Source organism: Pongo pygmaeus, chromosome 15 (assembly GCF_028885625.2).
Source record: "Pongo pygmaeus isolate AG05252 chromosome 15, NHGRI_mPonPyg2-v2.0_pri, whole genome shotgun sequence".
NCBI lineage: Eukaryota > Metazoa > Chordata > Mammalia > Primates > Hominidae > Pongo > Pongo pygmaeus.
Window position 1 is genome coordinate 51,629,421 of NC_072388.2, and position 256,799 is coordinate 51,886,219.

General features: G+C 40.0%; 1 protein-coding gene, 2 long non-coding RNA genes and 1 pseudogene across 12 annotated transcripts; 3 read left to right on the top strand and 1 right to left on the bottom strand.

The window, feature by feature from the left end:
- Window positions 1–53,307: 53,307 nt before the first annotated feature.
- Window positions 53,308–53,655, top strand: LOC129012072 (NADH dehydrogenase [ubiquinone] 1 beta subcomplex subunit 3-like; annotated as a pseudogene).
- A 31,393-nt stretch (window positions 53,656–85,048) lies between these two features.
- On the bottom strand, window positions 85,049–204,867 carry DDHD1 (DDHD domain containing 1). Of its 10 annotated transcripts, XM_054447374.2 has the most exons (15): window positions 203,805–204,867; window positions 145,766–145,939; window positions 145,116–145,136; window positions 138,211–138,312; window positions 135,534–135,662; window positions 134,000–134,147; window positions 115,841–115,947; window positions 114,695–114,801; window positions 104,043–104,305; window positions 102,224–102,299; window positions 99,572–99,721; window positions 96,746–96,998; window positions 95,520–95,711; window positions 92,923–93,006; window positions 85,049–88,027 (listed from the first exon to the last, which is right to left on the bottom strand). In XM_054447374.2, exons 1-15 carry the CDS (start codon window positions 204,640–204,642, stop codon window positions 87,846–87,848), a joined length of 2,826 nt encoding a protein of 941 aa, XP_054303349.2. In that variant the 5' UTR covers window positions 204,643–204,867; the 3' UTR covers window positions 85,049–87,845. The 10 variants fall into 10 exon arrangements, with proteins under 10 accessions (XP_054303349.2, XP_054303350.2, XP_054303352.2 ...); XM_054447375.2 differs by lacking the exon at window positions 145,116–145,136; XM_054447377.2 differs by lacking the exon at window positions 138,211–138,312.
- A 2,868-nt stretch (window positions 204,868–207,735) lies between these two features.
- Window positions 207,736–216,356, top strand: LOC134738147 (uncharacterized). Its single transcript, XR_010123712.1, has 3 exons — window positions 207,736–208,068; window positions 214,272–214,375; window positions 216,223–216,356. It is a non-coding gene; the product is annotated as an uncharacterized LOC134738147 (long non-coding RNA).
- Window positions 216,357–219,705: 3,349 nt separating this feature from the next.
- On the top strand, window positions 219,706–241,709 carry LOC134738146 (uncharacterized). The gene is made up of 2 exons (XR_010123711.1): window positions 219,706–221,935; window positions 241,290–241,709. It is a non-coding gene; the product is annotated as an uncharacterized LOC134738146 (long non-coding RNA).
- The last annotated feature ends 15,090 nt before the right edge of the window (window positions 241,710–256,799 follow it).

Consider the following 256,799-nt stretch of genomic DNA (forward strand, 5'->3'; position numbering starts at 1 on the left):
AAAAAAGAGGAGCCATTTAAAAATTGGTTTGTGGGCCAGGCACGGTGGCTCATGCAATCCCAGCACTTTGGGAGGCTGAGGTGGGTGGATCACGAGGTCAGGAGTTCGAGACCAACCTGGCCAACATGGTGAAACCCCCTTCTTTACTAAAAATACAAAAATTAGCCTGGTGTGGTGGCATGCGTCTATAATCCCAGCTACTGGGGAGGCTGTGGCAGGAGAATCCCTTGAACCTGGCAGGCAGAGGTTGCAGTGAGCCAAGATCGTGCCACTGCACTCCAGCCTGGGTGACAGAGCAAGACTCTATCTCAAAAGAAAAAAAAAAAAAAAAGTTGATGTGTGGTAGTAATATTATGAAAGCAATGTTCAAGTAAGATTAATCTGGTAAAAACATGCATGATGGTTTGAAAGAACTAGGGACTAGAATCTGAAAGGTTGGTTCGGAATCTGTTCATAACTTAGATGTAAGAAAAAAACCTTTGGTTGGTAAGATAAATAATAGGGGGTGGAGGATGCAGGGGATTTCAAAAATAGTATTAACAAAAAGTTTCTGAGCATTTTTGATATTCCAGGCACTGTCAAGTCACTTTAAATGTTCCTTACAATAACCTTTAGTTTTTATTACTATCCTTATTTAATGTGAGTTCACTGATGGACAGATGGGTTATCTGGTTATACAACTTGTCCTAAGCCACCCAGCTGGTATGTGGAAGATCTGGCACTAAAACCTAGGTCTAAAAAAAAGATGGTCATAAATGCTTCAAAGTTTTTATGCTGAGGTGACTGGAATAACAAGGGTACTCCTGGACAGGGAAATGGAAGTTTAAAGGAGATGATTTCAGGGAGCCAGGTAAAGATGAAGAGTTTTTAAAAAGAAATATTGAACTTGGGGTGAAAGCATCACGTTCAGTGGAAATGTTTAAAGGACAATTAGATAAAGAAGGCTGGCAGTCTTGTGAGACGATCAGATCACACAGAGAAGTCATTAACACAGAGGTGAGCCCTAATGAATGGCTCAGAGTCCCCAAATGAGGCTGCCCCTTGGGTCACTGTTCTCTACAGGCAGAAGTAGGAAGAAGAGTTATCTAAGGTAACAGAGAAGAAAGGATCGGAGCTGAGAAAAGAATCAGATTAGTTAGGCGAGCCAAAAAAAAAAAAAGAAAGAAATAAACTATTTCAAGAAAGAAAGGTTGGTCAACAGTATCAAATGACATAGAAAAGTTCAGGAAAATAGTGACTGGCAAAAGTTACTCTTAACCTTGCAGAGGACAATTCTAAAGCTGATGGAAAACAGATTTCCAAGAGTTAAAGAAGAAAAAGGGAGGTTTGCCAGGGAAAGGAAAGCAAGAAATAAGATGGTAATTTGGAGGTGCACCAGAAACAAAGACACTTTTCAAAGCAAAGAAGACCTAAGCATGAGTAAAGACTATGAAAAATGTAAGGGGGATTTAGATTGATTCGTGGTTATCAGGAAGAACAAAGGAAAAAAAAGAAAAGAAAATATAAGAGGAAATATTTGTTTAAAAGATTCTTCATTGGGATAATTCCAAATATCCAGGAGGAAATAGGAAAAGCCCTTGCCAAGCTAGAAGAAATACACATCGATTTTCAAGATTGGGTTGTTGGAAGGCTTTAACCATCTTATAAAAGTAGAAAGGCCCAAGAGGCTAGAGTAAGTTGATCACAAATGTATTTAAACAAATACTGTCAATATTAGTCAATGAGAGGGTGGGGCTGCTTGAGTTATTGTGCTGATCGGATGGAAGCCCTTCCCAGGTCAGATCTGGGCCAGGATGTAAGAAAGGAAGGATGTGATTGAGATTAGTTTCAGTATAACTAGGGCAGAGAGTCAGAGGCTGTAGAGAAACCAGTGGTGACAGCACAGAGGTGCATTTGCCAGCGTAGAAGTGCTGCTGCCACTTGTGAGAGTCACTGGAAATCCACAGGCCAAGAAGCCAGTCCTCACAGCTGCCTTCATGCTACAATGACTGATCAGCATTTCCTTGTTAATAAACATGTAGGCTTCTCCCTGATTTTTAGTGTTATTTATTGTCTAGTTGGTTCCTCCTAGTTTTGGGTGGCAGGTAAACTGCTGACTCTCAAACCCATTCTGAGAAATGTTCCCTATCCTTTGTTCTTTGTAACACAATGTCCTCTTTAAATGCATAAACCCTCTGTTCTTTCCCAGGAGTTGCAATTCCACTAAAAGAGCCAAACCAGAAAGTCATCTAAAATTTCAACTGCCCTAGGGCCAACTCAGTCCACCTTGGAAGGACACAAATGCATTTTATCTACTAGCTCTTGAGAGGGTGCCTCAGGTGACAGAGAACAGAACAGCAGCTGAACATTGCCATCTGGTGCCTGGGAGGTGTCAGTGTATAAACCTTTCCTCTCTCTTGAGCTAAATTCAACAAATAATTCATTAAGAATTTAGGCCTGGTGTAGTGGCTCTTAAGCCTGTAATCCCAGCACTTTGGGAGGCCGGGTGGGCGGGGCGGAGTGGGGGGCGGACCACCGGCATCCAGGAGTTTGAGATCAGCCTGGCCAACATGGTAAGACCCCGTCTCCACCAAAAATGCAAAAAATTATCTGGGCGTGGTGGTGTTCCCCTGTAGTCCCAGCTACCTGGGAGACCAAGGTGGGAGGATTGCTTGAGCCCAGGAGGTGAAAGCTGCAGTGAGCTGTGATCGTGTCACTGTACTCTAGCCTGAGTAACAGAGTGGGACTCTGTCTCAAAAAAAAAAAAAAAAAAAAAAAGAAAGAAAGAAAAGAAAAGGGAGAATTTAGGCCGGGTATGATGGCTCATGCCTCTATCCCAGTGCTTTGGTTTGGGAGGCCAAGGTGCAAGGATCACTTGAGGCCAGGAGTTCAGACCAGCCTGGGCAAGAGAGCAAGATGCTGTCTCTAAAATAAAGCAAAACAAATACAAGAATTTAGTAAGCAAATGCAAATGTGTCCCTACACCTATTAAAAGATATACTCTTGACCAGGGGTGGTGGCTCAGGCTTGTAATCCCAGCACTTTGAGAAGCCAAGTCAGGTGGATTGCTTGAGCCCAGGAGTTCAAAACCAGCCTAGGCAACATGAGGAGAACCCCTCTCTCTCTAAAAAATTTTTAAAACTTAGCCGGGCATGGTAGCATGCATATGTTATCCTAGCTACTTGGAATGCTGCAGTGGGAGGATCACTTGAGTCTGAGTCTGGGAGGTCGAGGCTGCAGTGAGCCATAATTGCACCACTGTACTCCAGCCTGGGTGACAGAGCGAGACCCTGTGTCAAAAAAAAAAAAAAAAAAAAAAAAGATAACTCTTCATTTTTAGGTTCCATATCATTTCTATCACCATATAAACAGACTCTACTGCTTTCCATTTAAATACATAAAGAAACAAGTCTCTCTTGATAACACATCTCCCTATATTTTTACTTCTGTGGTCCCTTTAAACACAAAACCACTCAAATGAAAGGCCTGTATGTAATAGCTTTGCTTTCTCAATTTTCGATTACTTTAAAACTCACCCCCACATTTGCATCTGAAGAAAACATGTCACCTCAAAATATGCTTCTTTTTTTTCACATCTGAATGAATCAAAACTGGCTCTTTGACATAAAAATTATTTTTGAGCTAAAGGCAATTAAGACGCAGCAGAGGAAAAGCTCTCTCTATCCAACCTCCTTTTCTGCCTAAAGCCAGGCTATAAATTCTCCTTTGCTGGAGACCACTCTAGACTCTTACCAACCCAAACATGGCACCAGAGAGATTTGCAAACAAATTTTATTCTGTTAGTTTCCTCCAATATATTTACCTTTCCTTAGAAGTCTAAAATTGCTTTTCTTTGTCCGTTCTCTACAAATGTATTGTTCTTTGTTGAAGATGCTGTTTATGCTGTATAAGCCATTGATCTGAATTACTTTTCATTGAAATTTCTCCCAGATGATGTGTGCTGTATGCATTAAGTTGTTTGTTTTTCTTTTGTTAATCTGTCTTTTGTTATAGGCATCCCAGCTAAGAACTACGAGGGGTTGAGGGAAAGTTATTTTTCCTCCCCAATACTTCTGTTTCTATCACTCCACTCAGTCAGTTTTTTAATGTCACCAATAATCCTCATGTGGCAAAAGAAATGGTGCCCTTTCCATCCTTTTCTTCGAATTCTCTCAGCCGCTTGCCCACTCTCTCTTTCTGAACACACACTCCTCTTGGAGTCTGGACATTGCCGTCTCTGAACTTTTCCTCTACCTCTCTGTTCTCATTTTTCAGACTTCCTTGCTGGCTCCTCCTCTAGCTGATCTCTGAAGTCAGCATGCTATAGTACGTCTTTTCTTCTCTACACACATTCCCTCTCCAGCTGATCTCCTCATACCTTGAGGCTTAAAATACTATCTCTCTGTTGATGATTTCCAAACCTGTAGCCCAGACCTGTCCTTGAAGCTCCAGACCTGTAGATCCATATGTAGTAGGCACTTCAAACTGAAGTGTGCAGTGTGAGACTCTGGACTTTTCCTCCAATATCTACTTCTGCCCCAGTATTTTTTTTATCTCATCAGATAATATCACCATTCAACCCATTTGCTCAACTTACAAACTAGGAGTCAACCTTGATTTTCCACTTTCCTTCACTGCCCGTCTGCAATGACTAGTTTAACACTACATCCTGTTGGTCTGTCTCTAAAACAGATCCCAAATTGATCCGCTTTTCTCCACCTCCACCACCCCACCCTAATCTTAGCTACTGTCTTCTCTCTTATATTATTTATTCAGTAGCCTCCTAAGTGGCCTGTCTGATCTTTCCCCCTCCAATCCATTTCTCTACACAGCAGCCAGAGTGATCCTTTAAATCTGTAAATCACAACATTTACTCTTCTCTTAATAACATCAGTAGCTTTCCATCACACTTAGAATAGAATCCAAACTCCTTATCATGGCTTGAAAGGCCTCACAGGATCTGGCCCGTCTACCTTGCTGACCTCTTGCTCACTGTATCCAGTCATTCAGGACTCCTTACTTTTCTATCTTAGCACATACCATTCCCTTTGCCCCCAGGCTTTTCCCTGCCACTTCTTGCGGCTCTATGTTTCTCAGCCCCAGTATCATCCCTCAGCAAGTCTTTTCCTGGCCAGGCAGTCTGTAGTAGCCTTTACCACACTGCATCCCCACTACTTTCTATTTCCTCATTTACTTTTGTTCTTCTATAAAACTTATCAAGAATTCAAAATTATCACATTTGTTTGTTAGCTTATGATATCGTTGGCTCTGTGTCCCCACCCAAATCTCATCTCAAATTGTAATCCCCATGTGTCCCGGAGGGAAGTGATTGGATCAAGGGGGTGGTTTTCCCCATGCTGTTGTCATGATGGGGAATGAGTTTTCAGGAGATCTGATGATATTATAAGTGTCTGGCATTTCCCCTGCTTGCACTCACTCTCTCTCCTGCCACTGTGTGAAGGGGAATGTGTTTGCTTCCCCTTCTGCATGATTTTAAGTTTTCTGAGGCTTCCCAGCCATGTGGAACTATGAGTTCATTGAAGCTCTTTTCTTTATAAATTACCCAGTCTCAAGTATTTCTTTATAGCAGTGTGAAAACGGACTAATACAGCATATTTGTCTTCGTCCCAGCCAGGCTCCTTTTCTACCATTATAAGATCTCCTTGAAGGGAAAGACTTTCCAGTTCCATGCACTGGCACCATTCCAGCTCCGTGGGCACAATTCATGTCATGATCATGTGAATACGGGTCCCTTAGGCTCCCAGTCTTGGTCTACTTTGTTCACAGCCATATCTCCCAAGCACCCAGCATAGTACCTGGCACATGGCTGTTGCTCAACAAAAATTTGACGAATGAAAGAACGAAAGGGTGCATATCTTGGATTCTATGCCACTAAGAAACTTAAACTCTTCAAGACTATTAGAACCAAGAGCATCAGCACGACATATAAATATTGATGTGCTTCTCAGCCCCACATGCTTATTTTGTAGTGTGCTCTGATCTTTGAGCTGTAACCAAATATATCAATCACATAGATCCTGTCCTCATCTTCCTCATAGACACTGTCCTTCAATCTTGTCTACTGTCTTTGATTAGTCAACCCTGGCCCTTTGCAACCTAGCCTCACTCCTCATTCTCCTATGACTTCATCTCCTATTTCCCATTGAAATTGAAGCCACAAGGGAATAACTCCCTTGATTTACTCTACCAAACCTTCCGGACTGTCAAAATCTACACAGGATGGTCTCTCTTCCTTTCCTGCCATTAGGCAGAAGAGGCGTTCATGTTCTTATCAAAGATTAATCCATCTGTGCCCACATCCCATTTCCTCCTATTCTCAATAGATTCTCCAGTGTTTTCTCCTGCATCTTTAAACTCTCTCCTTGACCCAGAGGCTTCTTATCTGCACTTAAATGTGCTCAAGTCTTTCCTATCATTTGAGAGGCTAGAGAAGAAGTCAGAAAGCCCTCCTTAGACTTTACTGTCTCCTTTGCTGTTGTCCTTCCCTTCATAGTCAAACTTCTCCAAAAAATTTTAAGCATTGTTTATACTTACTATCTCCATTTCCTCTTACTGTTTTACTATATTTAATTTTTTTATTTTTAATTTTTGTGGGTACATAGTAGGTGTATATATTTATGGGGTATGTGAGATATTTTGATACAGGCATGCAGTATGTAATGACAACATGGAAAATGAGGTATCTGTCTCCTCAAGCATTTATCCTTTGTGTTACAAACAATCCAATTATACTCTTTTAGCTATTCTTAAAATGTACAATTTAGTTATTATTGACTTTAGTCATGCTGTTGTGCTGTCAAATAGTAGGTCTCATTCATTCATCTTTTTTTTTTTTTTTCTTTTTTTGAGATAGAGTCTCACTCTGTTGCCCTGGAGAGCAGTGGAACAACTCTGGCTCACTGCAATCTCAGTCTCCTGGGCTCAAGCCATGCTGCCACCTAAGCTTCTTGAGTAGCTGGAACCACGGTGCACACCATCATGCCTGGCTAATTTTTTGTAGAGATGGGGTTTCACCATGTTGCCCAGGTTTGTCTTGAACCCCTGAGCTCAAGTAATCCACCCATCTTGGCCTCCCAAAGTGCTGAGATATAGGCGTGAGCCACCGCTCCTGGCCTTCTCCATTCTTTCTATTTTTTGTGTGCCCATTAACTATCTCCACCTCCCCTCTCACCAACCCCGCAACCCCAGCCACTACCCTTCCCAGTCTCTGGTAACAAACCTTCTATCCATGGACTCTGTGTCCATGAGTTCAATTGTTTTGATTTTTGTATCCCACAAGTAAGTGAGAACATGCAACGTTTGTCTTTCTACGCCTGGCTTATTTCACTTAAGATAATGACCTCCAGTTCCATCCATATTATTGCAAATGACAGGATCTCATTCTTTTTTTTTATGGTTGAATAGTACTCCATTGTGCATATGTACCACCTTTTCTTTATCCACGCCTCTGTTGATGGACACTTAGGTTGCTTCCAAATCTTGTCTTTTGTGAACAGTGCTGCAACAAACACAGGATTCTGCAGACATCTATTCAATATACTGATTGCCTTTCTTTTGGGTATATACCCAGCAGTGGGATTACTGGATCATACAGTAGCTCTATTTTTAGTTTTTGGAGGAACCTCCAAACTGTTCTCCATAGTGGTTGTACTAATTTACATTCCCACCCAGAGTGTACGAGGGTTCCCTTTTCTCCACATTTCACCAGCATTTGTTTTTGCTTGTCTTTTGGATATAAGCCATTTTAACTGGGGTGAGATGATACTATAGTTTTGATTTGTATTTCTCTGATGCTCAGTGATATTGAGCACCTTTTCATATGCCTGTTTGATATTTGTATATCTTCTTTTGAGAAATGTCTATTCAAATTTTTTGCCTGTTTTTTGATTGGGTTATTAGTTTTTTCCTATAGAGTTGTTTGAGCTGCTTTTATATTCTAGTTATTAATCCCTTGTCAGAAGGGTAGTTTGCAAATATTTTCTCCCATTCAGTGAGTTGTCTGTTGATTGTTTCCTTTGCTGTGCAGAAGCTTTTGAACTTGATGTGATACCATTTGTCCATTTTTGCTCTGGTTGCTTGTGCCTGTGGGGTATTTCTTAAAAAAATTTTGCCCAGACAATTGTCCTGGAGAGTTTACACAATGTTTTCTTGTCATAGTTTCATAGTATGAGGCCTTATATGTAAGTCTTTTTTTTTTTTTTTTGAGACAGAGTCTTGCTCTGTCACCCAAGCTGGAGTACAGTGGTATAATCTTGGCTCACTGCAACATCTGCCTCCTGGGTTCAAGTGATTCTTGTGTCTCAGCCTCCTGAGTAGCTGGGATTACAGGTGTGCACCACCACAATTGGCTAATTTTTGTATTTTTGATAGAGATGGGGTTTTGCTATTTTGGCCAGCCTGGTCTCAAACTTCTGGCCTCAAGCAAACCTCCTGCCTTGGCCTCCCAAAGTGCTGGGAGTACTGGTGTGAGCCACCACGCCTGACCAGATTTAAGTCTTTAATCCATTTTGATATGATTTTTGTATATGGTGAGAGACAGGGGTCTAGTTTTTCTGCATATGGATATTCACTTTTCCAAGGATTATTGAAGAGACTATCTTTTCCCCAATGTATGTTCTTGGCACCTTTGTCAAAAATGAGTTCACTGTAATGTGTGAATTTGTTTCTGGGTTCTCTATTCTGTTCCATTGGTCTATGTGTCTGTTTTTATGCCAGTACCATGCTATTTTGGTTACTATAGCTCTGTATAATAATTTGAAGTCAGGTAATGTGACTCCTCCAGTTTTGTTCTTTTTGCTTAGGATAGATTTGGCTATTCTGTGTCTGTTGTTCCACATAAGTTTTAGGATTTTTTTTTCTATTTCTGTGAAGAATGTCATTGGTATTTTGATAGGGATTGCATTAAATCTGTAGGTGGCTTTGGGTAGTATGGACATTTTATTTTATTTATTTTTTTGAGATGGAGTCTTGCTCTGTCACCCAGACTGAAGTGTGTAGTGGCATGATCTCGGCTCACTGCAACCTCCGCCTCCCGGGTTCAAGCAATTCTCCTCTCTCAGCCTCCCAAGTAGCTGGGACTACAGGCACCTGCCACCATGCCCAGCTACTTTTTGTATTTTCAGTAGAGACAAGGTTTCATCATATTGGTCAGGCTGGTCTCGAACTCCTGACCTTAGGTGATCCACCCGCCTCAGCCTCCCAAAGTGTTGGGATTACAGGCGTGAGCCACTGTGCCTGGCCAGACATTTCAATGTTGTTTTTTTTTCCATTCCATTCCATGAACACCATTTTTTGGTGTCCTCTTCAATTTCTTTATTCAGTGTTTTATAGTTTTCATTATAGAGAACTTTCACTTCTTTGGTCAAGTTAATTTCTAGGTATTTAATTTCATTTGTGGCTATTATAAATGGGATTTCTTGATTTCTTTTTCAGATTACTCACTGTTGGCATGTAGAAGTGCTCCTGATTTTTGTGTGTTGATTTTATATCCTATAACTTTACTGAATTTATCATTTCTAATAGTTTTTTGGTAGAGTCTTTAGGTTTTTCTAAATATAAGATTATATCATCTGCAAACAAGGATAATTTGACTTCTCCGATGCCAATTTGGATGCCTTTTATTTCTTCTCTTATTGGGTTGCTCTAGCTAGGACTTCCAGTATGATGTTGAATAACAGTGGTGACAGTGGGCATTCTTGTTGTGTTCCACATCTTAGAGGAAAGGCTTTCAGTTGTTCCCCATTCAGTGTGATACTAGCTGTGGGTCTATTGTATATGGCTTTTATTATGTTGAGGTATGTTTCTTCTATATATAGCTTTTTAAGGGTTTTTATCGGGAAAGGATGTTAAATTGTATCAAATGCTCTTTCAGCATCAATTGAAATGATCATATAGTTTTTATCCTTCGTTCTGTTGATGTGGTGAGTCACATTTATTGATCTGTATATGCTGAATCATCTTTGCATCCCATGGATAAATTCTAGTTAGTCATGATGAATGATTTTTAAAATGTATTGTTGAATTCTCTTTGCTAGTATTTTGTTGAGGATTTTTGCATCAATGTCTGTCAGAGATACTGGCCTGTAGTTTTCTTTTTTTGTTGTGTCTTTGTCTGGTTTTGGTATCAGGGTAACACCGGCCTCATAGAATGAGTCTGGCAGTATTCCCTCCTCTTCTATTTTTCAGAATACTTAGATTAGGATTGATATTAGTTTTTCTTTAAATGTTTGGTAGAATTCAGCCGTGAAGTCACTGGGTCCCAGGCTTTTCTTTACTGAGATACTTTTTATTATGGCTTTGATCTCATTACTTGTTATTTGTCTGTTCAGGTTTTAGATTTCTTTATGTTTCAATCCTGGTAGGTTGTATGTATCTAGATATGTGTCCATTTCTTCTAGCTTTTTCAATTTATTGGCATATAGTTGCTCAAAATAGCCACTCATGATCCTTTGAAATTCTGTAGTATCAGTTGTAATGTCTCCTTTTTCGCCTCTGATTTTTTGTTTGGCTCTTCTCTCTGTTTTTCTTAGTCTGTCGATTTACTTTAACTTTTCAAAGCATCAGCTTTTTGTTTCATTGATCCTTTGCAGTGTTTTCTTCATTTAAAAATTATTTATTTCTGCTCTGATCTTTATTTAGTTTCTTCTACTAGTTTTGGTTTGTTTTGCTCTTGCTTTCCTAATTCTTTGAGGTGCATTGCTAGATTGTTTATCTGAAGTTTTTCTTTTTTTTCATGTATGCATTAATAGGTATAAACTTCCCTCTTAGTACTGCTTTCACTATATTCCATAGGTTTTAGTATGTTGTGTTTCCATTATCATTTGTTTCAAGAAAATGTTCAATTTTCTTAATTTCTTCATTGACCTACTGGTAATTCTGGAGCATATTGTTTAATTTTCATGTGTTTCCATAGTTTCCAAAATTCTTCTTGTTATTGATTTCTAGTTTTATGTCTTTGTGGTCAGAGAATATGCTTGATATTATTTTAATGTTTTGAATATTTTAAGACTTGTTTTTGTTTTTGAGACAGAGTCTCACTCTGTTGCCCATGCTGGAGTACAGTGGCATGATCTTGGCTTGCTGCAACCTCTGCCTCCTGGGTTCAAGTGATTCTCCTGCCTCAGCCTCCCAAGTAGCTGGGATTACAGGCATGCACCACCATGTCCAGCTAATTTTTTGTATTTTTAGTAGAGATGGGGTTTCACCATGTTGGCCAGACTGGTCTTGAACTCCTGACCTCAAGTAATCGGCCTGCCTTGGACTCCCAAAGTGCTGGGATTACAGGCGTGAGCCACCGCATCCAGCCTAAGACTTGTTTTTTTGATCTAATGTATGGTCTAACCTTAAGAATGATTAATGTGCTGAGGAAAACAATGTGTATTCTGCAGCCATTGGATGAAATGCTCCGTAAATATCTATTTGATCCATTTGGTCTATAGTGCAGATTAAGTCTGATGTTTTCTTTGTTGATTTTCTGTTGGGATGATCTAGCCAATGCTGAAGGCGGGGTATTGAAGTCCAGCTATTATTATATTGGGGTCTATCTCTCTTTTTAGCTCTGATAATATTTCCTTTATATATGAGTACTCTAGTGTTGGGTGCATAGATATTTACACTTGTTATATTCTCTTGCTGAATTGACCTCTTTATTATTACATAGTGACCTCATTTGTCTCTTCATATAGTTTTTGTCTTGAAATCTATTTTGTCTGATGTAACTATAGGTACTCCTGCTCTTTTTGGTTTCCATTGGCATGGAATATCTTTTTCCCTTTCTTCATCAGTCTATGTGTGCCTTTATAGGTAAAGTGTGTTTCTTGTAGGCAACACATCAATGAGTCTCGTTTTTTTATTTATTCAGCTACTCTGTGTCTTCTGATTGGAGAGTTTAGTCCATTTACATTCCCTGTTACTACTGATAAGTAAGACTCACTCCTGCCATTTTGTTATTTGTTTTCTGGTTGTTTTGTGGTCTTCTGTTCCTTCTTTTTTTCCTTCTTGTCTTTCTTTAGTGAAGGTAATTTTCTCTGGAGATATGATTTAGTTTCTTACTTTTTATTTTTTGTGTATTCGTTGTATCCTTTTTGGTTTGAGGGTTACCATGAGGCTTGCAAATACTATCTGATAACCCATTATTTTCAGCTGATAACAACCTAACACTGTTAGCATAAGCAAACAAACAAGCAAAAAGAAAACTAATAAAAGCTCTATCCCTTAATTGCATCCCCCCACTTTTTAATTTTTGTTGTTTCTATTTATATCTTATTGTACTGTCTATGCCTTGAAACATTGTAGTTCTTGTTTTTAACTAATTCATTATTTGGTCTTTCTACTTGAGATAAGAATAGTTTATGTATCACAGTTACAGTGTTATAACTTTCTGTGTTTCTCTTTTTTTTTTTTTTTTTTTTTGAGCTGGAGTCTCGCTCTGTCACCCAGGCTGGAGTGCAGTGTCATCATCTTGGCTCACTGCAAGCTCCGCCTCCCGGGTTCACGCCATTCTCCTGCCTCAGCCTCTGGAATAGCTGGGACTACAGGTGCCCACCACCACACCCGGCTAATTTTTTGTAATTTTTAGTAGAGACGGGGTTTCACCGTGTTAGCCAGGATGGTCTCAATCTCCTGACCTCGTGATCCACCCACCTCGGCCTCCCAAAGTGCTGGGATTACAGGCGTGAGCCACCACGCCCAGCGTCTTTCTGTGTTTTTCTATGTGCTTATTATTACCAGTGAGTTTTGTACCTTCCAGTGATTTCATATTGCTCATTAATGTCCTTTTCTTTTTGATGGAAGAACTCCCTTTAACATTTATTGTAGAACAGGTTTAGTGTTGATGAAATCCCTCAGCTTTGTTTGTCTGGGAAAGTCTTTATTTCTCCTTCATGCTTGAAGGATATTTTCACTGGATATACTATTCTAAGGTAAAGTTTTATTCCTTCAGCACTTTAAATATGTCATGCCACTCTATCCTGGCCTGCAATGTTTCCACTGAAAAGTCTGCTGCCAGATGTATTGGAATTCCATTGTATGTTATTTATTTCTCTTCTCTTGTTGCTTTTAGAATACTTTCTCTATCCTTGATCTTTGGAAGTTTCATTATTAAATGATTTGAAGTAATCTTCTTTAGGGTAAATCTGCTTGGTGTTCTAGAACCTCTTATACTTAGATATTGATATCTTTCCCTAGGTTTGGGAAATTCTCTGTTATTATCCCTTTGAATAAGCTTTCTACCTCTATCTCTTTCTCTTCCTCCTCTTTAAGGCCAATAACTCTTAGATTTGCCCCTTTGAGGCTATTTTCTAGATCCTGTGGGTGGGCTTCATTGTTCTTTATTCTTTTTTCTTTTGTCTGCTCTGACAGTATATTTTCAAATAGCCTGTCTTCAGGCTCACTAATTCTTTCTTCTGCTTGATCAAGTCTACTATTAAAAGACTCTGATACATTCTTCAGTACGCCAATTGCATTTTTCAGCTCCAGAATTTCTGCTTGATTCTTTTTAATTATTTCAATCTCTGTAAATTTATTTGATAGAATTCTGAATTGCTTCTCTGTGTTATCTTGAATTTATTTGAGTTTCCTCAAAACAGCTATTTTGAATTTTCTGTCTGAAATGCCATATATTTATTTCTGTTTCTCCAGGATCAGTCCCTGGTGCCTTATTTAGTTCACTTGGTAAGGTCGTGTTTCCCTGGAATATCTTGATCCTTGTAGATATTCGTCTGTGCCTAGGCATTGAAGAATTAGGTATTTATTGTAGTCTTCACTGTCTGGGCTTGTTTGTACCCATCCTTCTTGGGAAAGCTTTCCAGATATTTGAAAAGACTTCAGTGTTGTGATCTAAGCTGCATCTGCTTTAGGGGGCACCTCAAGGTCAGCAATGCTGTGGTTCTTGCAGACTTGTACATGTACCATGTTGATGGTCTTTGATAAGATCTGGGAGAATTATCTGGATTTCCAGGCATAGACTCTTGTTCTCTTCCCTTATTTTCTCCCAAACAAATGGAGTCTCTATCTCTCTGTCCTGAGCCACCTGATGCTGGAGGTGGAGTTACACAAGCACCCCTGTGGCCACCATCACTATGACTGTTTGGGTCAGACCTAAAGCCTGCAATGCGCTTGGTCTTACCCAAGGCCTGCTGTAATCACTCCCTGACTACTGACTGCATTTGCTCAAGACCTTGGGGCTCTACAATAAGCAGGTGGCAAAGCTAACTAGGCCTGTGTCCTTCCCTTCATGGTGGTGAGTTAGCCCAGTCTCAGGGCAGGTCCAGTGGTGCCATCTAGGAACCAGAGATTAGAGTCAAAAACCTTGGAAGTCTACCTGGCGTTCTATTATACTGTAGTTGAGCTGACACTCAAACCACAGATGCAGTCTTCCCACTCTTCCCTCTCTTCCCTCCTGTTTTCCAAAGGCAGAGGAGCCTCACCCTGTGGCCACCACCACCACAGGCCCACGAGGAGTACTGCCAGACTACTGAGGGTATTCTCTTACGGTACAAGGGCCCTTCAGTCATCTTGTGGTGAAAACTACCTGGCCTGAGGTTCATCATTCAGGGCAGTGAGCTCCCCTCTGGCCCAGGGCAGGTCCAGAAATAATTTCCAAGAGCCAAGTTTTAGAATCAGGGACCCCAAGAACCTACTTGGTACCCTACTATACTGTGGCCGAGCAAGTCCCCTTTACTTTTCCCTCTGCTTTTGTCAAGAAGAAGGAGTCTCGCCCATAACCACCACAGCCAGGAATGTCCTGAGTCTCACCTGAAGCCAGCAAATCTCAGAGGCTCACCCAAGGCTCTCAACATAGTACTTGGGTAGTGCTGCTGGTTATTCAGGGATCAAGTGCTCTTCAGTTAGCAGGTGATGAATTCTGTCAGGACTGGGTCCTTTTCTTCAAGGCAGCAGGTTCTCTTCTGGCCCAAGACATGTCTAGAAATGTCATCTGGGAACTAAGTCCTAGGAAGAGGGCTTCACAACTCTGACTGGTTCCCTCTCCTGCTGTGGCTGAGCTGTTATTCAAGATGCAGGACAAAATTCTCAACACTCTTCCCTCCCCTCTCCTCAAGTGGAAGGAAGATGTCTCTTTTGGAGCTGTGAACCGTGCAGCCTGGTGTGAGGGGAGGGGTGATGCCAGCATTCCATTAGATGCCCAGGCTGGTGTCTCAGTAGGTTGCATCACCACATCTAGTGGTTCTGGGCCCAGTTTAGCACTAGCACTCACGTAAAAGTTGCAGTTCTTGTGGCCTAGACTGCATTTCCAGTTTATTAAGAGCCCAAAACACTTTAGCTTGTGGTGGTGTTTGCAGGGATTGGCAATTCCCCTCCGGCTAAGGCTGATTTAAATGCTCCCTCTGTAGGTGGGCATCAGCTGAGTTTGGTCCAGTTTTCCTTTCTGAATTTTAGTTTTTATAAAGGTGTTTTCTTGTATAAATAGTTGTTAAATTTGTGTCCTTGTGGGGTTGAAGGGGGCAGGGAGGATGATCAGTGGATACATTTATTCCACCATCTTGCTCCACTGTCTTATGATTGAACTCATTTCTTCATTGTTTATACCTCCTTACTCCACTGAAATGACTCATGTTGTGGTTTAAATTATCTCCATGCCACTAAATTCAAAGGACATTTTAAATCCTCATCTTTCTTGATTTCTTGGCAGTTTTTGATACTGGTAAACACTTCCTCCTTGCAACATTTCTCTTGCCTTCTGTGTCACCATATTTTCCTGGTTCTACTTTGCTTCTTCTCAGACTCCTTTGCTGGGTTATCTTTATCATCATGATCGTGATTAGGTAGAGTCTTTGAGGCTCTATCTGAATATCTTTCTCTTATTCAAGGATCTCCTTCTAGGAGTTTCATCCATCACAAAATCCCGTTGTTACACTGAAGAAACAGTGTCTGTCCCACCCACTCTCCTTCTCTTGTTTTTTATTTGTTTGTTTGCTTTTGTCTTGAGGCAGGGTCTCACTCTATTGCCCAGGCTAGAGTGCAATGGTGTGATCACAACTCACTGCAGCCTCAACCTCCTGAGCCCAAGCAATCCTTCTACCTCAGCCTCCAAAGTATCTGGGACCACAGGCCTGTGCCACCATACCCAGCTAATTTTTAAATTTTTTGTAGAGATGGGGTCTCCTACATTGCCCAGGCTTGTCTCAAACTCCTGGGCTCAAGCAATCCTCCCCAGTCAGCCTCCCAAAGTGTTGGGATTACAGATGTGAGTCACTGTGCCCAGTGGCTTGTTTTATCCTTAACACTTACCAGTGTGTGGCACAAAATTAGACACCTGATAAGTGTGTGTTGAATGATTGACTGAATGAATGGCTAGTACCCTTTCATTTATGACTTGCTCAAGGATTATCTGATAAATTCTTAGGTTTTCAATCATCTTTGTGCCATCTACTTTTGACATATTTTTATTTTACATTTCTTCCAGTCTTCTCCTTCCTTTCATAAAGTTTACTTTTTTCATTTCATCTTTGGGACAATGGCATTCTCCATGTAATACCATAGAGTACTCTCCCTTAATTTTGTCTGAGTTTAGCTTTTAAAGTATATCCCTTCCTACCAAAACATTAATCTTAATATTCTAACTATAGGAAAGTCTCCTTTTATAATAGGACTTTGTATTTTCAAGCCACAATATTCCTTGACATCCATCCTTGAAGCCTATAAAGCCTTTAATAGCGGGCTTCCATTGCCCTTTTCACTTTTGAAGCAGGTGAACATATGAAAATATACTCAATAACTGTGCATTTCTGAGATTTAATCACTCCTCATAAATGTTTTTTTTTTAGTGTGTGAGAAAATGGAAAAGAAGGCACTTCCTCCCTTTCCCCATAACTTTAACTCTCTGTCCATTCATTGCCTGCAACAATGGGGGAGTTACTAATTTTATTGTTTAGAGCCCAGATTATTAGTTGGGATAGCGTTGCTAATCGGCAGGATTACTGTACCCTAAAGTTTGTGCCTATAGACAGTCTGTTGTCTTGTGGTAAGTATCCTATACCTGGGGCAGGCTCAACACCTTCCTCCCTTCCACTCCCTGTGGCTTCCAGGGTCTCAAGACCCTTTTATTTTTGGGCAAAAGAAATGAGATCTTGCCTGCACTTTCAGCAGAAACTACATTCTCCAATCCAGGTAGGGACCACTTCCCTCTTTGTGGGAGTATCAAGTGCTTGCTCAGCTATTAATGAAGTAGAACGTTGTTTTGCATTTTGGGTTTTCTTTTCATGTGGCTAGAGCCAATTGAGTAGGAAGGATGCTTGGCAGTGCAGGATCTGGGCATTTCTGGGTCTCTTGTTTTAATATGCTCAAAATAAGAGTATAAACTTTAACCTCCAACCTCTAATAACACACTTGTTTCTTCAGGAACTCTGAATTGTAATTTCAGAGCTTATGCCATAAGGGTTTTGCTTCTTGGCAGAATCTTTAAAATAAATAATAGAAAAGTCTCAATAAGTCTTCCAGTCTGTCTCCTCCAAACCAGAACAGGATCATTTCCTACATTAGGTCCAGCTAATGTTTTATCTGATTTAATTTTTAATATTTTGGATGATGACTTTCACAATTTCCCTGAGGAGGCCCTTTCATAATTTAATATTTATCTTCCAGACAGGGAGTGTTTCCAGTAATCAACCTAAATTTTTAAATTTCATTTTGTTCTCTTGGAGATTAAATATTTCCTCTCTGTGAAAAGTTAAAATTTTCAAATATGTTATTAATATACCAAACAATTCCCCAGTATGCAATCTATTTCTTTAGTCTCTTCAAAGAAATTAATAGTTCTAACCATTTGTTGTTGTTCTTCAGAGATGGGGTCTTGTGATTTTGTCCAGGCTGGTCTTGAACCTTTGGGCTGAAGCTCAAGCAATCACCTAACCTTGGCCTCCTGAGTATCTGAGATTGCAGGTGGGAACCACCATGCCCGTTCCTAGCCATTTATTTCTATTGCTTTTCTGAATACAGATCATTTTCTTCTATCCTTTTATCATCTATATGAACTAAATTTTCTACTTGTGGTCTCCTTTTTTTAAAAAAAAAACTCTATTTTTAATTTTTTTGTGATAAAATGCACACAACATAAAATTTACCATTTTAACTTTTTTTGTTGTTTTAGCTTTTTACAATTGAAATTTTTAAACACTTACAAAAGCTGAAAAATACTATATTATTCAACTTGAACAATTATTAATATATGGCCAATATTTTAAAATTATTTTAACCTTCTTTCTTTTATTTTTTTGAGACAGGGTCTTGCTCTGTTGCCCAGGATGGAGTGCAGTAGCAGAATTACAGGATGGAGTGCAGCCTCAACCTCCCCGAGCTCAAGCGATTCTCCTGCCTTAGCCTCCCGAGTAGCTGCAACTACAGGCCCATGCCACCACGCCTGGTTGATTTTTGTACTTTCTATAGAGGGAGGATTTTGCCATGTTGCCCAGGCTGGTCTCAAACTCCTGAGTTTAAACAAACCACCTGCCTCGGCCTCCCAAAGTGCTGGGATTATAGGCGTGAGCCACCACGCCCAGCCAATAAGCATTTTAACCATTTTTAAATGTACATTTCAGTGGCATTAAGTACATTCACATTGTTGTGCCATCATCACCAGTCTCCATCTCCAGAGTCTTTCAACTTCCCAAACTGAAACTCTATTCTATTAAACTCTATTCTAGTAAAGTCTTCATTCTCCCAACCCCAGTTCCAGTGGAAAGTAGAAACACTATTCTATTTTCTGTTGCTATGAATTTGAGTATTTTAGGTACTTTGTCTAAGTTCATTCTTGTTTTTTCAAAAGAAATAACACTTCTGAACTGTAACATGTAGTAATTTTAGATGACAAAAATAACAATAACCTTATTACAGCTGTATTGATTCAAGGATGATATGAAAAATATTGAACAACTGGCATGACAGGGGCACTGGGCAATTGGAATGAAGCCTAGCCCAGTCAGAGTGGATGATTGATGGACCAGACCAGAGTGCACAGCTGCACAGCAACGCTTTATCTATTACATAACTCACCCCAATGCTGCTATTTGCTTTGTGGCATTTTTAGATATTTTCTTTTCATTTAATAGTTGTGCAGCTGGCTTTATTGGCTCACTGCATTTTTTGCAGACCTAGTGAAATTATAAATTCCTTAAAGTACTTGGGGGAGAGAAATACAATATATATATCTCTACATATGTCTACATATATCTCAAGGAGAATGCTGTCAGTGGCAAGCCACAGAAAACTCCATTGAAGTAGTCCCACGGATGACAGAATTGAAAACTTGGCATAAAAAAGCAGTTTGATCTATAAATTCTAACAGGAGTTAAAAGTTAGAATTTATGGTGATAAGCAAAAGAAACACATTTTTACAAAGGCTCCTAAGAGATAGTAGCCTGGGGGAAAGTCAGAGTATAATTTTCAAAGCTTGACTTTCATATAAATATATAGTGAACACATGTTAAAAATTTATTTAACTCATTAATGAGTAAAGCAGCAGAATGGTTCAGTTGATTCGAAGAGAATCTAGAAAGCTGATCTATAGGATTGGTGAAAAAGAAAATACTCCTGGAAGAAGATGGCAAAATTAGATATAAAACTGGTAAATGTCCTACAGGGCAATAAAGTCATAACTTTTGAGATTATCTTATTAACTGGACAAAAATCATTACCAGTTTTTTACAAGGTAATATTGAACTTTACAGAGTCCAGGCTCTAATCATCAGTAAATGATAAATCAAACAAGATTATATTTTCTAGAGAATCTAGAGTCTTAGGCAGGTGTGTTAGATAATGATCTATTATGATATTGAAAGGCCATACAGTACTTTCTATTTGCAAGTTTTGGACTTTTTTTTAAAAAAGAAGGTGTATAGAGGCCGGGCATGGTGGCTCACGCCTGTAATTCCAGCACTTTGGGAGGCCGAGGTGGGCGGATCATCTGAGGTCAGGAGTTTGACACCAGCCTGGCCAACATGGTGAAACCCCATCTCTACTAAAAATACAAAAATTAGCTGGCCGTGGTGACAGGCGCCTGTAATCCCAGCTACTCGGGAGGTTGAGGCAGGAGAATCGCTTGAAACCGAGAGGCAGTTGTTTCAGTGAGCCGGGATCGTGCCATTGCACTCCAGCCTGGGGGACAAGAGCGAGACTTAGTCTCAAAAAAAAAAAAAAAAAGGTGTATAGAAAACATGATTCCTCAAATTTCCCCACTATCATTACTGAAGACATGTTGCCTTGGTGGAAAATTCTTCCTACCAGAATGAAGTCCCTATAGGTTGGGAGAAGACCTGAATGGAGGCTGACCAAATTTTTTGTACCTCTAATCATGTTGGCCAGAAACTCCAGCATTAGATAGTTACAAAATCTAACCTTAGACAGTTATATTATCTGCCTTTCACAAGTCACGGCATCTAGATCTAACATTCGGGTACCAGATATAATTTCTTGCTATGCTACCAGTGCCATGGAAATACCGCAAAAACAGTGCTACAAACACCCATGTATCCTTGGCTTAGATTCACTAATTGTTAACATTTTATACATTTGTTTTTATCTCTTTTTTCACACTCCCATAAATTGTTTTCCTGAATCATTTGAACATTAGAGTATATATCATGAAATTTCACTTCTAAACACTATACTGTGTACTAAAAACAAGGACTTTGTTTTGTAGTGGATACTACAAAACTCTACCCAGATCCCCTTTCAGGAATGAAGAGCTCATTCTCCCGTATTTTTTGAAGTATCACCAGCAGACTGCCCTTAGCTTCTTTGGAGATTGTCTTGGCTGAAGAGACTCTGAGCCCAAGCTCACACCCCGCCTCCCCATCAGGGCCATCTGCATCCATCGACTGATGTGCAGGTCTAAAGGCCTGGGTTACTTTCTTACTCCAGAAACCTGAAGGGCCAGACCAGCTTCAGCTCCCCAAGGTGTCGGCTGAGGCCTTTCTTGAGTCTGCTTTGCAGCCCAGACTTTCTCTCTGCCCAATTCTGCCTGGCTTTCTTCCAGTCTCTTTCACAGGTGTTGATCCCAAGAGCATTTCCTCATAAAATCCATGCACAACAATCTCCATTTTACAGTCTGCTTCTCAGGAATCCCACCTGTGCATTTGGTGCCAGAAAGAGCTTGAAAGAGCTGAAACTATTACTGGTTTTAGTGAGTCATTCCAGAATCTTAGCATCATGACAATTAAAAAGATTTTCTCATGCTAGACTCAAAACTCTCCTGTTTCAACAGACTCTAAGATACATTAAATGAAAAAAGCAAGATACAGAATGTTGTATATCATGAGGTTCCATTTTCAAAAAACAAAATGGAGAAATACATTTACATATATGCTTACTTTTAATAGAATATCTTTGTAAGGAAATAAAAGAAGTATGTGACAGAGATTGCCTCTGGGAGAGAAGACTAGGGGCTTGGGAATAGAGGAAATAGAGGACTTTTTTTTTATTGTAAGCTCTTCAGTAATATTGTAATTTCTATCATGCACTGTATGACTGCCTTTTTTTTTTTTAAGGAATGTAGGAAACAGTAAAACAAAATGGTAGTGGTTGCTAATTCTGGGTGGTAGAAATGTAGGTTTTGTTGTATTTTTTGTAGTTTATAAAATTAAAATTTCAAAAAACCAAAAGGCTACTTAAAAAATTTTTTTTAGAGGCAGGGTCTTGCTCTGCTACCCAGGCTGAAGTGCAGTGGTGCAATCATAGCTCACTGCAGCCTCAAACTCCTGGGCTCAGGCAATCCTCCTGCTTCAGCCTCCCAAGTAGCTAGATCTACAGGTGCGCACCACCATACCTGGCTAATTTTTAATTTTTTTTGTAAAGACAGGGATCTCGATACATTGCCCAAGCTGGTCTCAAGTGATCCTCCCATCTTGTCCTCCCAAAGTGCTGGGATTACAGGCATAAGCCACCAGGCCCAGCCCCATCTGTTTAAACTTAATGTATTTCTTATTGTGAATGAACAGCCATCCTACTTATTAAAACACTTCATTTATCTGAAAATAATAATCAAATAATTTCTTGGGTTTTTTTTTTTTTTTTTTTTTTTTTTTTAATTTGAGATGGAGTCTCACTCTGTCATCCAGACTGGAGTGCAGCGGCACAATCTTGGCTCACTGCAACCTCTGCGTCCCAGGTTCAAGTGATTCTCCTGCCTCTGCCTCCTGAGCAGCTAGGATTATAGGCACCTGCCACCACGCCTGGCTAATTTTTGTATTTCTAATAGAGACGGAGTTTCATCAGGTTGGCCAAGCTGGTCTCGAACTCCTGACCTCAAGTGATCTGCCTGCCTCGGCCTCCTAGAGTGCTGGGATTACAGGTGTGAGCCACCGCACCTGGCCTTGAAAATAGTAATCAAATAATTTCTTAGCCTTTTCTTCTATAAGCTTAGAGAATGAGGATCAAATCAATAGAAAATAAAGTATTGCAACAAAAGTTTTAAGTATCTTAATTCCTTAATTTAAAGCAATAATTTATTGATTTGATCATCGTTGTCTTTTTTTTAGAACCTTAAGCACATTCATTATATCATTTCTTAGAGTATTTTTAGGTTCACAGCAAAATTTAGAGGAAAGTACAAAGATATCCCATATACCCTCCATCCCCACATATGCATAGATTTCCCCATTAGCAACATCCTCCACCAGAGTGCTACTTTTGTTACAACTGATGAATCTACATTGATACACAATTACCACCCAATGTTTATAGTTTACATTAGGGTTCACTCTTGGTGTTTTATATTCTATGGGTTTTGACAGATATATAATGACACATATCCACCATTATAGTATCATCCAGAGTATTTTCACTGTCCTAAAAATCCTCTGCATTCTGCCTGTTCATTCCTCCCTCCCAGCTCCTCCCCACTAACCTTTGGCAACCACTGATCTTTTTATTGTCTCCATAGTTTTGCCTTTTCCAGAATGTCATGCAGTTGAAATCATGATATGTAACCTTTTCAGATTAGCTTCTTTCCACCTTAGCCTCCAACCTTAGCCTCCTGAGTAGCTGGGACTACAGGTATGCACCACTGCATCTTGCTATTTTTTTTTTTTTATTATGTGTAGAGATGAGGTCTCACTATGTTGCCCAGGGTGGTCTCAGACTTCTAGGTTCAAGCAACCCACTTGCCTCAGCCTCCCAAAGTGCTGGGATTACAGGCATCTGTCACCACACCTGGCTTCCACGTGTTTTCACGGCATGATAGCTCATTTCTTTTTAGCACTGAATAATATGCCATTGTCTGGATATACCACAGTTTATTTATCCATTCACCTACTGAAGGACATCTTGGATACTTCCAAGTTTTGGCAATTATGAATAAAGGTACTATAAGCAACTGTGTTCAGGTTTTTGTGTGGACGTAGTCTTCAGCTCCCTTGGATAAATACCAAGGAGCTTGATTGTTGGATTGCATGGTAAGAGCATGTTTGGTGTCTGGAAGACACCAAACTGTCTTCCAGAGTCACCATTTTGCATTCCCACCAGCAGTGAATGAGAGTTCCTGTTGTTTCACACACTATATCTTTCCAAAGTATAATTATCGAAACTAGATATAATGCTGTCTACCAAAACCAAAAATCTAAATAATGCACAGAACAGAGCTGATTTTTTATTAATTTTCCACCTTGTAGGATCATGTTCAGCTAACGCTCAGTAACATTTTTATTTAATGTGAGCATAATCTGAAATTTTGATTCATCTGTTGGGATTTTCTTGATTAAGAAAGTAAACAAAGTCTTCAAAACCAAAGGCCTACTCTTAGCTTATTGCACAAGGCAGAGCAAAGAAAAGTACATCATCTGTGTGGGCAGGCAGAGGCATACGGAGAGAAAGTTCTGAGACAGGTAGGCACGTTCCTTTTTCAGAACTCACCATCACATCAGCCAGGCCTCCTCTCAAGGCCAAAAGGTGAGGGTGGAGGAGAGCTGTTATAGGGAGTAAATATATTAATACAGTAAAATATTAATAAATATTAAATTGTGTTCTATTATGTTATACTATAGTATATATTATTTTATATAATAGTTATATGTTATAATTATGTTGCATATTATATTTAATATGTTAAATTATAGTATGATAAATTATATTAATAAAATCAAATTGTATTTATATATGTATAATTATTAACATATTAACAATTATACATTTATATTAATTACTAATATATTAAATGAATTTATACAGAGAAAGCACTTAAAAGAGAGTTAGAAGCTGGGTATGGTGGCTCATGCCTGTAATTCCAACACTTTGGGAAGCTGAGGTGGGAAGATTGCTTGAGCCCAGGGGTTCGAGACCAGCCTGGGCAAAATAGGGAGGCCCTTATCTCTACAAAAAATTTAAAAATTACCTGGGCATGGTGGTGCATGCCTGTAGTCCCAGCCACTCAGGAGGCTGAGGTGGGAGGATTGCTGGAGCCCCGGAGATTGAGGCTGAAGTGAGCTGTAATCACACCACTGCACTCCAGTATGGACAATAGAGTGAGACCCTGTCTCAAAAAAAAAAAAAAAAAAAAAAAACAGAGTGCAAGAGCTAGGCATGTAGTATGCATTCAATAAATGTTGGGTATTCTTATTTATCTTTGTATCTCCAACACTTACTGATATGGTTTGGCTCTGTGTCCCCACCCAAATCTCCTCTTGACTTGTATTCCCATAATTCCCATGAGTTGTGAGAGGGACTTGGTGGGAGAGATAATCGAATCATGGGAGTGGTTTTGTCCATACTGTTCTTGTGATAGTAAATAAGTCTTACAAGATCTGATGGTTTTATAAGGGATTTCTGCTTTTGCTTCTCTCTCATTCTCTTTTGCTGCTGCCATGTAAGAAGTGCCTTTCACCTTCTGTCATGATTATGAGGCCTCCCCCGCCACATGGAACAGTGAGTCCATTAAACCTATTTTTCTTCCCAGTCTCGGGTATGTCTTTATCAGCAGCGTGAAGACAGACGAATACACTTACCATTGTGTAGCCATCTATTTAACTATTTATTTGCTAGGGGTAGATTGTTTCTTTTTTCTTTTCCTTTTTTTTTTTTTTTTGAGATAGATCTCACTCTGTCGCCCAGGCTGGAGTGCAGTGGCACGATCTCGGCTCACTGCAAGCTTCGCCTCCCGGGTTCACGCCATTCTCCTGCCTTAGCCTCCCGAGTAGCTGGGACTACAGGTGCCCGCCACCATGCCCAGCTAATTTTTTGTAATTTTACTAGACATGGGGTTTCATCGTGTTAGCCAGGATGGTCTCGATATCCTGACCTCGTGATCCACCTGCCTCGGCCTCCCAAAGTGCTGGGATTACAGGCCTGAGCCACCGCGTTTGGCCAGAGGGTAAATTGTTTCTTATCCACTCCTTTGGTTTCTATGAGAAAGGATTTTCCCAACAAACTCAACCTCTATTGGTGCCTCTTATTCCTCCCTATGGAGCTGGAGTGGGCCACTCAGCTGGTGAATATGGGAAAGGATCTTGAGGCTGGTGGTGGTAGAGGCATAGCCTGGCCCCATTGTTTTCTCCTCCCTTGGACACACATTCTGTTCTTCCTCTTGGGGTGACTTCCATGGGGGCCCATCCAGTGGGCATGTATGTAGCATTTCCAGCACAGTGGAGACTGGGTGAATGAGGCTGCCTGATTTGGGTTTTTATTGGGGATACGCGTGTTGCTGCACATCTAAGCCTCATTTTTCAAAAACTGTGTTGATTGTAAAACTGATATTTTGATCTCCATCTGATTCCTTCTGCCATATCTTAACTCTCAATTTGTTCTAAACCCAGTCAGGGAAAAGAGAAGTCTTAGTTATGGGTCCCCCACCTCAAACCTGAACATCATTTAACAAATCTTTTTGTGGTAAGTGTTGTGGAAAAGACAGTTGAGATCTGAAGCATGAAGCAGAGTAAATGCTAAGAAGATATGGTAAGAATTTCCAGGTTGAAGGAGGAAGGCCCTGTGGTAGGGGGACATGCACATGTGAGATCTTGAAGGCAGGCTGGGGAGCTGGATGCAGAGGAAGGAGGATATGCATCCAGTGGGGGCTGATGTAGGCAGAGGGGCCACATTTATCCTAAGTGCAGTGGAAAAGCCATGGGAGAACTTTGCATTGTGAATGATCACTTCGGCTGTTCTGAAGGAGACCAAAATGAATGTGGATAGACAAGTCAAATCTAGAGGATTTATTTATGATCTCTGTGTGGCTTGAACTGACAGCAGTAGATGTGAAGAGGACAGATTTGAGAGATATTTAGGAGGCCAACTGAACCAAACTTTGTGATGGATTGGATTGTGGGCAATAAGAAAGATGGAAATGTTACAGTAAGTCCTGGGTTTTCAGCTTGCATAACTCAGAGAATGGGAAGCACCATTCAATGATATCAGGAGCAAAGGAAGACCAGGTGTTGAGAGAGAAAGAACATGTGTTCAGTTCAGATATGTTGAGTCTGTGGTGCCTTTGAAACATCCAAGTGGAGAGAGAGAGAGAGAGAGAGAGAGAGATGATATATATATGATATGATATATATAGTAATATATATGATATATTGAGGCTGGTGGTGTTAGAAGGTGGTGAAATACATATATGACATATTACTATATATAGTATAAACTATTATATATATGCTAATTACACTATATTATTTACACTAAATATAATATATAATATACTATATATATAATATATATAAGCATATATATAGTGTAAATTAAAGACCAGGATGTAGTGAGATGACCTCGGGAGAAAATGTAGCTAGATGGAGATGAGATGGTGACCCAAGACTGAGCCACGGAGTTCTCTAACAAGTAGAGGTCAGATAGGGAGGAGTAACCCATATAACAGACTTAATAGAATCAGCCAGAGAGGTGAGAAGAAAGCAGGAGAGTGTGAAAGGCAAAACAAAGGATGTTTCCAGAGAATGTCTGTTGTACTGAATTGGATATCTAACAAATGGCTCTGCACCATCCATCCTAATCGTTATCCCTGTTTATGCAGGTTCTCAGAAATTGCTTTACTTTTTGCTTCCTACCTGCTTTAGTCTGTTTAGACTGCCATAGCAAAACCCCTTAGACTGGGTAATTTACAAACTACAGAAATTTATTGCTCACAGTTCTAGAGGCTGGGAAGTCCGGGATCAAGGTGCCAGCAGATTTGGTGTCTGGCGAGGACCCATTTCTCATAGATGGTGCCTTCTTGTTGTGTCCTCAAGATGACAGAAGGGGCAGTCTCCCTTGGGCCTCTTTTATAAGGACACTAATCTCATTTGAGGAGGCAGATCCCTCATGACCTTATCACCTCCCAAAAGCCCCACCTCTTAATACTATCACATTGAGGATTAAGTTTCAACATGTGGATTTGGGGAGGACACAAACATTCAGACCACAGCACTACCTATGCTAGAAAATAACTTGCTCTGGCCAGGAGCGATGGCTCACACCTGTAATCCCAGCACTTTGGGAGGCCGAGGCGGGCGGATCACCTGAGGTCAGGAGTTCAAGACCAGCCTGACCAATATAGAGAAACCCTGCCTCTACTAAAAATACAAAATTAGCCGGGCATGGTGGTGCGTGCCTGTAATCCCAGCTACTTGGGAGGCTGAGGCAGGAGAAGCGCTTGAACCCAGGAGGTGGAGGTTGCAGTGAGCCGAGATCGTGCCATTGCACTCCAGCCTAGGCAACAAGAGTGAACTCCTTTCAAAAAAAAAAAAAAAAAAAAAAAGAGAAAATAACTTGCTTCACATTCTGTGTGCTCAATGCTCACTAATGACAACTCCATCCAAATATCCTGGACGTTTTTAGCATTACTTCCTCCACTTTGGGAAAGAGAATGAACTTCTGAGGCTTGTAGGCAAGGCCTCTCAGGGGCAAATAATAGGTGGAAAGCAATGCAAGCTCCAAAGCTCTGGAAACCTGGTGGGCTACACTAACTGACAGGCTAGAAATGGTAAAAGAAAATGGTTTGCAAACACTTGTTTTGCATTTAAGAGTCTGAATTTTGTGAGCTGATGCAGCCCTGATGATTTGACTCTGTGTCCCCACCCAAATCTCATGTTGAATTGTAATCCCCAATGTTGGAGGTGGGGCCTGGTGAGAAGTTATTGGATCATGGAGGTGGATTTCTTATGAACGGTTTAGCACCATCCCCTTGGTGCTGTTCTCATGATAGTGAGTGAGTGAGTCCTCGAAAGATCTGGTTGTTTAAAAGTGTGTAGCACCTCCTCCCAGCCTTGCTCCTACTCCTTGTGCCATGGAAGATGTTCCTGCTTCCCCTTCATCTTCTGCCACCATTGTATGTTTCCTGAGGCCTCTCCAGATGCCAAGCAGATCCCAGCATCATGCTTCCTTCACAGCCTGTGGAACTGTGAGCCAATTAAACCTCTTTTCTTTATAAATTACTCAGTCTCAGGTATTTCTTTACAGCAATGCTAAATGGACTAATACATGTCCCAAATGCTATAATAATTACAACCCTGAGTACTTATTGTGGATTTGCCATTACCAACAGTTTATGACTCAGAACAACAGGTTGTCATCATTTGAGGGAAAGCATGTAACATGAGGGGTTGTTATGGTGTGACAGGGGCCTGGAGTGACAGGGGCCTGGAGTGACAGGGCAGGTAGAGTGACATCTACTCACCGTTCTCAGTATGTCTGGATGACACTTGCTGGGAATATGAATGAGAATTAGTACAGCCCTGTTTTCTCCCTTTTGCTCATTTTTGGTTGAGGGCTTTTTGGGGGTGGAAAAAGTGTCAGCCATCAATACTCTTTTGTATTTATTTGTAGTTATTAGAGCAAGAATTGTAAAAACTGGGTAGCACAATCAGTTGTAAACTTTCCGAGTTTTGGAACTTTTGTTTTGTTCACCGCTATAACCACAATGCCTTCTGAGGCATTGTGGCCTCAGTAAGTATGTATTCTGTAAATGAATGAATAAAGGATACTCTTCATCAATTACATAAATAGGGAAATATACTATCAACTGAAACAGAACCACTGAAATTATGCCCCCTGCCAAGGAGGCAAAGTGAACTAAAATGAAGAGCTTGCTATAGCCAGTTGGATCCTTGCCATTCTGCCTGCTGTGCAAATGGCAGAGCTTGATTAGATTAACTCCTCAGTTGATGTCACACATATTAATAAGGCAGAAAACCACAGAGAGGGAACAACTAGCACAGGCTTTGTACTCAGGAGACACTCAGCAAATTTTACTTTTTCTCTTTTTAGAGACAGGGTCTAACTCTGTCACCCTGGCTGGAGTGCAGTGGCATGATCATAGCTCACCACAGCCTCGAACTCCTGGGCTCAAGTGATCCTTTGGCCTCAGCCTCTCTAGTAGCTGAGACTGCAGGAGTGTGCCATTGGCTAATTTTTCTTTTATTTTTTTAAGAGATAGGGTCTTGCTATATTGTCTAGGGTAGTCTCAAACTCTTGGCCTCTTGTGATTCTCCTGCCTCGGCCTGCCAAAATGCTGGGATTACAGGTGTGAACCACCATATTTGACCCTCAGTTTTCGCTGACTGATGACTATTTGAACCCTTACCAAGGTATTTAAATCTACAATGCCTGATGTTTTATCTTCTGGGATACATCATGAATTAGCCTTGCTTGCAGCAGCTTCTAAGGACTAATATATTCTTGAAAACTGGAAAAAGGCCAACTTAATGTCTTACTGAATGAAGGATGAAAGGGATGACCTTGAAAATTATTAAGCTTGCAGCAATACCTTGAAAAGTAGTGCAGTAAATCAGCAGATATCAATTTAGAAATGCTGAGAAGGGAACAAAGCATAAGGCATGGCTTTGTAATAAATGATCCTTGTCTGACTTATCCAATTTCCTTCTGGGCAGATGTTTAAGTCTGGTTGAAGGAAAGGGAGCAATAAATAAAACAATTTTTTAAACCTATCAAGAACGTTCATTTTGTCTTGTGTAGCAATTTTAAATGAGAAAAACATATTCTAGGCAGATATATTGGTAGGAGAATTAAATTCCAAGAAAAATCATTGTCAACCGCATAGAAATGGGTTGACAACGGGACTTCAAATGGATTGAGTTCTACTGACTCTACCTTCAATTATGCAAAACATATTCATTGAAAACTTACTCTTTTGTAGGCACTACTCTAGATGCTGGCGACGTAACACTGAACAAAACAGATTACAATCCTTGCTCCCATGGAGCTTACATTCTAGAGGGAGAATGGAAAATATACATATGATATATTAGATAACGTTAAATGTTAAGAAGGAGAAAATAGGCAGGTAAATGAGATAGAAAATGTAGGCACAATGATGGGTGCAGTGGCTCACGCCTGTAATCCCAGCACTTTGGGAGGCAGAGGCGGGCGGATCACTTGAGGCCAGGAGTTCAACACCAGCCTGGCCAACATGATGAAACCCTGTCTCTACTAAAAATACAAAAATCAGCCAGGTGTGGTGGCAGGCGCCTGTAATCCTAGCTACTTGGGAGGCTGAGGCACAAGAATTGCTTGAGCTGGGGAGGTGGAGGTTGCAGTGAGCTGAGATCACATCACTGCACTCCAGCCTGGGTGACAGAGTGAGACTGTGTCTCGAAAGAAAGAAAGAGAGAGAGAGAGAGAAAGAAAGAAAGAAAAGAAAGAAGAAAAAATGTGGGCACAAAGTGGGTGTATATATTTATGGGGTACATGAGACATTTTAATACAGGCATACGATGTATAATAACCACATCAGGGTAAATGGGGTACCCATCACCTCAAGCATTTATACTTTCTTTGTGTTACAAACAATCCAATTATACTCTTTTAGTTATCTTAAAATGTACTGTAAATTATTGTTGACTGTAGTCACCCTATTGTGCTATCAAATACTAGATCTTATTCGTTCTATCTAACTGTATTTTTTATATTCATTAACCATCCCCACTCCCCTCCAACAACCCTTCCCAGACTGTGGTAACCATCCTTCTACTCTCTCTCTCCAGGAGTTTATTGTTCTAATTTTTAGATCCCTCAAATAAGTGAGAACATGTGAAGTTTGTCTTCTCGTGCCTGGATTATTTCATTCAATATAATGTCCTTCAGTTCCATCAATATTGTTGCAAATGACTGATCTTATTCTTTTTATGGTGGAATAGTACTCCATTGTGTATAGGTACTACCTTTTTTTAATCCATTTGTCTGTTGACAGACAGTTTGGTTGCTTCCACATCTTAGCTATATTTGTCAACAGTGCTGCAATAAACATGGGAGTGCAGGTATCTCTTTGATATACTAATTTCCTTTATTTCAGGTATATACATAGCCGTGGGATTACTGGATCATATGGTAGCTCTATTTTTAGCTTTTTGAGGAATCTCCAAACTGTTCTCCACAGTGGTTGTGTTGATTTACGTTCCCACCAACAGTGCACAAGGGTTCCCTTTTCTCCACATCTTTGCCAACGTTCATTGTTGCCTGTCTTTTGGATAAAAGCCATTTTAACTGGAATGAGGTGATATCTTATCGTGGTTTTGATTTACATTTTTCTGATGATCTGAGCACTGTTTCATATACCTGTTTGCCATTTGTACATTTTCTTTTGAGAAACATCTATTCAGATCTCTTGCACATTTATTTATTTATTTTTACTTTTTTTAAACGGATAAAGTAGGATGCAGTTTTGCACACTTAAAAACTGGATTATTGGCCAGGCATGGTGGCTCACCCCTGTAATCCCAAAACTTTGGGAGGCTGAGGTGGGTGGATCGCTTGAGCTCAGGAGTTCAAGACCAGCCTGGGCCACATGGTGAAACCCCATTTCTACAAAAAATACAAAAATTAGCTGGGCATGGTGTCGTGTGCCTGTAGTCCCAGCCACTTAAGAGGCTGAGATGGGAGAATGGCTTGCAAGATTGGCTTGCAAGGATGGCTTGCATATCTGGCTAAAGATTTGTCTATTTTCTTTAACGTTTCAAAAGCCCAACATTTCTTTCATTGATCGTTCATATTTTTTAAAATTTCAAATTCTTTTATTTCTGCTCTGTTCTTTATTATTTCTTCTATTAATCTTGGGTTTGGTTTGCTCTTTCTTTTCTAGTTGTTTATTTGAAGTTTTTCTAGTTTTTTGATGTAGGCATTTATTGCTACATCAAAAAACTAGTACCCCTTCGTACTGCTTTCACTGTATCCCATAGACTTAGGTATGTTGTGTTTCCATTATCATTTGTTTCAAGAAATTTTTCAATTTCCTTCTTAATTTCTTCATTGACACACTGATCATTCAGGAGCATATTGCTTAATTTCCATGTGTTTGTATAGTTTCCAAAATTCCTCTTGTTGATTTCTAATTTTATTCCATTGTGGTCAGAGAAGATGCTTGATATTATTTCAATTTTTTTTTTAAATTTTTTTAAGACTTGTTTTGTGGCCTAACATAGGATCTATCCTCGAGAATGATCCATGTGCTTGCTCAGGAAAGCAGTATGTATTCCATAGTCGTTGGTTGAAATGTTCTGTATTTAAATATTTTTTAGGTCCATTTGGTCTATAGTGCAGATTAAATCTGATGTTTCTTTATTGATTTTCTGCCTGTATGATCTGTCCAATGCTGAAAGCGGGGCATTGAAATCTCCAGCTGTTATTGTATTGGGGTCTTTCTTTTTAGCTCTAATAATATTTGCTTTGTATATGTGAGTTGTCTGGCGTTGGGTGTGTAGATATTTACAGTTGTGATATCCTTTTGCTGAACTGATCCCTTTATCATTATATAGTGATCTTCTTTGTCTCTTCTTAGCATTTTTGTCTTGAAATCTATTTTGTCTGATGTAAGTGTAGGTACTCCTGTTCTTTTTTGGTTTTCATTGACATGGAATATCTTTTTCTATCCCTTTATTTTCAGTCTATATGTGTTTAATAGGTGAGATGTGTTTTTTTAATATGCAACAGATCGATGGGTTTTGTTTCGTTTTAAATCCATTCAGCCACTCTATGTCTTTTGATTGGAGAATTTAGTCCACTTATATTCAATGTTATTATTGATAAGTAAGGACTCACTACTGTTGTTTTTAAAATGTGTTTTCTGGTTGTTTTTTGGTCTTCTCTTCCTTCTTTCTTTCCTTCCTGTCTTTCTTTTAGCGATGATGATTTTCTCTGGTGGTATGTTTTAATTTCTTGCTTTTTATTTTTAGTGTATCTGTTGTATGTGTTATTATTTGTGGTTACAGTGAGGCTTGCAAATGACATATTATAACCCATTATTTTAAATTTGTGACTTATTTATTTATTTTTTTGAAGATAGAGTCTCACTCTGTTGCTCAGGCTGGAATGCAGTGGCATGATCTCGGCTCACTGCAACTTCCACTTCTCAGGTTCAAGCAATTTTCGTGCCTTAGCCTCCCAAGTGGCTGGAATTACAGGAGTGCGCCACCATGCCCAGCTAATTTTTGTATTTCTAGTAGAGATGGGGTTTTGCCATGTTGCCCAGGCTGGTTTCAAACTCCTGGGCCCAAGTGATCCACCTGCCTTGGCCTTTCAAAGTGCTGGGATTACAGGCGTCAGCCCCTGCACCCAGCCACTTGTGATTGCATAAACAAACTAACAAACAAAGAGAAAACTAATAAAAACTCTACACCTCTACATTTTAACTTCATCCCCTACTTTTTAAGTTTTGTTTTCATTTATATCTTATTATACTATCTATGCCTTGAAATGTTGCTGTAGTTATTATTTTTGATAGGCTCATCTTTTAGTCTTTCTACTGAAGACATGAGTAGTTTATACATCACTATTACAGTGTTATAATATTCCATTGTTTTTTGGTGTACTTACTATTACCAGTGAGTTTTGTACTTCCGGTGATTTCATATTGCTCATTGACGTCCTTTTTTTCAGATTGAAGAACTCCCCTTAGCATTTCTTGTAGCACATGTCTAGTGTTGATAAAATCCCTCAGCTTTTGTTTTTCTGGGAAAGTCTTTATTTCTCCTTCATGTTTGAGGAATATTTTCACCAGATATACTATTCTAGGGTAAAAGTTTTTTCCTTCCACACTTTAAATATGTCCTGCCTTTCTCTCTGAGACTGTAAAGTTTCCACTGAGAAGTCTGCTGACAGAGGTACTGGAGTTCCTTAGTATGTTATTTGTTTCTTTTCTTTTGCTGCTTTTAGGATCCCTTCTTTATCCTTAAGCTTTGGGAGTTTGACTATTAAATGCTGGAGGTAGTCTTCTTTGGGTTAAATCTTCTTGGTGCTCTATAACCTTCTTGTACTTGAATATTGATATCTTTTTGGGGAAGTTTTCTGTTATTATTCCTTTGATTAAACTTTCTACCCCAATCTCTTTCTTTTGAGGCTATTTTCTAGATCTTGTAGGCATGCTTCATTCTTCTTTATTCTTTTTTCTCCTCTAACTGTGCATTTTCAAATAGTTTGTCTTCAAGCTCACTAATTGTTTCTTCTGCTTGATCAATTCTACTATTAAAAGACTCTGATGCATTCAACAGTATGCCAAATGCATTTTTCAGCTCCAGAATTTCTGCTTGATTCTTTTTAATTATTTCAATCTCTTTGTTAAATTTATCTGGTTGGAGTCTGAATTCCTTCTCAGTGTTATTTTGAATTTTTTTGAGCTTCCTCAAAACAGTTGTTTTGAATTCTCTGTCTGACGGGTCACATATCTTGGTCTCTCTGGGACTGGTCACTAGTGTCTTATTTAGTTTGTTTGGTGAGGTCATATTTTCCTGAATGGTCTTAATGCTTGTAGATATTTGTCACTGTCTGGGCATTGAAGGGTTAGGAACTTATTGTATTCTTCCCAATCTGGGCTTGTTTGTACTTTTCCTTCTTGGGAAGGCTTTCCAAGGGACTTGGGTGTTGTGACCTGCCTTTGGTCACTGTGGCTGTACCTGTGTTAGGGGGTACTCCCAAGCCCGGTAATGCCATGGTTCTTGTAGACTCATAGAGGTACCACCTTGGTAGTCTTGAATAAGATTTGGGAGAATTTCTGGGATTACCAGGCAGAGACTCTTGTTCTCTTCCCTTACTTTCCCTCAAACAAACAGAGTCTCTCTCTCTCTCTGTGCTGAGCTGTGAGACTGAGGCTGTAAGACCCAGTGTTGTTCTGCCTTCAGTGACCACTGCCTGGCTACTGCCTATGTTCACTCAAGGCCAAGGGCTCTATAATCAGCAGGTGGTGAATCCATCCAGGTTTGTGTTTTTCCCTTCAGGGAGGTAACTTCTTCTGCCTTGGACAGGTCCAGATATACTGCCTGGGAGCCAGGGCCTGGAGTCAGGAACCCTAGGAATTTACCTGGTGCTGTATTCTATTGTGGCTGAGCTGGCATCCAAGCCACAAGATAAAGTTCTTCTCACTCTTCCTTCCCCTTTCCTAAAGCAAATGAGTCTTTCCCCATGGCCACCACTGTTCCAGGCCCACAGTACTGTCTGGCTCCTGCCAATGTTCACTGAAGGCCCAAAGTCTCTTCAGTCAGCTTGATAAATGTGGCCAGACCTCAGTTTCCCCTTCAGGGTAGTAGTCTCCTCCTCAGACTTAGGGTGGGTCTAGAAATGTCTTCCAGTAGCCAAGGCCTTGAATTGAGGATCCCAGCAGCTGGCTTGGTGTTCTACTCCACTGTGGCCGAGCTGGTACCCAAGCTGCAAGACAAAGTCCCCTTTACTCTTCCTTCGTTTTTTTTCAAGCAGAAGGAGCATCTCCCCATAGCCACTGCTGGGAATGTGCTGGGTCACACCTGAAGCTAGCATGGCTCTGAGTTCCACCCAAGACCCACAGCAAGTTCTGCCTGGCTACCACTGCTGATTATTTGGGGCCCAAGGGCTCCTTAGTCAGCAAGTGATGAATCCTGCCATGATTGGGTCCTTCCCTTTAAGGCAGTGGGTTCCCTTTCGGCCCAGGTGTGTCTAGAAATCTCATGTGGTAACTAGGGCTTCGAATAGGGACCTCAGGACTCTGCCTGTTCCTCTGTCCTGCTGTTGCTGAGCTGGTATCCAGGTTGTAAGACAAAGTCCTCTTTACTCTTCCCTCTTCTCTGCTCATATGGAAGTAAGGAGTTTCTCCTGGAGATGGGAGCTGCATTGCCTGCGGTTGGGGGAGGGATGATGCACGCACTCCTTAAGCCCCCAAGCTGTGTCTCACGAGGTTGTGTGCACCCCAAGTCCACTGGCTCTGAGCCTAGCACAGCACCAATACTTGCCCAGGAATTACAGTGGCCTAAACCAGCAGTCCCCAGTCTTTTTGGTACCAGGGACTGGTTTCATGGAAGACATTTTTTCCATGGACCAGAGGAGGGAGAAGGCTTTGGGAAAAAACTGTTCTGCCTCAGATCGTCAGACATTAGTTAGATTCTCATAAAAAGCGCACACCTAGATCCCTTGCATGTACAGTTTACAATAGCGTTCATGTTGCTATGAGAATCTAATGCTGACGCTGATCTGACATGAGGTGGAGCTCAGGCGGTAATGCTTACTCGGCTGCTGCTCCCCTCCTCCTGTGCGGCCGGGTTCCTAACACGCCATGGACCAGTACTGGTCCGTGGCCCAGGGATTAAGGACCCCTGGCCTAGACTGCCTTTCAAGTTTATTTAGGACCCCAGAGCACGTTAGCCTGCAGTGGCAGGGCTTGCCAGAACTCAGGTTCCAACCACTGGGATGAATGATTCCACTCTGGCTAGGGCTGGTCTAAATGCTCCCTCCTGGGTGCTGGCTGACTTCTGCCCTGTGTTGCTTTCTGCTGTGACCAGACAGCACAGAGTTCCAATGCAAAGTCCCATAGTCACTGTGCTCTCCCTCCCCTGAGCACACAGATTCTCTCTCTGCACCATGTGGCCACTGCCAGGGGCTGGGGAATGGGTGGTGGAGGCAATTCAAGATAGTCTTCTGTACCCTCTTCCGTGCCTCTTTCAGGGATATGAAGTTAAAACCCGGTACTGTGATTGCTCACCTGATTTTTGGTTCTTATGAAAGTGCTTTTGTGTGTGTGTGTGTGGATAGTTGTTCAATTTGATGTTTTTGTGGGGCAGGGGGGTGATCACTGGAGGCATCTGTTCAGCCGTCTTGCCCTGCCTCCCTCTCAGGTTTACAATTTTAAATAGAATGGCTGCAGTCAGGTGTTCTAAGAAGGTAATATTTGTGTAGAGACTTGAATAAGGTGAGAAAGGGAGTCATACAGATATTTGGGGAAGAGTATTTCAGAGATGAAAATAGCATATGCGAAGGTCCCAAGGCAGGAACATGTTTGGTGTTTTGCACTGAGACTAGAACAGAGGTTTTGCATTGAGACTAGAACAGAGTGAGTAGAAGTTGAAGTCAGAGAGGTAGCAGGGGCCAGATCATGACAATTTACTGTTTTTGGCAATGACTACTGAATGTATACGACTAGATAGCTCTTTGTATTTGGGGACAGTACTCCATAACGTAAGTCTTGGTAGGAGGTAGAATACCCTCAGCCCCAACCTTTCAAGTTGAAAGGATCCTCTCTTCACTTCCTGGTTGATAAGGGAGCAAATAGAATTGGTTATTCCTATCCAGGACTTGGAGCCATCAAGAAGAAAAAAATCAACCCTCCAGGCACAGGAATGGTGGTGCTGACAGCCGTGCAGAAACAGTATCTGTTGCACAGTGTGTACAGCACCAGCAGCAGTGCCCTGCCCAGTGTCCTTGTGATATCACTGTGGCTATGCCTTCCTGCCCAGCCTTCCTTAGAGTCTGCCCATATTCCGAGTTTAGTTATTTAACCTTTGTACCTTCTGTAAGCTACTTCATAAACCACCACCACCACCACCACCAACAACAACAAAACCTTTCTGCTTAAGTTAGCTAGAATTGCTTCATATGCCTTGGAGCCAAAAATATTGACTGATACACACAGAACTCAGGATTATAACTCAAGACATTCTTTACCAGATAATGTACTAATTAATGAGGAGATGGACACACAGGGAGAAAACAAACTAATGCTAGATTCATTACTACTGCCTAGAACTGGGATTTATATTAAATTACCAACTAACATAAAATAAGTCTATATAGTGTGGTAGCTCATGTTTACAAACAGGGCTGCAACACCATCTCCCATCTTGCACAATCTATTACTCTGTGACACTGCCACTCCCCCAACAGGACGGGAATATGTTTCCTCTCCCCTGGAATCTGGGCTGGCCCTGGGACCTGTTTTGACAAATAAAATGTAGCAGAAGTGATGTTGTGTAATTTCCAGGGCTGGGTCTCCATCTTGGAAGCCAGCTGCCACGTGAAATGTCTCATTCTGTGGGAGACAGACAACTGGAGAGAAGACTGAAGACATTTGGAACATTCCAGTCCTGGCCAAACTCAGAGCTGAATGCAGCTCAATGAGTGAGCCCAGCCAATGTTACATGAAGCAAAAGGACCAGCCAGCTCAGCCCAGTCCAAATTTCTGATCCACAGAATCTTGAGCTAACAAATCATTGTTGTTTTAAGCTACTAAGTTTTGGGGTTTTTTGTTACACAGCAATAGATAACTGAAACATACAGATATTGTCACAATAAAAATTTTTAAGCACTTAATTGCATATAGCTTCTGTGTGTGTGTGTGTGTGTGTGTGTGTGTGTGTAATATCTGCCTACCAGGGCCTTTACTTTGTAGTAGATAGAACTCTCCCAAGCACAAAAGTAAAATACATAGACTATGGGAGAAAATCACAGAATTGAGATATAAATAGTTATTACTGTATTTAGATTAAATATAGGACAAAGACAACTGGTGTGTGTCTGTCTGTGTGTTGGGGAAAGTCAAGGAGATTTCTGGGAAAATTGAAGGGGAAGAAAGGAGAAAAGGAAAAGCAGTCAACAGAAAGGTTCACTTTTCTTTCAGGCCCATATGCCAAGCTCAGGGCTTTGAACCTGAGAAGCACTAGAATTAAGTTTATTCGACTACCCCATGTTCAGTTATTGACCATATAAAATGTCATTCATCTACCACTACATCCTTCAGTAGAAATTGTCAGGAACATAATTTTGCCAGTTTTGCTCACTGATCCATGCGCAAGTGACTGAAACTGGGCCTACCTCATAGGTAGTCACTGAAAACGTATGGCAGAAAATAAACACAAAGGGAAACAGCAATATACTTAAAAATGTTTACCTAATAAATATCAGAAATGTAATAGAGTTCATCCAGCTTAGGGTTTCCAAACTGACGACTGGTTAGATCGGAAGAGGTGGAGTGAGTTGATGGAAGAGCATTCCAGAAATCTGTAAAATAGATATATACCATTACCAGAAACTCAAAAAGGGTTAGGAAGGCTAACACTCCAAATAAAGCCAATGTTTGTGAAAACTATACATAAAAGCATTTTTAAACCTATGTTTCTTAGCAACAGTTTCCTCTAACTTAGACCTCTAATTTTATCTGCAACTTTTTCTTTTCTCCTATTTCCTTTACTCAGAAAAAAATCTTCATATTGGTAAGTATAAGATATACATGTAAAGAGCTCAGGCAAGTAGAGCATCTCACGTCTCTTGGCTTTAAATGAGTTTATGCCTCTGGACCCTGCAAGAAAGCTTTGGTCGAGGGTAGCATGACCTCACTGAGTGTCCGTAGTTCGATCTTCTTCAGTGGGTCTGGAGGTCCAGTTGCCCTGATCGGAGGTAAGTCTGTGTCTTACAGGTTTGTTCTTGAGCCCAGGTATTATTTGGGCTAAGCAGCTTCATAATGAGCCCTATTAGCCCCCTTTGAGGAAATGCGCTTTTATAAGCTGGTGGTAAGTCTCAGTAGTATTCGACTGGTCCTTTCCAACCCATCACTCTGTCCTCTGGCAGAGGTAGCACACACCATGCCTGAGGGCTCTCCTCACTAGACAGCCTTGACAACCAGGCCCTGCAAAACAGGCTGCATAGGAGGGGCGGCTGGATGGAATTTCTCCTTTCGTCAAATGGGACGCCAGCCTCCACAGCAGCATGTATGCACAAGATGAACATAGAGAATCCCGTACTTGTGTGTTCTGTACTGGGGAACAGTCAGAAAACCAACAAGTGACCTCTCAGCCTCTGGAATGAAGCAAGTTTTGAAACTGATGCATTATACCTTCCTCAAAAGGCCAATAGTACACTGGTTGTGGATAGACATGCCGAGCTTTTCTCCTTTTTATAAACCTCTGCTGCATTAGCATCTCCAATACAATTTAAAATATTACTGACCATCAAAAGTACAAAAATGAGTGAGCTTTTTTCCCAAGAACTCCGGAATGCTGCCTTGTTTAAATGACCTTGGCAGAAGCTACGAAGTTTACACATACACTGCCTGCTCCATTGAAATGAACTCATACTCTGCTGTATCTTCCAACATTCTTATGGATAAATGCCCAGAAATGAACTCATTAAGTTGAATAATTTTTCAGGCTATTGATCTATTCTCTAACCTTAATTTATCCTTTAGCAAATGTCACATACTGGTTGGCCCACTGATTAAAAGAAACACTTTTTGAAATGTATGAAGTCAAAATGTTAAAAGATTTATACATTGACTCATATGGCATCATATCAAAATTAAATGTGTCACTTAAGCATTATTTTCAGAAAATATTAGGAGTAATTCAAATGTATATTAATAAAGTTTTTGTTAAATAAAGTATGATACATCCAGGTGATGGAATACTATGCAGCTGTTCAAAAGAATTAGGAAGCAACAGGTAAGGAAAAGTTTCCAAAACATACTAAAAAAATATTCAGTTAATGCAGCACAAGAGACGTAAAACAAAAAAACAAAAAAACACAGAGGAAAGACGCTCTTTAGTTTTAGTTGTTTTTTTTTTCACTCTAGGGAAAACACTGATGAATGGTCAGAGCTCCTATCCTGATCTTTTCATCAAGGCACCTTTCCTAATAATACGGTTCAACTGTGAATGTAGAAGGTTGGGGGTGGGGTGGGGGGAGAAAAAGAAAACTCTGGTCTTAGAGGATATAGAAAAATATAAGTACAATTGTTATAAATAATGCAGACTTCAAAAACAAAAAAGTCACAACCCAAACAAACCAAAATTTAAATGATCAGAATTGGCAGCACAAAGAAAACGCCCTCTCTTGTCTTGTATTGTGGCAGTCTGAATGCCCCCAGAAAATTGTGCCAAAGAGTTTAGAAAAATAAATATACAATAAAAATAAACACACACATACACTCAAAACAGCAAACTTCAGGTAACTATTTTGGATTGCAAACAGGATAAATTAAATGTTCAAACAATCTGATAAAATAACCATTTGGAAACTGAAAAAAAAAAAAATTCAGTTAAAAAAAGCAAAGCCCAGAAAAGTATGTCATGCTTTGATACAGAAGGCAGAAATGTAAGAATGGGCTGGGCGTGGTGGCTTATGCCTATAATCCCAACACTTTGGGAGGTTTAGATGGGTGGATCAATTGAGCCCAGGAGCTGGAGACCAGCCTGGGCAACATGGCGAAACCCTGCCTCTACAAAAAATAAGAAAATTAGTCAGGTGTGGTGGTGTGCACCTGTGGTCCCAGCTACTTGGGAGGCTGAGCTGGGAGGATCACTTGAGCCTGGGAAGTGAAGGTTGCAGTGGGCCATGATTGAACCACTGCACTCCAGCCTGGGCAATAGAGCAAGACCCTTTATCAAAAAAAAAAAAAAAGACATTTAAGAATACATATTTATAATTTGCTTCTATGTGTATTAAACAACTCTGGAACTAAGTATATGTAAGAAACTAAGAAGAATGGTTACCTATGGAGTGAAGGAACTGGGAAAATGGGAGCCATGGGTTAGGGTGGGTTTCACTGTATAAGTTTTTATATATTTTGGTTTTGACCCATGACAACATATTACCTATTTAAGAAACTAAATTAGGCCAGGCATGGTGGCTCATGCCTGTAATCCCAGCACTTTGGGAGGCTGAGGCAGGTGGATCACCTGAGGTCAGGAGTTCGACACCAGCCTGGCCAACATAGTGAAACCCCATCTCTACTAAAAATACAAAAAACTAGCCGGGCGTGGTGGGGTGCGCCTGTAGTTCCAGCTACTCAGGAGGGTGAGGCAGGAGAATTGCTTGAACCCAGAAGGTGGAGGTTGCAGTGAGCCAAGATCACACCACTGCACTCCAGCTTGAGCAACAGCTTGCACTCCAGCTTGGCAACAGAGTGAGACTCCACCTCAAAAAAAAAAAAAAATTAGCCGGGCGTGGTGGCGGGAACCTGTAACCTAACCTCAGCTACTCAGGAGGTTGAGGCAGGAGAATCACTGGAACCTAGGAGGCAGAGGTTGCAAGGAGCTGAGATTGCGCCACTGCACTCCAGCCTGGGCAACAGACAAGACTCTGTCTCAAAACAACAACAACAACAACAACAAAGAACACATACACACACAAAAAAAACTAAATTAAAAAAATACATGTGTATGAGACAAACTTCAGTAATTCAGTTTCTAGTCAATGGGCGTCTGTGGTGAGTGGATCACGTTAAAGGCAGGGGTGATGGTTTATTTCTTCATTCCATGGAGAAGACAGAGGCTCAGAAACTCCAGAAGAGAAGCAGGGCTCTTCTCTCGAGTCTCCAGCTCATGTAGAGAAGTGAATGGGAGAAAAGGGACATGCCCCTCTCCTTATCCCTGCTTTATCCATGTCCTCCAACAGGAATTGCAGTGTTCTTGCAAGTTTTTAACAAAAGCCTAAAACCACTGGAGACGTGTGCTTTCAGCAAACATTTATCGAGTACCTAGTACGAAGATTCAAACATAAAGAGTAGTCCATCCCAGTCCTTTAGAGAAACACAGTCCAGGAGTTGGGGAAGGCAGGCAGTGGCGTGGCACAGGTAGGCCCATCATGGGAGAGCAGAAAAGAAGCTACTGCAGCCTTTGAAGGTGAATAGGTGCGTGGGTGGGGAGGGGCGTGTCAGGGGTGTAGGCAATGGGGAAAGAGTTTTTCAGCAGGACAGGTGAGCTGAGTTTTCTGAGATTACCAGGAGTAAAGTGAAAAGGAAGGCGGGAGGGGATTCCAGAGACAGGGTCATACAGTCACCATCCCCCTGCCTTGTGGGGTGGGGGAGAAGTAAGGGGAGGGCAAGGAAATGGCCATGGGAGGACAGGAGAGGGAGACCAGATTATGAAGGGCATTGAATGCCAGGCTAAGGTATTTGGATTCTGATCTAGACACTAAGGGTACTTACATATTAGGTTTGGATTGTGAAGCTAGGTGAACCTGGAGATGCTGAAAATTCAAGGTACCATTGAAAGAGGGAGATGTAATAATTTGCCTGTGACTTATTGCTTGTGATTGTGACTGATTGCCCTAAAATGTACAACAGCCTTGCTAGGTTTTGGAAATATAATATGTGCAATATTTGGTATTATTATTTTTGAGAATGAAGACAGAGAATGATTGTCTTGGTCAGAGTGCTAACAGAAAGCAGATGCACACTCAGAGTAGGACAATTCTAGCAAGGTTTATTTACAGAGGAACATGACAAAGTTGGGCATAGGGCAAAGTCCCTGCAAGGGATGTTGTAGTAACCTGGGTTTGTAGCAGCCTGGCCAACAACACAGCCCTAGGCCCAAAGGGACAAGGGCAGGGAAGCCATCCCTGAACCCAGGAGCGAGAGAGCTGTGTAAAAAAGGCCAATGGAGAGGAGCAGTGAACTTCTGTTAGGAGACGTAGCCAGCCCGAGGCATCTCGCAGGGGGCAAACCAGGGCAAGAAATATTCTGACCTCCCCCTCCTCCCTCCTTCTCATCTCCCAGCAGTTAGAGGGCTCAGAGGCCCAGAGATGTGGGTCAGTCTTCAGGTTACAGAAGGAGGGAGCTCAGGTCTAGAGGGGCAAATGAAAGGTATCTGGCATACATATTATAAGCACATTTCCCTCAACTTATCCTTCCTTGTGTCCACCTTCCTGCAAAGAAAAACAAAAGAGAAAAATTTTGCTAGGCAAGTATGTAAGTTAGGAAAAGCCAGCCACCGTAACAAACTGAACTTAAAATGTATTATGGCTCAAATACCATAGAGTTTATTTCTTGTTCATATAACAGTATTGGGTACACCTCACAGGCCCTCAGAGTGCCTCCTTCATGTAGTCGTTTGGGCACCCGGGCTGACGGAGGCTCTGCTGTTTATAACTGGTGGCTTTCAAGCTTTCAGGGTCGCCCTGGGGGTCATCTTCATTCCAGCCAGCTGCAAAGAGCAAAGAAGATGAAGCATGAGAAGTTGTAATGGGGCAGACCTGGAAGTGGCACACATCACTCCAGCTCATTCCATCGGCTGGACTCAGCCACGTGGCCACTCCTCCCTGCCAGAGGGGCTGGGGCATGTGATCTAGCCATGAGCTCAGGAAGAAGAGAACATGGTAAAGAAGCAGCTAGTATCTCTGCCACAGCATGTAAGTAATGTCCTTCGGCAAGATTGGTTTGTACTAAGTAATAGACTAAACTCTTGAAAGACCCGCACTACTCTGAATGGTTCTAGCTCTTAACAGTGAAAATTGTCAAGTATAGTGCAGTACATGGACCAAATCACTAAATAGCTGAATTGGCTGAGAATGTAAAATTTTAATTTCAAAATGTATAGCTTCTTTATTTTACTTTCCTTACAGTGGAACCTCTCTCTGCTTCCAATTTATTCCTCTTATTTGATGTTGTCATCCTCCCATAATGTATGTGAATGAACCCAGTCAGGTCTTTGAAAGTTGCTAAGAGCACATCAGAAATAGACACTGGCTGGGCACAGTGGCTCACGCCTGTAATCCCAGCACTTTGGGAGGCCGAGGTGGGCAGATCACTTGAGGTAGGGAGTTCGAGACCAGCCTGGCCAACATGGTGAAACCCTATCTCTATTAAAAATACAAAAATTACCTGGGCGTGGTGGCACATGCCTGTAATCTCAGTGACTCAGGAGGCTGAGGCAGGAGAATCGCTTGAACCCGGGAGGCAGAGGTTGCAGTGAGCCAAGATCATGCCACAGCACTCCAGCCTGGGCAAGAGAGTGAGACTCCGTCTTCAAAAAAAAAAAAAAAAAAGAAATAGACACTACCAATAATCAAAGAAGTTGACAGCATAAGAGGAAAAAACTTGTCTGTTTAGATGTCCTGGAAGTATGGTTATGGAATTGTGATAGAGTCCATCATGGATCGGTTAACAACATTAATCATCTCTATGACTTTTACCACATAAGCTGTCCTCCTGAAGCTTCTGAACACAGCAATTCACCCCTTTCACGTGGGTTGCTGTGTGCTCCTATTGCACCCATCAGAGTGAATCGTACATATATACCCAGTTACAGGTTCGTCGCTGTCTTGAGAGCAGGTTCCCACCTTATGTAGCTTTTATAAATCCTTAGCCTCTAACACATTACAAAGCACATGCAGGCAATACATTTGAATGAAAGAATGAATGAGCATTAATGAGTGCCGTTTTATTTTGAGTCTCCAGAAATACTGACAGATGTAGTAATAATCATTATCTTTAAACTTCACATTCACAGGTAAGCCTATCTCAGCTTTCCATTTGGCAAAAAAAATAAGCAACCCAAAATGGCCTGTGTCCTGGGATCCCTGTCTTTTTTTTTTTTTTTTTTTTTAAGGAGACTGGTTGTAACAATCATTACAGCCTGCCTTCACTTTTATTCAACCATATTACAGAAGGTACAAATGTACCCTAACAATTCAAACAAAGTTATAACAAAGAAATTAAACAAGCAAAGAAAGAATATATTTGATTTGCAAACAGGTTTCAGGCAGTAGCAACATAACAAAGCACCAACATTTCATATGTGTTTGCCAAACTGTTAATAGTAATACCACCATTCTTTATATAAACAAATTAATAGTTTGATTTTGATTAAGCAATTGGTGATTAAAAGATACTTTTATGTAACTCTGTGACAACTACATCACAGTTTATAGAAGCAATAGGAATGCCATGCTATTTTTTTCTTTAACTGTGTGTTTGTGTGTTTTTAAGTAAAGAAAGGCACAGATAAAAAAACTTAAACAGCATGAGGGTATATATTTTAAAATGCTCTGTCCTATCTTTGTTCCTGTAATCTAGTCCCTACCACCAGAGGCATCAAATGATACTCCTTCTTGTATACCCTGAATTTAGAGAGAATTCTAAGCATTTATAAGCAGGGTTGTGTTTATTTTTTAATTTTATTTTTTGAGACAGGGTCTTACTGTGTAGCATAGGCTGGAGTGCAGTGTCACTGTCATGGCTCACTGCAGCCTTTAATTCCCAGGGTCAAGCAACCCTTCTACCTCAGCCTCCTGAGTAGCTGGGACCACATGTGCACACCACCATGCCGAGCAATTTTTTTTTTTTTTTGAGGCAGAATTTCGCTCTGTCGCTCAGGCTGGAGTGCAGTGGTGTGATCTTGGCTCACTGCAACCTCTGCCTCGCAGGTTCAAACGATTCTCTTGCCTCAGCCTCCTAAGTAGCTGGGATTACAGGCCTGAGCCACCATGACTGGCTAATTTTTGTATTTTTAGTAGAAATGGGGTTTGGCCCTGTTGGCCAGGCCGGTCTTGAACTCCTGACCTCAAGCAGTCCTCCTGCCTGGGAAAGCGTTGGGATTACAGGCATAAGCCACCGTGCCAGGCCTAAAGGTTATTTTTAAAAAGTCACACATGCGGTTAGCAATATGAAAAAATGGTCTGAGTCATCAACCGTTAGATAAGAAATGGAAATGATCCTTCTTAATCACTTATAATCAGAGGCCCAAGGGATGGTGGTCTCTGATACGGATGTATCCCGTGTTAGTTTGCTAAGAGTGCCTTAACAAATTACCACGAACTGGGTGATTTAAAACCACAGAAATGCCTTCTTTCATGGTTCTGGAAGCCAGAAGTATGAAATGAAGGTGTTGGCAGGGCCTCGCTCTCTCTGAAGCCTGACAGGAGGATCCTTCCTTGCCTCTTTCAGCTTCTGGTGGCTTTGGGTGTTCTTTGGTTGGTGGCAGCAAAACTCCAATTGCTGCCTCCACCTTCACACAGGCTGCTATTTATGTGTCTCTGTGTTTCAAATCTCCTTCTCCTCTTAGAAGGGTACCAGTCATTGGATTTGGGGCTCACTCAAAATCCAGCATCATTTCATCTGTGTGCAAATGGAGTCCCATCTTTGTTACTTCCAGAAAGTCTGTGAAAGCTACCCCTTCCCAGCTACCCTGCCATGGGGAAAATGCCTTGTTCCAAGCCCCAGCCACTCTGCGATCCTCCTTAAGGCTCACTTAAATCAATCCTCTGTGCTGGGCCTGAAGCACAAAAGTTTCTTTACTTTTCATTGTGGGAAGAAGAGTACTAAGGACCACTCAGACTTTTAGAAACTACCAACATACAACAAATTTAGCACACACAACACGAGTAATGAAGCTGGGAATGGGGGGACTCTTGTAACATTTCCTTCTGCCCTTCACAGGAGCAATGGGCTTTGAATACAGAGAGAAGTCTCTACTCCACCCAGCCTTCATTTATTTACTCAGAATGCCACTTTGATTTCAGTTTTTATCCCTAGGGCATCCTAAGGGCCTTTGGAATCACTGTGAAATTTGGAAAGAAACTGGGTGTTTCACACCTGGTATTCATCTGTTCATTCTTAAGTGACAGGCAGGCACTATAGTAAGATGTTGGATGGGGAGAAGCCAGTTTCCACCCCAAAGCACTCCATACACTCCAGTGGATGGATGACAGACATGTAAACAGACAAATAGGACAGGAGGTGGGGAGTCTAAGGATGGGTATCTGAAAGCAATATTGTGGGTTGCCCCTGCTTCTGGAGTATGACAATTACTACAAGGGTGGCTTTCCCCGGGCAATGCTGTTGCTGTCTGTTTTGAAGCTAATCACACCTTTTGATAGTTTAAGGTCCTGGATGAACTAACAGAGTTCGTAAAGGTAATGAGATCTAGTTTTGAATATCCTCAAAAATAAGTGATTGTAATTAATCCAATGTAGAAGTTACAACAAAAAAGCTAAAATAAGAAAAACACAGAAACTGACTCAGAATGGTTTCTAAAGATTAACTCATATAATAAGAAGTCCAAAGATTGACAGGCTCAACAATATCACCCATCACCCGCAGTTTTCCTGCCTCTCTTTGCTATTGTCCATAGGCTTCATCTGAATGCTGGTTCCCTTTGTCTTCCTATCATGACCCATAGCAATTTTGGCTGCATAATTCCTTGTCTGTATCCACTGGGTGAGAGGGCAAGTAAACGTCCTGGTAGACCAATTTAGTTCACATGCCTGCCCCCGGATCCGTAACTCTCACCGAAGGGAATGCCATGTGCTGTTTTGTTCAAATCTAGATGACTGAACACGCGCAAAAGAGGGGAGAAGGAATTACTGAAATTAGTTTAGGCCAATCAGAGCTCATGCCTTGAGTGGGAATCGGGGATACAGCCTTCTTCCCGTGAATCTCCTGGGCTGCTGAAGATGCATGCGGGGCTGCTAGATGCACTAATGAAGCTGAGGTTCTATTAGGAAGGAGGGAAAGGAGAACCATAAAGTAGAGCTGCAAACCCTGATCTACAATAATGAGGAAGGGCTTGCAGTAAAGATTAGTGAGGGCTGGTGAAGACCCCAGGATGGAACCTGCAGCCTGAGTCTCAGACACATTCTCCCACATAGTGTACCATGAGGGGGCACTCAACACTCCCTGGTTAGAACCGATGGGCACAGGATGGTTAGGCTGGCTGCAGGAATTTCCAGGGGACACTGAGGAGTAGTAGGGGGAGGTGAGATTAAATGAAGAAGCACACAATCTTGCTCTAGTTGTAGGAAACAGTCTGTCAGGGAAGCAAAGTAGGAAAAAATTACCTGTGACTTGTGAACAGTCTCACAGTTGTTGATTGCTGCTGACTAGGGAACAGAAAGGGCATCACACATATACCACACACACCCACACCCTTGTGTTACAAGGAATCAATAAGAATTTTTGCCAGCGGAGAACACCAGTTTAGTCTCTCCTTCATTGAAACCTCCTGCCCATTGCTCTTCTGGGAATACCCATCTCATGTTTGGTTCTGCCCTTACTAGTTGTATGTTCTTGGAAAGCTGTTTAACCTCTATTTCAGTCTGCTCTTATGTAAAAATGGGATAATAATAGTACCTACACTCATAGGGTTGTTGTGAGGGTTAAATAAGTTAATAAATGTTAACAGTTAGAAAGTTACCTAGAACTTAGTAAGCATAAAGTGATGATAATGGTGATTGGCTGGACATGGTGGCTCACACTTGTAATCTCAGCTCTTGGGGAGGCAGAGGTGGGAGGATCACTTGAGCCCAGGAGTTGGAGACCAGCCTGGGAAACATAATCAGATCTCATCTCTCCAAAAGAAAAAAAAAAAAGGAAGAAGAAGGAAAAGGATGATGCTGGTTAAAAGAGTAATACAAAAGGAACTCTGTGTGTGTGTGTGTGTGTGTGTGTAAAAAGAGAGGAGCAAGAAAAAACGAATGCACAAAATGGAGTAATACCGCAATTGGGCTATGGACATTTTGAACAAACCTAAATCTGTGTGTTGCCATGGACTAGTGACTCCTGTGTACCTCCCATTTTCTTCCTTTTTGAATAGGAATGCCTCTAGCTGCTATCCTTCTCCTGTCCCACCATTGTACATTGTGTGTGTGAGGCAGACAACTTGTTTCATTTTTTTTTTCCATTTCATAGTTTTGCAAGTCCGCAGATGAAGGGGAATTGTGCTGCAGTAGCTGGACTTAATGAGTTACACCTGAGGAGCCTCATCTGTACACCTGGGCCTGATTTAGATGATGAGATTTTGGCCTTCAAAGTGACTCTGTAATAGAATGAGACTTTTGGAGGACTTGAGATGGGGTAGATGTATTTTGCACATAGGAAGGACATGGATCACTGGGGGCCAGAGTGTGGATTATTGCAGACAGGCTACATGGCTCCCAGTGAGCCCCACTGATATGGTTAGGCTCTGTGTCCCCACCCAAATCTCATCTCGAATTGTAATCCCCAGGTGTTGAGGGAAGGACTGGGTGGAAGGTGATTGGATCATGGGGGTGGTTCCCCCATGCTGTTCTCGTGATAGTGAGTGAGTTCTCATGAGATCTGATGGTTTTATAAGGGGATCTTCCCCCTTCTCTCTCTCCTGCCACCTTGTGAATAAGGTGCTTGCTTGCCTTTTGCCTTCCATCATGACTGTAAGTTTCCTGAGGCCTCCTCAGCGGTATGGAACTGTGAGCCAATTAAACCTCTTTCCTTTATAAATTACCCAGTCTCAGAGAAGTTCTTTATAGCAGTGTGAGAATAGACTGATATACCCCTCTCCTAGCATTCTTACCTTGTATAATCTCCTCCCCTTGAGTGGGAATGGAACCTGTGGCTTGCTTCTACCAATAGAATATGGTATAGGAGATGGAATGTCACTCTGTGATTACTTTAGGTAAGACTGTAACTTCCGTCTTGCCAGTAGACTCAATTGGTTTTGCCCCTGCTGGCTTTGATGAAGTAAGCTGCCAATGTGGAGAGGCCCATGTGGCAAGAAACTTAAGGTGCCCTCTGAGAGAAGGCTAGGAAGGAGCTGAGCTCCTCCACCTGACAAGCAGCAATGAGCTGAATCCTGCCAACAAACATGTGAACTTGAAGGCAAGTCCTTCTCCAGTTGAGGCTTCAGTGAAACCCCAGGCTTGGTTGACACTGTCATTGCAGTTTTGTGAAAGACCCTAAAACAGAGGATCCTGCTCACCTGTGCCTGAATCCCTGGCCCAATAAACGGTGTTGAATCTACCAGAGAGCCAGCTGGAAAAAGATATCAGTGGAGCCCTACTTATCTCGTCACTACAATAAATTCTGGCTGGATCACAGATATAAATGCTGAGCACAAAATAATAAATCTTTGAGTAGAATATATCGTGAAAATTTTTCATAATTTCAAGGGAAATACTATCTAAATGATAAACTTTCTAGAGGCCAAGAATGAAAAGGTAAGTTCAAAAACATAAAACTAGAATTCTGTACAAAACAAACAGTGGAAGTATACAGGGAAGAAGAAACAAACTGGGAAAAAACCCTCCTACATATACATTGACAAAACATGATTTTCCCTGATATATAGAGTTCAACAAGTCAAAACAAACAGCAATGTGAGAGAAAACAGGCAGAGAACATGGTTCACAGAACAGAACATGCAAGTGGCTCTCAAACATAGGCAAAGATGCTTGACATTTGATAAAGATGAAACCAAATTAAAATGATAAGCTATTATTTTTTAACATCGGTTGGGATTGGTAAAAAAGTTGGAATATTCTGTGCTAAGGGATGGGGAAACAGTCCCTCTCTTTTTCTTTTTTTTGAGACACAGTCTTACTCTGTCACCCAGGTTGGAGTGCAGTGGTGTGATCTCGGCTCACTGCAACCTCCACCTCCCAGGTTCAAGTGATTCTCCTGCCTCAGCCTCCAGAGTAGCTGGCACTACAGGTGTATGCCACCACACCCGGCTAATTTTTTTGTGTATTAGTAGAGACAAGGTTTCGCCATGGTCAGATTGGTTTCGAACCTGACCTCAGGCGATCTGCCTGCCTCAGCCTCCCAAAGTGCTGGGATTATAGGCATGAGCCACTGCACTGGACCGGAAACAGGTACTCTCATACTTGTGCATATAAATTGGTACAATCTCTATGAAGGGCAATTTGACAAAATACCAAAATATCCAAATTTGACATAGACATCTCACCTCTAGAAATTTTACCCACACATGATATATATTAAAAGACTGTCACTGAAGCACAGTTTGTAATAGGGAAAGATGGAAAATAACCAACATGTATATAAACAGGGTACTGTTTATCTAGTGAAAATGAACAAATAAGGCAGTTCTGTTTGTGCTGACATGAAGCAGTTTTCAAGGTTGTTTAGAAAAACAGGAGAATATTGTGTAATGTATGCCATTTGTACAAAAACAATTACATATACTAGACGTGCTTATACATGCAAAGAATATTTCTGGAAAAATACACAAGAAACTTGCTTCCAGGAAGAACTAGGTGGCTGGGGAAAACAGAAGTTAGACACTTCTTATTTTATAGTTTTTTGAATATTTTGGGTGAATATTATGAATATATTCTCTTCACAATTGTTAATACAAAAATGAAAAGGAAGTAATGTTTTGACACCCAAAGGCTCTCTCCAGGACTTAAAAGGGAGGCGTGTTTTTTAGGCAAGAAAGAGCCAGTGAATGCCCCTCTGTGGGAGCAAAAGAAGAGAACGCCCACTGCGTTTTTAAAGTACATCTTAAAATAGTGTATTGCAAAGCTCAGTGGGCTCAGCCCTTTATGACTGTTGGTTAGAAGACTGTCAGGGATCATTTTCCAAATGCCAACTTACACTCCTCTGTCATCCAGAAAGTTCTTATTCCTGTGAGAATTTTTAGAATTTAGAGAGTGGCTAGTAGGGCTGACAGCCCCATGCAAAGCAGGTGGGGAGGCTTCAAAGGAGTGGTCCCCATGCATCTATTTCTCATTGTTTTCTTTCCTTGTTCCAGCCAGTGCTACCGCTCCCCTTTCCTGGGTCCAGCCTTTGACATAAACTCTGCAGCTGAGACCCCTGACCTCTCTCCCTGCTTCCCTGTCTTACTTAAGCCTGGCACCTCTGCAGCTGTGACTCATTGCAAATGCTTTGCATTCCGGGATGTTCTTCAGGGTTTTGGGTCTCCCTTGTGGCTCAACAAACCAGGCAAGTCGAAAGGGAGGAGAAAAAGAGGCCCTGCAGCTGCCAAAACATTGCAGACATGAGGCGGGAAATTGTTAGGAAAACTGAAAAGGTTTTGTGCTGGAAAAACCCCAGCCAGCCACTCCCTCGCTTGGGCCTGCTTGTAACTGGAGCAGAGCTAGGGGACGCCTTCATGGAAGCTGAGTCACCTGTGGGTTGTCCCAGCCCCCATGAGGTTCCATTCACAGACCCAGGGGCACCACACCCCATCTGGAGACCATCTCCATGTGTCCATGAAGGACTGGGTTAAAGCCACTCTGGAAAGCAGAAATGGGGGTGTCATCTAGAAGTATTGTTTGTCTCAAGTGTTAGTTTACCTTTACGTCACTGGAATGATTTTGTCAGCTTGTTCTGCCTCCTCACCACCTTCAGCTGTACACAATTTATGTTTATAGTCAGGTCAATTGACATCTACTCTTATGACAGCTGTGTTCTTCCCTGACCCTTAAAGCTATGAGACCCTAAATTGAAGGTCTTTAGGTAAAAGAAATTAGTGTCTTGCTGTCCAGGTTAATTCAATGGAGATGGGGGAGGGTAAGCTGTGCCTTCTCACCTTCACTTCTTTCCTGATCCTCTATAAAGACTCCAATTGGGCATAATTTTAAAAACCTTTTAAATAAACTTTATCGATGTAAACTTACATATAAGAAAACACACCCGGGTTGGCTCTGGTTGCAGAGTTGAGTGTCCTGAGAGGTCAGATTGCTGTCAGACATGGCTCATGAACATGGACATAGTAAAATGGAACTTCCAGATTATAAACAATGGAAGATAGAAGGGACACCATTTGAAACTGTCAAGAAGAAGTTGGCTGCGCAAGGGCTAAGGGATCCATGGGGCCAAGATGAAGCTTGGAGATACATGGGTGGCTTTGCAAACAGTGGTTCCTTTATTGGTGCATTATTAAAAGGATTCAAGGATTCAAGTGGGGATTTGCTGCATTTGTGGGAGCTGTAGGAGCTGAATATTATCTGGAGTCCCTGAATAAAGATAAGAAGCATCACTGAAGATAATACCTGGAAGTACCATAGTGGTTTCTTGACTCTTCAGAATAAGATTTCTTCACTGTAGCCTACTTGTCTGGCTTGTCCCTTAAAGAATATTAGTAAGATTTAATAAAGTAAAATAATATATATGCAAAAAAACCCCACTCATTTTTGGTGTATAATTTTACGAGTTTTGGCAAATCTACATACCCCTGTAAGGCATAATTTGAAGCCAACTTAATAGATAGGAATGAAATAAATGCACATGGGGGGGTCAACAGTATTTCACATTCAGCTACATTTCTCTAACCCCGTGGGTGCAACATCGTCACATGTTAAAGCTCCTTTGCTATCAAACAATATTCAATATAGTTTTACTTGGGTTTCATAGGAGAAAACAACTTGGATTGAACAGAAAATAAAATATGAAGTGAAGTGGAAAGAAAAAAATTTCTAGATTTCTTTTTTTTAAATTTTTATTTGAGTTTGGGGATACATGTGCAGAACGTGCAGGTTTGTTACATAGGCTAGATTTCAAATAATTTTTTTTTTCTGTATAACAAATATTAGCTCTTAAAACTTCTTTGTAAAATTAAGAAATTTCAGAAGTAATGATGCTTTTTTTTGTGAACCACACATTTCAATTTTATACATTGATTGACTTCCACAAAAAAAGAGGATTATCATGCTTCCTCTCCTCACATTCCCCTCTCCTCAACTTTCATGTTTTTATTTTTATTTATTTATTTATTTATTTTTGAGACGGAGTTTTGCTCTTGTCGCCCAGGCAAGAGTGCAATGGTGCAATCTTGGCTCACTGCAACTTCCACCTCCTGGGTTCAAGCGATTCTCCTGCCTCAGCCTCCTGAGTTGCTGGGATTACAGGCACCCACCACCATGCCCAGCTAATTTTGTATTTTTAGTAGAGATGGGGTTTCTCCATGTTGGTCAGTCTGGTCTTTAATCCCTGACCTCAGGTGATCCACCTGCCTCGGCCTCCCAAAGTGCTGGGATTACAGACATGAGCCACCACACCCGGCCTTCATATTTTTATTTTGACAAGTTTATAACATTAACATTGTCTTCAGTGATAGTCCAACAGTTTTGTATTGATCTATATTTAAATTAATTTGGTGTTCACCAAAACCTTTTTTTTTTTTGAGACAGTCTCACTCTGTCGTGATCTTGGCTCACTGCAACCTCTGCCATCTGGGTTCAAGTGATTCTCCTGCCTCAGCCTCCCGAGTAGCTGGGATTACAGGCACCTGCCACTGTGCCCGGCTAATTTTTGTAGTTTTAGTAGAGACAGGGTCTCACCATCTTGGCCAGGCTGGTCTTGAACTCCTGACCTCGTGATCCACCCACCTTGGCCTCCCGAAGTGCTGAGATTACAGGCATGAGCCACCACACCCGGCCCACCAAAACCTTTTACATGGCTTCTGCTCCTTTATTTCTTTCTCGAAGTCTTCTCTTAATTGCCAGGATATCATCAAGTAGTTTCTCTGAGAGAGGCTCATGGACGCTGTGTTTCCTGATTTTTTTCTTGTTTGGGAAAGTCCTCTTTGCCCATGTGCGGGAACTTATTTGCATAAGATCCTTGGGTTACACTCCATTAGCCATTGGTCCACTGTCTTCTGCCATTAAGTTCTGAGCTCAGCCTGTCCCCTGCATATAATGTGTTATTATTTATCTGAATGCCTGAAGAATTCTTAATTTTTGAATTTCAATAGGTAGGTCAAGATATGTCTCAATATTGAATGTTCTATGTTGAAGTTGTTTGAAACACAAGGTGTTATTTAATTCTAAAGATTCGCTTTTCTTTGTTTCAGGGATGTTCTCTTGAATATTCTTCTGTTCATTTTGTTGGGCTTTCTACTTCAGAGACACAATTTGTCATTATATTACATCATCATCATCTAGTTCTCACTTCTGTTGTAGAGGAGGAAAAATAATTTTCTCTACCTTTCATAGTTCTTAGTGAGATTCTTATAATCAAAGACAGATTAAAAGAGAAAAACAGAAGTTGATTAACATGTATACCTCAGGTATACGTGGGAGATATACAGAGAAATGAGTCAATCTCAAAGAAGTAGCTTTGAATTCAGCCTTATATACTATAGTTCACTGAAACAAACAGGTGTGGGGAAGGCCAGTTATGGATAGGTAGCCAGGGAAAGCATGGGTAAACTAGGGTAAGGTTTGTTATGTGGATTTAAGTTGGTGCCTTCTCTATTGACAAGTCTTTTGTGATTCAGAGTCATCCTCTCCTCCCGGTACAGAGAGAAGTCATCCTTACAAATGGAAATTTCCTTTATATTTTCCTTACAAGATGGTAATTTGTTTTCAGAGCTAGTCCTTTGCTATTGTTCAAAATAATCCTTGCGCCAAAAAGGCATATTTTGGGGTGGCATATTCTGGTCTCCTACAGCCATATTTCAGATGTTATATTCTGGTCCCTACACTACTTTATTTAATTATTTGAGACAGGGTTTCACTCTGCCACCCAGGCTGGAGTGCAGTGGTGCAATCTCGGCTCACTGCAGCCTTGACCTCCCAGGCTCCAGCAATCCTCCCACTTCAGCCTCCTAAGTAGCTGGGACTACAGGTACATGCCACCACACCTGGCTAATTTTTTTATTTTTTGGTAGAGACGGGGTCTTGTCATATTTCCCAGGCTAGTCTCAAACTTCTGGGCTCGAGTGATCCTCCTGCTTCAGCCTCCCAGTAGCTGGGACCACGCCTACAATACCCAGCTAATTTTTAAAATTTTTTGTAGAGACAGGGTCTTGCTATGTTGCTCAGGCTTGTCTGGAACTCCTGGTCTTAAGTGATCCTCTCTCCTTGGCCTCCCAAAGTGCTGGGATTACAGGTGTGAGCCACTTCACCTGGCCTAGTTTTTTTTTTTTTTTTTTGAGACAGGATCTCACTCTGTCACCCAGGCTGGAATGCAGTGTTGCAATCATGGCTCACTGCAGCCTCTACCTCCCACCCTCAAGTGATCCTCCCACCTCAGCCTCCCAAGTACCTGGGACCACAGGTGAGAGCCACCATGCCCAGCTAATTGTTTTATTTTTTTTTGTAGAGATGTTGTTCAGGCTGGTCTTGAAGTCCCGGACTCAAAGCAATCCTCCCACCTCAGCCTCCCAAACTGTTGGGATTACAGTCATGAGCCACCATGCCCAGCCAATATGCAGCCTTGGTTAGACTATTTGGGCTCTGCTTTCCTGAAATTTTGTTAAATATCTTGTACCAGTTTTGTTTTGCCCAGCTGGAGGTTGTATCCTATTCTTAGGTTGGAATGGCTGAGTGGGGAGAAGGCATACTCTCAAGTTTAGGATTATTTAGTGAAGAAGTTAAGGACATGTCACCCCAAAAACATATGCTGCTTTGGCATGTTGTTTATTTTGAGCTGAAGGCACTTGAAAAACAGCAGAGGCAGGAAGAGCTCTCCGATCTACCCTTTTCTATGTAAGAACAGGCCATAAAATTCCCCATAAGAAAGGAGCCCTCCCTGTACAAGGAAGATAAAAACATCCTTAACACCAGAGACTGGGAATCAGCACCGAAATGGATCCGTATAAACTTACTAAAGCAACCCTTATCATTCACTAGTTTTATCTCCCTCCCTGTATATTTCCTGGTCACTTCCCCACAATTTACTGTCCCTAACCCAAACCCCTTTGTCTGGTCATCACTTCAAAAACTTATCATTGCTTTGACTAGAAGGTATAAACGTTTTCTACTCTGTTCAACTTCTTTGGGTCTTCATACTCTTGTGAAAGGCTCCATGTGCATCTAAAAATTTAATAAAACTTGTATACTTTTATCCTATTAATCTGTTTTGTCAGTTTAAATCTTTTTTTTTTTTTTTTTTTTTTTTTTTTTTTTTTTTTTTTTTTGAGACGGAGTCTCGCTCTGTCGCCCAGGCTGGAGTGCATTGGCACGATCTTGGCTCACTGCAAGCTCCATCTCTCGGGTTCACGCCATTCTCCTGCCTCAGCCTCTTGAGTAGCTGGGACTACAGGCGCCTGCCACCATGCCCGGCTAATTTTTTCTATTTTGTTTTAGTAGAGTCGGGGTTTCACCGTGTTAGCCAGGATGATTGTGATCTCCTGACCTCCTGATCCATCCGCCTTGGCCTCCCAAAATGCTGGGATTACAGGCGTGAGCCACCACGCCTGGCCGTCAGTTTAATTCTTAGGCCTATTGGAGATCCTAGAGGGTAGAGGAGAATTTTTTTTCTCCCCAACAGTTCTGGTGATGAGGAGGGAATTTCACTGCTTGCCTTGGCTACTGTAGCTGAGAGATTTTGGGACCTTTGACAAAAACCAGCAGAGGGTAGAAATTCTTACAACTTCAGTGTCCTAGCTCTCTGCCTGCAGGGTCTGGTTGAAGCAAGACTGATGAGTCTCTTGTCTTTTTTTCTTTCTATGCTTACGTTAGCAGGAGAAAATATTTGTGTGAAGTCATTCTTTGGGTATGGCAACTTTGGCATTTTCTGTTTCAAGTATTCTTGTTTTCTATTTGATCCCATTCTTCCCAGAGATGGTCATTGTTTTCCTTTGTCTTTATCTTTTGTGCCATATGCTACAAGGGGGAACCCAGCTCTAGGGCCTATAGTCGTGTGTTCGAGCTGGCCTCATGGACTGGTGAGTGCACACTTCTCACTAGACTGGTGTCTGTTTAGACAACCTTTGTTGTGAGTCCCTGAAGCAAAAACAAGATGAGATTCTTCTTTTACTTGTTTTATGTCCTGAAAGCTTGGCTTTGTGACCAGTGAGAATATTCTCTCTGGGCCCCACTAGCTCAGGGGAGTAAGTGTTGGCTTGCCTTGTGTCAGGTGGCCGGCCTACAGGCTGGAAACCTGAGACACGTGATGACAGGTAGCATTCTCTTTGTTTGAACATGCCAGCTTCCAGGGGGAGGTCCCAGTCCATAAGGGGCCTTTGCTGTCTCAATCTTCTTTGTCTTATTAGTACTGGGAATATCCCATCCTAGGGTTGCCCACGTGGTGCTACAGATTAGTGGGTCTCTGGCTAGAGGTGTCCCACATCTTGTGAGAGACCAGAGACAGCATTTCCACAAACACAATTCTCACTGCTGGTGACAGCAAAGGTCTTTGCTTTCCTAGGCCACCTCTGGTGTGAACTTTTTAGGATCATGTGCGTGCATCTTCTACACTCACTCTAGGGATGCCTCTTGCATCCATGGTAAAGATTTATTCTAAGCCTGGAAAGTTATTTCACAGTCTTTCCATGAAAAGGTTTATTGGTTTGAGTTGCTATTGGAATAAACACATTCTTGGAGATCCTATTTGTCAATGGCCAGACGATGGATCCTTTGAATTGGAAAAACTTCCCTATTTGAAAAAAATTTTGTCATCCGAAACAACTGTCCTATTGGCACTATGGGAAGATCACATTGTAAAGAGGACGTAGAGGAGGGTAACAGCTAGCTTTAGGGATGAACAGATTTAGAACAAAAGTTCAAGTCCACACACACTACAAATCCTCCTTCTCCATCCACTTATACTTCCGTTTACCCCCAACTGCCTGTCCCTGACCCTCCAGAAGATCTTTTGGATTTCTGGGCCCCCGGCTTGAATACCCCTCCTCAAAATACGGCTCCATCTCTTCAGCAAAATCCTTTAACTTGTAAAACTTTTCCAACTTTTTAGAAAATCCCTTAAACATTCAGCTGCCTGCTTTAACTTCCCTTTCCTGGGAAGATTACAGAGCACACTCTGGCCTGATCTCCAGGCCTGGGGTATACAGGTTGCCTGTGTAAATGCTGATAGCCAGGAAGTAAATCTGGCCCAGGCTCCAGGAAGACTCCTCCTACTTCCCAGGGTTCTGCAAACTCCATCAACTCCAGACCTTACTGTGCCATGAATATTATACTGGATCCCCACCACAAAGAATTTGTCTCCAGACAGCAGTAGACCCTTTATTTTATTTTAAAAAATGTATATATTTTTTGAGATGGAGTTTCACTCTTGTTGCCCAGGCCAGAGTGCGGTGGTGCAATCTCAGCTCATTGCAACCTCCACCTCCCAGGTTCAAGTGATTCTCCTGCCTCAGCCTCCTGAGCAGCTGGGATTACAGGCACGTGCTACCATGCCCGGCTAATTTTGTATTTTTAGTAGACACGGGATTTCACCATGTTGGCCAGGCTGGTCTTGAACTCCTGACCTCAGGTGATCCGCCTGCCTTGGCCTCCCAAAGTGCTGGGATTACAGGCGTGAGCCACCGTGCCTGGCCTAAATATTTTTTATTAGTACAAATTTATGGGGTAGTGTGAAATTTTGTTATGTATATATAATGCATAGTGATCAAGTCAGTATTTAGGGTGTCCCTCCCATCTCCTGAGTACAATACATTTTTGTTAACTACACTCACTCTACTCTGCTATCAAACCTTGAATTTCTTCCTTCTGTCTAATTGTGTGTTTGTACTCTTTAACCCACTTCTCTTCATCATCCTTCTTCCTCCCACTCACCCTTACCAGTCACTGTTATTTTTCACATTTTACCTTCATGTGATCAAATTTTTTAGCCCCCACATATAAGTGAGAACATGCAATAGTTGTCTTTTTGTGCCTGGCTTATCTCACTTAAGATGTTGATCTCCAGTTCCACCCATGTGTCTGTAAATGACAGGATTCCATTCTTTTTTATGGCTGAGTAGTACTCCACTTGTGTGTGTATAACACACTTTCTTTATCCATTCATCTGTTGATGGACATTTAGGTTGATGTTGTATAGCAGGAGATCTTTTAAATTACAAAGCCCTTTGGTCCCCACTTTCAGAAGATTCTACCACATTTAGAGAGGAGTTAGAAGGATTGGTAGCCACTCATAATCCCACTCACAGGGACCTCAACTGGCCACTAAGATGTATTCTTCCCACCTGTGATGATACTGTAGTTATTAGACAGGCCAGATGGACTCTAGGGGAACCAACTCTTCCCCACCCACCTCCACCCAGGAAATAAATGGCTGGAACTACTTCTAGACCCTACTGCAAGTGACCAGGAAATGGCTCAGCTAGAGGCCAATATTCCAAGCCTAATGGAGGTGATGAAAGGGGCCTTTCTCCCTAAGGTGAATTGGTCTCAGGTTGAAGCATGCATTCAAAGGACGGAGAATCTCCTAAGGTTTTTATGGAATACTTTATACAAACTTTTAAAAGCCACACTGCATTAAACCAGAAAGCCCCAGAACATATAAATCTTTTAATTTCTGGCTTGGTTGGAAATCTTCTCCCTGATATAAAGAGGGAAATTCAAAATAGTGTGGCTGCCTGAGTGAGTCAGTTTCTGAGTGTTATTATAGAAGCAGCTATGCAATTCTTTGAAAATAGCTTGCAGAAAATAAGAAAAAAATTAAAACCAACAGCTCTGCCTTCTAAATCTAGTATTTACAGAAACTAAGCTATGACTCTAAGAGTAACTCAAAATCCCCTCATTTTTCTAACCAACCACAGTGCCTGCCTTGTTTGCCTCCAGATGTCTGCAGATATTTAAAAAACCAAGAAACTGGAAAAACGACTGTCCTGCACTTCAAAGAAAGATGAAGAAGAAAGAAAAAGTGGGGTCCGTAGATCCCACCATCCTCAGAAATTTCATTTTCCCCTTCTGAGGGATAATACCCTGTTAATTGATGGGGTCAGCTGATCCTCAGCCACACCCCCAAACCCATCATGAAACTTTAAGCAGAGGATTGGGAACTGGATTTCTTAATTGACACTGGTTTGACTTCTTCTACCATAACACCCAGAGGATTTATTTTTACCTGTTGCCTCTGATTCTATTTAAGTTGTCAGAGTCTGTGGGCAAACTATTTCACTGCCTATATCTTACACCACCCCAATATTCTTAGGCCCTCTCAACATTGTGCTTTTCTAGTTTCTGACTCCTTACCAGCACATCTTTCCAGAAGAGATTTTTAATGCAAGTTTAATGCAAGCATATAATGTAATGAGAAAGATGTTTTTATTTTCCTGCCCTCAGAACAAACCTAAAACTTTCTACTTTCCTTAATGGAAACCCATCTCAATTTAAAATCCTCTGAAGAGGATGCAATCTTAAAAGATGCCTGAACTAGTCTTTGGGCCTCACATGCAAATGACACTGGCTTGCTACTAAGCACAGGGCCTGTGCACATTGCCTGGGAAAGAAACAAACCTTTCCCACCAGTAGCCTACAATCTTCTCTTATGAGCTGCAACACGAGGAATCAAACATATAATCGACTCCTTTTTACAGCAGGGTGATGGTGTCTTTATTTCTTTACCCTGTAGCACCCCAAGCTTGCCAGGAAAGAAAGAAGAGAAATTTGATTCAGATGGGGGTGGGAAGGGGGATGGGGGAATCACTTCTATCCAATTGTGCAAGATCCAAGAGCCAAAAGCAACTCCTTCGTAACTCCTTGCTACCCTACCCCATAGTCACTAATCCAGCTACCATTCTTACCTCGATTCCTGCTGACACAGCCTGGTTTACAGTTAATTGACCTCTGCTCGATTCCATTGCACCCTGACTAGACATTTCTCTTTGCATTTACATATAAGAGAGACAATTAACATGGACTCACAGACCTCAGGGATATTGTGAGTCTCCCTTAATACTTTCCCAGGTCTTTAAAGCCCACTTAGACTCTTTAGCTCTTACCCAGGGCTCCACTCTTGTGCCATCTGCTGATGATCTCCTCTGAGCCTTAATTTTAGCATTGTTCATACCCACTGCCCTTGGCTTACCTAATTTTGACAAACCTTGACACCTGTATTGCCATAAAAATAATGAGATTGCTGCAGGTATTCTAGGACAACTTTTTGGATCTCAAATATGTCCTGTAGCATATTTCTCATGTCAGTTAGACCCTGTGGTAGCAAGTATGCCCTCACACCTGTGTGCAGTTACTGCAGCTGCCACCCTAATTGGCAAAGGCAGTACTCTTATATTAGAATCCTCCATTTACCTCTATGTTCCCCCTGCTATATCTGTCTGCTTTCTTATAAGTTTATAAAAGAGCACCTCTCTATATGATGACCGACCACTTCAGAAAAGCCCTGTTAACCATCCCTCCATCACGTTACATCACTGTAACACTTTAAATCCAGCTGCTCTACCACCTCTCCCTGCTGATGAAGAGCTTCATTCCATTTCTCATTGTTGCCTTGACACTGTAGAAATGGTCTCAAAGCCATGAGCGAACCTCTTAGCCACCCCTTTGGACAACCCAGACTGACTTCTATTTTGTGATGGTTCTTGTAGATGAAATTTCCAAGGAAACATAACAACTGGCTAGTTTCCCACATGAAACACTTGAGGTGTGCTCTTTGCTCATTGTAAGATCAGCCCAAGCTGCTGAACCCATAGCTGTCATTCAAGTTTGCACACTGGCAAAAGAAAAAATGGCCACTCTTTTTTCAGTGGCCAGTGAATGCCTGATTCCAGATATGCCTTTGGAGTCTGCCATACTGTTGGCATAATCTGGAAATGCCTTGAATTTTTAACTTCTGCTGGTGCTTCTGTTGCCAATGGGCATATAATTGCTGATCTATTACAGGCTATTTTCCTCCCTACTAAAATTGCTGTTGCTTATTGTTCAGTCCATACTAAGGAGTCTGGAATTGTATCTCTTGGGAACAATAGGGCTGCCAAGGCTGCTAAATGCACAGCCAAAAATGTGCCGCCTTTTTTTTTTTAATATCTAGTTTCTAAACCTGCCTTTATCTCTAGCTGATACTATTGATTATCAGGCAGATGCTCCATGATCTGAAAAGACAAATGGATACAAAAGCATTCAAAACAATGATCCCATGGATTATACATTGGGCCAAAAGGATTTCCTACGGCCCCCATTCTTTCAGCCTTTTGGCTTGCACTTTTCTCCCATCAAATGGGATGTATGTGCAGATGGAGGATAGTTAAGGACCTAAAAGATAAATGGGAGCTGGGTGCGGTGGCTCACGCCTGTAATCCCCACACTTTGGGAGGCCAAGGTGGGTGGATCACCTGAGGTAAGGAGTTTGAGACCAACCTGGCCAACATGGTAAAACCTCATCTCTATTAAAAATACAAAAAAGTAGCTGAGAATGGTGGTGGGCACCTGTAATCTCAGCTACTTGGGACGCTGAGGCAGGAGAATTGCTTGAACCGGGAGGCGGAGGTTGCAGTGAGCCAAGATTGTGCCATTGCACTCCAGCCTGGGCAACAACAGCGAAACTCCATCTCAAAAAAAAAAAATGATAATTGGTTCTGCCCTGGCACCCACAAAATTTCTGACCAAATTATTTCCCAGCATACTGCTTGTAAATCTCACCAAATTTCTGTAGGAAACCAATATTCCTCAGGAAGTCCTTGAGGCCTACATTGCCTCTTGTGGCACTCCAAGTGGATTTCATAGATTTACCTCCAGCTTTAGGCTATTCTCACTGTTTGCTTATTGTTTCTATGTTTAGTGGACAGACTGAATGCCATCTGACTAGACGTGCTGATGCCACAACAGTGGTGAATAAATGTATAAGATTATTCTTTGTTTTGGCATTCCTTTATGAATTGAGTCAGACCAAGGAATTCATTTTATAGCAGAAATAAACCACTTGCTTGCAAAAACTTTGGGATACTCATTAAAATTTCATACCCCGATCATCCCTTATCCTCAGGGCAAGTGGAACAGAAAAACCTACACATAAAAAGGACTTTGGGGAAAGACGCATTGGAGGGACTGAGTTGTTTTCACTGCCCTAGTGAGCATGAGCTTGTGTGTGGTGTGGGGAGGGCTTTAGGAGCTGAGGTGGCTGGTGCTTGGTGGGGATGGGGGAACCACAGTCCACCAGAAAACGCAGATAAAGTAGAAGTTCCCCCACATCTTTAAAAAAAGATTTTATTTAAAAATTTTTTAGAGATAGGGTCTTGCTCTGTCACCCAGGCTGGAGTGCAGTGTTGTGACCTTGACCTCCTGGGCTCAAATGATCCTCCTACCTCAGCCTCCCAAGTAATTAGGACTACAGGCACGTACCACCACACCCAGCTAATTATTTTATTTTTTGTACAGATGGGGGTCTTGTTATGTTGCCCAGGCTGGTCATGAACTCTTGCTGCCTCGGCCTCCCAAACTGTTGGGATTACATGCCCATGTGAGCCACCATGGCCAGTCTCCCACGCTTTCTTAATCAAGTCTTCAAGTAACAGAAGCCTCACCTTCATATGGAGACAAGTGGTGAATTACTGGCCCATCTGAATGACTTACTGTTTGTTCATTGATTAGCAGAAGAGTCCAGGACAAATGCCTGTGAGAATAAATGTGGAGTCATCAAAAAGGAGCATGTACCGGCTGCAGCACAGGGAATTCTAAAGAACAGAGGCTCAAAATCAACACATTCTTGAAAATTGTATGATGCATTATCTTAGATGGTAACAGGTTGTAAAAACACTTTTTATGAATCAGCTAATATTGTAGATTATTAAAATATTGTCTAGTTAAAAACAAAAAACTTTGGGAAAATTCTGTCAAGAGACTGCACTGAAATGGCCAGAAGCGTTCCCCTAAATACATAAAACCTGTAATACTTGAAACAGAAGGCATGAATTAACCCCTTTGGAAACAATACTTGGTTGTCCTATGCCTACTGGTATCTCTAAGCCTTCTATTCTTGAATTGAGTGAACCATTATGGAGACTTAAGTGAACAATTTGATGCTGTGACTAGTTATATACAGGAACTGACTAGTATACTTGGAGCATATCAACAGGTAAAAATGACACAGCCTCTGCCAACTGACAATGCTTTCCATCTCTTTTGACCAGGAGATCTATGTACATCAAGGTTTTTTAGAAGACATTACCTAGCTAGGAAGGACCTTATGAAGTACTGCTAACAACTTACGCTGCTATCTAAATAAAATAAAAATCCTCATGGATTCCTGCAAGCCATGCTAAGCTAGGTCAGCACTCTTAGGACAATTGAGAGACCCCAGATCAGCACTCTCAGGACAATTTGGAAGACCATCCCTGCAAGTGACCTTAAAGTAAGAATTTCCAGGGTTAATCCCCAGGCTCAGGAAGCAGACAGCATCATGAAGTAGACAGTTTTTTCCCAAGGTCATTAAGAAACTTCACTTCCACTGATCCGATTTTCTCCCCCATTATGTCTCCTTACTCCAAAACAAAAACAAAAATACCTCTTCCTTTTAATGAAGACTCCTTTTCTTTGGCCATTTATTTAAAGGCTGACTGGAGATTGCGCATCTCAATCTATCCTGTTTTCACTCTGATTCTCCACTATGGGCTGTCTTCCAAACTCTATTATGCTTTTATAAACGCTTCCTGTTTTCTCAACAGGCCAAGCAGAAACCTGACATCCTCCTACACCAGTTTCCCAAACCCTGGCATATTAGTTAATCAGATTGCTGGCTATGTCCAACATCTAGATCACACAAAAGAACCTGAACTAGGCCAGGCACGATGGCTCATGCCTGTAATCCCAGCACTTTGGGAAGCCGAGGTGGGCGGATCACTTGAGGTCAGGAGTTCGAGACCAGCCTGGCCAACATGGTGAAACCCTGTCTCTACTAAAAATATAAAAATTAGCCACTGTGGTGGTGCACGCCTGTGATCCCAGCTGCTTGGGAGGCTGAGGCAGGAGAATCGCTTGAACCCAGGAGGCAGAGGTTGCAGTGAACCAAGATTGAGCCACTGTACTTCAGCCTGGATGACAGAGCAAGACTCCGTCTCACAAAAAAAAAAAAACACCAAAAAACCGAACTCATTTTAATTCCTGCCAAGGAATGACAGGTACTTGCAAAAAGCTGGTAGACCAAGACTGGAAAATAGATCTATGACAAGATATGGCATTTATCCCCAAGAAAACAATGTCACTCTACTTCTCCTCTTGGTGAGCTACTTGGATATGGAAAAACTTTCAGGGAAGCTCAAGGACTGTCCTTTGCTCAGGTAAAGTCATTAGAAGGGAATTTTCCCCTTTGTCTTGAAAACAAGAGTGGTGCTGGGCCTTTCCTATGTGACATACCAAGGCAAGACATACCCTGTGGTTTGATTTCACAGGCAGCATCCTCAAGCCTCTTATGAAGGTCATAAATGGTCCTGACACTGACTCTTACGGTACAAGCATTTGTCAAATTACCAGATGTTACAGCTGAACCACAAGCCACCCTTGTGTAACCTGGGGTAGCTCATCTGCTTTCCACATTAGGCTGCCAAGCAAGCTGGTGACCCATGAAAGCTGGTTGGTGGCATTGTTTGAAGACCTGAGAGCCAGAGAGCCAATGGTGTGGATTCCACTGTGGATCTAAAGACCTGGGAACCAGGAGTACTGAGGGCAGGAGAAGATAAATGCCTCAGCTCAAGCAGTCAGGCAGAGGGAGTGAATCCTTCTTTTCTCTACTCAGGCCCTCAATGGATTGGATGGTGCACATTCACATTGCGGAGGATAATTTCCTTTGCTCAGTCTGTCAATTCAAATGCAAATCTCTTCTGGAAATACCCTCGCAGGCACACCCCAGAAGTCATATTTAAGCAGATACTTGGGCATTCCATGATCAAGTCAAGGTGACACATCAAATGAACTGTCACAGGATCTGACAAAACTTTTCTTAATATCTTTTATTTAAGTGGCAGGATGGAGGTCTGTGTACTGGGTTATTCAGCAATTAAGAGGACCATAGCTGGTTGGTTAGCCATTTCCTTATGATTAATGTATGTTTTTTAAATCAGAGGAAAGCCTGGTTACAATGATTGCTTCTGACCCTATCCTGTGCAATGCAATTCTTTGAGTCTGGAGAAGCACAAAGACTATCTAAAAAAGTGTGTAGCAGCAGAAACCTGGAAATGTAAGCTCACTGGATGGCAAAATCATTACTTGAGAGAGATGATTCTCAATTGATGAGCCAAATTAACAAAGTAAAAATTTAAATTTTATATATATATATATATTTTTTTTTTTTTTTTTTTGAGACAGGGTCTTGCTCTGTTGCCCAGGCTGGAGAGCAGTGGCAAGACCTCTGCTCAGTGCAGCCTCAACTTTCCGGGCTCAGGTGATCCTCTCACCTCATCCTCCCAAGTAGCTGGGATTACAGGTGTGTGCCACCATGCCTGGCTAAGTTTTTAATTTTATTTTTTAGAGAGGGGGATTTGCCATGTTGCTCAGGCTTGTCTCAAACTCCTGGGCTCAAGTGATCCACCTGCCTTGGCCTCCCAAAGTGCTGGGATTATGGCATGAGCCATTGTGCCTGGCATATAAGAGATATTCATAATTTAGGTGGTCCAGCATCCAAACCCTTTTATTTATATATATATTTATTTATTTATTTATTTTGAGACAGAGTCTTGCTATGTCACTCAGGCTGGAGTGCAGTGGTGTGATCACAGCCCACTGTAGCCTTGATCTCCCAGGCTCAAGCAATCCTCCTACCTCAGCCTCCTGAGTAGCTGGAACTACTTTTGTGTACCACCACTCTTCCTTTTTTCTTTGTAGAGACTAGGTCTCACTGTGATGCCCAGGTTGATCTTGAACTCTTGGACTCAAGTGATCCTCCTGCCTTGGCCTCCCAAAGTGCTGGGATTACAGGTTTGAGCCACTGTGCCCAGCCTAAACTCACTTTATATGTGCATATATTACTTGCAAATTATTCTAGCTTCTTTGTGGAATGTTGAGAATTGAAATACTTGAGGATATTTTGCATTTGTGAGAAATAAAAATATTGAAGGTAATTAAATCCTTTTGTTAGCCTGTATTAGGTTGGTGCAAAAGTAATCGCAGCTTTTGCCATTGAAGGTAATGGCAAAAACCGCAATAACTTCTGCACCAATCTAATATATAAACTGGTTCTACAACTCCCAGGATCCATTGGCATCAAGAATTGAGAGAAGTTGTGGGGAAATGGAGGCCTTCTCACCTTTAACTCTCCTTGGCACAGCACAAAGGACCAAGGCTTCTCCCTGGGAAATACAATCTGGGTACTCAGTACTGGCAGGATTTAGAGTCAAACAAGAGCTTCATTCAGGCTAATGAGAGTTGGTACAAGTAATATTGCTGTAAGGATTCTTCTGACTACTGAGCGTGCATATTAACCAGCTTAACTTTTGTTCCTTGTTTTTGCAGTTAAGGCAAGTGATCTGGTTTAAGCCATCTTCCCTACTCCTTTTCCTGTTTTGTGACATGTATTTCTATAGTCTAATTGAGCTGCACCAAAAGAACAGGCTGTGAACTCCTAAGGTGGGAGTAGGGAGGTGGAAGGAGAGAGGCTTGGCTTCTTGAGTTTTCTCTATCACCTCGGACAATTGCAAGCACATAGGAAACTACTGTTGGATTGAATTGAACCAAACTGGAATGGAGCTAACTGACCCATAAGATGAAAACCACATATAAACAAGGAATGCTTGTGTTGGGGTTCAGAAAAAGATCCCTAAAATATGACACTTTGACATGCTGAACTAAAGAAGCAGCCTCAAGGTCTCTCTGACCTCCCTGCCCGCTTCCCTTTCAATACTCTCTCTCTCCCAAAGCACAGGATGTAGCTGTTCTCGGAAGTTCCCTTATCTACTTAGAAACCGGACCCATGAAAGAGAAACACGATTGTCTTTGATCCCCTCTCTGAAATTTCATAAACCAGAGATTAAAACTCGTATCACCAAGGAAGAGGCTGAAAATTAAACACCACATCTAGAGCTCAGCTGAACTTTTTTCCAAACTATTTTCTGTTCTCTGGCTACATTAAATTCCCCAAAATAATTATTTGGTAGTCATTGTCTGAGCATTGGACCCATTCATTTCCCCTAAAAATAATTTATTACCTGCTATAGTTTGGATATTTGACCCTCCAAACTTCATGTTGAATTTTTTTTTTGACAGAGTCTCACTTGTTGCTCAGGCTGGACTGCAGTGGCACGATCTTGGCTCACTGCAACCTCCGCCTCCCAGGTTTGAGCAATTCTCTTGCCTCAGCCTCCTGAGTAGCTGGGACTACAGGTGCACACCACCATGCCCGGCTAATTTTTGTATTTTTAGTATGGACAGGGTTTCACCATGTTGGCCATACTAACTCCTGACCTCAGGTGATCTGCCCGCCTCGGCCTCCCAAAGTGCTGGGATTACAGGCATGAGCCACCGTGCCTGAACTTCATGTTGAAATTTTATCCCCAATGTTGGAGGTAGGGTCTAATGGGAGGTGTCCGGGTCATGGGATGGATCCCTCATGAATGGCTTGGTGCTGTCCTTGAGGTAATGAGTGGGTTCTCACTCTATTAGCCCTCAAGAGAGTTTCCCCAAGAGCTAGTCGTTCAAAAGAGCCTGGCATCTCCCTCCCATCTCCCTTGCTTTCTCTCTCATCGTATGATCTCTGCACACTGGTTTCCCTTTGCCTTTCACCATGAGTGGAAGCAGCCTGAGGCCCTCATCAGAAGCTGAGCAGGTACCAGTGCCATGCTTCTTGTACAGCCTGCAGAACTGTAAGCCAAATAAACCTCTTTTCTTTGTAAATTACTCAGCCTTGGGTATTCCTTTATAGCAACACAAATGGACTAAGACACTATCCCTCAGAATGGCCATATTTTCCCCATCTCCTTTTACCCCATGAAGAAGAGTATATAAGCATATGGACCTCATTGGGTTATTAATCATTCTCCTGCAATTCCCCTGTGCTTATGCATATTAAATAAACGTGTATATCTTTTTCTCCGAATAATCTGCTTATTGTCATTCATTTTCAGCAAACCTTTAGAGGGTAAAGGGGAAACTTTCCCTTGATATCTCCACTTGCTAGATATCTAAACAATTAAATTAACAGATAAAGCAACTTTGGACAGGGAGAGAAACTGGGAATGTGTTTTTCCTTGATCTTCATATTATAGCCTGAACTATTGTATAATAATTCATTAAGAATTAAGGGATGCCAGGCGCCGTGGCTCATGCCTATAATCTCAGCACTTTGGGAGCCCGAGGCTGGTGGATTGCCTGAGGTCAGGAGTTTGAGACTAGCTTGGCCAACATGGTGAAACCCTGTCTCTACTGAAAATACAAACAATAAGAAGTCAGCTGAAGCACCTTTTCCTTTGAAATTCAAAGAAAATTAGCTTGAACTCATGTGTCCCTCCTCAGGAAAATCTGGGTGATTTATGCATTTTCCAGTTACCTCAGTATTTGGAGAATTAATTTTATTTATATTTATTTTAGAGATAGAGTCTCACTATGCTCCCCAGGCTGGACTTAAGATCCTGGGCTCAAGCAATCCTCTTGCCTCAGCCTCCCAAGTAGGTGGGACTACAGGTGTGTGCCACTGTGCCTCCCCATGTGCTGTTACTCTCCTGTATTGCTTTGTCCCAACTGAGGACTCTCAGCCTTTCCCCCCTTAACCCCCTCAAAACAATAATACTCACACAAGGCATTTGTGTATGAAACTAACTTTACTAAAGGCTGCTTGGTTTCCCTCTCCCTTTTCACAGCTTTTTACTTTTTCTTTTCACATGTTCCTATCTTAAACTTACCTGCTTCTATGATTCTCTGCTCTTCACTTCTTTATTTGCAGAACTATTTTTAAGTTTGGGGTACATGTGCAGGTTTGTTACATAGGTAAACCTGTGTCATGTGGGTTTGTTGGTACAGATTATTTCATCACCCAGGTGTTAAACCCAGTTCCCATTAGTTATTTTTCCTGATCCTCTCCCTCCTCCAACCCTCACCCTCCACCCTCTGCTAGGCCTCGGTGTGTTGTTCCTCTGTGTGTGTCCATGTGTTCTCATCTTTTAGCTCCCACTTATGAGAACATGTTGTATTTGGTTTTTCTGTTCCTGCATTAGTTTGCTAAGGATAATGGTCTCTAGCTCCATTCATGTCCCTGCAAAGGACGTGATCTCATTCTTTTTATGGCTGCATAGTATTCCATGGTGTATATGTACTACATTTTCTTCATCCAGTCTATCATTGATGGGCATTTAGGTTGATTCCACATCTTTGCTATTGTGAACAGTGCTGCAATGAACAGACACATACATATGTCTTCATGATGGAATGATTTATATTCCTTTGGGTATATACCCAGTAATGGAATTGCTCGGTCAAATGGTAGTTCTGTCTTTAGGTCTTTGAGAAATCACCACACTGTCTTCCAAAATGGGTGAACTAATTTACACTCCCACCAACAGTGTATAAGCATTCCTTTTTCTCCACAACCTCACCAGCATGTTATTTTTTGACTTTTTAATAATAGCCAGTGCAGAACTATTTTGATTCTTTTCCAGACCTGCCCTGTCCTATCCCAAAACTCATTAATGTGTTTTCCAAAACAATGGCTCATCTAAGGAATATGAACCTTGAGCTATAAGGAGAATTGCAGTCAAAGGCCTTTCTTTTCAGCCTTTCTGAAGAAGAGCATGGGGACAGATAGTTAAATCATCCTACTTTTAAAGGTTGATCCTTTATTCCTCAAATTCTGAGTAAGGCGTTTCTTTCCTAATCTCACATCCTACAATCTCCTATCTGCCTCCGGGATAGTAATCATATTAATATTGCTCAATACTCTCAAAAGAATAAGGAACATTTAAGTTCCTTGGTATGTAGACTAGTATGTAAAGTTATCAGATTATTCCTGTTATTTCTGCTACTAATGTTTTTTGTTTCTTAAAAAATAAAACACACTTTTGAATAGGTAACTCATGCATACAATTAAAAATTCAAAAGGCATAAAAAACTATATCTAGCTAAAAGCAAGCATACCTTCTACTCCTGTCCCTCAGTTATCTAATTCTCTTTTGCAGAGGTAACCACTAAGACTAATTTCTGGTTTGATCTTTCAGAGGTATTATATCCTATGTCTTCCTGACTGCCTATAAACGGCATAAATTCTAAACACTCTACACTCTACATTCTATACATCTTGTTTTGCATTTGGGTTTTCACTTAACCATATAGCTTGGGGACTGTGCCATACTTGTACATACAGAACTGCCTTATCTTTAATTTCTTTAATCTTTAAGCTATACACAATTCCACTTTATAGAGGTACCATAATTTCTTTAGCTAATCCCAATCAATGGAATTTACATTGCTTTTAATCTTTTGCTGTCACTAACAATTCTGTAACTAATTACTTTATATGTAAGTCATTTTTTAGGAGTGGTAATATTTGAAGGACAGATTTGTAGAAGCAGAATGGTTGGGTTAAAGGGTATGGGCATTTTCAGCTTTGACAGATATTGCCAAACTGCCCTCCAAAAATGTTGTACCTATTCACATTTCCACCAGCAAATGTTTAGGAGTAACTTTCCTTGTACCCTCACCAACAGAGCATGTTATAAAGCCTTTAGAACTTTGTCACTCTTATAGGTGAAAAGTGGTACCTCACTGATTTTTTTCTTAGACTCTTCTTATGAATGATTTGAAATGCCTTTATCATATACTAAAATTGGTTATGTATCTGATATATTTCTGGGCTTTCTCATCTATTCTATTGGTCTCTCTTGTCTCTTCATACACTATTACTATAGTGTTTTGGTCACAACAGCATTATACTATGTTTTACTATCTAGTGGGCTAATTGTCCTCATTACTCTTCTTTCCCCCTTGGAAATTTCCTGAATATTCTTATTTTTTCTATACAAATTTAAGACACAGCTTGCCCAGTTCCAAAAAAGATCCTGTTGCATTTTTGAGATTGTATCATATGAACAGATTATTTCAGATACTATTACTCACTTGGTAAAGCTTACTGTTGAAGCTTACCATTTGTCCATATATTTTGAGTTACATCTTCCTTATGCTTATCACAACAGTGATGCCTTACATAAAATGTTATCTTATTAATTCTTTATAACAACCTTGGGAAACAGGTAGGGTAGTTAGAAGATTAGGGATTAGCTCAAGATTATATAGGATAGACCATCCTAATCCAGTTTTATGTCTACTACTTGGTAATACTTCCACAGAGATTTCATACAAATTAAAAAGACAAAACAGACTTTCCTACTAAGGGTTCTATTTTCTTATTGCAAAAAGCAAGCAATATGCAAGTACAATTCTGCAGTGTACTTCTTGTGTGACAATCTGTGGCCAAGCACTGTGGAATGCATTCCAATCAGGGATTAACAATCTCAAAAGAATGTTGAAACCAGAGTTGGCTTGAATGTTGTACAACGACACCAAGGATCTTGGCCCAATCCCCAGGTTTTCCCTTTTTGGTTTTCTAGCAAGTTCGATTATGCCTGGGAATTTGCGGAATATGGCACTCGGATCAGTGACTTCCTGAATATGACATTGAGATCAATGGCATTTGTCTGCCTGAAAGATTTTGGACTACAATTTTTAGATATACTGCAGTTATGAATAAGTTCTCTGTTGAAATGCTACTCAGGAAGCCTTGACACAGGGTGCAAAGAGGAAGAGGAGTTTGTGAATTGCTTATGGAAGGCAGAGATCTTGAAAGAAAGTTCTTTTGTGAATAGTGAGTTGCATACTTGGGCACACTGACATTCCAGCTGGAGGATCTTCAAGTCTTTAAAAAAAGATCTAGTGGATTAAAATCTATCTTTAATGCCTCATTTGACAAATGGCCACTCACCAAGGGTCAACCAAACCGTTATAAACCGGGAGGTCCCTCTTACCATCGCCCTAGTTCAGTTGAGAGCTGACAAAGAGCCTGCATTAGTTACTGATTATTTTTGAGGATAAACTTACGTGTTGACTTGAGTGTATTTTTGGATTACATTTCCAAAACAAAATGCATTCATCATTTCGTTGTAGTCAAACTTTTCTCAATGCCATAAGTAATTAAGAGCTGACTTAAATTTTTTAAGATGTATAGCAGTATGATATACATACCTAGGTAAGTCTGAGTTTCCTGCCACCATATAAATGAGAACATTCTTTAGCTTGTCCCTCTGCAAAAAGACTACTGTATTCTAAACTAGAATGTTATGCAAGAATCTGAACAGCATACAGTTTACTGAAAGCTCAGCCTGTACAGTGACAACCAAAAAGTAGGACAAAGGTTAAAAGCAAAAACTTGGGGCAAGTTCTAAGCAATAAAGTTAAAGGCATATGGATGATAAAATATTTATCAAAGCAGAGACCAGCCTGTAAAATCTCGCTAGTAAAAGTGTAAAGATGAGCTGTGATTGACATGGCTATCCAATTCAATGATCTCACTGGTTTCTTGAGCATTAAGAATGTTGCCAAAATCATGAAATTAGACCTCTTTGAACAGAGAAGAGGCGGCGTGATGGTGTAATATATCATTTGCCTTTTATTCCCACTATAAAGGCAACACCTCATGCTATATTAACTATTTGTACATGAGAAATTATTGAAAGGTGAAGCAAAATAGGCAGCAAAAATAAACTGTTACATTAAATTAAGCATAAAACATATCAAGTTAGGAGAGCATTTTCAATTCTAGGAAAATGACCTAAACACAGATTTCATGATTCCCCACATACATTTATTTTTTAGAGACAGGGTCTTGCTCTGTTGTCCAGGCTGGAGTGCAGTGGTGCAATCATAGCTCACTTGCAGCCTAGAACTCGTAGACTCAAGTGATCCTCCCACCTCAGCCTCCTGAAGAGCTAGGACTACAGGTGTGTGCCACTACACCTGGCTAATTAAACAAAAAAAGTTGTAAAGAGGTCTTGCTATGTTGCCCAGGCTGGTCTTGAAGGCCTGGGCTCATGTAATCTTCTTGCCTTGGCCTTCCAAAGTGCTTAGGATTTCAGGCGTGGCCACCACATGTGGCAGATTGTCCTTATATTAATAGAATTTGTCTCAACTGAGTTATATGAGGAATACTTTTTACACACAGCGACCATGCCGAGTTTTAACATGTGCCTTAAGTATCATTGAGTGCTGTGGTTACAAGACTCAGCAAATCTCAGATAAACGGAAATCTGAGTCTGACAAGCCTCTCAGAGAAACGTAAAATATGATTCCAAAACTAAAGGGTATTCCAGTTCCTTTTGATGATAATTTTTAAAATTTAAGATTTGTGGACTCATTAAGGACCTCTGTATAGCTAAGAACCTGAGTCTTAGTTTTACATACATACACACATAAACTTAACATATATATGACATGTATGCCACATATATGTCATATATGTGTGATTCTGAAGAACCTTAGAAAGATTTCAGGGTCTTTATTCTGGAAAAGCCTTCACACTCTAAAAAATGTGGCTCCAGGATGATTATGACATTATAACGCAGGATATTTTCAGACTTAAACCTGGGGAGTGTGAATTGAACCATTCCTAGGTCTATGTTATTCCTAGATAAGAATATTTAGCTGTTGTATGTACTGGAAGGAATACAGCTAAGATTATACTTATGGGGCAACTCACTTGTCAAGATACCAACCATTCTGCTCAAAGCCCAGAAGAGGCAAAGCAGGAAGTGATCACCTTGGTTTCTTCTTCCATGTGAAAGGTTTCTCTCTATTCCACTTGTGCACACTGTAGTTATCTTACCAGCAACCGAGATCACTAGCAGGGAAGTAGGCTAGACTTTTGGCTGAGTTACAATTTTCAGGCCTCTACATACAGATGTTTATGTGGAGTCTGGTCTCAAGGCCCATCTAGAAGGCGTTCCCACACATCAAGCTGGGAGAGGCAGCAGAGTACAGGATTAAGCATAGACATACCACGGCTCCACCACTATCTCATAGCTGTGTGCCTTGGTTTCTTTGTGGAAAGTTAAGAGCTAACAACAGTATTTCCCTCATAGGGGTATTGTGGACATTAAATGAGGGGATGTATCTAAAGCACCTACAGTGCCAGGTATAGCAAACCTTCAGTAATGTTAACAGTGGTCTTAATACAAGCTGCACAATTAAGGATTTAATAAATTTTGCAAGATAGTAGGCTCTCACTCCTATATACATAGCCACATTCTTAAATATTTTTACAGTTGATAGAGGGAAAAATGAGAATTCTTTGTAACAGGTGGTGTTAGCAAATATTTAAAGCCACTGATCTTGTTGAGAAAAATGCTCAGCCTTTGATCTATCAGCAATGAGTGTTCTCTATTTTGGCATTACTATAAGGAGCCAGACTTGGCCCCTAAATAAGATGCCCCAGTAGTCTCCGTTGCTTAAGTAACTTTCCACCATTACTATCTGTGGGAGGGGTTTCTCTCCCACATTAGTCCCCTCTTCACTGTGTTGTGGTTTTCTCTCCCCACAGAAATCATTTTTAGTACATCAGCCACACCTTAAAATACGCTTATATACTGGTAGAAACTGGTGATCCTTAGCCCTCAAAATAGTTGCATTCCTAAAGTTAATAGCTATTTATTTAAAACTTGGAATACATTCCCTTCCTTATAAACAAAACACAACAAAATGTTGTAGTATCCCTCACAAAAGCAAACTAATTGATCAACCCCCATTTTCCACAAACCTCCTCTTTTTCTCCTCTGTTTTCCCTTCCATTTTATTTCAGTTGCAGAATGAGTGAATCATAAATTACTGTCTGGCTTAGAGACAAAGTAGTCTGCAGCTGGGAGGCATTCAGAAAGCACTGGGAATGTGTCTTTTTTCCAATTGCAACTCATTGCTGACTCCAAAATAAATGAAAGTTCAATACATGGAAGTTTCTGGGGTGAGGGGACAGCAAATGCAAAGGTAGAGAGGGGCGAACATGCACTGTTATGTTTAGGGAACAGCACAGGGCAAGGAGGAAATACTTCTTGGTTTCTGTAGGAAACTGCCACTGAGTTACTATGGGACCAAGTTGGGGAGTGCCTGCAATTATAAATATTTTGTTAGGCATTTTAGCAAAGGTTAATGCAACATTTTTTAAAATAGCGCACCCCAGTTCTGCATTCAAGTTCACCCTGACATACAATTTCTACTCTTCTGCCCTGCCCCACAAGCTACTAATTTTGCTTTCTTTGGCTGTGGAAAAAGGAATGTTCCTTTTGTCTGAGCCTTTTGGTTCCAGGTAGGGTTTGCCCTTTCTCAAGGCTTTTCCCAATTCGGCAATTCTCATTATTTTGGTCACAGAATTTCCCATGAAGGCAAAGATTTTTGTATTTTTAAAATTCATGGTTATCCCCAGCACTTATAGCCTGGTGTATATACCGGTATAGATATAATTCAGTAAATTTAAGCACCTATGATGTACTGTGGAGGGTCTGGTGATGATTAGGATTGCTCCCTACCTTTAAAGAGCTTACATACACAAGTGGGAGACTGTAATCAAACCCCAAATCAAGGCAAAATGAAACCAGTGCAATTATTGAGAAACATATTGCTTTGTTTTTTAATAAAAAATATTTTCAACTTTTCATTTAGAAACAGTGGGTGAATGTGCAAGTTTGTTACAAGGGTATATTGTGTGATGCTGAGGTTTGAGGTACAGATCCCATCACCCAGGTAGTGAGCATAGTACCCAATAGGTAGTTTTTCAACCTATCCTTCTGCCCTCCTCACCCATAGTGTTCTAGTCTGCAGTGTCTGTTGTCCCCACCTTTGCATCCTCAGGTACTCAATGTTCAGCTCCCATTTGTTAGAACATGCAGTACTTGGTTTTCTGTTCTTAATTTGCTTAGATTATGGCTTCCAGCTGCATCCATGTGGCTGGCTGCAAAGGACATGATTTTGTTCTTTTTATGGCTGCATAATACTCCATGATTTATATGTACCACATTTTCTTTATCCAGTCCACTGCTGATGGGCAACCACGTTGATCTGTCTTTGCTACTGTGAATAGCACTGTGATGACCATACGTGTTTTTGGTAGAAGGATTTATTTCCTTTTGGGAAATAAACCCATATGCTGGGTTGAATGGTAGATCTGTTTTAAGTTATTTGAGAAATCTCCAAACTGCTTTCCACAGTGACTGAACTAATTTACATTCCCACAACAGTGTATAAATGTTCTCTTTTCTCTGAAACCTTACTGGCATGTTATTAGACTTCTTTACAACAGCCATTCTAACTGGTGTGAGATGGTATCTTATTGTGGTTTTGATTTGCGTTTCTCTGATGATTAGTGATGAGCATTTTTTCATGTTTGTTGGTTGCTTGTATGTCTTCTTTTGAGAAGTGTCTGTTTATGTCCTTCACCCATTTTTTAATGGGGTTATTTTTTGCTTGTTAAGTTCCTTATTGATTCTGGATATCAGATCTTTGTTGGATGTCTAGTTTGCAAATATTTTCTCCAATTCTGTATGTTGTCTGTTTACTCTGTTGATAGTATCTTTTGCTGTGCAGAGTGCTTTAATTAGGTCCCCACTTGCCAATTTTTGTTTTGTTGCAATTGCCTTTGGGGACTTAGCCAAAAGTTCTTTGCCAAGGCTGATGTTGATAAGGGTATTTCCTAGGTTTTCTTCCAGGATTTTTATAGTTTGAGGTCTTACATTTAAATCTTTAATCCATCTTGAGTTAATTTTCATATACGGTGAAAGGTGGGGGGTCCAGTTTCATTCTTCTGCATATGGCTAGCCAGTTATCCCAACACCATTTATTGAATAGGGATAAAATCCAACATCCCTCATGATAAAACCCCTCAACAGACTAGGTATCAAAGGATCATATCTCAAAATAAGAGCCATCTACAACCAACCCACAGACATCATACTGGATGAGCAAAAGCTGGAACTATTCCTTCTGAGAACTGGAATAAGAAGAGGATGCCCAGTCTCATCACTCCCATTCAACTTAGAGCAATCAGGCAAGAGAAATAAATAAAAGGCATCCAATTGGGAAAAGAAATCAAACTAGCTCTCTTCGCTGATATGATTTTATACCTAGAAAACCCCAAAGACTCTGCCAAAAGCTCCTAGACTGATAAACAACTTTAGTCAAGTTTCAGGATACAAAATCAATGCACAAAAATTAGGAGCATTTCTATACACCAATAACATTCAAGCTGAGAGCAAATCAAGAACCCAATACCATTTACAATAGCCATAAAAAAACTGAAATACTTAAAAATACACCTAACCAAGGAGGTGAAAGATCTCTACAAGGAGAACTACAAAACATGGCAGAAAGAAATCAGGGATGAAACCAAAAAATGGAAAAACATTCCATGTTCATGGATTGGAAGAATCAATATAGTTTAAAAATGGCCATACTGCCCAAAGCAATTTACAGAATCAATGCTGTCCTATCAAACTACCAACCTCATTTTTCACAGAGGTTACAACATTTTCACAGAATTAGAAAACTATTCTAAAATTCAGATGGAACCAAAGAAAGAGCCTGAATAGCCAAAGCAACCCAAAGCAGAAAGAACAAAGCCAGCAGCAACACACAGATGTGGCTTCAAACTGTAAGACCACAGTAACCAAAACAGCATGACACTGGTACAACAACAGACACACAGACCAATGGAACACAACAGAGAACACAGAAATAAAGCTGCACACCTACACCCAATAGATCTTCAGCAAAGCTGATACAAACAAGCAATGGGGAAAGGAACACATTGTTAATGGGGGCTCACAAGCAGTAATGAACTTCAACCAGGGGATCACAAGACATTATCTTCAAAGACAACTCCATTAGGAATGTGGAGGTAATTTTTTGTTAAATGATTATTAATTTGAACTCTTTTGGATCCAAGAGACAGAGACCCACCTCAGAATAGTGTAAGCAAATAAAAGTACAACTGATCTGGAGGTGATACTTGCTTCAGTTCTCCAGGAACTCTTGGCTCATTTCTTGTGTAGGCTTCCTTTTCATGGCAGATGCACATAATCCATGTCACAGGAAAGGATGGAGTTTTGCCATGGATGGCTCCATCCTCGTATCACCCCATGTGCCACTGGATTGTGTTTAACAGCCATAGAAGGCTACCTGCATTTCAAGGCCAGCATATAAAATCCTATGGAAGGCTTCTGCCCTATCTAGTTAGGGTCCTGTGCCTATTTCTTGTCTAATCACTGTGGCTTATGGGGCGGGAAATAAGGTCTGACCTGAGTCATGTACTCATCTCCTGACCATGGTACAGACAGTGCTGATTGAGCTGTTGGTGCTTACAGGGACTCACACAAAGCAGAAAAAAATTTTAACAAGGAGCAGGAAAGGATTCAAGACATATGGAATTGGCTAGGAGAGGATCCAAAAGGAGGGGAAATAGGATGCTGGGCAGACAAAAACAGGTAGCCACTACAATAACTAAAATGCAAGCATTTAAAGGCAAATGGAACATAGTTTGCTGTAACAAAAATATAGTTTGATTGCTGAAGGTAGGCAGTGGAGAAGCAGGCAGGAGAGTCAGGTTGGGCAGGCTGTGGGGAGCCTTGAGTGACAGATGGCATCATCAAAGGGCTTTGGTTGTCATCAGACCTATGTGTCCCTATCCCCTTTCTCAGAAACAATGCCTCTGAAATGTCTAAGCTGTCAGACTGTCATGACCATGCACCAATCTCTTTCTTTTCACACATGTACCTTTTCTTTCCCCTCACAGTCCGTACACTGTCCCATCTCAATTCTACATGTAGTCCCTATAGCCTGGCCACGTATTTCTCATCTAAGGTCAGTACCACCTCAGGGAATTGCACTGAAATTCCTGGACTGTTAAAAAACAAACACCTAAAACGCGACTTTTAAAGTCACTTTGGTAGCAAAGGTGGGGGAATGGGAAGGTGAGTGGCAATGTAGTAGGAGTAGGTTTCTATCTGCACGGGTTCTTGGAGTTAGCCTGAAGACCTCAGAGATATGGTCACTGACTGAACTCTGGACTGAGAAATTGTGAATGAACCATAATCAGAATATGCCTGTCTTTTCTTATATATAAGTGTACTTTATCCTCTGATGTTCTAGAGGGAGTTGTGGCCACCAGCCTTCCTAGTAGAAAGGAATGTGGCAGCCACAGGTGATGAATAGGGAGATCTTTCAATTTTCGTAAACTTTTTGGAAGAATTACCACAAACTGTATGATGAGGATTATTTTCTCCAGAATGCTTAGAACAGCCTAGTCTGAGGTTGCTCACTGTAGGGCACAACTACTTGTTTCGGGTGAGCAAGATAACAAATGGATTAATTCAGATAGAGAAACACAGTATAATGCAGGAGAAAACATTTACCTCTCACTTCTTTGAAATTATTAAATGTGCATGCACCAGTTCCAGCTGAGAAAATCAGAACCGGACAATGCTAGAATAAAAGTTTAAAGTTTCTGTCATCCAAACTGATCACTGCAGAGAGAAAACAGAAATAATGCATGCTTCAGTAAAACCTAAGATTCTGAGAAAACTAACTGTTTTGGCTATTGAAAATAAGAGGTAACAAAGGAAAAGAAAAAGCCTGCCTTCAAAGAGTTGTGATTGCAGTCACTGACAACATTTAGTAGTGTTAGGGAGAATGAACATAAGAAGTCACAGGAGCTGAAAGAAAGGAAACAACTTAAGGGTCTCAGGAGAGTCATGGTGCCAGCTGCTTCTGAGAAATGTCCCTATGAGCAAAAATTCTCCATCTTCTTACTGGCAAAGTTAGGATTATGGTAGCCTTAGAACCAGAAAATTGTTATAATTTTTTGTCATGAAGCTCAAAGGGAAACGAAAAGTTTGAGAGATCAAGCAGGGACCGCGGTGGGTGTGGGTACAGTCAAGGGAAGGTATGAGTGACGCTCCTAGATATTCAATGTCTTCCAGGAGAAAACACTAAAGGTCAAGTGTTAACATACTTGTTTTTCATCTTACTCCAACAGAAGACCAGATGTAATCTTCCTAAAGAATATTCCCCAACATATCCTGACAACTGTTGGGTGGGGAGGAAGCAAGTTGTACCATGTTACATATAAATGAAAAACCATAAGGTAGCAGACAATACTAAGCATGCACCCGCCCCTATTCAAACACAAAGGCAGAGGAAAAGTTCACCCTAACAATCTGCCAATGGACTATTTTTGGGGAATGCACATACATACACACACACACCAAAAAACAAAACAAAACACAATAGTAAGAACTCTTCTCGTAGTCTGCAAAAAGGATAGTACTTAAATTTTAAATTTCTGAGTTAACCTATGTTGGAACAGTTTTGGAAGTGACCTATTTGTCATGAATTGATAAAAGGCCAACACATAAACACTATGGAAAGGAATGTTAAACATTAGTTAACACTGTGCAACTTGTTTCCTTAAGTTTGCATTTGTCACCAGAATAGAAAACAAAATATTTCCTGGACATCTTATTTTTTTCTTGATTTTCTTTTTGTTGTTTTGTATTTCTTCTTCTTTTTCCTGGGTATTTTGAATCTGAGGCATAAACGGAAGTCTGTCCAGACCTGATAGGGTACTCTTACGAGAGTCTGGAAGGAAGAAGGGACCAACCGCGAACTCAAGCCTAAGGCCATGTGTTAACAGCTTGCTGAGTAAAGGATCAGATTACAGAGGTGTGTGTGTGGACGGGAGGTTGGGGGACAAAAACGAAGAGGGGCAGTTTCTGCCCTTTAGGAGTAGTTTCTTATCAATTAGGGGAAACAGTCTGGTATGACATAGTTGGGAATCAGGGGACTAGGTTCTAATCCTGACTCTGTCATTGATTGGCCATGTGAGTGTACAGGGTGGAATCAGTCACTTACAAAATGAAGGAATCACATGAGGAGGTGAAACTGTAAAATGAAGGAATTAAATGTGATAGCATTTCTCTAGGTAAATGCCAAATTTAAAAATATAGTTAAATAAATTTGGAGGCCCCCACGAAGCACCAGATAGATTCACAGAGCATTTAGTGTAGCAAAGGCTCCCAAAGCCCTGCTGTAAGGGAGATTTTTGAATTTGTCAATTCCTAAACTTAGTTTCTGACATGACACCTGTTAATATTTGCAGAATATTATTGAGAAAAGAATGGTCTCTATGCCCCTTCCAGCTTTAAAATTCCATCATTAATATTTTACTTTACCACTTCCCTCAGTTGTGACTGTATTTAGTTTTTCACGGAGTCTGCTGCCTTTCACTTCACTTTTCATGACCTTTACTGCTATTTAAATGCTGACATGATACTGTAACAGGGTTGGATTAAATGATCTCTAAAAATCTGTACAAACCCGGAAATTTTACGGTTCTTTGAAAACTATCACAAGCATCTACTGAAGACTGAAAGTATATAACCCAGGCTGTCATCAACTCAGCACTAACATTTACTAAATGAGACCTTTGAGATTCTTATGTTTTAAGTTCAGCCAGAGTACCATCAGATTCCTGGCAGAAGCTTGAGGCACAGGAATGACAGCAGAATACAGATAAGGGATAGAAAACTTCAGAATAGCTACAGAGGTCAACTACCCCAAACATAGTTTAGCAAAACTTAGTTTCTTTTTCTAGTATATGATTGCTACATTCTTTTTTGCTCTGCCTTGATCTTTAATATTTTATGTTTTTTTAGAAGAGCAATTTTAATACATACACTCAAATTAGTTTTCTTGATTGTCCACATGCCTTACATATTAATTAGCTGAGAAGATAGAAATACCAATCTAATGGATCAAAAAGAAATTTATTTGTCTTCTACTACAGACTTTACAGTAAAATCTCTTGGCTTGATCTGACTCCACTGGAAGGGGCTCATGTACTATCACTGGAATGAACAGAGGCACTAGCTGTGATACGGTACTGACAATTTCTTTTCTTTTTGTCTACTGTCTAGGTGATGCAAAGCTGGAATATGGTGTGTTAAATTTCCTGTAGACTAGGATGCTTCAGCTCCCAATGAGGAAACAGAGAAAAAAGAGACTAAGGATGAATGTTTACATGTCTGAGGCCTTTAGCGTGAGTATTCAGCATGAAGCATGTTCAGTGTGAGTACTTCAAAAGATAACAGATGCCATTTAACAGAAAGAAGTAAAACGTAAGATTCCTAAGGCTTGCTTCACATACAAAAGAGCAGTTATTAGAACATCCAGTGTGTGTGTGTGTAAATACATACTTTTTTTTTTTTTTTGGATACAGTGTCCAGCTCTGTCACCCAGGGTGGAGTACAGTGGTGCAATCTTGGCTCACTGAAGCCTTGACCTCCCGGAATCACGCAGTCCTACCGACTTCAGCCTCCTGAGTAGCTGGGACCACAGGCGTGTGCCAACACACCCAGCTAATTTTTGTATTTTTTGTAGAGACTGGGTTTCACCATGTTGTCCAGGTTGGTTTTCAACTCTTGGGCTCAAGTAATCTTCCCTGCTTGGCCTCCCAAAGTGCTGGGATTACAGGCATGAGTTGCCACACCTGGCCAAAATCCAGTATATTTTTAAATTATGTCCTAAAATACAGAAACACTGGATTATAAACAAGACTACTGTTGAAAAGAAAGTATGAACTAACATAAGGCCTTAGCAAGACTAATTTTAAAGTAAAAATAAAGCAAGATTTAATCTAGGACATTCTTATTCTAACGGTTAATAATTCTTGGGAAGCTAACTAAAGTTCAGTGATCTAATCAGTACTTGGGAGAATCATCATAGCATGTACACAAAATAGAGAATAAAATTTTAATAGTATCAAAAACAAAACTTTTTTTGGCCGATTTAGTACTTGCTGGAATAAAGTTGCAAAATGTTACTCAGTAACTGACTTAGCTTCTAATCAAGCCAGAATGACACACAGTCTGTATATTAAGTATATACAAATACATCCCATGTTAACATGCACAGACATAGAAACAAGGATACTACAAAACCAAAATCACCATCTCTACTGATGAAAAATGAACTGAAAACAAAACATCCATCCAGTAGTCCAGAACATCTTATTTTTGAAAAGGTTTTGAATATTGCTCTTTCCAAGAATTCAAATAAACTCTAAATGGTTAAATTTGACTGTTTTCTCAATATGAAAAAAAGGAAGCAGACATATTCCTATGGCTATAGGAACATACCTTTTACTCAGTGATACCAAATTAAAACGTTTGACATAATTTCACTCTTCTCAGGTAAAAAGGGGTCTTCATATTCTAGTGGTTAAGAATAAATCCCTTCAAGTTCTTATGCATTTGAGTGTCATACCACCTACAGCAACATATGCTCAAGTACCTTTAACGATACAGTCATATAGCATGAGTTTAATTTTCCTGAGAACTAAATTAGACCTACAAAATAAACAGGCTATGAAAATGACCTGAGTTCATAGGAATCTGTAAGTTAGAGATACTTTAGCTTTGCTAAGATTTCATCAAAAGCCTTTTATAGCAACGGTTTCTTAGTGAGTCACATACTTGGTCATGGAGCCTTGGAATTTTTTTTAAACATTAAAAAGAAGTGCTTTATGTTGTTGTGCAAATTCAACAAAAGGCCAAAACAGCCAACAGTACTGAAGTGCTAAGTAAAACCTACAAGTAAGCCACAGATTCTACTATCTTATGAAGAAAGGAGGAGGTGAGAGATACAGCTGACCAACTTTGCTCCCAGTTTGACAATGATTATTGGGAAGCTAAGCAATTCCTTGCAAGTTAAGAAAAGACAGCACCTTAAGTGGAACCTAGTGGAAACCACTCAGAAGTGAGGGTTGTGTGCAACAGGGATGGCTACTGATCCCCTCTAGGTAACTCCTCTTTTGTGTGAGAATCCAAGAACATAGAAATCAAGCAGGGAAACACTGGCTTCATGGTCATTTCTCTGAATTATGAATTGCAACTTCTGTTATTATTGTTTGCAAACTACTAAAAGGTCACATGTGAATCAAGTCATTGAACAGCATATAAAAGAATATGGCCTGGCTTCAACCCAAGCTTTTCTTTTTTGTTTTTTAGAGACAGGGTCTGGCTCTGTCACCCAGGCTGGAGTGCATTGGTATGATCAGAGCTCACTGCAGCTTCGAACTTCTGGGCTCGGGTGATCCTCCCACCTCAGCCTCTTGAGTAGCTGGGACTACAGGTGTACACCACAAGTGGCTAATTTTTGTCAGTTTTTGCAGAGAAGGGGGTCTCACTATGTTGCCCAAGCTGGTCTTGAAATCCTGGGCTCAAGAGATCCTCCCATCTTGGCCTCTCAAAGTGTTGGGATTACAGGCGTGAGCCACGGTGACTAGCTCAATCCAAGCTTTTCTGATTTGTGATGTAATCTAATTCATGGCACTTTAAATGTTTTGGTGCCTTGGTGTATTAACATGTAACATGAGAACAAGATTTATTTACTTACCTCAAGAAGCTAGTACATGGGTTATTGAATGTACTCCTCTTAAACTTTGAGCCCCTCAGATGAAAAGCACTGTGGAAACAATTACAGCTGAAGAAAACCCTTCCAATGCCTCAGAATCCTGACTTACTGTGCCTTGTGTCTCAATGGCACATTGAGAAACAATGTGCACTAGTTAGTGGCATCATATCCCTTCATATATGTTGTTTGGCACACAAATGTTTATACATTTAAAATAGCTGCCATACTACCTATTCAAAAGCATTTACCAGTTTTCTAATAAAGCTAATGAAATGTACCCATTATGGAGTACTCCATGTCAAGTTTAGAGAAACTTTAGCTTTCTCTGAAGTACATGTAACATAATAAAAAGTTTATTTAAAAAATTGAACTAGTGTTGTATGAAGCCATAAGTTTTTAATGAAAAAGCAATGTATGCCACAGTGTCTCTATATTCATCTGAAGAGTACAAAGATGGAGTTCTGAGAAAAAAGGGTTTAACACTATAGAAAATAAATCTGGTTCTTAAATTATGTTCAAAGCAAACATTAAAACAGTAATGTCTCATACACTGAAATAAAGCAATTAGAGGTAATAAATTATAAATACCGTAGTTCAAATATTGTTTTAAGCATTAGTTTTTCTAAACAAGTTAAATTCAAAACACTTTAAATCTGTTATATTTTTTCAAAGGGATGTACAAATGAAAGCCTTCATAGAAATCTAAAACAATGATACCACCTTGAGATCTTCATACAGAATATGCTGAACCTTGACCATTTTTAATTTATAACATACTTTGGTTAATACATTATGTTCCATATGCCTTTATATTTGGGAGGAATCAGATTGTGATTTGTAGTCTTTACATGCAGTTTACCCAAACCTTCTTCACATCCAGGTCTTGCTTGATTCTCTGGAGAAGGTTTTGTCAGACTCATAATTAAAATGATGCAAACTGTAAATGACTTCTTCAGAACTGAAAACTTTTTTTTAAAATAAAGTGCTTTTAAATTCAAATATCTGTTGCCCTAAAGAAAACTGAAATATACTTTAACCCTGAAATTTCCATATCTTGACACACACATTTTAACAGGAAAAAAAAAAAAATCAGTTTTAGGCCATTCATGTCCTTCAAGAGTTCAGATTGGATCTAAATTGGGTTTTGCATCGTTATCGTGCTCATGTTTGTACATGAAGGTTAAAAGAAAAAGGGCAACATCCAAGGATGACCAATAGGCAGTATGCGACGTGACAGCTGACCAATAGCGGCTCTCCACAAGGCCTTCTCTGAGTTCAAAATCAATCCTGTGATCCAACTCCACTAAAAAGAAAAGAAGTTAAACAAATGAATACAGATTACAATAAAATATGTTCTATATAGACTTACTAGAGTTGAGAGTAAAAATTTAGCTAAATAGAAGTGATTCTGTCACTTTTTTAAGAAGTGACTTTCCATTATCATCTTAAGAGAAAAACCCTCAAAAGAGCCTCAGTAGTACAGGATTCTATTTGTAAAGTTCTTTCCTTTGTATGCTAAAGTTAATATGAAATAATAAAGGAAGACAAAAAAAATCACTTGGCATATGACAGGATATTTTCAGAGTTAAAAAAATTGCTTTCAAAACTTGGCATTACCATTTAATCCTTGTGCCTAATCTATAAAATAAGGAAAACACCCCTCTTGAAGATTTACAGGCCAGGCTTGCATGCAATAATGCCCGTGGGAGTGCAAGAGATCATTCAATCTCCTCCTTAGGGAGGCCTTATATATCCACTAGTTGTGTGGGGGATATGTTAGAAGATAACCATCTGTGTACAGTCCTAGAATGTTTTCTTCTCTACTAGGCTGAATGTCTCACAGGCAACCCCCATAAACCCTAGTCTCCATCCAGTCAGCAGGGTCTAACATGTGCCTAGGACATACAAATGTTCATTAAGTGTTTGTTCAACAAAAGAAGAACACGCAGGGTGGCTGGGAAAGTTAAACAGGGAGGAGCAGTGGTGATTCTTGGGAGGAAGGACTTTGCTTATAACAGTGCTGTCCACAAACAATTCAGTGAATTCAATCAAGTATTTTCTAAAACCCACAGAAAGTCCTTGTGATTACCTGTTAGAGAAAAATCACCTTAACAAATCAAGGCTCTACGATAATTCCAATGATCTCATTTAATAAATTATTAGAGATAAACACTTTAAGAATATGATATTTTGATCTTTAGGAACTCCTTTAAAACTGTTAATGAGCCGTAGAGTGTTCTGAAGGGTCTATGTTACAAACAAAACAAAAATGCTCAAATTGCTACCAACCAGACACTGTAAAGTCTGCCCCTGAACAAGCACCAAAAGGATTTTAAGAGTAAAACTGGCACAAATTAAGAAGGAAATTGGAGAAAAAGTTGGGTTTTGCTTTATACTGGGAATTTGGTAATCACACATAGGAAATCATAATACTCTAGGGAAATATTTCACATAAATGCTTAGTTAATGCTTATTTTAAATAGGTATTTTGTGACAATAACATTTGGTAATTTAACAATGCTTATACGGTTGTTATTTTTCTATTAAACTATGCTCTTCTTATAAGGTATGTTCATAATTCTAGCTACACATTTTCAGAGAAGGTTTACATTTAAGTGGTATAAATACCAATTAGGTTATAAAATACTTGTAAAATACATTGACAGGGGCTTTTTACTAAGTTTTTTGGGCTGCTTTTTTTTTTTTGAGACGGAGTCTCACACTGTCACCCAGGCTAGAGTGCAGTGGCACGATCTTTGCTCACTGCAACCTCCGCCTCCCCGGTTCAAGCGATTCTCTGGCCTCAGCCTCCCGAGTAGCTGGGATTACAGGTGTTCACCACCACACCCGGCTAATTTTTTTGTATTTTTAGTAGAGATGAGGTTTCACTATGTTGGCCAGGCTGGTCTTGAACTCCTGACCTTGTGATCCACCCGCCTCAGCCTCCCAAAGTGCTGGGATTACAAGTGTGAGCCACCGCACCCGGCCTGGACTGCATTTTTAAAATTTAAATTACAATAAGCAAATCAATAACAAGTCAGAAATAGCTGAAATCCACGTGGACTGGTGAGTTAGTAAATGTCTTAATCTTTTGTATTCCACAGGACATTTGATTAGATTTGTAGTACATTCTGACACAATAGACGGGAAGACAAAAATAAAGCAAGAAACTGGAATGCTCAAGCACAATGAAGATGAGTCAAGATGAATTACAAAGGAAAAAGATGAAAAACAGTTGGAAAATGTGTTAATATTGGTGAAGACCACAAAGTTATAATTTTTAAGAATTCACTTTCAAATGCCACTTCATAATGTTTTCCTAGTCCAAAACTCTTTAGTTACATACAATTCTGTTTTTTAAGTCAAAGAAAGGAAGATATTTCCTGTTTATAACACGTGTTATTTGGCTCCACTTTGATTTTATGTTCCTGAAATTATTCTTAACATGCTATTACTGTCTTACAACACTGCCTTTCATTGAGTAGACACTCAAATGTTAAATTTCATTCTTGTCCTATATTATGTGCCCTTATCATTTTATCACTTAAAGGGACTTTACTCAGTGTCACTAACCAGATTGTCTCCCTCTATCCTTCCATATTTATCTACAGATTGTCTCCATCAAAATGGGTATTAGGAAGCTAGCTTGTACTTGATGAACCTGTTTCAATTTCTCGTCCTCCCTGAAAAGGTTTATCCCAGGCAGTCTGGCTATCAGTTAAGTGGACCTCACATCTATGTTGGTTATGTAGGTGGATGGATGAAATTTGGTGGGCCTATGTTCCGTCTTTTCTCTCTCTTTTAGGTAGATCACAGATTTCCCAAGGGAGTGATGGTCTACATAGTAGCACCATTCTGTATGTGCTGTGAGATCAGCTGTTGGCCAAAGTAGGCTCAAATCTACGTGGATTAGCCTAGGACCTACTTTCTCATTACCATCTCAAGAATGGGTGTTGTCATACAGGTTGGTAGTTTTTCCCTGGTTTCTCTAGCTGAGCTAGGTCAAAAAAAAAAAAAAAAAAAAAAAAAAAGGAGAACATAAATCATCACTTCTTTTTCTCTCTGGAATGCCCAAGTGACAGAATTTCTCTATCCATAAAAAAGAAGAATCAGGTTTCTGAACAGTTGAAGAGAAGTAAAAATGAGAAAAGAAACTGTGTTTTTAAACAATCATCAATTCTTTGCTTACACTGTTTTAAAACATGGATTATTTTCTTTCTGGGGTGTCACATACATAGGTATATTTCCTTCCCTGTTCCCCAAAGTAGAGTATCTGCTACATTCCATGTGGAAGTGCTTGACAATCAAGGAATCTCCATAGTGTGAAGGTCAAGTGTCATCAGTAGTGTGCTTTCATCAGAGAATTCTTTTGTGCACAAGGCTTGTCAACAGACATATAATAAGTAATTATAATATATGGTAGAATGTGATGAACCACAAAACAGAGGTACAGTAAAGGACTCTCTCAGTTCTAAGGAATGAAAGATGGCTTTCACCTGGAGAAATCATAAAAGGCTCTCTGAAAGGAGGAGGATTTGGACATGCAGAGATGAAAAGATATTGCAGGGAGAAGAAACAGCATGAGCAAAACTGCAGAGGTGGGAAGCATGGGGTACAAAGGGAAATATAAGTTAGTTTTCTTGAGAAAAACCAGGAATGATTAAAAGGGAGTAGTTCTGAATTTGACTAGAAAATTTTGTCAAACCAAATTGTGAAGGGTCCAACAATCTAGCCATTCATTTCTTTGTATGAATGATTTTCATAGGGTTCAACAATTCTAGCCATTCATTTCTTTGTATGAATGACTGAGACCTTTCTCCAGGTGAAAGCAATCTTTCATTCCTTAGACCTGAGAGAGTCCTTTATTGTACCTATGTTTTGTGGTTCGTCACATTCTACCATATATTATAATTATTTACGCAGTTATCTACCTTCCCTACTAGAGTTTATGCTCTCTAGAAAATACATAATTTTCACACTAGCATCTTTATAGGCAGTATTGAAATTTGTTTCATCTTATCTTTTCTAGTGACTACCATGGTCTCTTGGTTCAAGGTAAACAGCGAAGTAAATAATTGTTGAGTGAATGAAAACAGGAAGCGCAAAAAGAAGCCATATAGATATTACCATCTGAATTATTTTGTGTAGTTATGATTACAGGTTTAACTACTTAGGTAGCTAGGTAGGATGGTTTTGAGATACTGGATATATGGGCTACTTGGCTGCAGGACAAATATATTAGTGAATTAATTTTCCTTTCTCCAACCAAAAATGCAAAAAACATAAATAAAATTATTTATTTATGAAAGAGGCTGGCTTGGGCAGAGACCAGAGAGAGCACTTATGTAAGATAATTTCTTAAGAGGAATTCACTGAGTTAGGTCAACACAAACTGAAGTAATGTAAGAGTTTTTTTTTTTTTACTTGAAAAAATTTATGAAAATTGGTGATCAAATAAAGAAACTGTAAAATGAGATTTGGTTAAAACATTAAAAGAAAAAAAATCCCACAAAGCCCTGTAACATGTTTTGTCAAAGACAAAATCCAGTATTTTTTTTTTTTTTAAAAAAAAGAGAAGCTGTGGAAAAAGAATCAGAAATTAGTCATAAAAATAATTTTAAACTGCTAAAGTTAATCCATAGTGAAACATTTAGAATATACTGAAAATTAAGAGATTAAAAATATCTCTTACATCCAAGAATACTGTTTTGAAAAGTGAATGTACTCCCCTAAACTACATTAAATATTTGTGTTGAAAGCAATCAGCTATGACATACCTACAACCCTAAGTGGTAAATTTACTGATACCTGAAATAACCAAGAATGATTACATTCTTTGTACTATTAGAAACCCTTTTATATCTAAATGTATTAAATGAAAAGAAATAGCAAACCTCTTTGGAGCCTTTAGGACAATAAAGAAGAAAACGACCTTATGCTTTTCTTCAGGTTCCTTCTTTGTAGAAGTATACACGAATATGCTCTAGCACATTAAGTGGCTAGTCAATTTTCAGGTTTCAGAACCACTACCATTTAAGATTAGAAAATATGGGAAGAAAATAGACATAAAATAGTCTGTAATGGTAAACTGAAGCTGGGATCTCATAGAAGAACTGATCCAATTTTTCAATAAGCAGAAGAACTCTAAGTAGATCATTTTTATAGTATTCTGAATGCTATTCCTGACATATACCATACCGAGGGCATTATCTTTATTCTGCATTACATTTTCCGGAAAAAGAAGTTGTGGGAGATTAAAGAACGATTCTTGAAGTCTGAAATCTGTGAAAAAAAAACACAAGATGCTGTAAAGGGTTGGCTGATGATTAAAAATGGCCTTCAATGATGTAGTGGCCAAAAGTTAGAACAACACTCCCAAATAAGCTGACTAAATCTAGCATACATAAGGTAGTACACATCTTAATTTTTGTAAGGAGCTCTTTCATGGAAAATGTAAGCATAACTAACTTGAAATATAATCTCATAATCTGTTAACACCCAGATAGTCCCCAAATTCATAGCTAATTTAGTTCCTAACCTAGATGCAAAACAATGCTAAAAGAAACAGATCTTTGCATTATATGTTAGAAAAGAAGTCTAGACTTTCCAAAAGAAAAGAAGAATAGCTATGTAAGATGCTTCAACTGGATGAAAATAAAATAGGTTTCAATTGACAACGCTCGTTCTTCACATAAAGAAACAGATAGACCATGAATTCTAAGCCTGTGCCCCATTTTACCCTCAAATAGCAAGTGAATCAAAGTCGGTAGCTTCAGAATAAAGGTTATCCAGAAGAACTGAGGCAATTAATGTAAGTAGAAGAAAGGAAGGAAGCCAGAATCACCTAATCACAATGACCAAATTTCAGAAAGAAGATTTAATGAAGAAAAGTTTTATGATTTGCATGATATAGCCAAGACAGCACTTACGATGAGAAATTATGACGATTACACAGATTATGTTACTGAAGCAAGCCAAATAATTAGTAAAGCAAATCTTGGGAATAAGATTTAAAAGGCAGAATCTTATTATAATAGTCCAATTTTAATAGTTATATCTATATCTAGAGGTGAATATGTGTAATATGTATAATATATGTGTAATATGTGAATATGTGTAAGACTCATAATTACCTTATATTGAGTCTTGTTGACAAATTTACCATTTGGACTATCAAAGAATTTATGTGTAAGAATGACATAGTATGTATTTTGTTAAGCTCTCAAAATAAAAAGATGCAATACAGCTATGCACCTCTACTAACTGCTGTTCTGGAAGAAAAAACTAGGGGTTTCTCTATTATTTTGAAATTACTATGTTAAACAGAAAAAAAAAAACTAAAAAAGTTTTATTCCCTCAGAGCCTGTAGATTCCATACATACGTTTTCATTACCCTTTTTCTAGGGGGTTAAACCCTACCCTGCTCTTCTTGCTCCCTCACTCACTCTAATGTTTACTAGCACTACTGTTGCGCATTAATGCCATTACAGAGAACCATGACTTTTTACCTGCTACCTTACAAAATTCTTTGAAATTAATTTTCCTCAGGAGTTAGAGTTTTCTTGACATCTGCATGTCACAACAGAATTTTGTATTTTCACAATCACATTTTTGATATTAAGTAGAAAAGGAAACAAGTCAGAAATAGTATGAGAACTCTTATAGGAAAAGTAAAATATATTTAATGCAAATATCAAAGTCTAAAAAAGAAGTTTCCAGACTTGCACTTATAAAATTTTCAGTGTCCAGAGTCTGGCACAGATATAATTAAATTAAAAATGCTGTTGGCCCAAGTAGGAATGTTCAACCCTATTAATAATTTATCCTGGAGTGGAGTTGACTGTGGAAGAATTATTCAGCCTCTAGGAGTGTCACACCTGAACTTTCTAAGGATGGATGGCAATGAATGCCATCATTTTACAATTTAGAGTAGCAGACACAGTAACAACACAACACTATAAGTAACAAATAAAATCTGTTTAAAAATTTCTAGAGAAAGAAAAGTTTTCTCCCTGCTATAGTTCCAGAAAAGGAGTAGCTAGTTTCAGAATTTATATTTCTTTATAGGTGTCGATGAAAAAATTAGGACTTGATGTTTTAGTTTTATTTTACTGGACACCTAAAAATAATGTTCAAGTTCAGACTCTTGGAAGTAAATATATACTAAGTGTATTAGTGTTTCACAACTACTCAACATTTCAAACTTCCTAAGTCCACCAGAGAAAGCTTAAATAAGGATCCATATAATGCTAAGTCCAATATAACTATCCATTTATTTACTCATTTTTTCAATATCTGCTTTACACTAGGTAGCTGGGATAGAATTGGAAGCCATTCAGCAGATCCAATAAAATTTCTAAGCTTTGAATAGAAGTAGGATGACTTTGGGTATAGCAGTTTTTCAAGTCTCAAGACCAGATACAGCACAGGTCTAAAGCAATAATTACATGATTTTTGAGACTGAGAAGATCACATTAGTAAAAATCTACTTTATAAACTTCAGGGGGTACTTACCCTAAAGAGATTTGTTTTATGCTTGATGTTTAAGACCCTGTGCCACAAGGCCCTAATTATTAATATTCTATTAATTCATCAATGCAGAAAATAAAACTGCATTTTCCTGGAAATTATTCTTAAAAATATAAGCAGAAGGAAAGCATTTTTTTTCTTTCAAAGTTAAGGCACACTTTAGATCTTAGAGTTGACTAGCTAGTATTAATATCTTATACCTCCCTGCCCTCCCCAAGTTTTAAAAAGATACAGTATAAACTTAAGGAAATAATGTATGAACTAACATGCAGAATCAAGGAAGCCAGAACTGCTATGTGGAAGGGTCTGTGTCCCTACGGTGGTAGCAGAAGGTGAGGCAACTGGCTTCTTCTCATCTTCCATTGAGTCTTTTGATGTTTCAGATGACTGTGTTGTAGATGAACGTCCAAATCTTGAGAACAACATTCCTCCAAGTCCCTTTCCAATGCTAGCAGCCCCTGTATTTCACAAAGCAGGGTAGTCATTCTGTTGAATTACACCACACTCTAAGCTAAAGAGCACCACCCATAATTATAGCCAAGTGGCAGAGGGACCAAACCCTAGTCATGTTTTTCCAGGGTGGGAACATAAGAAAATTATAATTTATATTGCAGGTTTCTAAATAAAAATGGTGAATAGAATGAGAGTTGTATAAGCTCTAGGAATATAACACAGGAATATATAAACAAAGGAATAAAGATTCTATTTTATTCAAGTGATCATGGTTTATTAAAATATTTGGCAAGATTAAAATCTTTAATAAAAGAACCATGCCATTGACATGAGTATAGATTTACTATCGATATACTTACTACTGAATTTAAATGGACATGTAAGAAAAAGCCGTCAATAAACAATGTATTAACATGAGAAAGTGAAACAGCCAATGAGTTCAGGAGATAAAGCCTATTTATAGTGCCACCTTGTGGTATTTTATATTAAGGCAACTTGTAACCAAAGGCAATGGACAGATTCAAATAGCACATAATCGAGTTCCAGTGATACAGCAAACATTGTGCCGGTACTGGAGATCATTCAAAGAAAAATTAAACATCCTTGTTGCCCTCAGGAATCACATAGTTTGAGAGACTTTTAGAATAGATCAGAGAACTGGTTGACAGGGAGCACCCTCTGACACAAGCGCTTTCTCATTTCACAGATGAGCAAGTAGAGCATTAAAAACTATATTATTTACTCAAGATCTCACAGCAAGTGGTAGGACCAAGATTAAAATGAGGGACTTGATTCTCAGAACAGCTTTTTCTGGTCCATCCAGCTATCTCATATTCTAAAACTATAAGATCTGATCTAATCAGAGAACTTTAGAGCTTTCTGGGCCTCAAATATGAACATTGGGAGGGAGGGTAGTTAATTCTAGACACAGGGATTAACTATTGGGAGTTTCCTAATACTAGAATACTTCTAGTCCCCCAAACTTAATGTCTATAAAAGTGCTTATATGCATAGATAAGGAATACTTAAGAGAAATTACCTAATATGCTTGCTTTGCCTATATTTGTTATAGATTCTCCATAGTGTCGGCGGGACAAGACTGGTGAGGTCACAGGGCTTGGTATGGTTGAAATGCCTTCATTCTCTGAAACTGAGGTAGGTTCTTTAGCTGGGTTGAGAAAGCTTGGCTTCATATGTTCATAAGGTAGAGGATTTGAAGTATTGTACCAGTGGATCTGGACAGGTGAAATGTTGCTGTAGTGTTTCAGTATTAATGGTTCTAATCTATAAGCCTTGATTTAAAAAAAAAATTCAAAGAAACACAGCGTTAAATCACAATGCTTGGATTTTAGTAAACTGTTCTTACTCTATTGCATGTTAAGTAAACCTCAGAGAAGGAATTTATTAAAAAACAATAGCTATTTCAAACATGTATTTCTATTTGTTCACTGTTAATATGCAGTTGGTCTAATGATGAGATTATGAAAAACAGTCTAGGCTAATAGTGTCTATCAATTAGTTTTCCAGAGAAATATTTTTATTATGTTCTGATATCATGTAACAATTAGATTTATTTTAGTCTCAGGAGCAAAGTTGAAGTAGTAGACGGTAATCCTGGGAAATAGCAAATAAGGCCAATTTTTAATATTTTAGGAGCTCTAAGCTCTGTTTTAAAATAGATTGATATAGTAACAGCACAAATCAGATGCCAGCATAAGAGCATCTGTCTGATGTGAAGTAGTGATGAGACAGCAGAAAAGGCAATGGATATGGCATCAGAATCCCCTAAATTCATATTCTGGTTTCTATCACTTATTTTTTAATTTACATTTTTAGAAAATTTTATTTTTTAAGATGGAGATGGGGTCTCGCCATGGTGCCCAGGCTGGTCTCAAACTCCTGGGCTCAGGCAATCCTCCCACCTCAGCCTCCCAAAGTGTTGGAATAATAGGTATGAGCCACTGCACCCGGCCTCTGTCACTTATTAATTGCATGATGCTTGTTAAGTCACTAGGTCTCAGAGCCCTGAGTTTCCTGAGCTGTAGAAAGGAGGTAACACTTCCCCTCTTACAGAGATGTGAGAAAGAACACATAACATTTGTAAAAACTGCCTTGCACCGTTCTGATGTAAACTATTTAACAAAGTATTAATTTTTTTAAAAATCACAGAAAAACTATAAAATGAATAATAAAAAGTTAAGAGTTTGGAACCCTCCTTTAAAGTTACAACAAAGTTTAAGTTATACAAAGGACAGGGCTCAGAGCAGACCTATGAACTGAAATTCACTTTCAAGTTACGAGACAATGGATAAAATGGGTATATGTTAATGAAATGCTTATTGTCTAGCTGGGTGTATATATATATATTTTACTTAACCCTAACAATCCTAGAAGGCAAAATATTATCATCTACATCATACAGATAAGATACAATCTCAGAAATAACTTGGCCAGGATTGTGCAGTTTGTATTTGAATCTTATATTAAACTTCCAGTTCAGTGAAGTTAATATGGCAGTTGTAAGTCTTTAACATATGGGAGATTTTCTAAAATTTGAATGGTTAGTCAATGTTGTATTTATTTGGTACTAGCTAAAAGGATCCTTTAAAAGACTTTCCACAATAATATAAAGCTATTTTTTCAGAGAATAAATGCTATTTAAAATAGTTTAATATTTAGTTAAACCAGCCTTGTCCCAAAGAAGTTTTAAGGGGGCATTTTTCTTGTCTGAAAATCTTACTTGGCATTACACTGTTTACCAGGATGCAAGGTTCTTGGAGTGTTTCCATTAAAAAAAATATTTACAGCATAAACATAATAGAGAATAGAAAAATCCAACATCTTACAATTCTATTAGGCTATAATAAAGTTTTATTTTGATGTTTAGTATTTGAATATTTTCATTTTTCAGAGAGTCTACAAAATACATTCCAATACTGTAGCATACTTTAGATTAAAAAAGTATTTAGAGCAGGATTTTTAAGATTTATGGTTTCTAGGTTACTGGTATTACAATTGGTTAAGGTTTGAAAGTCCAGTAGACTCCTGTCTCTTGTATTAACTGTCTGGGAATAATATTTTTACATTACATTCTTGTATTACAAGTGCAACATAACCAGACCATCTCTAAGGTATTTTATCTCATGAGCCCTAAATTAACCAAAACACACGTTTAATAATCAGATAAATGAAGTGTTTTCATTAATTTGATGGCAGCTTGTAAGATGTCTTAGATAGATTTTTACTTTTTGGAGACAGAGTCTTGCTCTGTTGCCCAGGCTGGAGTGTAGTGGCACAATCTCAGCTAACCGCAACCTCTGCCTCCCAGGTTCAAGCAATTCTATTGCCTCAGCCTCCCGAGTAGCTGGGATTACAGCCATGCCCAGCTAATTTTTTGTATTTTAGTAGAGATGGAGTTTCACCATGTTGCCCAGGCTAGTCTCGAACTTGAGCTCAGGCAATCTGCCTGCCTTGGCCTCCCAAAGTGCTGGGATTACAGGCGTGAGCACCGCGCCCGGCTTTTTTTTTTTTTTTTTTTTTTGAGATGGAGTCTCACTACTCTGTCACCCAAGCTGGAGTGCAGTGGCATGATCTTGGCTCATTCCAATCTCTACCTCCCAGGTTCAAGTGATTCTCCTGCCTTACAGGCACCCACTACCATGCCCAGCTAATCTTTGTATTTTTAGTAGAGATGAGGTTTCACCATGTTGGTCAGGCTGGTCTTGAACTCCTGACCTCAGATGATCCGCCCGCCTCAGCCTCCCAAAGTGCTGGGATTACAGGCGTGAGCCACTGTTCCCAGCTGATAGATTCTTTTTAGGAACAATTTGACATTGAGAAAAAAAGAGTCTATATTGAAACTCACCACTGGATCTGTAGGATGAAAAATATTTAGTAACCGGTTACAAATCTCTCTAGGCAAAATATGGTCTTGACTTCCAGTATTTCCTGGGCGGATGCCACGCAAAGCCAAGAAAACTGCTAATGGGGATCCCATACAGAAGAAATTCTCAACCTAAAATGATAAAGTCATCTTAAAGTTTAACAATGGTGAAGTGTTATTTTTCAACAAAATTTGGGCATAATGTAATATATGGCAAAATACAAATAATAAAATTAACTTTGAGTATATTCGTTTTTAATAAGAGTTATCCAGATGGGCTCTGCCAACCATTAACCATTCTAGAATAATCTATTTCCATGAGATACTTCATTATCTTTAAACCTAATGCAAGTTGAATAAAAGGAAGATAAGGATCATTTTCTTATATATTTGTATACACTAATCAAATATTTATTGAGGTACTACTTTGTGTGAAGTAATACATTTGGTGCTGTGATGGATATAAAGACCAGTACAGCTTCTGCACTCAAAATTTACAGTCCTGTGGGGAAAGCAGAATAAAATACGTGCATAACAGAGGGAAATAATGCTTTAAGAGGGTGAAAAAAATAATTCCAACTTTGAAGGCTTTACAGAGGAGGTACCATGTGCATTGGCCAGTAAAAGACTTGAGAAAGGTTTCTACAGCTGGGGTTGGATATTGCTGCTGGCAAGAATAACATTCTAGACTGATAGAACCAAATGAACTAAAGCCAAGGTGGGAAATAACTTGGTTTATTTTATTTCATTTATTTATTAATTTTTTGAGACCGAGTCTCGCTCTGTCACCCAGGCTGGAGTGCAGTGGTGCGATCTCAGCTCACTGCAAGCTCCGCCTCCTGGGTTCACGCCATTCTCCTGCCTCAGCCTCCTGAGTAGCTGGGACTACAGGCACCCGCCACCACGCCCAGCTAATTTTTTTGTATTTTTAGCAGAGATGGGGTTTCACCGTGTTAGTCAGGATAGTCTCTATCTCCTGACCTCGTGATTCGCCTGCCTTGGCCTCCCAAAGTGCTGGGATTACAGGCGTGAGCCACTGTGCCCGCCCATAACCTGGTTTATTTTTGAGAATAAAAATAGTCTGACAGGCTGGGCGCGGTGACTCACGCCTGTAATCCCACCACTTTGAGAGGCCAAGGCAGGCGAATCACGAGGTCAGGAGATCGAGACTATCCTGACTAACATGGTGAAACCCCATCTCTGCTAAAAATACAAAAAAATTAGCTGGGCGTGGTGGCAGGCGCCTGTAATCCCAGCTACTCGGGAGGCTGAGGCAGGAGAATCACTTGAATTGGAGGTGCGGAGGTTGCAGTGGGCCAAGATCACGACACTGCACTCCAGCCTGGGCGACAGAGCAAGACTCCGTCTCAAAAAAAAAAAAAAGTAATGATAGTAGAGATGAAATGCAAATTCTACAATGGGATTACTCCAAAGACCATACTCTTAGGGCTTTTAAAAATATGTTATAATTTACCATATTGTTTTACAATGTATGATATATATATATATAAAATATATATATTAAAAAAAACACTTTGTAAGTAATGGAGATAGATTCAATTAAAAAACTCTTAACGTTTTAAATAAATTTCTGCATCATTCCACATCTTAACCTGTGTGTTAAGTTCTTGTGATAAAAGAAACACATTTCAAGAAGAGGTAATATAGTATACTAGACATGAGCAAATACTCAACAGGAAATGAGTATTAGGAAACTTATGACATTTCCCATTTAACACTGCAAACAAGTTATTTGTTATTCAGCTATAGGGTATGTCCTTTCCAATAGTCTAGTCAATGCTGACACCTCTGCCACATTTTCCTAAATCACTGCTTTCAACAGGTCATTCTGATTGCTTAAAAACCCTGCAAAGCTTCCCAATGCCGTTATCAATATAAGCTCCTTATTTCTAGCTATTCCTGCTTTCTCACTGCCTCCTTGTCCTGGCTCCTGTATATTCTAGCTAAACTAAGTTTGCTCACCCAGCTCCAAGCTAACCCTGTGCACCTCTGTCTTGTGCTTTTGTCATATATTGTTCATCCATTGACATGCCAGCTTTCCAACCCTGGAATCATTACTCATATACTTCCTCTGATTTTTTCTCACCACTGACCAACTAGGTGGTCATTAAGATTTAATTCTAAATAGTAAATATTTCTCATCTGTCTCTATTTTTCTTTACCACTATTCTAGATTAGTTGATGTTTCTTAAGGTAGATGAAGTTACAGCCCTCCATGCCTTTGTTTATGCCATTCCTCTTACACAGAATAGCATCTCTCCTTTCTTTCACTTGGCAATATCTAATTTACTGAGACCAAGTACAAATATCTCTCCTTTGTAAACTTTTGCAGGCAAAATTAGAACCTCCCTTTCTTGCACATATATTGTTCTGTATACTGATAATAGCATCAATAATACTGTGTTATATAACCTGAGGACTGGGGAACTGACTTGTCTATTCTTTTCTTTGTACAACCAGAAATGGCAGTGTCCAACATATAGTATATGTTGAATAAATATTTATTTTGAAAGAACAATAAACTTTCATTTGAATCTCAAAGGCATATTTCAGATGACCTTAAAAAAAAAAATACTGAGATCAATGTTGAAGAACACATTGCTCTTTCCTTACCTTAAATTTTAAGGCAGGTGTTTGTGTCATAGATGATGCTTTCAATCCATGCAGCCGTTCTTCTATTTCCTTCAGCCTAAGAAGGGGTATGAGATTATATACAAACACGTATTTATAATTTCATAAATATTAGATGCTTGCTAGCTTACTAAAGTATAAAGATGCAGATGATGGCCCATTATCCCTCACATTAATCCTGGTTGACAGTATTTAATAAATGTCTCTGCCACAGTACAGAAAGTATATAAAAATTTATGAAATAATTAGTAAAAGTACCCTTAGTTGTCATGATACCTGCTGTTAATAGCTTTTTTTGTAGTAAAATGTGAGTCATATACAAGCACATATACATCTTTTAAAAAATTACACCAAATGGTTAATACCATATATACTGTTCTCTCTTCTCTATACTTAAGAGTTTAGAGATCTTTTCATTTCATTGCCTCCTGACCTATTTCAATTTTTTTTTTAACAACTATGACTGTCCAAAATACAGGTGAACCATATAGTCTAACCCTTCTCTGTTGATGAACATCATTTTCAATTACAATGTTTCACAGCTACTTACATTTAGTAAACTCTGGAATTAAGTTATTATTATTATTTTTTAAAAGCTATAGTTGGCCAGGCACAGTAGCTCATGTCTGGAATCCCAGCACTTTGGGAGGCTCAGGTGGGTCGATCACTTAAGGTCAGGAGTTCAAGACCAGCCTGGCCAACATGGTGAAACCTCATCTCTACTAAAAATACAAAAATGAGCCGGACGTGGTAGCAGATGCCTGTAATCCCAGCTACTGGGGAGGCAGAGGCAGGAGAATCACTTGAACCTGGAAGACAAGAGGTTGTAGTGAGCTGAGACTGTGCCACTGCACTCCAGCCTGGGCAACAGAGCAAGACTCCATCTCCAAAAAAAAAAAAAAAAAAAAAAAAAATCAAATTGTTATTTTCCATGCTTTTTTTTTTTTTTAAGTTTTACTGGATTTATACATCTAATACATCTAAAATGCTGCTCCGAGTCTTGCCAAACATGACATTTTATTTCAAACTTATCAATTATTTTGACACTATAATATTTATGTGTCTAGCCTATGGTACTTAATAAGATTCTAAATGAAATCCTTAGTTAACATCTATAAGACAAAACTAGTAAAAATTTTAGTCAATTAGCACATTTGTTTTAATATGCTAGTAAATTATCAGAATGAGTGATTTTTCATTTTTATATCAGAATTAATCATATAAAGAGAACAAAGAAGAAAAGGCATGTAACTAGAGATGAAGATACGAATGCAGCAAAGAATTAAAAGATAGTATTGGGAGAGCCACAAATGATTAAATAATTATAAAATCTACTTATATAACACATATAATTATGTTTATACATATAACATGTAAAAAAATATATTTGCTAAAAAAAAGCGCTTAAAAATTATTTTCAGAATAATAAGAAAGGTAGAAACCCACCTCAAAAGGTCAGTAAAACTACAAAGGATTATAAACTGGTAAACATTTTCAATAAGGATTCTATGCAGTGACTAAGCTTGGAGTAAGTTTTAAATTTCACTCCTAACAAACTGTGAAGAAAAGATGAAAGGAAAACAAGGAGAATAACAAAAGAATTTATTTTATGCTACAGGAAAATGCATGTAATTAGCATGAAAATCAACAGTCTCTAGCTTGATTAGGCATGCTATGTAGTAATCTTTGTATCTTGAACAATGCATTATTTCTTTATCATGAAATTCTTAGTTTTCTCCTAAGAGGTCCAGTAATTCCATAAAGACATTTAAAAATTTTTCAAAAGATTAGGATATTTTACCGTCGTTTTGTTATATAGAGTTCATCAAGAAGATGTCGTTCTTCATAGCTCATCCATCGTTCGTCAGGCAACTCTTCTTCCTTTTGCAGCAACTGTTCATAGAGTCGAACTGGATTCCAGCCAGTCATTATGTCATAAGTAATTACACATCCCAAGGAATGTGACACTATTGAGACTTTACCCCCTTTTTCTTCAAAGTCTGGATTCCGAGAACAGAAAAGGGAATATAATCGATTCAGCTCTTGCTGAAGGCCTTTAACTAGCTGTTTGAAATAAGAAAACATTATCATATTAGAGTTGTCACTGACTACTATACACTTATTCTAAACTCAAATACATTAAGGTAGAAAAACATACATTACCGATTAAATACACCTAGGTTATTAAAATTAACTTAGGTCTTTCAAAATCTTGCAGGAATGAAGTAGGGTATACATACTATTATAATCCATATCATCACTAAGAATATAGGCAGATACTACCTATGTAGATCCTTCTGTAGTCCTTAAACCAACTGTATAAGCCAGCAGTTCCATAGATTAAAAAAAAAAACAAAAAACCAAAGTTCTATGCAAATACCAGTAAGATTTTCAAAGACCCCTGCAAATTTCTTTTTTGTTGTAACTTACCCACATGCAATTCTAAATTTTTGTACCTTGTAGTTTTTAGTCAGTAAATTTTAGAAAATGAGTATCTGGGCTTATGATAATAGGCATACTAACATATTATAAATTATTGTGCATTTAGATAGAGTAAATGTAATAAAAGGCCACTGAATGATTGAAGAAAAAACTAAAGTTGATCTACTGGGTGTTTCAAAATTCCCACTAAGTTGGCAATACAGATATAAAAGTAAAAAGTTGTTTTCTATGTTTGGAAAGCAGGGCTATTTTAAGTTTAGAGGTTAATGTGGGGAGTATTTTTGTAATTTTTCTTTGTAAAGTGCTTTCTTTGAAATTAAGCTTTAACAAATATTACTGAAATATTCCATAAAGTCAGAAGAATAAGGTTCTTTTGTTACTCAAACCCATCCTGGGCCCTGATCTGAGTTTTAAGGCAGTCTTCTCTTCCGCCTACCATTGCTTACTTCTATTTGATTATGAATTTCCTACTGGATGTTCAATTTCTCATTTCAGTACTTCTTAATATACTAGCTGCTACTCTGACATATAAATATTAGTTACTTGTTGCTTCAATTTTCAAGTTTGTTACTATGTCTCAAGAGAAAACTAGCCACTATCAACTTTTATTGAAAATTCTTTATCTGCTGACACAACTTGAAAAATCATTCTTTATGTACTTTATGATTGGCAGGGTTAGCAGTGACATGAATAAAGGGATGATGGTCTCTGCTGACATCTCAGAGCTCCATAATGCAATACTGGTTAAAGCTAAAGGTCTAGTTAAAGCTCTGAAACTATCATGTCTGATGAAATATATTCAGCTGATGAAGAAAGAAAAAGATAAGACAAGCTTGCAGCATGTGGAAGGATGATAAGCTGCCTTTTCTCTAGGGAGAAATGCCAAAGTTTTATTTTAATTAGACTCTTCATCAGGAAGTAAAAAAGAATTACACGCTTTAGTGCAATGGTTCTCCAATTTGCAACATGCATTAGAATAACCCGGAGGGCTTGTTAAATACAGATTTCTAGGTACCACACCAGACTTTTTGATCCAGAAGGGCTGAGATGTGGCCTGGGAATTTGCATTTCATTATGCTCCCAGAAGATGATGCTACTGGCCTGAGGACTACACTTTAGAAACTACTGATTTAATGGCAATGTACGTAAACATCTTCTAAGACATGGGTTGTAAGTAAAACTCTAATTAATATAGTTTCAGGAATATGCAGTGTGAAATACTACATGGCTCTGTTTGAAGGGAGCTATAATATGCTTTGGATTTGGCTTTGATAAGAATATCAACCAGTCCTTAAAATTTCGTTATTTTCCTGATTTATAATCTACATGAGGTAGGTACAGAGAAAGCTAATGTTTAGATAAAATAATTTCCTTTAAAAGCAACAGTTCTTAATCATTTTTATTTTTGAAGACCTTGATTTTAAGACTTGTACCATGTAAATCTCAAAGCACTAAAAGATATATACTTTAGTACTCTGACAAAACGTACCTAATCTTTTTGTTTTTATAAAATACCAGCCTACTCCCATATTAAAGTTTGTTAAAAAAGGAAATCACACTACCAGTAATTAACCTATTTCATATTCAAAAATTTTAAAACATCTCTCACTATACCAAATACTTCATTAGTTTGGCAATCATATATGGGTAAAAAAACAATATCAAATTATCTAAGGCAGAGAAAGTCTGTTTGATACTAAAATATTTCACTATGGAATGAGGCATAGCATGGACAGTTTCTGAAGACCTGATGATGTCATCTGTTTCAATAATTATACACTTGAATAGAAATGGCCTTTGTATTTCCTTATTAGAGCATATCTGGATTTGGTAGCATTTTCTTTTTCTATTGCTTATGCATATATATGAGACATCTATGGTCAGACATTATGATTTTGAAAGCCAACTTTTTAAACAGCTTTGTACTACCTCTAAATGCTTCTGTATCTCATCCGCTCATCAGTGAAAGGAGAAATTCATCTCTATGTTGTATCCAACAAGTTTACTCTAATTGGAATTTTTTTTTTCCTTTTCCTTCTCCTTTCTGATCCAATTATATTCTCCTAATTAGGATCCCTTTGTGACCAAGTGTATTCATATGGGACATCTCAGCCAAGATTAACAATATATCCTGTGATCTTAACTTTATTATCTATTAGGTCTACAATATGATCTAATCAAGTCAATGAACCTCTTACACAGTAAGCACTGGATAGCTTTTCAAAAGTTTAAAACAATTTTTAATTTCCATAACCACTGCTCAAGAGTTAAAACTTATGAAGGAAATGAATGTAAGGAGGAAAAACCCGGCAGTTTCAAGAGTTGAGTCCAAACACACAAAATATGGCTGAGGAATAGAGATAGTCCTTTGTTCTCCCTGCTTCGAGAAATGGTAATGAGAAAATGTAATTTAGAGAGTTCTAGTCATCTATATCAATTAAATAATTCAAATAATGTCAAGATACAGCTAGGACAATTCTCTTTATAATTCTTCAATTTTAAAAGCTATTAAAAAGAGAGTTCAGATTTACACAAGATGTACAGTTCTCTCTGGATTTCTTGTGTTACTTTAGGGTTGAAGTAAGGGTCAAAGGCTCTCTGATGATCTCTTGATTGATTTTTTAAACTGGTCCTCAGAAAGTCATCTGAGAAGTACTGATTGATATACACAATTTCCCCTAACCATGACTTTTCAGAAATTATTAGGAAAATCATTAGGGTTCTCCCATGAGCATGTAAGAATCTGAGAGTTAAAAGGGACCTCAGCAATGATCTAATTTAAACTGCTGGGAAGGTAGGAGTCCCTTCAGTAGCATCCCTGAGAAGTGGTCACTCAGTCTCTACCTTAGTGCATATCTCCATTTTAAAGTGTCCACTTCTATCTTTAGCGACAGCTTTGTTACTACAAAGTTCATTACAATAAACAAACATGTTCCTTCCCATATTTTCTATCCACTGACCTTTACTTTTTAGAGTTAACAGAATAAGTCTATTAAAAATATGGTGGCCCTTGAAAGACATAAATATACACAGAATCAATCATAATTTGAATGTCTAAGGACCATGAATTGTACGGGAAACTTTATACACATTTCATTTTTAATCCTAATGACGAACTTTATCAGTACATATTTTATCCCATTTTATAAGTGGGGAAGCTAAGAAAGTGAGAAATTCGATCTGAGATGACAGAGCTGGTTAAGTGGCAGGTTTTTGTTGTTGTTGTTGTTGTTGTTGTTTGTTTTTTTAGATGGAATTTCATTCTGTTGCAGGCTGGAATGTAGTGGCGCGATCTCAGTTCACCGCAACCTCTGCCTCCCAGGTTCAAGTGCTTCTCCTGCCTCAGCCTCCTGAGTAGCTGGGATTACAGGTGTGCATCACCACGCCTGGCTAATTTTTGTATTTTTAGTAGAGACGGGGTTTCACCACGTTGGTCGGGCTGGTCTTGAATTCCTGACCTCAAGTGATCTGTCTGCCTTGGCCTCCCAAAGTGCTGGGATTACAGAAGTGGCAGGCTTTGAATCTGCATCTATTTTTTATTTATTATTATTATTATACTTTAAGTTTTAGGGTACATGTGCACAATGTGCAGGCAGCCAAAAAACACATGAAAAAATGCTCACCATCACTGGCCATCAGAGAAATGCAAATCAAAACCACAATGAGATACCATCTCACACCAGTTAGAATGGCAATCATTAAAAAGCCAGGAAATAACGGGTGCTGGAGAGGATGTGGAGAAATAGGAACACTTTTACACTGTTGGTGGGACTGTAAACTGGTTCAATCATTGTGGAAGTCAGTATGGCGATTCCTCAGGGATCTAGAACTAGAAATACCATCTGAATCTGCATCTATTTGACTACAAAGGCTCAGAGAAGAAGGGGGAAAAAGGCTCTTTCAAATGCCTCACAAATAAACCAAACAAGGTTCATTCACCAGGCATGTGACTTAGTCCTAATCATTCCTTCCCTAAGGAAACATATACTGTTAAATAATTTATCCTAGAATATTGCCTAACACCAATCTCATGTTAATATATTTTAATTTACAGAATCAACTTTTCTTTTTTAAAAATAGGAATAGGCCGGGCACAGTGGCTCACGCCTATAATCCCAGCACTTTGGAAGGCTGAGGTGGGAGGATCACTTGAAGTCAGGGGTTCAAGACCAGCCTGGGCAACATGGTGAAACCCTGTCTCTGATAAAAACACAAAAATTGGCCGGGTGTATTGGCGCATGCCCGTAGTCCCAGCTACTCAGGAGCCTGAGGCATAAGAATCACTTGAGCCCAGAAGACGGAGGCTGCAGTGAGCTGAGATTGTACAACTGCACTCCTGCCTCGGTAAGAACCTGTCTCAAAAAAAAAAAAAAGTTTGCCCACCTCTCACTTAGGAAGCACCCCCTTTTGTTCTTCACAATGCCTTAAGCAGTGTTTTCCCAGAATTCCCGGGATAGTATCAAGTAGGGGAACTGTTAAAAATACAAAATCACAGGCTCCATCTCAGAACCACCAAATGAGAATCTCTGGGAGATCTGGGAAACTATTCCTTTTCTTAACCTTTTTTTTTTTTTTTTTTTTTAATGAGATGGGCTCTCCCTCTGTGGCCCAGGCTGGAGTGCAATGGCGTGACCTCGGTTAACTGCAACCTCCGCCTCCTGGGTTCAAGAGATTCTTCTGCCTTGCCCTCACCAGTAGCTGGGACTACAGGCGCCTGTCACCATGCCTGGCTAATTTTTCTATTTTTAGTAGAGATGGAGTTTTGCCATGTTGGTCAGGCTAGTCTGAACTCCCAGCCTCAAGTGATCTGCTCGTCTCGGCCTCCCAAAGTGCTGGGATTACCAGCATGAGTCACCATGTCTAGCCTCTTTTTTTTTTTAAGAGATGGAGTCTCGCTCTGTCACCCAGGCTGGAGTACAGTGGCGCGATCTCGACTCACTGCAAGCTCTGTATCCTGGGTTCAAGCCATTCTCCTGCCTCAGCCTCCCAAGCAGCTGGGATTACAGGCACGTGCCACCATGCCCAGGTAATTTTGTATTTTTAGTAAAGACGGAGTTTCTCCATGTTGGTCAGGCTGGTCTCAAACTCCCAACCTCAGGTGATCCAACTGCCTCGGCCTCCCAAAGTGTTGGGATTACAGGCGTGAGCCGTGGCCTCCCAAAGTGTTGGGATTACAGGCGTAAGCCACCGTGCCCTGCCTGGCCTCTTCTTATTTGAAAATAATTTCAAATATATAAAATGTTGCAAAATAAAAATAACACAAAGATCACTCATATAACCTTTACCCAGGTTCACATATTGTTAGCATTGTATTCCATTTGCTTTATTCACTTGTTCTGTTTCTATGATAAACACATAAACCCTCACCTTTTTTGGGAATCATTTGAGGATATATTATATATGTCACGATCTTTTACCCCTAAATTCTTCATTGTATATTTTCTAAAACTAGGAATATTCTCTTCTATAATCACAGTAATCAACTTTATAAATTTATTTTGATATAATATTTCATCTAAACTACCATCCACATTCCAATTCTGCCAGTGTATCTAATAATATCTTTTATTGCAGTTTCCCCTATCCAGTACAGGATCCAGTTTAGGATGAGATACAGTATTTAGCTACATGTCTCTTTAGCATCCTTTAATCAGGAACATTTTCCGCAGCCACTCTGCCTTTATGATACTTTTTTTTTTTTTTGGAGACGGGGTCTTGCTCTTTCACCCAGGTTGGAATAGAGTGGCGTGAGGACAGCTCACTGCAGCCTCGACCTCCCAGGCTCAAGCAGTCCTCCCGGCCTCAGCATTCTGAGCAGCTGGGACTACAGCCCAAACCACCATACATGGCTAATTTTTAAAAAATTATTTTTGGTAGAGACGGGGTCTGGCTATGTTGTCCAGGCTGGTCTAGAACTCCATGGCTCAAGTGATCCTCCTACCTTGGCCTCACAAAGGGCTGGGATTACAGGCGTGTGCCACTGCACCCAGCCTGATAATGGTATTTTTAAAGAATACAGTCTCATTCCTACTTTTTATTACAACATCCTCATTTTGTGTTTGTCTGATGTTTCCTTATTGTCAGAATACTGTAAAGTGATGTGTTCTCCTGTGTGTGTCACATCCAGAGGCGCATAATGTCCATCTGTTCCACAGGAATACCCAGTTTAGGTATTGCTTGATTTCTCCAGTGTATAATTATTGTCGCTCTTTCTTAAACAAATAATCAGTTTATGGGGATATACTTTATGACCATGTAAATATCCTGCTCCTCATCAAAATACTGCCTTCAATTTAGTATCCATCGATGATTTGTGTCCAGTCTTTTCTTACCTAATCCTACCATGATAGCTGCAAAATGGTTTTCCAACTCCCATCAGTTGCCCTTTGGCATTCTACTATAAGCAAGGATTCTCCTTTCTCCCCATTTATTTGTTTTAGTCAATATGAACTTATAATTTTTTCAATGATTTATAAATAATAATTTTGGTGCTCAAATGTTCCAGATCTGGCCAGTGTGAGCTGCTTAATTTGGCCCTGTGTTCTTGTGACTACCCCACGATTCTCTTGAGCATCTTCCTACCTTCTGTCATAACAAGTTGTCCTAGCCCCAGAATCAGCCATTTTCCTGAGGAACCCTGGTTTTCCTCAGTGGGAAATAATAGCACTAGAGGAAAAGATCTGGGTGCTAGGTGTGCTCAATTAGGGTGTCGTTGCTTATTGGCCACTTTAGTGGACAAAGTTAGGAAATACATGCATGAACAGGCATACCCTCTTTCATGGCACTTTGTAGACACTGCATTTACAAATTGAAGGTTTGTGGCAACCCTGGTTCCACTTTTCCAACAGTGCTCACTTCATGTCTGTGTGTATTTTATAGCAATAGAGTATTTAAAAATTAAGGTATGTATATCTGTTTAGACACAATGCTGTTGCACACTTAACAGACTACAGTATAGTGTAACCATAATTTTATATGCACTGGGAAACCAAAAAATTTGCATGACTTGCTTTATTGTGACATTCACTTTATTGTGGTGGTCTGAAACCAAATCTACAGTATCTCTGAGGTATGCCTGTCTATATACATATTCACCTACATATATAAGTAATACTTACAACACACATGCATATTTTAGAAATTGTTGAATTTACAATGATACCCTCAAATTCCAGTACCTGCCACCCCCACCCTGGGTTTATTTTTGCCGTTATTTTTAATGAGTATGAAATGATTCTAGTCAGGGATGTTTGAAAATCACTGCTAAAGATTGCTGATGAATCTCAGTCACAAGTTATGCTCTCCTATGAAATTCACCTGGATCAAAAGACTAATTCAAAGGACTGGGTGTTCCCTTTGCCCCCCATTTATCATAGCCATTGGTTCCCTCTTCCTACTGTCTATTTTATTCAGTTCCCTTCTGAGGATAGTTATCTTTCCACATATAAGAGCATTACAGAAAGTGACCATTTGCTTAGTTACCACTAGCCAATAGCCAGAGCTTTGAGCCCTCTTAGGGGTACAACCAACCATATATATGCACGTATGTGTATGTGTATGGTAACATGTGCTCTGATATCCTCCTCCCTCCACTCTCACTGGTTTCACTTCTAATATTAGAGTATATTCTGTGCTATACAACTCCAGAAGGAAATCGTAAACATACCAAAAATTTGCAAGTATAATTCATTATTTTATGTTCTACTCTCTTCCCCTACAAAAATCTGGTTCCCTTTCCTCCGTTTATAGTTAATATCAGAACCATCTACCAGTTGCCTAAGCTAGAAATTGTAAGCATCATCTGTCTCTTCCCTTCCTGTATCACCCATAACAAATCATTTCAAGACCACTTAATTCTATCATATTTTGAATCCATCTCTTCTCTTTATTCCTATTGACACTATTTTGGGTTAGAACCTTGTTATCGCTCACTTGAATTTATGAAGATAGAATTGGGGTATGGAATAGAACTGTTTTTTCCTTTTTTCATTCTCAAGAACATAAAAATATTGGGGAGAAATGAGACACAACACTATCTGTTACTTGCTTTGCCAAATCTATGTCATTTTACTAGCTTGTAAAAATGAAAATGTGTCAAAATGTGCTCAGAAAATATTTGGCAAATTAAATTTATAAGTTAATACATACAAAATAAACCTGTTAACTCTGAAATGCTTTACATGTCTATTATAAAAAGTTACAGGTTATGAAACCTTAAGAAATCTAAGATCTTTGTACAGAAAACATGTACACTAAATCCATTCCATACTTAGTTTTTCAAAGCTTAGTTAGGAATAGTTTTAGATTAAAAACACTGATAAAAGAAAGCTCCCAGAGAAAACATTGAACCCTTCTTTCTCTTATGAAAGCAGAGGGATCTACAGGCAGCAACACATCTGTTTCAGCATTGGAGAATTTTACTCAGAATTCAGAAACTAAAATGATTTGATATTATAGTACCTGTAATAACAGTAATTCTTGACTGCCATGTGCCAGATGTTAATATAAGCATTACTTCAATTAATCTTTATAGGAATGCTATGAAGTAGCTACTTGTTAGAATATCCACTTTGCAGATAGAGAAGCCATACAAAAATTAATTGTTACAGTGGGACTGGAATCAAGCAGTCTATCTCTAGAGCCCATATACAATTGGCAAAAAATAATTTCTACTGCATGGTTTTTAGACAAAAATTGGGGCCATATATGATTATGAGGAAATGTGGAAATGTAATTTATCTTAAGTACTATAACAATAAGCCTAAATGCTTTTTTCAGAGGGAAAAAAAGAATAATTGCAAAAATTTCCATGGATATCTCTTCCTTCCATACATTTCATAAATGTGGCCCTATGTACTGTAATATTTTAAACTTTCTTGAAGGCAGAGACTCCCCCTTGTACAAGATCCTTGTACAGTATCTTATACCTAGTAAGTTCTCAATAGACAAATTTTTAATAAACATGTAGACCATATTCTTAGTTCAAAACACCTTTAACCAGCTGATTCAGTATACATATATATTATCAAATCTTACCTGGGATTCCTGATAAATAAATTTTACCAAAGTGACCGATCTTACTTGCAAACACTTGCACTGATTTTCCCTGTCTCCCTGCTAATGAAGGGTAACAGTCTGCAGTAAAGTGGCCCCCTGTTAGCCAGTGTTTGGCATAGAGTAGGGCTCACTAAATATTTATTGATTAAAGGCCCAGGAAAGTCAAAATAATCAGCCAATAAATAACAGAGAGACTGGCTATATTGTGAACACAGAGGAGAGAAGTGGTAAACAGTGTAAGCTGTGAAGCTGTATTGCCTAGGTTCAAATACTGCCTTTGCCACTTATTAAGTGAGACACAATGAGCAAGCCTCAAAATCTCTCTTGGCATCAGTTTCCTCATCCTTCAAATGAGGATACTAATCATACCTACTTCACAGGATTTTTTAAACAAGGGTTAAACAAGTTCACACATGTTAGGCAATTAACAAATGTTAGTTATTCCTACTAAACAGAATTCCTTTCCCTCTTATCAATAAAGTGACAAAATGCATTTGGTGGAGATTCTCTCATCTTCTTGAATAAACCTTCACCTCTTGCCCCCAGTGTTACTCTTGGGAGACATCGGCTCCACCACCATTTGAAAACTGTACAAATTCATTACAGAAGTGAAGCAATAAAAGTCCACCACATACAAAAAGTTTAAAGGACATTTTATGTCTAAAACTCTTTTGTGAAGACAACAATCATAGATATAATTAATCAGATTTATGAAAAATGTTATGTCTCAAAGAACTATTTTCTAACCAGTCCCCCAACCTGAGACCATCTGTTTTATTAAGGGTCCCAATGTCTAGTTTGAAGACTATCAAATTTATTAAAAGTATGCTATTTATAGATTAACGAATTCCTGTAATTTCTCATTTGCTTAAAAAAAAACATAAAATGTAAAAATTCAGGACATTTAAGCTATCACTAAAAAATACCCACCAGCAAGATAATCATGATACTTACTTCATCTCTATAAAGTGGACTAGTATAATACATTATGTCCATTGCACTGCTGTTCAGCATATCCCTTAAACCTCGTACTTTGTCAGGAGTAATAGAATCAACAGTGTCTACAAAAACAAACAAAAAAAGCAAGTTAACTTATAGAAAGTCTCTGTTATAGGAAAATAATAGTGAAGAAAATTACGTTGCCTGAAATAGTAACTATTTAAGTTAACATTTAAATATTCAAGACCAGCTTTGGCGCTAATGGATCTTCCCTTCCTATAAAATACTTCAAGGAAAAAAAACAGTGAAAGACAAAATAGGAGACAAAAAGAAACATTAAAGGATGAAAGCCATTATCAAGTCTATAAAGCGTCACCCTTTTTTGTATGTATTGGCTTTTGCATGAAATTCAGGGATACCCAGAGCAAAATGAGGCCACATATTTACAGGTGTCAAAACACAATCCCAAATGGCAGCTGCTAATATTATATCCAGTATAACAACTCTCTCATTTTGCAGATTATGTAAATAATCAATCTAAACATTCTGTTTTTATGGTTTTAATATTTAACAGACATAACTTTGTGTAAAGAAAGACACATATTTTGGTTGATGACAGCTCTTTAAGGAAGACAACTAAACTGATTTTATTTAAACAAATATACAAATTCTCTATGCTAGATTGTAATTCACCAGCCCAGGGAACGTATTAAAAACAACAAAGGAAAACAAAAAACCTGAGATTTTTAACTTCCGATTATGGGGAGAAAATTATTAGAAAGAAAAATGTAAGTTCGTATGGAATTATGGAAAACAAATATTTTTAAAGTACTGACAAATCAACTTAGTGTCAAAAACTTTAGAAAACATTTTGTTCCTGCTATATCCCTCCACCTGCCACAATCCAGAGGGGGCATGCATGAAAACAGTGCTATCTATGAAATCTATATAGTGGTCCAAATGATATTAGTCAGTATAATTATTCTAGAAATCAATGGATTTTCTTAAATAATCTAGAACAAAGGGTGAGTATATCTCCAGACAATTAAATTGAAGACACTATATTCTCAATGAACAGAAAGTGTTTTCTAAAACTTTCTGCATTTATTTTGGTAAAAGTTTGCCATTGGCTAAATCATTCAATTTTTAAATAAAATATACCTCCATCAAGAGTAAGTTTTGACCGCCACTCAACAGGCAGAAATTCAACATGTGTTTCATGGTTGGAAAAATGCCTTTCTTCTATTTTTCTTGCAGCCTCTCTCATCCTAAAAAAACAAACAAAAATGCAAACAAAGCTTTATGAGAATAACTTCACATATAAATTTATATGAGATAAAATGTGTTTAATCATAACACTTCCATTTGCTTATAGGTTTGTCCAGTTACATTCCAATGACTACCACACTGAGCAAGTCTGCACTAGGACACCTTCATTTCACGGTTATTTTCCTAAATTTGCCATCTATGATTTCAAATATTCTAAGCTTTTACATTATATTCTAAATAATTATATGTAAGAATTTTCAGTAGACAGAATGGCATAATGAATACCTCTGTGCCACCACCCAGCTCCAAATATTAGCAAGTCATGACCTATCTTGTTTCATCTATTGCTCTCTTCATCCTTTCCATAATATAAATTTTAAAATTTTATTTAAAACATTAAGATACTATAAAATTGACCCTTTTCCCCCTTTTGGTGTCAGTTATATAAATTTTAGCACATGTGCAGATTTGTGATTAGTATTACACAATTAAGAACATGCTATTCCTTTAGTAGTCACTCCCTTCCCCCATATTTAAAAGCAAATCCTAGATATTGCATTATTTTGTCTGTAGTTTAGTATCTATTTCTAAAATATAAGAAAAACATAACCTATTCAGTATTATCATATCAAAGAAATTAATAATTCTTTAATTTCTGCAAATATGTAGTTCAGTGGTCCTATTTTCCCAGTTGGACTATAAAATATTATTTTATATTATATTTTATAATATTTTACAATATTAAAAATTTTTTTACACTTGTTTAAATTGAACTCTAAATACAATCCATGCACTGCAATTGGAAGACATGTCTCTACTACAGGCTCCTTTCTCTATTTGCCTTGTAAAGGCATACCTTGTTTTACTGCATTCATTTTTTAAAAAATTGCACTCTGCAGATATTGCCTTTTTCTCCACTTTTTAAAAAACTGAAGGTCTGTGGTAACCTTGCATGGAGCAAGTCTATTAGTGCATTTGTCCAACAGCATGTGCTCACTCTGTGTCTCTGTGTCACATTTTGTAATCCTCACAATATTTCAAACTTTCTCATTATTATTACATCCACTATGGTGAACTGCACCCATATAAGATGAGCTTAATCGATAAATGTAAGTGGTCTGACTGTTCCACTGACTGGCTATTCCCCAACCTTTCTCCTGCTCCGAGGGCTTCTGTATTATCCCTGAGACACAACAATATTGAGATTAGGGCACTTAATAATTCCATACTGGCCTCTAGGTGATCAAGTGAAAAGAAGAGTCGCATATCTCTTACTTCAAATAAAAAACCAGAAAGGATTGAGCTTAGTGAGGGAGGCATGTCAAAAGCCAAGCATGCCAAAAGCTGGACCTCTTGCACCAGGTAGTCAATTTGTGAATGCAAAGGAAAAGTTCTTGAAAGAGATTAAAAGTACTACTCCAGTGAACACACGAATAAGAAAATGAAAAAGCCTTATTGTTGATAAGGAGAAAGTTTTAGTGGTCTGGATAGAAGATCAAAACAGCTACAACTTTCCCTTCATTTATGCCAAAGCCTAATCCAGAGCAAGCCTTAACTCTTTTCAATTCTAAAAGACTGAGAGAGGCAAAGAAGGTACCGAAGAAAAGTTTGAAGCCAGCAGGTTGGTGCATGAGGTTTAAGGAAAGAAGCTGTCTCCATAACATAAAGGTGCGAGGTAAGTGCTAATGTAGAAGCTGCATCAAGTTAAGAAGATCTAGCCAAGATAATCAATGAAGGTTGCTACACTAAACAACATATTCTCAATGTAGACAAAAAAGCCTTCTAATGGAAAAAGATGCCTAGGACTTTCACAGCTAGAGAGGAGAAGTCAATGCCTGGCTTCAAAGCTTCAAAGGACAGGCTGACTCTCTTGTGAAGAGCTAATGCAGCTGGTAACTTGGAAGCTGAGGCCAATGCTCACTGACCATCCCAAATAGCCTAAGGCCCTTAAGAATTATGCTAAATCTACTGTGCCTGTGCTCTATAAATAGAACAACAAAACCTGGATAGCAGCACATCTTTTTTACAGCATGGCTTACAGAATATTTTAAGCCCACTGTTGAGACCTACTGCTCAGAAAAAAAATGATTCCTTTCAAATGATTACTGCCCACTGACAATGTACCTGGTCACTCAAGAGCTCTGATGGAGATGTACAAGGAGATGAATGTCGTTTTCATGCCTGCTAACACAATATCCACTCTGCAGCCCATGGATCAAGGAGTAATTTTAACTTTCAAGCCTTATATTTAAGAAACAAATTTTATAATGCTATAGCTGCTATAGACAGTGGATGAATCTGGGCAAAGTAAACTGAAAATATTCTGGAAAGAATTGATCATTCTAGATGCCATTAAGAACATTTGTGATTCAGTGATTCATGGGGGGTGAAAATATCAACATTCCAGAAGTTTGGAAGAAATGGATTCCAACCCTCATAAATGACTTTGAGGGGCTCAAGACTTCAGTGAGGAAGTAACTGCAGATGTATTGGAAATAGCAAGAGAACTAAAATAAGCAGAGTGTGAAGATGTGACTGAATTGCTGCAATTTCATGAGAAAACTTCAGTGGATGAGGAGTTGCTTCTTATGGATGAACAAAGAAAGTGGTTTGAGATGGACTCTTGGTGAAGATGTGAATATCGTTGAAATGGCAACAAAGAATTCAGAATATGCCATAAACTTAGTTGATAAGGCAGTGGCAGGGTTTGACAGGATTGATTCAAATTTTCAAGGAAGTTCTACAGTGGGTAAAATGCTCTCAAACTGCATTGCATGTTACAGAGTAATCTTTCGTGAAAGGAAGAATCAATTGATGTGGCTAACTTCATTGTTGTCTTATTTTAAGAAATTGCCACACCCACCCCAAACTTCGGCAACTACCATCCTGATCAGTCAGCAGCCATCAACACGGAGGCAAGACCCTTCAACAGCAAAAAGATGCTGTGAACTCACTAAAGCCTCAGATAATCGGTTAGCAACATTTAGCAGTATAGCATTTTAAAATTAAGGTATGTACACGATTTTTAAAGACATTATGCTATCACATACTTAATAGTTTACAGTGTAGTGTAAACATAACTTTTATATGCACTGAGAAGCCAATTTGTGCACCTTGCTTAATTATGATATTCACTTTATTGCAGTGGCATGGAACCAAACCCACAGTATCTTTGAGGTATACCTGTAATTTTTTGTGTATGTGTCCTATAGAGTTACTCAGAGTCCGATTTTCATTCACTGCATCCCTATGGTGTTATTTAACATGTTCTTTATCCCGTTTCCTATAATTTGGTAGTTAGTTACAGGGGCTTCATCAGATGCAAGCTCTGTTTTGGCGACTACTACTCCATACGCACATAGGTATAGGTACACTCTTCTCTTTTTAGTGATGATAGCAGTTACTGATGATCATTGTTTAAATCCATTAGTTTATCATGGTGGCAAAAGTGCCTTTTAAATTCCATCACTTTTCATTTGTTTATAGGCTTATACTTCTAGAAAGAGAAATTTCCTTACATTAAATATTTAGCTGCACTGGGGTATAACCAAATAGTTTCTGCATGAACTGTGGCACAGTTAATCTAGAAAAGGTAGGATAAATGGTTAATTCTTCCCTTTTATTAACAGTTTTCAAAATAACAAGTCATTAGGTTTTATATATTTTGATGTCATTGCTAACTCACAGATATAAGCATATTTGATGCATATCAATCCACTGTAGTTATCCTTACCAAGGTTCAAATTGTCTATTTTAGGTCTGTGAATCTCTCCAAGTTGCTTTTGACACAACTTCATTAGTTTTTTTTTTTTTTTAAAAAACAATTGTGGCTTTTAGTATATTCAAAGAGTTATGCAGCTATCACCATTATCTAATTTCATAACACTTTTGTCACTCCAGAAAGAAACACCATACCCATTAGCAGTCACTCTCTATCCCTCTTCTTCCCACCTGCCAGCCCCCACTAATCTACTTTCAGCAGATTTGTCTATTTTGAACATTTCATATAAATAGAATCATACAATATGGGGCCTTTGGGTCTGGCTTTTCAGTTAGTGTAATGTTTTCAAGTCTCATCCATGTTGCATCATAAATCAGTACTTCATTGTTTTTCATTGTTGAATAGTATTTCATTATATGGATATGCCACTTTTGTTTAGCCACTCATCAGTTGATGGATGTTTGGGTTGCTTCCATTTTTTGGCTATCACGAATAATGCTTCTACGAACATTCTTTAACAAGTTTTTGTGGACATACGTTTTCAGATCTCTTGGGTATACACATAGGAGCGATATTGCTGGCTCATACACTAACTTTAACTTTTGGAAGAACTGCCAAACTCTTTCCAAAGCAGCTGTACTATTTTCCGATCTCACGAGAAACATGTAAGGTTTGTGATTTTTCTTCATCCTAGCTAATACTTATTAATTTCCATCTTTTTGATAAGAGTTATCCTAGTGGGTATAAAGTGGTACCCTTAAAGTGGCAGCATTCAAGGTCACATCTCTCTAATAACTAAAGATGCTGAACATCTTTTCATGGGTTTATTGGCCATTTGTATATCCTATTTGGACAAATGTCTATTCAAATCCTTTACACATTTAAAAAAACTGGAGTCTTCCTTTTTTAAAAACTGTTGAGTTGTAAGAGTACTTTATATATCCTGGATCCTAGACCTTTATCAGATATGTGGTTTGCTAATATTTTCTCCCATTCTGAGGGTTGTCTTCATTTTCTTCAGCGTCCTTTGAAGAACAAAAGGACTTTTCTACTTATAATATCATGTCATTTGCAAACAGAGATAGTTTTATCTCTTCCATTCTAATCTAGATGCCTTTTATTTCTTTTCTTGCTTAATTGCTCTGGCTGAAATGTACAGTACAATGCTGAACAGAAGTGGTGAGAGTGGATATCCTTGTCTTGTTCCTGATCTCAAGGAGCAGCTTTCAGTCTTTCACTATTAAAGAATAAGTTTAGCCACAGGCTTTTTGTAGATGCCCTTTACCAGGTTGAGAAAGTTGCCTTCTGTTTCTAATTTCCCGAGTTCTTTTATTATGAAAGTATGTTGAGATTTTGTCAAATGTCTTTTCTGTATCTGAAAATCACATGATGTGTTTTTTTCCCTTCATTCTACACATGTGGTGGATTACCTTGATTAAAAAAAAATGTTGACCCAATCTTGCATTCCTGGATAAATCCCACTTAGTCATGGTATATAACCATTTATATATGGTGCTGGATTCAGTTTGTTGGCATTTCATTGACATTTCTGTGGTCTGTATTCAGTAAGGGATATTCATATAGTTTTCTTTTCCTTATGATGCTTTCATTGGTTTTTGGTATCAGGGTAATATTGGCTTCATAGAATGAGCTGGGAAATCTTCCTTCCTCTTCCATTTTTTAGAGATTTGTAGAGAAGTGTGCTAATTTTTCTCTATTTTTTTTTTAAGAGACAGGATCTTACTATGTGGCCCAGGCTGAAGTGCAGTGGCTAGTCACTGGAACCGTCGTGTACTATAGCCTGGAACTCCTGTGCTCAAGCAATCCTCCTGCCTCAGCCTTCCACGAAGCGGAGACTGCAGGCACATGCCAATGCACCCAGCTTAATTCTTCTTTTAATGTTTGGTAGAATTAACCAGTGCAATCTTCTGGTCCTGGGCTTTTGTTGTTTTGGTGGGAAGTTTTTTGATTATTAATTCAAATGCTTTACTTGTTACAGGTCTACTCAGACCTTCTATTTCTTACTCGTTACCAGATCAGTTTTCCTAGTTTGTGTCTGTCTTGGAAAGTGATTAGTAAAACAGTTTTGGTAGTTTGTTTCTAGAAATTTGTCCATTTAATCTAGGTGATATACTTTGTAGCATAGAATTGTGCATAGTATTCCCTTATAATCCTTTTTATTTCTGTAAGTTTGCTGGTAGTAATGTCTCCTCCTTTATTTTTCATTTTAGTAATTTGAATCTTTTTTCTCTTGTTTGGTCTAGTTAAAATGTTCTCAACTTTGTGGATCTTTTCAAAGAACCAGAGTAATACATACAGATCTTCCCTATTTTACAACTGCATACTACTCCACTATATAGATAATAGCTGTAGTTTATCAACCCATCTCTTACTGATGAACATTTGAGTAGTTTCCTACGTGATGCTGCAATCAAAAGCCTTGTGCATGCCTCTTTTATTTTTTGCTGATTTTTTTGGTATAGAGTCCTGGAAGTAGGCTTTCTGGGTCAAAGGATAAATACATATGTAATTTTGATAGATACTGCCACATACTCGTTTTCATTGCATTCCATCAGCTGTACAAGAACATCTATTACCTACAGCCTGGCCAAAAAAAGCATGTTGCCAAATTTTGAACTTTTGCTAATCTGATAGTTAAGAAATGACATCTGTTTGGGTGCATTGCTCACGCCTTAATCCCAGCACTTTGGGAGGCCGAGGCAGGCAGATCACTTGAGGTCAGGAGTCTGAGACCAGCCTGGCCAACATGGTGAAATCCCGACTCTACTAAAAAAACATAAAATTAGCTGGGTGTGGTGGTGTGCACCTGTAGTCCCAGCTATTTGGGAGGCTGAGGCAGAAGAATTGCTTGAACCCAGGAGGTGGAGGCTGCAGTGAACCGAGATCGTGCCACTGCACAACATTCTGGGTGACAGAGCAGAACTCTCTCCAAAAAAAAAAAAAAACTTTTCATATGGTTAAGAGCCATTTCCTTTTCTGGGAACTACTTGCTTATATCTTTAGCCTATTTTCCTATAAGGTGGTTGAACATATTTTTATTTTTAGAATGATTTTACATATTAAGAATCCTTCATCTGTAAGTTGAAAATGTTTCTTTCGGTTTAACTTAGTTTTTCTTTGCCATATATTTTTTTTCCTAGACAATATATTTATCAATATTTTTCCTTATTTCTCGTGGATCAAGTCATAGAATAGTTTTCTCTATTCCAAAGTTCTAGAAGAATTCAAACTCTCCTTTAAAAAAATCCCTAATACTTGTATAATTTCATTTCTTTTTCTTCCCCCCTCCATTTTTTTTTTAATTTTTAATTTTTTTTATTTTAGAGATGAGGTCTTGCTATGTTGCCCTAGCTGAAGTGCAATGGCTATTCATAGGTGTGGTCATAGGGCACTACAGCCTCGAACTCCTGGGCTCAAGCGATTCTCTTGCTTCAGCCTCCCATGTAGCTAGGACTATAGGCATGTGCTACTATGTCCTGGTTTCATTTCTTTCACTTAAATGTGATCCAAATGAAATTTATCCTTGTGTGAGAAATGGATCCAGTTTATTTTTTTCTATATGCAAATCCAGTTATCCCAATAGTACTTGTTGAGAAGTCTATCTTCATTTTCAGTATATTTTAAAAGACATTGCATTATAATTATGTTTATTGATTGCCTATCCCCAAAGTTCGCATTTTAAGAAGCCTAGATTCTACTTTGCCAAAATAAAGATGTGCTTCCCTTATCATCACTGAAAATAAAATGACAGCCAAAACTTTAGACTTGAAGGCAGGATTTATCATCCACAAAGTCTAAAAGTTCCTTTTTTACATCAGATAAGTAATCGCAGAAACATTTTTAAAGTTTCTTTGTCATCTTTTCAAATGTTCAGTTTTAACAAATATGAGTATATGCAAGAAAGAACATATTTAAAAATTTCTAATATTTTTCTACCCACTCATTCAATTTTGATAGCTGAGTAATTCTTATGTAAATCATTGTGATATAGCAATTAGGAAGTGGTACATGTGCTGCTGTTTGAATTTGCACACAAAATAGTTCATTTAGATGAGTGGTTCTCAACCATAGACAATTTTGTACTTCGAGGGACACTTGGCAATGTTTGGAGATATTTTTGGTTCTAACAACTAAGGGTTTTATCTGCATCAGTGAAGAGAGGGTAGGGATACAGTTATAGATCTTACAATGTACAGGCCAGCCATCATAACAAAAAATTATGCAGTCAAAAATGTCAATAGTGATGTAGCTGGGAAACCCTAATTTTGAGTTCTCAACTTGGAAACACTACATCTGCTTAAAATGTTGTTTTGTTATAAAGCAAACTTATACAATCCTTCACTCCACAGGATCGCTATCATAATTCTCAAATGATCAAAAACTGATCAAACAGGTATGTCTACTGAATCATTTGGAGTACAAGAGTGACTGTTAAGAAAAAAAAGAAAACGATGGAAGAAAAATGAAAAAATAGTGAGGGAAGGAGAAGGGAGAGGAGGGGGATGCGGAAAAAAGGAAGGGGGAGACAGGGAGAGGGAAGAGAGAAGATGGATATGTTCTGGCTATATGCCCAAATTTGCCTTACTAAAAACAGTAAAATCTATTTCTTAACTATCTCATAAGAACCACTGAGACCAATGGGGGATAGAGAAAATGAGAAAAAGGAATGATTAAAAAATATTATACTACACCTCAGACAATGACCCATTCCTGTGCTGCTATGCATGCACAAAAATCATGATTTCAGTCCTGTTATAAGCTTATTTCAATTTCCATGTTCTCTGAGCAATGAATGTTTTACTTCATATTGTAAGAAGACAGAGATTAATAGCATTTAAGAATTACTGTACAACTGAGGATCATTAAATAGCTGTAAAACATAAGTTTTCATAATTCCTCTCAATTAGAAAAAAATTGGTAAACTAATTGGTTTTAAGAAAATATATGTGTGATATAAATATAGAAAAAATAGAAAAAGATATAAATAGAAAATCATGAACAGTGATCTCCAAGATACTTTTTTTTTTTTTTTTTTTTAAGAGATGAGTTTGGCTGGGCATGGTGGCTCACGCCTGTAATCCCAGCACATTGGGAAGCTGAGGCAGGTGAATCGCCTGAGGTCAGGAGTTCGAGACCAGCCTGACCAATATGGTGAAGCCCTGTCTCTACTAAAAATACAAAAATTAGCCAGGTGTGGTGACGTGTGACTGTAGTTCCAGCTACTAGGAAGGCTGAGATAGGAGAATTTCTTCAACCCAGGAGGCGGAGGCTGCAGTGAGCCAAGATCACGCACCACACTCCAGCTTGGGCAACAGAGTGAGACTCTGTCTCAAAAAAAAAAAAAAAAAAAAAGAAAAAAAAAGACATGGGGTCTTGCTTCATTGTCCAATGCTGCAGTGCACTGGCAACTCACAGGTATGATCATAGCACACCACAGTCTTGAACTCTTGGGCTCAAGCAATCCAAAATACATTTTTTAAACAAACAAACAAAAACAAGGTCCAGAAGTCTATAGCATGTACCTTTTGTGTGGAAAAAAATTTGTGCATGCCTAAAGAAAATCTAGAAGACTCTAAATGGGGACACAAGGACAAAGGATAATGAGGGAAGATGGGGACAGAAATGAGAATCAGCCTTTTTACTCCATATTTTAATATTTTGTGAACTACATGTATGTCCTGTTCAAAAAAATAAGTTTTATTGATATTCTTGTCACTATTGTTTATTCTCCCATTTTTTTTCTGTACTTACGGGTTTATGCCTTTTTGCTTTTTAAAATTCTTTTTTATATCATGTTCAAAGAGGTTTCAGGAGGGAATAAGATAAGCTCATGTGTTCAACCTACTGTGTTTAACTGAAAACCTCTTTATAGTCTTCTAAGATTATAGCTTTAAAATGACTAATTTAGGGCATTAGATATACAAGTTCTATGAAGAGTTCCCTTGTAATTAAACTCCACAAAAAGTAAATCCAATTGTATTTAAAATGCCTTCCATTTATCCCTTTTAGTAAACTAGTTCTGACATTCCCAGAAGTTGTCTAAAAATTTGCTTCTCAGTCTATGTAAGTGGTAAACATATTTTTCTGGAACAAAGGTGATGAAAGCTAATCTGAACTAATCACTAGCAAGTCTGCTAAAATAAGGTTAAGAGGGAAAACTCTCTATTCCCAGGAATCTAAGACATGATTTAAAGAAATCCTCAGAGAACAAAAGGCTGTCAAATCAATCACAAGTACACACAAGCTTCAGGATGGCACTGATAAGGATAAGTTTTGTATAGGCCTGAACACTGAACTTAGGAATGACAGCAAGCAGAGAAATGATAAGAAATCCTATGGATTTTCCTATCTTTCTCTCTTTTATTATGCAGAATTCCTTTTTATATGAATATTTTCCATTGATTACTAAGTTATGTGTAGAATTTTCCATCAAATTAACCTGTCTACGAAGAAATGATGGCAATCCTCCCTGTAGTGGACACTTGGGTTTTTTTTTGAGCCACCTTGGATTCATTCATCCTGCTTCCAATAATAGCTCTTGATTTTTATCTGTGAATCTAGCTCTTCCTATAGTTAAGATGAAGTCAACTTCCATCTGATTCTAGGTTGGGAATATGACAAGTTTAGCCAATCAGACCCTGCATGGCTACATACATAGATTCAGGAAGTTGGATCAACATCATTAGTCACTGAAATGCATAGACTAGCTGGGACTTTTGGAAAAAAAGATTTACTCTTTCTGAATTTGAACACAAGATTATATAAATCACATTTGGAATCAAAGGAGATGTGTGATAATGGCCCCAAAATGAAGGCGATAGAGCAGATGAAACTGGATTTTGATGACTTGTTTGGCAATATGACTCCTAGACTCCTCAGTTTTATGAGTTACTAAATCCTGCTTTTGGCTTAAGCCTTTTTGGGTTAGGATTTCCCTCACTTGTACTCAAAGAAATCAATCTGATACCTTCTTATTTATCAATGGCTCCAGAGAGAATATACAAGTAAACCTAGTTCTCAGGTTCCTAGATATCCAAGCAAAATATCTGCATACTAACATATAAATATAAACATCACAGGAAGTAATATATAACTCATCAGAGAGTAAAATCAGGATCAGAGGGAAGAGATTCCTGTAATATAAGCTATGGAGATTGAAAAGGATCAGGGTTGGCCTGGCACTATGCGACAAGGTTTTTTCTTTAAAAAGTTGAATTGTGAGGTCTGTTTCAAGATGGTCAAATAGGAACAGCTCTGGTCTTCAGCTCCCAGCTTGATGGATGAAGAATACAGGTGATTTCTCCATTTCCAACTGAGGTACCTGGTTCATCTCACTGGGACTGGTTGGACAGCGGGTGCAGCCCACAGAGGGCGAGCCGAAGCAGGGTGGGGCATCACCTCACCCAGGAAGCGCAAGGGGTCTGGGGATTTCCCTTTCCTAGCCAAGGGAAGCTGTGACAGACTGTACTGGGAAAATTGAGACACTGCCACTTAAATACTGTGCTTTTCCAACAGTATGAGCAAATGTCACACCAGATTATATCCTGCGCCTGGCTCAGCGGGTCCCACACTCACAGAGCCTTACTCACTGCTAGCGCAGCAGTCTGAGATCAAACTGCTAGGCGGCAGCGTGGCTGGGGAAGGGGCATCTGCCATTGCTGAGGCTTGAGTAGGTAAATAAAGCGGCTGGGAAGCTCAAACTGGGTGGAGCTCACCGCAGCTCAAGGAGGCCCGCATGCCTCTGTAGACTCCACCTCTGGGGGGCAGTACATAGCTGAACAAAAGGCAGCAGAAACTTCTGTAGACTTAAACATCCCTTTCTGACAGCTCTGAAAAGAGCAGTGGTTCTCCCAGCATGGCGTTTGAGCTCTGAGAATGGACAGACTGCCTCCTCAAGTGGGTGGTCCCTGATCCCTGTGCAGCCTAACTGGGAGACACCTCCCAGTCGGGGCCAACAGACACCTCACACAGCCGGGGCCCCTCTGAGACGAAGCTTCCAGAGGAATGATCAGACAGCAATAATTGCTTTTCTTCAATATTTGCTGCTCTGCAGCCTCCGCTGGTGATACCCAGGCAAACAGGGTCTGGAGTGGACCTCCAGCAAACTCCAACAGACCTGCAGCTGAGAGACCTGACTGTTAGAAGGAAAACTAACAAACAGAAAGGAATAGCAGCAGCATCAACAAAAAGGACATCCACACCAAAACCCCATCTGTACATCACCATCATCAAAGACCAAAGGTAGATAAAACCACAAAGATGGGGAGAAACTACAGCAGAATAGTTGAAAATTCTAAAACCCAGAGCACCTCGTCTCTTCCAAAGGATTGCACCTCCTCGCCAGCAACGGAACAAAGCTGGATGGAGAATGACTTTGACAAGCTGGCAGAAGTAGGCTTCAGAAGGTTGGTAATAACAAACTTCTATGAGCTAAAGAAGCATGTTCAAACCCATCGCAAGGAAGCTAAAAACCTTGAAAAAAGATTAGATGAATGGCTAACTAGAATAAACAGTGTAGAGAAGACCTTAAATGACCTGATGGAGCTGAAAACCATGACACGAGAACCACGTGACGCACACACAAGCTTCGGTAGCTGATTTGATCAAGGGGAAGAAAGGTTATCAGTGATTGAAGATCAAATTAATGAAATGAAGCGAAAAGAGAAGTTAAGAGAAAAAAGAGTAAAAAGAAATGAACAAAGCCTCCAAGAAATATGGGACTATGTGAAAAGACCAAATCTATGTTTGATTGGTGTACCTGAAAGTGACGGGGAGAATGGAACCAAGCTGGAAAACACTCTTTAGGATATTATCCAGGAGAACTTCCCCAACCTAGCAAGGCAGGCCAACATTCAAATTCAGGAAATACAGAGAACACCACAAAGATACTCCTCGAGAAGAGCAACTCCAAGACACATAATTGTCAGATTCACCAAGGTTGAAATGAAGGAAAAAATGTTAAGAGCAGCCAGAGAGAAAGGTCAGGTTACCCACAAAGGGAAGCCCATCAGACTAACGGCAGATCTCTCGGCAGAAACTCTACAAGCCAGAAGAGAGTGGGGGCCGATATTCAACATTCTTAAAGAAAAGAATTTTCAACCCAGAATCTCATAACCAGCCAAACTAAGCTTCATAAGTGAAGGAGAAATAAAATCTTTTACAGACAAGCAAATGCTGAGAGATTTTGTCACCACCAGGCCTGCCTTACAAGAGCTCCTGAAGGAAGCACTAAACATGGAAAGGAACAAATGGTACCAGCCACTGCAAAAACATGACAAATTGTAAAGACCATCGATGCTAGGAAGAAACTGCAATTAATGGGCAAAATAACCAGCTAACATCATAATGACAGGATCAAATTCAAACATAACAATATTAACATTAACTGTAAATGGGCTAAATGCCCCCAGTTAAAAGATACAGACTGGCAAATGGGATAGACATTTGCACAAGACCCATCAGTATGCTGTATTCAGGAGACCCATCTCATGTGCAGACACACAGACACACACACAGGCCCAAAATAAAGGGATGGAGGAAGACCAACCAAGCAAATGAAAAGCAAAAAAAAAAAAAAAAAAAAAAAGCTGGAGTTGCAATCCTAGTCTCTGATAAAAGAGACTTTAAACCAACAAAGATCGAAAGAGACAAAGAAAGACATTACATAATGGTAAAGGGATCAATTCAACAAGAAGAGCTAACTATCCTAAATATATATGCACCCAATAAAGGAGCACCCACATTCATAAAGGAAGACCTTAGAGACCCCACAAAGAGACTTAGACTCCCATAGAATAACAATGGGAGACTTTAACACCCCACTGTCAATATTAGACGGATCAACAACATAGAAGGTTAACAAGGATATCCAGGACTGGAACTCAGCTCTGCACCAAGCAGACCTAATAGACATCTACAGAACTCTCCACCCCAAATCAATAGAATATACATTCTTCTCAGCACCACATCACACTTATTCCAAAATTGACACACAGTTGGAAGTAAAGCACTCCTCAGCAAAGGTAAAAGAACAGAAATGACAACAAACTGTGTCTCAGACCACAGTGCAATCAAATTAGAACTCAGGATTAAGAAACTCACCCAAAACCGCAAAATACATGGAAACTGAACAACTTGCTCCTGAATGACTACTGGGTACATAACGAAATGAAGACAGAAATAAAGATGTTCTTTGAAACCAATGAGAACAAAGACACAACGTACCAGAATCTCTGGGACACATTTAAAGCAGCGTATAGAGGAAAATTTATAGCACTAAATGCCCACAAGAGAAAGCAGGAAAGATCTAAAATTGACACCCCAACATCAGAATTAAAAGGACTAGAGAAGCAAGAGCAAACACATTCAAAAGCTAGCAGAAGGCAAGAAATAACTAAGATCAGAGCAGAACCGAAGGAAATAGAGACACAAAAAACCCTTCAAAAAATCAATGAATCCAGGAGCTGGTTTTTTGAAACAATCAACAAAATTGATAGACCGCTAGCAAGACTAACAAAGAAGAAAAAAGAGAAGAATCAAATAGACGCAATAAAAAATGATAAAGAGATTATCACTACTGATCCCACAGAAATACAACAAACTACCATCAGAGAATACTATAAACACCTCTATGCGAATAAACTAGAAAATCTAGAAGAAATGGATAAATTCCTGGACACATACACCTTCCCCCAAGACTAAACCAGGAGGAAGTTGAATCACTGAATAGACCAATAACAGGCTCTGAAATTAAGGCAATAATTAATAACCTACCAACCAAAAAAAGTCCAGGACCAGAGAGATTCACAGCCAAATTCTTCCAGAGGTACAAAGAGGAGCTGGTACCATTCCTTCTGAAACTATTGCAGTCAATAGAAAAAGAGGGAATCCTCCCTAACTCATTTTATGAGGCCAACATCATCCTGATACCAAGGCCTGGCAGAGACACAACAACAAAAAAAGAGAATTTTAGACCAATATCCCTGATGAACATCGATGCAAAAATTCTCAATAAAATACTGGCAAACTGAATCCAGCAGCACATCAAAAAGCATATCCACCAAGATCAAGTTGGCTTCATCCCTGGGATGCAATCTGGTTCAACATACGCAAATCAATAAACACAAGCCATCACATAACCACAACCAAAGACAAAAACCATATGATTATCTCAATAGATGCATAAAACGCCTTTGACAAAATTCAACAGCACTTCATGCTAAAAACTCTCAATAAACTAGGTATTGATGGAACATATCTCAAAATAATAAGAACTATTTATGACAAACCCACAGCCAATATCATACTGAGTGGGCAAAAACTGGAAGCATTCCCTTTGAAAACTGGCACAAGACAGGGATGCCCTCTCTCACCACTCCTATTCAACATAGTGTTGGAAGTTCTGGCCAGGGCAATCAGGCAAGAGAAAGAAATAAAGGGTATTCAATTAGGAAAAGAGGAAGTCAAATTGTCCCTATTTGCAGATGACATGATTGTATATTTAGAAAACCCCGTTGTCTCAGCCCAAAATCTCCTTAAGCTGATAAGCAACTTCAGCAAAGTCTCAGGATACAAAATCAATGTGCAAAAATCACAAGCATTCTTATAAACCAATAACAGACGAGACAAATCATGAGTGAACTCCCATTGACAATTGCTTCAAAGAGAATAAAATACCTAGGAATCCAACTTACAAGGGATGTGAAGGACCTCTTCAGGGAGAACTACAAACCCTGCTCAACGAAATAAAAGAGGACACAAACAAATGGAAGAACATTCCATGCTCATGGATAGGAAGAATCAATATCATGAAAATGGTCATAATGCCGAACGTAATTTATAGATTCAATGCCATCCCCATCAAGCTACCAATGACTTTCTTCACAGAATTGGAAAAAACTATAAGTTCATATGGAACCAAAAAAAGAGCTCACATAGCCAAGACAATCCTAAGCAAAAAGAACAAAGCTGGAGGCATCATGCTAACTGACTTCAAACTATACTACAAGGCTACAGTAACCAAAACAGCATGGTACTGGTATCAAAACAGAGATATACACCAATGGAACAGAACAGAGGCCTCAGAAATAACACCACACATCTACAACCATCTGATCTTTGACAAACCTGACAAAAACAAGAAATGGGGAAAGGATTCCCTATTTAATAAATGATGCTGGGAAAACTGGCTAGCCATATGTAGAAAGCTAAAACTGGATCCCTTCCTTACACCTTATACAAAAATTAATTCAAGATGGATTAAGGACTTAAATGTTAGACCTAAAACCATTAAAGCCCTAGAAGAAAACCTAGGCAATACCATTCAGGACATAGGCATGGGCAAAGATTTCATGTCTAAAACACCAAAAGCAATAGCAACAAAAGCCAAAATTGACAAATGGGATCTAATTAAACTAAAGAGCTTCTGCACAGCAAGAGAAACTATCATCAGAGTGAACAGGCAACCTACAGAATGGGAGAAAATTTTTGCAATCTACCCAACTGACAAAGGGCTAATATCCAGAATCTACAAAGAACTTAAACAAATTTACAAGAAAAAATCAAACAACCCCATCAAAAAGTAGGCAACGGATATGAAGAGACACTTCTCAAAAGAAGACATTTATGCAGCCAACAGACACATGAAAAAATGCTCATCATCACTGGCCATCAGAGAAATGCAAATCAAAACCACAATGAGATACCATCTCACATCAGTTAGAATGGTGATCATTAAAAAGTCAGCAAACAACAGGTGCTGGAGAGGATGTGGAGAAATACGAACGCTTTTACATGGTTGGTGGGACTGTAAACTAGTTCAACCATTGTGGAAGACAGTGTGGCGATTCCTCAGGGATCTAGAACTAGAAATATCATTTGACCCAGCCATCCCATGACTGGGTATATACCCAAAGGATTATAAGTCATGCTACTATGAAGACACATGCACACGTATGTTTATAGCGGCACTATTCACAATAGCAAAGACTTGGAACCAACCCAAATGTTCATCAATGATAGACTGGATTAAGAAAATGTGGCACATATACACCATGGAATACCACGCAGCCATAAAAAAGGATGAGTTCATGTCCTTTGTAGGGACATGAATGTAGCTGGAAACCATCATTCTGAGCAAACTATCGCAAGGACAGAAAACCAAACACCACATGTTCTCACTCATAGGTGGGAACTGAACAATGAAAACACTTGGACACAGGGTAGGAAACATCACACACCGGGACCCACCGGGGTGGGGGGATGGAGGAGGCATAGCATTAGGAGAAATACCTAATGTAAATGATGAGTTAATGGGTGCAGCAAACCAACATGGCACACATATACATATGTAACAATCCTGCAGGTTGGGCACATGTACCCTAGAACTTCAAGTATAATAATAAAAAAAAAAGTTGTATTTTTACTTTAATCCGTTAGCTGGCATTAAGAGATGTTACAATAAAAAGTGAAATAAAACTCAGCACTGCATTATTATTATAGAGGTGTTGCTGAGGACATACTTCCTAGTATCATACACTGTTTGCTTTATAAGGACTCAAGGCTTTATAAGCCTCAGAATCAAATAAACTGGGCTTGTCAACAACAGACTTGTTCTCTTGGCATCATCTATAACTGATTATATTTTTCTTTATACTGGTTGCTAGCTCAGAGCCAAATTTGTGGTGGAACACTTAATCCTAACACGCCCTTTTAACAAAGTTGTTAACGTTTTTGAAACATGCAAATATCACATATACCCCCTAAAACATCCTAAAAAGTTTTAGGATAAAGCTGAATATAAATAAACTAATGAGGTAAATAACCTGTCTGGTGTGTTGGTAAATAATCCACTGTTTTCCACATAAAATTCAGAGTTCAGTTTCCTTGGGTAGCAATTAATCGGATAGGTTAAGCTGCTAACTGGCTAATTCTTAGCCTTTTTAGAGTTGTGCAGCTTTGCAGCATTCTTAGTTTCTGAAGTTCAGAGAGTAAGATGTAACTTGAAACTACATCTTTCTCCTGCTTTCAACGTTAGATTATAAATTAACTTAATATAATTAGATTAAAAAAGGCTTCCTTATCCCTCTTCTCCATACTGTGGGGAGAAAGATCAAACACTGTCATCAACCTGTAGACATAATCCCTCTCAAAATTTGGTCCAGATACTTGATCTATGACTTAAGAGGTATTAGAATAGTTGGCACTGGAGGAACATACAGTGGAATTAGTATACTGTTAATATCTCTTATACCCTGGATGAAAGTTTGGATTCTAGATTAGATATAGAATGTATTCATCAAAGAACTTACATGGCTGTATTTTTGATAATTCTTCCTTGGTCCATTTTCTGCCCAATGCCATGCACAACAAATACAATATGGGTAGTCTGTGATGGCTTGTCTTCTAATGTGGCTTCTTCTACATAACCTCTATGAAGTCTGGTCCCACTACTTGATGCTGTAGAAAAATTATAATTCTAAGTTTACTATTTAATCTGAGAAATAGCATTCCCACAATATGTTAAAAAAAAAAAAAAGAAGTAAAAGGAATATTATGAAAAAATTTCACTGGCTGTGGGGGAGGAAATAAATATTGTAAGAAGGTATATATTGATCAGCTGTGATATAAAGTGAACTGGACACAACACCAAAGCCAGAAACCATAAAGAGAAAGAAATGGAAGGAAAGAAGGACAAACTGAATATATAAAAATGTAAAGCTTCTATATTATAATAATAAAATATCAGGAAAAAAGAAATGGCAAACTGGAAAAAAATATGCAAAATATAACACATAATTACTTAAGTATACAAAGAGAGCTTACTAATTAAAAAGTAAAGACAACCATTCAAATAGCAAAATAAGTTAAATTTATGGGAGGTAATTCAGAAAATAAATATAACTGATTAATAAACATAAAAAGATATTCAAAGCACACTTATTGATGAAATTAAAATTTTAAAATAGGATATAAAAATTTTATCAAACTTTAAAATTCTTTTCACATTTATTTTTTGACAATGCTCTCACATCTTCCCCAGGTATCATTCTCTATTTTCATTCATTTAGTCAAACTTCTCTAAGGAGTTGTCAGGCCAGGCACTGTATGTCAAGCCTGTAACCCCAGAGCTTTGGGAGACCAAGGCAAGAGGATGGCTTGTGCCCAAAAATTTGAGACCAGCCTGGACAATGTAAGGAGACTCCGTTTCTACAAAAAAATAAACTAGCTGGGCATGGTGATGCATCCCAGTAATCCTAGTTACTGAGGAGGCTGAGTTTGGAGGATTGCTTGAGCCCAGGAATTAGTTCCAGGTTATGATGTGCTATGATCACACCACTGTACTCCAGCCTGGGGGACAGAGTGAGACCCCATCTTAAAAATAAAAGAAGAAGAAAAAAAAAAAGAGTTGTCTATTCTCATTGCTTCCATTGCTTCACCTTCTACTTATGCTTCAACCCATGCCGATCTGGTTTCTGCCCCATCAATCCATCTAAGTCACCAGTGACCTCCAGGTCACTAAATACAATGGAAAACTTTCAGTCCTCATCTTCCTTGACACTATATTTCAACTGCCACATTTTAGGTTTAACAGCTTTTGTGCTTTTAGAAGTATAAAAGATATTTATTAATTTTGTCAAATCATTCTAAATATATAATTATTCCTTGATGAACACATGTCAACTCAATCAGCTTAATAAAAGTTTCATTTAAAAAGGAATCTGTCACTAAATTTAATATATTTAAAACATACTAAAAACAGAATATGAATGGTCTATTTTGAATATAAGAGAAAAAGTCAGATTCCCAAAATTTTGATAAGCTCTAGTAATATTTAACAATTACCTTTAGAAAATCCCAGTTTTTGGGTAACTGTTCTTGCAATTTTAGATGTTGTTGCATCACTATAAAGATATACTTCATCCACACTGTGCCAGTCCACATGGTTTCGACTCAACTTGAAACTATGAACAGCTATTGCAAAAAGGAAAAGCTAATTTGAAGGTCTCCAAGACAAACTTTATTTGTTTGAAAAATTATAACACTCAGATTTTAAAATCAATATGTTATCTAACAAACTCAGATATGGAACTTAATTCAATAAAACACTATTTCACATAAAAAAAGTTATGTGAAGAAAGTAATGGATAGGGACTTTATTTTATAAATGATTAATCCTGCTACAGGGCATGGCAACTTTTTAAACCATTGAGTGACTTAACTATCATAATTTTAACCTCTAATATACAGCTTCTATGTGTTTTGATAATTAAACAACTGCTTTCCCGGGTGATGTGGCTGACTCTTCATTGGGTCTAAGGCATATATACCTCAAGCCCTCAATAGCTTTGACAGAGCAACTTAACTTCAGTTTCTTCTACTGATTTTACTAAAAATATCAAAGGATTTGTAAAAATTTCACTAAGTGGCCAGGTGCAGTGGCTCACGCCTGTAATCCCAGCACTTTGGGAGGCCGAGGCAGGCGGATCATGAGGTCAGGAGATCGAGACCATCCTGGCTAACACGGTGAAACCGCGTCTCTACTAAAAATACAAAAAAAAAATTAGCCGGGCACGGTGGCGGGCGCCTGTAGTCCCAGCTACTCGGGAGGCTGAGGCAGGAGAATGGCATGAACCTGGGAGGCGGAGCTTGCAGTGAGCCGAGATCGCGCCACGGCACTCCCGCCTGGGCTACAGAGCAAGACTCTGTCTAAAATTAAAAAAAAAAAAAAAAAAAATTTTCACTAAGTGCTAGACAAAATAAGACTCAGAGGGGAAAAAATTTACCTTTAAACTGGGAAAAAAATAATCTATTAGAAAATGAGGTATTTTTGGAATGGATAGTAAAGCCAATAATTACTGGATATTGCTCATCATAGCAGAAATCCAAAATTGAAAGATATTTTAGTAATACAAAATTAAGGAAATGTTTTTCTACCATGATGTTCAAATCAGTATGGTTGGCTGGGTGCAGCCAGTCATGCCTGTAATCCAGCACTCTGGGAGGCTTAGGCAGGAGGATCACTGGCGCCCAGGAGTTTGATAGCAGCCTGGGCAACAATAATGAGACCCCGTCTCTTAAAAAAAAACTAAAAAATTAGCTGGGCATGGTGATATGTGCCTGTGGTTCCAGCTACTTGGGAGGCTGAGGCAGGAGGATCACTGAAGCCCAGGAGGTCAAACCTGCAATGAGCTATGATCATGCCACTGCACTCTAGTCTGGGCAACACAGAGAGATCCTGTCACAAAAAAAAAAAAAAAAAAAAAAATCAGTATGGTTGCTGCATTTCTGTAACTGGGGATATGCTTGGCGAAAATGAGGCCTTAAAAAAATTCCAAACCTATTTTCTTTAGGAATTCATAAGCCCCAGGAGCCAGGGGATGTGTCTTGATCATTTCTTATATCCCTAGCACCAAACAGAATGTCCTATCACAGTGTCTGGCACATACCACAAATACAGCAATGTTTGTGGAAGTAGTGAAGAAACTGATATAACATATCCATCAATTCATAATTTGATAATTCTTATGTTTTGAGGGCCTTAAGCTTTTCCTTTATAGCTCTGGTATATAGGTAGGAAAAATTAACATACCCATCTTCAGAAAGCTAAGTACCTTCAAATCACTATGCTTGATTTATTTCCTTAAAATTCTTTCAGGGCAAAATATTATCTCCCATTTTACTTACAAAAATACAGAGGTACAAAGAGACAAACTGACCTGCCACAGAGTTAGCTACTGGCAGAGTCTAACCCTTCTGATTTAAAGATGGGCTGAAAATAACCTCAAGCTAAATATAAAAAGACATAGCTCTGGTCAAGATGTATGATCATAAGACATTTTTATGATAATCTATTCCCTACTAGGATACAAGTACATTATGAGGAATTGTACTTCTTAGTTATATTAAATGTGCAACTTCAGAAGTTTATGAAAAACCAATTTATATTTTACTTACCTGCCACGGCACATTACTAACACTGTACACCAGATCAAGATTCAATTAACATAATAAACATAAATTATATGTTCAGTTCCAAAGAAATTAATGTATAAGGTCAGCTTTTTAAACAAAAGAACTTTTCATAAACTAAAAAAAATCTTTGCAAGGGTTTAACAATCACTTTTCTAATTACATATCTGATCCATGCCACTACTTCAAGCTCTTATATGTTTCTAAACCACATTTTTGTTAAAATAGTTGTGAGCAACTGATGCTTAAAACGTTAAACTATGAGACCAAGATATTTAGAGATGAGTGTTAAGCCAGAAAAATTATTTTCTTCCTTAAATCATCCACATATCATCTTAAACCATTTTAATGTTGGGGAACATCTGAATATCCTGTTACTGGACTATACACACTGTTTACCAATATTTATACACATAATAAAGTAGCAGTGAACAAACTAATACAATGGACACATTTAAAAAAAACTAATAATTTCTATGCTTTAAATGCAACTGAATACTATAAGCCAGGAATATAACTACATGGAGAAATAAAACTACAATTACTGTACCTTGGGAACGCTTTCGTTTAAGACCTGCCGCATCTGTACTCTCCTTATATCTTCTCCATTTGAACAGAGAAGGGAGGGAGAAGGGAGGGAGGTGGTAGACAACTAAGAAAGCAAAAACACTGAGCTTCAAAGTAAATTTTAAATGAGATTTGCCATTTTGCCTTTTTGTTCTAGTATTAACTTTAAAAAATGAGTTGTATTTGAAAAACATTATTCTAAATGCTTCATTTATGATTTCTAAGAATCAGTAAAGCAAAACATTAGCATAATGTTTATCAAATAGCTGCTGTTACTGAAAGAAAAAAGGCAAATGATATCTAAATTTATTAAAAACAACTGTGATTCTCATGTTTAATGTCTTTGCATAGAAAGAATTTTTAAAAAAGAACATAACATTTTCAAACGCTAAGAGATTTATAAACTCCATCTTTACAACACTAAGGTTATTTACTCTCACCAAATTTGTGACTGACATAGCCAACAACTGATGTACAAATTGAGAATGCAATAAATAACATTTTACATATCTAATGCAACCTTCTGAGAAGATACCACAGCATACATTCTACTAGATGCTTCCCACTACTGAAGTATAATGGAACCTTCCCTTAGAGGAAAAAAAAATTCTTTTCTCAACTCCATTCAAGTTATTAAAAGACTTTAAAAAACAAAACTTTTACTAAAAAACAAAAATCAAACTGGAAGCTCTGCTTTTAGCTTCGCTTTTGAAAAGACTGTAATAAAACAATGAAAAATGTCATTAGTAAAAATGTATGCTGTGACAACTTGTAAGCACTAAATAGACAACACAGAGTAAAGCTAGGCATAGACCTGATATTTGGCAAATCAGTAGATAACCTTAAAGTCAACATTTTCCCTGTCAAATTTTGGTAGTTATATAAATTTCTTTATATTTTAAGTAAGCAATTATTTAAAAGTTCACTTGAACTTGAACCTTACAAATTAGTTTCTCACCAGTTAATAAATTACAGAATCTTTATGATTAGCTCAAATTTATGTTCAAATACATTTGATTTTCATCCTCACTCCCTTCTATATTAATGTGACATTCAAAGGTTAAATACTGCTCAAATACAAAAATATTTAATTCCTGTTTTATAATACTAGAAATGTAACAAATCTGTTGAATATGCAGATGTAGTATATGCAAAGATTTGTGTAATAAAAGTAATTGAGAAATGCTTACAAGACACAATAACTATATCTATATGTAATTAGATGGCTATAAAAACTATAAACTGGAACTAAAAGCTGTGCTACGTCAGGATTATAAAAACATTTCCTTGTCACAGAGAGGTAGAAAATGACAACTGATGCAATTTTCTTCACTGAAAATGTTTCTTCTTTCATGTGCCTTCTGGTCAGTTACTGAGGAGCAGATGTACCACTTAGACCAGGAAACAGTTTTAAACAAAAAATTCATTAGGAAAAAGATGCTAATATATCAAAGTAAATCAAACTGACACAAACTTGAGACTTTACTGCTTGAAACACACAGATTTTGTAGATCTGGTAGTAAAACTAATGTGAACCAATTCTATATTATTAAATATTAAAAGAGAACGAAATGAGAAATGTATGGACCATTTGACCATGTTTTAAAATTATGTAAACGCTTTCAGAAAGCTAGCCAAGATACACAAACGAAGGTTTTCTTTTCTAAAAGAATAGTATAATTTAAGGATTAAAAAAAAGACAAACACCCCTATACACAGAGAAACAAAGAAAAAATATTTTTTCATCCTCCAGAGAAACATATTTAAAACATTTTCACAAAATTAAACAGACATGGTTCTTTCTTTTCAAATGTAATTCTTATTTTCACTTGAAAGCCATTTGCTTTATTTATTACACATCCTGTAGCATACAGAGCTTAACTTTTTCAACCCAAAGCACAGAATCAGGAGTACTATGATAAGTACAGTAGAGGAAAAAAAGAGTTTACTATCGATCCAAACAAAGATCACTGTTAAAGAAAATTCAAGTGCCAGAAAGCACTATTTAATTTTCTTTCTTTAAAATAAAGTTTTAGTTAGAAATTCTTACATAGTATTAGCAAAAGATGCATAAGCTCAAAACACAACTGCAAATGCTAATTTATTAATGCTAACATTTAATAAAAATTTTAATATGTTAAAGTCTTACATAGCAATGAAAAAGATTTAAAATACTAAAAATATTTCCAATAAATTTCCTTACTATATCTTAAAGAAACTTTCTGCACTATATAATTCTGAAAGCACAAGAGTATCACAAAAGAGGGTTACTGCTGCTGATGACATACTAATTCCTACAACAGAAAAACTAACTTTTCCCTTTAGAAAAGCTGGCAACCTGAAAAATTCCAACCCCAGGGAAGCAGTCTTACACATCTCTAACCTGCCAACTATAATGAGAAAATTCCTGGCAATCTTTCTTGGACCTCAGAGAAATAAAGTTAGATAAATTTATAAAAATTAAGTAATCACTAAAAGCTAGAAGGTGGGAATCCTCTTAGTCACCAAAGAGAGAAGAAGAGGAAAGCTAGTTAGAAGGTGAGCACCCCTCCATTTTTTTTAATTGAGCTTTGAAATGCTATGTTCACAGTATGGGGTATATTTATTCAGCTACAGGGATAGGAGTACATACTTCATCCACCAACTTGTTAAATGTCATAAATCTTTAGAGACACCAACACCTGTGCTGCTATGGCACCTGAAATTACCTGGAACAGTAAAAATTCCAATCTTTTACTTTCAATTTATCTGTGATTTTTATAGTCAGGTCTTGTGTTCTTAAACAATCTGTCACTTTGCCTTTTAATTGGAGTATTAATTATCTTATATATACAAATATATTTATATTTGTTGTTATTGATATGGGTGAATAGGTCTGCCATTTTTCCATTTATTTTTCTCTTTGTCCCATCTGTTTTTTGTATCTCTGTTCCTTTTTCTTGGTTTATTTTGGGTTAACTGAATATTTTTTAGTATTTCATTTTAATTCCTCTACTAGACTTAAACTTTGTATTTTGGAATAATTTTAGACTTAACAGAAAATAGCAAAAATAGTACAGGGAGCTATGACATATCCTTCATCCAGCTTCCCCTAATGTTAGCATCTTGCATAACTATAGTATAATTATCAAAACTAAGAAATTAACAGTGGTACAATACTATCAACTAATATACAGACTTTATTCAGGCTTCTCTAGTTTTTCCACTAGTATCTTTTTCTGTTCTACGATCCAATCTAGGGTACCACATTGCGCTTTGTTGTCATGTCTCCTTAGTCTATTCTGTGACAAATTCCTCAATATTTACTTGTCTTTCATGACCTTGACACTTTTGAAGACTACTAGTCAGTCAGTTATTTTGTAGAATCACCCTCAGTACAAGTTTTCTCATGATTGAAATGAGTTTACTCATTTTTTGGGCAGGGTGATGTGCTGCACTTACCCATTCAGTTCAACCTATTTTTTACTGATTACTACGCATGTTTGGATAAATAAGATGTAAAATGAGTGAAACACTAATCCAGCAGTAGATTTAAGTATTAATGTTTACCAAATTACTTGTTGACGTCTTGATTTCTATTTTCATGTTTCATCCCAAGTGAAACAACAGGCTTTCATTTGTTAAACTGCTAAACATTTTCTAGCCCAGGAGGTAGGGTAAGAAGAAAATCAATTTTCACTTTAACTCTCACACAGAACTAAATTTAGATTAAAGTATCTAAATCACAAAGTCATTATCTTTTTGTGGGTTATCTTTATTTGTATGCTACAAAGAGTTACACAGTGTACCAAATTTTCATTTTTTTAAATTCAATGCTCATTTTGAGATTAGTAAGGAAAGTTAATAAGGAGGAAAAAATTAAATACAATTGGCACTCCTTATCTGCAGATTCAACCAACCACAGACCAAAAATATTTTGGGAAAAAAACAATAAAACAAAAATAAAAAATATTATCAATAAAAAACCAACACAGTATACAACTATTTACATGGCATCACATAGTATTAGGTATCATAAATAATCTAGATATTATTTGAAATATACAAGAGAGGGCTGGGCACAGTGACTCACACCTGTAATCCTGGCACTTTGAGGGGCTAAGGCAGGAGGAACACTTGAGCCCAGGAGTTCAAGACCAGACTGGGAAACATAGTGAGACCTTGTCTCTACAAAAAATTAAAAAAAAAAAAAATAGCCTGGTGTGGTAGTGTACACCTTCTTGGGAGGCTGAGGTGGGAGGGTCCTGGAGCCCGGGAGTTAGAAGCTGCAGTGAGCTGTGATTATGCCACTGCACTGCAGCCTGGGTGACAGAGAAAGACCCTGTCTCCAAAAAGTAAAATAAAATATGTAAGAGGATGCTCATAGGTCATGTGCAAATACCACTCCATTCTATTAAAGGGACTTGGATGTCCTCAGATTTTGGTATCTGGTGGTGGTAGGGGGCGCCTAAAACCAATCCCCCACAAATACCAAGGGACGAATGTACAGCTAATCTGTTTGTGGCAAGAACAACCCTAACCAAATAGCCAAGGTCAGAAGAAAAAGGAATTATTATTTATTTTAATGTCCCTGAAGGCAAGAACTATTAGTTTCTTTGATATTCCCTAGAGCGTTTAATAAACATCCCTGAATATAGTATTTTAAAATGTTTTAAATTATTAAATGAGGTTTTTCCAGAAAGCCTTATGTGAATAATTCCACCGCATTGTGATTATCTACTCACTTTATTCCAAATATCTTTTCAGACTATGTAATATTGACTGTCTAATACTATGTCTTCTTGTACTTACTCTTTTGTAACTGTTTTCATCTGTTGGCTTTGTCTACTCTAATAGGCTTAAAACTCCTTGAGGGTAGAAACCTCGTCAATTTCTTTCACAAAAGTGCCTACCACATTACTACACATGGCATCATTCAAAATCTGACAATATGAACAGTCAAGGCTTTATACATGAGAAAACTTAGGTGGAAAGGGTATTTTCCTCCCTCAAACTAATGAAGTATAAAATTTCAGAAGCTTAGAGGTAACAGTAAATTAATTAAAAAGATTATATTTTTTAGTCTTTGTAGTTAAAAGTTTGAATTATTTTTCCAACAATGGTAGCTTTTTGGATAGCAAATGTTCTTTCCTTAAGACTTTGTTATTATTTTCAAATGTACTACACAATTTCCCATAATTTTCAAAGTCAGAGGTCACAAGATATAAATATATGCTTAATACTGAATAAAAATAAAGTGACCAAAAATTATGACAAAGGTATGTTCAGTTGAACATATCTTTGCTAATAACAGAACATGCTGAATCTTATATGCCACAGTACATTATAAAAAAAAATTTTCTTCTAATGAACCTCAAAGAATCATCTTTTGAAAGATTACAATGCAAAAGTGTTCTAATAATTTAATAATTTTCCATTACTAATTAAAATTTTACTACTCCATGTATATCCATAAAGATAACAAAAAATATTACAATATCCTAGAGATTGCTACCCTAGAACTGATATATACACTCACACATACACATACGCAAAGACATTCTAAAAAATGTACTCACACAAACCATCTTCTTACATCAGTCTTATTTAAATTCAAACACTTTGAGAAAAACTGAAGTATCTTGCTACATTTCGCATTTAAGCAGGAAGCAGAAGTAAAAAGGACATATTAAATTCTAATTTTTATTGTAGTAAAAACAAGATTAGAAACAGGCAGAATCTAGAGAAGAAACAGAGCTGATGATTAATCTCCACAGGATGACTTAGCAAATGGAAAAAAAAAAGTTCTGAACACAGAATGAGAAAGGGGAACCATCTACTTGTATTTTTCATACTCATCCTCTTTCTCCTCCAAGCTCCTGGATTTTTTTCATGTGTTAATAATAAGAAATTCAGGTGGCTAAACTGGGTTTGTGATGGTGAAATTGACATTTTTGAGGCAGAAGACTTAGGGGAATTAATAGAAGGAAAAAAAAATCTGGAACTCAGACGTTTCCAATGGCAATAAGATTATTTTATGATAAAAGGTCTGTCCTTCAAATACTATGGAGTAGACTTTTGAAATTATTCTGACCAATAGTGATGAGAAGTTATAAAATATTTCAGTCACTACCATAAGATCACAGATATATAAAACTTGCTATTTTTACTATAAGGAGAACAAAGTATTATATGGCAATCTGTAGAAACATACCTAGAGCTCTTATATTGGGCTGCTCCTTATTTATTGATATGTAAGAACCTTTAGCTTAAATTTTACAGTGAAATAAGGACATATTTGATTCTATAGATTAGGAAAATATATTTAGAATTTCCAGAGTATGGTATCTGGCACATAACAGACAACTATTATTATATAAATTTGCTAGCTTTAATTGCTAATTTATTCAGAAGTCACAAGTTTCCTCAGTTATGTAGACTTTTAATCAACTAGATGCAAATGATATTTTAATTTGATATAAGCTAAACTACACAGTTTCCTTGCTTGTGACAAATGTATACATATGTTCAGAGAGGTAAGAGAGAGCAAAGAGTGGAAGAGAGAAAAAATATGGAGTGTTACTAACAATAAGAAGAAAAAATTCCCCTGCCAACTTAAAGCTTACTGCTGACATTAATTATGTTATGTAAACAATTACTTCCAACCACATAATTTGTTTTTTTCAAGCTTCATTCTGTAAATTACCTGATCAATATTGAGTTTTTCTGCTTTAGAGATGTTTTAGGAGGGGAAGGGAAAAAAATCAATTAATATTTTAATTCACTAGATTCAGTACAGCTTGCCAAGAAACCTCCCAAATAAAGGCTAGCATGGATGAAGAAACGCTTTTAGAAGAAAAACTTCAGACAAATCTACAAATTCTAATCTACCTGTACAGTTATACTCACCAGAATAGTTGATCCCACTGCCTGCAGTAAATGGAACAATAGAAGTATTTTTAACTTTACCACATATTTTGAAGTTTACTCAAGATTTAGACACACAGTGAAAACGTGGTAATCTTAGCTACTATACAGTATTTTTAACTAACAAAAATATGCAAGTGCTGAATAAAGAAATGTAAGGAGTAGATTGTTTCAAATTAAAACTTGATATGGTTCTCTATAGGGGATAGCTGAGAGATACACAAAGATAATTAAAGATTTTTTTTTGAACTTCAGGAAAAGAACATTGAAATATTAATGAAACTTGTCTTGATATAACGACAAGGAATTTTTTGGTAAAGTTCAATTTCCTTTGATAACTAAAAAATTACTAAAAAAGATTAAATAGGGAGTGCACTGTAACAATCTGTACATTTATAGTAAACTGTGTTAATATCATGACACTTACCATACATATTAAAATAAAAATTGAGATAGTTCAGATATTTATAGCAGTTAATTTTTAAATTCTAGAATAATCAAATGTTTAAAAAAAATCAAATTTTCTAATTCTAAATCTCCTGAATTATTATGTCAAATTTACAAACTACTCTAAACTTTATCAACAACTTACTTGGTTTTTAGAATATATTAAATGTATCAATTGATCTTACCATCTTTTCCATCTATGGATTTTGACACTTCAATATCGAAATTTTCCTGCATCTGCTGGCCCCTAAAACAATTGAGATGTTCTTGCTCAATTAAATTACTTTCTTCCTCTTCTAGAGGCTGCCAAGTGCCATCAATAAACCACTGTCCACGCATTACTGGTATTTTATCAGCCTCTGAAAAAGAGAAATCACAGAATTATACACATTTTAAGATTCAGCTTCCCCAAAAGAGACATAGTATCTACAATCTTATATTTTGCTACTGCTGTCACAAAAACAGATTTTCATGACCCAATACAATCATCTAAACTTTTATTTGTATTTATTTATTTTGAGATACTTACCTTGCTCTGTTGCCCAGGATAGTGTGCAGTGGTGTGACCACAGCTCACTGCAGCCTTGACCTTCCAGGCTAATTTTTATATTATTCTGGTAGAGATGTGGTTTTGCCGTGTTACCCAGACTGGTCTCAAACTCCTGGGCTCAAGAGATGCGCCCACCTTGGCCTCCCAAAGTGCTAGGATTACAGGTATGAGCTGCTGCGCCTGGCCCATTTAAAGTTGTAAAATCCAGATTTTGAGCCAGAGTATCATATTCTATAGCATATATTTTTACTTATATTAAATTATTATGCCTAAAAATCACTTTAGCACTAGAAAAATAGACGAGCAGCTATGTATATAATTGAGACCCTGAGTAACCAAAATTAGTAGGCTAAGGGTTTGTTAAAACGAGTTTCATGCAAGGCTCTGATGATAGGTCCAATGTCTTAGAAAATATTAATATAAAATCCAGAATAGTGTTTAGAAATAGTGTGTGTGGTAGTAGTGTGTGGCACTTTTTAGAGCTGCCTTGGAGACTAGAGGCTTCTAGTACATATACAGGATAAATGAAACTATTATATTAGTAAATATTTCATCTACTTTAGGGAAAAAAATCAAGAAAAATTTTCTTGGCTAATTTTTGATGAAACACTATCCCTAGAAACCTAAGACTTTTAGTTGTTATTTAAAAAAAACCACAACTGTCAGCTAAGCTGTCTTGAATTCTTTAAAACAATTTTTTAATAAAGCAAAAATAAAATAAAAATAACAAAACCCTAAAAGTAAAAAGCAAAATGAAACAAATGGATCTAATTATGTAGAATGCTGGTGGTTTAATCACATAAAGAGAAATTATTTCAAGTGAATTTAAAACTCCATCATCTGTACATACATATTTGGAAATAAAGTATGGAGAAAAAGAACTGCAAACATCTTAAACCTTTTGCAATAACCATATTGTTAGTAATACTATTTGTATTACTAATTTGAAACTGTAGGTTAAGATGAATGTATTAATTTTATTAATATCATTAGGAACCTAGATTTTAAGCATAAGACAAAAGAGATACAAATATAAAAATCAAATAAATAAAGCTTGTAATCATAAATTTTAATTAAAAACTTCAGTATGAACTAACGATATATTTTCTCTTTGAAAAAATGTCCTAGTAAAGGCCTAGAACTGAAGACAAACCCAGTATAAGTGAAAACTCCTAATATAAAGATTGTGAACTATAAATATCATTTCCCATTAAAAGAAACCAAGAGTCCTTGAAAAAAATGGCTAACTTTAGGTTTGAGACAAGAAATATACTAGATGATCTTGAGACATCTTGTCATACCAGATTTGTACTGTGACGTATTTAAAATTTTCTATTATGTGTTTCTATTGCTACTTGCATTCTCCTATATTCTGCTATAGTGATTCTGGTATATTTAGATGTTTGCTGTGTCATTTGGTACCTAGATACTAAAAAATATATTATAACTTCATTGTGAATTATGGCTTTAGCCATTATAAATATACTCTGTCATGCTGAATAGTTTTTGCCTGGATTCTACTTTGTTTAGCAAAATGGAAACTCCTGATTTCTTATTTTTTCCATTTGCCTGTAATATCATATACATTCCTTTATTTTTGATGGTTGGAATCACTGTTTTATATGTCTCTTGTGTAAGGCATAGAATTGGGTTTTGCTTTATAAAGCCATTTGAACATCTTTTTATTTTAATAGATGAGTTAAGCCCATTTATGTTTACTAATGATTGACATATTTGAACTCAACTCTATATTATAGTTACCATGTTTGTTATTCATACTTATTCTTTTTTTTCCTTTATGTGGTATTTCTGCTATTTTTTGCTTTTTTGTACTTTCTTTTGGTAGTTAGGAAAATTTTAATTTTCTGTTACAGTGGTTCTCTCTCTCTCCTGTGGTGGTGGTGGTGGTGGTGTGTGTGTGTGTGTGTGTGTGTTTTAGAGTAACTCAAATCGACTTTTTGCTTACTTTACCTTTTAATATCTGGTCAATCCATTTAAAAGGTATTGTATGACTCTCACTTATTACCTATATTGTGGACAATAATCTTAATTCTCTCTTTGTTGACCCACTTATTTTTAGTTTTATTCTTTTTACTTTGTCAGAACATATAAAAATTACATCTATGTCCCCAACACTGTTTTAAGTCTTGGATCTACATTTAAATATAGTAAATTATCACCACATATTTCCTAAATTCTTGTGTGTTCAAACTGTTTATCTGATACTCTAAAGACAGGTTGGCTAGTTTGTGCTTTATGTCTTCGAGTTTTTAAAAATGGTGCTCTACTGTAGCCTTCCTTTGAATATTGTTCTAGGCCAAGCGCAGTGACTCATGTCTGTAATCCCAGCACTCTGAGAGGCCGAGGCAGGTGGATCACTTGAGGCCAGGAGTTCAAGACCAGCCTAGCCAACACAGCAAAACCCCATCTCTACTAAAAATATAAAAATTAGCTGGGCATGGTGGTGCATGCCTATAATCCCAGCTACAGGAGGTTGAGGCATGAGAATTACTTGAACCTGGGAGGCAGAGGTTGCAGTGAGCCAGGATCATGCCACTGCACTCCAGCCTGGGTGACAGAGTGAGACAAAAAAAAAAAATATATTGTTCTTAAGGAATCTGATGTCAGCCTGATTTTATTAATAATATAATCTTTTTTCCCCTCTCAAGAGGCCCAGGAAAAAAGTCTTTAAAATCTAATAGTTTTACTAGGCTATGACTCAGAGCTGTTCTGTATTAATCTGTCCATGATGGGGCCTTTTAATATGTAAAATTTGAAATTTCCTATTATTTCTGAAAAGTGTTGAGTTATGGTTTAATTAGTTCTGTTCTAGTGATTTGCTTTTCTTCTTCAGGGACTCCAATTTTAAGTATGTTAGGTCTTCTTTTGCCTGTATTGAATTTAAACTACTTTTTACATTCTCTTGGTTGTTTTCCTTCCTTTTATCAATGGCTCTTATTAGATTTTTATTTGAATCTATTCTCCACGAGCACCTTGTAATTAATATACAGTAGTCCCCCCTTGTCTGTGGGGGATACATTCCAAGACCCCCAGTGGATGCCTGAAGCCTTAAATAGTATTGAACCTTATAATGTTTTTGCAATATATACATATTTATGATAAAGCTTACTTTATAAATTAGGCACAATAAGAGATTAACAACAACTAATAATAAAATCCAACAATTATAACAATATGCTAGCATTACCACTCTTGCACTTTGGAGCCATTATTAAATAAAATAAAGGTAACTTGAACACAAGCACTTCAAAACCACCACAGTTGATCTGATAACCAAGACAGCTACTAAATGACTAATGGACCAGTGGCATAAACAGCTGCATATCCTAGACAAAGGAATAACTCCCATCCTGGGCAGGATGGAGCAGGATGGCTGGAGTCTTCATCACACCAATCAGAAAAGCATCCAATTTAAAACTTGTAATTGTGGCTGGATACAGTGGCTCATGCCTGTAATCCCAGTACTCTGGGAGGCCGAGGCAGGAGGATCACCTGAGGTCAGGAGATTGAGACCAGACTGACCAACATGGTGAAACCTCATCTTTACTAAAAATACAAAAATTAGCCAGGCATGGTGGTATACACCTGTAGTCTCAGCTACTTGGGAGGCTGAGGCAGGAGAATCACTTGAACCCGGGAGGCGGAGGTTGCAGTGAGCTGAGATCGTGCTGAGAGACAGGACTAGCTGGATTTTCTAGGCTGACTAAGAATCCCTGAGCCTAGCTGGGAAGGTGACCGCATCCACCTTTAAACACGGGGCTTGCAACTTAGCTCACACCAGACCAATTAGGTAGTAAAGAGAGCTCACTAAAAAGCTAATTAGGCAAAAACAGGAGATAAAGAAATAGCCAATCATCTATTGTCTGAGAGCACAGTGGGAGGGACAATGATCGGGATATAAACTCAGGCATTCAAGCCGGCAACAGCTACCCTCTTTGGGTCCCCTCCCTTTGTATGGGAGCTCTGTTTTCTCTCTATTAAATCTTGCAACTGCACTCTCTTCTGGTCCGTGTTTTTACAGCTCAAGTTGAGCTTTCGTTTGCCATCCACCACTGCTGTTTGCCGCCGTCGCAGACCTGCCGTTGACTTCCATCCCTCCGGATCCGGCAGGGTGTCCGCTGTGCTCCTGATCCAGTGAGGCGCCCATTGCTGCTCCCGACTGGGCTAAAGGCTTGCCATTGTTCCTGCACAGCTAAGTGCCTGGGTTCATCCTAACTGAGCTGAACACTAGTCACTGGGTTCCAAGGTTCTCTTCCGTGACCCACAGCTTCTAATACAGCTATAACACTCACTGCATGGCCCAAGATTCCATTCCTTGGAATCCGTGAGGCCAAGAACCCCAGGTCGGAGAACGCAAGGCTTGCCACCATCTTGGAAGTGGCCCGCCACCATCTTGGGAGCTCTGGGAGCAAGGACCCCCAGTAACATTTGGCGACCATGAAGGGACCTCCAAAGCGGTAATATTGGACCACTTTCACTTGCTATTCTGTCCTATCCTTCCCTCAGAATTGGAGGGAAATACCGGGCACCTGTCGGCCAGTTAAAAATGATGGCCACCAGACTTAAGACTCAGGTGTGAGGCTGTCTGGGGAAAGGCTTTCTAACAGTCCCCAACCCTTCTGGGTTGGGAACATTTGTCTGCCTAGAACCAGCTTCCACTTTCAATTTTCCTGGGGAAGCCGAGGGCCGACTAGAGGGAGAAAGCTGTCGTCCCGAACTCCTGGCATTAGCCGGTTGAGATCATGGCACAGCCAGAAGTCTCTATTCAACAGTTGCCCATGCGTGCACCCCTACCTCTCCTTCTGACCCATACCTTCTATGTCCTGACTATGACTTTCTTGAAAGTGTAGCCCCCAAATTCTCCTTACCTTTGAATCTACTTCCTCTGATCCCTGCCTCCTAAATATTAATGGTTCAGACGTTCATTTCCTCTAGCAAGTTGTATCTCCAAAAGGATCTAAGGAAGCTCTATGCTGTGTCCTTAGGCATCTAGGCTATAAACCCAGGGAATCTTATCCCTGGTGTCCCTCCCGATTTAGGTATACAGCTCTCGAAATGAGCAGTTATGTGGGGCCCGTTCCCCACCACGCTTGCCAGGGCCCCAAGTTTGTAATGGCTAAGAGGAGAGAAAGAGAGACAGGAGACAGAGAGATGGAGAAGAGAGACAGAGAGATGGAGGAGAGAGAGACAGAGAGATGAAGGAGAGAGAGAGATGGAAGAGAGAGAGAGAGAGAGACAGAGGAGAGAGATGGAGGAGAGATGGAAGAGAGATAGAGAGAGATGGAAGAGAGAGAGACGGAGGGGAGAGACAGAGGACAGACAGAGGAGAGAGGAGAGAGACAGAGTAGAGAGAGAGACAGAGGAGAGAGACAGAGGAGAGAGAGAGAGGGAGACAGATGAGAGAGAGAAAAACAGAGGAGAGACAGAGGAGAGAGAGAGAAACGGGAGAGGCAGAGGAGAGAGACAGGAGAGAGAGACAGGAGAGACAAAGGGAGTCAAAGAGAGAAAGAGAAAGAAATAGTAAAAAAATAAACAAACAGTGGGCTCTTTCCTTTAAAAGCCAGGGTAATTTTAAAACCTATAATTGTTCATTGAAGGTGTTCTCCGTGACCCTATAACACTCCAGTACTACCTTGTTGTTAGTGTAAACAAGGGCATAGCCTCAAAACACTGAGACCACTGACAACCCGTAGCTTTCCTATCAAAAATCCTTAACCCAGTAACCCGCGGATGCATTCAACCCGTAGCGGCAACTGCTTTGCTAACAGAAGAAAGTAGAAAAGTAGCTTTTAAAGGAAACCTCATTGTGAGCACACATCAGTTCAGAATTATTCTAAGTCAAAAAAGCAAAAAGGTAGCTTACTAACTAAAAAAATCTTAAAAGTATGGGGCTATTCTGTTTAAAAAAAAAAAAGATAATTTAACACTAACCACTGATAATTCCCTTAACCCAGCAAATTTCCCAACAGGGGATTTAAATCTTAAGTACCATACAAAGGTCCAACCAGACCTAGGAGGAATTCCCTTCAGGACCGGATGATAGATGGTTCCTCCCAGGTGATTGAGGAAAAAACCAAAATGGGTATTCAGTAATTGATAGGGAGACTCTTGTGGATGCAGAGTTAGAAAAATTACCTAATAATTGTTCTGCTCAAACATGAGAGCTGTTTGCACTCAGCCAAGCCTTAAAGTACTTACAGAATCAAAAAAGACTATCTCAATCCTGACTCAAAAGGTTACCTACACCCTCTCTGAAATGAATTTGCATAAGAACTGTTGTTTATGGGAGTGCATCTTGATGGGGCAGCTGGGTTCCATGAAATACTCAGGAACCCAGCCCAGCTCTAGGACTCACCCCTGAGGACAAAGGCAATGTTGGGCACTCTGGTAAAGGACCACTAGAATCCAGCAGCCCGGACCCCTTTCTTTGTGGTCAAGAAAGGTGGGAAAAGGAGTGCAGGACTGCTACATCGGTTAGCGTAACTAATCTGATAAGCAGAGGTCCATGGGTGGTTACGCACCCTGGAAAGGAATAAGCATTAGGACCATAGAGGACGCTCTAGGACTAATGCTCATCGGAAAATGACTAGGGGTGCTGGCATCCCTATGTTCTTTTTTCAGATGGGAAACATTCCCCACAAGGCAAAAACGCCCCTAAGATGTATTCTGGAGAATTGGGACCAATTTGACCCTCAGACGCTAAAATAGAAATGACTTATATTCTTCCGCAGTACCTCCTGGCCAGATATCCATTTCAAGGGGGAGAAACTTGGCCTCCTGAGGGAAGTATAAATTATAAAACCATCTTACAGCTAGACCTCTTTTGTAGAAAAGGCAAATGGAGTGAAGTACCTTATGTACAAACTTTCTTTTCATTAAGAGACAACTCACAATTATGTAAAAAGTGTGATTTATGCCCTACAGGAAGCCCTCAGAGTCTACCTCCCTACCCCAGTGTCCCCCTGACTCCTTCCCCAACTAATAAAGACCCCCCTTCAATCCAAACAGTCCAAAAGGAGACAGACAAAGGGGTAAACAATGAACCAAAGAGTGCCAATATTCCCCAATTATGCCCCCTCCAAGCAGTGGGAGGAGAATTCGGTCCAGCCAGAGTGCATATACCTTTTTCTCTCTCAGACTTAAAGCAAATTAAAACAGACCTAAGTAAATTCTCAGATAACCCTGATGGCTATATTGATGTTTTACAAGGGTTGGGACAATTCTTTGATCTGACATGGAGAAATATAATGTTACTACTAAATCAGACACTAACCCCAACAAGAGAAGTGCCGCCATAACTGCAGCCCGAGAGTTTGGCGATCTCTGGTATCTCAGGTCAATGACAGGATGACAACAGAGGAAAGGGAACGATTCCCCACAGGCCAGCAGCCAGTTCCCAGTGTAGACCCTTATTGGGACACAGAATCAGAACATGGAGATTGGTGCCGCAGACATTTGCTAACTTGTGTGCTAGAAGGACTAAGAAAAACTAGGAAGAAGCCTATGAATCATTCAATGATGTCCACTGTAACACAGGGAAAAGAAGAAAATCCTACCACCTTTTTGGAGCGACTAAGGGAGGCATTGAGAAAGCATACCTGTCACCTGACTCTGTTGAAGGCCAACTAATCTTAAAGGATAAGTTTATCACTCAGTCAGCTGCAGACATTAGAAAAAAACTTCAGAAGTCCGCCTTAGGCCCGGAGCAAAACTTAGAAACCCTATTGAACTTGGCAATCAGGAGCAGCAGGTGGAACGGGACAAATGGGATTAAAAAAAGGCCACCGCTTTAGTCATGGCCCTCAGGCAATCAGACTTTGGAGGCTCTGGGAAAGGGAAAAGCTTGGCAAATCAAATGCCTAATAGGGCTTGCTTCCAGTGTGGTCTACAAGGACACTTTAAAAAAGATTGTCCAAATAGAAATAAGCCGCCCCCTCATCCATGCCCCTTATGTCGAGGGAATCACTGGAAGCCCCACTGCCCCAGGGGATGAAGGTCCGCTAAGTCAGAAGCCACTAACCAGATGATCCAGCAGCAGGACTGAGGGTGCCTGGGGCAAGCGCCAGCCCATGTCCTCACCCTCACAGAGCCCCAGGTATGCTTGACCATTGAGGGCCAGAAGGTTAACTGTCTCCTGGACACTGGCGCGGCCTTAGTCTTACTCTCCTGTCCCGGACAACTGTCCTCCAGATCTGTCACTATCCGAGGGGTCCTAGGACAGACAGCCAGTCACTAGATACTTCTCCCAGCCACTAAGTTGTGACTGGGGAACTTTACTCTTTTCACATGCTTTTCTAATTATGCCTGAAAGCCCCACTTCCTTGTTAGGGAGAGACATTCTAGCAAAAGCAGGGGCAATTATACACCTGAACATAGGATAAGGCACACCCGTTTGTTGTCCCCTGCTTGAGAAAGGAATTAATCCTGAAGTCTGGGAAACAGAAGGGACAATATGGACGAGCAAAAAATGCCCATCCTGTTCAAGTTAAACTAAAGGATTCCGCCTCCTTTCCCTACCAAAGGCAGCACCTCCTTAGACCCAAGGCCCAACAAGGACTCAAAAAAACTGTTAAGGACCTAAAAGCCCAAGGCCTAGTAAAACCATGCAATAGCCCCTGCAATACTCCAATTTTAGGAGTACAGAAACCCAGCGGACAGTGGAGGTTAGTGCAAGATCTCAGGATTATCAATGAGACTGTTGTTCCTCTAGACCCAGCTGTATCTAACCCTTATACTCACTCTGCTTTCCCAAATGTCAGAGGAAGCAGAGTGGTTTATGTCCTAGATCTTAAGGATGCCTTTCTCTGCATCCCTGTACATCCTGACTCTCAATTCTTATTTGCCTTTGAAGATCCTTCGCACCCAACGTCTCAACTCACCTGGACTGTTTTTTCCCAAGGGTTCAGGGATAGCCCCCATCTATTTGGCCAGGCATTAGCCCAAGACTTGAGCCAGTTCTCATGCCTGGACACTCTTGTCCTTCGGTAGGTGGATGATTTACTTTTAGCCACCAGTTCAGAAACCTTGTGCCATCAAGCCACCCAAGTGCTCTTAAATTTCCTCGCCACCTGTGGCTACAAGGTTTCCAAACCAAAGGCTCAGTTCTGCTCACAGCAGTTTAAATACTTAGGGCTAAAATTATTCAAAGGCACCAGGGCCCTTAGTGAGGAACATATCCAGCCTATACTGGCTTATCCTCATCCCAAAACCCTAAAGCAACTAAGAGGGTTCCTTGGCATAACAGGTTTCTGCCGAATATGGATTCCCAGGTACACTGAAATAGCCAGACCATTATACACACTAATTAAGGAAACTCAGAAAGCCAATACCCATTTAGTAAGATGGACACCTGAAGCAGAAGCGGCTTTCCAGGCCCTAAAGAAGGCCCTAACCCAAGCCCCAGTGTTAAGCTTGCCAATGGGGCAAGACTTTTCTTTATATGTCACAGAAAAAACAGGAATAGCTCTAGGAGTCCTTACACAGATCCAAGGGATGAGCTTGCAATGCGTGGCATACCTGAGTAAGGAAACTGATGTAGTGGCAAAGGGCTGGCCTCATTGTTTACGGGTAGTGGTGGCAGTAGCAGTCTTAGTATCTGAAGCAGTTAGAATAATACAGGGAAGAGATCTTACTGCGTGGACATCACACGATGTGAACGGCCTACTCACTGCTAAAGGAGACTTGTGGTTGTTAGACAACCATTTACTTAAATATCAGGCTCTATTACTTGAAGTGCCAGTGCTGCGACTGTGCACTTGTGCAACTCTTAACCCAGGCACATTTCTTCCAGACAATGAAGAAAAGATAGAACATAACTGTCAACAACTGCTCAAACCTACGCCGCTCGAGGGGACCTTTTGGAGGTTCCCTTGACTAATCCCAAGCTCAGTTTGTATATTGATGGAAATTCCTTTACAGAAAAAGGACTTTGAAAAGCAGGGTATGCAGTGGTCAGTGATAATGGAATACTTGAAAGTAATCCCCTCACTCCAGGAACTAGTGCTCAGCTGGCAGAACGAATAGCCCTCACTTGGGCACTAGAATTAGGAGAAGGAAAAAGGGTAAATATATACACAGACTCTAAGTATGCTTACCTAGTCATCCGTGCCCACGCAGCAATATGGAGAGAAAGGGAATTCCTAACTTCCGAGGAAACACGTATCAAACATCAGGAAGCCATTAGAAGATTATTATTGGTGGTGGTACAGAAACCTAAAGAGGTGACAGTGTTACACTGCCGGGATCATCAAAAAAAAAAAGGAAAGGGAAATAGAAGGGAACCGCCAAGCGGATATTGAAACAAAAAGAGCCACAAGACAGGACCCTCCATCGAAAATACTTACAGAAAGACCCTTAGTATGGGGTAATCCCCTCCGGGAAACCAAGCCCCAGTACTCCAAAGGAGAAATAGAATGGGAACCTCATGAGGACAGTGTCCTCCCCTCAGGATAGCTAACCACCGAAGAAGGAAAAATACTTTTGCCTGCAGCTAACCAATGGAAATTACTTAAAACCCTTCACCAAGCCTTTCACTTAGGTATTGATAACACCCATCAGATGGCCAAATCATTATTTACTGGACCAGGCCTTTTCAAAACTATCAAGCAGATAGTCAGGGCCTGTAAAGTGTGCCAAAGAAATAATCCCCTACACTACAGGCCATACATTTCAATCCCTGTATCTTTAACAACTCCTTGTTAAGTTTGTCTCTTCCAGAATCAAAGCTGTAAAACTACAAGTAGTTCTTCAAAGGGAGCCCCAGATGCAGTCCATGACTAAGATCTACCGTGGACCCCTGGACTGGCCTGCTAGCCCATGCTCCGATGTTAATGACATCGAAGGTACCCCTACGAGGAAATCTCAACTGCACAACCCCTACTAAGCCCCAGTTCAGCAGAAAGCAATTAGAGCGGTCGTCAGCCAACCTCCCCAACAGCACTTGGGTTTTTCTGTTGAGAGGTGGGACTGAGAGACAGGAATAGCTGGATTTTCTAGGCTGACTAAGAATCCCGAAGCCTAGCTGGGAAGGTGATCACATCCACCTTTAAAACACGGGGCTTGCAACTTAGCTCACACCCGACCAATTAGGTAGTAAAGAGAGCTCACTAAAAAGCTAATTAGGCAAAAACAGAAGGTAAAGAAATAGCCAATCATCTATTGCCTGAGAGCACAGTGGGAGGGACAATGATCCGGATATAAACCCAGGCATTCAAGCCAGCAACAGCTACCCTCTTTGGGTCCCCTCCCTTTGTAGGGGAGCTCTGTTTTCACTCTATTAAATCTTGCAACTGCACTCTCTTCTGGTCCGTGTTTTTACGGCTCAAGTTGAGCTTTCATTTGCCATCCACCACTGCTGTTTGCCGCCGTCGCAGACCCGCCGCTGACTTCCATCCCTCCGGATCCGGCAGGGTGTCCGCTGTGCTCCTGATCCAGCGAGGCGCCCACTGCTCCTCCTGATTGGGCTAAAGGCTTGCCATTGTTCCTGCACAGCTAAGTGCCTGGGTTCGTCCTAACTGAGCTGAACACTAGTCACTGGGTTCCAAGGTTCTCTTTTGTGACCCACGGCTTCTAATACAACTGTAACACTCACTGCATGGCCCAAGATTCCATTCCTTGGAATCCGTGAGGCCAAGAACCCCAGGACAGAGAACGTGAGACTTGCCACCATCTTGGGAGCTCTGGGAGCAAGGACCCCTGGTAACAGTGCCATTGCACTCCAGCCTGGGTGACAGAGCAAGACTTTGTCTCAAAAAAAACCAAAAACAAAAAATTTAAAATTGCTTGTTTCTGGAATTTTCCATTTAATATTTTTGGACTCTGGTGGACTGTGGCTAACTGAAACTGCACAAAGCGAAACCACAGCTATCAAGCTGGATTACTGTAGTTTTCTGAGATGGCTTTGCCTTTCTCTTCAATTTCTTTCCTGTGTTCAATCAAATTTTGTTGCACTTCTTCCTTTATCACTTCTTTTCTTTCCATGTCAGAGTTTAGATTTCTGCTTCTAAGTTTGTGGTTTTTGTAGTATGTTCACAGATTTGTTTGAGAATATTTTATTTGGTTGGAGCACTGAGATGCCCTTTCCATTTGCTTTTTTGGGGAGAAGTTTTATCAACTGGAACACTTTCTTTCAAATTTCTATATTCCTTTTAAAGTCTTAGCTCCCACAACAAAGCTCCCTTTCATGCTAAATTAAGGGAATGCCTTGAAAATTTAAATTTATATTTACCCTATTCTGTTTACTAAGGGAAGTGTTAAATACTTTAGGAAGTGTTCTGTGCTTTCAATTGGACAGTTAGCTTTGGGATATCTTAATTATCCACAATATTACATTTCAATAACCAGACTAATTTTAATGAGGTTGTCAAGCAAAGAAATTGTACCTGAATAGCTGAAACCTTGTATTTCTGTTCAACTCTAGTTCTGTAAAATGGATTTTAATTCAATGTATATTACATATCAAGCATTAAAGTGAAAAATTCTTAATTTGCTGAGTCTGATGTATTTTGGGGGGGGCGGTAATAAACTTTAAAGATAATTACCAAAACACCAAGATATCTAGCCTCCTCTTAGTAATGCATAATAGCTTTTGCATTACCTGTACAGGAAAACTCAAAGTCTACAGTACACAGGTACCAAGCTGCCTTTTGTCTTTCTAATTCAGAAAAAGCCTGATGCCTCTGCTGTAAGCACGTTAACTACAGGGAAGAAGGAAGAGTCATCATCACCAATAGCTACCCAGTCCTAGCTACTGTTAAAAAAAAATGATTTATGGGATATAGTCTTTACCCTAATGGAGAAATAAATGCTTGATGGTCTAAATTATAACTTAGAATATGTTTTTCTATAAGAAAACATAAAGGATGGTTTGATGGCAACAGTGCATTAGTATGTTAGATATTTAATAGTTCAGGGGCTGATCTGGATTAGACACCATTTATAGCATTAATTCTGTGAGAAAAACATTCATTAGTTCCCAGATACAATAAACCTTGAAATGAGTGACTGCATTTTCCTTAGTTTTCTACCTCTTTCTTTTCTATCTTCTTTGTCTGTCATATCTCCTTCCCCTTTTCTTATGTTTTCTACTTATCACTAATCCTTGCTTTCTTCTTCTCTAGAATACCAATACTCCACCATTCCTAATTTCCCATGCTCTGTGACTTCTTTCCTCTTTAAGTCAAGTGTGGTCAGATTTGAACCATAGACATGCCTTGGACCCTAAGTGAGTAAAGCTGTAGCGGCGTGGCCACATGAGGGAAGTGGTCCTTAGGACTTTTCTCTGTACACATGTATGTTGCAAAGTATAATATGGATATAAAACAGTTCTCAGAAACAGACCTTTAGGAATCTTATACATAGAAACTCCCTCTGACTCTTGGTGTAAGTGTAGCTTTCTATACATAAATATCTTTTTTTTTTCTTTGAGATGTAGTTTCTCTCTCTCGTTGCCCAGGCTGTAGCGCAATGGCGTGATCTCGGTTCACCGCAACCTTCGCCTCCTGGGTTCAAGCAGTTCTTCTGCCTCAGCCTCCCGAGTAGCTGCGATTACAGGCATGCACCACCACGCCCAGCTAATTTTGTATTTTTAGTAGAGACAGGGCTTCTCCATGTTGGTCAGGCTGGTCTCAAACTCCTGACCTCAGGTGATCCACCTGCCTCAGCCTCCCAAAGTGCTAGGATTACAGGTGTGAGGCACTGTGCCCGGCCACATAAATAACTTTATTGCAAATGTATTCCTACTCATACATGAGATCCACTCAAGCATTTGCGTAGTAGAAAATGAACCTTAGAATTATTTTTCAGTCAAGAAGAACCCATGTTCTTCTTTTGATTCCAATAAAGACCATTCTTCCTAATAATTGTAATTAGGATAATGACATAGTTATTTTCTCTTTTTTTGAGATGGACTCTCGCTGTGTCACCTAGGCTGCAGTGCAGGTGCAATGGTGTGATCTTGGCTCACTGCAGCCTCCGCCTCCCGGGTTCAAGAGATTCTTCTGCCTCAGCCACCTGAGTAGCTGGGATTACAGGCGTGTACCACCAAGCCCAGCTAATTTTTGTATTTTTAGTAGAGACAGGGTTTCACCATATTGGCCAGGCTAGTCTCGAACTCCTGATCTCAGATGATCCACCCACCTCAGCCTCCTTAAGTGCTGGGATTACAGGTTTGAGCCACCACGCCTAGCTATGATAGTTACTCTTACCTTTTGAGTTCTCAAGATGTATGAAGACATAACACCTGTATCTAAGAATTCTATAGAAGGGAGGAAGACTAAGTAGAATACACTTAAGAAAAATACTGACAGACATGTAACAGAATTATTTCAGTGAAATCATAGAAGGTGATGAAAGGCTTTCCTGAAGAAGTAAACATAAAAGCTAGCTAAATGTAGAAAATAGGCATAAGCATCCCAGATAGAAGGAACAGCATATCCAAGATACAGAAGTAAGAACCAGCACAACACATTCTGGGTTTTAAAGAGGAGAGAGTAAATGAAGGGAATCTGAATGTATGTGCATGTACTTACATATACACTTGCTTGTGAGTAGGCATTGGGTAATGGTGGTGAGAGTGTTGTAGAGTTGAAACTAGGGATACTGAGTTTACATAGGAGGCTTCTGAAATAAAACAAGCAAGAAATGATTAGTGTGAACTCAGATAATGACTGTAGGCCTGATAAACAAGGGATGAATTTGAGAGTGATCTAGGAGATGGAATAAACAGCACTTAGTGTCCAGTTGTAAGAAGTACTTGAGGAGGCAGCATCTTGGATGACTCCCAGGTTTCTGCCTTGGGTAGCCACCTAAATACTGTCAGCTTTCCATTCACTGTGATAGGGAATACAGGTGGAGAAACAGGTGTGTGTTTTGTCTTGTTCAATTTTTTTCCAGGAAGCTAAGGGTTTCATGACTATTTGTGGTTGAACACCACTAAAGAACCTCTATTGCTTGGGAGGTGAGAACTAAATGAGAGCTGAAAATGCATTTTGTATTTGAGAGTATAGGTTGTGTTATGTATTAGAAACAGCTTGAATGAACTTTGAACTCAAACTTTGGTTGGAATCTTGGTTCTCACATTACTAGTAGCTATGTGCCTTTAAGCAAATTATTTAGTTTCGCTAAGACTTAGCTTATTCATTTGTAAAGTTGGGAGAATGATAGCCTTTTAAGATTATTGGTAAATGAGATGAGCTTCTGGGTCTGGAAGATAATGGCAACTGTCCAAATCTAAATCTCTCCACATGTCCTCCCCAAAAGCTGTAAGAACAAAAGGACTCCACACACATATATATACACACAAACCATACATAACTCACACTTTCAGCACTACTGCAAGACAGATGATACCATGAATTTTTAATTACCTTTATATAAGGAAATAGCACATTACAATGGTTCCTGTTGCTGCTACAAACCTGTGAGTGGGAAGAGTTGGGTAAGGAAAGGCTTAAGAGACTGAGAAAATAGGAGAAGGGAACAGAGGTTAAAATAAAGCACAAGCAACATCATCCTCAGAAAAAGTCCTCAACGTTGCCAAATACAAAGACAGGCCTAGGACTTGGTAATTTATAGAACTAGCTACAGGAAGCTGTATTAAAGTGAGAGGGGCCACAAGCAGCAGCTTCAGAGTAGAACTGCTCCTAGAAGAGACAGAGAAAAGACGATACCTCTTGGAGGCATGGCAGCAAGAGGAAAGAAGGAAGTGGGGATAAAATTGAGGCTTCTAGAGAAATGAAAGAGAAACAAGGCATGGCAACCCATCCCCCACCCAACAACTCCACCGTAACACTGTCCATTATAGGTGCTCCTCTTTACTAATCTGCAGAAGTGAATGCTCTTAAACTAACAACCCAAGAACCCTATTCACAAAATGCTCAAGAATAGAAATAAATCAAATGCTACTAAAAATACAAAAACTAGCCGGGCGTGGTGGCGGCCGCCTGTAATCCCAGCTACTCGGGAGGCTGAGGCAGAAGAACTGCTTGAACCCAGGAGGCGAAGGTTGCAGTAAGCGGAGATCGCGCCATTGCACTACAGCCTGGGCAACGAGAGAGAGAAACTCCATCTCAAAGAAAAAAAAAAAAAAAAAGATATTTATGTATAAAAAGCTACACGAGTCAGAGGGAGTTTCTATGTATAAGATTCCTAAAGGTCTGTTTCTGAGAACTGTTTTATATCCATATTATACTTTGCAACATATATGTGTACAGAGAAAGTCCTAAGGACCACTTCCCTTATGTGGCCACACCGCTACAGCTTTACTCACTTAGGGTCCAAGGCATGTCTATGGTTCAAATCTGACCACACTTGACTTAAAGAGGAAAGAAGTCACAGAGCATGGGAAATTAGGAATGGTGGAGTATTGGTATTCTAGAGAAGAAGAAAGCAAGGATTAGTGATAAGTAGAAAACATAAGAAAAGGAGGAGATATGACAGACAAAGAGGATAGAAAAGAAAGAGGTAGAAAACTAAGGAAAATGCAGTCACTCATTTCAAGGTTTATTGTATCTGGGAACTAATGAATGTTTTTCTCACAGAATTAATGCTATAAATGGTGTCTAATCCAGATCAGCCCCTGAACTATTAAATATCTAACATATTAATGCACTGTTGCCATCAAACCATCCTTTATGTTTTCTTATAGAAAAACATATTCCAAGTTATAATTTAGACCATCAAGCATTTATTTCTCCATTAGAGTAAAGACTATATCCCATAAATCATTTTTTTTTAACAGTAGCTAGGACTGGGTAGCTATTGGTGATGATGACTCTTCCTTCTTCCCTGTAGTTAACGTGCTTACAGCAGAGGCATCAGGCTTTTTCTGAATTAGAAAGACAAAAGGCAGCTTGGTACCTGTGTACTGCAGACTTTGAGTTTTCCTGTACAGGTAATGCAAAAGCTGTTATGCATTACTAAGAGGAGGCTAGGTATCTTGGTGTTTTGGTAATTATCTTTAAAGTTTATTACCCCCCCCCCAAAATACATCAGACTCAGCAAATTAAGAATTTTTCACTTTAATGCTTGATATGTAATATACATTGAATTAAAATCCATTTTACAGAACTAGAGTTGAACAGAAATACAAGGTTTCAGCTATTCAGGTACAATTTCTTTGCTTGACAACCTCATTAAAATTAGTCTGGTTATTGAAATGTAATATTGTGGATAATTAAGATATCCCAAAGCTAACTGTCCAATTGAAAGCACAGAACACTTCCTAAAGTATTTAACACTTCCCTTAGTAAACAGAATAGGGTAAATTTAAATTTTCAAGGCATTCCCTTAATTTAGTATGAAAGGGAGCTTTGTTGTGGAAGGTATATATACTGCTTATATTGAAAGGATTTTGACCACAGAATAGATGTTAAACATTGTCTGTGTCTCTACTGTCAACTTTGTCTACTGCTAATCTGTATCAGTCTTAGATGAATATAACAAGTTACATAGGGCCTGGTGTGGTGGCTCACGCCTGTAATCCCAGCACTCTGACAGGCCGAGGTGGGCAGATCATGAGGTCAAGAGATCGAGAACATCCTGGCCAATGTGGTGAAACCCCGTGTCTCTACTAAAAATACAAAAATTAGCTGGGCATGGTGGCGCACTCCTGTAGTCCCAGCTACTTGGGAGGCTGAGGCAGAAGAATCGCTTGAACCTGGAAGGCAGAGGTTGCAGTGAGCTGAGATTGTGCCACTGCACTCTAGCCTGGCAACAGAGCGAGACTCCAACTCAAAAAAAAAAAAAAAAAAGTTACACAGTTTAATGTGACATGAATTGAGCTAGGTAAAATTAATTGCTGTATCAAAGCCTTTTCAAACAGGTCTTTTCTCAAATTACCATAAATAAAACCATTTTCTATGGTGACTAAGTTTTTTGCATGCTCTCCACGCCCATGATATTCAACACCTATATCTCTTATTCTACATTACTAATATAACTTACTTATCAATCTGCCTATCAAAAATGCATGTCCTTACCTACTATTTTCTATTCCTATTTGTGTAAGTAACATGTGGAATAGTCTTTACAGCATCTATCATCTATACCAGTATAATTTGTGGAGCCTACACATTCTTTATTATTGCAAGACAATGGTAGACGTTCTTCACATCTATCACTAAGCCCTGCTTGACTTTAACAAAACTGGTTGCATGCTATTCATGATACTGAAAATCATGAAGAGTGCCTGAATATAAAAAAAGATATGTTAGAACCACTTGGTAAAGAAATATGTAATAATTTAAATGTGACTTTCACTTTTTTTTTGTTTTTTGAGACACAGTCTCGCTCTGTCACCCAGGCTGGAGTGCAGTGGCACGGATCTCAGTTCACTGCAATCTCCGCCTCCCAGGTTCAAGCAATTCTCCTGCCTCAGCTTCCAGAGTAGCCAGGAATATAGGGGTGCACCACCACGCCTGGCTAACTTTTCTATTTTTTTTTTTTTAAGTAGTGTCAGGGTTTCGCTATGATAGCCAGGCTGGTCTCAAAACTCCTGACCTCAAGTGATCTCCTGCTTCGGCCTCCCAAAGTGCTGGGATTACAGGCATATGCCACGACGCCTGGCCATCTTTCACTATTTTTAAAAAAAGGGTTAGAACTAGAAGAAATTATTTATAATGCATATAGCCATTCTATATTTTTTCTTTCTTTTTTTTTTTTAAAAAAAAAAAAACCCTGTACAAGCCAAAAAAAAAAAAAAAAAAGTATGAGAAACTCTATTTTAAAATATGGGCAAAGAAGGAGAGGCCAAGATGGCCAAATAGGAACAGCTCTGGTCTGCAGGTCCCAGTGAGACCAATGCAGAAGGTGGGTGATTTCTGCATTTCCAACTGAGGTACCCAGTTCATTTCATTGGAGAAATGAACCCACGGAGAATGAGCAGAAGCATGGTGGTGCGTCACTTCACCTGGGAAGCGCAAGGAGCCAACGGATCTCCTTCCGCCAGCCAAGGGAACCCATGAGGGACTGTGCTACCCAGCTGGGTTACTATGCTTTTCCCATGGTTTTTGCAATCTGCAGATCAGAAGATTCTCTTGTGTGTCTACACCACCAGGGCCCTGGGCTTCAAGCACATAACTGGGCAGCTGTTTGGGCAGACACTGAGCTAGCTGCAGGAGTTTTTTTTCAAAACCCAGTGGTTCCAGGAACCCCAGTGAGACTTCACTTCCCTAGAAAGGGGGCTGAAGCCAGGGAGCCAAGTGGTCTTGCTCAGTGGGTCCCACTCCCATGGAGCCCAGCAAGCTAAGAACCACTGGCTTGAAATTCTCACTGTCAGCACAGCAGTCTGAAGTCGACCAGGGACACTGGAGCTTGGTGAGGGGAGGGGCATCCACCACTACCAAGGCTTTAGTAGGTGGTTTTCCCCTGACAGTGCTAAGCAGCCTGGCAGGTCTGGACTGGGCGGAATTCACCACAGTGGGGCAAAGCAGCTGTGACCAGACTGCTTCTCTAGAAGCAGTCTAGATTCCTCCTCACTGCTTCTCTAGATTCCTCCTCACTGGGCGAAGCACCTCTGAAGGAAAGACAGCAGCGCCAGTCAGGGGCTTACAGATAAAACTCTCATCTCCCTGGGACACAGCACCTGGGGGAAAGGGTGGCTGTGGGCACGAGGCTTCAGCAGATTTAAACTTTTCTGCCTGCCAGCTCTGAAGAGAGCAGTTGATACTGACAAGGGTGATTCTCCCAGTACAGTGCACCAGCTCTGCTAAGGGACAGGCTGCCTCCTCAAGTGGGTCCCTAACCCCCATACCTCCTGACTGGGAGAGATCTCTCAACAGGGGCCGACAGACACCTCATACAGGGGAGCTCTGGCTGGCATCAGGCCAGTGCCCCTCTGGGACAAAGCTTCCAGAGGAAGGAGCAGGCAGCAATCTTTGCTGTTCTGCAGCTTCCACTGCAGGTCAAGAGGGTCTGGAGTGGACCTCCAGCAAACTGCAGCAGACCTGCAGGAGAGGGGCCTGACTAATAGAAGAAAAACTAACAAACAGAAAGCAACAACATCAACAAAAAAGACCACCACACAAAAACCCCATCCAAAGGTCATCAGCCTCAAAGATCAAAGGTAGATAAATCCACGAAGATGAGAAAAAATCAGTGCAAAAACGCTGAAAATTCCAAAAACCAGAAAGCCTCTTCTCCTCCAAATTATCACAACTCCTCTCCAGCAAGGGCACAAAACTGGACGAAGAATGAGATTGACGAATTGACAGAAGTAGGCTTCAGAAGGTGGGTAATAACAAACTCCTCTGAGCTAAAGGAGCATGTCCTAACCCAATGCATGGAGGCTAAGAACCTTGATAAAGGTTACAGGAACTGCTAACTAGAATAACCAGTTTAAAGAGGGACATAAATGACCTGATGGAGTTGAAAAACACAGTCCGAGAACTTCATGAAGCATACACAAGAATCAATGGCAAAATTGATCAAGTGGAAGAAAGGATATCAGGGATTGAAGATCATCTGACTGAAAAAAGGCGTGAAGAAAAGATTAGAGAAAAAAGAATGAAGAGGAATGAACAAAGCCTCCAAGAAATATGGGACTATGTGAAAAAGACGAAACTTAAGTTTAACTGGTGTACCTGAAAGTGGTGGAGAGAATGAAGTCAAGTTGGAAAACACACTTCAGGATATTATCCACGAGAAGTTCCCCAGCCTAGCAAGGCAGGCCAACATTCAAATTCAGGAAACATAGAGACCACCACTAAGATACTGCTCAAGAAGAGCAACCCCAAGACACATAATCCGTCAGATTCTCCAAGGTTGAAACAAAGGAAAAAAGGTTAAGGGCAGCCAGAGAGAAAGGTCAGGTTATCTACAAAGGGAAGCCTATCAGATTAACATCGGATCTCTCTGCAGAAACTTTACAAGCCAGAAGACAGTGGGGGCCAATATTCAACATTCTTAAGGAAAAGAATTTGCAACCCAGAATTTCATATCCAGCCAAACTAAGCTTCATAAGCAAAGGAGAAATAAAATTCTTTACAGACAAGCAGATACCTAGGGATTTTGTCATCTCCAGGCCTGCCTTATAAGAGCTCCTGAAGGAAGCACTAAATATGGAAAGGAAAAACCGATACCAGCCACTGCAAAAACAAAACAAAATATAAAGATCAATGACATTATGAAGAAACCACATCAAATGATGTGCAAAATAACCAGCTAGCATCACGATAACAGGATCAAATTCACACATAACAATATTAACCTTAAATGTACATGGGCTAACTGCCCCAATTAAAAGATACAGACTGGAAAATTGGATAGAGTCAAGACCCACTGGTGTGCTGTATTCAGGAGACCCATCTCATGTGCAAAGACGCACATAGGCTCAACATAAAGGGATGGAGGAACATTTACCAAGCAAATGCAATGGAAAAGAAAAGCAGGGGTTGCAATCCTAATCTCTGATAAAACAGACTTTACCAACAAGGATCAAAAAAGACAAAGAAGGACATTATATAATGGTAAAGGGATCAATGCAACAAGAAGAGCTAACTATCCTAAATATATACACATCCAATACGGGAGCACCCAGATTCATAAAACAAGTTCTTAGAGACCTACAAAGAGACTTAAGACTCCTACACAATAATAATAGGAGACTTTAACTACCACTGTCAATATTAGACTGATCAATGAGACAGAAAATGAACAAGGAAATTCAGGACTTGAACTCAACTCTGGACCAAGATGACCTAATAGACATCTTCAGAACTCTCCACCCCAATCAACAGAATATACATTCTTCTCAGTGCCACATAGCACTTATTCTAAAATGACCACATAATTGGAAGTAAAACAATCCTCAACAAATGCAAAAGAATGGAAATCATAACAAACAATCTCTCATACCACAGTGCAATGAAATTAGAACTCAGGATTAAGAATCTCACTCAAAACCACACAACTACATGGAAATCAAACAACCTGCTCCTGAATGACTACTGGGTAAATCATGAAATTAAGGCAGAAATAAAGAAGTTCTTTGAAACCAATGAGAACAAAGAGACAACGAACGAGAATTTTTGGGACACAGCTAAAGCAGTGTTAAGATGGAAATTTACAGCACTAAACACCCACATCAGAAAGCAAGAAAGATAGAAAACCAACATCCTAACATCACAATGAAAAGAACTAGAGAAGCAAGAGCAAACAAATTCAAAAGCTCACAGAAGGCAAGAAATAGAGCAGAACTAAAGGAGATAGAGACACAAAAAACCCTTCAAAAAATCAATGAATCCAGGAGCTTGGTTTTTGAAAAGATTAACAAAACTGATAGACTGCTAGCCAGACTAATAAAGAAGAAAAGAGAGAAGAATTAACAAAATAGACTGCTAGCTAGACTAATAAAGAAGAAAAGAGAGAAGAATCAAATAGACACATGAAAATGATAAAAGGGATATCACCACTAATCCCACAGAAATACAAACTACCATTAGAGAATATCATAAACACCTCTATGCAAATAAAATAGAAAATCTAGAAGAAATAGGGGTCCCTTCCAAGATGGCCAAATAGGAACAGCTCTGGTCTGCAGCTCCCAGCGAGATTGACACAGAAGTGAACGATTTCTGCATTTTCAACTGAGGTACCTAGTTCATCTCATTGGGACTGGTTGGACAGTGGGTGCAGCCCACGGAGGGCAAGCTGAAGCATGGTGGGGCGTCGCCTCACCCAGGAAGCAGAAAGGGTCAGGGGATTTCCCTTTTCTAGCCAAGGGAAGCTGTGACAGACTGTACCTGGAGAAATGGTACACTCCTCACCAAATACTGCGCTATTCCCACAGTCTTAGCAACCGGCAGACCAGGAGATACCCTCCTGTGACTGGTTTGGTGGGTCCCACACCCACGGAGCCTTGCTCCCTGCTAGCGCAACAGTCTGAGATCAACCTTCGAGGCTGTAGCCTGGCGGGGGAAAGGGGCATCTGCCATTGCTGGGGCTTAAGTAGCTCACAGTGTAAACAAAGAGGCCAGGAAGCACAAACTGGGCAGAACCCACTGCAGCTCAGCAAGGCCTACTGCCTCTATAGATTCCACCTCTGGGGGCAGGGCACAGCTGAACAAAAGGCAGCAGACAGCTTCTGCAGAGAGTAGCAATTCTCTCAGCAAGGAGTTCGAGCTCTGAGAATGGACAGATTGCCTCCTCAAGTGGGTCCCTGACCCCTGTGTTGCCTGACTGGGAAACACCTCCCAGTATTGGCTGACAGACACCTTGAACAGGCAGGTGCCCCTCTGGGACGAAGCTTCCAGAGGAAGGATCAAGCAGCAATATTTGCTGTTCTGCAGCCTCCGCTGGTGATACCCAGGCAAACACGGTCTGGAGTAGACCTCCAGCAAACTCCAACAGACCTGCAGCTGAGGGACCTGACTGTTAGAAGGAAAACTAACAAACAGAAAGGAATAGCATCAACATCAACAAAAAGAACATCCACACCAAAACCCCACCGGTAGGTCACCATCATCAAAGACCAAAGGTAGATAAAACCACAAAGATGGGGAGAAACCACAGCAGAAAAGCTGAAAAATCCAAAAAACAGAGCACCTCTTCTCCTCCAAAGGATTGCAGCTCCTCGCCAGCAAGGGAACAAAACTGGATGGAGAATGAGTTTGATGAGTTGACAGAAGTAGGCTTCAGATCAGTAATAACAAACTTCTCTGAGCTAAAGGAGTATGTTCTAACCCATCACAAGAAATCTAAAAACCTTGAAAAAAGATTAGACAAATGGCTAACAAGAATAAAAAACAGTGTAAAGAAGACCTTAAGTGACCTGATGGAGCTGAAAACCATGGCACAAGAACTTTGGGACCCATGCATAAGCTTCAATAGCTGATTCAAACAAGTGGAAGAAAAAATATCAGTGATTGAAGATCAAATTAATGAAATAAAATGAGAAGAGAAGATTAGAGAAAAAGAGTAAAAAGAAACAAACAAAGCCTCCAAGAAATATGGGACTATGTGAAAAGACCAAATCTATGTTTGATTGGTGTACCAGAAAGTGACCGGGAGAATGGAACCAAGTTAGAAAACACTCTTCAGGATATTATCCAGGAGAACTTCCCCATCCTAGCAAGGCAGGCCAACATTCAAATTCAGGAAATACAGAGAACACTACAAAGATAATCCTCGAGAAGAGCAACCCCAAGACACATAATTGTCAGATTCACCAAGGTTGAAATGAAGGAAAAAACGTTAAGCACAGCCAGAGAGAAAGGTCAGGTTACCCACAAAGGAAAGCCCATCAGACTAACGGCGGATCTCTCAGCAGAAACTCTACAAGCCAGAAGAGAGTGTGGGCTGACATTCAACATTCTTAAAGAAAAGGATTTTCAACCCAGAATCTCATATTCAGCCAAACTAAGCTTCGAAAGTGAAGGAGAAATAAAATCCTTTACAGACAAGCAAATGCTGAGAGATTTTGTTACCACTAGGCCTGCCTTACAAGAGCTCCTGAAGGAAGCACTAAACATGGAAAGAAACAACCAGTACCAGCCACTGCAAAAATATGACAAATGGTAAAGACCATCGATGCTATGAAGAAACTGCAGCAATTAATGGGCAAAATAACCAGCTAGCATCATAATGACAGGATCAAATTCAAACATAACAATATTAACCTTAAATGTAAATGGGCTAACTGCCCCAATCAAAAGACACAGACTGGCAAATTGGATAAAGAGTCAAGGTACCATTCCTTCTGAAACTATTTCAATCAATAGAGAAAGAAAGAATCCTACCTAACTCATTTTATGAGGCCAGCCTCATCCTGATACCAAAACCTGGCAGAGACACAACAAAAAAGAAAATTTTAGGTCAATATACCTGATGAACATCGATGCGAAAATCCTCAATAGAATACTGGCAAACCGAATCCAGCAGCACATCAAAAAGCTTATCCACCACATACAAGTCAGCTTCATTCCTGGGATGCAAGTCTAGTTCAACATATGCAAATCAATAAATGTAATCCATCATATAAAGAGAACCAATGACAAAAACCACATAATTATCTCAATCGATGCAGAAAAGGTCTTTGATAAAATTCAACATAACTTCATGCTAAAAACTCTCAATAAACTAGGTATCAATAGAATATAACTCAAAATAATAAGAGCTATTTATGACAAACCCATAGCCAATATCACACTGAATGGGCAAAAGCTGGAAGCATTCCCTTTGAAAACCAGCACAAGACAAGGATGTCCTCTCTCACTACTCCTATTCAACATAGTACTGGAAGTTCTGCCAGGGCAATCAGGCAAGAGAAAGAAATAAAGGGTATTCAAATAGGAAGAGAGGAAGTCAAATTGTCTCTGCAAATGACATGATTGTATATTTAGAAAACCCCATGGTCTCAGACTAAAAACTCTTTAAGCTGATAAGCAGCTTCAGCAAAGTCTCAGGACACAAAATCAATGCGCAAAAATCACAAGCATTCTTATACACCAATAATAGACAAGCAGAGAGCCAAATCATGAGTGAACTCCCATTCACAATTGCTAGAAGCAAAATAAAATATCTAGGAATACAACTTTCAAGGGATGTGAAGGACGTCTTCAAGAGGAACTACAAACCACTGTTCAACAAAATAAAAATGACACAAATAAATGGAAAAAAATTCTATGCTTATGGTTAGGAAGAATCAATATCGTGAAAATAACCATACGGCCTAAAGTAGTTCATAAATTCAATGATATTCCCATCAAGCTACCATTGACTTTCTTTGCAGAATTAGAAAAAAATACTTTAAATTTTATATGGAACCAAAAAAGAGCCTGTAGAGCCAAGACAATCCTAAGCAAAAAGAACAAAGCTGGAGACACCACACTACCTGACTTCAAACTATACAAGGGTACAGTAACCAAAACAGCATAGTACTAGTACCAAAACAAATATACAGACTAATAGAACAGAACAGAGACCTCAGAAATAGCAGCACACAACTACAACCATCTGATCTTCGACAAACCTGACTATAACATACAATGGGGAAAGTATTCCTTATTTAATAAATGGTGCTGGGAAAACTGGCTAGTTATATGCAGAAAACAGAAACTAGACACTTTCCTTACATCTTATACAAAAATCAACTCAAAAATAGAGTAAAGACTTCAATGTAAAACCCCAAACCATAAAAACCCTAGAAGAAAACCTAGGCAATACCATTCAGGACATAGGCATGGACAAAGACTTCATGAATAAAACACCAAAAGCAACTGCAAACTGGGATCTAATTAAAGAGCTTCTGTACAGCAAAAGAAACTATCATCAGAGTGAACAGGCAACCTAGAGAATGGGAGAAAATTTTTGAAATCTACCCATCTGACAAAGGTCTAATATCCAGAATCTACAAGGAACTTAAATCTACAAGAAAAGAAAACCCCATCAAAAAGTGGGCAAAGGATATGAACAGACACTTCTCAAGAGAAAACATCTATGTGGCCAAAAAACATGAAAAAAAAGTTCATCATCACTAGTCATTAGAGGAATGCAAATCAAAACTACAATGAGATACCTCTCACACCAGTTAGAATAGCGATTATTAAAAAGTCAGGAAACAACAGATGCTGGTGAGGCTGTGGAGAAACAGGAACACTTTTACACCGTTGGTGGGAGTGTAAATTAGTTCAACCATTGTGGAAGACAGTGTGGCGATTCCTCAAGAAGCTAGAACCAGAAATACCATTTGATCCAGCAATCCTGTTACTGGGTATATACCCAAAGGATTATAAATCATTCTACTATAAAGACACATGCACACATATGTTCACTGCAGCACTATTTACAATAGCAAAGACTTGGAACCAACCCAAATGCTCATCAATGATAGACTGGATAAAGAAAATGTGGCACATATACACCATGGAATACTATGCAGCCATAAAAAAGGATGTGTTCATGTCCTTTGCATGGATGAAGCTGGAAGCCATCATTCTCCGCAAACTAACACAGGAACAGAAAACCAAATACCCCATGTTCTCAGTCAAAAGTGGGAGCTGAACAATGATAACACATGGATACAGGGAGGAGAACACCACACACCAGGGCCTGTTGGGGGGTCAGGGAGCAAGGGAGGGAGACCATTAGGATAAATACCTAATGCATGCAGGGCTTAAAATCTAGATGACGGGTTGATAGGTGCAACAAACCACCATGGCACATATATACCTATGTAACAAACCTGCACGTTCTGCACATGTATCCCAGAACATTAAAAAAAAAAAGAGCAAATGATACTGTGTAAATTATCCACTTACTGCCTCTCAGCTCTAAATCTACCCTTCCTTGTGTGCTCTACAATAATGGAGCTGAACTCTGTAAATAGTTCTCCCTTGCCAGCTGGTCCAATTAGGCTTTACCAGTAGATGACACTTGAAGGATGCTGGAAGAAGAAGGTGTTTCTCCTCCTGGTTCCAGTGTGCTTACCTTATTGGGTTCCTGCAGGATGCAGATTTTAATTTTTGGCAGCGTCCAGGTGCTAACAGCAGTGGCACCTTCTCATGAGCTGCTTCCCTGGCACCAACCACCCCAGACCTCCTGGCAGTTTCACAGTGAAATATCACCTGCTATGTAACTCCCCTGGGACTACTTTTTTAGCACCTACTCAGGCAGCTTACAATGAGTTCCACAGCAAGGCACCTCCCTGGGGAAGACTATCCCTGCTAGCACTCTAGAGGGCAGATTTCTAACAGTCCCCATGGGGCAGCACTTTGTGACCACTGCCACACTCTCCAGCTAGGTCTGAATCTCAACCTTGAGAGGGAATGGTCTCTTCCTTGGGTGCTCTGTCTCAGTCCCACAGATAGTGGCTGCTACCTGTATCTATTATTTCTGTATTCTTTACACACTTCACTTTGCTCTGTTACTTTGTTCCTCTGCTAATAGTTTTTTTTTTTTTTTGACAGCGTCTCACACTATCGCCCAGGCTGGAGTGCGGTGGTGCGATCTTGGCCCAGGTTCAAGCAGTTCTCCTACCTTAGCCTTCCGAGTAGCTGAGATTACAGGCACCCACCACCATGCCTGGCTAATTTTTTTTTTTTTAATTTTTATTTTTAGTAGAGATAGAGTTTCACCATGCTTGTCAGGCTGGTCTCGAACTCCTGACCTTGTGATCTGCCCGCCTCAGCCTCCCAAAGTGCTGGGATTACAGGCGTAAGTTACTGCGCCTGGCCAGTAATTCTTTATGTTATACTCTCTCTGTTGAAATTAAGAGTGGTTTCTGTCTCCTGATTAAAATATAACCACATTTTTACAGAAGGAGAAACCCTAATAGTTAACAAAACTATAATGTAAAATATGCTGAGATTCACCGGTAATGAGAGAGACAGAGAGAGAATTTGAAACAGTCTATTCCTAAGTATATAATCTAGAGAAATTCTGGCACATTTGTACAGAGACACAAATGTGCCAGATAACTGCTGTAATTATTATTATTATTATTATTGTTATTATTTTGAGATGGAATATTGCTGTGTCACCCAGGCTGGAGTGCAGTGGTGCGATCTCAGCTCATTGCAACCTCCGCCTCCAGAGTTCTAGTGATTCTCCTGCCTCAGCCTCCCGAGTAGGTGGGATTACAGGTGCGCGCAACCACACCCAGCTAAGTTTTGTATTTTTAGTAGAGACAGGGTTTCACCATGTTGGCCAGGCTGGTCTTAAACTGCTGACCTTAGGTGATCCACTGACCTCGGCCTCCCAAAATGCTGGGATTATAGGCATGAGCCACTGCACCTGGCCAATTGCTATAATTATTACAGCAATGTTTGTAATAGCAAAACAAACAGACCTGCAAACAACCCAGATGTCCAAAGAGGAAAATAAACTGTGGTATATTCATGGAATGAAATACTACTATGCAAAGTAAAAACAAATCACTGGAACTATATGCATCAGTATGGATAAATCTTGAAAATCTATATTAAACCAAAATGCAAGTTTTAGGAGGATGCAAACAGAATGAGACTGTTTACATAAAGCTAAAACAAGCAAAAAATGCCAATGGGAATAATAATGCATGGAAATAAACAGAAATTTGGAAAGGTGGTGACTTCTGGATTAAAAACCGGAGAAATGGAGGAGTCAGGAGATTTTGATTGTATCTGTAAAGTTTAATTTCTTAAGGTAGGTGAAAGAGGTACTGATTATATATTTTTACGTTTGAAATATTTCATAATAAAGTCAACAATTAAAAATAATAAGCTGACAATACTCAGATGGGTGATAAAAATATATTAAGTTGGCCAGGCATGGTGGCTCATGCCTGTAATCCCACCACTTTGGGAGGCCAAGGCGGGTGGATCACCTGAGGTCAGGAGTTCGAGACCAGCCTGGCCAACATGGTGAAACCCTGTCTCTACTGAAAATACAAAAAAATTAGCCGGGCATGGTGGCGGGCGGCTTTAATTCCAGCTACTTGGGAGGCTGAGGCAGGAGAATCACTTGAACCTGTGAGGCAGAGGTTGCAGTGAGCTGAGATCACGCCAGTGCACTCCAGCCTGGGTGACAAGATGAAACTCTGTCTCAAAAAAAAAAAAAAAAAAAAACATATATATATATATGTATTTTTTTTATATAGTTAAAAATCAAACATTTAATTGGTAAATGGAATGAAAGGTAGTAACTTAGGATCTAGCATCAAAATGCTACCTTGCATTAGAATACCTGAATACTTGTTCATTCACTAGCTAGAAACTCTAATCTGAAAGAATAATGCAATTATTAATTACAAAAGTAATTAATCATTATCCTAATAATCATTTAGCTTGGCTGCTAAGTTGGATAGTAGTTAGCAATTATACAGAATTTTATCTTACATAAAAAATATCTATACCTCAAAATATAACTGAGATCGCATATGAAAGTAACAGTTATGCTAAGAATACTAAATAATGCTTCAACAAGGGATAATGTCAATAGTATTTACAAACCACTTTGATAGAAGTAAAGAATTCTGGACAATGTAAGTATACCTTAAATACCATTTGCTAATTTTAATTCAAGAAAAAGGCTGTAAGGGTTTTAAAACCTGCGTATATGTCTTAGTGCTTCAGCAGTGTAGCTGTAAAATTAATGAAAAGATTTATTGTCCCTGTATTAGTTAGCTAAGGCTGCTGTACAAAATACTACAGATTGAGCGGCTTAAACAACAGAAATTTATTATCTCATAGTTCTAGATGCTAGAAGTCCAAGATTAAGGCGTCAGCAGGTCTGGTTTGATCTAAGGCCTCTCTCCTTGGCTTGCAGATGGTCACCTTCTTGCTGTGTCTTCTTATGGCCTTTCCTCTGTGTGTGTGTGTCTCTCGTGTCTCTGTGTGTCCAAATTCCCTCCTCTTGTGAAGACACCAGTCAGACTGGATTAGGGAAGTTTAGGACCTACCCTAAATGTCTCAATTTAACTTTATCACCTCTTTTATAGGTCTTATCTTCAAATACTGTCACAATCTGAGGTATCAGGGCTAGGACTCCAACATAAGACTCTTAGCCTTTTTGCAAATTTTAATTCATGGAGGTAGCTTTTATATATTCTCAATTCTTTGCATCTCAATTTGGAGAAGAGACTTTAAATCATAGGCCATTTTATATCAAGTCTTCCAAGTTTAATATTTTGGTGTATCTAGGCAATGCAGAATTTTATATGCTTAGGGAAAAATTTCTCTCTAGGTACTTAGCTAAGAAAAAAAAATTTGATATAACCTGCATAGATATGGAAGAAAAACCTTGCTAAATAAAATGGAGTATACAACCATAAAACAGTTGTCTGAATTTTCAGTGTTGATTTTAGCTTAGTAGATACAATCAATTCCACACTGATTATAGCCATTCTATCAGATTATTAAAATCAAAAGAATATGTATTAACATAGTTGAAACTTTTAATATCAGCACAGTGTCATTCAAACTTTTCTATTTTCTCTTTCTACTCTACATATTTTCCATGATTTAAACCTGTGGTTTCTAAACCTGGCCTATAATCGGAATCACCTGAGGAATTAAATTAAAAGATGGATTTTTTTTTTTTTTTTTTTTTGAGATGGCATCTTGCCCTGTCACCCAGGCTGGAGGGCCATGGTGCGATCTTGGCTCACTGCAACCTCCGCCTCCTGGGTTCATGTGATTCTCCTGCCTCAGTCTCCTGAGTAGCTGGGATTACAGGCACCCACTACCATGCCCGACTGATTTTTTGTATCTTTAGTAGAGACAGGGTTTCACCATGTTGACCAGGCTGGTCTCAAACTCCTGACCTCGTGATCTGCCCGCCTCGGCCTCCCAAAGTGCTGGGATTACAGGTGTGAGCCACCGCGCCCAGCAAAGATGGATTTTTTAAGATTCCTTCCTAAACTTAATAAACCAGTCTCTGGAGATAGGGTCCAGAAATATGTACTTTAAGTTCTTCAAGTTATATATCACAAAACACAGTCCTTGCATAAGTGATCACTGGTTCCCAACTAATTAAAAATAGTTAATTCTCTAAATCTGATCATTTACCCAAGGTAAAAATATTTTCAGTATTCTTATGTATACATATTTACAAATTATGTATATATATTATTGTTCTAAAATGTTTGATTCATTATGATACACAAAAATAGAAAAATTGAAAGGGCGAAATAGAAGTGAATATGAATTCAAACATTTTCATTATAATACATCTAAATGTAGTGTCTGCATACCCTATTTTACTCTTTTTGAGACAGGGTCTCACTCCCATCTCCCAGGCTAGAGTGCAGTGCAGTGGAGCAATCACGGCTCACTGCAGCCTCGACTTCCCGGGCTCAGGTAATCCTCCCACCTCAGCTCCCAAGGAGCTGGGACTACAGGCATGCGCCACCATCCCCAGCTAATTTTTTGTATTTTTAGTAGAGATGGGGTTTCATCACATTATCCAGAATGCTCTTGAACTCCTGGGCTCAAGCAATCCATCCACCTTGGCCTCCCGAAGTGCTGGGATTATAGGCATGAGCCACCCACCCGGCTGATGTAACATCCTTCTTTAAGACTCAAATCAAGCATCAGTTTCTCTGGAAAGCTTTTTACTTGATGTAGAAGTGATCATTCCCATCTTTTGTTTACCTAGTAAATATTAACTATTTGTTGAATTAAAGAAATTAAAGTTTTGAAAAAATGTATTGAAAGAAAACAATTCACGTTACAAAAGAGAAGCACAGCGTTTAGTAAGATGGCAAACAAATGTCAGACTGTCAAAATAGTTACTAGTCAGGAGGATTAACTAGTTATAAATAAAATAATCACGTCAGAATTTAAGCTCTAACTGGGGTTGAAATCAAAAGAGAAACAAATTTTTTAAAAAAAGAACAGAAAAAGGAGAAAAAGATTTGTGTAGTCAAAATTCATAATGCTAAAAAGCACAGATGTAAACGCTTGAACATATTTTTTTTAAAAAAAGCAGAAGAAACATTTAAGAAACTAAAGTTACCAGACAATTGAGAAATTTATTTAGAAAATCATCAAACAGGAGGAATACATAGCAATAAAGTTGAGTGAGGAAATTTTACACAGGTTACAAAATAATCCAGGATATTAAGTATTATTGGCAACCTAAGCTTCATTATCTGCTCAAATCGTGTAAACAGTGAAGTTGCAGACTGTACAACAGTAGAAAAAGAACTGGGTTAAGGACTCAGGAGGCCTAGCCTAAAATTCCAGTTCACCCCTTAACCTCTCTGAGCCTCAGCTTATCATCTACAACATGAGGATATTGTCTCACTGCAGGGTTACAATGGGGATTAATAAAATAATGTATGTGAAAGTACTTTGTAAACTACAAAATCTCATCCCAAATTATGGCACTATTTTAATTTGTGAAATATTGTTTGAAGTTTCTAAAACCACATGCAGTAGTTACACACAGCTACATCAACACTAACCGTCAAGAATCTTTAGCCATTTGGTACAACTAAACACCATTTTCCCCACGAACTCTTCTAAAATAAAAACCTTATGCCATGACAGCTGGAGAAGCAAGCCCAGAGAACCAAAAAACAAATACATATTAAGACCTGAAGGTGAGATCGCTACAGACACACAATGACTGGCAAGTTAACTCAGTGCTCTGATTTACTTCCTGGTGTTATCAGTAAAAGGTAGGTCTTTTTTATGTGAAAATAGATCCTTAAGAGTCTGTTTTTACATTGAGTTGCATAGTTGTATGAACCAAGACAGAATAAGAAAGGTGGAATGACATAGTTTGGCTGTGTCCCCACCCAAAATCTCATCTTGAACTGTAATTCAAATTGTAATCTCCACGTGTTGGGGGAGGAACCTCATGGGAGGTGAACAGAACACGTGGGTGGTTCTCCCATGCTGTTCTGATAGTGAGTTCTCACGAGATCTAATGGTTTTATAAGGGGCTTTCCCCTCTTCGCTCTATATTTCTCTCTCCTCCTACCATGTGAAGAAAGAGGTGTTTGCTTCCCCTTCCACCATGATTGTAAGTTTCCTGAGGCCTCCCCAGCCACGTGGAATTGTGAGTCAATTAAAAATCCCCTTTCCTTTATAAATTACTAAGTCTTGGGTATTTCTTCATAGCAGCATTAAGAATGGACTAATATATGGAGACTAAGGATCTGTCTTAGTCCATCTAGGCTGCTGTAATAAAATACCATAAAGTTGGTGGCTTTTAACAATGGAAACTTATGTCTCACATCTCTGGAGACTGCCAAGTCTAAGATCAAGGCACCAGCAGATTTGGTGTCTGGTGAGGGTCCACTTTCTGGTTCATTGTGCCTTCTCACTGTGCCCTTACATGGTGGAAGCGGGGAAGGAGCAGGGTGTTAATGTGATTCATAGGACTCTGCCGAATGACCTTATCACTTCCCAAAGGCCCCACTTCCCCAATACCATCACCTAGAGGTTTAGTATTTCAGCATACAAATTTTGGGGAGATATTAACCTTCAGTCCACTGTAGGAGCATAAGAAATTAAGTGCAACAGTTGGTTCAGTTAGGCCATATGCATTATGTCAGCAAAAAAGGGCCAGAAGCCAACAGTTTTGATACAAAAGTCTATCACCACCTACAGCCCATAACTGCATAAAGTCAGGCCTCTGAGCCCAAGCTGAGCCATCATACCCCCTGTGACCTGCAGGTATACATCCAGATGGCTTGAGGCAACTGAAGAACCACAAAAGATAACATTCCACCATTGTGATATGTTCCTGCCCCACCCTAACTGATCAACTGACCTTATGACAATACACCCTCCCTGCCCTTGTGATAATGCACTTTGTGATATTCCCCTGCTCTTAACAAGGTACTTTATAATATTCTCCCTGCCCTTGAGAATGTACTTTGTGAGATCCACCCCCCGCCCACCTATCCCAAACCTATAAGAACTAATGATAATCCCACCACGATCTGCTGACTCCTTTTTCGGACTCAGCCAACCTGCACCCAGGTGAAATAAACAGCCTTGTTGCTCACACAAAGCCTGTTGGTGGACTCTCTTCAAATGGACGTGCATGACATTTGGTGCTGAAGACCCGGGACAGGGGGACTCCTTCGGGAGACCAGCCCCCTGTCCTTGCCCTCACTCCGTGAGGAGATCCACCTACGATCTCAGGTCCTCAGACCAACGAGCCCAAGGAACATCTCACCAATTTTAAATCGGGTAAGCAGTCTTTTCACTCTCTTCTCAACCTCTCTCGCTATCCCTCCACCCTTCAATCTCTCCCTTTCTTAATTTTGGTTCCTTTCCCTTTCTGGTAGAGACAGAGGAGACGCGTTTTATCCGTTAACTCAAAACTCCGGCACCGGTCACAGACTCGGGAAGACAGTCTTCCCTTGGTGTTTAATCACTGCAGGGATGCCTGCCTGATTATTCACCCACATTTCAGAGGTGTCTGATCACTGTGGGGATGCCTGCCTTGAACCTTCACGTTGGTGGCAAGTACCACCTTCCCTGGGAGGCAAGCACCACCTCTCCTGGGTGGCAAGTACCACTGTCCCGCCCCCCATGTCTCTACCCTTTCTTTTCTCTGGGCTTGCCTCTTTCACTATGGGCAATCTTTCAACCTCCATTCCTCCTTCTTCTCCCTTAGCCTGTGTTCTCAAGAACTTAAAACCTCTTCAATTCTTGCCTGATCTAAAAACCTAAGCATCTTATTTTCTTCTGCAACACTGCTTGGCCTCAATACAAACTTGATAATGGCTCTAAATGGCCAGAAAACGGCACTTTTGATTTCTCCATCCTACAAGATCTAGATAATTATTGTCATAAAAATGGGCAAATGGTCTGAGGTGCCTGACGTCCAGGCATTCTTTTACACATCGGTCCCTCCCTAGTCTCTGCTCGCAACGTGACTCGTCACAAACCTTTCTTCTTTCTCTCCTGTCTGTTCCTTCAGTTTCCACCCCAAGTTCTGAGTCCTTTGAATCCTCCTTTTCTACGGACCCGTCTGACGTCTCCCCTCCTCCCCAGGCTACTCCTTGCCAGGCTGAGCCAGGTCCCAATTCCTCCTCGGCCTCCACTCCCCCACCCTATAATCTTTTTATCCCCTCCCTCCTCACACCCGGTCTGGATTACAGTTTTGTTCCGCAACTAGCCCTCCCCTACCAGCCCAACAATTTCCTCTCCAAGAAGTGGCTGGCACTAAAGGCATAATCAAGGTTAATACTCCTTTTTCTCTATAGACCTTCAGATCTTCCCCAAATCAGTTAGCATTTAGACTCTTTTTCATCAAATATAAAAACCCAGCCCAGTTCACGGCCCATTTGGCAACAACCCTTAGACATTTTACCACCCTAGACCCAGAGGGGCCAGAAGTCCATCTTAATCTCAATATACATTTTATTACCCAGTCTGCTCCCAACACACATCAGGACTTAATTAACCTCGCCTTCATGGTGTACAATAATAGAGAAGAGTTGCAATTACTTGCCTCCGCTGTGAGACAAACCCCAGCCACATCTCCAGCACACAAGACCTTTAAAACGCCTGAACTGCAGCAGCCAGGCATTCCTCCAGGACCTCCTCCCCCAATCTTGCTTCAAGTGCCGAAAATCTGGCCACGGGGCCAAGGAATGCCCACAGCCCGGGATTCCTCGTAAGCCGTGTCCCATTTGTGTGGGGGCCTCACTGGAAATCGGACTGTCCAACTTGCCCGGCAGCCACTCCCAGAGCCCTGAAACTCTGGCCCAAGGCCCTCTGACTGACTTCTTTCCAGATCTTCTCAGCTTAGTGGCTGAAAACTGATGCTGCCCGATCTCCTCAAAAGCCTCTTGGACCATCACAGACACTTTGGGTAACTCTTACAGTGGAGGGTAAGTTCATCCCCTTCTTAATCAATACAGAGGTTACCCACTCCACATTAACTTCTTTTCAAGGTCCTGTTTCCCTTGTCTCCATAACTGTTGTGGGTATTGACAGCCAGTCTTCTAAACCTCTTAAAACTCCCCAACTCTGGTGCCAGCTTGGACAACATTCCTTTATGTACTCCTTTTTTAGTTACCCCCACCTGCCCAGTTCCCTTATTTGGTCGAGGCACTTTAACTAAATTATCTGCTTCCCTGACTATTCCTGGGCTACAGCCACACCTCACTGCTGCCCTTTTCCCCAGTTCAAAGCCTCCTTTGCATCTTCCTATTGCATCCCCCCACCTTAACCCACAAGTGATAGGACACCTTTACTCCCTCCATGGCAACCGATGACATGCCCATTACTATCCCATTAAAATCTAATCAGCCTTCCTGGCTCAACGCCAGTATGCCATCCCACAACAGGCTTTGAAGGGAATAAAGCCTGTCCAGGATCTTCGCCTTATTAATCAAATCATCCTTCCCATCCATCCTATGGTGCCAAACCCATATACTTTCCTATCCTCAATACCTTCCTCCACAACCCATTATTCTGTTCTGGATCTCAAACATGCTTTCTTTATTATTCCTTTACACCCTTCATCCCAGCCTTTTTTTGCTTTCACCTGGACTGACCCAGACACCCATCAGTCTCAGCAACTTACCTGGGTGTACTGCCGGAAGGCTTCAGGGACAGTTCCCATTACTTTAGTCGAGCCCTTTTTCATGATTTACTTTCTTTCCATCCATCTGCTTCTCAACTTATTAAGCATTTTGACAACCTTCTACTTTATAGCCCCTTCTACAAATCTTCCCAACAAGACACCCTCCTGCTCCTCCAACATCTATTCTCAAAAGGACATCGCACATCCCCCTCCAAAGCTCAAATTTCTTCCCCATCCGTTACCTACCTCAGCATAATTCTTCACGAAAACATGCGTGCTCTCCCTGCTGATCATGTCCAGCTAATCTCCCAAACCTCAACCCCTTCTACAAAGCAACAACTCCTTTCCTTCCTAGGCATGGTTAGGTACTTTCGCCTTTAGATACCTAGTTTTGCCATCCTGACTAAACCATTATATAAATTCACAAAAGGAAACCTAGTTGACCCCATAAATCCTCAATCCTTTCCTCACTCCCCTTTCCATTCTTTAAAAAACAGCCCTAAAAGCTGCTCCCCACTAGCTCTCCCTAACTCATCCCAACCCTTTTTCATTACACACAGCCAAGGCGCAGGGCTGTGAGGTCAGGATTCTTACACAAGAGCCGGGACCGCACCCTGTAGCCTTTCTGTCCAAACAACTTGACCTTACTGTTTCAGGCTGGCCCCCACATTATTCCTGATACCACACATGACCCCCCATGACTGCATCTCTCTGATCTACCTGGCATTCACTTCATTTCCCCATATTTCCTTCTTTCCTGTTCCTCACCCTGATCACACTTGGTTTATTGATGGTAGTTCTTCCAGGCCCAATCGCCAATCACTGGCCAAGGCAGGCTATGCTATAGTGTCTTCCACATCTATCATTGAGTCTACTGCTCTGCCCCCCTCCACTACCTCTCAGCAAGCCGAACTCACTGTCTTAACTCAGGCCCTCACTCTTGCAAAAGAACTGTGCGTCAATATTTATGTTGACTCTAAATATGCCTTCTATATCCTGCACCACCATGCTGTTACATGGGCAGAAAGAGGTTTCCTCACTAAGCAAGGATCCTCCATCATTAATGCCTCTTTAATAAAAACTCTTCTCAATGCCGCTTTACTTCCAAAGGCCACTTTACTTCAAAAGGAAGCTGGAATCATTCACTGCAAGGGCCATCAAAAGGCATCAGATCCCAGCGCTCAGGGCAATGCTTCTGCTGATAAGCTAGCTAAAGAAGCGTTGCTCAGGGCAACGCTTCTGCTGGTAAGGTAGCGTTCCAACTTCTGTCCCTCACGGCCAGTTTTTCTCCTTCTCACCGGTCACTCCCACCTACTCTCCCACTGAAACTTCTACCTATCAATCTTTTCCCATATAAGGCAAATGGTTCTTGGACCAAGGAAAATATCTCCTTCCAGACTCACAGGTCCATTCTATTCTGTCATCATTTCATAACCTCGTCCATGAAGGTTACAGGCTGCTAGCCCATCTCTTAGAACCTCTCATTTCCTTTCCATCATGGAAATCTATCCTCAAGGAAATCACTTCTCAGTGTTCCATCTGCTATTCTACTACTCCTCAGGGATTGTTCAGGCCCCCTCCCTTCCCTATACATCAAGCTCGGGGATTTGCCCCTGCCCAGGACTGGCAAGTTGACTTTACTTACATGCCTGGAGTCAGGAAACTAAAATACCTCTTGGTCTGGGTAAACACTTTCACTGGATGGGTAGAAGCCTTTCCCACAGGGTCTGAGAAGGCCACCACAGTTATTTCTTCCCTTCTCCCAGACATACTTCCTCAGTTTGGCCTTCCCACCTCTATACAATCTGATAACAGACCGGCCTTTATTAGTCAAGTCACTCAGGCAGTCTCCCAGTCCCTGGGCATTCAATGGAAACTTCATGCTCCTTATTGCCCTCAATCCTTAGGAAAGGTAGAAAGAACAAATTGTCTTTTAAAGACATACCTCACCAAACTCAGCCTCCAACTTAAAAAGGACTGGACAGTACTTTTACCACATGCCCTTCTCAGAATTCGGGCCTGTCCTCCGGATGCTACAGGGTACAGCCCATTTGAGCTCCTGTATGGACGCTCCTTTTTATTAGGCCCCAGTCTCATTCCAGACACCAGCCCTCTAGGTGATTATCTTCCAGTCCTCCAGCAAGCTAGAGAGGAAATTCTCCGAGCTGCTAATCTTCTCTTGCCTACTCCAGATTCCCAGCCATATGAAGACACCCTAGCTGGATGATCAGTTCTTGTTAAGAATCTGACCCCTCAAATTCTACAACCTCGATGGACCAGACCCTACTTAGTCATCTATAGTACCCCAACTGCTGTCCGCCTACAAGACCCTCCCCATTGGGTTCACCATTCCAGAATAAAGCTGTGTCCATCGGACAGCCAGCCTGAAGTCGCAAGTACTCTCCCCTACTTCCCTTAAACTCACTTGCATTTCTGAACAACAGTAATAAGCCTTATGAGCCTAATACATCCCTTCATTCTATTAGGTCTATTCATCCTTACCCTACTTTTTGCAACAGGGCTTTATGCAGTCACTCCCACTACTTGGACTGTGCCCCAAAAACTTGTCATCCCTACTCTCTTCTGTCTAGTCATACTCCTATTCACTATTCTCAACTACTCGTAAATACCCTGCCCTTGTTTACGTTGCCAGTTTACACTTTTCCTCCAAACCATTGTAGTGGATATCTCCTGGTACTATCTCCAATCAGCCACTCTTGACTCCCTCTTGGAGTGAACAGATGATCTTTGCTGACAGGGCACACTCCAATACTCTCGCCCTGATGAGGTCCTATTCTTTACTTTTATACTCACTCTTATTCTCATTCCCATCTTATGCTACCCTCTACCTCTCCCCAGCTATCTCCACCACACTATCAATCTCACTCACTCTCTCCTAGCCATTTCTAATCCTTCCTTAACAAACAATTGCTGGCTTTGCATTTCTCTTTCCTCCAGAACCGCCGAGGCCTCGACCTACTCACTGCTAAAAAAAAAAAAAAGCAGACTCTGTATTTTTAAATGAAGAGTGTTGTTTTTTCCTAAATCAATCTGGCCTCGTATATGACAACACAAAAGACTCAAGGATAGAGCCCCAAAACTCCCCAACCAAACAAATAACTATGCTGAACCCCCTTGGGCACTCTCTAATTGGATGTCCTGGGTACTCCCAATTCTTAGTCCTTTAATACCTGTTTTCCTCTTCCTTTTATTCAGACCTTGTATCTTCCATTTAGTTTCTCAATTCATACAAAACTGCATACAGGCCATCACCAATCATTCTATATAACAAATGCTCCTTCTAATAACCCCACAATATCACCCCTTACCCCAAAATCTTTCTTCAGTTTAATCTCTCCCACTATAGGTTCCCATGCTGCCCCAATTCCGCTCGAAGCAGCCCTGAGAAACATCGCCCATGATCTCTCCATACCACCCCCAAAAATTTTCGCCACCCCAACACTTCACCACCATTTTGTTTTGTTTTTCTTATTAATATAAAAAGACAGGAATGTCAGGCCTCTGAGCCCAAGCTAAGCCATCATATCCCCTGCGACCTGCAGGTATACATCCAGATGGTCTGAAGCAACTGAAGAACCACAAAAGATGACATTCCACCATTGTGATCTGTTCCTGCCCCACCCTAACTGATCAATTGACCTTATGACAATACACCCTCCCCACCCTTGTGATAATGACTTTGTGATATTCCCCTGCCCTTAAGAAGGTACTTTGTAGTATTCTCTCCGCCCTTGAGAATGCACTTGGTGAGATCCACCCCCTGCCCGCCTATCCCAAACCTATAAGAACTAATGATAATCCCACCACCCTTTGCTGACTCCTTTTTCAGACTCAGCCCAACTGCACCCAGGTGAAATAAACAGCCTTGCTGCTCACACAAAGCCTGCTGGCAGACTCTCTTCACACGGACACGTGACACATAACACATCTCAATTCTACTCTGTGTGGCAGCCGCATGATCTGTATTAGCTCACTAAAGAGTTGTCCATTTTAACATTCCTGAATAGGAAGGCACATAGGATATGTAAGCACTGGGTTGTGCCTAATAGAGAAATAAAGATGGTCAAGAATGAAGAGAGTAAATCAGTTAAACTGGAAGAAGAGACTTCTACTTCCAGCAATGACAGAATAACACATAATGGATTTAATATCTCACCTTAAATAACTAGAAAATCAGACAAAATATATGCAACAACGATTTTCAGATATTGTACAAAAGACAGAAGAGGACAGTGATCACTGAAAGAATTCCTACCACTGTAATGTCAGGCCTCTGAGCCCAAGCTAAGCCATCATATCTCCTGTGACCTGCACGTATACATCCAGAACACCTGAAGCAACTGAAGATCCACAAAAGTGAAAATAGCCTTAATTGATGACATTCCACCATTGTAATTTGTTTCTGCCCCACCCTAACTGATCAATGTGCTTTGTAATTTCCCCCACCCTTAAGAAGGTTCTTTGTAATTCTCCCCACCCTTGAGAATGTACTTTATGAGATCCACCCTCTGCCCTCAAAACACTGCTCCTATCTCCACCACCTATCCCAAAACCTGTAAGAACTAATGATAATCCACCACCCTTTGCTGACTCTCTTTTCGGACTCAGCCCGCCGGCACCCAGGTGAAATAAACAGCCATGTTGCTCACACAAAGCCTGTTTTGGTAGTCTCTTCACACAGACGCGTGAGACAGTACAAGCTTAATGCCAGAGTTTCCAGGCAATAGCACAGGGAAAGTTAATCCAAACAAAGCCTAGCACTCTAATTGAGTTTTGAAACAGCTAAGAGTTCAGGAACGCCAAGACCTAGAATTTGTGAGGCAAAATGTAGTACAGAGCATTTTGGCACTGTAGAAAGACAGTGCCAAAGATCTCTAGAAGAGTTCCCTTTATTCTTTAGCTGAGTACTGGCTTATGCACATAAAGGAGAAAACTACCTGAAGCCAGGGAAAAGAACCACTGGAAAGGAGCAGGTGGAACAATCTCCAGAGCTCATATAAGGCAACAATAGTTCATGTTCCAATCAGCAGTCAGAATATAAAGACCTAATCCAAGAGGCAGTGAGCAATGTCCTCAGAAAGGTAGTGCCTCAGTAGTGGAGATAAATTATCCCATTAAATGCTGCTGTGACTACCCTAACAAAGCTCAAAAGAAAGCCTTGATAGAACAAATTAATCTGAAGTATCTTAACTGTCCATTAGAATAAAACCCAAAAGTACTAAAGGAATCCTACATAATCCAAAAACATCTAAAGCATATGCCTAACAGGTATCCAAAGAAGCATGAAAATTCACATACCCAGGAGAAAAGTCAGTCAATAAAAACATCCAGAAACAACATGGATGGGAAAAAAGATGTTAAAACAACCATTCCTCACTCCCTAGATTCAAGAAGGTGGAGGAAAATACAAACATGATGAGGAAGAAAACAGAAGATACAAAAAATACCTAAAATGAACTCCTAGAGATGAAAAATACAACATCAAAAATAAAACATTTAACAAATGAGATCAATAGTAAATTAGAAATTACAGAAGAAAAGATCAGTGAAATTCTTCAAAGTCATAATATAGCAACAGGACATAATCATTCAAGAAAACAGCAACAGAAACATAATAGAAACTAAGATGAAATACAAAGAAAAAAAGAAAATAACAGGGCAGGCCAGGTGCGGTGGCTCACGCCTGAAATCCCAACACTCTGGAAGGCTGAGGCAGGTGGATCACTTGAGGTCAGGAGTTTGAGACCAGCCTGGCCAACACGGCGAAACCCTGTCTCTACTAAAAATACAAAAATTAGCTGGGCTTGGTGGCACACGCCTGTAATTCCAACTATTTGAGAGGCTGAGACAGGAGGATCGCTTAAACTTGGGAGGCGGAGGTTGCAGTGAGCTGAGATTGCACCACTGCACTCCAGCCTGGGTGACACAGTGAGACTCTTTCTCAAAAAATAAAAATAAAAATAAAAATAAAAGAAAATCACAAGGCTACAGGGCAATATACTGTAGGGCAATATCAAAATGTACAGAGTTGTTAAGCAATATCAAAGCATACTGACTTACATGTAGTAGGAATCCGAGATAAGGGGTAGGATGAACAGAAAAATAAATTTGGAGAATAGCCAAATTTGATGAACGTGATAAACCCACAGTTCCCAGAATCTCAACAAATCCCATGCAGATGAATTATGAAGAAAACAACAGCAAGACACATCATAAGCAAGACACATCATAATCAAATTGCTGCAAGTCATCAATAAAGTCGGGGGTAGGGGGGAGGAAGCTGTCAGGGAAAAAAAGCTGGATGTTAGAAGAACAAAGATAAAAACAATAGCAAACTTCTCATCAGAAACTATAGAAGAGAAAGACAATGAAGTGATATTTAAGTTGTGAAGGAAACAAAAATATCCACCTAGGATTCTATATCCAGCAAAATTATCTTTCAAAACTAAGAGAAACAGAATTTAAATAAATTGTTTTTTTAAAAATTGACTACTTAAAGGCTGGGTGCGGTGGCTCATGCCTGTAATCCCGGGACTTTTGGAGGCCGAGATGGGCAGATCACTTGAGGTCAGGAGTTCAAGATCAGCTTGGCCAACATGGTGAAACCTTATCTCTACTAAAAATACAAAAATTAGCCAGGTGTGGTGTTGCACATCTATAATCCCAGCTACTTGGGAGGCTGAGGCAGGAGAACTGTTTGAGCCCTGGAGATGGAGGCTGCAGTGAGCCAAAATTGTGCCACTGCACTCCAGCCTGGGCAACAGAGCGAGACTCTGTCTCAAAAAAAAAAAAAAAAAGTAAAAAGATTGTATTTTGGTGTTTATAAAGATTGTATTTTGGTGTTTATAACAAATAGTAATGAAATGTATGACAATGGCAAAACGGCTATGAGGAGGGTAAATGAATGTATGCTAATAAGGTTCTTCCAGTCTACAAGAGTGACACAAAAATTTTTGAACCCTTCAGAGAGCTGAGGTCACAGTGCAACTAACTAATACTATCTAAGGAAAAATAAGATGTAAGTACTTGCTTACTTAGGGAGAAGACATCAGATGCCATACAAGCCAGTAAAAAGATTTCAGCAAAAATGTTTCAACAATTTGCTAAAGGTCCAGTGTGGGCTATAGTAAGAGTATAAAACTTCTGGGGCTTCAGACACAAGAGGAAATTACACCTTGTTGCAGGTTCTTCTCCACAGATACTACCAGGAACTCATAAGAAAGACTGAGGGAAGGGCAAGAACTTGAAAAAGTATCCCCTTCATAGTACAGGGCTGGGAGAGGGGAACAGTGGCAGGTATGGAAAGGTCTGCCTGGATCCTTATAAGGTCTTGTCTAGGTCCTTACTCCCTATCTCACCTAAGGAATGAAAGCCTTAAGCTGCTGCTAGAAAATCAACAACTAAAGAACCATAGCAGCTGGGAAAAGGTAATAGGAGAGAAAAAAAAAAAAAAAAAACCCACACCCACACAGGCAAACTATCAGAGGCAGGAAATTGTCCTGGGCCTAGAACATGAGGTCATTCATGGCTGGGGTCCGGCAGAATTGCTGAGAAGGCTCCACTCCTGAGACCCAGAGACACTGTGCCTAAGAATAAGGCAGAACCAGAACAACAGAGAATGTCCCTTCCCCACTCTCGCCCACACCATCATCACCAAGTTAGGGAGTAAGTTTCATCTATTTCTGGGGGAGAGTAAAAGCATGAAGAACCTTCTTTGAGATAAAGTTGGAAAGGGAAAACCTGAAGCTAAGAATAAAGCAGACCTGAAGAAAAATCCTCGGCAAACCAGCCCTCTACTCGAAATGCAAGGCAATGCTACGGGAATTTGAAGCCTGTGGTGCACTGATAGTAACCACAGCAATAATGAAACCCAAATGCAGATCGACTCCCAACTAGGTTGCTCAATCCCCCACACTAAACGTCTAGCGAAATACAAGGTGTGCCTTGAGAATTACTTGAACCCAGGAGGCAGAGGTTGCAGTGAGCTGAGATCGCACCACTGCACTCCAGCCTGGGCAACAGAGTGAGACCCTGTCTCAAAAACAAAAACAAAAACAAAAACAAAAAACAAGGCGTGCCTATTTCTAGGCATAAATACTCTACTGCCCACCACAAGATGTCCAACTTTAAATTAAATTATAAGACATACAAAGAAGATGGGAAAAACCAACACACTGTCAAGAGACCACACACACACAAAAAATATATATATATATAAACAGACCCAAACCAGAAATGCCCACAGATGCTGGAACTATTAGAAAAATTAAAATAACTATGATTAATATACTCTTTAAAGGCTCTAGTGGAAAAGGTAAGCAACATGTATAATTAGATGAGAAATTTCAGCGTGGAAATAGAAACTACAAGAGTCGAACAGAAATGCCAGAAACTAGAAAAATGGTTAAGATAGATAAAGAATACCTTTGATCAACACAGCTGAGGAAAGAATCAGTAAACTCGAAAATAAGTTAATAAAAATTATGCAAATACAAATACAACGAAAAAAAAGAGTGGGGGAAAAATTAAACAGAATACAGCATCCATGAGCTGCGGAACTATATCAAATGATCTAACATATATATGTAATTAAAATTCAAAAAGCTTAGAAAGACCTGGTGCAGTGGCTCATGCCTGTGATCCCAGCACTTTGGGAGGTCGAGGTGAGTAGAGCACCTGAGGTCAGGAGTTTAAGACCAGCCTGATCAACATGGTGAAACCCCATCTCTACTAAAAATACAAAAATTAGCCAAGTGTGATGTGCGCCTGTAATCCCAGCTACTTGGGAGGCTTAGGCAGCAGAATTGCTTGAACCCGGGAGGTGGAGGTTGCAGTGAGCTGAGATTGTGCCACTGCACTCCAGCCTGGGCAACAGAGCGAGACTCTGTCTCAAAAAACAAACAACCAACCAAAAAAACTCAGAGAACACAAACCTAGATAACTATGAAAAAGTATCCCTAAAAACTAATATTAAAGATAGAAGAGAAGCATTAAACAAAATCCAATCCCAAAGAAGGCAGGAAAAGAGAAGAAAGGGAATGAAGAACAAAGGGGACGAATAGAAAATTAGCAGCAGGATGTTCATTTTAAAATCAAACTTAGCATTAATCACACTAAATGTAAATGGTCTAAAATGCCAATTGAAAGGCAGAGGTTGTCAGAACAAATTTTAAAAAACAGGACCCAACAGATAGGTAAAGACACATACAGGTTTAAAAGTAAAAGGACAGGAAAAGATACAAATTGCAAATACTAATCAAAAGGAATCTAGAGTGGCTATATTAGTATCAAATAAAGTAGACTTTAACAAAAGAAACATTACCAGAGATAAAGCAGGATATTTCAAAGTGATAAAGGCAGTATTTCATCAAAGGATGTAATAATCCTAAATGTATACACATCTATAAACAGAGCTTCAAAATACATGAAGCAAAAACCAACATAACTTTATTCAGGCTAACTATATCCACAATTATGGTTGGAGACTTCATCCTTCTCCTCACTGACAAAATAATACAGATCAATAAGATACAGAAGTTTTAAACTAGAAGGACAGAGTGGCAATACATAGGTAGAAAGAACAATAGAGATTAAATAAAACTACCAATTTGCCAGAAGAAGGTTAACTCCCCTAGAATCTCTTGAAATGCAATCTTGGATTGACTGAACTGGTAATTCTCAGAGTGTAAGTGAAAACAAGTGAAGATGAGGCAGCTTCTGGCCATTTAGACTAGGCGGTTTATGAACTAACAGAATTACCAAAGTAAGGTCTTCGAACCCCTTGCAAACAGAATTTCTTCTATTAAAGAGGAAGATTCTCTGGACCTAGCTCAGATCTCTTGTACCAAATCTCCAGGGATAAGATCTGAGAATCTGTATTTTAACAATCTTCCCAGTAACTGTTACACTCAATTAAATCTGCAAACTACTGGTCACACACAAGTGTTAGAAATTAACAACACAGGTTGCCATTCTGCAGACTACAGAATCCAACAGAGGCAATCAGAGGCTGAAGAGTATTCCATTGTCTTCATCTTACCTAGAAAGTTCTACATTTTCTTCAAACTCAGAGTTCAAAGGAGGAATTAAGGTGAAGTGTGAAACTTCACTGTGACTCCCAGAACTCTTGGAGTGATTAAGTAGTTTTAAGACGAGTACATGAAAATATATATAGTACATGTGTGTATGTACGTGTATATATGGTTATCAAGTATAGGCTGAAGTAATTTTGATAGAGTCATAGCTTTCCACCCTTCCCCCCAACCCCAAATAGAACAGGTTTACCACGTATTTTTTTTAATTCCCAGAAGATAGGCTTCTATTTCAAGAGCAAATATACCAGCCTGGCTTAGCTAACACTTATTGACCTAGGCACTGTGCTAAGCATTCTGCATATATGTGCTTCAATTAAATCTTAATAATAATAATCACCTGATAATAACTCTTGGAAGCAGGAATGATCCCCATTTACAAAGGAGAAATAAATTAGGCCACAGAGATTATAACTTGCCCAAAGGCATATAACTATGGTAAATCAAGGATTCAAACTAAGGGAATTTGACAACAAAGATCTGTGTATCTGTTCCCACATGGTTTTTATTGCCAGTGCTGGATAAGGAATGGCTGTCACGTCCATTGACTAAGGAGAGGTTCAAGATTATTTTATACTGTTAGATTTTACACTAAGTGCCAGAACCTAGCTGCCATCCCCACTACTGCTGGTTTAACTGCAGATCAATTAAGAGGATTCTCTCATAGTTTTCATGCTAAGGTCTCCATCATAAGAAGAATTGTGGGCCATTTTTTTCTTGCTGGCATGGCAAAAAAAAAAAACCCAGGAACATTACTGGCTTTGCCTTAACTGAAAACTGAGCAGTCTTTTAGAAAACTGTAAAGTTCTCTATTTTATCAAAAATCCTGGTAGCTGGGAGAGTCGTCTAAATGAGCTCTGGGGATAAAGTTGGTATCTCTCACATTTGGTGATAGGATCTGCATACCAACAAAAGCATATGCTCAAGAATTTAGAATGCTTTTATGGGAAAAAATTCCTCCTTTCCCATAGGCAATAGATTTGTAAGAGAATGACTGGTGAACTTCTCCCAGGTCCAAGCCAGGAGAACTCAAGACAGCACCAATCTTTCTGGGGCCTGAGAGACCAGACAAAAATCACAGCTTCTCATAAAGGCAGGCAACAGTTACAGAGGATCTAGGGCTGTGCCGATTTGAGAGTTGATTATCAAGATGGCAGGCCAAGAATATGCCATGTGAGGAAAGAGACTACAAATTGAAACAGGAGAGCCAAGAATGTCAACTGGGTTGGAAATTTGGAAGAATAGGCAGGAAGATGGAGAAACAATCATAGCTAACAGTTTTATAGAACTTACTATTCATCATGGGATATTTTTAAGATCTTTAAATATTTTAACTATTAAAAACAATCACAAGAGGTAGGTAGTATTATCCACATTTTATAGAAGAAGAAACTAAGACACAGGGAATTTCAGTTGCTCAAGGTCACAGTGTACAGCAGAGCTGGGATTTGAGCCAAGTCTGGATCCAGTGGTCCTTAACATTCTTGAAACACTAAACAATGTTGCCTCCCTAGAAAAACCAGTAAGAATTGAAATGGAGGTGGCAGAGACGAAACTGATGAGCTGTGGTAAGGTAAGTGGTGATTTGAAAACAAATGCTGTAAACCACGTTTGTTAGAAACGCTTGTTCCTCGGTGCCGTAAAGAAATAGCTCTTGAACATAAATTTAATTTCCTCAGCAAGGCCATTTTTACTTTCTGCAGAAAGGGTACACTCGCCAGCAGTTCTGCCATGAGAGTGCACCAAACAAAGGAGACAGGGTCATTTATAACCTGACGCGTCCACCTTACTGCTGTGTCTGGTTTCTATTGGCTGGAACAGGACCTCATATTCTGTATTTGTCCTGATTGGCTAGCAACTTAGAACTTTTTAAAAGAAGCAAAGGCAGAGCACAACAAAGGAAGGAGGAAGTAACTTGTGGAATGCTGAGAAAAGTAAAAACACCTTCAAATTACGAAGGGGAACAGGCTATGACTTAATGCTTGCTTGGACCAGTATAAGCATGCGAGGGCAAATATTTAGGCTAAATTGTAGGAGCTAAGAACATAAAGTACATTGATTTCTTTATTATGGCTAGCAGATATTTAAGAAAGTTAGCACAGGTCTTTGAATAAATTTTGCTTCTAAGAGAAGTTACTCTTATTCTTAATTAGATGGGGAGGAAAGTCTTTGAAGAGGAACTTCTACTTTACTTTTTACAAGGCTCAACCTTTGTATGTGGCCTATCATACTCCTTGATGGATTGTAGGTCTTTCCATACAAGGCAGAATCCTGCCAGGCAATTAGAATTCCAAATGATTCAACCCAGTATTCCAAGATTAGGGGCATTCACTATACATGAGACATAGTTGCACCTTTCTCCCCTACCAAAACAAATGTAATAATGTAGTTTATACAAAATAGCATAACAAGCGAAACAGTAAATAGGTGAAAGAATAAACTACAACTATATCCAACCAGATATTCTAAAATATAAAGTCCTAATGTTTTCCAGAGAAAGGCAAAGAGCAGAATCATGGGTAACTGGTGCTAATCTTAAATAAGAAGCATAATAGTGATTGGCTATACAATGAGAATGTTAAGCAAAGGCAAGTATCTTTTCCTAAACCTTACAGACAGGTACACTTGTCTCATATGGTGTTAGCCATATAGGAAAGGTTCATTTCAGCAGTAGATAGCCACATTGGAAGAATATGAGTCACTGAAAGTGCTTCAGCAACCACATTGTGCTTTCTTTCCTCAGTTTGGGTGCTCAACAACGTCTTTGGTTTGAAGTAGATTCTCTCTTTCCTACAATTGTCTTTTGATTTACAGCAAAGACTTTGTTTAAAAAATAAACAAACTTGGGTGCACTTAATGTTGAAACATATACCAGATGTTAAAATGCAAGTTTTACTGAAGGTCTAAGTAGGTGTGTCAGGTACACATGAGATACCCTGGGCCTAGTTAGAAGCAATTCTACAGAATCAGAATAACAGACTCAGCCAATAAAATATGAACTAAAAGTTGCTATTAAGTAGTTGTAGTAAGTTGTAAAATATAAGAGTTGGATTGCATTTAACTAAATGTCTATACTAAGGCTTAGAAGTAATTCTGACTCTGCTCCCTGTGCATCATCCAAAATTACTGAGCAGAGACTGGGAGCGGTGGCTCACATTTGTAATCCCAGCACTTTGGGAGGCTGAGGCAGGTGGATCACCTGAGGTCAGGAGTTCAAGACCAGGCTTACCAACATGGTGAAACCCTGTCTCCACTAAACATACAAAACTTAGCCGGGTGTGATGGCGCTGGCCTGTGATCCCAGCTACTCGGGAGGCTGAGGAATGAGAATTTTTTGAACCTGGGAGGTGGAGGTTGCAGTGAGCCGAGATGGTGCCACTGCACTCTAGCCTGGACGACAGAGGGAGACTCCATCTCAAAAATAATTAAAAAAAAAAGTTACTGAGCAGAGCATTCCATGGCATGTGCTTTAAAATCTTCAGTTTTAACACTGCTGGGTGTGATGGATCATCCCTGCAGTCCCAGCACTGTGGGAGGCTGAGGCAGGAGGGCTGCTTGAGCCCAGGAGTTTGAGACCACCCTGGGCAACATAGGAAGACCATGTCTCTACAAGTAATAATTTTAAAAATTAGCTGGGCATGGTGACGTGCACCTATGGACCTAGATTCTTTGAAGGCTGAGGTGGGAGGATTGCCTGAGCCTGGGAGGTCAAGGCTGCAGTGAGCTATGATCACTCCACTTTACTCTGGCCTACGCGACAGAACAAAACCTTGTCTCAAAAAAAAAAAAAAAAGTTTTAACATAGTACAACTAGTTATTTGTCCCATATCATGTTTCTCAGAGGATATCCTGCATCAATGTTCAGAAAGATAGTCCACTGAGAAGCAGCCAGAGACAATTAGTAATATCAGAGAGATTTCCATTCATATAGTTAATATTACATTCTAGCACATAAAAGCTTAACTCTCCATTATTTGGAAAAGCCATCCATTCAGATGGAATTTGTATTTCTCAAGGATTTTCCAGTATCTGAGGTCTTGGAATACAGAAGTACCAATAACAATGTCATTTCCAAAGGGTGACCTGATCCCCGGCAGTCATTCAATAGAGTTTATTTAAACATACAGAGCAATGATTATAAATATTATCTAGAGATAGCTTAATGTAATAAGACATTAAAATAAACATTAATGGGCAGGGTATGGTGGCTCATGCCTGTAATCCCAGCACTTTGGGAGGCCGAGGCAGGTGGATCACTTGAGGTCAGGAGTTCAAGACCAGCCTGACCGACATAGTGAAACCCTGTCTCTACTGAAAATACACAATTAGCCAAACACTGTGGCACATGCCTGTAATCTCAGCTACTTGGGAGGCTGAGGCAGGAGAATCACTGGAACCTGGGAGGCAGAGGTTGCAGTGAGCTGAGATCACGCCACTGCACTCCAGCCTGGGCAAATAAGAGTGAAACTCCGTCTCAAAACAAACAAACAAACAAACAAAAAGGCTGGGAGCGGTGGCTTACACCTGTAATCCCAGCACTTTGGGAGGCCAAGGTGGGTGGATTACTTGAGGTCAGGAGTTCAAGATCAGCCTGGCCAAAATGGTGAAACTCCATATCTACTAAGAATATAAAAATTAGCCAGGCATGGTGGCACATGCCTGTACTCCCACCTACTAGGGAGGCTGAGGCAGGAGAATCGCTTGAACCTGGGAGGCAGAGGTTGCAGTGAGCTGAGATCACACCACTGTACTTCATCCAGGGCAACAGAGCATCTCAAAAAAAAAAAAAAAATTAATTAATGTATAATTCAATCTTGTTGACAATCTGTTGATGCTAAAAAGCAGTATATAAAATATAATTACTCTTATACGATCATATCAATTTTGCTACTGTTTTTCTTCAGTTCTCTGGTACAGGCAAGTTCCAATTTTTTACCACCTTGAATTTCACTTGTCTCCTAATCTAGGAGTATCAGAAAGTATCTGCATTGTGGTTTTCACCCTATTAATCTACTCAATTGTCAGTGATTCAACACTTGTTATGGGTACGATTTCCCTTTACCAATGTAGACGCAAAAGAGTAGAACTGTAGATTATATACAGTAACTATAAAAAAATTTTTCCTTGTTCTACTTTTTAACTGAACTTTTAGAGTGTATTGTGGAAAAAAAGAAGGGACTCTGTATATCTGTACCCTTCATCAATGCTGACAGTTTTGTTTTTTTTTTTTGTATAACATGCACAGTTTAAATTCCACTACACTCACGAAAAAACAAAGGTCTTAGGTCAGATTTCCTAGTTATTAGGAATTCCATAACTACCTATTTCCCAATCTCTTTTGCCAATATTTTTCATCTTAGGCTTCCTGTGAATAATACATTCTTCTTCTAGTTCTCCTCCCTGACATCCACTTTCCTCCCCCAGTGTCCATAATTCTCAGAGGATTCCTTGACCAGCACATCCAGATTTTTCTTGCTCTCTACAAAAAAGGATCAACTGTAGGTTCCAGACATCAAAGTTCTCAGCAAAATACAAACTATAAAGAGTTATATGGAGATAAAAGACCCAAAATAAAATTTGGAAGAGAGAAGCATACTCAAGGTCTCTTTTATAAGAAAACGGTAAAAGAGGAAAGAAAAGCAGAGGTGGTTGACAGCGGTAAGAAAACCACACTGATTGCTCTAAGCATTTGCATACAGCACTTGCAAAACATGCATTATAACATTTTGGCCATACATAAGGTGAATCAATAACTGATATTAGATCCATTTTTAAAGTAATGGCACATTTCAAAGGGAAAGAGAAGCCCCGAATGCCATGGTCAGGTGCCAAGTCCTGCCCTCCATACGTGTCACTATCCATTCACATCCTTTTTCTGTTTTAGAAGGTCACTGTGCATTCTAAAATGCACTCTAAAGCAGACCTGATCTAGGATGAGGTGGGTTCTCAGAAAACTGGGGCCTTGGTACTGTAAACCTGAGCAGTCAGGGTTCCAATGCAGTCCAAGGCTGCTTTCCAGTCCAGGCTAGTGGGAAATAACACAGTTATAAAAAGTAAAAGATAAAAGTCTCCAACAGATTTTCAGGGTCAGGCACGATCCCTATAGTCCTGCTTTATTGGAGACAGAAACTGATCAAAAAAGAGTGCCTTCTACCCCCTGGGACTCCATTATTTTCCCATGATGCCCTGTGCCACACAAAGGATTGTTATTATGAATAACATGGTCACATCTACACCAAGTTTGTAAACATTATATAATTAAGGGAAAAGCTCTAATTTTTTTAATCTCATTTTATTGGTAATATAATCTTCCTGTTGTTGCAATATACCACAAAAACAACTGGTCTATTTCTAAAGCATTTGAAACTGAAAATGGTTTAAAATTACAATAATGCAAGTATGCTGTATAAGTATACCAGAAGGTGGGGGGTGACAGAGGGGAAAGAAGAAATCTGTGGTTTATAATTAGACTCCTGGAAACTACATATAAAAATTTGGTCAATTAAACAGCTTTATTAATTTAGTCAATGAATAGAAATCACACAACTCCCTGGTGCAAACTGCACACATCACTGCCATTGGCATTGAATTATTCTTTTTTTTTTTTTTGAGAGGGAGTCTTGCTGTTGTCACCCAGGCTGGAGTGCAGTGTCACAATTTTAGCTCACTGCAACCACTGCCTCCGGGTTCAAGTGATTCTCCTGCCTCAGCCTCCTGAATAGCTGGGATTACAGGTGCCCGCCACCACGCCCGGCTAATTTTTGTACTTTTAGTAGAGACAGGGTTTTGCCATGTTGGCCAGGCTGGTCTCCAACTCCTGACCTCAGGTGATCCACCCACCTCAGCCTCCCAAAGTGCTGGGATTACAGGCATGAGCCACCACGCCTGGCCTAAAATTGTTGAATTATTCTAAGCTCATGAAATATCTCTAGAATGTTCCATATGCCTTCCCATCTGCTATTACTGAATGCTTTGGCCACTTTCTTGCCAATGTTCCTTACAGACATTCTTTCACCTCTGATGAGTTACTGAGTAATAACAAGAAACTGTGGGCACTCAACAACTGTGCACTGGTTAACCTTACTAACCTGTATGTGAACTTCTAAAAATAAAGTGTATAGTTTTTGTGAGATCCACATATAGTTAACACCTAGTACAATGTGCCAACCACTGTAATAAGGATGTTACATATAATAATCCTCAAAACAAGTCTATGAAGTGAGTACAAACAGGAAGAACACTGCGAACAAGAGAGTTCACTTAACCATTACTCAGCAATGATTAGTTTTTATCTAAAATGTCCACATGCAGCCAGGAGAATATCTAAACATACAATAAAACAAAAAATAAGTTTACTACGATATTTTTTCATATGTAATAATATTGGATCCTCATTAATAGAAGACAAATTCTGTTCTCCTTTCTGATTCATGTACCCCAAATTAGTTCAAATTTTATCTGCTAGTCAAGTTCAAAAGGAAGAATAAAATAAAATCTTTCTTTTAGAATAGGTATAGCTAACTTGTTGGCCTTGACACCCAGATGCAGTGGGCTAAATTAGGCCACAAAAATCTAAATGGCCAATGGATTCATACCACCATTCTACATAGGAACTTACTGGACTTTTTTTTTTTTTTTTTTTTTAACTCTTTTATTACCACTAACCAGACAGTTTCCAAAACAGCTAAAAAGGAAAAGTAAAATGGGGGAAAGGTCAAAAGCTGCAACGTATAGTATGAATTTTTCTATTTGAAGAAAGGCTGAAGAACCCATACAGGGACTGGACCCTCCTAGAAAGTGTGAAAACTTACACACAGAGACTTAAGAAACCAATTAAAGTTATATGAGATTCTGTGAGAAATGGCAAATTACAGGATAGACAAAAAGCACTACTGTGTTTTTATTATAGCTTATACAAGGGCTTGGACATCCACAGGATTGTATTTTGTAGAGAACTATTTAGAAAATGCTAAAATACAGATAAAAATAGGTGTTGCTCTTATGCTAGTTAACAAAAACTTATAAGCTATAATTGGCCTAATGGCTGTTTGCTTTAGGAAAGAAGATTGGAGAAAGATAAGTCCACATTACCTTTAGGTTAATTTTTGTAGGCTCCCACCAGTTTTCACCTGATTTATGACACTAGCATTCTATTGATATTCTGCTTCCAACTCTCCAGCTCAACCTTTGCATTGTCATTAATCACACGTAAGTATAAAGAACCTTCTACTGTTTGGTTCCTCATTACTCACAGGATAAAGGCCAAACTCCTTAGCACTGCATATCTACCTTGTCTCTTTTCCAGCTATTCTCCCAAATGTGCCATTCATGTGCAGGTGCTCCCTTCACAATCTCCATCCTGTCCCTGACCAAACGCCATCCCTCACATACTTCGGTCTCTGTGGTTGGTCAAAGCCCACACCCACCCCATGTGTCACAGTGCCTACAGGTGTAGACCTCACTTCCTTAAAATGCCACACAGTTTCAGACCTGTGTCCTTGTGTATGTGGCCCATCTAGCTGGAATGCCCTTCCCTCTATTTTTCTGCTTCATTAAATTCATCCTGTAAGACTCTGTCTTAAATCTTCTGGGACGCTTTCCTGATACCCTCACCCTTGGATGGGTCAGAAGCTCTTTGCATACTGCACTGTATTCCCCCACTAGACTAATGAATGAACTGCTTCATCACTTTTCTAGCTAAGTGACCTTGGACAAGTTCATTAATTTCGCTGAGCCCGTTTCTTCACGTATATAATGTTGGTATTAATTTGCTATCACTGTAAAATAATGAATGTCAAAAATCACTTTGCAAACAGTGAAGTACCATGCAGGCATTAACAATTTTGTCAAAAACCAAGAGAGCACACAGTATTCTTGGTGAACATACTTCAGTTTAATCTAAGGGTAAGATTCATCTCTTGGTTTCCGCCCCCTCTCCAAGGATACCCTGTATTTTTATCCAACTTTCTGACTCCACTAAGTCTTGGTACTTCTATCTTCAGGAAAAAAAAATCTATGATTATGTTTAAGTCATTTGAAGGAAACACCGAGTGGGAAGCTCTGAAAGGGTAAGGATCTTCCTTTTCCCCATCTTTCTTAATGCCTTCACAAGAGTACCGTTATGCACATATAAATATTCTGAATACGAAAGAACTGAATGAATATAAACATACCCTGCCTTTAGTGAGTTTATAATCTAAAAAAGTGAATGATGTAACAGATCTCACTAAATCTGACCTTACAAAAATGGTAACGAATGCCTTTAGTATCATCTTAATGTGCAGTAAGAAATTAAATTTCCTGCTATTATTTGGTGATTTGACACACGTTGGAATTGCTATCTTAGTAAGTCATGCTTAACATATGAATGTTTTAACATTATCAGAATCACTGATGCAATTCAATACCTAGTTATTGAATATGTATTGCACTAGGCCCTATCAGAGTACAAAGATAAAGGTGATGGGCTCTGCCGATGGTAAGGTGCTAAACACACAGAAAGGAAGCTGTCATCAATCCATCTAATTAATAGAGGGCAGAGTGCTGTACGAAGGATCTAAGGGTTGTGACAATCAATGAAGACATCTGAGTTAGGGCACTGGGCCCATGAAAATTAAAAGTGTATATTACATATTATAATACTGGTGGTCAATAACTTCTGTGACTATTGAATATCTCCTATATATTATATACGTAATATTTGCTGCATGCACTGGCAGATATTTATGGTCACCTTCCTCCTATTCTAACTATAAACCCATCTGTGTTGCTGTCTAATAAATACTGTTAACACTCATATCACACATAAGTACCAACCATAGTTCCAAGCCCTTGAGGTATATTTTCTAATTTACTTTCACAACAATCCCGTGAGGTAAGTACAATTTTTCCCCTTTTACAGATGAGGAAGACGAGGCATAGAAATGGTAATTTTTCAAGGTTAAGATGCAAAGACAAAAATATGTAAATGAGGACCTAAGAGACAGAATCCAGTATTCCACCGAGGGAGCGGAGCCACTTGCCAGAGCTGCTTCACCCAGTGCTTTCCACCTCTCCGAACACACCCAGTGGGAACAACCTATCTCCTTTCCCGCCAGGGATTCTTTTACTTTTCCTGAATCCGTAACTAAGCTGTTGATTCTCGAGCAGATCCTCTCAAACCTTCCTACTCCAGAAGACGTGCCGCTATTTAAATCATAGGCTGTTTAGGGTAAATGAGACCGAACCAGATCCCCAGGTGGACAAAGCTGGTAGGATCACGAAATTAAACCTCGGGCTGCGGATCCGGTCCTGGATCACTTCCAGGGGATGGCAGCAGCACCCGGCTCACCCAGGAGGCGCTACCCCCGAAGGTATCCAGTCCTCCTGACCCCAGGCAGCTTGGGTTTTGCCATCTGCTCGTTTACCCTTCACCTGCCGACGCTCCCTGCGCAATCTTCATCCTGCCCCAGCCAAACGCCAGGCCTCACGCGCCTCCCTCTTAGCGGCGACCAGTCCCAAACCCACACCGGTGCGCATCGGCCCATGCAGGGGCAGCCCGTCCTGCCCTAACCCCGGCCCGCTACTCACGGTTCCAGTACACCGGGTAGCACTCTCCTTGGGTCACATCCACCTCGTAGAGGCCGCCCCGCACGCACACAGGCTCGATGTTCACCAGCTCCACCATCTCCGGCTCGTGCCCCGTCGTACTCTGGCAGAAGCCGCAGGCGCGGTCCTCATCGTCATCTTCTCCGGAACTGGAGGCTGGGCCCGTGGGGGAGCACACATGGTCGCCGTCCCGGTCCCCGCCCTGGGGCCGGGCACCCGTGGTCTGCAGCAGGGTCCGGAAGGCGAGCTCGATGCGGAGCGAGTCGTAGCCGATGAAGGGCTTCCAGGTCTTCTTGTCCTCCTTGTAGAACCAGCGTACCTCCTCCGGGCCCAGCTCCGTCACTACCTCATAGCGGTGCCGGGCCGCCGGGCCGCCAAGCCGGGTACGTTTCCTTTCCCCGGGGGCCCCTCCTGTCGCCCCGCCGCCCCCCGAGTTCGTCGGGACCAGCGGAGGCTGCTGCGGCGGGTGCAGCGACAAGGAGCTGCCGCCGCCGCCGCTCTCGCCCTCGCTGTAGTAGCGCAGCGAGGAGCCCGACTCGGCGGAGCTGAAGTCATAGTTCTCGTCACTGAGGCAGGGGTCCAGCGCGAGGTGGTGGTTGTGGTCGTCGGTGCCCGGCGCCAAATGCAGCCCGGGTTCCCCGCGCAGCAGGGCCAGGGGCACGTCGCTGTCGTCCGGGTCCCCCCCGGGCAGGTGCTCGAAGCAGCAGACGCTGCCGCCGAACGCTGGCCCCGCGTCTGAGCCCAGCTCCCAGGCGCCGCCGCCGCCGCCTCGGCCGTTATGCTCGGGGCTCCGTGGGGACCCGCGACCCGGGTAATTCATGCTGTGGAGACGCTGCCGGCTGCCCGGCGGCGCGCGGAGCCGTGACCCCCAGCGCTTCCGCTACACATTCAACGCCGCCGCCCTCTCTACCCAGAGTTTCTAATCTTTTAAATCCCGACCCGAGCTGCGGCGGCAGCGGCGGCCGCTCCGCCCCCACGAGACCCGCAGCCGCCGCAGCTGCGTTCTGCGACCGGCCCCATTGTCACGCAGCCCGACGTAGGCGGTGCTTCGGCCCCCGCCCCGCCCCCCGGCCGCGCGCGCCGCCCCGGAAGCCCGGGCTGCACCGGCGCCGCGCGCGGGCCGCGCCAGGGTGGCCTCAGGTCGCCCGCCGCCCTTGGGCCTCCTCGGCTCCCTTCCTCCTTCCCTGCGGTCTTCATGCACAGCTGCCTCGGTCCCCCCCTTCTGGAGTTCACAGCCCAGATGTGGATAGGCTTTACCCCACTCATCCTTACAATGTGGGTCATGAGCCCAGAGCCTTAAGCTATGTGTCAAGAGGGCTCCGGGATGTTGGATTCAGCATTGCTCTTTTTGACCTTAGGCCCTACTGCGGCCTCGCCTGGACGTTTTGTCACCTGGCCCTGGTGCCTCCAGACAGAACCAGGACGCATAGGTGTGTGGATACGAGGGCACTCCACCCCACACCCATCACTCACCTTGGTGTCACCACTCCCACTGGGAAACTGGAATCTAAACCTTGCTTCATATGCCATCTCATATTATTACTTATATTTTGAGCTTGGATTTCCTGTTTTCTCAACCTCATTGCTAGGCCCTTGACGGAAACCAAGTCTATGTCAGCCTCTCCCACACAGTGGGTGCGCAATCAGTCTTAGTTGATTATAATGATGTCAAGTCCAACCAGCTGTGGTAAACAGTATTCGATTGAGAGGTAGAAAACAACCAGGTTCTAGATTTAGCTTTGCTAACCAGCCAAAGGCAAATCACATAATCTCCCTGATCTTTTTGGTTTCCTCATCTGTAAAATTAAGATTCTTGGACCAGATGATATCTAAAGTTCCTTCTAGCAATGGAATTCTATGAATTTTAAGGTTTCTTCCAGATTTTTATGCATCTCTGATTCTGTAACTCATATTCTGGGATCAAGTTGAATACAGAGGCTCCCTTATGTGGGTCTTTTTTATTTAAGAAAAATTATTTTATAAGCACATCACCGTATGTTGAGAATCCAGAGAAAAACCAACTCCAACCTCAGTGTTTTCATTTTAAGAATAGACAGTCTTCACTATTTCTTTTACTCTCTGGTGGAATCAGATTGGTAGGGCAATTTTTCTTGCTCCTGAGATGTAACCTGTCAGACATTATTACTCTGTCATTATTTAAATCAAGACCATCTTAAGTTTGTACAGGGCCTTTGTAGGAATTTGAAAAAAGGCATTGCTTCCTGTGGGCAGATACAGAGTGGTGTTGGAGTTCGTGGCTTGTCAAGTGGAATGCAGGCTGGATTTTCTGCCCCAATTAGTGCCCTTAGCTGGTTAACCTTGTGCAGTGAACAACCTATCCAATTGTATACTGCAGCTCTGACTGAAAGCATCTAAGATCAGAACCCTCTTTACCACTCAAAAAAAATTTCTGAGTACCTGCTTCCCAGTTTCTCCTCCAATATTTCTATTGACAATATGCAGAATATGATATTGGGTATGAGCTTTGGTCTGTTTACTAGCTGTAAAAGCATTCATTCTACAGGGTTTGAATAGGTGTCTGGCCACCTATATGCCAGGCACCTCTATGCTAACTTCTACTATAAGAGAGAATAGGAGAGAGTGAGTTATTTCTTCAAGGAACTTACAGCCTAGAGGAGGATACAGACAAGTAAACAGATACATTATGTTATAGTACAGTATGAAAAGTACTATGAAGGGGATTATAAATAAGGAATATCACAACATTTAAAATATCTCTATTCCTTTATGTTTCTTGATAGAATGTAGCCTAACTATATAGCTATCTGGTCAGATTATTTTGGCCAGATTTTAACTCTTGACTACACAATTTCCGTTAACATTATCCTCTGTTAGAAAAAAAAAAAAAAAAGTACTAAGGCCGGGGGCGGTGGCTCACGCCTGTAATCCCAGCATTTTGGGAGGCCAAGGTGGACGGATCACGAGGTCAGGAGATCGAGACCATCCTGGCTAACATGGTGAAACCTGTCTCTACTAAAAAAAATACAAAAAATTAGCCGGGTGTGGTGGCGGGTGCCTGTAGTCCCAGCTACTCGGGAGGCTGAGGCGGGAGAATGGCGTGAACCCGGGAGGCGGAGCTTGTAGTGAGCCGAGATCGCGCCACTGCACTCCAGCCTGGGCGACAGAGCAAGACTCCGTCTTGGGAAAAAAAAAAGTACTTTCTGTTTCGCATTGAATGAATGTTTCTATTATTTTTAAGTGTGCTTATTTGGTTATTTTGAGACGATTATCCTCTTGTGGTTCACTGGGGAAATGCCACACTCCTTTTAGGTAGAGTGATCATTTTTGAAGGAAATGTTGATTCTCAACACAACCCAGGTGGCAGAAGAAGGGAATCCTAGATTCTTTGCTGACCTCGTTATCTTGGTCTAGAGCCGGGTGTGTGTAATCTTTTGGCTTTCCTGGGCCACATCGGAAGAAGAAGAATTGTCTTGGGTCACACATAAAATACACTAACACTGATGATAGCTGATGAGCTTAAAAAATCACGAAAAAATCTCGTACTGTTTTAAGAAAGTTTATGAATTTGTGTTGGGCCACATTCAAAGCCATCCTGGGCTGCATATGGCCCATGGGCTGCAGGTTGGACAAGCTTGGTCTAGACCTTGTTGAGGGGAGATGTCAATCAACATTTGTGGGCTGAGATTGCTTCTGCCCCTTGGAAGTGAGCTTGGGCTATGGCAGACCCATATACTGGGTCCCAGGCTGACAGTGCTCAGAAAATATTTGAGAGCACAATATCTAACTTCATGTGGACTGCATGTGTTTATTTTCTTTTTACTCCCTAGCCATATCAAGGCAAAGGTCATGATGTTGTTTTTCTCAACTTTTCTGCTTAAAAAGTCATGTTTTATCTAATGCCTCCTGTTCCTACTCTCCTTTTGTTTTCTAGATCGTCTTCTCAGGTAATATGATCCTGACCAGACGGAGATGGGTTGGGGCATCTATTCTAGTCCCCACCTGCCAGAATAGGTGTCAGGTGGCTCCTCACCACTCTACATCATTAGTGTGTACAATGGACATAGCATTATCTGAACTTCCATGGCTCTATGTAAAGCATTCCACTGTATTTTAATAATTACGCAAGACCAGGCCTCTTTCATGTAAGGCAAATAAGTGTGATTGATTCAGACTTCTGGCATTACTGGGCCATGCTGCCGCAAGAAACAGGTGCATGTGGAATCAAGCCTGACGGAGTTACTGGTGTGGAGTAAAAAAAAAAGAGGTAAGCCAGTTGGTTTGTACTACAAAAGACTAAAACAGCTCGTCTGTGTATCCTACCACCTTCCTGTCCCCATTAGGCATATGGCAAGAGCTATCTGGTAACAATGGCCATCTCCTCCATGCGTCTCAAAGATGTTTTAGTGCAATTGTGTGCTTTCCCTTTTCTTCTTTTCTTAAAGTTTGTCCCTGTTATTCATTTTATTATTTTAGAGATAGGGTCTTGCTGTTGCCCAGGTGAAGTATAGTAGGCCAATCCTAGCTCACTGCAGCCTCGAACTCCTGGCCTCAAGTAATCCTCCTGCTGCAGCCTCCCCAGTAGCTAGTATTACAGGCACAAGCCACTATGTTGTTCATTTTAACCTGTCTTCACCTTTGTAACATTAGGGAATGCTTGATGCCAAGTAATTTATCCTGAGCCAACATCCCACACCTGCACTTGAAATAGCTTCATCCAAAGTGTATGATGGAAGACATCTATTTAGAATGAAAGAAAGAGGGCAGACATAACCATGCCCCTATCTGCTGTATCTCGTGTTCGATAAGCCATCCACCACACCTTAAATTTTATTTCACTTTTTATTTTTAGGATTACCACTTATCCAGTTTTTAAAGATGAGAGTGTTTTATTTGATGCCCTGACCAAATGAAATAGCAACCTAGACTGAAGCAGGGAACATTCGCTGGACATTTCAGGCACTGTGCTAGGCTCTACAGTGAAGCATTCACAGTCTAGTGGTGTCTATAAATAAAACCACAATGCCAACTTTTAAATTCGTATGAGGAATATAATTGTAATGCCACTATAGCTGCATCACTACCACGGGGTCATTCTCTCCCTACAGACAGATCAATAAACAAAATCAAATTACAATCCAAAGGAAGCAAGATGGGCAGAAATAACGTAGGGATTCATAATGAATAAAGTCATTAATCCTTCCATTTATTCATTCAACAAATATTTATTGTCTAGTGCTATTGTGTTTTTATTTTTAACTGAAATCACACTTAAAATTTAGAATTATGAAATGCATTTACTTAAAGATTTATAAGAGGCCTATCCACAAAACCATACTTACCAAAACCCTATAAAAATGTTTTCTATTCCTTTTGGAAATAAAGGTCAGTGGTGGTGAAGGTATATATTCAAATGAAAGAAAGTATAAATCAATACAACATTGATGCATACTCTGTGGAGGCAGCCACAAAATCCTTGTCAGCTTGTTTGTATCAGACAGATTTGGCCATCTTCCTGCCCTTTCATTATAGAAAAGTGAGTTGGGCCACAGCTATCGGCTGCTGTGAGGCCCACATTATGCACCCATTGTAGATGTATTTAATGACTTCTGTGCTCTAGGATTTTTTCCTACCTCCACAGGTAAGTTGAAAGTACATATTTGTTCACAGACTCATATGAGCCTTCAATAAAAAGTAATTGATAATCATAATATGATGCTGAGCAAGACTTAGAGGCAGCACCTTGCATATGTGTATTTTCATATATAAGTTAAAAAGGAAAGAAAAGAGAAGCTTTGTTCCAATAAGGATTTATTTCCACTAATGTAACTGTCAGTAATTTGCTGAGCATTTAAAGGACTGAACAGCAGAATTGATTTACTGTTTTTGCAACTGCTGTTTAAAAAAGTATGTTTATCCTTACATTATAAGTCAGCAATTCATTTAAAGTTTCAGCTTGAATAAAATATGATTCTAGGCCGGGTACGGTGGCTCACGCCTGTAATCCCAGCACTTTGGGAGGCCAAGGCGGGTGGATCACAAGGTCAGGAGTTCGAGACCAGCCTGCCCAACATGGTGAAACCCCATCTCTACTAAAAATACAAAATTAGCTGGTCGTGGTGGTGCGTGCTTGTAATCCCAGCTGCTCAGGAGACTGAGGCAAGAGAATCACATGAACTCGGGAGGCAGAGGTTGCAGTGAGCCGAGATCATGCTACTGCACTCCAGCCTGGACAACAAGAGGGAAACTCCATCTCAAAAAAAAAAATATATATATATACACATATATGTGTGTGTGTGTGTGTGTGTATATATATACATATGATTCTAGACTCACAAGCTCACAAATTCTTTTTGTGGGTCTCCCGCTGGGTTATTTGAACCATACTAGATAGCCATTAGGATAATACCATTAATAAATGTAAATGGCATGGTAGAAAAGCAAAATTCTTCAGAAATTTTATCTTCAAGATTCAGCAACATGTATTTTAAATATGAGAAATTAGTAACAATGGCCCTGCATTTGTGACTCCTTCACTTCTAAAGTTTAGAACATCAGATTCATACTAATTCTTAATCATCTGTAAGAACTCACAAATAGTCCTTCATTTGATTATTCATATTACTCTGCTTCTCAGGTTAACAATTATAAACTTTGATCACTCATGTGACTGTGCTTCTCAGGTTAGAAATTATAAACCTCTGGGCCAGGTGGATCATGCCTGTAATCCCAGCACTTTGGGAGGCTGAGGCAGGAGGATCGCCGGAGCCTAGAAGTTCGTGACCAGCCTGGGCAACATGACGAAACCTTGTCTCTACCAAAAACGAAACAAAAAACAAAAACAAAAATTACCCAGGTGTGGTGGTGTGCCTACAGTCCCAGGTACTCAGGAGGCTGAGGTGGGAGGATTGCTTGAACCCGGGAGGCGAAGGTTGCAGTGAGCCGAGATCATGCCACAGCCTGGGTGAGAGTGATATCTCATCTCAAAAAAAAAAAGGAGAGAGAGATATATTAATTACAAACCTTTAGAAGATATAGAGGGACAGTGTATTCATTTCCTAGGGCTGCACTGCATGGTTTAAAACAACAGAAATGGCCAGGTGTGGTGGCTCACGCCTGTAATCCCAACACTTTGGGAGGCCGAGACAGGTGGATCACCTGAGCTCAGGAGTTCCAGCCAACATGGCAAAACTCTATCTCTACTAAAAATACAAAAATTAGCTGAGTGTGGTAGCAGACGCCTGTAATCCCAGCTACTTGGGAGGCTGAGACAGGAGAATGGCATGAATCTGGGAGACGGAGCTTGCAGTGAGCCGAGATCGCACCACTGACTCCAGCCTGGGTGACAGAGTAAGAATCCTCCTAAAAAACAAACAAACAAACAAAAAAAAACCATGCAAAACAACAAATATATGTGAGAAAATTGGAGAAAAGGGAAAACTGAGGTTAGAAAAATAAGAAATCAGGAATAAAACATACTGGGCAAAGCCCTATATATTTGTAAAATAGAGATGGGCCACAGTTAGATTCTGAGCTTTCCAGCAGATTAGCTATGTGATTCATAGTCTCAATCAGATGAAAGTTAGTTACTGATATTTGTTCTTCATATGTAAGCAAGGGAATAAAGCATTATTCAGTAGAGGGAATTGCTTATTTTCATCTTTAGAATTTTAGATGAAATATAAATTAATAAATATATGTATTTTTTGAGGGAGAGTCTCGCTGTCACCCAGGCTGGAGTGCAGTGGTGCAATCTTGCCTCACTGCAACCTCTGCCTCCTGGGTTCAGGTGATTCTCGTGCCTCAGCCTCCCGAGTAGCTGGGAGTACAGGTGCCTGCCACCACACTAGGCCTTTTTTTTTTTTTAAAGTAGAGATGAGGTTTCACCATGTTGGCCAGGCTGTTCTTAAACTCCTGACCTCAAGTGATACACCCGCTTTAGCCTCCTTAAGTGCTGGGATTATAGGTGTGAGCTACCACACCTGGCCTGATAAATATATTATTGTAATACTTTGCTACAGATATTCTTCTCTTTAATTTCTCAGATACATCATAGCTGTTTCAAAAAATATTTTTGGGAAGCCAATGGGAGAGAGATTATCTCTCCTAAACCCTTACTGACATAGATATAAGGTATTAGACAACATAATCCAAAGTATATTATCTCTGTTTTGAAAACCAAGCAAGAACAAAAAATCAAAACCAGAAAAACTAAAAACAGAAAACTATTCTATAGTAGAAAATATCTTGATCTAAGAATGAAAATAGCAGAATGGTTAAATAGCCTATTGTACGTCATGACTATGGAACACTATGGAAAGAAGAGCTAAGCTGGGCATGGTGGCTCACGCCTGCAATCCCAGCGCTTTGGGAGGCTGAGGCGGTTGGATCACTTGAGGTCAGGAGTTTCAGACCAGCCTGGCCAACATGGTGAAACCCTGTCTCCACTAAAAATACAAAAAAATTAGCCGGGTATGGTGGCGGTGCCTATAATCCTGGTTACTCAGGAGGCTGAGGCAGGAGAATCGCTTGAACCTGGGAGGCAGGGGCTGCAGTGAGTCGACATCACGCCATTGCACTCCAGCCTGGGCAACAAGAGCAAAACTCTGTATCAAAAAAACACAAACAAAAACAAACAAAAAAACAGCTAAAAAGAATGTACTGGGACAGAAAGAACTCAAAGACATATTATTTATTAGGGGAAAATGTCAAGTTACAGAATAACCCATGGTTTGATCTTATTTTTACATTAAAAACACAAACATTCCCACACTGTGTGTATATATACATATATGCATATATTTTTATATGTTTACCTACATATATGCAAGTTGTTGATAAAAGGATATGTTTGAATGGATATGTTCCAAACTATCCACATAGTTAATTCTGGATGGTGAGGGGGAAATAAAGGTAGACCTTAAGTTCTATATCTGAACTTTATATGATGAGCACATATTTATATGTTACTTGTAGAATTAAAAATAGCTTTTAAAAATAAGTAAAATAGGCCAGGCATTGTGGCTCACGCCTGTAATCTCAGCACTTTGGGTGGCCAAGGAGGGGGGATCACTTGAGGTCAGGTGTTCAAGACCAGCCTGGTCAACATTGTGAAACCCCGTCTCTACTTAAAATACAAAAATTAGCTAGTTGTGGTGGGCACCTGTAATTCCAGCTACTCAGGAGGCTGAGGCAGGAGAATTACTTGAAACTGGGAGACAGAGGTTGAAGTGAGCTGAGATTGCACTACTGCACCCCAGCCTGGGCAACAGAGCAAGATTCTGCCTCAAAAAGAAATAATAAAATAAAATAAGTAAAATAAAAGGGAAAATATAATTTAATGTTGATCACACCTACCTGCTTTTAGAGATTTCACTTCAAGCAGCCCTCTCCTTTCTGGACTGTATCAATTTAGACAATTAACATAGTTGAATAAAATCACTGTCTACAGGTGTCATACAAGTCATATGCAGATTGCAGACAGAGCAAGTTCAGTTTTCAGTCCTGTGAAAGACTGACTGTGAGCTTTGAGCCTCAGATTCACCATCAGTTACATGGGAATAATAACAATGCTTGCCTCACTTTGTTGTGGTAAAGATTATCGAAGACAAAATGAGCTAATGTGTATGAAAGCTCTTGTGGTACCTCCCATGACTGTCACTTGCCATAGCTGACAGCAAACATGTTATGCAACAAAAGACTTCCTATTTTTCAAAAGTTTTTTTCCCCTTGCTTTCTTTTTATCTATAAGTCTTACAAAGTAGAATTGGTGAGATTCAGCATCTAAAACACCTTACTTATTTGCATTTCTTTCTATTCCTCTGATATGTTAGTTACTCAACCTTGTTCATCTCAGAATTGTTGGCCAATCCAGACAGAGATGAGGAAAAGGGACTCAACCTCTCAGTCCTCAAAGGGCCTGTAATTACCCATGTTCTCTTCTCTGAAGCTGTTCATAAACCCTTTTTGGCTTCTCCACGTTAGTGCAACTTCTTGGAAAGGCCACAGACCTGAATTCTAGATCATGTGCAGTCCTTGTTGCAACTTTGTGCTCTCCCCTGCTTAATAGTACTGGCCTTCTTAATACCAGTGGGGCAATCCGTGGAGTTTTAAAAACTAAAATTTAACAACTCTTTTTTTTTGAGATGAAGTCTCGCTCTTGTCCCCCAGACTGGAGTGCAATGGCATGATCTTGGCCCACTGCAACCTCTGCCTCCCAGGTTCAAGAGATTCTCCTGCCTCAGCCTCCCAAGTAGCTGGGATTACAGGTGCCTGCCACCACACCCAGCTAATTTTTTTATTTTTAGTAGAGACAGGGTTTCACCAGGTCGGCCAGGCTGGTCTTGAACTCCTGACCTCAGGTGATCCGCCCGCCTCGGCCTCTTAAAGTGCTGGGATTATAGGCGTAAGCCACCGTGCCTGGTCAATTTAACACACTCTTTAATGTGCTTTGTTTGAAATCTTCTTTAGAAGAATCCAGGAACCCATGAGATTCTTTGGTGCCTACAAATTCTGATCTCCTTTAAAGGTCATGAAAACTGTGAGAACCCCATTAGAGCTAAATGAGTTTTAAGGTAAGTGAAACTTTCTTGGAGTTTTCTGGTTGATGACCTAGCAGTCTAAGTCACAGGTGAAAACATAGAATTCTTAGGGAGAAAAAAGATGCAAATAGAATTTTATGCACAGTAGCATGTTTCAGCTCTTATAAATAATTTTCAGGCAATATTTTCCTACTTGTAAAATGAGGGACAATGAAAATGATCCTTCTCTCAAGAGTGATGAGTTATTAGAGTAATTGACAAAAAGTCAACTCCAATGAAGACATATGTATTGAATGTCTACTATGTATCAGCCAAGTACAGTCATCCCTCAGTAGCTGTGGGTGATTGGTTCTAGGACCCCCTACAGATGCCAAAATTTGTGAATGCTCAAGTCCCTTGTATAGCATAGCACAGTATTTGCATATAACCCATGCATATCCTCCTGTATACTTTCAATCATCTCTAGATTACTTATTAATATAATACCTGTATTATAAAACACAATGTAAATGCTATGTAAATACTTGTTATACTGTATTATTTAGGGAATAATGACAAAAAAAGGCCCATACATGTTCAGTACAGATGCAAGCATTGTAGGCCTACCGCATTTTTTATCTGTGGCTGGTTAACTCTGTAGATCCATGGATACTGAGTGTTGACTGTACTCTTTCAGGGACAATAATAGACTGACCCTTATAGGACTTACAATATGGTGGAAAATGTAGAAAATATGCTGTTGTAAAGTGTGAAAGAAGCCCTAAGAAGGACCTTGAAGGGTGCTATTATGATATTTAGAGGGATGACCAACCCATCAGTTGGGGGTGAGGATGGGAACATTTAGTTGTAGAAGCCATCCCAGAAAAAGAGATACTGTCTTCATCTGTTTTATTTTGCTATGACTGAATGCCACAGATTGAGTAATTTATAAAGGAAAAAAATTAGAATAAAAAAGAAAATGAAATTTTAAAAATATGAAGAAAAAAGAAAAACAGAAAAGAAATTTATTTAGCTCATGGCTCTGGAGGCTGGGAAGTCCAAGAGCATAATACCAGCATTTGGTGAAGGCCATTTTGCTGGATCATAACATGGCAGAAAACATCACATGGTGAAAGGAAAGAGCATGCATGTCAGCTCAGATATTTCTCTTCCTCATTTTATAAAGCCTGAACAGTCCCATCACGGGCCCCACCCTAATAACCTTATCTAATCTTAATGACCTCCCAAAGCCCTACCTCCAACCAACATGAATTTGGGGAATAAGTTTCCAATATATGAAATTTGGGGAGCACATTCAAACCACAGCAGAGGCCCAAGCCAGGACTTGAAAGATGAATAGAAGGTAACTGAAAAGGGGAGTGGAGGTGGAATGTAGAAGAATATTCCAGGCAGAAAGAATCATGTACCTACTGACCCAAAGTCATGAAAGAGCTACACAAAATGGAAAATAGACAGTAAGCCAGGAATGATGAGCAGGTGTAGATTACTAGAGAGGTCAAACAGTATAAAACAATAATTATCTAGAGCCAGGCATGTTGGTGCATGCCTCTAGTCCCAGCTACTTGAGAGGCTGAGGTGGGAGGATTGCTTGAGCCCAGGAGTTCGAGACCAGCCTGGGCAACTTAGCAAGACCCCATCTAAAAATCATCGAAATATAGCAGATGCCATAACATATTTAAAGGGTGGGCTTAAGTCCCTAGCAATAATCAGAGCTATGGCCTTCCTTAAATCAATTTGATTGGAAGCACTTTGATAGCTCCTTCAGCATCTAGCACAGGGCCTTGCACATAATGGCCACTCAGTCCATATAATCGAATGAGGGCACTTCTAGGTATTTGTTTCATTCCATGACCTGTACTGATATCATTATTCTCATATAGTCCTATCAAGGGCTCGTCCTCGGTCATTGTGCTGATTTTGATGGAAAGGACATCGCAAGGCTCAACCTGCTTTAAAACACTTCCTCAGTAGGGCATTTCCTTCCTACATGGTTTGACATACATTCATAACAAAGGTAGGAACTCTGTCCTTGTTTGTTTGTTTGTTTGTTTATTTATTAAGATGGAGTTTCACTCTTGTTGCCCAGGCTGGAGTGCAATGGCATGATCTTGACTCATTGCAACCTCTGCCTCCTGGGTTCAAGTGATTCTCCTGCCTCAGCCTCCCAAGTAGCTGGGATTACAGGCACCACCATGACCAGCTAATTTTGTATTTTTAGTAGAGACAGGGTTTCACCATGTTGGTCAGGCTGGTCTTGAACTCCTGACATCAGGTGATCCACCAGCCTCACCCTCCCAAAGTGCTGGGATTATAGGCATGAGCCACTGCACCCAGCCTGTATGTGTATTTTCAAATGTGTGCAGCTGGTATGACCAGGCTTTTCACTAGATATAAATGAGGTCATATTAACTTTCTAATGCTCCAAATATAACTTAAGCCCCCACTTAATTGATTGCTAGCCAAATATTTCCCAAATATTCCTGTCGTCTCCCAAAGCATAGCTTATATCTGCTTACAGTCTGTCCACTACAGTAATCATCCAAGCCAACCATGTTCCTTTCCTGCTAGTCTAGCAACACTGTGTTTACCCATATGCCCTGCCTGTCCTCCAAGTAGCTTGAAGGAATCTCGTTGTTGCCTTGGTAATGATGCTGTACCCTCCTGATATTGGTGGTGGCCTTGCCAAGAGCATGGTCTTCTGATTCCCTCTGGCTCCACCATCCAGGTGCCAAGCTGAGTAGGGAGGAGTGGACACCCCCAGCTCTGAGCCATGCCTTTCACCTGAAACTTCAAGTGATCCTCCTGCCTCAGTCTCCTGAGTAGCTGGGATTACAGGCATGCATTGCTACACCTAGCTAGTTTTTTGTATTTTTAGTAGAGATGAGGTTTCACCACGTGGGCCAGGCTGGTCTTGAACTCCTGACCTCAAGTGATCCACTTGCCTTGGCCTCCCAAAGTGCTAGGATTACAGGCATTGAGCCGCTGCACCCAGCCAGAATCTGCAACTCTTAAATGACAACTTCCTCACTTCTATCACCCAGGTTTCAAAAATCTTAGGGCCCAGGCCCAGCTAAAGCACTTCAGACACAAAGGAAACTCTGCCATCCAGAGGGGAAAAGGTAGCTCCTTTACTATTAACCTAATAAACTCTGAATTATTTAGCAGATTGGTAAAGGCATGAAGGGTCTAAAGTCTGAAGACCAGCCAATGTCAGAGTATTAAATACCTGAGACTGGAAAACTCTAGTAGTTTCATAGGAATCTGGTAGAAAATGGGAAGAACAGAGGATGAGAGGGAAAGCTTCCAAAAACAGATTCTAGACATAAATTATATGCAAGACAAACTCTGGCCTATCAATTAAGCTATAAACTTTTTGACTTTCTAACATCACCCATAAGTTAATATCACAACAAACTCTGAAAGTGTTGTCATAAATATGACTGATACAAGATTATAAACCTCAATAAATAAAGAAGTCCTATTTACAGACTGGAAATCATAATAAGCTTCCATTAGAAAACAGCAGAAATTATGAACGTAAATTAACAAAAGAGGAAATGAAAACTTGAAAATTGTTACGAGAATAGGATAAAGACTTCATCTGGTACAGTAGCAAAAAGTAAAACAATAATTGCATGCCACTTGTGCCAAAGTTTGTACCTGATCAGGGAGGACCCCTAATGGCATGCTCATGAGAGTAGAATTTATTCTGTATGAATAAATTTTAATGTATGAAAACATTAAAGGATATTTTATCAGGAGAGTAACATCATATCAGCCACCCCCCACCTTTTTTTAAGGAAAAGGAAGATTAATTAGTCAATGCGATATAGGATGAATTAAAGAAGATGAGACTGGCCTGGCGCAGTGGCTCACGCCTGTAATCCTAGCACTTTGGGAGGCTGAGGTGGGCAGATCATGGGGTCAGGAGATTGAGACCCTACTCTGGGTAACACGGTGAAACCCCGTCTCTACAAAAAATACAAAAAATTAGCCAGGCGTGGTGGTGGGTGCCTGTAGTCCCAGCTACTCGGGAGGCTGAGGCAGGAGAATGGCGTGAACCCAGGAGGCAGAGGTTGCAGTGAGCTGAGATTGTGCCACTGCACTCCAGCCTGGTTGACAGAGTAAGGCTCCATCTCAAAAAAAAAAAAGATGATACTGCCTGCCATAACTGTAAATATGAGGGAACATTTCCAGAAATGGTCTGTGTAGACATACTGTTGGAGATCTAGCTTTGGATAAACCCATAAGAAAGGACTGAATTACATGCTAACTTCTTCCATTCACTGTACTGTCTCTCACTAGACCTTGCTTCCTGATGAGGGATGCCATTATACCACCAGACTTTCTATAAAATCATAGAACACAACAACATCCAATAACTCATTTTCAAATTAAATAGAGGTGTCCTTTTAAAGAAATTTCTTTCACAAATATTAGGAGGCACCAGCATCAAGAATTAGAGGACTTCTATTTTCAAAAGGTACTTTTTTTTTGTCCATGAAACATGAGGAACAATTTTTTTTCTCACCCTGCCTTATGGTGCTGAGAGGAACAATTTTATCAGCCTTCTTAAAATGGCTATGTCATCCATTTTTAATAGTCCTGCTTTATTGCAAAGGTAGTCTAATGAAATGAGACTTCCTTAAGTTTGGCTTTTCCCCAAAGACAAAGAATTTTCTGATACTTATTTTTTAGAATATTTCAACTTTATCTTAGAAGATCCCTTTTCCTAAGTGGACATAAATATTGTTTCCTTCTATCAGAGAAATAACCAAACAGCAATTCTGTTTAATTGGCAATAACATTGAGCAAAAACTTATTTTGCCCACTCAGATTTCTTCTGTTTACTTTGTTTTAACTGTGTTCCCCAGAGCTCACTAAGACATGGTGATGCAATGATGGTTTACCCTTTCCCCAACTAAGGCTTGCTGTCACCCCAGCCATCAGTGTACTCAAGTGACAAAAGAATTCATTAATTTAAAAAAATTACTTATTGTTATTGCATGGAGGCCTTTTTCAGAACTCCACCAGGCAGAGCTCTAGGTATGGGGAAACAGAATATTTGGATTATAGTAACTTTCTGTTTCTTATTGTAGGTAGGTGCTTTGGGCCTTGCTGGTCCTAGCTCTCCTTAGCAGTGTCCTTCATAGACAGAAGGAAAAAACGTTAGCCTTCTTGATAGAGATCAAGGAAAGCGGGTGTGTTCCAAGATGTGTAGCTAACAGCAGCATGTGGGAATGAAGGAATGGGATAAGTATGGGACAGGAAATTAGGAAACCTAGATTCCAGACTCAGCTCTGCCACTAATTAGACATGTGACCTCTGGCAACTCTTTCAGTCTCACAGGGTCTGATTTTTTCTCATCTGTAATAAGAGGAAATTTGTTACCAGTGGCAAATCTGTACAAATCTCAGCAACCTCAATTCTTGTCTCCTCAGAAGAAAGAATTGAACTGAGGGGCATAAGGCAGAAGGAGAGGCTGAGGCAAGTATTATTTATTTACTTGTTTATTTATTTATTTATTTTTGAGAAGGAATCTCGCTCTGTTGCCCAGGCTGGAGTGCAGTGGCCCGATCTTGGCTCACTGCAACCTCCCCCTCCTGGGTTCCAGCGATTCTCCTGCCTTGGCCTCCCAAGTAGCTGGGATTACAGGCACCTGCCACCACACCAGGGTAATTTTTGTATTATTTTTAGTAGAGACGGGGTTTCACCATGTTGGCCAGGCTGGTCTCGAACTCCTCACCTCAAGTGATCCACCCACCTCGGCCTCCCAAAGTGCTGGGATTACATGCGTGAGCCACCGCGCCCAGCCGAGGCAAGTTTTAGAGCAGGACTGAAAGTTTATTAAAAAGCTTTAGAGCAGGGAAAAAAAGAAGGAAAGTACACTTGGAAGAGGGCCAAGCAGGCGAGTTGAAGGACAAGTGTCCGCTTTGACCTTTTAACTTAGGGTTTTCTATGTAAGTATACTTCCAGGGTCTTGCCTCCCTTCTGCCCTGATTCTTCCCTTGGGGGTGTGCTGTCCGCATGTGCAGTGGCCTGCTAGCGCTTGGAAAGGGAGCATGCGCAGTGTGTTTACTGGCGTTGTACGCATGCTCACTCCAGGCGTTCTTCCCTTACCAGAATGTTCCTAGGAGGTCATATACCAGTTAAACTGCCCCATTTTGCCTCTTAGTGTACATTGTGAGCCCACTCAACCAGTTCCTGAGATACTATTGGGAAGCTGCTGATACCAGTTTCAGGTTTTTTCCATCTGTTGGGAAACCGCCTATCCCTGGTGCTCGCTGCAACCAATTATTATTTTAGGGAGACAGTTAACCGCCTGACCATCACCCGATGATCGCCTGATATTCTTGGTAGGGGGTGGGGAGGGTGCTGCCTCCTCCCCTGCTCATGTCTGCCTGACTACCTACTGTAACAAACTGAGCTAAAAGTCATTTTTAGCTATAGCCTTTTTTTTTTTTTTTTTTTTGAGACAGAGTTGCGCTCTTGCTGCCCAGGCTGAAGTGCAGTGGCACGATCTTGGCTCACTGCAGCCTCCGCCTACTGGATTCAAGCAATTCTCCTGCCTCAGCCTCCCAAGTAGCTGGGATTACAGGTGCCTGCCACCATGCCCGGCTAATTTTTGTATTTTTAGTAGAGACAGGGTTTCACCATGTTGGCCAGGCTGGTCTCGGAACTCCTGACATCAGGCGATCTGCCCGCCTCCGCCTCCCAAAGTGCTGGGATTACAGGCGTGAGCCACCACGCCAAGCCTACAGCCTTTTATAATTGTTTTTCCAACCCCCAAATCAGCATCCACGACTATATAAACTTTTTGGCCGTTTGATCAAATGGGGACATCTGGCATACTGCTATCAACCAATATTGTAAGTAATTGAACTTTGATATATCACGTCAACCCAGAGGAAACTATAGCTATTGAAGTAGCAGGAGTGTCCCGGGGGACTGGGAGAGGGTGGATATGGCCTACAGACCACTTCCATGATCTCATGTATTATCTCTTTTTTATACTTCTGTATTTTCACAATTATCTGATTTTTGTGTTTTATGTTATTTTATATTCTTCTTCCAACCCTGGCCCCTTTCTTTCCTTTACAGTGTTTGAGCTTTAGTGTTCTTGCAAGAGAATTTTCAGAAGTTGGGGTCTGAAATAAATGTATTATAATACTTGCTAACTGAAATATGTTCCCAGCCAACTTCATTCATCAGCTCACACTGGGCAAAGCCTCTGGAGCTTGAGGTGGGAGGTGCTGCTTCTGCAGGAGTTCCTGGTACTGGAGTCCTAGGGATAGGACCCTTACAGATGCCATCTCAGTACATGGACCCTGTGGTTCACCTCGTGTAAGGCAGAGGCTCTCAGTGTACTTCTATGTCCAGCTTGTGCCTTGTCTTCTTGTTTCTTAAACATGTGCTTCTGTTTGGTCACATTGCACCTTGTTCTATTAACCAACATAGCGGGTGTACATTTCAGGCTACACATTCAATTGTGTAAGAAACATCCTTTTTTTCTCTATTCTGCCAGGTAGTTGAAAATTAAGCTGAGCGTCTGAGTTCTGGGATGTTCACCTGTGCCAAGGAGTCAGAATGGAGGTGAGGAGCTGGGAGCATCTGTTTTATGTTGTTATCATTTATCCATTCTGGCATCTGCCAAAATTGTCAGTGTTCCTGTCCGATCTTCGATGGTGGATCAATGGATCACTGTTTTGTCTTCCTTGTCCCAAGCTCAAGGCTTCTTCAGGCCTGCTAGCCTTCTCTCAGCTACATTTGTAGTATTTTTTGAGTGACATAGTGACCTATAGAAAATGCGAGGCCCTCTGAGCAGGGGGAAACATCATGCAGCCATTTACACTCTGTCATATCCAGCTGAATGGGGAGAACTGAAGGACCTAGCAGGCTCCTTAGGTTCTACCTTGAGACAGTGAAGATGGAATGTCCTAGCTGCTAGGGCTCAGGGAAGGGCAAGTGGAACTAAGAAATACTGGGAAGGGTAGGGGAAGAAGGGATGGGAGGAAGGAGAGGAACTCTAGGTTAATAGCTCAAAATATTATTCGACTACACAAATATTAATGGGTCTGTATTTTGGGTCCCTGATTTTGGGTGTAAGACAATAATAAGCCTGTAAACTATTTGACTTACTCATTCTAAAGATGTAGCTAAGATAGGATATTGTTTGAAAAACTTCAATGCTGTTCATATTAATAGCAAAATTGGAAAGCAGTGATGTTGTCTGGTGCTTCTAGTTTCCTTTTTGTCTCTCTCTCTTTTTTTTTATTGCTTTCTCTTCCCCGGCATTATCTTGGTCTCTTCGGACCCAGGGTTAAAAATTGAGACATATTCATTCATACTAAAATGTTCTGTCTTGTAGAAATGTTTAAATTTTATCTGGGTGCAGTGGCTCACACCTGTAATCCCAGCACTTTGGGAGGCCGAGGTGGGTGGATTACCTGAGGTCAGGAGTTCGAGGCCAGACTGGCCCACATGGCGAAACCCTGTCTCTACTAAAAATACAAAATTAGCCAGGCATGGTGGCATGCACCTGTAGTCCCAGCTATTTGGGAGACTGAGGCAGGAGAATTGCTTGAACCTGGGAGGCAGAGGTTTCAGTGAGCCAAGATTGCGCCATTGCTCTCTAGCCTGGGCGACAGAGCAAGACTCTGTCTCAATAAATAAATAAATAATAAAATAAATACTTAAATTTAAAAAAAGGCAGCCCCCACATTTAAAATAAAGGAATGGATCATTATAGATGGGATTGAACATAATTGGAGTGTGCCTGAGATTTTTCTGGGAAGAGAAAAAAAAAAGGAAAAAATCCAAAAAAATAAAAGATAATTGGAAAGGAGAGATTTTTATCTATTTCTCACTATTGGAGTAATCACTGCGTGGTTCAGAGTAAAGGAGAGGGAGCTCTCTCTGATTTCCCTGGAAACCTGGAACAAATCAGTTAAGGGAGGGACAACTCAAAGAAGGGAGCAGCTGCAATACAGAAGAGTGCTGGTATACAAGGGTACCAATCAAGCCATCAGGGGCAGAGCTGCAGAACAGCCATCAGAAGGAGCCTGTCAGAGTCAGGTATTAAACAGGGTTGGTACATGGAAGTGTTCAGACAGGTTGAGAAGTGGGAAGACTGAGGGTTTCTCAGGTAAAGTCCAAAAGAGGAAATGGGAAAGGACATTTGCTGTATATATGCTTGGCATGTGCTGTGGGGTTAAAGATACTGAGCCAGAATGGTTGGTCTCTTTAGTGTTATTGAAAAATTCTTACCATGCAACTGTGCTGTTTATTGCTTTTTGAAATACAGTCAGAATTGATTTACAAGTGTAGCTATTTGGTATATACCCTTAGGTATTTATGTCTTAAATTAATACTTTTCAGATGTAACTTTTTTTTTTTGAGACTGAGTCTGGCTTCTGTCACCCAGGCTGGAGTGCAGTGGCGCAGTCTTGGCTCACTGCAACCTCCGCCTCCTGGGTACAAGTGATTCTCCTGCCTCTGCCTCCCGAGTAGAGTAGCTGGGACTATAGGCATGTACCACCACGCCCGGCTAATGTTGTCATCATTTATCCATTCTGGAATCTGCCAAAATTGTCAGTGTTCCTGTCCGATCTTCGAATTTTTTTTTTTTTTCTTTTTGTAGACATGGGGTCTTACCATGTTGCCCAGGCTGGTCTTGCAGTCCTGGGCTCAAGCAATCCTCCTGCCTTGGCTTTCTGAGTAGCTGGAATCACAGGTGTGCGCCACCATGTTCAGCTAATTTTTGTATTTTTTGTAGAGATGGGGTTTTGCCACGTTGCCCAGGCTGGTCTGGAATTCCTGGGCTTGAGTGATCCACCTGCCTTGGCATCACAAAGTGCTGGGATTACAAGCATGAGCCACTGTGCCCAGCCCAGATGTAACTTCTAATCACCTATATTCTCAGTGCAAAAGTTGTAAACAATGTTACCTCTAAGATTTTCCAACATGGTTGAATCCTTTCATTCCACCTTGGCTCAGCAGAATGGGCCAAGCCCGGTACACAAGGTATTACTTCAAATTTTCTTGGGCTACCGTTGTCCTGCTTGACTTGCCCACATCTGGTTTAACGTCTCCTTACTAGATTTGGCTAGTCTCATTGCATCTGTATCTGTTTAGCCAGCAGATTGGTCAGGATTCTGGTCCTGACTACCCTCCAACTGATTGACTGGTCAGGATTCTGGGCTTTGGCACCATTCTCCCACCTTCCTGATTGTAGATTTTCACTCTAGGCCAGATATTGGCTGCATGTCTCAAGCCTTAGGACCTCCGCTTGGTATGTTACTGCGCAGGCATGAGGACCTTGATATAGCTAATTGGGGTGATGGCAGTCAGAAGTGGGAGTACAGGCTGGGTGCAGTGGCACTTTGGGAGGCCAAGGCGGGAGGATCACCTGAGGTCAGGAGTTTGAGACCAGCCTGGCCAACATGGCGAAACCCTGTTTCTATTTAAAATACAAAAATTCACCAGGCGTGATGGTATGCGCCTGTAGTCCCAACTAGTTGGGAGGCTGAGGCAGGAGAATTGCTTGAACCTAGGAGGCAGAGGTTGCAGTGAGTGTGAGATTGCACCAGTGCACTCCAGCCTGGGCAACAGTGCAAGACTCTGTCTCAAAAAAAAAAAATAAATAAAAAATAAGTGGGAGTAAAACACAATGAAAGATGTTTTAACTAGGCTCTAGTTTTCCCCATTTGGGGGCTGGGTGCAGTGGCTCACTCCTGTAATCTGAGCACTTTGGGAGGCCGAGGCAGGAGGATCACCTGAGGTCAGGAGTTTGAGACCAGCCCGACCAACATGGTGAAATCTTGTCTCCACTAAAAATACAAAAATTAGCCGGGCGTGGTGGTGGAAGCCTGTAGTCCCAGCTACTTGGGAGGCTGAGGCAGGAGAATCACTTGAACCCAGGAGGTGGAGATTGCAGTGAGCCAAGATCCTGCCACTGCACTCCAGCCTGGGTGACAGAGTGAGACTCTGTCTCAAAAATAAATTAAATAAATAAATAAATAACAATGTTCTATGCTTCCATTCTTCTACGTGACAAATCAGGAGAACATACCTTCGGAATCAGGTACTTCTTAAGTGGTAGTAGCCACAGGGATTATTTGCTGATGGTTAGCAAAGCTTGCTTGGGGAGACTTTTCCAAGGTGAAGGGATGGTTGAGATGAGCTAGCTTCAGACCCAGGAGAAATGGATCCACTGAGACAAATGTACACATTATGCCTAGATTTGGATTTTGAAAAAATGACAGGAAAACAAACAAACTAACCAGTCTGGGACAAACAACTAGCCAAACACTTAAGAATTGCTGATGGGGTGGCCCTTTCTGAGAAACACTTGAGCACAAAGGTTAATTAGAAAGACAGTTTGACAAATGCAGCCTGGTCTTGCAGAGAGCAATCTTACCTTGTACCTAGCAAGGGGCAGATTGGCGCAGTGGACAGAGCCTGGGCTTTGGAGCCAGAAAAGCCCAAATTGGAACCCTGGCCCCTTACATTTATGGCTTTGTGCTCTTATACAAATCATCAAATCTTCCTCAATCTCAGTTTTCTTCAGGCATAAAATAGATTATCTTAGAGGTTATTGTAATGATTAAAGGCAATGCGTATAAATCTCTTGGCCAATAAATGGTTGCTCTTATTTCAATGAAAGAAGGTCAAATTCTAGTGACTCTCACAGTCATTATGAGGATTGTTATCTGGTTATGATGGATAATACACATATATTGCTGGATTCCAAAGCACAACTCAGGATGCTTTGTGATTGCCAACACGTTCCACCAGAGACCTGTTTCCAGACCTTTCTTATTTTTGCCAAGTAGAGATAAATGCTGATGGAAACTGTCACTTGTCACATTCCCAGCACCCAGGCATCTCCCTAATCTCTCTGTTTCTCTGCAAGCAGGGTTTCAGGGAAGGCAGATCAAGAGCTCAGACAACAAGGGACTACAGCTTTGGCCTCACTCCTTTGTCCATTCAAAGAGATGTGCCAGATGCTTAGAGCCAGCTTGGAGGAACAGGTTAAAGGAGCCCAGATAGTTTAATAGTAAAAGATCCCCGTACACATTGGTTTTAAGCGAAGGACTACATGTTTGTATGATAAAATATTACCACTTAATTGTGGTCCTGGCCAGAATTAATCACAATTTTAATCAGCAATGCTGCAATGTAAGTAAGAAGGGGGTCCTGGGAAAATGCTCTGGACTTTTAAAATTTATCTCAGTGGAATATGTAGAAAAACTTCTGGGTGTTACTGCTGACATGGATTCTCACTTACTACATGGGTTCTCATTTCCTCATTTAACCCCCAATTTATTTCAGAATATGACTTTGCCTCCCAGTAGTGACCATCAGAGTAACAGTGATTTCATAAGGTCAGTCTGGAAATCAGAGTAAGTTTTGTTTTCACTGGTGAAATTGGTGAATTGTTTCACCAATTCCTCGATTGTCTTGCAGTCAGTCTCAAAAGAACAGTTTGTTCATTCAGTGCCTCAATTGCCTCAAGTCAAGGTGTTATAAATAAAGTTTCGGTGCCACAAAATAAATAGCACTCAAATATAAAACTTTCTTTTTAATTATCAGCAAGGTAAGTTACTTCTACAGAAGGGTGCGCCCTTACAGATGGAGCAATGGTGAGCGCACACTTGGACAAGGGAGGGGAAGGGGTTCTTATCCCTGACGCACATGGCCTCTGCTGCTGTGTCGTTCCCCTATTGGCGAGGATTAGACTGCACAGGCTAAATAATTCCGATTGGCTAATTTAAAGAGAGTGATGGGGTGAGTGGTTTGGTGGGAAAAATGGTTATGACAGAGCAGGTAATCAGAATGAGTCAGGGTGGAGCAGGTAATCGAAAAAGGTTGCTTTACAAGGAAGTTAAGTTTAAAAGTAGAAGGCAAAGAATTGAACATACTAACATATTGATGCTTTGAAAAGAAATTTAGAACGCATATCTAACAACCCGTCCTCTTGCATTTCCTCACAGCTCGTTCTTTTCAAACTTTTTAACATGTCTTGGCTTAGTTGTTCTGCTTCATTTTCTAAAAGAAACTTCTCTGGATAAGGTGGAGGATAGTTAAGGGAGGTTTTAGTAAGTGTCATTTTTATGAGCCTCTGCACCAACCCACAGATGCATGGTGTAACACAACACCAGACAAGGATAAGTATACCCATTACGGCTGTGAGGGAAGTAAGAATTGAGGCTATTATTCTTTTCCATTTACTGAACCACTTTTCTAGCCATTCTGTAAAGGGGTCATTTACCCCTGAGTTGATGGCTAACTCATTGGGTAGAGCAGTCAGACCTTGCAATGCTTTTGTTATGCTTCCGTTAGGGGCGGTGTTGTTTGGAATGAAAGTGCAACATTGAGTTTTAATCATGATGCAGACTCCTCCTCTTTCTGCTAATATCATGTCTAAGGCTATCCTATTTTCCCAAGCCATCTGGCTAGTAGCCCCTAATTGCTCAGCTATTCCTTTAACAGCACCTCTAGTGTAGTTAATAAATCACTGTTGGTTGTAATAGATGTAGTTTATCCAATTTACATTTTTATTAATTGTCACCCAACAAAACATTGACTCGAATCCTGCAGCTATTTGATTTTGGGCTTTAAATTGATTTGGTATTCCCTGTGGGACTCCAGTGGCATTTAAATAGGCGTGAGAGTTGAAAGACCCATAAGGGGCTTCTCTCACTTTATGATGTCTTATTTTCCCTTCCTCTGGTTGATGAAATACCAGGGTAAAAGGGATAGCCAATTGGGCTAAAGCACAGGTGCCACTCCAGTTATTCGGCAGAGTGTCCAGTAAAGGTCCGCCACAATACCACCACACATCCACTTGGGGATGAACAAGGGCTGACTGATTGGTAAGCTCTTGAAAATTCTTAAGCTCACCACACCCCTTCAGGTCTCCAAGGAATGCTAAGTTTCCTCCCTGTAATGAGAGACACGAAGTGAACTTAGTGTTGGGAGACGGAAGCTGGATGGCCCTTGGGGGCTGACCCACTGGGTGCCGGACTTCGGGATATAGCAGAGACAGAGGGTGGCACGACTTGTTACTTCAAGCTGTAGAATCCTGGAAAAGAGCTACCATGCAGCCCACGCCCAGTCACCTGGAGGACCACCCTAGTGGAAAGGGGACAATCTGGGCCTCTGGCCTGCGGTGCACACAAACATAACAATTGCTTTTGTTTAACGTGCAGATGGAATATTTGATCCGTTCCAACCAGGGATTTGCATCTTGATATCCTGTCTTAATTGCCAAAGTTTGTTTAAAGTCTTTACTTCTATGATAGCTGTCTTGGTCTTGTTGTTAGATGGAGGAGGGGCAGTTGTTCCATTGTGAGAGGTTTTGGAAGCAGGCTTAGAGAAACGTACAGGTGGCGGGGGATCAAAGAAATGCATTTCAAAGAATCCAATAGGGTCTCTCTCTGAAACCTCAGCCCCCATGCCATAAAACCAGCTTAAAGAAGGGAACCAGCTTAGAAAAAGGGAAGAACTTTGAGGGTTTGAGATAACCTCTATAGGATTACACTGGTTTAGCTGACAGTTGGGGGGTGGGGTGGGGGCAGGGTGTCCCTCCTGTAAAATGAATGCATGGTTTTAGGAAATTATAAAAGCAGATTGGGGCAATCCATCCTTGCTCTTTAGTGGTCCACAGAATGTTGGACCAACTATGGCATAAAAGCTCTACATCGGGGAGCAAGACTCCTGGTTGACACTGGGGTCTTTATTGAAATCTCCCTGGATTGAATGGTCCCAATTCACTAATGCCTAGTCTGAGGAGAGTTAGGAGGGACAGAGTTACTTTTCTGAAGTAGAGAGCTGTCTTTGAGTTGGCAAGTCCCCACAGGGTATAACAAGGCAAGCATTAAATGCAATAGTTTGAGGTGAAATTGACTTGGTTATATTAATAACTAGATGGTAAGCAATAGAGCGAGGAAAGAAGAAAGAGTAATAGAATAGATGAAAGAGAGTTAAATTTTTCTTAGCTTTAGTTTGGTAGGGTTTTCCCCTGGGACTATGGCCCATGACTCTGGAGGGGCAGCACTTTCTTGACTCAACTGTGAAGACTCCATCCCCTTTTTGTTGTACAAACAGCCGTCTTGGTGGTTAGCAGCACAAGGTAGGGTCCTTCTCAGGCTGGCTTGAGTTTTCCTTCTTTCCACTATTTGATGAGAACGTGATCCTCAGGCTGGTGCTAGTTTACCAGAAATTCTAGGGGTGGTACCTGTGCTAAAAGACTTTTAGTTTTGAAGGAAAGGAAAATGGAAGATAAACCAAGTATATAATTTCTAAGAAATTGACCTTTTGTTTTAAATGTAGGGACATCAGCAGTGGACTTTATAGTCCTTTCTGCCTTCTTACTGAGAAATTTCCTTTAGCACCTATTTTTATTACTTTTTAGACCAAAGAAAGCCAAACACCATTTTATATTTGACAGTGCTTCCTGTATGATTTGTATACCAGATAAACTAAATTTCACCTTTATATTAGTGTGTTATTAATGTTAAACTTAATTGTAATAAAACCTTGTAGACATATTTATTCAATTTTTAATGTCTGACCATAAGGTAAGATTTTTATAGTCTCTTTTTAACCTTTTATAATTTTTATTAAAGAGCAGGTTAGTGCTTTAAGAAAAACCTGTTGTGCTTTTGTTTTAATGTCCAGTTCACAGAAAAACTGGATGATACCCCTTTAACTTTGGCCAATATGTTTACACACAGAATTTCCTTTACAATTAACATTTCAAAACTCGCTTAAACCTTTAAAACAAATTTTTTTAACCTTTTAATGCAGGTAAAAATCCACATTCTTATGCCTCCTTATAATCCTTTTACCAAAAATATATTTTACTTTCCTTATACACCTTGCACATAAACTGTTTCTTCAATAGTTTTACATTCAGGAGGCCTAATTACTTTTAAATTATACAACATTTCTTGCATAAATTCCCTGTTATAACTTTTTTTTTCATGGCTTTTACAGACAGTTGTTTGACGTGCCTCAACTTTTTGACTTGTTGCAAACATCCCTTTCTTTAAACAATCGGTTAATTTATTTTAGGACAAGAATTTATCATATAACATTCCTTTTTACATAAATTCTCCCCCCAACTTTTTTTTCTCAAAGATGATAACCATTCTTTTCCAAAGCGAACTTCCTTCGTGTCTGTGGACTAGGCTGTCTAAGGCCACAGATGAGAAGTTAGGATAATACATGTTACACGGTTAACATTTAGCAAACTTTACTTTTGTAAAGTGAAGTTACTTTTGTAAGTTTGGGATTTCAATTATTCTTTGCTATTAATAAGACCTCATTCAGTCCATATTAACTTATAATTGGTATAGATGGCTCTTTCCTGATTCTGTAAGTACTTTAAGGCTTGGCTGAGTGCAACCAGCTGGCACGTTTGAGCAGACCAATTATTAGGCAATTTTCCTAACTCTGCTTCTACAAAAGTTTCCTTATCATTTACTGAATACCCATTGTGTCTTTTTCCCTCAATCACCCAGGAGGGAGGAACCATCTATTGTCCTGTTTTGAAGGGAGTTCCTCCTAGGTCTGGTTGGACCTTTGTAAAGTAATTAAGATCCCTGTTAGGAAACCTGCTGGGTTAAGGGAATTTTCAGTGGTTAATGTTAAATCATCTTTTTCTAACAGAATAGCCTTATGCTTTAAGGTTCTTGAGTCAGTAAGCTACCTTTTTGCTTCTTTTTTTCTTTTCTTTTTTGACTTAGGATGGTTCTGACCTGATGAGGTGTGCTCACAATGAGATTTCCTCAAAAGTTATTTTTCTACTTTCTTCTGTTAGCAAAGCTGTTGCTGCTACAGATTGAATGCATTTGGGCCATCTGTGGGTTACTGGGTTAAGGATTTTTGATTAGGAAGGCTACAGGTTGTCAGTGGCCTCAGTGCTTTCGGGCTATGCCCTTGTTTACACTGACAACAAAGTGGTATTGGAGTGTTACAGGGTCACGGAAAAGACCTTCAATTATCAATTATAGGTTTTAAATTTACCCTGGCTTTTAAAGGAATAGCGTACACTGTTTTCTCTTCACTACTTCTATCTCCCTCTTTCTTTCTTTCTTTGACTTTCTGTCTCTCTCTCTTTGACTCCCTCTTTGTCTCTCTGTCTCTGCCTCTCTCTCTCTTTGACTCCGTCTTTGTCTCTCTCTCTTCCTCTCTCTCTCTGCCTCTCTTTTCTCTCTCCTCTCTGCTGGTCTTTCCCTGCCTCTGCCAGCCGCTTATGCTGCTGTTCTCCCTTCTCCTTCTCCTTCCCCTACGAGAGGGACTGGCGGGAGTTGAGCTACTCTTTCTTCCCCTGAGAAGAAAGGAAAGGGGAGTTCTGAATATTTTTCTTACTACCAGAGGTTTGTGTGAGGTTCAACCCCCTCCATGGGGATTTCTCACCTCTTTTTGAGGTTCAACCCCCCACCATGGGGATTTCTGACCCTTTTTGAGGTTCAACCCCCCCCCATGGGGATTTCTCACCTTTTTTTGAGGTTCACTCTCACCATGGGGATTTCTCACCGCTTTCTGAGGTTCAGCCCCACCTCATGGGGATTTCTCACCTCTTTGTGAGATTCAGCACCCCCCCAATGGGGATTTCTCACCTCTTTTTAACCTCCAAGACATCCTGACTAAGGAATACTTCACCGCTCCCTGCAGCTTTCTTTCCCTAGTCCCGACTAAGGAATACTTTACTGCCCCTGCGGTTTCTCTGTCCTTGGTATGTCCTAACCAATGAATGCTTTACCGCCCCCTAACTTTTTCCTTAGTCCTGACCACCAAAGAAATACTTTACCGGCTCCTGTGGCTTCTCCTTCCTTGGTCTGTGTGCAGAGCCATCGCGGCAGTATGTGAGGATACTTTAAGCTAGGTTGCTAGCCAGTTTCTTTCCACGTTGCTGAGAGCTCAGGTTATTCCTCGCACTGGGTGGGTCCTGATTTCTCACCCCTGAGGCTGCCACAAGGGGGTGGGGTGCATCTCCTCACGAGAGACAACCAGAGACCGCCCCTGGAGGGGAATGTAATCACAGGCGAGCCCCCAAATTGTTATAAATAAAGTTTTGGTGCTGCAAAAGAAATAGCACTCAAATATAAAATTTTCTTTTTAATTATCAGCAAGGCAAGTCACTTCTATAGAAGGGTGTGCCCTTACAGATGGAGCAATGTTGAGCACACACTTGGACAAGGGAGAGGAAGGCGTTCTTATCCCTGACGCACATGGCCTCTGCTGCTGTGTCGTTCCCCTGTTGGCTAGGGTTAGAACACACAGGCTAAACTAATTCCAATTGGCTAATTTAAAGAGAGTGATGGGGTAAGTGGTTTGGCGGGGAAAAATGGTTATGACAGAGCAGGTAATTGGAATGAGTCAAGGTGGAGCAGGTAATCGGAATGAGTCAGGGTGGAGCAGGTAATCGGAATGAGTCAGGGTGGAGCAAGTAATGGAAAAACATTGCTTTACGAAGAAGTTAAGTTTAAAAGAAGGCAAATAATTGAACATACTAACATATTGATTCTTTGAAAAGAAATTTAGAACTCATATCTAACAAAGGGACAGAGAATATTAGGATCACTGTCACCACAGACATTATCATCATGAGGAGCATTTGAAACTGCCATTGTGAAATTATGACAGTAAGAGAAATCTGAGGTAGTTAACTCCATCTTGCTTCTCACCTTTGAGTCGTCCTTGATTGTTCCTGAGCATAGGCCAAACTAACCTTGGGAGAAATTTAGTTTATAGTTTAACCTTTAAGCAAGGATGATAACAGCTCTTCCCAAAATTAAACTGCTTTTGAAAAAGCAATGAAAGTCCACGAGGTTAGGATTATGAGAGGGGTCTGCACTCTGCTAAGAGGTAGATGTAGTTTCTAATCCCTTACCACTCTGGGCTCATGTGGCCAGAGGTCACAAGGTTTGTGACCTTCCCAATTGCTCCTATAGATAACATCACTGTTGTAGTACCTAATATGGGTGTTTTTGAGATGTTTTTCAGACTGAGTACACTTAAACTCCACTGATCCTGTGGCCCAAACCCAGAGATGGACTTGGTGCATGAAGATAGTTTTCCACACCCCTGTGATTTCATCCCAACCAATCAGCAGCACCATTCCCTAGCCCTCTGCCCACCAAATTGTCCATATAAACCCCTAACATCCGAGCCTTTAGGGTGACTGATATGAGTGATAACTCCAGTTCTCCCATGTGGGCTGGCCTTGGGTCAATTAAACTTTTTCTCTACTTAAGCCATGGTCTCAGTGAATTGATTTTGTCTGTTCAGCAGGCAGGAAGAATTTGTAGGACAATTACATGTTTATCATAAATTCATGACTGCATGATGCCACATCAAGGAAAATGGGCAGAATAATTACCCATGAATGAAGACTGTTTAACCCATCAACATTTTCACAGAGCCCTCCAGACCTTTGTGCAAATCCTTTAACAGAACCTTGGTAGGATACTACATTGCAACAAAGACAAATTATGTGGATAAAGGGGCAGGAGAGTTGGTAATATTCTAAAAGTTAATTAGTATATATATATATATATTTATTTCTATCTCCTTAGCTTTAAGATCTTCATAAAAGGAAAGTGGGAAGCACTGCACTGTAGTTCAGTGGTGTGGTATAATATGAAATACAAGCAGTATCTTTGATCTTTGTCTCCAGTTCCTGACACACTTGGAATTTCCTGAGTTATAGAAATGTCTTTTCTTATTCATAGGGAGCCCCTTTGATAATGAGGAAGTTTATGCTAATAAGGTGACTTAGGGTAGGGCCCCTAGATAGCCTCAGGATGGGACCAAATCACCAGAAAGACCAAGCGATTAGAGGATTAGAGGGTTGGAAGTTTCAGCATCAACCTCCAGGAAAGGGGGTGGGAGCTGGACATTAAGTTCTAAAAACTCCTCAACAAGGGTTGAGCTTCAGATAGCTGAACAAGTGGAAGTTCTTGGAGGGTGGTGCCCAGGAGAGGGCATGGAAGGCCTGCACCTCCCCCAACACCTCACCCCATGATTCTCTTCATCTGGTGTTCCTTTTTATCTTTTTAAAATATCTTTCATCGATAAACTGGCAAATGTAAGTAGTGTTTCCCTGAATTCTGTGAGCTACTCTTGCAAATTAATTGAACCTGAGGAGGGGCTAGAGGGAGCCCTGATTTATAGCTTGTCAGTCATCAGTATAGGTGACAATCTACTACTTCAGATTGGCATCTGAGTTAGGGAGCAGTCTTGCGGGATTGAGCCCACAGTCTGTGGGATCTGACACTATCTCTAAGTAGACAGTGCCGGGTTGAGTTAGAACACACTCAGCTGGAGACACTACTGGAGAATTGCTTGGTGTGTGGGGGAAAATCCACAACACATTTGGTCATAAAAGTGTTCCATGAGTGTGTGAGAAGGAGAAAAATAGCTTAATTTTCCCTTTTAGAAGTGGTTTCTAGATACTTTTATTTGTAATGGTTGTTCCTTGGTGCTGTAAAGAAATAGCACTTGAACATAAATTTAATTTCCTCAGCAATGCCATTTTTATACTTTCTGCAGAAAGGGTACACTCGCCAGCAGTTTTGCCACGAGAATGCACCAAACAAAGGAGACAGGGTCATTTATAACCTGATGGTCCACTTTACTGCTGTGTCCAGTTTCCATTGGCTGGAATGGGACCTCACATTCTGTATTTGTCCTGATTGGCTAGCAACTTAGAACTTTTTAAAAGAGGCAAAGGCAGAGGAGAACAAAGGAAGGAGGCAGTAACTTGTGGAATGCTGAGAAAGGTAAAAACACCTTCAAATAAGGAAGAGGAACAGGCTATAACCTAATGCTTGCTTGGACTAGTGTAAGCATGCCAGGGCAAATATTTAGGCTAAATTGTGGGAGCTAAGAACATAAAGTACACTGATTTCTTTATTATGGCTAGCGGATATTAAAGAATGTTAGCACAGGTCTTTGAATAAATTTTGCTTCTAAGAGAAGTTACTATTCTTAATTAGATGGGGAGGAAAGTCTTTGAAGAGGAACCTCTAGTTTACTTCTTATGCTTTGTTTTTTATGCATCGGTTACATTTAAAAACAAAAATTGGACGGACAATTATAATTTGCCAACTTTTAATTTTGTCAGATAAGGAAATTGAAAAAGGGATTTGCTAGAAACAATTGATATAATTTTATGAAGAGACAGTTTAATACCAAAGTGATAAAGTAGATATAATTCCAGAATAAACAATGGTCTTTCAAACTGAATAATAGTGGCTAACATTTACTGAACACATAGGCAAGATGCTGACCTAAATTATTTGAAGGTACTCTTACTCACACAACCTTATGAGATGGATACTGTTATTGTTCCCATTTTATAGATAAGGACATTGAGGTACAAAGAGGTAATATGTTCTAAGTCATACAGTAATGTCAGAATTTGGATTTATTTCTCCAAAGTCCATGGTTTTAAAAACTATGTGATAATCTTTAATAAGGCCTTATACATTTAGCTTCCCTAAAAAAGTGATTGGTTATGTTTTAGTTTGTTTGGATTGCCATAACAAACTACCATAGACTGGGTAGCTTATGAACAACAATTTTATTTATTTATTTATTTTTTTTGAGACAGAGTTTTGCTCTTGTCACCCAGGCTGGAGTGCAATGGCGTGATCTTGGCTCACTGCAACCTCTGCCTCCTGGGCTCAAGCGATTCTCCTGCCTCAGCCTCCCGAGTAGCTGGGATTACAGGCACGCACCACCATGCCCTGCTATTTTTTTTATTTTTAGTAGAGATGGGGTTTCACCATGTTGACCAGGCTGGTCTCAGACTCCTGACTTCAGGTGATTCTCCTGCCTTGGCCTCCCAAAGTGCTGGGATTACAGGTGTGAGCCACTGCGCCCGGCCAAGAAATTTATTTCTCATAGGTCTGCAGGCTGGAAGTCCAAGATCAAGGTGCCTGTAGATTCAGGGTCTGGGAGGGCCCATTTCCTGGTTCACAGCCTGCTGCCTTCTTGCTGCGTACTCACATAGTGGAAGGGGTGAGGTCTCTCTCAGTTCTGTTATACAAGGGCATTCATCCCATTCTTTAGCGGTCTGACTCCATGATTTAATCATCTCTCAAAGGCCCCACCTTTTAATACCATTACCACAGGGGTTAGGATTTCAACATATGAATTTAGGGGAACACAAACATTCAGACCACGGGAGTTACAAAATTTATTTTTCTCGTTTTGACATCAACAGGTGTAAAAAAGTGGTCACAGACCTGCACCGGTTTGAAAATCAGGGTCTCTCCTGAAGAACGGGCAAGAGATTGGCAGTGATCTTGGAAGGCCAGAGTAAGCCTGGACCTTAGCTATGAGGGGCCTCAGATTAAGACTCTTGATGTTATCCTCAAACATTATTGTCCATACAGACACCTAGAGACACCACCTGATTTAAAAGACAAAATAAATCATTCAACATTATCAGAAATATCACCCATAGTACAGTATGACTTGTTTTTCAAAGTAAATTTTGTAATTATCTTCTGAGAAATACCATTCTACTGGCATTGGAACCACACTGTGAGGGAGAGAGTACTTCTTTCCCACTCCTATTTCCATAGAAGGAATAGATGATCCACTCCCTTCCCCAGCAAAGAAAGGCACACCAGGACACATTTTATCTTCTGCTCTCTCTCTCTTCCTTCAAGGAGATGTGATAACTTACCTGACTGGTGAAGTCACTTAGCTCAGTGCCTTTTGGGTTTGTCTTGCAGAGCCAGTCTATACCCAGAATGCCTACATTTTCTGCTATTCCCTGTGGTCTGCCTGCTGAAGCATCTCTGCCCATAAAGAGAGGCAAATTCAATTTGGGGAGGGGTGTTAATGAGCCCCTTTGGTTTCATATCTAAAGTCACATTATCCAATGAGTTTTATCTGTTTTAAAGTTAACAATTTGATATTTATTTTTCTGTCTCCTGTGTTTTATTTCTGATTTGATTACATATTTTGGAAGGGAATAAAGTAGCTGTTATTTAAGCCCTAAACTCCAAAATGATGTGGCATCATACAGTTGTGAGAGGGAGTTTGGAAGGGGCCTTAAGAGGCCATCTGAAACATGTCTAAGCTAAAGACCTTTTCAGAATAATCATCCTTATTTTTTTATTTTTATTTTTTTAGCACTTACTATGTCATAGGCACTGAACCACAAGCCTTCTGCAGGAACGATCTCATTTAATTCTTACAGCAATCCTATGAGATAAGTAGTACTGATATTACCATTTTACTAATTAGAAACTTGAAGCTTGGCGAGGTTAAATAATATGTCCAAAGTTGCAGAATGATTCAGTAGCAGAGGCTCATTGAGGGGCAAACAAGATCAATCCAATCCCATTCCTGTGTGAAGAAGACAGACGTTAAACAATTAACCAAATAAATAATTGATGATAGCTGTAATGAGTGCTATGACAGGTGCTGAGCCAAGGCATAACTTCTATTCCGAGGGGTCAAGGAAAGCATTCTTCTCTGACAAAATGACATTCAATGATGGACTCCCACAGTGCTTAGGAGCTGGCAAGGTAAAGGCTTGAGTAGGATGGGTGGGATGAAAGTAAGAATGAGGAGTGAACAGTATTCTAGCTGGGAGGGTCCAAAGTGGGAAGGGACATGGCAGACCATGGAACTGAGAAAAGGCCAGCAGGCAGGCTGCAAAGAAGGTGAGGGAGGAGGCAGCACCAGATGAGATTGGAAAGCCAGCTTGGGGTGTCATGATAGAGGCTTTGTAGCCATGAGAAAATGTTGGGCCAGGCCAGATGTGGTGGCTCACACCTGTAATCTCAGCACTTTGGGAAGCCTAGGCAGGAGGATTGCTTCAGGCCAGGAGTTTGAGACCAGCTTGGACAACATTATGAGACCTCATTTCTACAAAAGATAAAATTAAGAAAAAAATTAGCATGGTGACATATGCCTGTAGTCCCACCTACTTTGGTGGCTGAGTCTCCCACTTGGGTCTGGGAGATCGAGTCAGCAGTGAGCTGTGATTGTGCCTCTGCACTCCACCTGGGTGACAGACCCTATCTCAAAAAATAAGCAAACAAAGAATGTTGGGCCGTATCTTAGGAACAAAGCAATGCCATTGAAAGGTTTCATAAAGTCAGTGGCATTTGTGCTTATTTCTCTCTGAATGTCCTCCTGCTATTTTCTGAGCTTTGAATTCTGACTACATTAGAGAGAAATTTTCTGTTAAGATGCTAGTCTCTCTTTAACATGTTGTGTGTGTGTGTGTGTGTGTTTTATGAACTACTAATCTCCCTCTTAATAAAGGACAGGGTATATGAAGACTATTCAATAGTTGTAAGCCTTGGCTGCACCTTCAAATCACCTAAAAAAAAATGTTAAACACTGATACAAGGCCATACTGAAGACCAATTAAGTCTGAATCTCTAGGCATGGGAGCCACACATCAGTATTTTTTAGACCTAGCACCATCTGTAATTCAATTGAACAAATGTTTATTGAACCCCTAAATCCAGGCCCTGTGTTAGATGCTGCACAAAGATGAATAAGTGTGAACAGCTGTCAACTATTCCAAAATTGTAGCTGCTACAGCTGCTATAAAAGGCAGCGAGGCTGAGGCTGCCCCAGGAATCAGGAGGTAATTAAAAGCATCCTTGAAGTCAGTGAAAATAATAAGGCATGCGATTACATGTCCGCAGTGTCTCTCCTGGTCTATTCACTGCATTACCACTTGAAAACCCCAGAAATCAGCAACTCCAAGCCAAGAGAGTGGATACTCATTCTCATGGTATCGCGTGTGAGGATTCAGATGAGTCCAGGTAACCTGCTGCTTGCTTGCCTGGGAGAGTTAGTTGGAGAAAGAAGGCAACACATCCAGTTATTCAAATATTTATTGAGCACCTATGTTGTGCTAGGCACTAGGGCTATAAATCTTATCTACCTTTCCCAAACTCGTTGTTTACAGAAAACAAGGAATCTAATCTGTTTTTTTAGTTTATTGTATAAGAATGAAAATGCCTTCTGATTGTATTTCAAAAGGCTGATCTGTGGATAAAAATAAGTAATAAATATTCAAGTGCTTTGGGAAAAAAAAAGAATTCATGATGCATCATGAAATTCTGTATCTTGAATCATGAAACCATAAACCTTCAAGGTTGGCTATTTATGCTATTGATTTTGAAACGTATTTTCAGAGACCAGGAATGATTTTTTTCTCGTTTTATGAATTTTCTAGCATTGTATCAGGCAGAATAAGGCATTTAACCAATGTAATTTTGATTATGATTAAATGACTATTCAAGCTAGAAAGGATACATTTTTTTTTTTTCTGAACAAATTTTAACTAAAAAAAAAAGACATTCCAGTATGAAACAGAACAAATGTTGAGGCCAGTACAGATTTGAAAGTTTTAAAAGAATATAGAATCATGTCTCATTTTTAAAGCTCTAGATATAGCCTAAGTTTGCAATGGCCTCTGGGAGCTTGAATTCTAGGATTTCAACCAGAATAAGGTAGGAAGACATCTTTGTTTAATAAATATTCAAGTTTCCATTTAAGTGCCTTAAGTGCTTCTCTTACTTGGCTCCACTTTGAGATAACGTGAGAGAAAATAAAGACATATTTCATAGCTTAGAGACTCTTAGATGGGAGGTGGAAAGAATCCAGAAGTCTATCCAGAATGACCTAGAGAATTTTGTTGGAGAGCACCTGCCAGGCCTGGGATGGGTTGGTGGTGTGGGGTATAACTGGGCATGGGGGACTGGCATGGATGCTTTTCCTTTTCTTTTACTTTTTTTTTTTTGAGATGGAGTCTTGCTCTGTCACCCAGGCTGGAGTGCAGTGGCATGATCTCGGCTCACTGCAACCTCCACCTCCCAGGTTCAAGCGATTCTCCTGCCTCAACCTCCTGAGTAGCTGCAACTACAGGCACCCGCCACCACACCCAGCTAATTTTTGTATTTTTAGTAGAGACGGGGTTTTACCATGTTGGCCAGGATGGTCTCAATCTCCTGACCTCATGGTCCGCCCACCTCGGCCTCCCAAAGTGCTGAGATTACAGGCATAAGCCACTGTGCCTGGCCCATGGATGCTTTTAAGAAGCTCTCCTAATGGTTCTGATGCCTGTTCTAGTTCAGAACCACTTATCAAGTCCAATTACTCTGTTTTATAGAGGAAGAAACTAAGACCCAGAGATCTGAAGTGAGCTATTCAAAGTCTCACAGCTAGTTGGTGACAGAACTTAATATTATGCTTTCTATTATACCACATAGATTTCTATATTTCTGCTTACATTGCTATTGCCTCAGTTCCACTGGCACAACCTTTGCTCTGTAAATAATTCAAACATATTTCTTCTCAAATGTTGTATAAGAGGGGAGCTTAGCTCTGAGTGGACTAGTATACCTGATCACCAGCAGCAGTTAAAAGGTATGATTATACATGCCTCAAACAATCATCTAATAAAAGATAGGAGTTTAATGGTCTTCAAGGATCTAGAATTAAAAGGAAACTGAAAAATCATTCACTTGGGGGGTGTGTGTGTGTCTGTGTATAATATGTTATATATATTTATATTATATAGAAAATTATGTATATATATAATTTTTAATAGAGACTGAATCTTGCTGAGTCCTCAGGACTAGTCTTGAACGATTCTCCCGCATCAGCCTCCCAAAATGCTGGGATTACAGGTGTGAGCCACTGTGCCCAGTTTTTTTTTTTTTCATGAAAAGTACACACTCAAAAAAGGGGAGTGTGGGTGTACTCAAGAGAGAGTCGCCCACTTGGTTTAAAAAACAGAACTCTGTTATAATACAGCCTTTTTTGTTCTACTCTGACTTTAGAAGTGAAATATACTTATGTTAATTAAATAATATCAAAAAAACATAACATTATGTATGAAGACCACATTTAAAATTTTCTCCTTTTTTTTTTTTTTTCCAAACAGGTTCTTACAGGGTCTTGCTCTGTCACCCAGGCTGGAATTCAGTGGCATGATCACTTCTCACTGCAACCTTGACCTCCCAGGCTCAAGTCATCCTCCCACCTTAGCCCCTGGAGTAGCTGGGCCTACAGGTGCATGTCACCATGCCTGGCTATTTTTTTTTTTTTTTAATTTTTGTAAAGAGAGGATCTCACTATGTTGCCCAGGCTGGTCTCAAACTCTTGGACTCAAGTAATCCTCCAACCTTGCCACCCAAAATGTTGGGATTACAGGTGTGAGCCACCATGCCTGGCCTAAAATTTTCTTTATAATATAGTAATGTGATAGGCACTTTCTTCCCACCTGCTGCTAAAAATTTGGAGATACTGTACCCTCCATCTCAATTTTAAGTATGATCAGAATTATATATCTAATTGAACTAAATACACATTGAGTAGAAAGTTATGTCACAGTTTGAATTTCACTCATATTCTGACATATCCGTTTTGAAATACTCAAGAGATTAGTATGCACAACACTATTTATTCTAGTGTTAAATATGAATAGTTCCAGTGAAACTGCAAGTATGTTTGTTTCAACAGCTCTGGTTTATAAGGTGACTAATGTGTTTTTGTGCACCTCTTGGCTCTGCTCTTTCTAAAATTGCAATTGCCCAGCTGGCTTAGCACATGGGTAGGCTGAAAGAGCAGTGTGGGTGGGAGGTGTGTGTGTGCGTGTGTGTGTGTGTGTGTGTGTGTGTGTGTTTATGATGGAAGAAGAGACAAGGTTAGAATAGGGAGTTCCGTTGAACTACTGTGAGTAATCAGTTATGCTACTATGACTTCCAGGTTCCCATTCAGTGAATAACCCTTTACTTTCTCCTGTCCTATGCAGCTTTCTCCTTTTTATTTCTTAAAGATACAATGTTATACCACTGATGTTAGCTTAAATCATTCGTAGTACCATAAAAAGCATTAAACACCAAGTAACAAAGGGCCAAATTTCCAGATGCTCAAAACCTTGAGAAAAATAAATCCATACCATGAAGCTATCTGTGATTCCTTCCTCAAAGTATGACCCTTCCTGGACCCTTATAGAACTTTGCCTGCACCCTTGTAAGGCCACATGCCATCTTCTGCTTTGTACCCTTAACTCCACAATACAATATAATTGTGTTGCAGCCAGTATGTATTTCCCATAGTCCCTAATCTGATTCCTTGTACATAGTAGGCACTCATAAAGGAGTGTCAGAAGACTGCATTTTTAAGATTAACTTGGGGAGAGGGGGTCTCTATTGATAAAGGAAGTGGCATAAAACGTTTATGAAAGGCTTAAATGTACTGGTTTCATTAAAGAGCTATTCTCACATTACATAGCCATCAAATAGATGATTCAAGAGGGAACAGGTTTCTTTCAATTGGTACGTCATGTCATGGGGCTTTGAAAGGAGATACACTTAATGATCTAGAAAGCTCTAGCTCTTTAGGAGAGTTAAAAATAGGAAAGGTGAAGACCACAATGAAAACATTTATGGAGGTTCTCTTTACCTCTATCTCTGATATATTAAATAATGTTCCAATTTGACAACCTCTCAGAGATAAAATAACCTGGCTCCAACTATCAACTCCCTGAGGTTCTCTACCTCCCTGGTTCTAAAAGTAAGATTCTGAACCAACAATCAACAGTTCATTCCCTGTGGGAATTTGTGAGGAATGCAAAATTTCTGGCCCCATCCTGGACTTACTGAATCAGGAACTCTGGGGTGGAGCCCAGCCATCTGATTATGACAAGCCTTCCATGTGGTTCTGTTGCAAGCTAAAGTTTGAAAACCACTGCTTCACCCTGACCCTTCCAGACTGCAGTGCACTAGTAGCTCTGGTCACCTGGGAAATGCTCCCTTAGGCCTTAGGCTCTTGAACAGTGGAGAAAATAAATGTTTGTGAAGAGGGAATGAAGCTTACCTTCTTTTTAGTCCTGTTAAAATAAAAATACCCTGTCTCTCCACTAAAATAACACCTTAATTGTGTATTCTAATCTTAATAGGGATTTGCCAATTCAGCTGAGAGCTAGAATTGTGCTTAGTTGGACACTGACTTGATCTGGGATGCACTGGACTGAGCCAGCCTAAATTGACGTTTGTCTTCTATCAGGGAGGAAGGAAGAAGGTTTATATATGATTGATTATCTTACTACACTCCTTCTTCCAGGCCAGGAAGTAAGATAATCAATCATATAAACTATTTTTAGAAGTATGTTTAATTTACATAAGAGAAAATATCAGACTTGCAAGAGGCCTTAGAAACCTATGATGATTTTTCTGCTCTCCTCATTTTACTGAGTTCTCACAGCTAGTTGGTGATATAGTCAGGACCGCACACCAAGTTGTTATCATTCATAAACGAGGGCTTGTTCCAGGGATTCTAATGCAGCACAGCCTGCAGTGCCAGGAATACCTTATATCACTCAACATTTATTTACATTTCAACATTTTCCTTATGCTAAATGGATGGCAAGTCTAAATTTAAGGTAGACCAAAGATGAAAAGCTAACATCTTGCCCTCAAGGAATTCACAGTCTGATGCTTCAGTCATCTTAATATCTGTTTAAGTTCTAGTTGAAGAACTAATTATACTCATTCATTGTTTTGTCAAATAATCCCAGAAAAGTGGCTAAAAATCTGTTGGATTGAAACCGCCTTTGCAAAATTATGACTGAGACAATGAAAGATCTAACTTAATCGGCTTCATCTTGTTTCTAACCTCCAAACTGTCCTTGTTCATTCCTGGGTATAGGCTGAACTAACTTTGGGAGAAACTTAGTTTATGGTTTGTAGTTTAAAACAAAGATGATAACAGCCTTTTCCCAAAGCAGACCTCCTTCCTGCCCGCGGACTAGATTGACTTTGTAGGACTAACTTTAGCCTCACCTGATCTTGTGGTCCCCACTCAGGAACTGACTCAGCACAAGGCAGCTTCGACTCCCTATGATTTCATCCCTGACCATCAGCACTCCTGGCTCACTGGTTTCCCCCAACCCACCAAGTTGTCCTTAAAAACTCTGCTCCCGAATGCTCAGGGAGACTGATTTGAGTAATAATCAAACTCCGGTCTCCTGCACAGCTGGCTCTGCATTAATTACTCTTTATTGCAATTCCCCTGTCTTGATAAATCAGCTCTGTCTAGGCAGTGGGCAAGGTGAACCCATTGGGTGGTTACAGTATTAGTTATAATTATTTTGGTTGCAAGAAATAGAAACCTACCTGAGCCAGCTTAAGCAATTGATTACAGTGGGATCAAAGAAAGATGAACAAGCAGGCCTCAAAAGGGTAGGACTGGAATGTGGAGCATTGTAATGTGCCTAGGAAGTCCTCTTTCTGGGTCTCCTCCTGCTCTGCCTCTGCCTACTCATCAATCTCATTCTTTCGGGGAACAGCATGGTATTTTTCTGTCTCACAGAATACATGGGAGTAAAAAAAAAAAGCCAGACAGTCATGAGTTTATATGTATGTATGTATTTATTTATTTATGAGACAGAATCTTGCTCTATTGCCCAGGCTGGAATGCAGTGGTGCAATCTCGGCTCACTGCAACCTCTGCCTCCTGGGTTCAAGTGATTCTCATGCCTCAGTCTCCCAAGTAGCTGGGATTACAGACATGCACCACCACACCCAGCTAAATTTTTCATTTTTAGTAGAGATGTGGTCTCGCCATGTTGGCCAGCCTGGTCTTGAACTCCTGCCCTCAAGTGATCCACCTGCTTCAGACTCCCAAAGTACTGGGATTACAGGCATGAGCAACTGTGGCTGGTCAGTCATGAGTTTTATATGTTGAGTATAGAAATGCCCATTGAAACACTCAATAGTCTTCTTCTCTTTCTTCTTTTTTTTAGAGACAAGGTCTCATTATGTTATGTTGCCCAAGCTGGTCTCAAACTCCTGAGTTCAAGCAATCCTCCTGCCTCAGCCTCCTAAGTAGCTGGGACTACAGGCATGAGCCAGCATGCCCAGCTTTCTTTTTTTATCTTTAACTAATTTTTAAAAACTAAGTTTAAACTAAAAAAGAAAAAAGAGCTTTATTGAGATATAATTCACAAATTCACATACCATAAAGTTAACTTTTAAAGTATACAATTGAGTGCCTTTTGGTAAAATTGGTCCTTATTATTCATGGATTCTGAATTTGTGAATTTACCTATGAGCTAACATTTATTTGTAACCCCAAAAATCAAGATGTATCACACTTTCCTAGTCATTTGAAGATGTGTGCAGAGTGGCAAAAAATTTGAGTCACTGGATATGCATATTCCAAGCTGAGCGTGAGCAAGACAATGCTCTGCCTTCTGGTTTCAAGTCATACTATAGACAAGGGTCCTTTTCATGGTCAACAGAACCAGAGGAGCTGCTACCTGGACATTCTGATAAAAGAATTGCTATATATGATTATAAGTAGCAAAACTCATTTAATTTATCATGCAAAAGTAACTATTTACCAATTCACACTGACTTCTAAATTAAAGTGAGTTAAGGATGGGTTTACTTTCTCTAATCTAACAACTCAAGGAATTTTATTTTTACATTCAAAAAGTTTTCTTCGGGCTGGGCGCTGTGGCTCACACCTGTAATCCCAGCAGTTTAGGAGGCTGAGGTAGGTGGATCACGAGGTCAAGAGATGGAGATCATCCTGGCCAACATGGCGAAACCCCGTCTCTACTAAAAATCCAAAAAATTAGCTGGATGTGGTGGCGAGTGCCTGTAGTTCCAGCTACTTGGGAGGCTGAGGAAGGAGAATTGCTTGAACCTGGGAGGCGGAGGTTGCAGTGAGCTGAGATCGTGTCACCGCACTCCAGCCTGGCAACAGAGCAAGACTCCGTCTCAAAAAAAAAAAAAAAAAAAAAAAGTTTTCTTCCTTTTCCTTTTTCACTAGATAATCTTCCTTGAGAATGAACACTTACATGGTTCTGACTATTGGCCAGGTACTTTTCTAAGTGCTTTATTTGCTCATCGGATATTTTTTAAGTGTCAGGTAGTCTTCTCTTTTTTTTTTTTTTATTTGAGACGGAGTCTCACTCTGTCTCCCACGCTGGAGTGCAGTGGCGTGATCTCGGCTCACTGCAAGCTCCGAGTCCTGGATTCAGGCCATTCTCCTGCCTCAGCCTCCGGAGTAGCTGGGACTACAGGCGTCCGCTGCCATGCCCGGCTAATTTTTTTGTATTTTTAGGAGAGACGGGGTTTCACTGTGTTAGCCAGGATGGTCTTGATCTCCTGACCTCGTGATCTACCCGCCTTGGCCTCCCAAAGTGCTGGGATTACAGGCATGAGCCACCACCCCCGGCCAGTGTCAGGTAGTCTTCTAAGTGTTTTGGATGCATAGGTGAAAAAGAAAAACAAAAATTTTTTTGCTTTTGGGGAGTGAGCAGATTGACAGTAAACCATAACCACAGTAAATGAGATATAATATGTTAGAAGGTGAAAAATGTGATGGAAAAAATAGAGTAGGTTAAAGGATATCAGGAGTTGAGTTTACTCCCAAGAGACGGCATTAATCTATTCATGAGGCATCTGCCCCTATGCCCGAGATTGCACCACTGCACTCAGCCTGGGCAAAAACCACCCACTAGGCCCCACCTCCAAACACTGGCAATAAAACTTCAACATGAGTTTTGGTGGGGACAACCTATCTTCAAGCCATAGCACCATCTTCAGACACGTGATGCTCAATCATGGCAACCCAAAGGGTAATGAAGACGTGGATTGATCATGTCCCAGTTGTTAAGCATCCCACTCTTCAGGTCAGGCTTAAAAATGACTACAAGAGAGAACACAGAACTGAAGCCATCTATAGACAAACAGCATGACTTCTACATTAACATGACTTTACTATTTAATTGTTTTAATCAAGATAGCTTTATTATTTCAGGACACTCTTAGAAATATAAAAATTGTAAGTAACTATATTTTCCATTTCAAGAACTTTCTTAAAATTTTATTTAAATAAGCATCATGAAAATTTGCTCTCCAAGAGTTTCTAAAACCCTTGCTTTAAAACCCTTACCTTGCTACGTACACAAATTATGATTATAACATGATTCTTACCCAGTATTAATCAAACCACCCCCTATTGGAAGACCTGTCTTAAACTCAATCTGTAAGCCCCAAAAACATCCTGACTTTGCGTTTCTGCTCCAAGATACTACTGAGAATTTATCTCACTACTAAGGTATTGGTCTCCAATACTGCAGTAATTAATAAACTCAGCTTTGCCTTATCAATAGATTAGTTTGGTGGTATTCTGAGGGAGCACATATTTAACAATGTTTGGCATGGGCACCTGCCAATCTGACGACATGCTGGCTGTGTCATGGGAGCAGGTCCTGGAAACCCTGCCGTGCCTAGAAATACCCTTTAGTTGTTGGATTGTAGGAGAGGTGAGGGAGGCTCCAAGGGTGGAGGAGAGTTGGGGTGTGTGGGTCTGGTGGGTGGAGTAGTGTTTTGGGCAGCATCTGTGTACCAACTGGCTTAGAAGTATTTCAGTACTTTGACAACTGGCTAAAATATTATCCTGGCTATAGTTGGTGGGTACCAGTTAAATATTGATCCTTGGTGAAATGATCAAAAGAGCAGATGGAAGAAAGTATGACTCATGGATGCCAGCATGTATAGATACCTATTCTAGGGAATAGGTGTATTTGTCTATTGAATGCCTTGCAAACTCTAAAACCCCTGAAACTTAAAAATAACCCTGGGAAGTAGGACATCAAATTGGTTAAGATTAAGTTTTGCCACTTGGTTGAATAGAAATTCCATGTAGATATTATATCTAGCTCTAGAGAAATAAAGTGACATTCTTAAAAATACATTTCAGTTTTTTGGACTGAAATTTGGAAGTGCTATGTATACATTTTTTCTTTATATAAGTGAGATCACACTTTTTCCCACTTAATAAGTCTATAATATAGCTTTTCAGTGACCTACCTCATTTTTCAATATGGTTGCATAGTATTTTGCATAGTGTTTTATGGTATGAATGTACTATGTTTTATATAACCACTTCTATGATGGACATTTACATTATTGTAGTCATATTGCCATGGGAAACATTGCTGTAAAAAACATCCTTTTATATACATCTGAGGAAAAATTCCTACAAGTAGAATTTCTGAATCATATATTGCCTAATTACCTATCAAAAAGTTGTATCAATTTACTTTTCACACTATCAATGTATGAAAGTTGTATTTCCTGTTATTATTACCAACATTAGGTACAATAGTTAATGTTAGGTGTCAACTTGATTGGATTGAAGGATGTCTAGATAGCTGGTAAAGTATTGTTTCTGCGTGTGACTGTGACTGTGTTGCCAGAGGAGACTGACATTTGAGTCAGTGGACTGGAAAAGGAAGACCCACCTTCAATGTGGGTGGGCACCATCCAATTGGATGCTAGCGAGGCTGGAACAGAGCAGGTGCGAGAAGGTAGGATAAGCTGGCTTGCTGAGTCTTCTGGTTTTCATCTTTATCCCATGTTGAATGCTTCCATTCGTTCCTCCTGCTCTCGGACATCAGACTCCAGGTTCTTTGGCCTTTGGACTTTGGACTTTGGCCTTTGGACTCTTGGATTTACACCAGGGGCTCTTGGGCCTTCCACCACAGACTGAAGGCTGCACTGTTGGTTTCCCTGCTTTTGAGGCTTTTGGACTCAGACTGAACCACTACTGGCATCTTTCTTTCTTTCTTTCTCAGCTTGCAGATGGCCTATCGTGGGACTTCGCCCTGTGGTTGTGTGTGTCAATTCTCCTTAATAAACTCCCAATCTCCTAGGTAGAAAACAATGTTTTTTTTTTCAGATGTTTATTTATGTAAGTAGAAATGAGATTGAACATATTTTCATATCTTTAGTGGCCGTTTGTGTGTGTGTATGCATGTGTGTGTATACTCCCTGTTCATATTCTTTGCCTGCTTTGAAAAAATTTGTTGTTGATTTTGGTGAGATGTGGGCTCTTTTTCTATTGAAGAAATTATCCTTTAATCTGTTGTGTGTTACAATGTTTTCTTACTTTTTTTTTGACTTAGTTTATGGTAGTTTTGTTATATGGAAGTTTAATATTTACGTGTAGTCAAATTGCTAAACTTTTTCCCTTCATTTTTCTAGATTCAATATCCTACTAGTGTAAGAGTGGAGGGAATTTTCCTTCCTCTTTTTTGAACGTTTGATAATTTGAGTCTATAAGATAAACAGACAATAAATTGATAGATTAATAGGAGAAAAGGCATACAAATTTCTCATGTGCACGTGTGTACAGGAGCCACACAAAGTATTAGACTGGAAGAAGGGCCAGATGACTGAGGTTTTTATACAATAGAGAAAGGGGTAGGGGCTTGGAGTTCCTGGGGATAGGTGAGTAGGCGCAGATTATAGGTGGTGAGGGGAGGAAACACATGGTAAGAAAAGGCTATCTTGTTATACAGATTAAATCTCTTAGATAACAGCCATCAAAAGATTAGGTGACTGCTTATGGCAATCTCTATTTGGGGAAGGTGTCAGATCTTTATCGTTTTTAGGTTAGATAAAGGGGCCTCAAAGGAAAACCTCTGCTTGCATCTCTGTTTATCTTACTAAGGTAGATAGATGTAAATTTCCTTTATAAGAGGACAGCTATTCCTGTCTGCCTTTCTTCGAATAACCAACTGGATATGTGCCAAAGAAATATTTTCTGGAGTGGCATATTCTGGCCTCCACACTATAAAGTCTTTTTGATCCAAGAATATTATTATTAAAAAACCTCAATCATGCTCCTGTTACTTTCATGACTCCTTTTTTAGGTTTGGATCTTTGATATATTTGAAAGTCATTTTATTGTAAGATGTGTGGTATGATTCAGTTTTATTTTTCATAGGATTCTTCTTACTTTCTACTTGTTCAATATTGAGTATGTTGGGATTGGTTGCGAACTTGTTTGGAATCCTTAAATGACATTTTCCCAAGTCTATGTTTATGAGAGTGCTTAAATTTCATGTTAGGGGTAGACTTAGGATTTCATTTTGCATATTGTTTTCCTGCAAATGCTGGCTGACTGCATGAGAAAAAAAAAACTGTACTGAAAGTAGAACAGACCATGCAGACTGTAGCTGCTTTCACATAGTAGGGGAGTGGCATGATTCATGACAGGCAAGATGAGTCTTTGTTTTAAAAAATATCTTGGAGGACTTTTTGAATGGGAAAGGTGAAGCTCCTTTCTCTTCATCTACCTCATCCCATGGCAGAGTTAGGAAGCCACAGGTGAATTGGTTCGCATATGAAAAGTAAACAGAAGTTGAGGGTCAGAGGCTGGCAGCTCAGAAAACCAGGGGATGGAAAAAGACCTTGAGAGAGAAGTGAAGAAGACACACCAGAGCCCTGGGGAGAATAGATAGTGGATTTTTAATCAGTGATTTTAATATTCCATTTTAAGTTGTTGCTTGCACATCATTATGCTGTAATCTCATTCTGTTACCCTGCATCTCCTATAAAAGTCTGTTGTACATACCCGCTTGTATTTGTGGTGTGCTATGGGGAATGAAGAAAGTGGTGAAGAAAGTAGTATTTCCCACCAGGGCAGAGAGAGGTGGCAGCAGCTAGCAGGACTACAGGGAAGTGGGCTGCAGAGTGGACGCACCAGAACAGCCTACCTCCTCCCCATTTCCCCTACCTCAAACACACCCAGAGAATGTAAGCTCCATGAGGGCAGTACTTTTTTTTTTTTAAACCTGCTTTTCATGTTATATTTCTAGTGCCTAGAATAAGAGCTTGACACATTGAGTAACAGTAGTTACTCAATAAAAAGTTGTTGGAATGAATGAACAAAAATCCTAGCAGAGGTTCTGAACCACCTACAGTGCTTGGAATGGGGGTTTGAGCTGGGGCATTTGGATGTTAAAGCAAAAGGTGAACCCAGAAAGATGGAGACTTGAGAATCTAGTGTTCATTTATCAGCCCTGAATCTTGGCTGCTTCAGCTCCGGTCTCTTATGTGAGATGTCTGCTGTGTCTATCTGAATTTATTCTCTATGGATAAGTGATTTGTGATACTGCAGTGATGGAGAGCTCTTTAAAATCCCTAATTGCTCCCTAAATGGAATCTCAGCTACAAATGGATCTTTCAGTGCATATTACCATGACATTTCCTATGTAAGTCTGTAACCACCCAATGGGTTCATTTTGCCTGCTGCCCAGATAGAGCTGATTTATCAAGACAGAGAAATTGTAAAGAGAAAGAGTTTAATTCACACAGAGCTGGCTGAATGGGAGACTAGGGTTTTATTATTACTCAAATCAGCCTCTCCTGAAATTCAGAGGGTAGGGTTTTTCAAGGATGGTTTACTGGGCCAGGGAATGGGTGCCACTGATTAGTTGGGGATGCAATCACAGGGGTGTGAAAAACAGCCCACTTCTGGGTGGGGGCCACAGGATGGTTTGGTGGGTCTGGGTGGAGCCATCATCCTCAGAAATAGAAAAATCTGAAAAGACAGCTCAAATGGCCAGTCTTAGGTTCTATGACAGTAATGTTATCTGCAGGAGTAATTAGGGAAGTTGCAAATCTTGTGACATAAATAATAATGGCTGATAATCGTTTATGTCTACACTAAAGCAGAATTCAGGCTCCTCTCATCCTCCTAACTTGGTGGTCTGTCACTAGCTTTACAAAGGGAGTTTAGTTTTGGGGGAGGGCTATTATCGTTTAAACTATAAATATCTCTCAAAGTTAGCTTGGCCCAAGCCCAGGAATGATTAAGGGCAGTTTGGGGGTTAAAGGCAACACAGGGGTTGGTTAGATGGTATCTCTTTCACTGTCTTAATTTTCTCACTGTTATATTTGCAAAAGCGGGTTCAAGTCTGTTAAATCAATCCCTCAGGGATGTTACACTTACAGTGAGGTGGGTTTGGGGGCTCAAGAGTGGCATCTCAACAAGAAATGGCCATTGTGAGTCCTACAAGATGAGAATTAGAGACCTGATGAAGAAGTCTTTCAGAATCTTGGATGCCACCACCATAGCTGTGATTCAGGTGATCATCAGTGATGTGGGTTGGCTGTATTCCCATTCAAATCTCAACTTGAATTGTATCTTCTAGAATTCCCACGTGTTTTGGGAGAGACCTAGAGGAGGTAATTGCATCATGGGGATTGGTCTTTCCCATGATATTCTCATAATAGTGAATAAGTCTCATGAGATCTGATGAATTTGTCAGGGGTTTCCGCTTTTGTTTCCTCCTCATTTCTCTCTTGCTGCTGCCACATAAAAAGTGCTTTTTGCCCTCTGCAATGATTCTGAAGCCTCCCCAGCCATTTGGAACTGTAAGTCCAATTGAACCTCTTTTTCTTCCCAGTCTTGGGTATGTCTTTATCAGCAGCATGAAAATGGACTAATACAGGAAATGGATACCAGTAGAGTGAGATGTTGCTGAAAAGATACCTGAAAATGTGGAAGTGATTTTGGAACTGGATAACAGGCAGAGGTCAGAACAGTTTGGAGGGCTCAGAAGAAGACAGGAAAATGTGGGAAAGTTTGGAACTTTCTAGAGAACTTTCTAGAGACTTTCTTGAATGGCTTTGCTCAAAATGCTGACAGTGACATGGATGTTAAGGTCCAGGGTGAGGTGGTCTCAGATGGAGTGGAGTAACTTGTTGGGAACTGGAACAAAGGGGACTCTTGTGATGTTTTAGCAAAGTGACTAGTGGCATTTTGCCCTTGCCCTACAGATTTGTGGAACTTTGAACTTGAGAGAAATGATTTAGGGTATCTGGTGGAGGAAATTTCTAAGCAGCAAAGCATTGAAGAGGTGACTTGGGTGCTGTTAAAGGCATTTGGTTTTATAAGAGAAGCAAAGCATAAAAGTTCAGAAAATTTGCAGCCTGACAGTGTGATATAAAAGAAAAGCCCATTTTCTGGGGAGAAATTCAAGCCAGCTGCAGAAATTTGCATAAGTAGCAAGGAACCTAATGTTAATCCCCAAGACGACAGGGAAAGTGTCTCCAGGCTATGTCAGAAAACTTCACATCAGCCCCTTCTATCACAGGCCCAGAGGCCCAGGCAGAAAAAGTGGCTTCGTGGGCTAGGGCCAGAGTCCCTGTGCTGTGTGCAGCCTGGGGACATGGTGCCCCGTGTCCCAGCTGCTCCAGCCATGGCTGGAAGGGGCCAACATACAACTGCGTCTGTGGGTTCAGAGGGTGGAAACCCCAAGCTTTGGCAGCTTCCACGTGGTGTTAAGCCTGCGGGTGGAGGGAAGTCAAGAACTGAGGTTTGGGAACCTCTGCCTAGATTTCAGAAGATGTATGGAAATACCTGGATGCCCAGGCAAAAGTTTGCTTCAGGGGTGGGGCCCTCAGGGAGAACCTCTGCTAGGGCAATGCAGAAGGGAAATGTGGGGTTGGAGCCCCCACACAGAGTCCCTACTGGGGCACTGCCTAGTGGAAGAGGGCCATCATCCTCCAGACCCCAGAATGGTAGATCCACCAACAGCTTGCACTGTGCACCTGGAAAAGCTTCAGACACTCAACGCTAGCCCATGAAAGCATCCAGGAGGGAGATTGTACCCTAAAAAGCCACAAGGGTGGAGCTGCCTAAGACCATGGGAACCTACCTCTTGCATCAGCATGACCTGGATGTGAGACCTGGAGTCAAAGGAGATCATTTTGGAGCTTTAAAATTTTACTGCCCACTGGATTTCAGACTTGCATGGGCCCTGTTACCCCTTTGTTTTGGCCAATTTCTCCCATTTGGAATGGCTGTATTTACCCAATACCTGTACCCTCATTGTAGCTAGGAAGTAACTAGCTTGTTTTTTATTTTACAGGCTCATAGGTGGAAGGGACTTGCCTAATCTCAGATGAGACTTTGGACTGTGGACTTTTGGATTAATTTTGAAATGAGTTAAGACTTTGGGGGACTGTTGGAAAGCCATGATTGGTTTTAAAATGTGAAGACATGAGATTTGGAGGGGCCAGGGGCAGAATGATATGGTTTGGCTGTGTCCCCATTGAAATCTCAACTTGAATTGTATCTCCCAGAATTCCTACATGTTGTGGGAAGGACCTGGGGGAGGTAATTGAATCATGGGGGGTGGTCTTTCCTGTCCTATTCTCCTGATAGTGAATACGTCTCAAGAGATCTAATGGGCTTATCAGGGTTTCCGTTTTTGCTTCCTCCTCATTTCTCTCTTGCTGCCACCATGTAAGAAGTGACTGTCATTCTCCAGCATGATTCTGAGGCCTCCCCAGCCATGTGGAACTGTAAGTCCAGTTAAACCTCGTTTTCTTCCCAGTCTTGATATGTCTTTGTCAGCAGTGTGAAAATGAACTAATACAATCAGTGACCAAATAAAGCTATGAATGTATTGCATAGAGATAACAAAGTGTGAAATGCATCTGTAGGAGTATTCTACTAAGGTTCAGAACTGCTGAGGAACTTGGTGGGTTGGGGCTTGGAATGGGGACTACTTTTCTAAGATGGCCAAAATATTTGGGGACAATTATCTGGGGAGAAAGTGGAAAGAAGGTGGCCCAGGCACTTGACCTCTGATTTTTGGACACATAAATCTCTAAATCATCTGAGTTTCCATGAGGACATACATAAAATGGGAGTAATAATGCATACCCCTGCTGCATTTTGGTGAGGTTTAGAAGTAATTTATTTATAAATACCTAGCTGAGTGCTAGGTACGAAAGAAACACTTAGTAAATTACAGCTATTAAGATCATAAATGTTTTTCAGATTTGCTTAGAAATAGCTATACAGTAGGGCTATACAGTAGGCAGTTCAGGAAAGTCCAAATAAAGGGCTTGTAGAGGGTTAGAGTATTACCATATTAATGTACTGTAAACCAAAAAGTATTTGAGACAAATCTCAATCAATTTAGAAGTTAATTTTGCCAACATTAAGGACATGTCTGTGACACAACCTCAGGAGGTCCTGAGAACATTTACCCAAGATGGTTGGGTTATAGCTTGATTTTGTATATTTTAGGGGGACAGAAGTTAAAGCAAACATTAATCAAATCAAACCATAGGTGGACTCAAAGATTTTCTGATTGGCAACTGATTGAAGGAGTTAAGTTGTTATTTAAAGATCTGAAATCAATAGAAAGGAATGTCTGGGTTAAGATAAGGGGTTGTGGAGACTAAGGTTCTTATTATGCAGATGAAGTCTCCAGATAGCAGGCTTCAGAGAGAATAGGTGGTAAATGTTTCTTATCAAACTTTAAAAGGTGCCAGACCCACCCCACAGCCACAGACCACAGGCACACCACTGCTCTCTGAGGCAGCCTTGGCCCTGGCCTGGGCTAGGGCAAAATTAGAGAATTTTAAAATTTTGGGAAAATGGCAGATAGGAGGCAGGACTAACTTGCAGCTCCCACTCAGACAGACAGAGAAGCATGTGGAGATCCATATCGTGAACTTTTACTCCAAGAACTACTACAGGAACATACCAGGAAAGCCAAGATAATCCACAGACCCTTTGAACTTCAACTGCAGGCTCCATGGGACAGCCAAGGAACTCCAAAGACAAAGAAAATAACCTCCTGGGAGCTCTATGGCACCACCCACCTCGTGATCCTCCCTATACTGCCACAGCTGATGTGCTCTTGAAAGCACCACCTCCTGGCTGGAGGCCAACCAACACAAAGCCAATGCAACACAACAAAAATACTACCAAGCACCTTACAGCGTCCACTTTACTCCCCTGCTACCTCCACTTGAGCAGGTGCTGGTATCCATGGCTGAGAGACCTGAAGGTGGATCACATCACAGGACTCTTTCCAGACACTCCTCAGTACCAGCCTGGAGCCTGGTAGCTCTGCTGGGTGGCTGATCCAGAAGAGAAATAACAATCACTGCAGTTCAGCTCTCAGGAAGGCCCAAATCTAGGAGAAAGTGCAGAGCACCATATCAAAGCAGCACCCAGTGGGACAAAATAATCTAAACAACAGTCTTTGAGCCCCAGATCTTCCCTCTGACATAGTCTACCCCAATGAGAACAAACCAGAAAAACAATTATGGTAATATGACAAAACAGAGTTCTTTAACACCCCCAAAAGATCACAGTAGCTCAACAGGAATGGATCCAAACTAAGACGAAATCTCTAAATTGCCAGAAACAGAATTCAAAAGGTTGACTATTAAGCCATTCAAGGAGATACCACAGAAGGGTGAAGTCCATCTTAAGGAAATGAAAAAAGTAATATAAATGGAAACATCTCCAGTGAAATTGATAGCCTAAAAAAAAAAACAATCACAACTTCTGGAAAAGAAGGACACACTTAAAGAATTGCAAAATGCATTGGAAAGTCTCAGCAATAGAATTGAACAAGTAGAAGAAAGAACCTCAAAGCTCCAAGACAAGGCTTTTGAATTAAGCCAATCCTACAAAGACAAATAATAAAGAATAATAAAAAAAATGAACAAAGCCTCCAGGAAGTTTAGGATTATGTTAAACAAGCAAACCTAAGAATAGTTGATATTCCCAAGGAAGAAGAGAAATCTAAGTGTTTGGAAAACATATTTGA

What these genes read in the sequence shown, in the direction of transcription:
- DDHD1 (XM_054447374.2), bottom strand. Translation starts at nt 204,642, where the DNA reads ATGAATTACCCGGGTCGCGGGTCCCCACGGAGCCCCGAGCATAACGGC. An exon ending in ATCCATAGATGGAAAAGATG is followed by an intron (nt 145,137 to 145,765) that starts GTAAGATCAATT and finishes CATTTACTGCAG; the next exon opens with GCAGTGGGATCAACTATTCT. An exon ending in AGGCAAAGCAAGCATATTAG is followed by an intron (nt 95,712 to 96,745) that starts GTAATTTCTCTT and finishes TGTGAAATACAG; the next exon opens with GGGCTGCTAGCATTGGAAAG.